Below are 227,438 nucleotides of genomic sequence, written 5' to 3'. Positions count from 1 at the left end.
TTGTTTATAGGTGGCATCTCTTGATAATTTCCCTTTTATTGCCTTCATCATCCTTTAATTGAAGTCTCCCCTTCTTTCCTGTTAAATCTTAATCTCCTCTTCCTCCCTTCACATATTAATTTCCACACACTCTTCATAGTGCTACATTTTTACTGGTCACAAAAGCGGAATCAAAGTTGTGCATTGTATCACAGGGTGGAATTGGTTCTCAAGAATTCTATAAGTTGTTATAAAATATATGTAAAAATGATGGGCTGTTGGTTTTTTAAATCAATGTTAATCTTTGACCTATTGTCTAAAAATTACATAATAAATTAAAGCCAACATTTTTCAAAAGTGAATTTTTCCAGCATCCTAACCCTAACCCTAACCCAATTGCACATCATCTAAGATGCTGTAATTTGTTTACCAAATAGTTTGGATGGAACTTGGAATTACCATAACTTTAATATTACTATAGTGATGAGAGTTCCTCAAATTAAAATATAAAAATGCAGATAGAAGAGCAGAAAAGGCTCAAATCTACAGATGCTGGGGAGTGAAAATCTGCAGGATGAAGTTATGGAAGCAGACTCCAAAAACTTCCAAACATTTTGGCAGCAGCGGTGTGAAAAATGAGTTTGAGCAGAGAAAGAGCATCTCAGTCTTGCTGATCTTGCTGAGTGAGCGAGAAGCAAGAGCAGATAAGTCTCTGTCTCCGTCCCCACCAACTCATAAAGCTGGCAATGTCCTTGATCTCATATTCTCAAGGAACTGCACTACTTCTAACCTCTCTGTAAACCCGCTCCACACATCCGATCACTTCTTCATTTCATTCTCTCTATCCCTTTCCAAACATAACAAACTAATCTCTTCCCATCCTGCACCTGTCCGCCGTAACCTTCGTTCCCTCTTGCCTCATCGGTGCTCTCAGCCCTCCCTTCCTCTGACTCGTTCAAACTCTGCTGCAGAAACTCTCCTCTCTACTCTCTCATCCTCTCTGGACTCTCTCTGTCCTCTCACATCTCTCCAGGCTCGTCAGTCCCCTCCTGCTCCCTGGCTAAATGATGCACTGCGTGCTAATAGAACCGTCCTTCGGGCAGCAGAGCGGAAATGGTGGAAATCCAAACACCGTGACGACCTCCTAACCTATCAGGCTCTCCTCTCCTCTTTCTCTGCTTTGATCTCTCAGGCAAAAAGCACTTTCTTTCAAGATAAGATCCAATCTTCCTATTCCAATCCCAAAAAACTATTTTCCATCTTCTCCTCCCTCCTGGACCCCCCCCAAAGCCCCTTCCCCCTTCTGTCAAGCGACTTTGTTAACCACTTTGAAAAAAAGGTTGATGATATTCGCTCTTCTTTTTCTGACTCACCGCTGGGTCACCAGACCCTTCTTTCACCCACACTCCTTTTCCCCTCTCTCTCCAAGTGAGGTTCTTACCCTCATTACCTCTGCCCGCCCTACCACCTGTCCTCTGGACCCTATCCCTTCAAACCTCCTTCAGACTATCGCTCCTGATATTCTACCGTTTCTCACCCATTTCATCAACACTTCTCTAACTTCTGGTCACTTTCCAAACAGTCTCAAGGAGGCAAGAGTAAACCCTCTCCTAAAGAAACCCACTCTCAACCCGTCTGATGTTATAAACTACAGGCCTGTCTCTCTCCTCCCGTTCCTTTCTAAAACACTTGAACGCGCTGTCTTTAGACAACTCTCCTGTTATCTCCATCAGAACAACCTTCTGGATCCGCACCAGTCTGGTTTCAAGGCAGGTCACTCCACAGAAACTGCCCTCCTTGCTGTCACTGAGGAACTGCACACTGCTAAAGCAGCCTCCCTCTCCTCTGTCATTATCCTTCTGGACCTGTCTGCTGCATTCGACACGGTGAATCATCAGATCCTCCTTCGCACTCTCCAAGCACTTGGAGTTTCAGGCTCTGCACTTTCCCTCCTCACCTCATACCTCAAAGACCGCACCTACAGGGTTACTTGGAGAGGGTCCGAGTCCGACCCTTGTCAATTAACTACAGGGGTCCCTCAGGGCTCTGTTCTTGGTCCCCTCCTCTTCTCCTTGTACACAAACTCGCTCGGATCTGTCATTAGCCCGCATGGTTTTTCATACCACTGCTACGCTGATGACACCCAATTAATTCTGTCCTTTCCCCACTCAGAGACCCAGGTCGTCGCACGCATCTCTGCTTGTCTAGCTGACATCTCTCAGTGGATGTTTGATCATCACCTCAAGCTCAACCTTGACAAGACTGAACTGCTCTTCCTTCCGGGAAAAGATTGTCCCACTCTTGACCTATCAATCAACATTGGCACCTCTGTTGTTTCCCCGACTCAGACTGCAAGGAATCTGGGCGTGATCCTAGATAACAACCTGTCCTTCACTGCAAACATCGCTGCTACAACTCGCTGCTGCAGATACACGCTTTACAACATCAGGAGGATGCGTCCCCAGCTGACACAGAAAGCGACGCAGGTTCTGGTCCAGGCTCTCGTCATCTCACGCCTAGACTACTGCAACTCCCTCCTGGCTGGTCTACCTGCATGTGCCATCCGACCTCTGCAGCTCATCCAGAATGCAGCTGCTCGTCTGGTCTTCAACCTTCCTAAATTCTCCCACACCACGCCGCTCCTCCGCTCGCTTCACTGGCTTCCGATAACTGCTAGAATCCACTTCAAGACAATGGTACTTGCGTACCATGCTGCGAATGGATCTGGCCCTTCCTACATCCAGGACATGGTTAAACCGTACACCCCAGCACGTGCACTCCGCTCTGCATCAGCCAAACGACTCGCTGCGAAGGGGACCCAAGTTCCCATCAGCAAAAACACGTGGGTTTGCTATCCTGGCTCCTAAATGGTGGAATGAGCTCCCTATTGACATCAGGACAGCAGATGGCTTACACACCTTCCGGCGCAGACTGAAAACTCATCTCTTTCGACTCCACTTCGAGCGATAGAACTATTAACAAAGCACTTATATACTAATAAAGGGCTGGCTTATCTAAAGCCAGTTGAGTAGCACTTGAAATGTTTTTGCTCTATGAAGCCTGATGTACTTATATGATTGTTTTCTTCAAGTTTGTATTTTGTTGGTCGAACGCACTTATTGTAAGTCGTTTGGATAAAAGCGTCAGCTAAATGTAATGTAATGTAATGTAATAATAAGCGTTTCCGGTAAGATGTAAAAATAGAGATGGATGTTGTTGCCATAGAGATGGTGAGAAGGAGACGTGAAGACTATAGTGTTACGATCAATGAGGCAAAGGCCTTGCAATGAACTCTTGGATCCTTTTATGTCGCTTTTATCAAGGTTATGTCTGTATTTCAAGGGTCGTGAAGTTGAAGTTAAAGTCTGTTACACAAGATAAGAAAATCCTCACCTTCTTCCCAGTACTTACTCTCTCTCATACCATCCTCCCTCCCACATGCTGGGCAGGGATTCCACTGCAGGAGCACAAACAGGCCATAAATCAGACCGAGGTTGAGAAAATTCCTCCAACTTGCCCTCCTGCATGCCGACACTTAGTCAGAATAACCAATGTGTGTTTTCTGTATCTGTTGAATAGCCTGTCTTCTCAATGCTACAGTTTCATGCAAGGTCAAACATGCCTAATAAGCTGCAATTCAAACCAGAATTAACCAGATCTGTAGTAATTAAGTTCTATCAGCACTCTTGCTGCAATGAGCCTAACAAAATGACTTCAAATCCTTCATATCAAACTGCATATAATATATGCAAGAATGTATGTACACACAGCCCATGCGGCAGTGTCCAGTAACCACTGTGTGTGTGTGTAGGTAGATGTGTGTGTGTGTAGGATTATAAATAGCAGAGAAGGCAAGTGACAAGCGTTGGTCGCAACTCACGGCAGCATTCTGACAACAGATGGAGCAACCTGATCTCACCAGAATGCGTGACTCCAACAGCTGGCGAAATTACAGCCTCGCCTACTGATTTCAAATGTGTGCTCTAAAATGATATTTATAAATGACTTATCATTATTATAAGCAAGACAATAAATGGCAAAGATATGTAGAAAATAAACTTATTTAAGATACGTTGATAAGAAACGTAACGTGGGAGAAAATATGTTTCTAGAAGATATGTAGAAAATAAACGTAACGTGGGAGAAAATACGTTTCTAGCTAAACGTAATTGAGAATGAAGTTTAGTTCTGTGGGAACGTAATTTTTAGGAGACAGGGTTGCCATCAGGGTAATCAAGGAGCCAACTACTAAGTTTAAAACACAATAATTTATTCAGTAGAACATAAAAACTTTACTAAGAAAACTAAAATCAGAGCTGTCTAAAATATAATCTAAAACTATTTTAAAATACAATTAAATGCAGTTAAAAAATACAAATAATTACAATGTTAAAAGGGTTAAGAGTTTTTCCAGGGCTGCAAAGGTGCTCCGTCGACCCTCTCTTGGACTGCCGTGGTCTCTTAATCCCTTGGTTGCATGTGCCTCTGCTCCTGCTGCGTTGTGCCTCTGCTGTCTCCTTCAGTTTCTCCCATTCTCAGTCTCCGTCTGTTCTCTGCTGCTCTTCTCCTTCCATTTATAGGCAGGGCTGTTGGTGCAAATTGGCTCCAGGTGTGGTCACTCATTGTCAATCAGCATGGCAAGGCCAATCCAAACATTTAAAAAATAAAAGCATGCAGGAAGTTAAAACCAGTTAAAAAGGCAAACACATTTCAGAGTAAAATCACACAATAAAAAGGTATCAAACACACACACACACTTAAAACCATGCAATAATGAATCATTAAAATACATTGCCATGTGACATGTAGAAAATAAACGTATTTAAGATACGTTCATAAGAAACGTAACGTGGGAGAAAATATGTTTCTAGAAGATATGTAGAAAATAAACGTATTTGAGATACGTTCCTAACGAACGTAACGTGGGAGAAAATACGTTTCTTGCTAAACGTAATTGAGAATGCAGTTTAGTTCTGTGGGAACGTAATTTTTAGCAGACAGGGTTGCCGCCATAATACATTCTGACGAAAAATACAAATTATTATGAATACAAATAAAATAAAAGAAGCCTCCCGTGAGTTACTACAAGCTATAAAGTAGATTTTAAAAACGTTTTATAGAATAAAAGCTCACTGCTGGACTTTGTAGAAATGTGTGTGGACCACGACAAATGAGCCTCATTCACTTTACATTGGGGTTGTTTGCTTGGTGCAGACACGTAAATGTAGCAAAGTTTGTGACTCCACCACGCAATGCGGTGTTAAGGAGTCGTGGTGGAGTCACGCATTCTGGTGAGATCAGGTTGGATGGAGCCTTTGACAACTTCCCTTTAGATCTTTACTTTTTTTTAAACCACAAAATCGCATGTGTGTGTTAATGTCACGTGATAGAAAAAGTATTGTGTTTGTCTACTAGATATTGAGAGGCACAGGTCTTCTATATAATGGGAATTCCACAGGCTATTGGTGCAGCTGGTGACTTGAGTTGGCCTGCACCCAGACATAGAAATAGCCTCCGTGCACACATAGCGCCGAAAATACAAAGCGGATTAATACAGTCGCAGAAATATCCGTGGAGCATGTGCCACACTCCAGCACATTCTGACACAGCCAAATGAAAGGCATACAGCGTGCTCATTATAGCATCTGGTTTCTCCTAGTGTTTGTGTGAACACCAAGTATGAATATCCAACTTTGGATCCGTTCCACACTCTTCAGACCCAGAGTCCTACTAGAGCTAAACAAACTTTTATACACATGACATATTGGTATATTTCATGCAATATAAAAGGCCTGTAACACATGATGCAGTTTTGGCTACTTTAAAGTGCACCTATCGTGCTATTTTAGGCAATAGCATAGGTCTCAGATATATACAAATATATAATAAACATGTCTATGAAGTGTTTTGCTCAAAATACCAAACAGATCACCCATTCTAGCCATGCCTCATATTCCTCTATTTCACTTCCTGTTTAAAAAATGCTGATTTTGGGTATAAAGCTTTTTTGTTTTTAAAGAAAAAAGGAGGGGTCTGAGCTCATGCGGGACCCGGCAGCTATTGTCTAAACTAAATACTACGGTGATGAAACGCCATATCATGGATTATCAAGGATTATTTCTGAAACAGTATGGAGCTCAAAGGCTTTCTCTCTTGCCGGTTATACCACAAGGTGAGTTAACTTTTATATCCAGCTTCTTCACACATATGCTCTCCAGTACAGGTTAGCTCTGAGTGTTAGCGATGCTAATGTAAACACCGACCATATTACGTCAAACAGTCGGGCATTTTTTCTGATGGCAACTTTCTGATGCCGAGGGTCCACATTTCCGATATTACGTCATATCGGACGCACATCTGGATCAGCTCCGTTGTACCCCCGTTTTTAGAGATTTGGGTACGGAAGAAAAGAGAGAGGGTTTTATTTTCTGACGCTGTGTGAGTTCCCTGACACACCGGGGACACATATTTATGCATAAAAGACATCAACAAGTGCATTTTGCATGATAGGTCCCCTTTAAATATATCTATGTCTATGACATATAGTTATTGACAATGCATTTCCCTGTGATAAAGGCTGAGAACTTGAACACTGTAGGTCATTCAGCTGTGGAAACTCCAGATGTTCATTCATTTGCATTTACTTGCAGGTAGAGGTTGAATGGAGACAAAACCTTAACCTGTTAAACCCCAAGGTCCCCGTCGGCGGGGACCCTTTTTTTTTTTCACGACACTGTGTCTCAGGCAGGCCCGGACTGGCCATCGGGAGGACCGGGAGGTTTCCCGATGGCCTGGCCTGTTAAGTGGCCTGCTGGCCTGAGGAATTTCTTTTTTTAATGTATGTATTGTGAACGCAACGCTGCGCAAATGTGGGTCTGACTCTGGCTGTATACATGATGTGGCCTGCTGACATGGCCACTTTCATACAGATCATACACTAATGGCCTCGATTGGTCTCTGTGTGTCATTCAAGCTCGGGAGGGTGTGTATGTGTGGCGCGAGCGAGAGAGAGAGAGCATGCGCACTGGTTACGTGTATTGTTGTTGTTACCATCTGGTGCTAGCTAGCTGCACTAACGGATATAATGAGCTGTCAACAAGGTGGAGGAGAGTCCTCTGCTGTCAGACTGAGAGACTGATAACTACAGCTTAGGTGAGGTAAAGGACTCTGAGTGTTTAGATAGTTAACCTAGTCTAAGTTCTCTGTGGGTCTCAAACGGTTTGGTCACCATTTATGTAAACACATATTTCCATTTGAAGGGGGAGTGATTAGTAAAATATTGATGAATAATACAAAATAAAATGTTAACTGGTGAAAAAAGGTAAGATAAACTTTATAAACTTGTTGAGAGCTAAAACTAGTCTTTGCTGCTGCCTCAAAGAGGAGCAGGGGGATAGGGGGGAGACGGGTGAGGCTGATTCAGGAGCCCAGACACACTCACAACTATAAATGAACCAAAAACAAATAAATAAACAAGTTTCAATGTTTTTTCATATTGGATATGGCATGTTATTGGTTATGGCCATGTACTTATGATTTTATGATTATTTAAATGTATACAGTTCTGTTTCATATGGGTGTTGTCTCTTTATTTCCCCCTCAAAGTGTACCAGATTGATGCATTTAAGTCCAACATTTAAAAAAAATCTTACTGGGGGAGCATGCCCCCGGACCCCCCTATAGGATTTCAGGTCCACCTCCACTTAAAATATGTTCACATGGATAGGTTCCTAGATGTGCACAGCAACGCCTAAATAGATTTGCACAGCAACACTGTATATACTGACAAATAAATCCAGGAAAATGGCACAAAAGAAAACTGGTAGTGGCCTGGCTGGGTGTATAATTCCCGGCCTGATTTATTGTCCCAGTCCGGCCCTGGTCTCAGGGGATCTTAATATTTAAGAACCTATTAATGTGTTATACCAGATTAACGGAAATAATCTCAGCTAATTGACGATACAAACCATTTTTACCAAAACAAAACACAAGTCTCATAAGAAGCATCTAAATGACCCCTTAGCGAAAAATGCTAACGGACATTGGCACAGAACTCAAGATAAAAGTACCCTTATTACTTATCGTAGCTACACATACAAGATACCCGATTAAAGCTGAGGTTCCACAGATTATTTAGGTATATAGTATCATCACTGAGTGATCCGGACTCGCGACAGGGGAGGCAAACACAGACATCACAACACGTACCTTTACGGAGCTTCAAGGGAGATCGTCTGACCGTAGCTGTCAATCTGATCAAAAGACGTGTTCAATGGCATTACAACGAGAAAAAACGCGGCTGAATCGGTTAATCCATAGGTTTTTAACGTCTCTGTATACAAAAAATGATTTCATTTATAATCCATAATTCAATTTTTATGTAAAAAATCGCAGAGCAAACGTTAGCTGCTAATGGTAGCCACCAGAGTGGCTGCTGCTTCCGGTCTAGGCTATGCAGCAGTCGAACTCACGCACATTACCAAATAAGGACTAGGTGGGAGTTCCCCTTGATTCCATTGGCTCTGACGGTCTGAAAGAGATGTCACATGTCAAAATCCAGCAAGGGGGGCCAGAGATATGGAAGATCCACCCAAATGTCCCCAGAAGAGGGTTTTTTTTGCTAAATCTGTCTAAAAAGGTCAAATATCACTTGTTTTGCATCAATCTTGATACAGGGTACTTATTATATGTTGTACTTTGGATTCATAAAGCTTTTAGTCTACTAACCCATCATCCAAGGTTAGTTTTCACTATAAGTACAACATATGTTTTGGACGAACACTATAATTTACAGTTTTTTACCATGTTCAATCTGAATTTTCTTTAAAATAAAAAACATCTATATTTATACTGACTTTTCTACATCCAACTCACAGGTTTATCATTACTTTGAGAAAAAAGATTATGAATTTAACCCTTTTAGAAGGGAAGATATGGTCATTTGTTCTGGGAATGTCATTTTCGAGCCTGAAACCTGAAAAACAGGCTCGGGGTTGAGTGTTTTGAAAGCTAATTCTGATAACCTAGAGCTTGGCTAGGTAGATCATTAAGATACATGCCTTTCTGTTCAGGCTTAATGTCTTAAAATATCGCTTATCTTCCAATTTTGTCCAATTTGAAACAGCAAAGAACTGACGCAATAAAAACCTACAAGTTGTTTTTATATAAGGATTTATTTCAACATTTGAAAACATTTCACTCTCTAAGCTAAAGGCAAATGAACATCTTGAGGTAATTTTTGGTAGAAAGTCAGACAAAAGAAAGTAAATTGACAGTGCTTGATGAGGTGTGGTTGATAGTTCGGCTAGTGTCGTGCATGTACTTATGAGTGTCAAAATTATTCGCAAACTTCATTACATTGGTTCTTCTGTATTTGCTGAGGTGGTAAATCAGGAGCTCAAGAACACCAAATGTCCTGCAGCCTCAGGGGGCTTTGAAGGGGTCGGTGGGCGTGTGGTTAAAGCTTGCGATAGCGAAGATGGCCAAAGTCCCCACGGTGGTGATGACGATGAAGATCCAGAGGAACATGCGGTCCACCACCATGGCCACGTACTGCCAGTCCTCCTTCAGCTGGAGAAGGAGGGATCCGTGAAAAAGAGAAAAATTAATGAGTGAATATGAGGTAGTATAAGTGGTTGGAGGGCGGGGAAAGACATTTAGACATGGCTCTTTTGAAATCTAACGAACGAAATGGTCTACAAACCAATATAACAGTGCGATATAGATTGCCTATCATGCTATTTTTAGGCATAGGCCTAAAAATGTGTCTATGACGTGTGTTTTGCTCAAAATACCAAACAGATCATGCATTTTAGACATCCCTCATATCCATCTGTTTCAGCCCTGTTATGGCGCTTTTCCACCGCGTGATTTAATTGTAATACACGTTTCAAAGACGGCAGGCGAAAAACCTTTTAAAATGCAAGTTTTTCTGAATGGAGATCGGATCGATCAGGCTAAGCTAACGTTGTATATGCTCCGTCCACACTCACAACAACGGCCTACAGACATAAATAAACCAGCGACTGTATTCGCCATGACACAGACAGTCTGTGGTTTGCACTTGTTTAATTTTTGTGTAATTTCTGAACAGATATGAGGAGCTGTGAGCTCTGAGTGCTAAAAGCTAACGGCTGATGTTTTGGTTTTGTGGTTCGCATTGAAGATGACGTCACGGCAGTTTTATGCAGCGTCTCTCCGCCCGCCGAACAGCCGATCGCCTACACTGCGTTACTATAGTTGCTACCCCAGTTGGTAAACTGTAATGGAAACGCAGCATAAAGTGAGCCTGGCCTACCAAGGCCTAACCATACCGTACTAAGCCGTGCTAGGTCCTGCAGTGGAAAAGCGCCATTAGAGAAGTGCTGATTCTGGGTCAGTAGCTGCTGGCCCCGCCCCCTTTTGAGCATGGCAAGGCAAGCAGTAAGGCCTCCTCTCTGCCTGCAGTTTGTCAGCTAAATGCTGCCGTGATTAAACACCATATCATGTTCCAAACCACTTCAAGTATTATTTCTGAAACAGAATGGAGCTCAATGTTTTTTGTTTTTTTCTTGCTGGTTTACCACAAGGCGAGTTTTTTTTTTTATTTCCTGCTTTTTTACACATACTCTCTCCAGTACAGCTTTAGCTTTGAGTGTTAGCGTTGCTTGCTAATGTAAACAAAGACCATATTACGTCCAAAACAAGTCACGCATTGTTTCTGATAGGGCCGTGGGTGTAAAGCCAGCCCACATTTCAGATATTACGTCATATCGGGATCAGCTCCATTGTTCCCCCGTTTTTAGAGATTTGGGTACGGAGGAAAAGAGAGAGGGTTTGTGAGTTCCCTGACACACCATGGACACATATATATATTTATGTATAAAAGACATAAAAAAAGTGCATGACCTTTAAAAAAAACATTGAAGAGAATTACAGCGAACTCGGACAGGGAAACTTACAGCATCACAGTCCTTCTCCGCCTGCAGGGCCTCAGCGATATAAGTGATGGCGTCCATGGCCGACTTGAGCTCTTCGGGTAGACTCAGGTAGCTACTGGGGCCGTCAATGAACTTTCTCATATCTGTAACCATCCCCTCTGGATTATACCTTAACGACAACACACAGAACAACAACCATAACCATGAAGCAACATTTTATAGGTCGACATCTAACAGAACAAAGGCAAACAGGGGCTTGCAGAATGTAGCAATGTGCGAGCAGATGTCAGACCAGACTAATTAAAAGCTGTAAAATAGTCAAGCGTTTACGAGGCGGGCTGCACGTCTCCTTTGCACTCGGCTGTTATTCAGAGAGGTATGAAGAGAAGGTCAGAGGAGCTCCCTGGGCTTGCTGGGAGTCACCGCTCTGCATCTGCTGACTGTGCCACTCTGGCTTGGAAACCCTCTGTGTGTGCATGTTTCTGTGTTTACTCGTTGCCTTCAGTTACCAACCATCATCTTCGATAGCGTGCCAGCGGTTGCCTTCGTAACTCTGCTTGTCACTCACAACTTTTCACATGACATCTCTAGCAGTTGGTCCAAGTTGTTTTTATTCACAATTACTGGTCATACTATAGAAGAAGTAAAGCCCTTAAATGTGTTGAACTTTGCTATGGTCTTTGATTACATTTTTTAAAAGACTGATTTTCTACCATTAAACACAGCTGTCCCAGAAACTCAACATGTTACTCATTAACCTTTTCTGCTCTGATTTTTTCCTGATGGATATTAAAGCATAATACAGCGTATTACATAGTATAGTACAGCATAGTACAGCGTAATTTCACCCAAAATGTAGTCACTATAGGTCAAATTCAAACAGGAAGTTGGTCTTTGAGTTTGTCTGTCATTTGTGTACATTGAAAGATTTGGGAATTAATTAAGGTGAACTATACTATTTAACAATTGTTAATGTAATGCATTGGACAAAAGTTTGTTCAAGTTATGAAAATAAGAAAGGAATTGAAGGAAATTTCTAGGCGCATTACATACAAAAAGAGTACAAAACGTATATATGCACACAGAAAAAACAGTTGAGACATTGGTTTCTAAGTATGCATTTGTTATTTTTTTTAATAGCAAACTAAAAAATAACTTTTACGTTTGAGCAGTATTCCCCTTTATCAAAGTCACTAAAACTATTCAACTCTTAGTCCTTGCCATGACCTTGTCCGACACTAACAAATTATCCCTCTTGAACAGCTGCCATATCCAAACATCTGTTTTCTTATGAAACACCTCAAATATTAAACACCCTTAATTTGTTTTGATCCTATCATTTGTTTTATCCCAGACATGAGTTGCAGGTCAGACAGCCCACCACCAGAGGGCAGTATGGCACTATGTCTTTTAAGGAAACATTAAAATAGAGTATAACCTCAGTCAGGTGAGAGTATGGAGCAGTTTGGTATTCAGTGCTGCAATGTTTGGGGTTTACGATGCAGCGCTGCTCCTGTGAGTGTGGCAGGTGAAGAGGCTGCGACCTACGACAGCCTCATCACATAGAGAGGGAGGGATAAGGGAAGGAGGAAGAGAGAGCCAGGGAGACACAATTTGGCCTCCTAACCTCTCCTCCCTTTTCCCTCCCTTGTGTTTCAAAGTAGCACTTCATCAGCGAGAAGTAAATGACTATTCAGGAGACTAATTCAACTAAAACTGACTGGTCCCAAGACACGCACTAAACCCAATTTAAGAAGGCGTGTGTGTAATACGGTCTCAAGAGAGATGCTGCTGTCTCTTCAAATTGCTCTAATAGAGCCCCCCCCCCTCCTCTCCTTCCCTTCAATTCCGTCACCCGTTATTTCACCTTCGTCCCGCTCTAATGTGTCAATTTGTGCAGGTCATTATTATTTTAGCAACAATTCACCCGCCTCAAGACTTTCCCTCTAGACATATTTCAGATCTCACAGGAGGGGAAATATAGAGAGGAAGCGACAGACTGTGAGGGAGGTTTTTGGTATTAATAGAGCGGCAGGGAAGCTGAATGGATAAGGATGTCTCATAGTAGCTAATTCCTTGGATGTGCAGTTCCTTGTTCTACCAAGTTAATTAGAGCAAGGTCATCTGATACCTGTGTACCAACTTCAGGACTGATAGAAGGGTTTGTCAGCTACTGTAGCAGTGCGCTCAGCTCAAAAGCTAAAGGCAAAAGCAGTCATCAGTACGGGTTTCAGTAGAGGTCTTTGGATTCTAACGTTTAAATACAATTTGTTAAATGTAATTCTGTCCATATTCTATTTTAAATATGGAGCACATCCGTCCTGCTGAAAACATCTCAAAGTCTAGACTCTAGAACAAAGATCAGAAAGTAAAGAGCTTAACAGTAAATGTAGTTTAAACGGCAAGTATCTTACAAAGAGTGATAACCCATGTAATAGAGCAGGGGTGTCCAAACTATGGCCCGGGGGCCAATTGCGGCCCGTTGTCCATTTTATGGCCCTCAGCAAATTCAAAAATTATAATGGAGAATGGCCCACACATGAAACTTGTTCTTTTCTTATATTTTACTGCTTCAATGTATATGTACAAATATATTTCACAGCAGTATTTTAACTATACTTTGCAAATAAATTCAGTCAATTCAAGGTGACATTTCTTTCTAACAACCTTAATTGATAAAAAAAGACTAATAACTTATTTGCATAACAAGCTTCCGATATACCCTTCCTATTTATCCTTATTATAAGCAATCTGAGGCTTCTGTTGTAAAGAATGAAATAACAACAGTTTTTGTAACAAAATAAAGGAAACCCGACAAAGAGCTGTGATGTAGGCTGTTTGTTTAAGCTTATTCAAGTATCAAGCGAAATTGATCAATTTTTCTAACTTATAACTTAACTTCTGAGGCAATATACCTCACCTTTAGTGAGGGGCTCAGTCCTTCGTATTTTCTTTCTGTATACGGCCCTCAGTGAAAAAAGTTTGGACAGCCCTGTTATAGACAGTCAGATGTCGGTATACAAATTTGAATTCAAAGCGTTAATGTGCAATTGTCTTGAAATATACTTACCTCTTTGTAAAAAATAAGTAAAGTAACAGTTCAGTATGAAGCTTGTGTACATTTAAAATGTCATCATACCGACTTGCACCTCCCTATTTACTTTGTATGCATAACACCCGTCTGAAAATGTAAATGCACGCTGACAAATGCACACCTATGCAATATATTCATACCTACGTGTCCCTGTACTACCATCCTAACCCCAGAGCAGTTGTTGTCTCACCTGTGTGGTTTTGGGAACAAGATGGAGGAGTCTGGCTTGCGAATGAAGTATTCATCAGCCACCTTGCTGATGGTGACAATCCTTTTTTCCCGGCGGGGCTGGGTCTTCATGGACAGGGGGGTCTCTACTTTGGGTCGAAGCATGCACAGGACAGGAGGCAGAATGTGGATGAAGATCTAGGAGGAAAGGAAAGGTGAAAAGTGTAAGGTTGACTCGATAATTCCAAATAAAATCAGTTTCTAAGCGTTGTTACTTTAAAAATGGATATCACAAGAAACCTACTCATGTGTATTACTCTGACTCCAAACCACATGGGAAACATATATTTATTTAAGTATACTTTTCACTTTCAGTCAATAGCTTGTAAGACCTCTAAAATCCATCGTATTCCCATGTTTGGATTACTGTTCTGCGATTTATGGGACAGCTGAAGTGTACTTGCCCTGTATTTGCCTATGAAGGCTGAGAAATTAGTCCAAATGTTGACTTTAGCGGTGAGATAACCTTTGAGAACAGTTGCTGCTGAATGACGTGGGCGGGGAAACCAAATGGGTAATGCTTTCCAATTCCTCACCGTCTACTATCAAGCTGTCCTCGAACTAAGAACATCAACTCTGGATACTCCAGTGGAGTTTTTAAATAAAGCTATACTGGGCTAATCTTACATGTGCTTAATTAAAATAGAGATACATGCTGATAAAACCCAGTTACTACTTGGCTGTCAAGGACGTTTGACCTGGACATAAATAGCTAACCATTGGGCCAAATGTCTCAAACTATTTCATAAATACTGTTTGTCTGTGTTGGCTAGACTGCATTGACCAATAGATGTCAATCACCACCGCCCCAAGGATCATACTGTACTGTAAATACAATGGAGAATGTAATGTGAGGTGAACAGCATGACTGGTGTTGTACAGTAGTTTCAAGGAAATGGAAGGTGATGGTGACCACTCAGAATCCCATATGTCCATATTCTTCATTCCCGTCCTTCCATTTCCCGGTATACTGCAACACCTGTCATATTTCCCATTGACTGTCCTCTATGGGAAATATAATATAGCAGAGCAGTGAGTCACACATTGTGACATGACCACAAGAACACAGCCAACGTGCTACTCAACCTGACTCGCTCGGAAACATACTTGTCCTGGTATAAGGAAAACACAGACACTCATCACCGAGGTCACAATATCAATCGATCCAGCAGAGCAATAGCCTTAAGGCCAGGGGTCGGCAACCTTTTTGATATGAAGTGCCATTACAAAAAGCCTCGCTGCGGGGAAGCAGTGTGTGGACCTGTCAGCGCAACTTACATGATGCAGAATTTAACAAACACATTTAAATAATTGGTTTAAACCGCATAATAATAAGGACGATCGTCCGTTCTGTGATTCTCCAGAACACACATGTTATGATATTAGGGTCATGCAGAGTGAGATGAGATCGCTGTCCCTTTTTAAGAGAGAGAGAGAGAGGGGTGTGGAATGTGTGTGTGGATGGTAGAGCGAGAGTAAGCGAGCGTGTGTATGTTTCTGGAAGTGAAACGAGGCAGCAGAAAAACAGAGGTCTGTGATGTATTTTGTGAAACAGAAGAACAACTAAATAAATGCAACGGCCTCCCAAGAAGACCTCGCCTATCTCCAGTCATTTAAGCTAAAGTGGGTTATTGAACCTGAAGCTTGTTGCTTCTGTCCTGGGAGACGACAGAGAGTCACCCCCCCTGTTTCCTCGACTACGGTCTGGGAGCCGACAGGAAAGTTCAACGAAAATCTAATTTAAATATTTTGTGTAAAACACATTCCCATTTATTAATGAGTTACTACCATTTCTAATAAGGCTAAGCAGTACAGATAAATGTGGGCTCACTATTTGACAAGCAACCGGTCACAGTTGCCCTGTTTATCTCATGTCTTATAAAAGCATATTAATAATTTATAAAGTGTTCACAACCTAATTAACAAATGAATTACAAACTATTTGTAAACCCTTTATAACGGTAGTCTTATTGTAAAGTGGTACCGACATGTGTATGCATCTGCTTGCTCTTATTTACTGCAATTGATTGGATTAATAGTCAATTCACTTTTTTTTTGCAACGTCTTTTTGTATTGTATTGTATTGTATTGGTGGACAAAGCTCATAAATGTATATATTTAGCATATACGTAATCGCCTATGGGGATAACCAAGTGTCGGACCTTACCATACGGATCCACATGGGCATGCAGTGGGTGTTGGCCGAGCGGTGGTGCAGATTGAGGACAACCACACTGAGGATGACTGAACATGTGACCAGGATCATAGTGAACATGATGTAGTTGACGATGATGGGGACACCCAGTGAAGTCTCAGGGATCTTATTAGCCAGCAGCAGCAGGAACACAGTGAGGGTGAGCAACACGTTGATGGACAGACCCATCTTCTCTCCTGGTCGGGGAAACAAAAAAACATGTTTCACAAAGCAAAGAAGATAGCAGTTTAGCACCAACTGCTCTGATTCTGTCATTCACCAGTAATTACTCTAATGGTAAATTCATCTACTGTGAAGCTGATTAGCCAATAGATCAAGGTGTACTTAGTGGTTACCCACAAACTGTGTACTAACGCTTGTCTATATTTGGCAGGTAAATAGAAATTGATGTGCATTAGGGCCGTGCATGCTCCCACAGTGGGTAAATGTCAAAGCAGTGGCATTTCCCTCAATCACTTCGTTGACGTAAATCACCGCAAAGTTCAAAATGTCAAAGGTTTCGTCAGGTGATTTTTATGAAGAGAAGTGGAAAAATAGGTTTTATTTTTCATTTTACAAAATATATACTGTATTACCTCTAAACATTTGTATTTTTTGTGAATTATTGGAATGTCATCTCCCCATGTAATATAAGACCAATTCCCTATAGCTATATGGTATGGCAATTATACAGTATATGCATCAAACAGCTTAAATGAGTAATTTAACATGGTTTTGCACTGTGTGAGTGAAAAGTAAAGAAGTTTCTTATTGGACCCACCCGCCAGGGTTAGGATGAAGTGGTTGAAGTGAGTAAGTAAATAATATTAATAATGAACCTTTTTTGGAATGTGTTTTGTTAACAGTCTGTAAGTATCATTTCTTACCCAATGAATTTTGTGAAACAAGTCGATAAGAAAAATCTTGTTGAACCATGTAAGTGTTGTGGACGAAGTACATTCTTGGGCTGATTTCTACTGTTTAATTTGAGTGGATATTGATTTTGCGGGGCTCTATGGGAAACTGATATATAATCTGAAATGGAATACCCTTGTGAGAGTAATTGGAGAAGTATGTGATTGCCCAATGTACCCAGACCAGAGAAACACAATTACAAAATGGCATCAGGAGCTTTATAAGAGTGGATAACATCAGTCCGGTTCTGAAATCTTTACATTGGCTTCCAGTCGGCCAAATAATTGATTTTAAAGTACTATTGCTAGTTTTTAAATCATTACACGGTTTAGGACCAAAGTATATTGTTGATCTCCTACATAATTACGAACCATCAAGGTGCCTCAGGTCTTCTGGGACGGGTCTGCTATCGGTTCCGAGAGTAAAAACAAAACGTGGAGAGGCAGCGTTTAGCTATTATACCCCGACAATCTGGAACAAACTACCCAAATAATGCACGTCTGCAGAAACTCTTACTATTTTTAAATCGAGACTGAAAACATATCTCTTTGCCGCTGCTTTTAATTGAGCTGCTCATATTCTACAGTATGCCTTTTAAACATGTATTGTATACCTGTTGTGTTTATTTTATTATCTTACAGTACCTATTGTAAAATGCCATTATATAATGTGTTTTTACTGTATTTTTTCCGAAAAAGTCTTTTAATTTGTTTTGGAAAGCACTTTGAATTGCCGCGTGCTGAAAAGTGCTATATAAATAAACTTGCCTTGCCTTGCCTATAGACGATAATCAGGCAATTTAACCCTAACTCAAGCTTGATCAAAGTGGAAAATGTGTGTACTACCAGTCAGATGATATCATAGTTAAACTGGTTTGAATGTTTCATTATGTATGGTTGCTATACCTGCGTCAGGAGGCAGGTAGAAGTTGAAGATGGCGATGATGGTGATGAGGATGCAGGGGAGGATGATGTTAAAAACGTAGTACAGAGGCTTCCTCTCCAGGATGAGGTAGAAGGTCATGTCCTCATAGTCATCATCGTTCATGTTCCTTCTGCACGGCCTGTGTATGATTTGCCACTCGCCACCCTCTGGAAAAACATTTGGAGAATTTAGATTAACAAAAGGACATACATCTGCATACCAAGGGTCCAAACTGTCACGATCTGTCTTTGTTTCCTGTTTTATTTTGAAGAGTGTTCACCCACTGTCTGTTTTTACTTCCTGTCTTTGTGTTTTCCCTCCTGTTTTATCACCTTATTGTGTTCACCTGATGCCTTTATATTTTGCCTTCCCTTCCCAGCTGGGTCTTGTCCTTGTGATTAGTATTTAAGTACTGGTTGTCTGTTAGTTGTTGTCAGATCCTGTCAGATGTCATTTGTGGAAGTGTTCTTCTGATTGTCCCATGGAGAGTTTTGTTCTGTCTTTTTGTATGTTAAAAGTAAATACGTATTAATCCACATGGATCCCAATACATATGAGTGTACGAGAATATTTTAAAAATATATACAATTGTCTTTATTATAAACTTGTTAGGCTTTAACATCTATCACTGTGTATATCACCATTCAAACATGTTTAAATACGTTTAGGAACACAGTCTGTAAACACTGACATTTTGACTTTATTTGATAATTTTACAGTGAAAAAGTGACATTCATATTTCTCCTTTTGATTATTATAGTGTTGAAAGTTCAAAACAAAGCACTTTGGCAAGTTACAGTATAACTTGTAAAACGTTTAATAAGCACCATAACTTACATGATACTAGTTTCTCGGTCACGATTGGTTGTTTCCGTGAGCGGCCGAATGTCACGGTAAATGTTGAGGCCACAAGGCATTGCAGGGCAGCATTTTCTCCTTTCCTTTCGTAAAGGAAGGTCCAGTGTTTCCTAAGCTAAAGGAGGTTATAACGGAAGTTTCAAACCTCCTTTCCTATCATGGCTGCCACTGAGGCACTTCTGGGTCATTTCACTCCTTTAGGAACCTTCCTAAGCTTAACTGACAACTTGAACGTAACCTAAGTGTCTAATGAGAGAAATTGTAAAAGAGTAAAGTGGTAGTTTTACTGTATCCTCCCTAAAAGCCGCGGATACCCTTTCCTTCTCTTTCCCTTCATCCATCCATTTATCCTCTCATAGGATCCCCATCAAATTCTCACCAGTGTAAGCCTCGTCCAGTTGGATCTCCCTGATCTCCTTCCCTTTTGAGTCCAGCGCATACTGCACGTCGATTTCTGTGAAGTCGTACGTGTAGGAGCGGAATTGCATGGTGCAGTTCTGCCAGTCAAACGGGAAATATTTAACCTAGACGCAAGAAAAAGAGGAAGAGGGTTGGCGGGATTAGTATACAATTAATTGTGTAGTAAATGTTTTGTTTGTGTGTGTGCTGATGGTCACCTTAACTCCACAAGAGCTGCAGTACAGGGCAGGGGGCGTCCATGTTACTCTGCCATTGTAATACGCCTGGACATGGACATGCAGGGCCACATCGAACACTCCATCATTACTGCAAACAGAGAGGAAAATGCTGCTTTTTTCTTGTCATATAGAAAAAATAATTAATTTCCACCATGATCTCTAACTAACCTATACCAAGTAGACTTAGCAACCCTAACCCTAGCAAGCAAAAACTACTGTTCGTTGATCTGTCTTTTGTTTATTTACACATATGAACAGATAATGTTCTACAGTTGAGGGCAAACGGGCAACTGTGACCTGGTGGGGTGAATGGACGTCTTCCAATCAGGAGTCAGTGGTTTGATGCCAAGGCTTTGCGGTCAACATGTCAAATAATTCTTGGGCAAGGTACTTAACCCAAAATTGCTCTCGTAGGCATGTCTACAGTATTGAATTTGATTTGGTTTAAAAGTGTCACATTAAAGAAAAGTAGTGTAAGGATCTCGCTTAAAATGATTGCCACATCAGAAACTCCACATACTGTTTATTTTTAAGACATAGGACACATATTACATACTTTGATGTAGGATGGGCTAATACTTTAACCTGTCTTTCAGAGATAATTGGCTTGATTAAAAAACAAAAATCTGGACATTACGACTTCCTGAAGTGGACACAAGCAAAAATGTAATTGCAGTGCATCACATATTGACAATGATGCACATAATATGAATTTGCAGCATCCTGGGTCTTCATCTAGCCTCCGCCCCTTGTTTCATTGATCAATCAAACTTTATTATTATACACAACACCTAACACAGTGCTTGACAAACCAAAAAGGAAATACAAACTAAACTAAACGGTAATAAATACTGTGGCAGCAGGGTGTGGTTAGAGTGCCGGCTGCTGGAGTGATGGGAGTGGCTAAGCCGGAGGCCAGACAGCTGATCAGAATCAAGTCATGAGTCAATAAATAAAAGCAGGCTGGTAACCTGATTCTGGTCTCTTGCAGTAGGCTGGGTCCTGAGAGGGGCATCCACTGACACAGGGCAGCCTCAAGAAATAGAGGACGGCTTTATTGCTTAAATGTTACTTCATTTACCTCAGTTTCTGCCACCTGGCTATTTTTAATAAACTTTGTTTTGTTTTTGCACCACTACCACTCTCCTTCCTCAAGTGTGAGCCACAACACTCACAATACCAAGTAACACAAACATTTGTGATTGATAAAAACACTTAACACCAATATAAATCAATAAGCACAGGACTGAATGAACAATAATGAAATACATAATTATTAGATCAAGAAAAAAAAAAAACATAAATAAGTTGGATAAATACGAATCAAATAACATTAAAAGTGCATAATAATGCATATAATTTAAATGCCAAATAAAGAGGTGGGTCTTGCTTATAAACTACCTACAGTACAAATAAAGAGAGGGTCAGTTCTTGTCTAAAGTAATGAAAATACTACGTCTTGTATGTCTGATAATTACAGTCCCACTGCCTCCTTCCGTTCTTTAACCACAGTTAGAGACTGCGGCCAAATGTTGATGTACTCCATAGTACATCAACATTTGGCCGCAGTCCCGTGCTGCAGGACCACACTCAAATATTTTAATTGGCGAGTATGAAATGCAGGATACACTTTGCAAGACTCTAAGTGTTGCACTAATGTTGGATATACACAGAGCTCTGGTCATAAGCTCATAACACCATACACAACAAAGACATTAAGTCATTTAGATGCAGATTTAGCCGTCTGTCAGGGTGCAGTGTTTTGGCTTTTATGGCTGTAGGGATTCAACAAGAAGAAACCTTTGTCCTTAAAGCGATCCCTCCTAAAACCCTGTCCCTGTGAAGATGCTGCAGCTTAAATGACCAACATTGATCAAAGAAGGGTATACACACTTTTGCATTTGAGTGTGTGTACATATTTGTGTGCGGTTCCAAGTGAGCGCCTCCCGGGCTGAAGTAGCTGAATGGTGCCGTCAGCTGGGTTTTAAGGGAGCCATGCTGCTTAATTGCCGATAAAGCGTTGATGGATGGACCAGTGGGGTTCTTTACAGCGGTGTTAATGTGAGTGTGTTTATGTGTGTGGGGATGTGAGAAAGAGAGACTGCACTTTTAAGTATCTTAATTTACTAATTTAATGCTGTGACAAGAGTGTTTTCCCTCTGTAGGAACTGTACCTGCACTGGCTCTTTGACCTAATGTCCACAGTCTCACCACAAACTATCTGCAGCATGTTCATGATCAATACGGCAACAGGTACTTATACTGCCTGTACTTAGTGTTAGGGAATAATTCTCCTGGACTCCTAGATATCTAACCTTTTTGCCCTTTGATGTTTATGACCAACCCTGACGTCTGTTATCTCCAGTGGCGAACCGTGTCTATCACAACTGGACCTTCTGTAGACACCATAGGTAGACACACACGTGGTTCTCAAATGGGGGTACACGGACCCCTAGGGGTACGTTGGAGTACTGCAAGGGGTACGTGAGATTTATTTTATGTTAATGAAAAAAACTAAATAAGTAATACATTTAAACAAACTACTAATAGTAGATTAACTACTTTATTCAAAAGTTTACAGTAATTCTGGATAATAAAATGGGAAAAATAAACGGGGTGCTCTGTTTTCCTCTCCCTCTCCTGACAGCCCGTCAGGCTCAGCAGCTCGCTGAAGAACCAGGGGTTGCCGACCCCCATGCTCATATGTTTTTTCTCTTCATTCCCCACGCCCCAACATTTATAAATAAATATACCAATTTTAGGAAAAGTTACGAAGTTTGAGCAGTGTGGGTTTTATATGAACAGAGTTACACATATTTCAAAACGCGAAGTGTAATAACTGCAGTTTGCTTCGCTGTCAGAATGACAAAGATCCTCAGTGAAGCACAAGCCAATGTTTCTCACTACATTGTAAGTACAACGTATTAAAAAGATCAGTTCAATGCAACTAATGTCATCTCAGTGTTATTGCATGATGTTAAAATTGGTTTGCCATGAATTTAGTAATGGATTGTAAACATTTGAAATGTAGCATTTAAGTGTTTCTCATGTTGTTGTTTTAATAAATCAGACACCGATGGTGCAGCACTGTACCTCTTTATATAGGCTTTTTCCCCCTAACAAATAGTTTTTGCGCTGATCAGGGGGTACTTGGCTGAATCTTTTTTTCAAAGGGGGTACATTATTGAAAAAAGTTTGAGAACCACTGGTCTAGACCAGTGATTCTCAAATGGGGGTACACTGCAAGGGGGTACGTGAGAAAAATAAATAAAAAGGTTAATTAAAAAAATACCATGCATGATTACAAAAATAATCTTTGTACAATAAGTGAAATAGAAAACACAATTTTATATAAAATATTCCTAGAACCACTAAGGGGGTCCTCATACTGTATAAACATGTCAAATTTGAGTATTGTATTTTATAGTTTTTTTTTATTGGTTTGTTAAACATATATTACTTCAATTGAAAAACTCCTTGGAAAAATCTGTTTTAATTTGTTTTCATTATTAGATAGAATAGAGAGCGATGAAACCCTCTTTAATGGTGACATTTGTTCTCTGCTTTTAACCCATCCTAGTACCAGGAGTCTAGTACTAGGAGCAGTGGGCAGCTATTGGACAGCGCCCGGGGAGCAATGGGAGTGAGGGGGGAAGGGGGTTGTCCCGTGCCTTGCTCAAGGGAACCATGGCAGGGCAGGAGGTGAACTGGGACCTCTCCAAGTAGCAGTCCACACTCCATATTTAGGTCTAGTCGGGGACTTGAACCAGCAACCCTACGGCTCATAGTCCAAGCCCCTATACTGACTGAGCCACTGCCGGGCTCATTCATGCATAAAGATGGAAATATCCTTAGTTTGTTGTAATTCATGCATGAAGGAGTTAATAAATCACACACTGATGGAACATCACTATATTGTAATTATGTATATAGGCTTTTTCTATCAAAAATGTCCCGGGTCGGTCAGGGGGTACTTGGCTGAGAAAATGTTTCACAGGGGGTAGATTACTGAAAAAAGTTTGAGAAGCATTGTTCTAGAGTACTCTGGAACCGAGGGAAACTCTGAAAGAATACGCCCGTTGGCTAAAAATCAATATATGATTGGTTGATCAAACTGTCAGTCCAAACGTACGCTCTCATTCAGTGCAACGGCCAGGGCATTCTATCAAGGATGTAGAATACCTTGGTTGACGGATATTCTACCCAGAGACCCAGAACAAGATCTGATTGGTTGCTTTCTTTTCTAACACAAAACCACTGAAATGCGTAGTGCATGGTCCGAGAAGGACAAACAAATCAACGTAACACTGTAATATTACAGATCAACAACACAGATACCATTCTCATTTATTCATTTTAAATACATTTTATTACATCGATTTTTTGTTTGTTTTATCTGAGTGTTCCAGGGTATTCTCTGAATACCTTGAAGGCCCTGACGGTTCGCCACTGGTTATCTCCCTTAAGGAAATGGGCTGCTTCAGCCATATGTTGTTGTTCCCAGTTTATGACCGGGCAACTCTCGGTCACAAATGGTTTATTGTTGTAAGAACGCTGGAACACTTCCTTCTCTGTGTTTGTGGACTCCAAGGTGTGAAATCTTCGAGGCTATAAGTGTCAGACGCAAGTAATTCAGTGTGCCCAGCTGATTAGGCTATCTCCTCAAATATGTTGATTACTCTCTGTGAACCAGTTAAAAGGTCTAGCAAGAGAGAGGCTCTTCAGAATTGACGTGGCATCTCCCGTGAAGTCAGAACCTCTGACTGTGTGACTTGTGATGTGAATCCTCCGGCCGAAGCTCCTAATAAACCATCAGTGTTTGACATCAAAGCTCCTGCTCATCCCGTGTCTCCTTCATGGGTCGGTGACTCCCACTGCATTGCTACACAGAAGTTTCTCCCACACTTACAGTACAAAGGACATTTTCTATCTACCTTTATATCTGTAAAGGTTTCTTCCTTTGTATATAATGTTTTAGTTTTTTTTTAACTTTATTTGGCAAGAGATAAACAGCTAAATAGAGGACGACATGTAGCAAATGAGTACAGTGTGTCATTCGAAGGCCACTGTTCAGACGTAATACTTTGTCCTCTCTACAAGATCAGTTATCGTCAAGACTCTTATATCTGTATTTCTTGAATAATGTATTGAAGCATTATTTTTTCAAATTGTGCTTGAGGAGGAATGACAAACAATAACTTGAAATAGCCTGTAATGGAAAACTTAAACAATTGAGAATTGGCAAAGACATTTTCTGCAGCCATGAGGTGACACAGCGGTTGCCCAAACCAATTCTGAAGAATCTTTCCCCTAGTCAGAGATTTTAACTAGTTCTTAAAGAATAAATCAACATTCTTCATATTAAGATAAGCAGGACAATAGAACTGTTTGTCCATAACTTAAGGTTATCTTCCAGAGGAACTTGTACATCTGATATGCTGGACTTCCAGGTGTCCCTGGACAATAAACTGGCAATAGAAAAAGATAACAGCAACTCTCCAGGGCTACACGCCTGAGCCATGAGAAACGGGAAACTGAGCATAAAGAATGATGATCTGGGTCAAAGGCTAACAACAAGCAAAAATATTCCTCAACACCGCCTTGCAGATGTATGCCTAGTCAAGGAGCCAAAAACGTGTTCCTAAGGTCACATTTACGTTCAGCTTTGACCACCAAATTCTAATTAGGTTATTGATGTTTGTGCCAAATTATAAAAATTGACTCAAGTGGAAACAGGAACTGTCGTAACTATTCTTACAACAGTTCAATTCCTGGTTTAATGGCTTCGTATCAGCAATGTATTAGAAGAAAAATAAAACCACCAAACTGCATTTCCTTGCTGCTGTTTTTGATGTGAAATACCAATATCTACCATTTTGTAGACTAGACAAGTGTATCATTGATCATTCACAAATGTTAACTTAGTGCACCAGAGTGCTTTGCATGAGCTGTTTAAAAAGATACTCTGAATCTCTCTCCTGCAGACCTAGCCGAGAGCAGCCATTGGGGTCATGACAAGGATTAGAGCTTTTATATTAAATGACAACTCGTGTTATCATGACCTTAAATGGAGGATGTAGGGAGCATATGTAAAGTTGATTATATAACAAACAGGAAGAGTTAGCTAGCTGTTTGACAATTGCCGAGCTATGAGCAGGGTGGATGTAACGACTGAATGAAAAGGCATTCCCAGTATTTTCCTCATAAAACATGTGTCGCTCTTATTCACTCGATGCTATGTATGGCCTACGCAGAAACCATCCTTCACAGATAATGTGGAAAGTTTGGAAAGAGACCAAATAGTTTGTCTCCTCAACTCTCTGGAGCTTATTAATTCATGCCAAAGGGAGTGCAGGGCTTGTGCTTACTTATTGAAGAGGACCATGTCAGGCAGCCAAACCTTCACAGCGGGGATTCGCATCACGTTAATCCCATCATGCTCCTTGGGTTTCCATTGCAACCGATAATCCGTCCATTCCTGTTTGGAAAGTTAAGAGTTTGTGTTGGAATAACAATTACTTAAAAAGGGCAGAAACAACAGACAGACATAAAGTGACAGAAACAGAAGCTTTATGCTGCGTTCACACCGGACGCGATGCGATGTTTGGGGGCGGCCGGTCAGTGCGATTACATGTACAGTCAATGCAGAGACGCAGACAGACGCAAATTCGCTCCAACGGCGAGCATGAAGCGGTGGATATGGCGCGAATCACGCGATTGAACGGTGCCGCGTCAAACGCGAGAGTTCAATTTTTTCAACTCGAGCGTCAAATCCACGTGACGCGTTCTCGCGGAAGCCAATCAGCGGTGAGGATCTCAGCCTGCCGTCACTGACGTTCAACCAGAAAACATCAGCCGTTAGCTGTTAGCAGTTAGCACACAGAGATCACAGCTCCTCATATCTGTTCAGAAACTGGACAAAAGTTAAACAAGTACAAACCACAGACTGTCTGTGTCATGGCGAATACAGTCGCTGGTTCATTTATGTCTGTAGGCCGTTGTTATGAGTGTGGAATGAGCATATCCAACGTTAGCTTAGCCTGGTCGACCCAATCTCCATTCAGAAAACAAGCATTTTAAAAGGCTTTTCGCCTGCTGTCTTGTCTGCAGACTTGTCAAGCATTAACTCATGGTTTTTACGAACCGGTTTCAGTATGTTGTTACTTCGGCATCATTTAGAAACGTGTATTACAATTTAATCACGGTAAAATATGTTCATGTTGTTGTAGTTAGCTCCCGAGCCAGCGCGTCTTGTTTGAATGATGCGAGTAAACACAGCTGGCAGCTGCGGTGAAACATGGGTGAAACTCGAGCGATTAGAGCGATGCGAATATTCGCATTGCGTCCGGTGTGAACACAGTATACATTTACACGTCTAACCAATTTGTCATTTCACCAGTAGATGTTTCCCACTTCTGTAATTACATTCCACCGGGATGATTCCCTTGTGCATTTGTCCTTGCATAACAAAACACCATTTGCATAATTTTTCATTTTGCACATTATTAGGACTATTCCAAGTGTTCTCGCTTGGTTATTTGTGGGGTGTATCGTAAATGAGCTATAGGCTACAGGGGAAAGGAGGTATCATGTTAACGTGCTTATTTGAGGAATAATGATATGATGAATCATATGAAATAGAAGGAAGCAATCACTTATAGTGCATAATGAATGCAACTTTCTGTTTTAGTAGTAACAAGCTCTTGTTTCCCTTAAACAAACACACTTACCAGATTCATGATAACAACTGTGCTCATTTCTTCATTCTTCATATTCTGAAACAAAAATTAGTGTGTTACTGGTACATCTTCCAAGTAGTGTTGTGATGATTGATAAGATGAGTCTTATCATAATGTTGGACATTTTCACTACAGGGATCATCTTTGCAAATTAACTTCAATTTTACATTTTCACACACTTGTTTAACTGCTTGGTGATCTACTTCTGAGCACTGCTCCATAGTTTATCTTTTCTGTAATGGACTTATAACTTCTCACTGTACATTTTACATATATATTTCATTGAATATGTCATTGTAAATACTAAATGTAAATAAAATCCAATTTCTTTATTGTGTTAGCTGTAATTTAGCTTATCAATAATGTTTTATTTGTCAGATAGTTTACATGTTTTTTTCTCATGGTCAACTTTTATATTTTCACCATTTTAGTTCTGTTTTTTTAGATGTTTATATTGTATAATTGTTTATTTTCTACTCATATGCAATACTTGTTTTACATGCTGCTGCAATGAAAACGTTTCCCAATTTATGATCAATGAAGTTTATCCTATTGTATCTTATAGTGATGTTTGCAAAAAGCTTTTTCTCAAAGATGACTTCTGGAGCTTGTTCATGGATAATACATTTTAATAAGGAACACAGGAAATATTGGTGAGTATTTTTTCCAGAGTAATTACTATTTTGCTCTGAAATAGTGATATTTAATCATTTTGGAGTGTATTTATTACTCATAGCTTCTAGAGTGCGATCAAAAATGCAGAGTCAATTCTATTGGAGTCAAACCATGACCACGCTGTAACGGAGGTGATCTCTGGGGCCGTAGATCTCGGTCTCTTATATTATATAGCTTCATTATTGGCGAAGTATATTACTTTGTTCCACGCTAAAACATTGCACAGGAATCTATGTCATGTATGCATCTATTTGTCACGATCTGTCTATGTTTTAGTTTGTCTGTCTCTGTTTCCTGTTGTAATTTGAAAAGTGTTCCCCCTCCCGTCTTGTCTGTTGCTGGTGATGGTGATTGTGTTCACCTGGTGCCCCTGTGTTTTCTCCTCCCTCCTCACCTGTGTCTTGTTGGTTTGATTAGTCCTGTGTGTATTTAGGTTATGTTTTGTCCTGTTAGTGTGTGTGAGGTCCTTGTTGCTGGTGACTGTGTTCACGTGAGAGTCATATTGAGGCTGTGTATCATGAACCACAGCGATGAATAAATGCCCACACCGGGTTGTATTTTAACTCTCTGCCTCCTTGCTTGGTCGGGCCGCTCAATGGTCAGCTTCACACACGCCCACACGTGTTACTTCAGCACTTTGGTTTATTGACCTTTTTTATTATAAAGATCATTATGGTTCATTTATTCTATTCTGAGTAAAATGACCTTCTATTGGGAGTAAAATTACCTTCTATTTGGAGTAAAATGACATTCGATTGGGAGTGAAATGACGTTCGATTGGGAGTAAAATGACCTTCTATTATGAGTAAAATGGCAGTAGAGTTGTTTTTAATATACACTACATAGAGTAAATAACCATTAAGCAGAGTCAAATCTAAGCACATAGAGTAAAATTAACTCTAAAAATACAACTCTGAACAAAGAGTACATTTTACTCTATATAGGTTGGGACCAAATGTAATATTTTTAGAGTAACATTTTCTTCAATTTGAGTCAATTTTACTGTGAGAAATGTACTGTGAATTAATTGCTCTGATCAATATTGAGAGACCAAAGTTAGTTTTTTCCGTTCCCTCACATGTTACATTATATTTCCCCCTCACATGAGTGACAAGAACACATATTCACATCAATTCCATTGTCATTTTGAAGTCAAATCTGCTAGCGAAATTCAAAATATGCTCCAATACTGAATAAAACGTTCAATTGGAGATTTATTTATTTATCATCATGTTTTTTTTCATCTTCTGGCCCATTTGTGTCACAAGAGGAAAACATTTAGTAGATTTCTCAACATCCTAAACATGGCTCTTTCACAGTGTTTCAAACTATATTAAACAGATTTTGTGCTTCGCAGAGAATTCATATTGAATATATTACAGTGATCTTAGGAGACGGAACAAGACACACATTCTTCTCTCTCTGTTCCTGCATTCCTAACCTTGTGCTTCTGACACTTTCATGTTAGTTTGACAGCATTAATATGAAAGAAATGATGGCAACGTACTGCTGTCATGAATTTGATGTAACCTTGGTGCTTGATCAGATATGATATGCTATACTGCCATCAGATAAATGTAGAAGGGTTTGTCCGACATGACCTTTAAGCTAAAAATTAGGAACTTTTGCCTATAGTAAGTTTTCATCTGCCCTTAATTTTGCCCAGATGAAAGTGATAGTGTCAGTGCTGTGAAGGTGTGTGCTTGTGTAGGCTACATGTCCACAACAGGAAATGAATAAATGTGTGTGTTTGTGTCCATGTGACGATCCGACCATCCGGAAGGTGGAGCTTCCCTGAGCCAGGCCGGCTATTTAAAACGCATGAAGGAATGTCAGGGAGACAGCTGGGACAGAAAGCAGTAGGGGGGTGTGGGGTGGGATAGAGGGAGGTTGACTTAAACCATCTCCCTCTCTCACCCTCACAAAAACTCATCACTAACCTATCCCTTACTGATACTTCCTGTAACTGTTTGAATTCACCTCAGGCTTATGTTGGGGGGAAATGTTAATAATAACACTGCTGTTATCCAGCAGACAAGTCAAGGGTGGGGGGGGACGGAACATCCAAGTGGGTCAGTTTTCAAGAACGTTCCACTCCAGATCTCAAGGGTCCCATGTGACTTCCTCTCGTGAGTGAGACTGACCTTGAGTGGAGATGTAAGGCTCACAGGCTCTGTTAGCTTAGTCCCGAGCTAACAGGCCATCAAACAGGAAACTGGTCATCCTCAAATAGCGCTGGAATCTGCAGTTATTTAAGCGGAGTTCCTGTAGAACACTACAGAATTCACCCAACTGTGTGCAACGTTTGATGATGTTATGAACTCACACACTACGACGTTTACTGTTCCTGTTTGTAGGACTTCCAAAGCAGGTACAACGCAGAAACGCAGAACAAAAGTGTACAAAAGGGGTAAACGCAGAAACAGTTGTCATATCTTCCATAATTCATTTTGGAAAGAAACCAAACACTGTTTTTAGGATTAACGTAAACCTGTTGTTGGGACTTTAGGCCACGCCTCATCAATGGCGCATTTATTTGGGTGACGCAAGTAAACTCAAATGTTACGCAATAAAAACGTATATTCGTGTCCGGTGTGAAGGCACCATTGGGAGACCTTCGTTGGAAAAAAAATGCATTAGTTGTATGATAGTGGGGCATCCATTTAATGATTCTATTTTAGCCTTTATAAAAGCATTTAAACAGAGAAGTGTTAATCCAGCTTCAAGTCGCATCTGCTATTTACTTATGAATAAATGGCTTGATTTCCGGCACATTTGCTTTTCAGTTAATGGAAGACATAGGTGGCCAAATATTAACTGTTTGTCTATATACCTGCCACTGTTGTGTTGTGTTCTGGTTGTGCATGTGAGTGTGTAAACAACTAAGTGTAAGGGTCTTGGGCCTCACCAGTCCAACCAAGGAGGAGAGGACCATCCCCACTCGAACCACCACCCTATCTTCGGGGCTCAATGCTGGCCGAACCTTTAGGTTGTAGTTGGTAAAGAGCTTCACCATCAGAGACTTCTCCTCATCCAACGCACCTAAATCAAAAATATATAGAAGGCTTCATTGATTCTGTTGATAATGGATTATGTTCATAACCCCTTAAGCAAACAATAGCAGTTAACGTGGCGACTATTGGGAACCAATTTCCATTTATATGCTCAATGCCCGACCCTCTTACTGCTTAAAATTCCTAGAATGTACCCAAAGACTTTGAACTAAAGTGTCAGCAAGGTGCAAAATCCAACACACTGGTGACAAGTGAGGGTGAAGTTTACTGATTGGCAGGTAGGGTGTGTCGTGCATCCAAATATGCTACCTGGATGTACCCTCTTGTTTTGCAGGTGTGTCAAAAGTGCACATTGAGTTGATGCTTCCCAGAATTAGTTAGCACAGTAGAAAGCCCTAACCCTTAGAAAGCCAGACTAGGGTTAGGTCAATGAAATCAATGGGACATCCTCCCCGACTAGATATAATCCCATCTATTGTCTCAGCACCAACTCACATTGAAAAAAAACAAAAGGTACACAAATACAATGAGTGTTGGTGGAAGAGAGTGGAGCGGAGGCTTGTGAAGGGATTGGGTAAAAGATCAAAGTGAAGTGTGTGACTTCATGCAAAGGGAGAATGGTATGGTTAATTTACAAATATAGTCCATTATCTTCTGTTCTTTTGCTTTGTTTGCAGTCTTCCTTATCAAAGGGAATTTTAAGGTCTTTGATTTTAGTTAGACATTTTCCTTGAAAGATACAATTACCACCATTCAAATGGGCAAATAACATAAAAATAAGCTGTAAGAAATGTTTCATTATCAACATTTAACACTACTGTGACATATACCGTAAAAAGCTATGGTCAAAAGCCAATGCAAAATATCCCTCGGACCATAATATATGTCTTATAGAAGCATCAGTTATTGTGGCTTCCTACTCGCTTGTAAAGCTGTCTACCTAACAAAATGCAAACGCTTACACCCCACACCATATTCATACATTATTCCTGCTTTATTTCCAACCATTTCCTCCTCCAGTTTTGGAAGGTTAGACACATTTATAATCGGCAGCTCTGGTGATGCAGCATTCATCACGTTTGGCATGGCTGTGGCCCCGGCAGGATCTGACCTGACAGGAATAAATGACAACGATCACCAAGCAAGGCAGCCCTATTAGCTAGGCGGAGGGAAACATGGCTGCTGATGGGCGAGGCTGTGAGGTGGTTTTAAAGAGCTGGGATTTAGCATTTTTCACTCTTTTCTTATTTCAAGTGAACTGACTTGGTAATTAGACAGATTAAAGTACAAAGTTGATGTTAGGGTAATGTTGGGCCAGTGAAGGATGCTTGCAATGCATATAACTGAAAGAAATAAGCACATTTGAATAAATGACATAGGACAAAGGAAGTGTTTATGAGAATTCTAATGATAAAAGTAAAAAGTTGGCACACTTATGGCGCTTTTCCACTGCAGGACCTAGCACGGCATAGTTAGGCCTTGGTAGGCCAGGCTCACTTTATGCTGCGTTTCCATTACAGTTTACCATCTGGGATAGCAACTATAGTAACGCAGTGTAGGCGGGGCGATCGGCTGTTCGGCGGGCGGAGTAACGCTGCGTAAAACTGCTGTGACGTCATCTTCAATGCGAACCACAAAACCAAAACATCAGCCGTTAGCTGTTAGCACTCAGAGCTCACAGCTCCTCATATCTGTTCAGAAACTAGACAAAAGTTAAACAAGTACAAACCACAGACTGTCTGTGTCATGGTGAATACAGTTGCTGGTTTATTTATGTCTGTAGGCCGTTGTGAGTGTGGACGGAGCATATACAACGTAAGCTTAGCCTGATCGATCCGATCTCCATTCAGAAAAAGTCTCGCGGCATTTTGTGTTATCACGACATGTAATCTATTGATTCGTGTTCACCAACACGATTTTCCCCTTTTTTTCGTGTCACACAGAACGATTTTAAAAGCAATGTATTTCTATTGGTATGTTTCGTGCCTGCAGCACGTCTTTTTGTCCGTTCGGGTCTTGGAAGACCGTAAACTGTGGGGTTCATAAAAACATGTTCTTACTCAATATCAAGCCACGATTATTGTTTTTATTTGAAATCGTATAATGTCTGACTTTTTTTGTCGTCTGTGAGGAAAATAAATGGGGCTCAGAGCCTCAGAATACTGAAATCTGTATTTTTTTAAATATTTGTTTCCTTCTAATTTGTTATTCTTTTCAAAATAACACACTGTTATTTACTCAACAATAACACACAATTATCCTTGTTTTTATTTATTTGTTTAATTCCATAATCTCAGGCTTTTTAGCCGTCCGTCAGGAACTGAATTTCAAAATAAAAATAACCGGAAACAGACGTAGGCCTATAAGGGACATTTCGAGCATCATTGCGATACACAGCCACTGAACTGATTACCCAAGATCCTCAGCTATGGTTTAAGCTCGCTGATTGGATGTTTTAGCCGCAATGCATGTAGGGATATGGTGTTCATGCCATATCAAATCCTAAAAACATTTGAGTTCAGGATGGCCGAAGACACTACACTACCCATAATCCCCAGCTATCGTTTAGGACTACAGTCCACGTGATTAATCTTCAAGCTCTGGGATTGGATGTTGGAGTGGCAGTGCCCCAAGGTTACGCAGAGCGTCAAACAGCTGTTTGAAATGGAACGAAACCACGCCAGACTATCCAAAACTGGAATCGAACGCCCCCCCAGAACTACACATGCTGGCTATTGTGTTTGGCAAAATGTTCTATGGGACGTCTCTACTGAACGTTTTCGTTTTTCCCACAATTAGAAGTTGCCAGTATTAAACACATTGGTGCTATCAAATGTAAAACATATAATTAATAAATGGGTGAAAATCGCTTGTGTCCATAATGCGCAGCATTAATACCCACATGACAGCTCATTGTTACTTTGTAATTCTACTCCACTACAATTCAGAGGTTAACCTGGTATTTGTACTCCACTACACGTATTTGAGTTACTTTGCAGATTCTGATTAATGATGGGAAATATAAACAACCCTTAAATCAGACTTTAGTTACACCTGAGAAAAATTCAGGGAAGGTGATTGTCAAGTGCCAACAATCAGGAGAGATAGTTGATAGTTGGTGCTTGAGAAGACTAAACATGTATCTGCAATTGACATGAATGGAAACGAGTAATAAAGTATATTCATTACTCGTTATTCTCTACTAATAGTTCATTAAAGACTGTATAATGGCTATTTTGCACATCCCTTTCAAGATTTTCTAAGGTTTATTGACATATCATACACAACTATGGTGTAGTTATGCAATGAATGAAAAACTTGGGTCGCAGGTTCCTCAACAGTGCATTACAAGACATCTATCAATATGTGTGTACCTCCACCATTAAACTGTCCTATTCTGCACATTTCTTATACTATGTACATACATAAGAGTATAATTAATATGTATAATATCAGTTAAAATAAGTGCTTCAACATAGTTAACATTGCAGGAAAGCAATATATTAGACGTTAAGTACTTTGTCAGGCTTAATATTTATCTGTAGATAGATACCCCCAAAGCTTATTTCTTATTTAAAAGAAGACCTTAATCTAAAGTATTATTAAATAAAGGTTAATTCGTTTTTCTGTTTTGCACCTTCTCCTATTAATATCTTTGTACATCCGGCACTAAACTGTTTTATTGTAGAGATCACTTACAGTATCTTCTTGATTTTTTATATTCTATATTTCTATCATTGACCTTCTACTTTCCCCCTATGAAAGTATGTACTCTTAATATTTTTTTAATCAAATATAACACATAAAAACAATAATTAAATAACGTGCTTTAACCACTAGGTGGTGCACACAAGGTACACACAGCCATAATAACTGTGTATTATTAGTAGGACACTTATGTATGTACAACATCTGAAGATGTGTAGTTTTATTCATGTTTTCACATCATTTTACAGCATATTGCTATACTATTTCAGACTCAGTATTTACATTCTTATATTCAAAGAAAATCAGTAATATCTTTAAAAACTACAAGTCCTTTTATATCAGCTGTGCACCGTTATGGTGTAAATATAACCTATCTACGAATTAGATCAAATGTAAAAGTCAGCCGAATTAGTGTTGATACGGCAAGGAGACGTATTGTGTGAAGAGAAATGTAAGATGTTGTTTAATTGTTGATATATTTATGATCCACGTCAAGTATTCAGTTTCGGCGGCATTTCTTCCAGTTTTTCCAAAGGTCTTCTCATCAGGATAATAAATAATATACATATAATGAATAATAAATAAAAAGATAACAATAAAAGATAATAAAAAGATAATAAAGATAATAAGAATTACGGCAGATCTGTAATATGTAATGCAGCCAAACCGTGTATTACAATGCCGTTATGTTATGACTTTCAAAGAGAAAAGCAAGAGCGCTCGGAATTAAGTATTATTTTTTCTATTATTTTCTCTGTTTTTCGGATTTGATATGGCATGAACACCATATCCCCAGTGGCGTTTTCTCCCGGAGGCCAAGGGAAGCCAGGCTTCCCCTGTTTTTTCGGATTGTAGTTATAATTTAAATAAATAAATAAAAACACTTTGTTTTGTTTAGATAATTCTCCTTTGCTGTGTGTTGCTGCCGGCCCGTCTCTCCCCCATTCTCGTTGAGTATTTTACAAAGAGTGAAACAGCGCCCCTCTAGATGTTATGGTGAAACAGTAGATTGCACTCACTGTTGCGAGAGGAGGCCAGCCGAATCTGGCTTCCCGTGGTGAAAAGAAATTGAGGGATTGACCAATCAGATGAGGCTCACGTGATGCCCCTGCCAACCTGTGATTGGTCAGGGCCATGCCAAGGGAAGCCAGAGGCGGCTGGCTTCCCTTGCCTCACAATCCAATCAAATCGCATCAACTTAGTGTTGCAGTGACGCATCCTAAAGTCCGGAAGTAAGCTGCGCTCGGTTTCCCTCGACAAAAAAGGAATGGGATTTCTCCATAGGATTTAGGAAAATAGCTCGAAATAAGGTCAGTGGAAAACGAACCTGTTAGATAAATGCACGTTTTGTTCAGTCGGATAATATCCACATGCCTACCCTACTTTTATAATTATCGAATCGATAGAAGATAGATAGCGTCACTGCACCACTCTCACCGCCGTTAGAAAGTAGCAAGCAACTGAAGCAAGTGCAATTATGGAGGGTGGAGATTTGGAGTATTTCATCAAAAATAATTGTACTAAACTTCCGCTACAGCACGAACAACAAGCCAATGCCCAAACTGGAGCTGTGTACAGAGAGGAAAAAAGGAGCAAATCGAACGTAAAACGTTAAAGGTCTCCTGATTTAGTTTGTGAATGAATGCTTATTAGAGTTTGGGCTGGAGAGTGCGTGCGGACCTGTCGGTTAGATAACAGGCGTTATCCTGTAATCTGATAAAAATGTGTGTAAAATGATATCGGGTGCTGTAATCATTCATCTGGTTACGTTATTACATTGACCACCACACCCCCGACCCAAAAGAAAGGACGTATTATTGGCTTCCCCTAATTTTTTCCCCACGCCACGCTACTGCATATCCCTACATGCATTGCGGCTAAAACATCCAATCAGCGAGCTTAAACCATAGCTGAGTATCTTGGGTAATCAGTTCAGTGGCTGTGTATCGCAATGATGCTCGAAATGTCCCTTATAGGCCTACGTCTGTTTGCGGTTATTTTTATTTTGAAATTCAGTTCCGGACGGATGCCAAAAAAGCCCGAGATTATGGAATTAAACAAATAAATAAAAACAAGGATAATTGTGTGTTATTGGTGAGTAAATAACAGTGTGTTATATTGAAAATAATAACAAATTAGAAGGAACAAAAGATTTTTTTGAAATACAGATTTCAGTATTTTGAGGCTCTGAGCCCCATTTCTTTTCCTCACAGATGACAAAAAAAGTCCAACATTATACGATTTCAAATAAAAACAATAACTGTGGCTTGATATTGAGTAAGAACATGTTTTTATGAACCCTACAGCTTCCGGACCCGAACGGACAAAAATACATGCTGCAGGCACGAAACACACTACCAATAGAAATACATTGCTTTTAAAATTGTTCTGTGTGACACGAAAAAAAGGGGAAAATCGTGTTGGTGAACACGAATCAATAGATTAAATGTCGTGACTATAACACGAAATGCCGTGAGACTGGGTTGTGTCTGCAGACCGGTATCAGTATGTTGTTACTTCGGCATCATTTTGAAACGTGTATAACAATTAAATCACGGTAAAATATGTTCATTTTGTTGTAGTAGTAGCCCCCTTGCCAGCGATTATCTCTGACCATTCAGCAGTCGAGAGTGTTTACGTCACTAGTTTAGCATATTCAGCCCGGTTGTTGGCCCGGTAAGAACCTCGATTTTGGAGGGCCAGAAAAAAGGTGAAAAAGTAGCCCTGAGCCGGAACTACCCTAGCGGAAAAGCAAAAAAAAGCGGGTTTGGCCTGGCCCGCATAAACCGTGCTACGTGCTGCAGTGGAAATGCGCCATTAGTAGTGACCAAAGTGATTTCATATGGACATTGAGAGCAGTTCGATATGAACCAAATATTTTTCTGAGTGGTTTGAATACACTGTGCTTGTCCATAACAAGTTGGTTAGTTATCAAATCAACAGCCTCAAACAAGAAAGCCAATTATTCTTAATGAAGAAATGGAGGCCACTTAACTGACCAACGATTTATTATGGTTAAAGTCACTTTCGATGGTATTTAGTTACGTTTTTGGAGTTGTGACCTGACTTTACCTTAAACATTACCCTAATGTTTCCATTTAAATGAAATATGAAATATGCGATGTGCATCTATTGTATTACTATAATTTTTTACATCAAATAGTCATCCTGTTAAACTTATGAAACTCACATTCACCTCAGCTGTAATTTATTTTTAACTCCAACCAACAATCACATAACCTTTCCAAATCCAAAAGAGGTAGGTTTGCGCGCGGCAAATGTGCACGCCCAAATTAGGTAACGACATGTTGAAAATGTCAGAAAAAGAGATAAATATCCCAAATCTCAAAGTTGTATTATATTTTGCGCGTGTGTTTGTGGTCCTCTTTGAGTTGAGACACTGTAGGTGAAGGATGCTTCAGGAAAAGACCAAACACTGGATGTCTTTCAGTCGCCAACATGTGTTTTGAGACACTGATACTAACGGGGAAATCCTGCAGTACTCAAATGCCTCGTCTCTGTTCCCTTAAACTCATTTGGGAGTGATTACCCATCAGCCCCGGGGGTGCAGAGGAAAGGCACCTTTCCCCCCGGTCTGCACGTTGTTTCTCTTTCAGAACACAGAGGACTGTTTTTGTATGATGCGATCACAGACACGTTGCAAACGGTGTCCGCCAAAAGTCGAGTCCAGTGTCTATGTAGTGTCATTTGTATTTGTTATAGTTTGGGAAGATTGAAAGCCAGCTAAGTCGGTAGGTGGTAGAAACATTTCAAAAGTGGTAGACTACCGCCCAAATCGGTAGGTATGCAATCAGCATGCTCTAATAACGCTAAACCTGTCCAATATTACGTGCCAAACATTAGCATGTCAGCAAGTCACGTTGAGCATTAGCATGCTAATGTTTGCATTTACCTCAAAGCAATGCCAAAGTACAGCCTCACAGAGCTGCTAATTGTGCATTTTGTATGGCTCTTCTGAGTTAAAATACCGTGTACTTATTTTAAAGAATGTGTTGATGCTGTGACATTTAACTACTGTTTAATGTTTGGTGTGATTCAGTTTTGTCAATGAGGCAGAAAGGAAACATTCATGAAAACTAAAGCAACATGAGCTAAAGGACAATAAAGTAACTTGAGCTTTGTTTATGACGTCTTTTGCCCTTCTCATAGTCCAGATCTGTATTGCCAAGCCCTATGGATTATGTTAAATTGATCTCCACACCATGTCCAACGGAAATGTAACTATTGTACACCTTTAAAAGTCCTATAAGTATGTGAACTGTGCCCCAGAGACAGGGTTGCTAGTTCTGGTGAACTCCTTGTTCAATGTTGCATTCAACATGTGATAGTAATGTATTGTCAAAGTAAAATGTGTATCATGGCTACTACAGCTAGGTTACATTGGCATTTTGTGTCAACTTACCTCCCAATGTGCTCAGGCAGCATACACAACATGCCAGCAGGAGCAGATCCAGGCCTTTCATGGTGGCAACCCAAACCAAAAATATCTCCCCCAAGGCCAAACAGATCCTTAGTAAATAAATCCAAACTTTGTTAGTCCCTCTTTGTCTTTCCAGTGCGGCCGACTGGAACTTTTCAGTGCAAATGTTGGTTTGGTCGGTGTGTACTGTTGTTGTCTGTCAGTCAGGCCAGTCTGGCCAACTGCTGTCTCCTCCAATTACATGCTTGGGGAGGGGGGGATGCGTGTCACTGGTCGCCCCCTCAGTCAGTGTGGATCATGCTGTACTCAAGCCCAATGAGAGCTTAGTGTACTTACATACCACTAGTTCTCACTGGTTCTTCATATGACATTTCCTTCTCTGCTTCCTCATCTTCTTCTCTCGTATTTTTAGAACCAAATTGGAAACAATGAAGCTACAATACACTCAATGGGTCACTGGCTATGATACCTTCGGAATTATAGCAATGATTGATCTACATTTGACACTTACTTTGTGCCCTAAAGATAAACCTTCATTTTCTCTATCTTGCTTATTTCGCGTCCATAATGGAATCTGTGCTTTGCAATTTCATTCAGGAGCAGAAGTACTGGTGGTGTGCTCTTTATTTAGTGAAATGTAATAAGTAGAGTAGGCGAGCCTCTGTTTCCACATGTATCATGTTGTATATTAAAAAAAACAATTAAAATAATTGTGTTTGTCACCTAGAGATTAGCTACCATAACACCTCATAATGTGGAATCTTCTCTCTCCGAAAGTGGCATTGACTTGTGGAGGTTCTTAGCTTACCATATATGTAAAGCTTACTGTACTTTCCATTAAGTGATGAATGGCTTGAACATTTCAAGTAATGCAATGAAAAGTGTAGCAAAGAAACTAATCGTTAGTCGCTTAAAGGCCTCACTGCTTATTCAAATTAAACATGGAAAGCATGGTTGTCTTGTATGGTGGAGAAGTGATATACAATGCCCTTTCTGCAAAAAAAGAGCATTGTTCAGTCACCCACTCCTATTATGCCTACCGTATAGTTAAACAAAAATATTTCACTGCCACACTGCTGTATTTCCTGAAGGCCTATGCAGTAACACATCTCTACCAGCCTATATCCCTTTGGTTCATGCCACTGTGCTTTCACTCACATTCACAGGCCTTCCACACCACCGTAATTTACGATCCACTATCACTGCCATTTGGCCTCCTGCCAATTTAATTAGCATAGAAGCTAACTATTAACAGCTAGCAGCTAGTGTCAAGTCACACATCACATTTGTGGTCATGAGGGAGTGTATATGAAGACACTGTTGGCAGTGAGTCAAAGTCAGGGAACTCTCTCAGGGCATCCATAATAGATCACTGTTTAATTTGGAAGTAAATAGTATAGTTTAATAAGATAGATTGCTTACCCATGATTGTTATTTTCACGGTAAATAATAACAAATGACATGTAACGGAATGATATTAATCGGATCACGTCAAAAAAGTTGATGTCACTGTAAGAACAATTTAATTAGTTTGATGCTGGAGATGTTTTTAAAAATTCATTCCAGCACAGTGTCAACTTTTCTCACTTTGATTATATCGAAAATCCATCAGTGTAATCACTTCCTTTGTGCTTATTTACCTAATTACCTGGCAGAGATAAACTTTGTCCTATCTGAGATTTCAAATTAAAAGTCTGCCAATTGATCTTTGTGTTCAGTTTACAATTAAAAGTAACACAAGAATACTTACAGTAATGAGCAAAAAGGTTTGGGGAGACCTTAATAAAGCAATCTGGCATGGTTGAACATCTTATTCCAAAACCATCAATCTGGTGCTATTAATCCCTTTCAACAACAGGTCAGCCACTTTTGTTGGGAGAAAGGGTAATCCAATTATTCTCCAAGCTTGATGTCTGGGTTTGGCTCTTTTTGAGTAGGCCAGTCAACTAATTCCACTCCAAACTGGGAACACAATTTCTTATTCGAGCAGCTTTCTGCCATGTTATAAAAGGAAATGGACACACTGGAACTGGAAGCACACCATTGTCTAAAATACAAATGTAGTATTATGACTTTGCATGTTTGGAAGTTGTTTTCTTTTCCCGTAGCTTACCAATTGTGTTCGGTGGTTTTGGTTCAGTTAGTTTAAGCTGGTTTAAAAGCCAGGTTGTAATGGCATTTGACATCCAGTGTTAGTCTTGACTTATTATATTTTCTCTTAAGATCAGTGTTATGTTGTCTTCCGGTCCAGACTAATTATGCACCTTTTTGAGAATTTGGATATCCTTGAACCAAACCAACTGTTCTCCAGATGCATAAGCGTCCAAAGGAACCCAGCCCAAACCATAACATATCATATACACATATTAGTGAACTTACCTAAATTAGAAATGTAGGTCAAATGTCTTGACATCAAAGGAAAAAAAACTCCCAGCAGACCAGCGATACAATCATACAAATATATTAGTTTGTTTTATTCAATTATATCCAATAATACGTATCCCCTTGACTTTGTGTAAGTTATCATATAAATAAATACATATTGCAAATGCAGAGACAAGAGTTCGGGATAATAGTGTTGGAGGATGGGGGGCTTAAGGGGTTAAAGAGTAAATATTTGGGTAAAGACTGTTTCTTCGAAGGTGTCCAGTAAATGATTGGCGCATGCATGCTTGTAGTCCCGCCTGCCTGTGATCCTCTACCTCAACCCAGGAGTTTCAAACTATAAGTCACACAACTCCTATTCAGCTGTTTTCTCGCAGTGATCCATGGGTTCAGATGGCGTACAGTAGTTGTGTTATTCCACCTTGCCAGCAACAGGGGGAGTTACTGCACCCCAACCACGTTTGCATGGATATATTTATATATAGATATCTTTTTCTGCCCCATTTGTATACAAAAATAGTGTCATTTTGGCTTTGGAAGACTGAAGCACTCTTTTTGCATTTGGAAGACAAGAAGGAAAGCAAGATTATGGTGATTTCCTTAACATCGTTTCTGGAAGACTTTGTCACAATTACTTGGATCGTCCATGCAGTACAAAGAAAAGAAAAAATCCCTCAAGGATCGATCGAAGAATCACACACACACGTAGCCGGTGTGTTTGTGTGTGTCTGAGGGGAAGACAGACGGTGAATGAGCAGTCCACATGCTGCCGGTGAGCAAATTCAAATCCCGTTAAGGTATCAAAGATCGGTCGGTCGGTCTTTGATCGACAGGTGAGTGCTAGAGGGGTGTGGAGGACTTGGCGTACTTAAGTGTTCTCTCTTTGAGCTCTATTGTCCAACATCCAGAGAAAAGACACGTTTAAAACACTAAAACAAACACACATGGACAGACCAACATGATTCATAGCAATACTCAGAATTCCTCATTTCTTTATAGGTCACAGTACTTCCAATGATATACACATCTTTTTTTAACAAAACACTTTGGGGTAAATAAAGACATTTAAGCCTTGTGTACAATCACAACTTAAACACTGTCGGTGCATCAGCTTGGGAGAGGTGGAGTCCCTCCATGTTTTTAAAGGTCACCACATTGGGTGTATGTGTGCAGTGCAGATGTGTGCTGGGAAAAACACAGCCTGATTTTGATACCTAAAGTTAATGTGGGGACAGGATGTGACATGATGTGCTCTGGATTTCAGTATAAAAGCACTTTTTATGAAGAGGGAGCAAGAGAGAGAAATGTGTCCGAGGACGGCGTCACTCTTTTTATCACGTGAGCCTCTCTCTTCCTCCCTCTCTTTTTTGTGTTTTCTGCTGCATTGCAGATGTGGTGAAGGGACTCCACCTCGTAGTAATGCACACACACACATACACACACACACACACACACACACACACACACACTCACACACATCCATCACAAAAGGGGTTAGAAAAATAAAAGCTCTAATAAAACACGCAGTTGGTTTCTATATCAATATTCATCTTTTTTTTGTTCACACTCCTTCCCAGATAATGTGGCTGCACCTTGTTAATGGAGTTTATTGCTTTCTGCCCAAGGACTCACACTCATTGATTTGGCCTCTGGTTTATCCTCTACCTCCCTTCCAATTCTCTTTATTCCCTCGCACATACTGGACATACAGAGATATTTAATCACGTTTACAAAACGATTACACACAAAGACCACAGCTGATGAGTGAGATCGGGAACACACACACACACACACCTCCAGGTTAAAGGGAAGTTGTGTTTGCAAAAAGGATCAGAGAGGAAGTGAATCTTCAGAAGGAGACTGTGAGGGCACAAGTTAGCTGAAGTAAGTGTGACACACACCTCCCTCTCTCTGTGTCTTTCACAACCCTGCATGACCCTCGCTTCATTTGCTCTGCTAGCAGGGAGAGATCTGACCCTATAAAAATGGAGTCCCCAGAGAGGTATGTGTGCGGGTATGTGTGTGTGAGGGTTTGACGTGTGAAGCATGCAGCTGAATCAGATATACTTCTTTAACCCCCTCATATATCCACAGACACACACCTCTCCCACTAATTTTTCACAGAAAAAGAAACAGCGAGCCCAAAGGCCAATATTTAACATTTACAGCTGAAACCAAAGACATTTATCAGTGGGTTAAAGGCTGTATATTAAGCAACAGAGGGGGTTCACTAATCAAACATGTGCACAGTTAGACGGCCTGCCAAGATAAATGGCAATCTTTACATCCTGTTATCCACAGGGGTGTTTGAAGTGAAGCCTGAAGGCTGGTGAACAGAGAAGCTGATTTCAGGCTTCACAAGGGACTAACAGACAGAGAAATGAGTGTGCAAAACACACACACACTCACACACAGGGAATAAATTACTTTTTTATCTACCTTTTTGCAAAGTGAAATCACAGCAAAACGGAATGGGATTTTCATACCTCCTCTTTTACAATCTTTACCCCCCATCTACAGACCCAAATATATCAATAATACTCCGATATCAACATCTAATTAAAAACTATAGTATCTGTTACAGCCTCTGCATAAATTATAGTAATTACATTACAGATGTTAATGCAAAATAAAGAGATTACAAATGTAAGAAGAGCTAATCTAGCTGCATATTCTAGAGGGAATAGATCCTCATGACTGATGCAACTATAAGTGGCCAATGTATCATTTGTATTGGATTGGATTTAATCACCATGTCTACACACATCATGAAATATTCCAGCTGATATAAATAAAACTGTCTGAGGCAGGAAATGAGATGATTGTAGACCACCTCGATTCCTATTTAATTTTTTTTTGCATCTGTGTAGGCATATGCATCAACATAAAAATAAATACTGCATTGAAGTTTTAAGGGGCTCTCAATCAGTATATGCACTTCCATAAGGGGAGGGGACTCACCAGAGGCCAATTTAAAAAGAGCAGAGGCTGAGATATCCTGTCTTTTTGTATCATTTTTTTGTCTAGCTGCAGCCTACATTTCCCATGATGCAACTTATCTTTTATCAGAACCTTTGTGCCTCGTAGATGCTCACTTATTTTAAACCCCATAGGCCTACCTCCAGTCAAATGCCGGTTTGTGTGCATGATTGATGCATTGCTTATCACACTTTATCTGGCAAATATTCTTATTTATTTACTATTTCCTCAGTCATTATGAGCTTGCACTAACATATTAGCCCTTAACTCTCCTCTAGAGCTATTTTCTTTTTGATACAAAGTCTGAAAACAGCAAACATGACATATACATAAGAAAATATTGCAACATAGATTTCCCAGCCCTTAACATAGAAGTTGTAACAGAAGTCATGGCTTTGCAGAATTCCTCCTACCCTCTCATCTAAGTGTATTCCTCTATGAAGTCCCACTAAGTCTTTTTTCCAATCTAGTTGGCAGGAGTTTCATTTAATTAAACATTTGTGTAATTACTTTGTGAATAGTACTCGTGCTCTGGATTTAGCGATCCACTGGTCGGACACATTAGCCTGAGGGTCCATTTAACAGTCTAATTAAGGTCTTCAGTGAGTGAGGTTTTAAAAGTAGTTGTAATAAATAAATAAAAATAATAGTAATAGCTTTGTTCCCAACAAGTCCTTCCTATAGATTGTTTGTGGAATCAGTTATTCTCCGTTAGTCTTCCCTCTTGAACCTTTTATTCTCCTTCAGTAAACTCTCTCTGTTTCCTTTTACCTAGAGAAACAAAGGTAAAGTTTGCCCACATTATTTAGCTCAGCAGCTCGCCTCTATCTTGCACGGGTTATCAGCTATCATTATTTACAACAGCAGGTTAAAGGGGAGCTGAGTGTTATGCATGAAATAAGATGTGTGTGTGACTATGTGTGAGTCCAGAGAACACTGTCCACTTAATAACCTCTTTTCCTCTCCTTTGTTGGACCCACTCTCGTGAATCTATTCCGGCCTCCTGAAAACACAGGACTCCCTCTTTTCCTTCAATACATAAACATTAGGCAGAAACAATTACCCTGCCAGGCATATTGCACCAACACATTCGATATGAAAAAGTATTGCTTTTCATGTTGAATGGAGAGAACAAATGGAAAGACTCAAGACAATGTCTCCTGAGCGAGCATTGTCATATCTTTTCAAATGGTTTGTTTCTTTACCAGGAAACTATATTTTCCTGTCCTCTACAGCCATCCATTTTAATATTTGTATATGACTTTGGTTTCCTAAATCCCCCTAACAAAACAGTCATAGTAATCATAATGTATTCATTCAATCGTATGACTTGAAATGTCTAGTGATGAAGGCTTGAATTCCATTGCATCATAACATTTCAAAAACAGATTAAAAAAACTGAGCGACCAAGTGATTAATGTTTAGCATTGTGTTGTTACTTGTCAGCAAGGAGGTTTTAGATTGACTAATTCATGTGTAAATAAGGGCTTAAAGGGCCACTGGTGATTTAGTAGTGCACTCCCATAAAGCAAAGTGTTGGTCTTGTCATACGTTTTCTTTTTTGTTTTGCTTCCCAACATGGAAAACTGTATTGCATAAAGCTTTGGGCTTGATTTGGGTTTAGTTTTTATCTAATTTCTAATATGATATTTTTAAACGGCAACTTCTACAAATGTAAAAAGTTGAATAATACATTTTGGACCTGCTGAAGGAACTTAGTGAAATCTGATACATTGCCTAAAGTGATTGGACACAAGGAGGTGTCGGAAATTGGGGTTGAAAACTAGTTTTTTTAAAAGTGAAAACAAATCTTGAGTCAATATGAAGAGACCTTACTTGACCTTCTTCCCAAGCTCCTTGGCCTATAGTCGCTTGAGGTTACATTAGCCGCGACTAGCATAACAGAGCAGAATGTCCAACCAAAAATGTGGTGGTGGATTCCCATTGCTTGCAGTTCGATTAATGTAAACCCAAGCATGAACAGAGCCACTCATAATAATGAGCCTTAAGGACAAGCCAGTGGGCATGTTGAGGAATTTTCTATCGAGGACAGCAAAGACGCAAATAGAAATGTCTACCTATTGTATTGACTTGGTATTCCAGACATTGTTTGGAGGTTATTTGAGAAAATGGCTTTAGATTACTCAATCTAGTATTTTCTCAGAATTGACAAAGCTCCCATACAGCCCCAGAAGACACTAAACAAATGTTTGCATAGGCTTGAAAAGGCTCTCCGTGACTTCAACATAGGTGGGGTGGCCCTTTAAAATACTTGAACACAACATTTTCTTTTTTTTATCATAATGTTATTTCACAATTTGGATGCAAGAATTGAAAACAAAAACATTGTTGTATTTATTTGGGAAGAATACCAAATTGAGTGATAGAGGATCCCAAGATACTATTCGGGCCTCAAGGGTTATGTGCAATGCATGGCCAGCCACAACGAGAAAAGCTATCGCAGTGCAATCACAAGCTACACAGTCAGGCTCCATCACTAACCTGCTGATATCCTCATCATGCCCCCCCCACCCCCGCACACACATCCCCCACCAAGTCAGCATGTGTGTGTTAATACATGTTGTGGTGTTAAGAGTGTTAAAACGTGAGATTATTTTTCTGATGTCGTTGCTCATGTATATCAGGATGTGTACAGAATACGCACACTTCTGCATGTGTGTATATGCCAGTGTAATAATACGTGTGTGTGGTTGGTTATGCAGTGTGTCGAGGGAGCTCTTGGCCCCTCGTTTAAGGGTCGAAAAGATTCTGATCAGCCCCAGACTCCATTAACAGAGCCAGGGAGGACGGGAGGGGTTTTCTTGTGCGGCCGAGTGGAAAATTGAGTCCATGTCACAAACTAATCAAATCGCGTTAAAGGTGAAAGGTAGATGAAAGGAACACACACACACAGCCACACACACAGCCACACAAACAGAATGAGGTTGACAAGTATCAGGGCCCATCTCACAAAGATCGCTGACACACACGGAAGAAGTGGACTGAGCAGATGGCTGCGGAACAAAAAGTCTGCAAGGGTCTCTGTGACAGACTTGCATTAGCATGGCTCTGCGTCAAGCTAACATTAGCATGGAACCCTGTAGGGAAATGAAAACCCGTTTACAAAGTAAGTTTGAGGGACCGTTTTGACTGTTGCACCCGTTGTGGTAGAACCAGGAAGACTTTGTTCAAATATTGGTTGACTCGAAGCATGTTGCTGATGATGGCGGTGTGGGATTTAAGTTTAACACGCAGTGGTGACATGCTATATGATGATGTTCACCTCTTCGTGGAGTTATTGCTTTTATATCCCAGGCTTTGATAATAAGAAGGTGGAGGGCTGGTGTTGGTGGGTGGGGGGGTCTGTGAATGTAAAAGGGGCTCCCCATTTGCCACTTGTTTCTCCAACTTTACACCAGTGCATTGTGGGTACGTAGAGTTCATGTTGGGTCAGTGTTGCACATTGGGCGTAGCCCTAACAACCCTGTTCAGGTGTCCGCTGGTGCCAAGTGCCCCGTGTCCTCCACCCCTCCTCCCACCTTGTCTTTAAGCGCTAGGAGGTGGAGGTTTTGGTTTTGGATTTAGGGTCCTTCTTGCCGTTCTGGAGCACTGGCGAGTCACTGGAGGTCTTCTGCGTTTTCCTGGGCGGACTCTGCTCCACAACGTCGTGTAGAGAGGGCTCCCGGTACATGGCCACTGTGGAGGGAGAGGGTTGAATTAGTTAAAACTGGGAAGAGACAAGTGAAAGTATAAATGAAAGACTTCACTTTGTGTTTTGGTGCATAATATTTTTGTAGGTGGACCAGGAAATTAGCATCTCAAGAGCTCCCTCAACAAAAAGCAATATCATTTTTCCATTTGACTTCGGAATAAACAAACGTTTATGATGCTTGCATGTTTTCTTCACATATAACAGCACTTTATGATTTTGTGGCACAAATTGAATTGCCAGAAGTGAAAAGCTATTGTTAGGCTATAAATGAACTACATCCTGGTCAAATGACACCACTGCTAAGATAAAGGCGGCTAATGTTGGCGTTGTGATGTTTAGTAGATTTAAGTAGTTGCTTGTTTGCATCCGCCATTTCACAACACATAGAAGCTTCAGGCATGCAAGGTAGGGGTGATAACTGATGGATTTTTACATTCGACCTTGAGGTTATGAAAGGCGCTATATAAATTCAAGTTATTATTATTATTATTATTATTATTTTATGTCATGGAACAAAATGTAAAAAAAAAGCCAAACCTTAATTCAGGTATCTAACATCAAACCCGTTCTAAAAAAAAAGACTTTGATACAAGGAAACCGGAAGTCGGTCAAAGGCTATTCATCTTCAGTTGTACATTGTTGTTTGACACTTTACATGACCTTATATATAAAAGGTCATGCTTCATATAGATACAGAGGGAGTGGGGGGAAAATAGTAAAGGGCAGAGAACCTAAAACTAAATAGATTTCCAAACTTTTATTTGAAATATCAATTTAATATTTAAATGAGCAATCACATCAAATAGCTTTGCATAAAGTGGCAGTGCATTCTTTGGTACTTGATGTGACTTTTAACAATTATTTTAGCTAAATTGAACAATTCCCCTGAGTATATTGGATGGTAATTCAGATCACCTATTGCACAGGTTGTGGAGATGGCTCCTAATCAAGAATTGAGAGCAGCTTGGTGCATTTCCCTTGTGGTGGAAATTCCACACATAACAAATATTCAAGCTTAAACCAAAGTTGTGTTATTTATAAAGAGTTATAGCATTTAACAGAATCAATATTATTTCCAGTTGGAAAGGCCAGAGGTCCTGCACTAGTAGATAGCACCAGGATCTGACCCCGTTACAACAGGAAAAATACCAAAGAGGGGAGCTCAGCTAGGGAATTTACATTACAGGCCATTGAAATGTAATGCCAAAATGTTGCAGATAATTCACCCAGAAACTCTGCTGCTGTTTGAACTTTTCTGATTAAGGCTGATTTTGAGCATTCTGAAACATAGCTGGGGTGAAAAAACAACTTTTCACTACCTCGAAGTAGAAGGTTTTTAGAAACCCCCTTCATTGGCATCCCCTTACTTTTCAATTTATTTTTATTTTGAATCCACTAGTCAGCCTTGCTTCTCCAAATTTGCCAAAATTCATTTTGTTTGACCAGTCCATCTCTTGTGGCAACATAAGAGCATTAAGAGTATTGTAAGTTATATGAATCTGTTGTACCTTCAATGAGTTTAGGCAGGAAGTGCGCAGCCCCCTTTGTCTTCTTGACACGGTTCCCTTTCATGACCTGTCCATCTCGGTTGATGCCGATGTACCACGCCCGTCCTGACTGGGTCTGTCTGTACAGGATGGATGAGTAGGTGACGTAGTAGTTCTCAAACACACTCTCCTTAAACTTACACTCCGGCGTGAACTTTTCCTGAAAGACACACACAGAAAACAAAAGCTTCAGGTCAGAGAAAAAAAAAAACATCTGGCATTTTTTATCGCTTCTATTATTTATATATTTACTCTGCAATTCCACTGAACTCAGCTGGGAATGAGGGGAAAGGGGCCCCGCATTTCATCGTGACAGAGTTACAGGAGCGTCTGTGGTTGCATCAACAACACACACACACACCTATTTGCCACATGACCAGGGCGGTGTGTGAGCCGGGATGTCATAACTCAGCCGATTCGGTTTACATGTAACAAACAATCACGGGATCCTTCACCCCCCTCTGTAGTAAACTGTCGGCCTTCAGCACACACACACACACACACACACAGAAAGCTCTGCATTAGACGATACGTCAACACCGGGACATCCCCCACCCTCATCCCTCTATCTCCCTCTCGTTACAGCCCTCACATATTCCCCCTCTCTCATATTCTGCACTTCATTCCCCCCATCCTTTCATCATTTGGTAACCTTGTTGAAGGAACAAACCAATTTGCAGGATTGATTTGGAGCCTTGATGTGACGGGTGAGCAGAAAAGGCCTGAATAAGGACTTTGCTCTCTCTCTCTCTCTCACACTCATTCATCCCTCACTCCTCCTCTCTCTCTCTGTACTCGTCGGCCACTGCAGGGCCCTAACGTCTGCCTATATCCATTGTACCGCACATAAACAAGCTAATTACATTGAGTGTATCACCCATTTCATAATTACACATCCATTCACTTAGGCGGCCATTCCTTTCCTCAGCCACCCATTAACTGAGCTCTAATAGAACAGAGCCAAATCCAAAGGTCTGGAGCATCTTGGAAGGTGTAATCAGATCGCTGTTATTAACCGTGTGTGTGTTGCATCTCATCTTCTTTTGGTAACACCTGATCACCAGCACACACACAACCAAAAACAGGCTCAAGTTCATTATTTGATTATGAGTTATAGGGAATTTTCCAGATATGGTCTAAATGAAGCCTGTATCATTACCAACCCATGACCAAGCTACTGCAAAAGAGGTATTTTCGATCCAACAGAGGAAATATAGAGGCTGGATTTTCCAACCCCAGGCAAACGCTGACTTTGTGATTGAAGATAAAACTTTAGGAGGCCATTAATGATGTTTCCTCTGAGAATAGTCCATATATCGTGACATTTTGCGTCCATTTACAGCCTACGTGCTGTAGATACCTAAGGAGCCCACATATAACTGAAGTAGAATGTTAAGATACTTTACTTAAAAATGTTTGTTTGATGCTTGTTATACTTTTTTTTCGTAAATATTGGAGAACAAAATTAACCACATTTTCCAGCTCACATTAAAATGACCACTTGTAGTGTTTTTGCAGTGTCACTTTACATGAACCTACATAATGATAGTTATCTGTTAGCGATACAATTCATTCTAATCCATATCCTCTTTTAGAGTATATACTGTCTGTTATTGTAGAGGTATAAGTGTCAGCAATAAGTAATGTTCCCTTTTTTACAAGTGTCTCTATCCAATGCTGTTGCCCTCTAAAAAGATGGCTGACAATTTCCTTCTATGCATCACTTTTCATACTTCTTTATTTCTCCATTGTAAAATATGACCTCCAGTCAGTAAACATCATAGGCTGAGCAGCAAAAATGGGCAAGAATCTGTTTTCAGTGAATCATACATTTTAGATTTCCCCTTGAAAAATAAACCTTTACTATTTAATAGATTTTTAACTCAGTGTGGCGATACACCGGCAGAGTCCCCCTGCAGGGAAACACAAAGACTTCCTGGCTCACACGCTTGATTGCATGAGAAAACTTATTTGTCAGAAGAATGATCCAACTATTTCATTTTTATTTCAATACGTGAAACACTTTTTTCTCTTCGTGAAGTTTCCGTCAGTCAACTTTTGTCCCGGCCAGACTCCAACCACTTGTACTTAGTCACACACACTCGGGGTGCCATCAGCGATGATGCTTTATAGGATAACACACTATTAAATAGTCATTTACAGAGACACATTATTCACCCAGCAGAGACACAGGGGACATATGCACATCTGTCTGCAGTGCTTACTCTGACTGCACTTCAGGCTGATTTTACATTGTGATTTACTCTCTAAAAAACAAAGTGAGAAAAAAGCTTCCTTACACACTGGAATGAAGATGATTCAGAATGAGCGACAACTGTTCTCGTCTCACACCCTCCAGGAGTGGGGGAATGACACGCAGCGGTGGAAAGGCGTAGAGCATGTAAATAGGATAGAATAGAGCCCAATGTACCAGACAGAGGCTTTAGACTCTCTTCCTCGCACCAACGTTGGAATCCAAACCACTCCGTCCTGTAACAGGCTGTGGTGGATCACGCCCTTGTTGCCTGGATAGTCTGTATAACATTGTCAGACAGTCCACCCCTTCTCAGCCTGTCCCTCTCAGGAGTCAAGCCTGGAGAGGTTGGCCCAGATTGGGTAACGCCCCTATTGCACCCGCCCCTATTGCACCCGCTTCCTGAGACAGCAACTGTCCAGGGCTGGCCCACCATCATCTGTGTCACTTCTGTGTACCACGGTGCCGAGCAGCGACCTGGGGCTACCAGAATGACCGACAACTGTTCTCGTCTCCCCTCTCCAGGAGTGGGGGAATGAGACGCAGCGGTGGAAAGGCGTAGAACAGCTTTCTTGGCCATGGCTCGTGTGCAAACGTGTCCACCCCCAAGGGTGGATTGTCCTGCCGAGCCAGGGAGAACCACCATTCGTCTGGCAGGGGCCCCGCCTCTTGACATGAGGCCGGCCTCCCTGTTCTCCAGTCCCGGAATGTGGAGGGCCTTTAGAGATAAAAACATTCTCTGAGGCCCATAACCACAGCCTCTCCGCTGCGCTCAACAAGGCGTCAGAGCTGACTCCTCCCTGCCTGTTGATGTAAGCCACTGTGGTGCGGTTATTGCTCCTCACCAGCACATGTTTTCCCTGTAGTAAGGGTTTGAAGTGCTGTAGGACCAGTACTACTGCCTGTAGCCCGAGAAGGTTGATGTATGTATGTTGGCGTACACTGAACGTGCGTGGGGACAGAGAGTCTAAACCCAAACGGTAGTCTATTGTACTCACAGGCTATCCCCTGGAAGGCAACACGCAAACACTACCTGTGTTTGGGAGCAATTTCGACATGAAAGTAAGAGTCCTTCAGGTCGATGGTTATGAACCAATCGCCCGGCTGCACCAGTTCCTGTAATTGTTTAACATGTGTAACTTTTTTGCAGGAAGTGTAGCTGCCTTATATACTGTGAGGCCTGCGCGCACATTCAGGTAGGCTCGCCCTGATTGGCCGGCTACGATTATGCAAATTCAGTGTGTGAACGCGTATCATTGATGAAGAGTAGTATCCAGGGGTTACATTTGTCCGGGGCTCAGCCCTGGCACATAGGACGATGCTCTGACGTCATCACCCTTGCACATTTGTACAAAAAACTATATGTTAAAACTTTTTTCGTTCTTAATATAGACTATATTTAAGGTTCGATATGTGTTAACTTTACTTTAAAATAGCAGATCTCTGTGACTGAATATAGTTTTTCAGCTTAGTGAACGTGTGTCTCTGCTCCAATCAGGAGCTGCAGCACCAGCCGCCGGACCGTGCAGAGAATCTGCAGCGGTTCCGCCAACCACCCCCGACCCGTCCTGTAACACAGAGCCGTTTCTTAAACCATGCAAAATGTATGTGTGTGCATAAAGCTGAGGTCATAATATCATAGAATTTGGTGATGATTAAATAGTTTACAGTGAGATTTACTCACATACTTTTGGCCATACTTGCGCAGCCTACAAATGAACTGAGATTTCCACACAAACATTCTTTAGCAAGTGTGCAGAGCAGTGTTGATTTAAAAAAGCAATTTGAAGGTTGGATATTTGTAAACATTTTTTTGTGTACATATTAATAATTCAAGATGTAAATTAATTCTAGTTTATATGTAATACTTTCTATTTTTATTGTGTCCTTTGATGGCATCAATGTGTGCATTTGATACAGATAATGGAGCAGTTGCTTTAGGGCCTCTTATACAGTATAGCCCTTAAGGTCAATTAATGAGATCCTCGAGAACCCCCCTCGCACCTCCACACAGAGCCCCCCCACATATCAAATCCCAATTTAACCCCTGGTAGTACCCATAGAGTCCAATAGAGGGCGGAGCCTGTGTGAGATAGAACTTGTAATCATCTCAAAGACAAATAAGTGCTGCAGTTCCCTCTTGTGTTCAGCAGGGATGCTCCAAACACATACTGTCACACTTCCTGCTTGTGTTGATGCTCCAAAATTAACTTGTCTACTTGCCACTCCATAATGCTCAGCTCGTCCCAAAGGGCCTCTTTTAACCCGCTGAAAACCACTCGAGGGGCAGGTACACACGAGGATTCCTCTCTGTGCTGCTATTTATGCACCAATGGTCTTTTTATATTTCTAGCAGGATTCGCTGAAATGAGCCATCATGGTGCTTAACACGATGTAGGAAGAAGAGACATGGATATAAAAGAAATTATGGAAGTTGATATCACAGCTTTGCAAAGTTTCAGGGCCTAAAAATCAGTTGAAATGTACACTGATTACACAACATGTATGGAATAAAGACAGAAAGACAAAACCCACTTATTAATCAGATCAATTCAGTAAAAATTATCCATGAACATCCGCTGAAATACTCTGTTACACACACATCAGAGGAGACAACTGCATTGTGTGTGTGTGTGTGTGTGTGTGTGTGGCCTAGTATTACTATACTTGTGAGGACCTAAATCTGTTTACACAGTCACGTGTGGGGACTCGCCTCCCTTATGGGGACAAATTGGAGGTCCCCATAAGGGAAATCATTACTTTTAGGGTGAAGACTTGGTTAGGTTTAGGGTTAGGGTAAGGGTTAGGCATGTGTTGGTTAAGGTTAGGATAAGTCTCCAGGAAATGCATGTAAGTCAATGTAATATCCCCTGAAGTGATGTATACATGTATGGATGTGTGTGTGTGTGTGTGTGTGTACACGTTCACTCATGCGTGTCTGCTGTTGTGACAGCGAGACATGACGGATCCCTCTTACATCAGCGGGAGGCCACCCGGCGCCAGATGACATGCATACGTACACACACACACACACACAACATCAACAGTGACGGATGGACCGGTCGCCTCCCTCATCACTCAACCCAGCAGAACAAAAGACAGGGAGCAGGAAAAGAGGGGACGAGATGAAACTATTACACGTGAGGACGGAGAAAGTGTAGTGGGATTATTCCCCAGTAATGACACACTCATCTCATTTCCATCCGTTGACACCTAAAGACATTATTCCGCAGGTTGCCATTAACTATTGAGCCTCTCGTGTGCTTAACTGGGGAATTGATTCAATGTAAGACCTCTGTGAAAAGTCAATAGGCATTAGTCCAGAAGAAAAACCCGGATTAGGCTTTGATCGGACCCACAATGTGGCGACATAACCGAGCGTGAAGAACTTGAAACGATTACAAGCGGCGATCGGGCAACCGCAGGTTAATCTTGGGGCTTTAAATCGCAGACGCTTATCGACCGCATCCCAGAGGACGAATGTATTTCACGACGCTGATAAAGCAGGCGTATGAGTTTGCTCACATGTGGGAAATACACAAGATGTGCCATATTTTTACAGCCTGATGAATGATGTTTGTGTGAACAGCTGATCAATACCGGCCTATTCCTGTCACAGCTGTTACAGCACCGAATGAACACTGGGAGAATGGATGGCCTCGTTCAAGTCCAATGGGCTTTTGTTGGCTAGTGTCAATGTTTATGATGGATCAGATTGATATATATATATCAGCCGATAAGCGCAGGACAATGTGAGTATTATGAAGTCAAGTCACAATGTAGGATGTAGGAGTTCATTGTCAAGACCAACCAGTTGAGTCAAGTTCAAGTAAGCTAATCTTTGTGATTCAAATCTAACGTCAAATTATTATGCATCCTTCATCAAATGTAATGCCAATTTAGTTTCCAATTTACATAAAATATGATTTCAAGATGTTGGGTTAGGGTTAGGGATACAACTGAAAATAAATATGGGTAGACCAGTTACAAAATAAAGTAGGCCATCAAAATGTCCAAGAGCTCTTTGGATGCTGACCATGAAACCGTAAAAACCTTTTGTTACAGGTTTTAACAAGTGTACAAAATATAATCCAGCATGCTCAACTTCATTGGTTTGCGTGGGATTGGTTCAAAACCTGAGAAGCTTGGGAAATATATCAACAAAATACTAAGATCAAGTATTGTAAAAAAACAATAAAGTACCATCTTATCTTATTGGAAATTCAAACTGCAATGCACATTCTATTTTTGAATACTTCTTGGTATCCCTGTGTTAAATGTTAGTCACTTTTTTAAGCCAAATACATTTAAAAAAAAATTACAAGCAGTTGTATGTCTTTGTTGCATGAGAATAAGGGTCATGTCATGATAAAGGTCATAAGGTCAAGTTAGATTCACAACCAATCAGTCAACATATTCAGCCTCCCTGTCTGTTCATCTCACTATCCAACAAACAAATTAAACCGTCAGTAAAATATCCTGAGGGGAAATTTCATGGAACAGCTTAAAACTGTATTGGATTGATCATGAATTGAGGTGTTTTCTCAATTTAAAAAGCACTTCTCAGTAGGATTTCCAACCAGAAATCATCTTTTATGGCCCTAAAAAAACCATCATCATACATTGACAACATCTGAAGATATAAAATAACAGTGTTTTGATGTTATGCTACAGCTGCGAGTGTTACTTTGTGTGTAATGTTAGTCTAATTAAGCTTGAAGCAGAATGTAAAGCAGAGGGAATACAGGATATTTGGCTGAGGATAATAGTGAAATAAAGTGGGACGTTATTGTCCCTGCAGGAAGAATGATGAAATATTTAACTGCAGATGCAACTCTTGTCAGAGGGATAAGAATCAGCACTAAAAGCACACAGGGCAAGGTTAGCCTTACAAAAGCTTGTTTACCAGCCATGCTGATTACGATCTGAACAAATGAGCAGGAGAAAAAACAACTTTAATTGAGGACAAACAGCTGAGGAAGCATCACAGGAGCTTTATTAATTTATGCACAACATGTAGCCCCGCTGGCATTATCTGGAGTGTTATTATCAGCACTGCTCTTTGAAATGCTTTGTAGAAACCATCACTCAGCACTTAGACAAGAAAAACCTAAACAGTCTGCTCGCTTGAGTTTGAATTTTTCTGGCTGACTTGTTCAGCTTGTAAGCAGAGCTGCTGGAGGAAATGTTCTGTCTGAAAAATAAAACAATGTGTCATCCTCCCTGTAGGCGTGTGAGTCTGCTGTATCACTGTGAGACTGCCTACAAGAAGTGCAAAAGATGGCGAATAAACTGTTTGTTGTTCACCAGATAATTACTCATTTGTTTGTCTTTGGTGCTGGACAGGAAGTGTTCAGTTGTTTTTTAGAGCTTTTCTTTGCTGAAAAACTGCTGCTTGCTTCTGAAACTGATGCCGATGACAGCGAAAATGAAATCAATTTAAATATGGGGGTTAGGGCTGTGCAATTAATCGTATTTTAATCGCGATTACGATTATGGCTTGCGACGATTATGAAAACAGCATAATTGACAAAATACGATTATTTTGCTGGGTGCGCTTCGCCCCTCCCTAAAAGCCCACTCGGCCACGTGGGAGTGACATGTGTTGTGAGTGTTCAGCGCGAGCGAAGATGTCAGAACAAGAGCAGCAACTCGTTAAAAAGAAGGGTAAAACTATTTCTACTATTTGCAAGTACTTTGCCATTACATTCCACATCGCTAAAGATATGTGCCCAGATAGCACTGTTAGCAACCAGGGCTTTAAGCAACTTGTCAACACGTTGGACAAGCGTTACGCGATGCCGTCTCGGTATTATTTCAGCAGGTCTGCGCTGCCTGCGCTATGTGACAAATGCCGTGGGGAAGTTGAGAGATGTGGCTTCAGCTGACTACTTTGCGACCACAACGGACCTATGGTCTAGCCCAGGGGTGCCCAACCAGTCGATCGCAAGATGTGTCTAAAAATAGAACAACAATATTCTGTTTTATCGTTAATGTCCTGTAACATAATCTTCCTGTGCCAGAATAATGCACTTGAACGCATCAAAGCTTTGTGATTGGTCGGCGTCACCCCATGTGTCGGGGCGTGGCTGAGGGTCTTCAGTACAGGTGGCAATATTGTCACCTGCCTGCGCTCATCTCTGAAACCAGACCATGTAAACAGGCTGTTGTTTCTTGCAAAAAATCTTTAAGAGATGACTTGAGCAGTCCTACCAGCATTTGACATGGTGGCCCAAACATTTTTATTTGGTCTTAAATTGTAGTTCAACATTTATTTCCTGTTACTTCTGGACCATGACGGTTGGCCAGCCTTCAACGTTTAACTGAGTGGAATAATGAATATGTTTTACCAAAATGTTGGCTATGTTAAGGAGTTTTCAGTAGGTTGTGACAGTGCACTGCAACATATTGGATTTAATTTATTTTGGTCTAATTTATTTTTATTTATCATATTAATAATCAGTGGCGGCGGGTCATTAGGGGCAGGTGGGGCACAGCCCCACCTAGTGTCAGAAGAAAGTATTACAAATAATGATTACAAAAAAATACTAAAAAATAAATAAAAAAACATATAAAATATATTTTAAGGTCATGTTTAATAATCTGATTCGTCTGTACATTTCTGTTTTAGTCTGTGTTCTTCTAATTAGTGTCTAGAGTGCCGTTTTGAGCTGTTTAGAGCCATGTGGGACAAAACCCGACCCTGCCCCTCCCTCTCACAGTCTAAGTGAATGGTGATTGTAAAAACTACACTGCGCATGCTCAGAGTATTTTTCTATTTAATGTGTGTGGCAAAAAAATAATGACCGTAGGGGCATAGTGCTCCCATCCCCACCATACGTCATCTCACATAATTCAGAATTGATTGGCTGTAAGTACTCACGTGTGCAGTGCTGCGAAACGTCACGTGTAGTTTGAAGAGGAGACGAGAGAGCAGCATATAGCTAACATCACCAGCGATTAAAAGATGTAAAAAACTGAAAGAAAATGAATGAAGTTGACCATTTACTGGAGCACACATTTGAGACACTTAGTCTCGGAGAGAAACTGGAGGTAAAGCGCCTCGGTGCCCACCATCCACCGGATTTCCAAATGGTCCAGACTGCGGGCAAAGTTAAACGTGGGTTTAACGCTGAGTGGTTTGCTAAAAAGAAATGGCTAACGGCGAGCATCCAGAAGAATTCCCTCTTTTGCTTTCCTTGCCTGCTTTTTGGTGAAGATCAAGGTTACAGGTTACAAGGACTTAAAGCATCTTTCGGAGAGGACAATGAAGCATGAGAGCAGCAACAGTCATTTGGAAAATGCCGTAAAATTGGGATTACTTGGAAGGGTGAATGTTGCAGCTCAGATTGACAGCGCCTACAGACGCGGCATTGATTCTCATAATAGGAAGGTGGAAGAAAACAGGTACGTGCTTGGTCGGATCATCACCTGTATTAAACTGTGTGGGAAATGTGAGACAGCACTGCGGGGCCACAACGAGTCGGCGGACTCTCTGAATCCAGGGATATTCAGGTCAATTTTCGAGATAATGTGTGAGGGCGATTCCAGGCTTCAACGGCACTACGAAGCTCAGCTTGTTTTCAAAGGGACATCAAGCACCATACAGAATGAACTCTTGGACTGCATGTATGATGTGTACAGGGAGGAAATAGCCAAGCAAGTGGACAACACATCATTTGTTGCCGTTCAGGCCGACGAGACAACCGATGTCTCCTGTAAATCGCAAATGGTGATTGTGCTGCGATACATTATGCCTGACCTCACAGTTACAGAGCGTTTTTTGGAGTTTGTGGAAGTAAAGGACAAAACTGGTGTAGGTCTCTCTAACAGCATCAAGGCTGTTCTGGAACCCCTGAAGCTGAAAGAAAAGCTAATCGCTCAGACCTATGACGGGGCGGCCGTCATGAGCGGTAACGTGCGCGGGGTACAGACGGTGATGAAGGAGACGTACCCAAACGCTCAGTTTGTTCACTGCTACGCCCACCAACTGAACCTGACCCTGCAGCAACTGTGTTCAGCAAGGATGAGCATCCTGAAGGTGTTTTTTGCAGATCTAACTGCTTTTTCCACTTTTTTCTCCGGTGCTCCAAAACGTGTTGCAGCTCTTGCAGAGGCAACACAGAGACGCATCCCACGGCCACCGGCTGTGAGATGGAACTTTAAAAGCAGAACTGTGAACGCGGTTTGGGAGACCCGAGATGCACTACTTCAGTGTATGAAGCATATACGCGCACAACCAGGATGGGATGCGGTCACCATAAGTGAGGCATACGGCCTGTCAAAGAAACTGCGGGACCGAGCATTTATGCAGCTCCTGGAGTTTTTTTCGTTGCTTATGCCAGAAGTGGATGTTCTATACAACACTCTGCAAAAACGAAGCATCGATGCACCTGGGATCAACAGCGCGCTCTGCCGTTTAAAGGAAAATGTTCAGAAAATGAGGCAGAAAACTGATGCATTGGCCGCCACTGCTCATGATGGAACAGACGAGCCAGGCCGACGAGTCAGCAGCACAGCGCCGGTGATGAAGGAGGCTTGTGACACAGTCATCTCACAGGTGGAACAGAGGTTCTCACAGAGTGACCATTTGATCGCTGCAAAGCCTGTTGACAGCTCATTCTTCCCACAGCATGTCCTGTCATTTCCTACACCTGAGCTTGACTGCGCCGTGAAACTGTGGCCTGCGTTGGGAAACAAGGAGAAGTTGAAGTCTGAGCTGACCACGCTCTACCGCCACAGTGAGCTTCACACTGGAAACACTGCCCTGTCTCTGTTGAAATCCATTCACGAGAACAACTTGGAGGAAACGTTTGCTGAGACTGTTATTTTGGTCAAAATAATAGTGACAACTCCGATGACGACATCCGAGTCAGAGAGGAACTTTTCCACCCTCAAAAGGATAAAGACTTTCACTCGCAACACCATGGGACAGCCGCGACTTAACGCATTGGCCATGCTTTCAATTGAAAGCCAGTTGATCCAGCAACTACAGGACTTCATCCCCAAAGTGATAGACACATTCTGTCAGAGGAAGGACCGCCGTGCCGCTTTTCTTTTCAAGTGAGCCTTCAGCTTTGGTAAGTTAATTTATGTCATATATTTTGTTGATCTTCTGTGTTTTGCCTCTGCTGGATCGATTGATATTGTGACCTCGATGATGAGTGTCTGTGTTTTCCTTATATTTACAGTCTATGGTGTTTTAATGCTAAAGCATTACGGTTGTTGTTATTGTTAAGAATTACTTTGTGATGGTGACCTTTACTCCATGTATGAAGGTGCATTACTATGACATCCCCACGCTGTGTACGTAAATGTATGCGCTCACAGTGTTGCTCCTGTGGTCTTCAGTATGTAATTTGACACTCCCCCTCTCTCTCTCCTCCCCCCCTCTCTCTGTCCCCCCTCTCTCTCTCCTCCCTCTCTCTGTCCCCCCCCCCCCCTCTCTCTCTCTCTCCCCCGACCTCTTTCTGCCCCCCCAGTTTTGTACACCTAGAAACGCCACTGTTAATAATATATGTTTAGTATGGTTTTGGAAGTGTGCTCCAACACATTTGTTGATCTTGTTTATTGGTAAAATATTATTTGTTTTAAAGTTCAATAAATGGTCAATGAATAATCGTGATATCAATTATTGACCCAAATAATCGTGATTATGATTTTTGCCATAATCGCACAGCCCTAATGGGGGTTATAAAACAAAAACACTGTGCTGATCGCACAACAAAGGATCTGGTGTAACTGTAACAGACCACTTTCTCATGCACAGAGCCATTTATTCAATTGTTAGCAGGAAAATATTGATTATAACTGTTCAAAATGTTAAGAAAAGTTGGCATTTTAAACATTTAAAGCTGACTGAACTCCATCTTTTGATATTGAAGAGAACTTGAGTGAACCGAAACATTAAATATAGGTGTTATAATACAAAATAATGAGCATAAAAGCCCTAAAATAGGGGCTGCAGAGTTGAGAGGCAAATGTCAATGGTTTACCCAGTGAGAGTCATTAAAGGTGGGGTAGGTAATTTTGGAGAAACCAGCTCGAGTGCGCTAGAATTTGAAAATACACAACCGGAAAAAATCTGCCACTTCCTTACAAAGCCCCTCCTCCAACACACACAAACGTGCACATGACCAATGAGGGCACGAGATAAGTTTGTGCACAGATGGAAGGCTGACAGGCAGGTAGGCCATCCAGTTACTTTAGCCAGGCCGGCTAAAATGATTGGTCGTGCTTTTTACAGCGCCACGGCTTCCACAGATGACATTTTTTTATGGATTTATTGTCAAATCACTTAAGATATTCATTGCTATCGGGATGTTAAGAGCATTCCATGGAATATAACAACAAGTGTATCTCGATCCGGTTTCTCAAACTTACCTACCCCACCTTTAAATCCATTTTAAATCCAGAAATATTGATTTTAGGATTGAATTGAATTATGATAATTTAAGGCTGAGCAAACTCCATCTACTTATGAATATCATGTGAAATGATAAAACGCTCCAGAACAGCTACTCAATTCATAGATGGGTTGATTTTTGTACTACTGTTTCCAAGGTCAAGAAGCCACTTTATCACTCAAAGTGATTTGTGTAGAATGGAGTACTACAGAGAAAGCATTACCAAGTGAAACTCAAGATCAAAACGTCACATTACTTTGTTGCTTTTAAACACAGGATCTGTCGTTCTGTCAATGTTGGAAAAGTAAGACGGCATGTTCCCAGTTTAACTCAGAACATTTCTCCATTCCTCCGCAGAGGGATTTTTGAATGATCTGACAGCTCTCCCAGCTAACCATGAATCAAACAGACCTCACAGCAACCCAACCGCCAGCTTTTAAAGGTTGTTTCTACATCTATTTTCCACCTCCTGCCCCCCCCCACACCCGTGTGAACTCTCATGAGTGTCTATGAGTTGCTGAACGACAGAGGAGAGAACAAAGTTTTAGCAGTTCAGACTGAGAGGGGGCCTCATCTGTGCCAAGATTCTGGCATTTACAGGGACGCCCTGAGGAGCGCTGGAGCATAAAACACACACGTGCAGAGGTGGAAAAAGTATTCAGATTCCTTACCTGAGTAAAAGTACTAACACCACATTGTAAAAATAATTAATTTCGAGTGAAAGTATTTAAGTACAATTAAGAAATGGTACTTAATACCCTAACCCTAGGAGTAAAAGTACTCCAAAGATTTGAATATTTAAAAGTAAAAGCAGTAGATCTTCAGTTTGAAATATTTCTTTTTTGAACAAAATACTTCTTCGCAAAATGTATGCCAATTAATTTATGTTAACCCACTCATGGTATAGTTACAAACATATGATGTTGGATGGTTTAATCTATTCCAAATAATAATATTTGTAATAGTTTTTCCAAAGTGTTGTGTGTCAGAATTGGAATTTATAGAGTAACTAGTACAATCAAATGTAATGAGGAAAAAGTACAATATTTGCCTCCAAAATGTAGAGTAGAAGTATTGAGTAGTATAAAATGAAAAATACTCTAAGTACAGTGCTTGAGTACATATATTTAGTTACTTTTCACCACTGCAGACGGGAAAGAAGAAACGTCCACATACAAACATGTTCATATGACTGCACTAAAGGGCGAATAAACAAGATGCATGAAACAACCCTCTGACACACACCCAGTAGAATCAGTGAAGGCGAAAACACACACAGTAATGGGAACAGCTGGAGAGGGTGCAGGCGGGTGCACGAGCAGAGAGGGAGGGGGGTGGATGTCCTCTGCTTCTCACCTTGACTGCCAGACCCTCGCAATGCGTTTGGGGATTTTCCAAAGGGAACTAGAGATCACCTGCATTACTTACTAGCTTTTCCTCATCCTGCTTCATCTTCCTCCACCTTTCACATTTCCTGTCATCCCCTTCCTTAAGGCAGTGTGTGTGTGTGTGTGTGTGTGTGTGTGTGTGTGTGTGTGGTGTGTGTGTGTGTGTGTGTGTGTGTGTGTGTGTGTGTGTGTGTGTGTGTGTGTGTGTGTGTGTGTGTGTGTGTGTGTTGTGTGTGTGTGTGTGTGTGTGTGTGTGTGTGTTGTGTGTGTGTGTGTGTGTGTGTGTGTGTGTGTGTGTGTGGTGTGTGTGTGTGTGTGTGTGTGTGTGTGTGTGTGTGAGAGAGATCGGGGGTAGAAGGGTCGATCATAGTGCAAAAGAGGGAGAGAAAGAAAGGAGAGGGAAAGAAACAAGAGTGCTGACTCAAATAAAAAGAGACAAGCGGATTCGATGGGCAGCTGAGGGAAGGTCAGAGGAGGGGAGATGGAGGCAAGAGGAGGTGTGTGTGGCTCGGTCCCCTCAGGTGATACTGTTAGAAGACTTTGATGAAAGCTTTGTTGAGGTTGAGGCCAGTTTGCTGTGTGTGTGTGCAACACATTCTCACTCCCATCCCGTCACATATTGACGGACGGTCAGGGCCCCTCCCCGTCGCTATATTACGTACAGGGTACCCCTTGCCCGTCAGGCTTCTACGGGCAGGGCGTCCCATAGACCTTCATTGCAGACAGCGGACCCCTTGACCGTCAGGCTTCTACGGACAGGGCGTCCCATAGACCTTCACAGACCACGTGATCAACAACAATGGCCGACCTTCGTGTTATTCTCGGTGGAAAATGCCTATTTTAAGGTTCATTTGGCCAATAAAATGCGTTTTGATGTCATTTTATGCGATTAATATGAGTTGTTATTTCTGATTATTTGTGCAGTACATGTACATGATGTTTAGTGTGCTAGTTATGACGAAGATTACTTCATGAATGTGTACACATTCATGGTTGCTAAGGTGGTTGCTATGGACGCTGCAACAGCTCCCAGACCACTGATCAACAACAATGGCCGACCTTCGTGTTATTCTCGGTGGAAAATGCCTATTTTAAGGTTCATTTGGCCATTAAAATGCGTTTTGATGTCATTTTATGCGAGTAATTCGTTTTTATTTCTGATTATTTGTGCAGTACATGGACATGATGTTTAGTTTGCTAGTTATGACGAAGATTACTTCATGAATGTGTACACATTCATGGTTGCTAATGTTTTTTTGGTGGAAATGTGTTTTTTCACAGCAAAGTCACCCTCTGTACTTGGACTTATTGGGAGAATCTAAAGGCAAGAACATCCCAAATATTCATTTAGGTCTTTATTTTAGACCTTTAGTGTTGCCGTCTGTGAGGAAAATAAACGGGGCTCAGAGCCTCGTATTTTTTAAATCTTTTTTTCCTTCTAATTTGTTATTCTTCTCAAAATAGCACACTGTTATTTACTCACCAATAACACACAATTATCCTTGCTTTTATTTATTGGTTTAATTCCATAATCTCGGGCTTTCTTGGTGTCCGCCAGGAACTGAATTTCAAAATAAAAATAACCGGAAACAGACGTAGGCCTATAAGGGACATTTCGAGCATCATTGTGATGGTCAACATTTTTGAGTTTAGGATGGCCGAAGACACTACACTACCCATAATCCCCAGCTATCGTTTAGGACTACAGTCCCCATGATTAATCTTCAAGGTCTGGGATTGGATGTTGGAGTGGCAGTGCGCCAAGGTTACGCCGAGCGTCAAACAGCTGTTTGAAATGGAACGAAACCACGCCAGACTATCCAAAACTGGAATCGAACGCCCCCCCAGAACTATACACTACACTATTGTGTTTCGCAAAATGTTCTATGGGACGTCTCTACTGAACGTTTTCCCCACAATTAGAAGTTGCCAGTATTAAACACATTGGTGTTATCAAATGTAAAACAAATAATTAATACATGGGTGAAAATCGCTGTCTATAATGCGCAGCATTAATATATAGCATTAATATATACCCACATGACAACTCATTGATACTTTGTAATTCTACTCAACTACAATTCAGAGGTTAACCTGGTATTTTTACTCCACTACACTTATTTTAGTTACTTTGCAGATTCTGATTAATGATGTGAAATATAAACAACCCTTAAATCAGACTTTAGTTACACCTGAGTAAAATTCAGGTAAGGTGATTGTCAAGTGCCAACAATCAGGAGAGATATTTGATAGTTGGTGCTTGAGAAGACTAAACATGTATCTGCAATTGACATGAATGGAAACGAGTAATAAAGTATATTCATTACTCGTTATTCTCTACTAATAGTTCATTAAAGACTGTATATTATGGCTATTTTGCACATCCCTTTCAAGATTTCAAGATTTTCAAAGGTTTATTGACATATGATATCATATACACAACTACGGTATAGTTATGCAATCAACAGTTTATTACAAGACATCTATCAATATGTGTGTCCCTCCACCATTAAACTGTCATATTCTGCACATTTCTTATTCTATCTATCTACATAAGAGTATAATCCATATGTATAATATCAGTTAAAATAAGTGCTTCAACATAGTTAACATTGCAGGAAAGCAATATATTAGACGTTAAGTACTTTGTCAGGCTTAATATTTATCTGTAGATAGATACCCCCAACGTTTTTTTCTTATTTAAAAGAAGACCTTAATCTGTTATTTAATGTTTAAATAAAGGTTAATTCGTTTTTCTGTTTTGCACCTCCTCCTATTAATATCTTTGTACATTCTGCACTAAACTGTTTTATTGTAGAGATCACTTATAGTATCTTCTTGATTTTTTATATTCTATATTTCTATTACAGACCTTCTACTTTCCCCCTATGAAAGTATGTACTCTTAATATTTTTTTAATCAAATATAACACATAAAAACAATAATTCAATAACGTGCTTTAACCACTAGGCGGTGCACACAAGGTACACACAGCCATAATAACTTTGTATTATTAGTGTTGGACACTTGTATGTACAACATCTGAAGATGTGTAGTTTTATTCATGCTTACACATAATTTTACAGCATATTGCTATACTATTTCAGACTCAGTATTTACATTCTTACATTCAAAATGCAATCCAATTCAAATCAGTAATATCTTTAAAAACTACAAGTCCTTTTATATCAGCTGTGCACCGTTATGGTGTAAATATAACCTATCTATGAATTATATCAAATGTAAAAGTCAGCCGAATTAGTGTTGATACGGCAAGGAGACGTATTGTGTGAAGAGAAATTGAAAATGTTGTTTAATTGTTGAAATATTTATGATCCACGTCAAGTATTCAGTTTCGGCGGCATTTCTTCAGTTTTTCCAAAGGTCTTCTCATCAGGGCTCTATAAATAAAGAACTACGGCAGATCTGTAATATACAATGCAGCCGAACCGTGTATTACAATGCCGTTATGTAATGACTTTCAAAGAGAAAAGCAAGAGCACTCGGAATTAAGTATTATTTTATTATTTTAAAATGTTTTCCGGATTTCATATAATATAAACACCAAATCCCAGCATGCATTGCGGCTAAAACATCCAATCAGCGTAGCTGAGGATCTTGGGTAATCGCTCGAAATGCCTACGTCTGTTTCCGGTTATTTTTATTTTGAAATTCAGTTCCTGACGAACGCCAAAAAAGCCAGAGATTATGGAATTAAACCAATAAATAAAAGCAAGGATAATTGTGTGTTATTGGTGAGTAAATAACAGTGTGCTATTTTGAGAAGAATAACAAATTAGAAGGAAAAAAAAAGATTTAAAAAATACGAGGCTCTGAGCCCCATTTATTTTCCTCACAGACGGCAACACTAAAGGTCTAAAATAAAGACCTAAATGAATATTTGGGATGTTCTTGCCTTTAGATTCTCCCAATAAGTCCAAGTACAGAGGGTGACTTTGCTGTGAAAAAACACATTTCCACCAAAAAAACGTCAGCAACCATGAATGTGTACACATTCATGAAGTAATCTTCGTCATAACTAGCAAACTAAACATCATGTACATGTACTGCACAAATAATCAGAAATAAAAACTCATTACTCGCATAAAATGACATCGAAATGCATTTTAATGGCCAAATGAACCTTAAAATAGGCCTTTTCCACCGAGAATAACACGAAGGTCGGCCATTGTTGTTGATCACGTGGTCTATGAAGGTCTATGGGACGCCCTGCCCGTAGAAGCCTGACGGGCAAGGGGTACCCTGTACGTAATATAGCGACGGGGAGGGTCCCTGACCGTCCGTCAATATGTGACGGGGTGTGTGTGTGTGTGTGTGTGTGTGTGTGTGTGTGTGTGTGTGTGTGTGTGTGTGTGTGTGTGTGTGTGTGTGTGTGTGTGTGTGTGTGTGTGTGTGTGTGTGTGTGTGTGTGTGTGTGTGTGTGTGTGTGTGTGTGTGTGTGAGAAAGAGAGGGATCAATCATGATAATGGTCAGCAAAGTAAAACACTGCCCAAAAGATTTAATAGCATATTTATTGTGTGGACCAATTTTTTTTTACGTAGAAATATTCACTGTTAAATTTCCCATGGGTGTGAATTCAGCATTTTGCCGAACCTTCCTTCATCAGCATGACACTCATACAACTCTGAATAGCATGATTTTGGTGGGTCTGTTTTCACTAGCTAACAGAAGTTAACTTTTAAAAGTATATCCTCAGCCCTGCATTAATAGTGTGACCCATTCTTCACACTAGCTCTGCAGGAAAACCCATGAACTAAATATCGTGAAGAGAACACACACACTTACTGCCACACACACACCTTCCCTCAGCCAGTCTCCACAGCTCGCTGTTATAGAACACAGCGTAATGATGGATGTGGTAACTTCATCCCAAATAACATGCTTTGTTAGATATGTCAGCAAAATGGCACAGCATGAAAGTATAAAGAACAATTACACCCATGGGGAAATAGTTGTTAGTAAAAAGTGTACCGTACTTCTACACATATCTGTTTCATATCCCATAAATCTTCACATGACACATATGCATGTGCGTTTATGGATTGTTTGTACTGATCAGAATGCTGAACAGGGCTCTACCATCTCAGCTTATTGGAAAAGTTGTAGCTCTGTCAACACACATCTATGTCGATGCCACATTACATTGTTATGAAATCCAGTCTCATCAGTCACTTCCTTCACCTTTCTACCAATCACAATTCCAATATCCTTCCTTCTCATCTCTTCCACAAATATGCCTTCTCTTGTTCCTGCCCCAAATCTCCCCATCCTCTCTGATGTTGCTTAAGAGCAGCAAGGTATTTTATATGTTGAGGATAGAGAAAAAGCAAAAACAGTGCAAGATGTGATAGACAAACAATGAGGTATTGAAGAACCCATAATGGAATATGAGGAAGATGGAGGAAATGTTGGGGTTTAGGAACTTTGGGATGTAGCCAGGGACTTCTTGTTCATTATAAGTTGTTGGTTAACTACAATAATACTTTTTATTTGCGTTTAACCTGGAAGTTAGCATCTTCCTGGTGGCCTGGACAAAAAAGCCAATTGGATTTTTCCATTGGTTTTTGGATTATGTTAACCACGGACTTTATTTCCGGCACCTAACCAAAAAACCCTTAAAAAAACAATTGACTTTGAGGCAATGGAAACTGATGTGCAAAAAAGGTAATTTCCACATTTTAAGAGTCATTCCTGTAGCGCTCTATAACAGACAACTGGGACATGGAGGCACCGTTCAGTCAAGACAGCTTCCTGTGCTTCGTTATACTTTCTCTGCCGTTAAGTTGTACTCCCTACTGACATTTTGTTCCTGTTCTTTGACACTGTACATCATTTCCTGCAATAAATTGTTTTATTGAAGAGGACAAAAAGCTATCTCGACCAACAGGCTTGTAATCGTATTAGCCCTGAAGCTAATGGGACAATAAGTTCACACAGCTTATATAAATGTATTTTAGTCCCATTAACGGCTGTCTCATAACTGTCTGCATGCACCTTTACTCTTTTAAAGAAGCACTTTATAATATGACAGGAAGTTTAAACACAGTGGATGGGGCAAAACAGTTAAAATCCTTCAATGGCAATTCAGAAAATGGAATTAGCGTCCTCAATTTTGAGCTCCTAATTTCTACAAGTCAAGCTCAAGTTTTTTATATAGCACATTTAAAATAACCTCAGATGGCCAAAGGTCAGCTCTGCCAAAAATACAATGTTTTTGTAACAGCATCTGCTTTTGTTAACCCTAACCCCAGGCATGTGCAGAGGATGTTAAAGGGGCAGAGGCCCATATTTATAAAAGTGAGCTAATTACTAAAGAAATTAAAATATACCTAGAATGTCTACTTTTGTGACAGTGAGATATTTAAATGTATGTTTTTAAAACAAATCCATGACCAAAGTTGGTTAAAACACTCATAAATTACATTAAATGAATTTCTGTTTGTGCACATGTAACCCGGTCACAAAGGTTTAACCAGACAGAAGTGTCTTAGCCTATCGTAACACAGAAGTGCCTAAGCCAATCAGAATGCATTTCTTGCAGCAAAGGCTTGTCAGAGGTGAGTTTTGAAAAAAAAAGGGTAATTCGAAAATGGGCACTTCTTTAATAGGAGGGCAAAAGGGCAGGTGCTGGAACCCCCATTGAGGTCTATCTGTGCACGGGCCTGCCTTAACCTAATCAACCTTTTCAAAACCCAAATCCTGATCTTTCCCTAAAGCTAACCAATCATGTCTTTAACATTTCATTTAGAGACAGCTTTCTCCCCAAAAAAGTAAAACACACACTGAATGGAAGTATCTCTGTCTCCTGAGGTATCCCAACATTCTACCAATAGACTTTCTGCAGCTATATTTGTGTTTCCTACATGAAAATTGGTTGTATTTCTGGCTCCCTTCCGCCCCACCAATGCTTCTCAGTATTGGTGGAGATTAAGGAGAGATGGTTGTTTATCCTCCAAGTGCAGATCCACAATGTCAGCCGGCAGAGTAAAGTTTTTACTTTGCCCAACTTTCCCCCGTTAACTGGGTAGAGTCTGGCCGGAGCTTGTCCCGGGTATCAGAGTCCGGCCCAATTATGTCTCTCTGCCGCTGTCAGATTGTTTATACCTGGCTGCACATTTGTGTTTGTGGGGATGTGGAGGGTAGCTAAATTGCACCGGGGAGTGTGTGTATGTGTGTACAATACCAAGCCGACCATCCAGCCATCACTCCTACCTCCCTCTCCGCTGCCATCTCTCTACCCAGGAGGCTTTTCCACAGCTAATAAAGTGGGCCAGGTCCGCAGTTGAGCACTATTTTTATCAGAAAGCAATTTTCAGGAGGTGCCCACAGGTAAGCGGGTCCCAGAGCCTCAGACAATGGAGCCATGACAAGGAGTTTCCCACCGCCATTAACCTTTGCCGATCTACTGTGGAGTGCCCCGGTGCAGCAGGAGCATTCCACAGCCATTGCATAGAACTGGGCCATGTATTTATAACCATGCCTCAAAAGCCATTCCTTGTGTCAGATTTTCTGGAGACACAATGGATAAATGACACAAATTATTGTTATGTGCCCTTTAGTTATTTGAGATTTGGAGGGCGTTAGACATAACTAATCATGTCTGTCAATTAACTTAGAGACAGCACAGTCTGAATAGAAGTGTGCATGTATCATTGGTACTGCCTCCTTAGGTATTCCAACATACTATCAATACACTTCCTGGAGCTATATTAGTCTCTCCTATGTGAAAAGAGGTAGAAAATGTTATGTGCTTCTGCCTCCCTTCCACCCCATCATTTAAAAATGTAAATAATGTACGGGGACCGGATGAACAAAGGTACTGCAGAGGTGAGGAGAGGGAAAGATGAAGAGGTGTGTACCGTTAGGGATGTGTAAAGACAGATGGATACACACAGCACATCTGTCCTCTTACAGCTGGGCTATCCAGATCCGCACAAGTGTTATCACCACGGAGGAAGGCTTCAGTTATTGCTGTGTGTTATCATCGCTGAACTGCGGCAAAGTGAAATGTTTAAGTGTATAGATGTAGGTCACTCAGAAGGACTGTAAGAAAGGAGACCCGTACTTTCCTCTTTTACACTACAGCTGTCCCAGATCAGAAACTTTGAATACATAACTTTCAACTGGAAATGGACTGATTTGACGTAAAAAAGATTACGTTTCACTTTTATCCAAACACTGCTAATCGATAGACCGTTGGCCATGCCTACGGGAGCAATTTGGGGTCCAGTTTTTGGTTCAATTAAACTATATTAAGTTGACTCAAGGGGCTGGAGATTGAACTACCAACCCTCTGATTGGGGAGTCATTTAACCCCTTATCCAGAATTGCCCCAGATCAGCTCTTCGCTCGTATTACCATCGTCTTCCGTCCATCTCACATTTTTAATCAGTGAATGAGTCTTGTACCTGGAGCTGTGCCACAGAATGTTATCCAAAAGCATGGCACCAACATGTCTCATGTGCTTGCTGCATTATGCCCTTACAATTAACATTCACCTGGGACAGCTGTTTCTACTCTGGCACCTAGAGGGTTTTGCTGATTAAGGCCCGTCCACACGGAGACGATATCAGTTGAATCCGTTAACGTTCTCTATCGTATAGACGGTTGGTCCACACGAGGCCGAAACGGAAATGCAGATTCGGAGCCCGAATCTGATACCCTTTGATAACGGCTCCCAAAGTGGGTAGGGTCTGAGGACCAAACGCTTGCGGCTCCATGTGTTACGATAATTTCCTGAAAACGATGATGCCATAGCCCCGCCTCTCCTACTTACCCCCGCGTCATTGCTGATGCGTTTCGCCAACAACAACAACAACAATGGCGGATCACAGGATTGCGTTCGTGCTCCAGACGCTACTGACCATGATACAGATTTTAGTGCAAAATCTACAGCTCCTCTACCACAACTATCAGCAACAATAATAATATAATATAATAATAATAATAATCGTCATCGGTCTTATTCGCTGCTTTTGGTATATTTTGTGGCCACTTACAGGCCCGGCATATGTACTACAGCGTTTTGAGCATTTTCGTGTGGACTTGATATCGACTTTGTTTTTGTTTTCGTCTCCGTGTGGACGGGCCTAAGCCAAGACATCATCCAACAAGACTTGATTGTTGACATTGGGGGGAATGCTTCATCAAAAATGTGAAGGAACACGCTGTCACATACATTTGTTTCAGTTCATATTAATTTAACGAGGCAAAATGTTCTCCCTCTAGCATTTTAAAAGTGATTTTACTGATGTCCGCCAAGACTACCTGCTTACCGTAAATGGGAATAGCTACCGGGGAAGACAAAAACGCTATCTTCTTCCAGTTTTGGTTGCACCATAGATGGCACACTTCAATAAATTGAGCCTTTATTTTCCTGGAAATCGTACCCGGTGACAGGATTGCGAAGTGAAAGATTTGACTTATAGTGAGCCAATGCTGTCATTATTCTATAGTCAAAAAGTCAAAGTCAGCTTTATTGTCAAGAATTCTACATGTTGTACATCCAGAAATATCGTTTTTCGAGGTCCTACAGTGTGACACATCAAACAACAACAACAAAAAGATAACCGGGGTATACAGTTTAAAATGTTAACAATAAGTTAAAGTGTTCAGCGGAGATGGCAGAAAAGTGACGTGTGTGTGTGTGTGTGTGTGTGTGTGTGTGTTAGTTAGAGTCCAGGAAGACCATTTGGGGCATATGGGAGAAAGGTCGGAGGCAAGGTGGAGAGTTCAGGGGAGAGATGTCAGAGGGGGAGAGAGAGGTCAGGATCCTGACTGCCTATAACAATCTAAAACTGTCAAAATGTACTTCATAATAGGTCAAAGCAAACAAAAATGCATCTATTGCCACTATGAGGAATGGATTATGTCCGAAAATAGATAAGGACGGCACCCTGAGGAAAGTGGATTTGTCTTATTCAGTGTATAGACAGGGTGCAGTTAAAGGAATGGTGAAATAAAGAGTGGAAAGAATAAAAACGGGAGAGGGGGGAGCTGACAGTGAAGGTTTCAGGGCCTGGAGGCTACGGACAAATGGAGGAAGGGGAAAAGGGAACGGAGAAGTAAAGGACAGAGCCGGGACAAGGACAGCAGATAAGGGAGGCATCAAGACAGGGATATATATTCTGAATAAAATAGGTTTGGGGGAATGACAAAAAGCAAGGGAGGATGTATTAGTGATGGTGGAGAGGCGAACCCACAAGAGAGGCCAACAGACACAAATGTCAGGACAGGGAGCAAGACAGACTGACAGGCGAGTAAAAGCTGTACAAGTGAGACAGTGTGTTGAGGCAGGGCTGGGGTTGTTGCTCCCAGCGGAGACGTTATGTTCGTACGAGTCCAGGGCTGTCAGGCCATCGTTCTCTCTTTCCATCTTCCTCCTCTCAAGACAGCGACTACAATCTGCCCTGTGTGTTATTACTAGTGGTAAGACCCAGCCTGTCCTGTCAATCAAATTGCCCTGCCACCCCCCTTATCCTCAAGGAGTTTGAGAAGCCCCGGCCGTGAATACAGATTCATATTTGTGTGCTATATGGATATGAATGCTGTGTGATTGCATGTATGGGAAGGTCACACATGTTACTCAGAGTCCAATTCCGTCATGTACATTCTAATGCAGAAAAACTGATGCTCTGCAGTGACTCACTTCTCTGTATCATCATCTTGTCTTATCCTCCTGAAACAAGAGGCTAAGGGCAAAATGACAATCAGGGTTTTGTCTCAACCTGGTAACAGGGGCGCTGCCCCCTCTTACTTTCGGTGGGCACCTTCACACCAAAATGCAGATTTTCCCTGGATTTAAAGTGATGCCAGAAAACGATATTTTTGTTAGTCAAAAACGGTATATATATATAATTACTCCAAAAATAAGACAAGACACTTTTATCGTCCTTTTTTCTGTAGAGGAAGTAAAGAAACCGTAACTTGGGATGTATTTGTTGTTTGGGTGCAATATATGACTCAGCAGCTTTAAGAAATGAAGAAACTATTGTTTTCCGCTTCGCTCTAATGCATTATTTTCGCTGGAATGTGAGCGGGGCCGGAATTTTGCCGTAAGTGACGTTAGCGCCCTCATAATATATTTTTCTAGAAAACCCCTGACAGTCATGCTACTTTGTGTTCCATGATCCATTTCTAAAATAAGCACGAAACATTTACTTGCGTGATCCTTCAAGCTTAACGCTAATGTTTGTCTGCCAACTTCTCAAGAGAGGGAGAAAGTTCATCCCTCTTCCGCAAAGTAGTTCCTGTGTGTGTGTGTCAACTAGTTACCCGTAGCCACAGAGGGGAGCTGAGGAGATACCCTGCCTGCATGTGATCAATAATTCATGCTGTGTGTTTGCAGGGGAAACACCACTGTGCAATCAAACGTAATGTACCTACAGGAGGTATTTATTGTGTACTCGGCTTATTTTTGATGGACTTTTCTCATGGCGGGAGTTAATTTCCCCCTGCTAGAAGAGGTGCCTTTGACTTGTTAATATGATGATCAAAGGTGATACAAGGCTTTCCCCACTTTTTCAACAAGTCCACATACTGTTAGCAATTTAGAACTTCCCTTACAGCATTCAGCATTTTGCAGGCTAGATTAAACCACAAAGTGGAACACATGATCAACTTCATTTCACATATAATACAGTGTGTTGATGTGTTTCAGGTTGTTAACTTTGGTCACAAATATTGGGAGTATTTATAAAAGGTTGATTGATTAAATTACATTGGGTAATCAGATGGAATTTCAGTCACCCTCGTGGAAGAAATGAGTTGTAGCTGCAAACGGAGCAGATCATATAAATGAGAACATAAAAAAACAGAAACTACTGGAGATAATACAAAAAGAAAATAACACCAAAGGGCTTTCAATGAGAATGATGCAACTGATAAAGATAAATGAAGGCCAAGTTGGAAAACTACTGTCTCTTCCCTCTGAGCCATTACTGGCAAATGTACAGCTGGGAGAGAGTACTTCATTTTCAAATCCGTTAAATAAGTGTTGTAATTGTCTGCTTGGATGTGTTTGTGTGTGTGTAGCTGCAGAAGGACTAACACACACACACACGCCTGCCACAGAAGCCCATGAAAGATTAATGCTGAGTAGCCACTGGAACACTGCCGCAGCCGAGGTGAGCCTTTGTTATTGCAACAAAAAGGTACGAGGAAACTCCTCTCCTCGGTTATGTGTTTTTTTTCTGATGATGCCGGAAAAAAAACCTTGATTTGAGTCTGAGAAAGTAAATAAGGTTGTAATTGCCAGACTTGTGTCATAGAAATAACTTTCATACTACTGCTTTATTTAGTTTTTCATCAAGATAATCAGGAGAACATTATAAATGAATGTTGAGTTAGGTTCGGGAAATAAATCGTCAAATAAATAACTAACCAGTGACTTGAAGCACAATATACTTAATCTGTAAATGTGATTATTGTAAATGAATATATAAACCTAATTTCTAGACAGTATACTTTGGAACTTTTTTTAATATGGGTTTTTTCTATCCAGTAGAAGTCAGCAGAAACAAGCCTTGTAAGCAAATCATAGCTTGTTTACAAATTACACGCACATAACTTACAGTAAGTCCAATGTTCACTCTTTTCTGTTAACCTTTTCTCGAATAAATAATTAAGAAAATATCTCACTCTTAACTGCTAGTTTCTGCACAATGTTCGTTAGCTAATAATTAACTTTCTTTGTCGTTTGGTCCGTTTGGTAACAATGCTGATGAGAACCGTGAGAGTGAACTAAAGCCATAACATGGTCCATGATTGATATGAAAACATTGATTAAAGCAGATTTAATAGCAATACCTTGCTTTCCTCTCCTGTCCCTGCAATGCAGACCAAAGAACCACCCACACACTAACAGCCATTATCTCTAACATCTCCTCCATTATGAATATTTAAAGAAAGCACACATAAGAAATTAAACAACAACAACAGAGTCCCCATTTCCCACAACCCCACAGAGCAGTTTCCACAACAGGAAGCAACAAGAAAGTGGTCCCTGTGACCTAAAATGGCACCAAAATATTTAGAGAAATATCTGTATGTTCAAATCATGATCATACATTGAGGTTATTTCTTCAACTGCATGCTAAAAATCCCCTTACTCTTCAGGGGTTGGTGCAGGGACCTTGTTTTCTGCACGCTAACGGTTGCATAACAGGGTGTTAAGGCTCTGCACGGCCTCTCCCGGGATCCTGAGGGCAACCAGAGCAAAACATGCCCTCATCCTCTATTTCTGTTCTCCGGTCGTCTTCCCTCTCTCTCTCTGCTGCTCCGAACAATAGCAGAGCAGGTAGTTTAAGGTGTCCTCCTTCCTTTCTTATCTCAGAGGGATTTTCTCGTACTTTTTTCTCCTTCCCCTCGCTCTCTCTCTCTTTCCCCGTGGTTATTCCCCCAAGTGAAAATGGGTCACGTTTCTTCTGTCAGGAGAATGGCTGGGAAATTATAACCTCTATATCCTGTGTGTGCGTGCGCCTGTGTGTGCGCATGCAAGGTTTTTAATGTCTAGGGGGTTTCTGAGCTCTGGAAAAGTCATGTGCAAGGACCATTTTCTGGGTCTCATTAGGGGAACATTTTCTTTTTTTGGGTATGGCGTTACAGTAGGGTGGAGTTAGGGTAATATATGGATTGGGGCTACTTCTGACTTTTTAGCAAGTTCAAATTACTCAGGACTGTTTCTGTTAAGAAGACAATGGAAATGCCGTAATTTTAAATAAATGAATCTCAGGTATTCAGTCCAGTGCTTCTCAAAGTGTGGTCCGCGGACCACTGGTGGTCCGTGATCGCCCCCTAGTGGTCCGTGAGTATATTGGTAACATTTCATATTTGAAATAAATAAATATAGTTTTCCGCACTCTCGCAGGAATATCTCCGCAATGGAGCGAGGTTAAGTTTAACTTTCAAATGCATGAAATTGCCCAGCGCAACACCTTCATCACACATGTTGCCACTTGTTTGTACCATTTTCAGGCGATTTATAATCTGTTCTAGAAAAACAATGTGTTTTTTTATATTTGTGGAGTTAGGTGGTCCGCGAGTGTTTTTTTATTGGTTAAGTGGTCCTTGGTATGAAAAAGTTTGAGAAACACTGGTCTAAGCTAACGGTTAGCTAAATGGTGGTAAGATGTTAGCCGATTAGTGTCAAAACAGCATTTCAGCCAATAGGTTCTGCCACTTTTGCTTTTCACAGGGATTCGTTTTGCCTGCATTCGACCAAAGCCGGCTCTTACGTGATTGGTCAATAGTACACGACCAAAAACGGAAAGCCTTCCAAGATGCACATTTTTTCCCGTTGCCTACAGCATGCTAATCAACGGAGATAATGTCTGTGTTTACTTTAATTTAGACAAAGCAACAAGCTCTTGAAGTACAAGAATTATACAATGTGGGTTTATTTGGAAACTATTTGTACCAGAACATTGTACGTTGCCTTTCCCGATTCATTACGAAAAGCGAGCACAAAGTTAGCATTAGCATTAGCAGGTACTCTAATTGAAAAACGCTCAATTCTCCCTATTGTTACAAGATGAGGCTCAAAAATTCTACATTCATTAAGTAACACATGTTACATAAAACTCAAGAACTCTTGCCAACTACTTAAAGTCATGTTATGTGATTTGTTGACCGGGAAGGGATTTGAACTTAAAGGACTTGTGTTAAGTCTCACTGCAATTCCTTGTTGGCAAAGGCAGAAGCTACTAAAATTAAGGATAGCCATTAGGGAACGTACATGTTTCAACTGAATGATGTTCCCATACTGTACATGCAGCAGCAGACTTGTGTCTCTCACTGTATGCGTGTTCTCTCCAGGCTGAGTTTCCATTGTTCCTGTATCTGCTCGTTTTCTGGCAGTATGCATGTAGGCAGCTTTTGATGGACTTTGAAGTGAGCGCACCGATGCACTTCAAACAAGATCTCACACACTTTGCCTGTGTGCCAAGAGGAAAAAGGCAAAAAAAAACGCTTTTCTCTGCATGCTGATAGAGTGCACTCTGATCCTCGTTCTGTTTCTTTGTCTGTTCCTCCATCTCACTCTCAAGACTCCGCTTCTCCCTGCACATCAAGGAGCACCGTATGCTGTTCCACAAGTTGTAGCGTACAAAAGCTGAAACTGTTCCATGCACAGAGGCAGACTTTACCCACAGTTTCAGATGCCAGCATCAGCCTACCACTGTGTGAGTAAAAAGGAACCAGGTTGGGATAAAAAGACTCGGTCTCAGTCGACATGCAGCTTTAAAATACATTACAAAATACTGAGCATGCTTAGAAAAATACGCTTTATTTGCTGTTTAACTTAGCCCATGACAGGAATTAAGAACTATAACTGGAACTGAAGTTAACAAGGAGTAAGTTCAGATGAAATTCTATGCTGATAATCTTTCTTTTTCTTTAGTTTTTATCCAAAAAAAGGCTAGAGATAATATACTATTTTTAAAATAGTGATCTACTTTGCGTAGTATTGCTTGACATTGGCTACAGTATACATGCAAAATGGAGCCTGGTAAAAGTAAATGACATATATTTGTACACATAAATAAAGTCAGAACTTGCTGGTATCACATTTTACAAGATGGAGAAAGTATTTTTGTGTGAATTATGGTGCCCTTTTTTCATTTCAAGTTATGTTGCCACACAAGATGTATCTTTGAAATGACTTCCATTTCAACTGACATTTATAATGCACACGTTGCTGTTAATGCATATGTGGAAGGGTGGCAGTTTTGCAATCAAGACTGGTGAATTAAAATCACGCTCTTTAAAGGCTTACTGCGATACTGTACTATGTGCTGACCGTACCGAAGTGTAGAGGTAGCCCTCGCTGTTCATGGCGACGTACAGCCCTGTCTTGGTGCTCTGGATGGCCACTATCCTGAGCCCCACAGGAATCAAGTTGAACTGCACTGCAAGAAAAAGAAAAGCAGAGAAAGGATGAGTGGTGTTCGAGCAATCATTCTCCCTCTTAAACGCTCACAGTGCTTCCTCGATGCATAAAAACACAATAGCTTCCCAGCTGTCTCCTATTTCATCCTCCCTGTTGTACAGTATATCTGTCAAAGGCGAGAACGGGGGGTGGGAGAGAGAGTGAGAAGCAGGGTAGGATTAGGAGTGGGAGATTTAGGAGGAATAAAGTCTGCTTGCTAATACACCGCAGGTCAGACAAAGCCGGGAGTGAGAATTCCCCTGCTGGAGAGATAGATAAAGAGAGCTTTAGGAACACAGTACATTAGAAAGTGACAACTCCTGAGCCTGCTTTCAATTCATTTCCTGTCCCGACTCAGTAAACAGCACTTTGTAATGCTGTTTACCGAATCCCCGTTTGATGGAACCTTGGATTTTTATATGTGCATAGCTCTCCATATAAACTAACTTCAATTCAGTCACTGGAGCAGCACACACTGATGTTTGTGAATGTGTACATGCAATATGTTAGGGGCTTTTTGAATGCATTACTCTTCTCGCCAGTGTGTGTGCAGGTGTGTGTTTATCCCTCTCAGACCACTGGAGTGTGTGCCATAAAACAGTGCCTTATAGGATGTGACACGCTGAGCTGAGTGATACTGACAAAACGGCCTCTGGCTGCCAGCTGCTCTGTGGTCACGTTGTCATGATGAACACACATTACCATGATGCATTTGGATCCGGGAAGAGACTTACAACCAAAACAGACCAGCTTCAGAAGATGCAACGGCTATTATTACATTATACAAAGTGGGAATAAACACGTTTTAGTTTTTAACTCTAGCACAAAGTTTGCAAATATGCTGATTTGCCTACAATTGGTTATGGAATCAATACCACTCTTACTGTATGTCTGTGCACTCAGACTAATGAGTAGTAACTATATCTGCCGTCTTATGTCGGAAGTTGTTGCAGTTCACATAAAACCATAACCTGTTGCTACTATATGGACAATCATTCTTATTTTAGTGAATAAAATGTGCTGCCCGCTTTGATACTTTATGCCAAGCTTATTGACAGACAGTTACTCAGAGATTAGAGCAGAACAAAAGCAAGTTTGTGTATTTCCAAAATGTTCTTAAGGAGTGTTGGGCAAAACTTGACCTTAATTAATAACCTTTCAAACTTTATTTGACTACTATATTTTAGGTTGAGCATGACACAAGTCTGCCAAGTGACCAATTAAGTGTTTTTTGTAAGCTCAAAAATCAAATGTAACAACAGAAACGCTTATTAGCCATCTTTATGAAGTCACTAACAGATTTAAGCTTGAAAATCAACCAATTTTAGTTTGAGTTCAGGTCAGAAAAAACAAAACCTGCATCATTGTGATGAAGCATGTGAGGCTTTTTTTTTTCTTCAATGCATTCTTAAAATGACAGCGTGTTTGTCAAGATGATGGATCTCTTATACAGATGAAAAATGTAATCTGAGGGGTAATTTTTAGATTCTTGGGGGCATCAGCTACTATTAAAATAAATCAATTTCACATCAACATTTCTGCCAACATAATGGATGGAAGTGAAGTCATCAGGTGGAGATAGAAAGTCAATGCTGGCCATGGTGACAAACACAAACCAAACATAACTTACCACTCTATCAACTTAACCCTAGGCTTGAGTTTGGAAGTGTATAATTAAAGACGACGAAACAACTTTGTCCTCTTTTCATGGAAGATTCTAAAGTTTTTTCACATGCTAGCTAACAAGCTTATTCTTTTTAGGCGATGTGTGGAACGAGCAGACATTTGTTAATTCCAAAGGTTACCGATTATCCCATCTGTCCTGCATCATACATGAAACGCAGTGCAAACAGTGACGTGTGCCAGTGCGTAAATGCAGATGTGGGTAATGAAAACTGCAAATGCTTCTCTCCCCTTCTCCCTCTCTATCTTCAGGGCCCTGCTTCTTATTTGCTCCATCGATCCCTGCATCTCAAACAGTCGCTTTCGCAAATGAACAAGGTGTCACCAAAGACCACGGGCGGGATGACAAATAGAGCAGGGCACGCTCCCGTCGCCTCCCCCCCCCCCCTGTTTTCCATTCACTCTTGTTCCCTCACTCTGCTCGGTATTGATGACCCCACATAACCTGAATGATTTCAAGCTAACAGCGGATTAATTAGCTAGTTAGCTTCAGATCTCCTGCTGCCCCCGTCATTATTACTAAGAATGGAAAGCTTGGCAGGCGTAGCAACAGTAACAGGGCCTAGCAAACTGTCTATTACTTCCTACTTCTCCACCACTCTGTCATTTGTTTCTCTTTATTTCCCCTTCCAGGAAACAGCTTGCTTTTTTTCCTCAATCGAAAGAATCTTCTCTTATCGAATGGATCACACAACTTTCTGCCTGGGATAACAGAGGCATCCCATCTCTCCTCTGTTTTCCCCTTTATCGTCCTTTCTGTTTGACTCGCCTTTTTTTCTCACAGAGGAGGTTGCCGGATTAATCAAAAGTATTTTTGAGGGAGAGACAAATGAAGGGGGCGGGGAGGAGGGTGTTGCCAAATCAATCCCGCAAGTCAATTTGAGGCTTGCGATCATCTACACAGTAAACAAACAAGGAGAAAGTGGAGGTGGGGTGAGATGGAGGAGGGGTTGGGGGGGGGAAGGGGGGCACAGCTGAGGGCACAGCTGAGGGCACAGCTGTGCAGAGGGCATCTGCAGGCCTGCACACTGTCGGTTGCATTGTGTGGCCCAGTTGGTCTCTACTGGAAAGAGAAGAGGATTACAGTCGTTTGTGAGAAGTCACGCAGAGTTTAACTTGTGTCAAAAGCTGACTAGATAAAAGCATTGTGGCAGGATGGAAACTTATTGTGTGATTTTTGAAATATAGGCCCATTCCCAAACCGCCCCCTACACCCTACCCCTCCGTTTGCGCGTTCACACGGAGGGTCCGCCATATTGAGGGCTGTTCCAAAGCAACGAGTGTGGAGGGGGAGTGGGCTATCAAGCCCTCAAACAGCGAGTCTGCAGCGGTGCTGACTTGAGACCGGTCTCTACCTGACCGGAGTCACGCTGTGTGTGTCCGTCAGGAAACACGCTGTTTACAAGTAGTTCCAGCAAACATCCACTGATAAACTGCGATGTTAACAACCTCATGATAACCTCATATGTTTTTAACTTAGGATCATACCTGTGTTTAGTCTAGAAAAAGGTAAATGTGTGCATTTTATTATAAAGTTGTGTATATTTACAGACTGTTGCAAAAACTAAGAAGCTTATAAACATCAGGTTTCAAACTAAAAGAGCTTTGAAACACAATGAAAGATGTTTGGAGTTTTATTTGAGTTATTCATTTAAACTTTTTGTCTAAGAGATGCTGATTTGAAACCGTTGTTACATACAGTTACGGCATTTCCTGTTTCTGCCGGAGAGAGGGGAGGCCGTCCCAAAGCTTGCTGCTGTATTTACTCCCTCCATCTGACAGGAGGGAGCCTCGTTGAGCTGCGAGTGTGGCTACAGACGGAGTTCACTCCATCTCGGAGGGGTAGGGTCGAGGGAGTGGTTTGGGATTGGGCCATAGTCTGCTCTGCGATTGGGTTTTGCCTTTCTGATTGGGTCTCATTTTGTTATATTTAGTCTCTATCAACTTGTTGTGTGGCCTTACAGTGGCTGACCCCAGTAGGAGCAAAGCAAATGTTCTAAGTGGCCAGAGTTGGTACTACATTTCCATCAGTATCATTAGGGCCTAAAAGTTGTGAAAAGCGCAAAAGCCGAATCCAGACTTATTTTCCCTCTCCATTCATCTCAAAGCTTAAGAAACACTATACAGTGCCTATGCTCTATGGGCCCAAGTCCCAGGATGATCCGGGTACTTTTTCTATCTATAGTATGAGTATAGTAGAATTTGACAAACACTAGTGTGCAACTGAGACCATTGTCAGGCAATTGGCACATGGATGTGACCTGTGGTATTAAAAATGTTGGATGTCTTTCAAGTATTTTTAAGAAACCTTTCAGCATTAAAAAAGAGTAAAGGCAAGTATTGACACCTAATTGATACAAAGTACCTTAAAAGCTACAAAAAACAAAAACACTTATGATAATGAATATATGACAAACTAGTTATATTTTTAGGTGGAGGGCTGTGCAAGAATGTGCAAAATATAGTAAGAGGTTATATATAACTTGTGTTTCTGTATTCTCGCTCAGATACCTGTAACACAAAACTAGTTTGAATACATAACACCAAAGACACTTTTCCTAACTTATATCTAGATTCATTTGGCGTTTGCTTGCATTGTGAAAGCTCAGAGAAATCAACCTCGTTACGAATTAACTTACGATATTCTTTCACGTGTAGAAAAACTCTTCCGTGTTATACAATTTCTGAAAAATGCTAAATAAATGAATGAAAAAACGGCCCCAATGTTTTCCTCGTTTTATTTTTGCAATGTCATGATCCGTCTGTTTTCCGTCTTTTTATTTTTTTACATTTTCACCCCCTGTTATGTCTGCTTTACTTCCTGTCTCTCCCTCCTGTTTGACTACCTGATTGTGTTCACCTGATATTTGCCTTCCCTCCCCAGCTGTGTCTTGTCCTTGTGATTAGACTTGCATGCATTTAAGTTCTTGTTTCCGTCCCGTTTGTTGGATCCCCGTTTTCTGTTTGTAGAGTTTGTTTTGATAAGCCTTGCTATGCCATAAACCAAACATTACAATTTTCCTTTGGGTACGTCCTACATTTGGATCCACCCTTCATTGCTCTCTCGTGACAGAAAGCAAATGTCCATGTTTCACGCTAAAAACAATCACTTCCAAAAAATTGAATTACATCTTGAAACAAGGCCCTGGAATCAGTTAAGCGACACTTGAACTGATAAATACAAGCTGATTTGCATTGGCAACAACGGAAACAGCCTCTCTCCATTCACACACTGTCATTGGTGTTGTAAAAAATGAGCTTTAAAGACACACCAGTAGATTAAATTACTTGTAGAGCAACTTCGCGGCCGATTTCCCTCGCGGTCGATGACACCGATGACAAGACAACTACCTCTCTCCTCCCGTTATTTAACTTCTCCCTCTTCCCGAGGCGTTCCACTCCATTCCTCTGAGCCTTTTATCAGTCTGCCTTTCAGTCCATCTGTCTTCTGTCTCTTCTTCTCTCTTTCCCTGGTGCTTTCACCCTGCCTTATCATGAATAAACAACCCCTTTTATTATCTAACTCGGTGTTTTTGTTACCCGTCTCTTAATTTGTCTTCCCCATTTGTTCCCTTTCAATTCCCTCAACGCCTGCTGTTGTTCTCCCCATCCCGTGAAACCAATACATTTCCAACGGCGTCCATTCATCTTTGTCCTATTTTACCCTGCAGCCTTCTCTGCGGGTCTCTTCATCACTCTCTCCTCTTGTCTCTGCTTCCTCACGTCTCGGCGTTTGGTATTCTTCATGCTCTCCTTTTCATCCTAACCAAAGCTGGTAGTCTTTCACCTTTCCTCCTCATCTGGCATCTGCTTTTCGATGTTCACATTTCTGCTGCTTTCAAGTTTTTCTCTCCCTCTGCCCTCTTTGAAGGATTGTTATCGAGCACTGGGGAAAGTCAGACAGAAGAGCAAGCTTGTTCCAGAATAGAGAAAAGTCAGATTTCTCTCCAACAGTGGAAGATTGTAATTAAAGTGGATAAAAGTCGAGCTTTTTCTTGTGGCTTTCAAATGTAGAGTCAATAGCTTTCATCTCTTTCAGTCAACTCGTCTGTCTTCCTGTCTCATTCTGGGTTTTTCTCTCTACTTCTCCATGAAACTGAATTCAAACCATCCAGTGACAATCACACTAACAGCTCCATCACTTCAATTATTTCCCTTGTGCTTCCTTTTATGTATTTTTTACTCTTCATTCAGCTCCTATGATCTATGTTTAATTCACTGTATCTCACTTCATCTATATGGTTAGTGAACAAACCCTCCAAACATCAATTATGTCCTTGTCTTACCTCTGTTGCTGTTTCTGTGGTTTGAACCAGTTGTGGAATTGTATATCTGTCACAAGCACTTTCAATCAAAACTCCCAACAAATAATTGTGTTATTGTCTTGAATATTTAATTATTGTAGATAAAACAAGTTTGCAGGGCCTTGGAAATGTCATTCCCAACAGGGGGAAAGGTCTGAATAAAACCTGACAGGTCAAAGGCCGCAAAATAACGTTTGCTACACAAAACTATATTATAACTGAATTTCTTTATTATTTAAAGAAAATCCAGATGTTTCCTGGGTCCTCAGACCTTTTCATTTTTTTTGTAAACATGAAATAATCATGACATTCAAGACATGTTTAACATATTCCACAGCATAATACACTTTATGGGTTTTGTTAGGCAATTTGTAATTATTACACAACGTTTCCACTCATGTAAATGAGTTCCTAAAGTCAGAAACTAATTAAATTACAGCCATAATGTGCAGCGTGTGAACCCTACAATTACTCTACATAGCACTACAACTAACAATGTATGCCATTTGAAATATGCTAGAATTACAACACACTTTAGACTTAGTGGGTTTAATTACAGAAATACTCTAGATGCATAAGTCCCCCATTAAAGTTATGGGTGAGGGTAAGAGATTGAGATTTCTTTGTTAAAAAAATGGTTAGGGTTAGAAAGCTGCATTCCATAATGGAAACCTATGGCTGCTACAACGGTACTTCGGAAAATGGTTGGCGAACTGTAAAGAATAAGTGATTAATTGTAAAGGGGCTACATTAACAGCACCTTATTGCCTAATAAATAGATAATACATCTCCCTCAGCATGCTCATTCTGCTGCCTCCAATCCTCTTCCAGCTTTATTACGTAACAGCGATGAAGAGCCAAGAGGAGAGAGGGGCAGGGCGGGGGGAGCAGCTCCTCTGACCTCCCACCAGAGGGGGGAGACACAGTGATGGAGGAGCCATCACCTGTGTGCCAGCTGCTCCTATTGCTCCCTCTTTTTCCTCTCTGTCATCCCCACGTTCTCTCCCCTCCCTCTCACTTGCTCTCTCTTCCTCTGCCAACCCACCGCGTCTCGCTGGCTCGGTTCTCTCTGGTGTATTCCGCCGTGCCCTCTTTTTGTTTCTCTGATCCTCTTTTGTCGTTCTTTTGTAGCTTCGATATACTATCACTTCCAGCTTTGTAACAACTTTCTCTATCGCCTAGTTCCAGAAGCCCTGAGGGAATTTAGTGATCAAACATTACTAGGCCATACGTTTGTCACATTTTGTTCTGCTACATCCCCTCAGAGCTTCCATACTTCCTCCCTTCCCGCTCGCCTTCGGATGTGCCCTACGGTATTATGTGATGAATATTTCAGATCGAACATGAGAATGTTTAAAGTTCACAGTGCAGCTATGTTTGCCTCAGTGTAGGTGTGCTGTTACATAAGAGAGAAAGGTGAGAGCATGTCTAATCAGTTACTGCAGAGCTTTCTTGAGGTGTTGCGGCCTAATTTATCCAAACATATGTTAAAGGACTCTCACAAGTTTTCCCAATACTTTCTTTCAAAGGATCTTGTCTTTAAGAGAACTGTCTTGAAAGATTGTACACGTCCAAATATAAATGAACACTTTAGAATCAGCAAACATAATCCTGGCAATGTCTAAAGGTCCTTACACACCAAGCCGATTTCGGCCGTCGATAGATGTCCATAGATGTCTGGCCGTCGATGAGTGTCCTGTCGCCCTACTCAGATTAGTGTGTCCCGCCCCGTCGTGTCTTTTCGGCCGTACCGACACCTTCCGCCGCCGATTCAACATGTTGATCGGGAGGCTGTCGGCTCTAGGCCAAATAAATCACTCTGATTGGCTGTTCAGCTTAGCGAATCAGTGCATGAGAAGCGAAACGGAAGTGAGGGACCCAAACAAACTATTAAGAAGGCAAATCTGAGATTTCATTTAACTCCAGCTCTCGACACAGGTTCGGGAAAGCCCCATGAGCTTCTCGCTGTAGAGTGAAAATAGAACACACACGCTATTTGTTGTTTGTTTGTATCACGCAGTCTGTTCTTCTTCTCTCAGTTATCACGCAGTCTGTCTTCCGGTTGTTGCCTCTTTTGAATGATGAATACACACTACCGCCGCCTGCTGGTAAGGAGAGTTATTGCCACCCACGCATGCGCAGTTCGTACGTGCTACTTGGCCGTCGGCTGAAGTCTTTGCGGTGTGTTCCAGTGCGACACATGGCCAAGACGTGTTCGTTGGTGTCAGTTTGGTGTGTAGGCCCCTTAAATCACATAAAACATGCTGTTAAACTTTTTCTGCGGGACAAGCGCCCATTGACATCAGGCCGGCAGATAGCTTGCACATCTTCCGGCGCAAACTGAAAACTCATCTCTTTCGACTCCACTTCGAGCGATAGAACTATTAACAAAGCACTTTTATACTAATAAAGGACTGGCTTACCTAAAGCCAGTTGAGTAGCACTTGAAATGCTTGGCTCTATGAAACCTGATGTACTTATATGATTCTGTTTTCTTCAAGTTTGTATTTTGTTGGTCGAACGCACTTATTGTAAGTCGCTTTGGATAAAAGCGTCAGCTAAATGCAATGTAATGTAATGTAATGGAAAAACTCCCAATATTTGCCTCACGGTTAAATCCATTAAAAATTTCTTTCAATCTTGGCAACACTGCTGTTGTAAAGGAAATGTTCACAGAGAGAACCTCACAAGTGACATTTTTTTTACTTCCTCCTTATGAAGATTATAAATCCAAAATTGTGCAAGCATCATGTTTTCCCTCCAAACTGGTGTTATGACAGAAAAAATGCTGTGTTGCCACATCAGGGTTATCCCATAATACAATATTGATATCTTTGGGAGGGTTGGATGGAATCCAGGGGATATGATGTTTTGGGCAGTAATCACCTAGCTGATGACCCTGCAGGGAGAGGAGTGTGTTAACATGGTTGTAATGTTGGTGTGTGAGTGTTTTCATCAATAGAGGACCTCAGCAGTTTTTTTGCAATAATGGGAGAACACTTAAAGCCTCCATTCAGATCCTCAGAGAACTCTCTGCTTAAGTGACTTTAAAATACTGCATTTATAAGATGAGTGCATGTAGACATCCAAAAAATAGTCTGATATGAATGTGAGAAATGGAGGACAGAACATTTTGAAACTGTGGAGGGCGCCCATCTGTGGCAAGGCAAATGGTGCATTCACATTCTCCACTGATTGCCCCCAAATCCCTAACCCTAGATCAGAAGTTTTTCCTCTAGCTTTGGTGAAATATGGAAACAACTCGGAGGCTACAATAAAGATGCGTTGTATTTTATTTCTTAGATTTTTTGAATAACATATTGACAGAGGTGGGGGACTCGAGTCGCATATTTTTGGACTCGAGACTTGCTTGACTAACATTGATAAAATAATTGACTTGACTTTGACTTGGTATTCATGACTTGAGACTTGACTTGAGACAGGTGACTTGAAAGTACTTAATTCAATATTTGCATTTGTTTTTGTATTGTACGGAGCCCCTAAAGGGCAATGAAAGAAAAAAATATATACTGTATCTCGTTCGCACGAGAAAGTTACCGGAGCGCCAAGTAGGAAGTGGAGCACACAACCGTTTCATTGCAGACTGTAATGTTTATGTTGGGAAATGGCAGTGCATACATTATTTTAGATATATTTCAAACTCGGACTCTCATTCACTTCATGAAATCGCTACAGCACCAGGAGGCAGCGGGACGTGCAACTCCGCCTATGAGAAGTGCAGCACCAACGCGCAAAGAGCTGTGCCTTTTACGCAACGCCTTCACTGTGTTGACTTTCATTAGAACAGCTAGAGAGCGACCGCAGGCTGCTACGCTTTAACCACACACACCTCTACACACATCAAACTGCCCAATTAATCCCCCTATTACTTGTTGTATAAAGGAGATATCCGGTCACTAAGGTGTGTGTGTGTGTGTGTGTGTGTGTGTGTGTGTGTGTGTGTGTGTGTGTGTGTGTGTGTGTGTGTGTGTGTGTGTGTGTGTGTGTGTGTGTCACAACGGCATTTGTTTTCAAACTACCATGAATAGTAATTTACACACATCTGGTCAACTCCGTATATGTGGGTGTTCCCAAATGACAGACATTTGTTTAATCTTAATGTCGCACTGTCTGCAGCACACACACACACACACACACACACACACACACACACACACACACACACACACACACACACACACACACACACACACACACACACACACACACACACACACACACACACATATAATGCACCCTGGTACACTATTCCGTTGTATTGACTTTGATGCACTATTTATTTGTGCACAGACACAGTTAGAAAAACAATGAGACAGTCATATGAGAAGCACCTTAGACAGACCATGGAGAAATGCTGTGACCCTGCTGAAGGGGAGCCAGGGTAGGATGCTTAACATGTTGATGTAAAATATTTGTGTTGTACTCCTGTTATCACTTTAGAGCCCTTTTAGAACTTATAGGGTTATCATTTCAGCGCCCCACTCTCCATTGCAAATAAAACTAATCTTTTCATATCCACAATATTTGAACTGATTTAAATGCTGAAACTGGGTTATTCATCAGAATTGTGTGTGACTTGCTTGATCTGAGCAATGATTTGACTTGCTTGACTCTCACCACAGTGACTTGGGACTTGCTTGAGACTTGTAGGTTAAGACTTGAGACTTGCACATGTAAGATTTACTCCCACCTCTGCATATTGATATGTATCCAACTTGGTCCTACTTGACCAGCGTTCACTTGAATTCAAAGGAACTAGTTTAATGTTGAATCTTCCAATGTAAACAAACGTGACATTTAATTTGAATATCTGCCCAATGATTCAGAAGCCCACTAAAATATAATGAGTTCTTCTTTGGACCATGCTTTACACTTGTACTAAGTAGCAGAGGTGGGACCAAGTCATTGTTTTGCAAGTCCGAGTCAAGTCTCAAGTCTTGGCGCTCAAGTCCGAGTGAAGTCTCAAATATTTGTGCTCAAGTTCAAGTCAAGTCCTAAACTTTGACAAAACGAGTCATAAACAAGTCATTATGTGCTTTTCACCAAATGTAATGACATCGATCAACAGAATAATACTTAATAATCAAACTGCTCTTTATTAGTCACATTAATAATTTAATAATCAATTTTCTCTCTGCTGGTAAAGTAACGTGTGTTTTTCTAATTTAAGAGGGATCAGTAAGGTAAGGCTACCGTGACGGTTTGATTCAGAAGGAGTTTAATTGATAAGATCCCTGATGTTGAGGTAACCAGAATGTTTATTTCCACTGTGTACAACATGTTATAAGGGACCCACAATCTATCTTTATGCAAGGGATAATGTGCAGCCAGGCGGTCTCTATGGGGAAGAGAACACCTGAATCTAGATCCCTCTGCAGGTGGTACTTTAACTATATTTTGATGCTAATACTTTTGTACTTTTACTTGTAACATTTTGAATGCAGGACTTTTTATTGTAACCGAGTATTCCTACACTCTGGTACTTTTGTACTCAAGTACAAGATCTGAACCTCTCCCACATCTGACAGTAAATCCTGAGGTTACCAAAATAAAGGTAACCAAAAAAGTGTATTTTCATTTTACAAATCCTGCACTCAGCTTTGCTTTCTCCAATATCATTGAAAAGCAGCCAGATGCTGCTTCTTTTTTCGGTTTTCGCTCATTTCTTGATTTTTCCAACGCACTTGCATTTAAATCCATCTCCCCGTCGCTCTGTGCAGCTGGCCTGTACCACTACACCTGCTGTGCCCCCCACCCTTCTTTCACATAATGGTATGAGCTAAATAAAGACCCGCCCCTGCCTGCAAGGATTCTCAGCAAGAGTAGGAGCGGCTGAAGATTCTGCTTTCCCCGACTGGAGTCTGCTCTTCTAGCGGCATCTCGCGATCGGCGTGTTGGAGACCTCTGAATTAAAGTATCAAGTCACCTCAAGTCAGAAGGCTCGAGTCCAAGTCAAGTCCCGAGTCATTGGTGTTCAAGTCCAAGTCGAGTCGCAAGTCATCAAATTGGTGACTCGAGTCCAAGTCATGTGACTCGAGTCCACACCTCTGCTAAGTAGTATGGAAATTGGGCAAATGTTCTTCCTTAATCCTGCTGAACTCGGACATACAGACAGACAAACCAAGTCAAAACATATTCTGTTTCATATTAAGGTATATTTTTCTTTTTGGATAGTCTGCATAGTGATGACCAGGGGCGTTTCTTGGACCCGGAAACATTAGGGGCTTAGCCCACAGTGGCGGTGCCAGAGATTTTCTTTTGGGGGTGCTGGTGGGGTAGCTTGACGTTTCATAGAGGGTGCTCAAACATGTAGGGTTTCCCATTAAGGTACCGGGCGCTACAGTGGAATTTTCGACTGCAACACTCCCCACACGCACATACAATGAAGGCTCGATAATCAGCTCACGGCATTTGGGTGTAAATTAGTATTTTATAAGTGGTTAGTGGACCTAACATCCTCTAGGGGGGTATCAATCCCTAAGCATCAATTAGGGATGCCAGAAACTGACCATGATCAAATTCGAAAATCGGACAGCCCTGGCTTAATCGATTATTCATTAATATATGAATGTATTATATTCAGGGGTGCACACAACTTTTTTAGTCAGTTACTCAGATGAGTACCAGGAGACAGCGTTTGGTACTGTTAGAAATTAAAATCAATGTTTTATGGCATAATTTAGTTTAAACATACCGTCAGCTTAAATGCTGTTTTATTCTGAAAAACCAGAAGTTCTCGCACAATCTTAATGCCAAGCTTTTATTCTGAAAATCCTTCATCTCCGGTTAGTATTTAGCAGGCTAATATTCCTTTTCCTACAGAAGTGAATATAGAAGCGAAATGACACGGAGTGTTGCACACCGAAACCTACTGATTTTAACACTATAGACGTCGAGATATTATTATTGCTGAATATTAAATGAAGGTACAGTGTATTTGAATACGTTTTGTTTACAGACGTGGGTAGCATCATGACAACATCCGGAACTACCGTAAATGATAACTGCCATGAAGTATTTCCAGCATTATTAAAGTAATGAATTACAGCCGTTAAAATGCAATAAATGAAAAGTCATGAAAGAGAATGAGGAGAAAAGGCGTGTTTAGTTATGTATTGCATGTACAATGGCTGAGTCCTCTGTTATGCGCAACAACGGACATTGAAGACATGTGGAGGGCGGACCCCCAGCAGCGCCAAACGGCACACGAGGAGGGGCATAGGAGGATACTTAAGGAGCTGATGTGCGTGTTTCGCTCTCTCCTTGGCTCTCGAGACTCCGAGAACACAGCTGTTTTCTCTCTGAACCATATTCTGCTTGTAACATTACCGCGCCATTTTAATTAAAGTACCCATTTGAACCTTATGCCAGAGACTCCATTGGTCTCATTTATCCTAAGCTTCTCTCTTGGACGCGAGAATAACGAACAAAGCTAATAGTACTCACCCCACACGAAGCGTGGACCTCCTCAGTGTCTCCTTCACTGTCCTCTATTTACACGTCTTGCATGCTAGAAGATGCACCTCTCTGTCTCTTTTTAAGCCTCCGATTTGCTTTCTCCAAAATGTGTTGCTAAAACTGTGAAGTCCTTGTATTTCCTGAGGCCAAGTTGAAGGATCAAATACTAAGAAATTATCACATGACTTGAAGTCATATCTGATTTCAAATGTGGGAAGTTACTAAGTACACTTATTAAAGTACTGTACTTAGTACAATTTTGAGATATTTGTACTTTACTTGACTTTGATACGTTGTACTTCTACTCCACTACAGTTCAGAGATAAATGGTGTGCTTTTACTCCATTACATGTATTGAATACCTTTAGTTACTTTACAGATCTGGATTAATGATGTGAAATCAGAGTTTAGTTCCACCTGGAGTAAATTCACAAGCTACCCTGCAGTATACAAAGTCTTTAAAACTAGCTGCACCTTTACAGCGTCAGCTTTGATAACACTTTAATGATTAATAATTATAAAACACATCATATATATTATTCTGAAATGGAACAATCTGCACAATGAATACTTTTACTTTTGGTACTTTAACTATATTTTGATTATACTTTTCTAATTTTACTTGAGCAACATTTTGAATGCAGGATTTTTACTGTAACAGAGGAGTCTCCCACTGCAGCGAGTTGGTGGAGTTTTGGCACAATTCTGTTGTTCATACCGACGTAAACCCTGTAGGTACGCACACACGGTGAACAACTGTGTCGTCCACTGATCTTAGCCTCTGCCTCCTGTAAAGCTTCACAGGTCCGTCGGTTATGTCCTGCGCGGCTCGGCCAGCACCCAGTACAATCAGTCATAGAAAGTCCGAAGATGTTTTGCAGGGAGCGAAACGGCAACATAGCTGCATAATGTCGTATTTACTCCATTGAGTGTTGACAAGAAACACGTGTAGACGAAATATGTTTTGTTTTGATATTTTGAGGTACACAAAGGCTTGTAATCACACAAGTGACGTTATGCAATTCAGATTTTTGCCGTGCATGCATACCAGTTATGAGCACCCCTGTTTATATTATTGAGGGAGAATTGTCCGGGGCTACAGAAAAGACATGCGGGGCTTAGGCGACGCCACTGGTGATGTATAGAATGTAAGTTAAATTAAACTAGTATGTTAAAAACATTATCTAGGATATAACGACATCCTGTGTTATTCCCCAAGTTTAAACCTACATTATGTTCCAAATTAAGCAGGGGTTCTGCTGTTATATACAGTATTTTAAAAACAAATGCCTTTTAGCTGGCAGTATTATCCTGCATGCATGTGCTGTACAAATTAGAGATGTACGACCGTCCTGTTGGGAAGTCCCTTTTAAAATGTCCTTTGGCATAGAAGCAGGGGAAACTCCTTGTTGTATATTACAGAGCTTTGAGATACACACCCTCATCAAACTATCTGTGTGATGTGTGTGTGTGTGTGTGTGTGTGTGTGTGTGTGTGTGTGGTGTGTGTGTGTGTGTGTGTGTGTGTGTGTGTGTGTGTGTGTGTGTGTGTGTGTGTGTGTGTGTTTGTTCACTTACAGAAGGAGCTGCTTTCGTCCTTTGTGCCTTCCATGGTGCCACCCGGCAGCATCTGGAGGTAGAAGCCGTGTCTGCAGTAAAGCCGCGTGACGATGCCCTTCAGCTGGGGCTCTGCAGAGCAAACACAGGGTTAAACACACGTTAGCATTCGCGACACACACAAACACTTGTCAGGGCACGTGTATTAATGCACACGCCCACCTGTGAGCATTCACATTGACTAAACAAGAGGCTTGATATTTACACTGTGGAATAGTCAAACAATGAAGTGTGTGCACTTGCATGGGTGTGTGTGACTCTGGCCTTCAGCAGGATTGATGGGTTCTCGGTGTTGGCTAAAAAGAAGCATCTTATACGGGTTCAAGTGAGGCAAGCAAGGTGTGTTTTGCATGTGTGTGTATGTGTGTGTGTGTGTGTGTGTGTGTGTGTGTGTGTGTGTGGTGTGTGTGTGTGTGTGTGTGTGTGTGTGTGTGTGTGTGTGTGTGTGTGCTTGCTTTAAGTAGATGCCCATCACTCTAATGGGGTGAGGCTAACATGAGTGGTGACCAAAATGCAGTTAATAAGACTTGGTGTTATTGCTAAAACAGCAAGAACATAGGAACTTTTCTTTGTTATAATTTATAAAGACAATGTCCTAGTTATTGTTCTTCCGCTTTGTTTTTATTTTATTTATGTTTACATGTAAATAATGGTCTTAGATCTTTCAATTATTATAAATAATACACAACCAAGCCAAACCATTTTGTTTTTCCTTTAGGGTAGTTATGTTGGTTTTTGCAGGTTGTGATAATTACACATGGGTAAACCCTTGTTATGCTGCCTCGAAATGAGCAGAAAAGTCTATGTCCTGCATGTAAGATGGCAAAAACTCAGGAAACAAGCAAGAACGACTTAACCGTCATACTGAATGTTTAATGAAGCATCTCCTATCGTCTGTTTACCCCGCTCTAAAATACCAACTGTCGTAATTTACTCAGTGCACTTGGAGGCATCAGACTGTTGGTTTCAAATCAGGCATTTTCATCAGGGATAAAGTAGCGTGTCTTCTTTAAAACTTTAAGTGTTTGTGTTTAAGTTTCTTCTTTCTCAGGTCACACACGCATGACCGAGGGGGGCTATCTCACTCGGAAGTGCTGAGGGTGACTAAATAGTGGATCAGAAGGAATGTCAGAATGCTGAAGTGTTTCCACAATCAAGTTTTAATGAGACACATCAAATATGGATGAGGACAGAGAAGTACGGGGGCAGCTGGCAGTTGGCCCTCGGATGACAGCAGGGGTGTGAGACAGAGATAGAGAGCGCAGAAGAGAAAGACATGCACTGCATGGTATCGTTCACAAAATGTACACTCAATTTTGTAAACAGAAAATGTTCCTTGAAGAACATGGGAAACAAATATTTTTGTTTCTGTGCTAGGGCCTGAATCTAACTCGAGAGAGGGATAAAGAAGGAAACAAAAATGTTTTCTGAAGTGAATGAAATCAAAGTAATAAATACAATTTTAAATGTAATGCTACTTCTATTGGTGATATAAATGGATTTAAATGCCAGTAATAATGATTTAGAAGTACTTTTGCCTGTTATTCCTTGGAAGATTTTTTTTTTCTGGCAAAAAATACAGCCACGAGAGAGTCCCATTTTCTGAACAAATCCAAGGCGGTGGTGTTTATAGCTTTTCTGAACTGCCTCACTCAAAGGCGGGGTGGAAACCCTGACAGAGTGCGGCGAGATGCAATGAATTGTCCAAAAGGGATAATAGTGCACAATTTTGTACAGTCCTGCACTGTCGTATACTGACACCTTAGTAGACCTTCCCTGTCTATACAACAGCAAAAACAAAGTTACTTTTCATGAAGAATACATTGAACTGCATATGTTAAACTGTAGAAGTAAACCTTGTGAAGTCTTAATATATATTCTTCATCAATGGAATTTAGTTGTGGACATAGGCGGCGCGTGAGGCTCAGGTTTGGGAAGGCTAAATCACTTTTTTTTTTTACCTGACGCCTCAGTGTGGGGAGTTTAAATATATCAAGTCAAATATATTAAACTGCCGTATGCAGAGAAGACACCGACATGTCGCACTTATCATTCATATCACATTCAATCAGATCATCGATCATATAATATCATAATATATCGTAGGCCTATTTCCTTATCTGAGTCAGCTTCTGGAGCCGTATCTGGCACTCGGTAGTTTATTTATTTTTTAACCAGTTCACCTTCACCATATTCACCTTGCAGGTGCAACTATGTGGCTTGTATCCTGGATTATAGGCTATGTGTAAATCATGGATGTTTAAATTTAATATTTGTCTAATATTAGTTTACTTTTCATTAATGAAGTATGACGCTGCGTTGTCAGTACACTTGTCCCTGTTTGTGATTGGTCAAATGTTCCTAACCCCGCCCCTTTCACGTGAACGCGCTCTCAGCTGGTGAGGGAAACCCTGGCTTGATTTACCGAGTTGATATTAACCAGCGTAGTATGACCACTTAGCGAGATTTCGTTTGTTAGGGTTAGTTAAGATAACTCAAGCATATCCAGGATATGTTGAACTGGCTTTGTAGTAGGCCTACAGGGCACAGGTGGCTGCATAGCAGCGCTAATGTCAAAGACACAAACATTATATTTGTATTTTACCAGGATGCAGTGACAAAAATATTTGGCCTATAGCCTACAGTACCCGCCGCCCCTGATTGTGGAATAATTTGTTTAACATTTTCCAACCTATTCAACAATCATCGATTAAACTTTTTGTCGTTGCAAACCTAACCCATCTCCCTGCAAACCTCAATAAATTGTTGAATGGAAGCTCATTACGGTTTGAGTTAAGCCTTGAGGTCCGTGAATGACTCAAAGAAATGCTGGTGTGTAATCCCCCCCCCTTTCATGCTGACAGTGTGACACAACATGTTTGGAAGCTTTTCATCGGAGGCTCTGGTCTTAAGTTGCTGTAACTACTAAAAGATAAAAGCTCATCCATCCATCGCTGGCTGCCAAGACGCAGAGAGGTCAAACACGGAGTGTTGTAATCTGTAATATCCTGAGCGTTAATCCCAAATTAAGCCTCAGACCACACACCAGGCCATGTGCTGCCCAACACAACTGCCACAGTGCAGAGTGAATCAACAAACGCACACATGAGGCGGATGTTGACTTTTAAACGTTTTCCGGTGACTATGCTGTAATCCAAAACATCGAAGATGCAAGACTACTAGTGCATGTAAAGAGCCTTGACAAAACTAACACACAGCATCAAACCATGTGGAAGCATCGGCTAAAAGCAGAAGAAGTGGCCTTGAGTGCAACATGAGGCAGTATATGAGTTAATCTGATCTAAATTGGCGATTCAATTCAACAAACACACAGACATTCACATATTTTTTGTTTGTGCAGAGGGTCTGTAACACTGCTGGTTAAAACTAAATGAAAAGACCATTGTTAGCTTAATATTTATGAAGCAAAAACACTGTATAATAGATTTATATTCTTTATCATAACTGACTGAAGACAGAGGATCTATATTTATTTAGGTCGTAGATCTACTGTACTTCACACTATTCCATGACAGCTTGTTAAACAAGACTTTCAAAGTGATGGATGCTTTGTCCTCGGCACACTGAGCTCAGATTTTGTCCTAACAATGTCAACGCAGCATGAAACCTGTTTCAGGAGTTCAATGTAATGAGTTCTCTGGACCTACGGGTTCAGTCAACACACTCTCACTCCCTGATAGTCCAATAGGGACGCTTGGTCAGGGTCCTTTGGTGTGCAGTTGTGACGCACCGAGGCTCCTTCAGCTTCATAAACGGACGCAAAGAGCTTTCAACAGATTGCAATGTATTCCCATCGGCGGCGGTATTTGACGCTCAGGGAAGCACCGCATTGGTCCATGTCGGCGGCAGTTAAAGGCAATGTGAGCATCCATTCCCATTGGATAACGGAGGATTTCACACCCGGAAGTAAGTATTCTCCTTACTGTCGATTGATTTTACAGTGATATCTGCACTATTCATCAACTCAAAAACACCTGATTATCCTTGTTAATTACACAACATTGATTGGTTTATATTGTGTACAATGATTTTGTGTTTTTCCCCTTCGACTCTGAGAAACAAATAGTTGTATCGGAGTTTAGGATGGCAGAAGACACTACCCTACCCATAATCCTCAGCTATCGTTTGAGTCTGCACCATGCGCTTTGCTCGACAAACCCCGTGACCAAGCGTCGCTATTGGGCTATCAGGGAGTGAGACTGTGTTGGTTCAGTGGGTCCAAAATAAAATGTTTGTTCTTTTGACAAATTGAAGCATTAAATTGGTGTTTGATGATAGTGTTAGACCTCGCCACATCACTTGAAAGTGGGATGACCTTGGCAACTGATTCAGCAGTCTCCTTGGCTTTTTGGTCAACTTTAGATGATATATTTGCTGAGCTCTAAGGCCGATGATGTGTATGTATATATATCGAATATCGCGATATTGCGGTAAATAAATGTCTCATTACCGTCGTGAGACTGACAAAATATTATTATTGTTAATTTTTTTTTTTTAAACCTTTATTCAACCAAATGGTTCCATTGAGATCATCAATCTCTTTTTCAAGGGAGACCTGTCCAACATGGCAGCAAGTAGGTTATAACATGAACATAAAACAACAGATAACAATAAAGGACATCGTATTTACAGGGCTACATGTACATACCTAGAGACATTGACAAGTACCAACAGTATATTTATATCTCGCCCTGTCAATAAGCCTCACCTTCTTGGCAAAAACGGTATTGTTTTTGAAGTGGTGGAGAGACAATGCACAGTTTTACCCTCTGCTGTTACCCATGGCCAAAGCATATCTCTCTGTCCCAGCAACATCAGTACCAAGCAAGAGAGTTTTTTCTACAGCAGGGGATATTGTAAACGCCCAAACATCCCAGCTTCTACCTCAAAATGTGGACATGCTCATATTCCTAAAAGATAACCTTGATGATGCTGAGTGAGTGAGTTAGTGAGTTAGAGTTGAGTTACTTGAAAAACTAAAGTGAAACTTGATTTATTCTATTGCAGGGTCTGATTATTATATTTGACACTTTAAAATACTACTATCCTACTAAAATGCTGTACAAATCAGATTTATTATTTGATAAAAAAAAATCCAAGTAAAAAAAAAAAAAAAGATTACAAAAAAAGAAATGTTTTCCTTTATTTTTCAATATCGCGATAAATATCGTACCGTGGACTTTTTATCGCGATATTATCGTACCGTGAGTTTTTTGTATCGTAACATCCCTAGTATAATGTATGCAGAAGACTCTTTCATCCTCTCTGGACTCTCTCTGTCCTCTCACATCTCGGCAGGCTCGTCAGCCCCCTCCTGCTCCCTGGCTAAATGACGCACTGCGTGCTAATAGAACCATCCTTCGGGCAGCAGAGCGGAAACGGTGGAAATCCAAACACCATGACGACCTCCTAACCTATCAGGCTCTCCTCTCCTCTTTCTCTGCTTCGATCTCTCAGGCAAAAAGCACTTTCTTTCAAGATAAGATCCAATCTTCCTATTCCAATCCCAAAAAACTATTTTCCATCTTCTCCACCCTCTTGGACCCTCCCAAAGCACCTTCCCCCTCCTCACTTCTGTCAAGCGACTTTGTTATCCACTTTGAAAAAAAGGTTGATGATATTCACTATTCTTTTTATGACTTACCTTTACTCACCACTGGGTCACCAGACCCACCTTTCATCCACACACTAACCTCCTTTTCCCCTCTCTCTCCAAGTGAGGTTCTTACCCTCATTACCTCTGCCCGCCCTACCACCTGTCCTCTGGACCCTATCCCCTCAAACCTCCTTCAGACTATCGCTCCTGATATTCTACCGTTTCTCTCCCATTTAATCAACACTTCTCTAACTTCTGGTCACTTTCCAAACAGTCTCAAGGAGGCAAGAATAAAACCTCTCCTAAAGAAACCCACTCTCAACCCGTCCGATGTTATAAATTACAGGCCTGTCACTCTACTCCCGTTCCTGTCTAAATCACTTGAACGCGCTGTCTTTAAGCAACTCTCCTGTTATCTCCATCAACAACCTTCTGGATCCGCACCAGTCTGGTTTCAAGGCAGGTCACTCAACAGAAACTGCCCTCCTTGCTGTCTCTGAGGAACTGCACACTGCTAAAGCAGCCTCCCTCTCCTCTGTCATCATCCTTCTGGACCTGTCTGCTGCATTCGACACGGTGAATCATCAGATCTTCCTTCGCACTCTCCAAGAACTTGGAGTTTCAGGCTCTGCACTTTCCCTCCTCACCTCATACCTCAAAGACCATACCTACAGGGTAACTTGGAGAGGGTCCGAGTCCGACCCTTGTCAATTAACTATGGGTCCCTCAGGGATCTGTTCTTGGTCCCCACCTCTTCTCCCTGTACACAAACTCGCTCGGATCTGTTATTAGCCCGCATGGTTTTTCATACCATTGCTACGCTGACGACACCCAATTAATTATGTCCTTTCCCTGCTCAGAGACCCAGGTCGTCGCACGCATCTCTGCTTGTCTAGCGAACATCTCTCAGTGGATGTCTGCTCACCACCTCAAGCTCAACCTTGACAAGACTGAACTGCTTTTCCTTCCGGGAAAAGATTGTCCCACTCTTGACCTGACAATCAACATCGGCACCTATATTGTTTCCCCGACTCAGACTGCAAGGAATCTGGGTGTGACCCTAGATAACAACCTGTCCTTCACTGCGAACATCGCTGCTACAACCCGCTGCTGCAGATACACGCTTTACAACATCAGGAGGATACGTCCCCACCTGACCCAGAAAGCGACGCAGGTTCTGGCCCAGGCTCTCGTCATCTCACGCCTAGACTACTGCAACTCCCTCCTGGCTGGTCTACCTGTATGTGCCATCCGACCTCTGCAGCTCATCCAGAATGCAGCGGCTCGTCTGGTCTTCAACCTTCCTAAATGTTCCCACACCACGCCGCTCCTCCGCTCCCTTTACTGGCTTCCGGTAACTGCTAGAATCCACTTCAAGACAATGGTACTTGCGTACCATGCTGCGAATGGATCTGGCCCTTCCTATATCCAGGACATGGTTAAACTGTACACCCCAGCACGTGCAATCCGCTCTGCATCAGTGTCTACAGAAGGTCCAGTTGTGATAGCCACGGTTCGCCACTGCCATATGCATACTGGGGTGGCCTGCTGGAGTTATGTTTGAATAAGAAGTATTCAATCAAATTACATTACATTGCATTTAGCTGACGCTTTTATCCAAAGCGACTTACAATAAGTACATTCGACCAGGAAGACACAACCTTGAAGAAAACAGAATCATATAAGTACATCAGGTTTCATAGAGCCAAAATGTATCCAAAATGTTAATAATTACATTTCGAGAACATTGTCTTAAAAACTGAAAATGCTTTTTTGTTTCAATCCACTACTATTAAGTAACTGTAAAGTATGAACATATTGCTTTGATTGCTGCATTTACCCATGGAGGCTAAAACAATCAGCAAGTTAACGCCTGACTTCAACCCAAGGCTTTAACTGATAGGGCCATACTGACATATCCGGAAAACAATGCAGAGTTCCCCTTACAGTTGTATTCTTGGCAGGGTTAAAAGGCCTCTGAAATTGCATTGAAACCATGGGACTTTAACAAATTCACACTTGTATAGCCAGCAATCCCACTGACACATTGGAATGTATCCTGGGAATATCATAGCATTAGTGGACAGACAAGAGATTTGCTATCAGAGTCATGTGGTAGTATGTATGAGTGTGTTATGCATGAGAAAGATGTGGGTCTATAATTCCACAGACATTCAATGCCAATTATAGAGTGACCTTAAAAAAGAGCAGGATTAATTTGACTTATTAAGAATCTCAACCATTAAAGTTACCCTGAACCCTCCGGCTGCTCGATGCCTCAAGGCAGATGACAAGTGGGCAGTGTTATTTCCCCCCCCCTGACACACTCCAATTCTCAATGTGTGTTGGACGCCTCCAACGGGCTTGGCTGAAGAAGCAGAGAGAGTGTGCCAAAGATAATGTCTGTCTGTCCTTTCCTCTGATACATCTTTCTTACTTTCTCCTCAAGGGTTTTGTTAAATGACTTCAATATTAGACAATTTGGGTAGAGGACAGTTTTCCAGTGCCAACATTTAGAATCAGTAAGGGTAATAGAGGTCAGGGTAGTAGATGGGTCCCTCTTTCTATCTTCTTACCCTCCCCTACGCTTGATAACTAGTAACTAGTAACTTGTCCTTGACCCACTGCCCCCAAGTTTACCAAATGTAAATTGTTAGTTATTTCATTTTTGGCCCCATTGTTAAAGTATTTGCATTGCTAAAATGGAATATGAACTGAGACAAACCCAGCATTAACTGCCTTCTTCCCTGCGTTTCTCCTCCATCTCATCTTCCCTATCTCATTCCAAAGATGTATATCCAATCAGCACAGAAGTCCTTACTTTTGCTCTTTTTAAAACGTTAAGGATGCTAAAGGATAATACAGTAAAAAGAATAGGGTGAAGCACAGTAGTGTCAATAAATGTCACTTAACAGCAACAGAAACTCTGTTGACTGACAAGAAGACGAGGGGGGAACAAAGAGTAAATCTCTTCACCTTTATTTGTTTTTCACAGGTAGTCACTGTATTTCAGCAGCACTGGTAGACACTGATGACTTGTAGATTTCTCATTTAGCGATTGCAGTTATTCCTATTTTTCTGAGACACTTAAGTTTGTCAAGCCACTTGAAACTGATGGCACTGCGCAACGGCTTATTATTATATGTCCATCTGTTTGCAGTAGTGTCATCTTAAATGCTCTCTGTTTGGTCTGTGTCAGCACTGACGCATTCGACTCCGGGGAGAACAGATGTGCTACTTCACTGATGCATCGCTGATATATTATGGTCATTGTAGTTCACTAACTGTTTCAGCGTTTGCTACATTAAAGCTTGAAAACTTCATCGGAGAGAATCAGCAGCTCTATGCATCATAGCACCCCAGATTAATCACCACAAACAGAGGAGACTGGCTATTGGTAAAGTTTGACGAGGTAACACTGTATAGAAAAAGTGATTATTTAAAAGTAAGTCATCTATACTGGACTAAATAAAGAAGGTTGGGAGAGAACTAAGATGGGTACCTTTAAATGAGATACTGCTGTAGTGTATGCCAAAAGTTGATTAATTAGCTGTGTCCCAATTATTTATTTGTGTGTGTGTGTGTGTGTGTGTGTGTGTGTGTGTGTGTGTGTGTGTGGTGTGTGTGTGTGTGTGTGTGTGTGTGTGTGTGTGTGTGGTGTGTGTGTGTGTGTGTGTGTGTGTGTGTGTGGTGTGTGTGTGTGTGTGTGTGTGTGTGTGTGTGTGTGTGTGTGTGTGTGTGTGTGTGTGTGTGTGTGTGTGTGTGTGTGTGTGGATTGTGGCGGTTCTAGAACATTTTATATGGGGTGGCAAAGGGGGGGGCAAGAGGTGGACAGCACGTGGTATTGTATACTGTATATAATAATAATAATAATACATTACATTTATAAAGCGCTTTTCCTGGTGCTCAAATCGCTTATAAGCAAGTAAAACAAAATAACAACAAAAGTAGAAAGTGCTAAGCTAGGAGGAATAAGGGCAAGGGGATATATCCTATGTTAATTCATGCCCTAACACAAGTGTTCTTAATGCACAATAGAAACAAGGTGTTCAGACAAACAATTGGGTGCCCTTTGAGTCCCCCAAGCTTACTTCAACAATTTTAAATGAAAGGAAACTACAAAATGTATTTTAAAGCAATTAATGAATGAAACAGGTTGTTTTGCATTACAATGTAAAACTAAATATATATTTTGTTTAAAAAAAATGGGTTGTCTTAGTAGACAACAGACATATTTGCATGTCCTCACTAAGCATTATACATATTAATTTAATATTAAACAAATCAAAATGGCCAATTATCCCCAAATTGTGCTGCTAATATAATCATATGCTTGTCAACTTTAACTGATCAAAAAGAAATTCGGAAAAAATACTTGAATTATCTATGAAATTGCAATATTGACACACGTCCCTCAGTTTGTTTCAACCCCGTCAAGCCATACCATTTACCCTCCTATTCAAATAATGGATCAGTCCATGTGTGATCTGCATTGAGGGAATTACATCACAAAAGTCTTCTGAAGAAAAGATGGCAAAGAAAGGCAAGTGTCAGTTTCTTCTCTTACCTATATTTCAGTTTTTGTATTGTCAGATTAAGATTGACAAGCTCAACATTTCAATTATGTTATATGAATTAATAATAGTAAATAATTGTTTATTACAAAATAAACAATAGTTTTGCAAACATTTTTGCAATGTCCTTGACTTAAGAACATACCATGTGGTCCAGCTGGAGTTTCATCTGCCTCCTGATCCCTGCCTCTGTCCCTCTTTCTGACACTTCATCTTTATTCCTCACATACATTTCTTCTTCTTCACGAATGTCTTCATCTCCTCCTGGCTTCCTCGGTTCCTCCTGCTCTGACCCTCCTGGTCTCTTCAGTGTACTCTCTTTTCCTTTTCCTCTTTCTGTTCGTCCTGATCACTTCTTAGATATGTCTTTGTGTTGTTGTTGAATCACTCCAGCTACTCTGGCCTGCAAGAGTCTACTTGTGAAAAGCACTGCTTGTATAACTTTACACGTTAGGGCCATGTAGCTGATAAGTAGCATATCATAAATATAACATCAGAAAGTATTTATTAAACGCACACAGGCAGCTGTGTTTAGACCCAGTTTGACGGTAACGGATGTATCCTGGTTTAATTGATCTGGCTTCATTGCTGTGATGTGTAATATATACGTGGATTTAATAGTAGGCTACCGCATAGTTTAGCAAAGTGATCGATCTCCTAGCTAGCGCTGTCTGTGTAGTATTTTGTAACGTAACGCCCCAAACAGCGACCGTCTGTTAAACGCTATCGATTCAAACGTCAGCGTTTTATTAATATTTTGTTTCGAGCTCTCGTCCTTAGTAAAAACAAAACTAATGGAAGGGGAAATGCTCCCAGGGGAAGCTGATCCACCTTCAGGTGCTGGGACAGCTCGGTCTCTCTGCAGCGGTGTGAGCCGCTGTCTGTGAACGCCGCTCCGCAGTTTAATGCAGGGCCGTAGCTACGTTTTTTAATTATATTTAAAATGATTCACTTTTAATTAATGTAATGGTTGTTTCGCTGCTTGAGAAGCTTGTGGACATAGTGTAGGTTTGTTTCTACAAGTACAGTTTTAGGGAAACAAAAGTTAGGGGGGCAGCTGGGGGGCAAGGCTGCCCCCCCTTGCCCCCCGTAGATCTGCCCCTGATCCACGCACAGGGTACTTACGCATAACATGTGAAAATCTGTAGGCCCCTTGGTACACATATCAGGTTAAAATCATGTATAACACCAAGTAGTACTCTATTTTTCTAATTGTAGATATGAGGGGTCTTGCTTGAGGTTTGTGTAGTGCTCAACACTACTCCTGCTGGCTGGTCCTAGCTATGTTAACCTTATAGGCCGATGACTAGCTGCCAAAGTAATATACTATGAAAATGAGTTTATAATACAGTACGTACTGCAAGTGGTATGCAATTCAGACATACTTTCTTCCAGTGCAATAAAGATGATGTAACAGCAAGGCCATACATTGCTGTGGAGTGGTTCTTTCCCTTTGGATTTACTGAAGATCAACGAGTTTGTAGTGATTCTTTCATCACCTTTCACATGTTCCAACATGAAAGACCTCACTGCTTTGACTCTGCCCACTGCCCTGTTTGTCTTCAATATATTCAGATGCTTTTCTCGGTTGCCAAAATAAGATTATATATAACTTACTTGTTTATAATGGTAAAATAAACTTAACCATTGAATCCAATTAGGACATTATTTATCTTTTGTTGTTAAATGAATTGCACAGTCTTATTGAGCGACTTGCATGCTTCTTTGGAACACTCTGGTTAAGTTCTATTTTCTGGAACCTAAAAAAAAACAAGCATCCAATTATGGCAAGCAGCACAATATATACGAGCCCCAAACATTTCTCTGTGACATGTAATGTTTGAAGTTATATACAATTAAAAATCATGGAGAAACCAGTTTCACAGCTTATAAAATTACCAAACTAACACAAATGGAATTACTAAAATGTGACTTAAAGTAAACAAATGTCTCCTTCCATTCTGTAGCTATCAAAACAAATTGAATGGGCATATTGTAAACAAAACTCTCAGTCAACTGGCTGACAGATTGTCCTTTGTGCCGCCTGACAGGTGGTAACAAAGCACAGTTGAATTTTCAAATAATTACTCCTTGAGGCTAGCGACAGAGCTACAACAATTTACAGTTGCATATGGTTCCTGCAGTAAAGGAGCATTGTTGTCACTTTATAACACATTATAATTACTTATATTACAATCAGCATTTGTGCATTTATTTTGTGTACATAATGCCTACGATTCAACATCAAGCTTACATCATCTTTGTCCCTTCTCCATCCTGTGGAAAAAGGTCATTTCAGTATAATTCTCTTTTATCGAATACAGCACTGTGGCCAAATAACTGCTTGGTTGCTGCTACTTAACATGTCATGCCTCTGCACACTGGCACTAGAAACACTTCTCAGCTTTCTCCGGAGTTAATAAGCTTGTTACTCCCCACTGACTCTAATATTGTCTTTCTCACCACTAGCATGAGAGCCTGAAGCTATATTAATCCATGGACATATGGATTTTACAACTGCCAGTATTTCATCTCCCAGCATTTATTGCATTCACTGGTATATGCTTGACAGCAGCCACAAACCTATGTTGTATTGATATGAGAGCAAGTGGAGGATGGTATGTAGATTTTCTTTTTTATATTACATTTTTTTGCACTTTGCTCTATCTGAAGAGCAAGACTCGGGATGAGGAGGCGCCATACATGTTCTCATATTTTCATATTTCACCATTCACATTAAGTGCAGCTAAATAAAATTAGGGACTCACAGTGCCCCGGTTGACAATGAATAATGAGTATAAAGGTGGGGAGAGCCTACATTGTAATAGCCATATTTACAAGGACCATCAATCATCTCCAAACCACCAGCAGCCTCATCCCTCATAGGACGAAGAGAGAGAAAGGGGCGGAGTGCCTTCAAAACAAACTGTTTCTCTCTCTGTATCCCTCTCTCTCACTGCAGTCCAACTCCAAAAAAATCAATAGTGACGAAAGTACTGAAGCAGACTTCCAGATCAGAATTTGTTTTGGTTGTAGTTAAAAGTCTAAGTTTATAGAAATTACACAAAAAAGCATGAGCAGTGCACAAAGCTCACAGCATTTTGATTGGCCTATTACATTTCTTGACTATTCGGAATCAGCCAATGTGGAAAAGTATTGCTAAGTAAGGGAAGAACAAGTGTCCATTTGTGAAAATCAAATTCTGACGTGTCAGTGTCTGTATTACAGAGAAGAAATCAATGCTACCACAGACAGCAGCTACGAAGCAGAAGGTCCCCTGTATCTTTATATTCACTTCAAGGCTGTGGCTGTAAGAATACTTTTCTTAAATTCAACCAAAAAACTACCAATAATTCCTGATTTGCCTACTATTAAACATTTGCAATACAATCAATACATGTCTTTTTGTGATAATCATGATGATCATGGTCATTTACCTTATTCACCGTATGTTTGTTGCAAAATTGATGGAACTTTACAATATATAGTATATCCTCCTGGGACCCAGCCCATTGAAAATGTCCACTGTAGTGGACATTTTGTTAACATGCATCTCCTTTTACTCTTTTGAGCTACTCTATCAATCCCTGATGTGCTGTACAGAGGACATCCTGGTCTTTCTAGTGATATGTCATTGGTTAAAATTGCATGCTGGGAAGTTCCTCTTTATTTTCATCCAAAATGGCTGGCATACGAAAAACAAAATTGTATAGAAGCAGGAGGAGAAGTCAAATATTGTTGAATAATTGTCATTTTTACCATGAAAATCACATATATTCTTGTTTATTAACATGTGAGGAACTATATAATTAGTTCTGAAAGCAATTAAATAATTCAAGTTTTCAAATAACAGCCCTTTTATAAATGTCCATTCTAGTGGACGTCAGGACTATCTTCATGGACTTTATGACTCAATATTGTTGCAGGAGACGGAACTGAAGCAGACATTTTCTGTACCAGATAGTTCAGGGAGATTAAGATTTTGAGCTCTCAGATGATGAGAGAGATTAGGCTTTCACACCTGGGATAGAAGAGGGTCAAGAAGAAGGGGGGGAAAGATGCAGGATGCTCCATGAGCGCACAGATAGATACATAGAGACAGATAGGGACGAGCTGGAAAGACATGGCCCCCTGTGGGCCAAGAGTAGCACGTATGTCTTATTGTTGTTTTTATTTTAAGTGGAGCCATGAAAAATGAGAATTGCCTCAGGAATGTCAAGTTTGTTTCTATGAGCATGGTCAAATGGAGACCACATCCATAAAACTAGTCAAGATGACCCTACAGCCCGTGCTGACTGGAGTCCAATGAGGTACTTTCCCAGTACATTGACTACAAAGTCTTTGAAGATCTGGAAAGATTCACCAAAAAACAAGCTAGTTTTGTATTGACAGCAATGTTCAGATCAATTACTTATTCATGTTTTAAATAAAGGTGAATGTATTATTGTATTAATATCACTCTATAACCATAATACGTTACATAGTCCATCTGTTAATTTTGGCTGTCTTTTCAAACTAATATGGTCCCGACGTCCTCTACAGTGGACATACTGTAACATTTTAAAATAAAATAAAATAAAAAAAGTCTAAATTGCAAGATGTTTTTTTAACCCTAAATAGGTAGGAAATCACAGAAAAACGGAAATTGGAAGACGCTTTTTTTCCTCGGGTCCCAGGAGGATAAATCATCCAAATATATTTAACCTGTTAAGCCCCAAGCCTGTTTTTAAGGTCTCACGATCGAAAATGACATTCCCAGAACAAATGACTATATCTTCACTTCTAAAATGGGTAAATTAATAATCTTTTTTCTCAAAGCAATGATACACCTGTGAGTTGGATATAGAAAAGTCAGAATCAATATAGAATTTTTTTTAAATTTTAAAGTAAATTCAGATTTGAACATAGTAAAAAATGTAAATTATAGTGTCTGTCCAAGAAAAATACATTACTTATCGTGAAAACCACTCTTGAATGATGGGATCGGAGAATAAAAGCTTTAGGAATCCAAACTATAACATATAAGTACCCTGTCTGTATCAAGATTGATGCAAAAAAATGATGATGATTGACACCTCGTTTTAACCATTAGAACGAATAGAATCGAGGAGGAGATCCTAAATCCACATACACGTACACCATGAGGAGTGAGAGTGATGCGCACAGTTTGCCCAAACCGAAAGCTATGTTACGCTCTGAAAACTGAAAACTGAAATTGCCATAAATATGAAGATGGATTATCAGTAATCATTTCAAAGTGACAGACACATTGGATTAACCTTCAGCAGTGTTTTTATCGTTGTAATGACATTGAACACAACCTTTTATCAGAACAACAGCAAAGGTAAGACTATTTCCCGTTTTGTCTCAGTAAAGCTACGTTGTGTGATGTCTGGGTTTGCTTCCCCTGCCGCAAGTTTTGATCGCACAGTGATGATACTAATACTTTTAGAATCTGTGGAATCTCAGCTTGCTAGCTGATATCTTGTTTGTGCAGATCCGATAAGTAATCAAGTATTTCTACCGTGAGTTCTGTGCTAAGTGCGTTAGCATTTTTTCGCTCAGGGCTAATTCAGAGGCTCGGCGTTAGACTTGTGTTTTGTTTAGCTACAAATTGTTCATATCGTCAGTTAGCTGAGTTTCATACCGTTAAGTGGATATGACACATTATAGTTTGTTAAATGTTAAGAAGCCCTCAGACGTTGTTTCTTGCAAGATGTTGCGTTTTACTCCCGCCGGCGGGGACATGGGGCTTAACAGGATGTTTTTATCAAAATGCCACAAATGTACATACAACAGACTTCCCAATGTCATTCCTATCTATATATATGTTGAAGGTTTCTTTCTGATGGGTTTGTTCATATAACATTCATGTCATGATTGCGATACCATTGTATCCCTATAACATTGAGACAATGGATTCCCAATGGCTGTTTTTTGGAGTACTGCTAACATATATGATATCTGGAATCATCAATATGTTAAGAAGTGTTTAGATCAGACATTATTTATGACGTTATCAAGCCTACTGTTTAGCTAGAATGTCTAAAAACCTCCACCAAAAACACTGGAAAAGTTCATTGGGAACAAGAACCCACTTGGATATGAAGTGACAAGACACCCACACGTGTAGGTCAGGGAAAGTGAGACGTTGTGGATTAATTAGAAAGACAACGGGTGAACTTTTCAGACCACACTTTACAGCTTAATGATTTAAAGCTTAAATTAATGTCCTAATGATTTACTCAGAGAGGCAGAAACAAAAGCAGCTGTCTCAGAAAGAATGTATATGGAAAGAAAGATAAGGGAAGGGGATAAAGAACGAGATTGAAAATGGGATGAAATGGAGAAAGAGCAAGACAATAACGGTGGGCATGAATCAAGAGAGCAGACGACACTTTGGAAAAAGCTGAAAGAAAGATACCCATGGGGGTTGTAGTGTTTGTAAGAGGAATACAGACAGAAATATGGAGACGAAGAGGGAGAATATCTAAAGCAATGGCTACAAATGAAAAAGAGGGGCCCAGTGAGACAGCCATAACCAGGATCAGAGAGGAAAAAGAGGGTAAGAATGGAAGCCCATTTCTGCCACTTAAAACAATTAAAATCCCCATGAAAAGTCATAATTATGAGATAAAAAAGTCGAGATTATGAGATAAAGTCATAATGAGATAAGAAAGTCGAAATAATGAGATAAAAAGTCATAATTATGAGATAAGAAGTGTGCATGCGCTGCAGTGGCGCTGTCTTCAAAGGTCCCTTCATCACCTTGCTGCTCTCCACCATGCAAACGACATCTAGTCCTAAATAAGGTAACCGATCGATCGGAGCTTCCCTAGAGGAGAGTAACATCTACGTGACTTTACGGCCCCGCCCACTTTTGGGGGAAACAACGCTGTCATTTAAATGGCGATCGAGCCTGAAGCCACAGAGCTCTTCCTTTACTGTCCTTTCTTCTTAGAGGAAGTACAGAAACACTGAACTCTGGATTCTTTTTAATGTTTGAGGTGCAATAAACGACACAGCAGCTTTTTGGCATGTTAAAACTATATGTTCTGCCTCGCTCAAGAGAGTAACAGCTGGAGAAATTAGCCTCGCCTACTGATTTTAATTTAACCATATATCAAGACCGATTGTCGATTTCCAATGATCAAATGTAATTGTTTGCCTGACTGGCCATCGTAATCGAGCTCTTTGAAGATCCAAAAATCCACGGTTTTCAAAGATTTGTTATCGGATTGGCAAAAACTTCAGAATTTGTATTGACCGCCATTCAATCATACTATCAAAATACTACAACGAATGAAAATAAGCTTGAGATAATTTAAACTGTGGTTTGAATTAGTTCTAATAGGCTATTGTTGTTTTTAGATTTATAAATGGAAAAAAAAATTTTTATTTATTTTTGGCGTTGCTATGACGACCATAGGCTACTACCCGCGAAAGATTAGAACGTTGCAAGCAAGCTATGAAAGAAAGAAGAAAGCTGAATTATGCTAAAAACGTGGCTCAAAACGGGAGGTATACGGAAGAGAGGTACAGAGGAGAACATTACCAGCGAAAGGGAACAAGTGACGGCCCGTCCACACAGCAGCTTTTGGCGATTTGTCCACCGCTTCCAGCGCGTCTCCGCCCATTGACTTTGAATGGGGATGACGTCACTTTCCCTCGCTTGTCGCCGAATTGCATTGTGGGGGGGCGAGGCGAAGATTTCCAGGATTTCCAGGATGTTCAGGATTCCAAAGTTGAACAATGTTCAACTTTTGAGGCTGAGCTGGAAGCGACAGCCAATCAGATCCGTTTATGCAAATCTGACAGTTCAAGCGCTAGCCAATCAAACCGCGTGCAAGCTGGGAGAACCAGACACGCAGTTCATTTCTATATTCCACAAAAATGGAGGAGAACTTAGTTATTGCGGTAGCAAATCACCCGGTTCTTTATGACCAGTCCCTATTTACTTACCGGGATACAAACCGGAGGAACCAGGCATGGGGGGAGGTGGCAGAGGCAGTGGGTGAAACTGGTAGGTTTTCGCTTGTTTGGGGATTTTATATCCAGTTTACTTCGTTGCTAGTTTACTTCGTTGCTAGCAAGCATATACAGTATCATTAGCCAGCATGGAATGTAGCATAAAATAGCACCATAAACATTAATCTCATAAATGTTCAAAATGTTAAAAAAATAAATGTTCATCATAGCCCTTCCTATTTGACAATAGTGTAGAAGAACCGGGTTTTTTTGCTTTGTATGTCGGGGGCGGGATATTCATGTGATTGGTTGTTGGTCGCGAAATCCCCAAGCTGTCAGACACGCCCAGCTCCAGGATTTTCAAGATTTGGTCAAAGCTGCTGTGTGGACACACCGTGAATGAGGAGGAGGACAGTCAAGCGAGCGCAAGCGCAGGCTCCGCCAGCAACGCAACAGTGATATGCGCAGCCACAATGCCGCCCAGTGCTAACGCTGCTAATGCTGCTAACGTAGCTGCGAGTAACTCCATCAGCAGCAGCGCAAGTGAGTCCATAAAATAGAGACACAAACCAGTTCGGAAATACAACCAGGGTTACATTAAATTTGGATTCAGCTGCAGTGGGACAGATAATGAGCCCAGACCACAGTGCGTGATTTGTGGTGAAGTGTTAAGTAATAATTCTATGAAACCATCGCACCTCCAACGGCACCTTACAACTAAACACGCCCACCTGCAAGACAAGCCAGCGGAATTCTTTACAAGAAAATGTGATCTACTGAATAAGTGCAAGTCAACGATCCAATCCAGCTGTGGCCGAGGCTATATACAGGACGGTCCTGTACACAACGCCAAATGGCTATATACAGGACCGTCCTGTAAACAGCTCTCTGAAATGGCTATATACAGGACCGTCCTGCAGCTAACGTCAAATGACTATATACAGACCGGGCTATTATAGCATGCTTAAGCAAGTTTCGCGGGTGGTAATGTAGGGATAGGATTCACAGATAAATATTCTCACGACAACATTATTTTCAATGAGTTTCCCCTCAATATAAAATTGTGGCAATTAAATCTCTTTCCATGCCAATTGCTTAGCTTTTTATGCTGATTTCAGTATTTTTTTTGGCTTATCTTTTTATGTTGTTTCAATCATTTTCTACTTTATATTTTCCAATGCACAATGTTTTACTTGTAAAGGATATCACTGCATACTTTAAAGACTACTCGGTTTTATTAAAACTGAAGGTTTTTTTTTAAAGAATACGCCGACATTTCGTTGACGTGTAGTGATTTTGCATTGAAAGCAACACAAATCATTTATCGGCTACGCCGGCATTTTTATTTTAGAAATCGGAGAAACCGTATTTTGAATTGTATGTAGTATGCTGTACATTTTTGTAATTTATCCTGCTGTAAACGTTAATTGTACACCAATTATATCCATATTTCTGTAGACTACATAAAAAGCGACTCGATTTTTCTGCCGATAAAGACGTGAAAATCCCATGAAATGTCAGGTTTCATTTCTAAAATTGGTGAAGGTCACCCTCTGGTTTCAAACTGGAACACCTTTGATACCTTATCTTGTCATTTCGTAAATCCAAGTGCTGGCCCCTTGCCACAATACAATCTATTTTTACCAGGCAATTAAATTAATATCACATTACATTAACGGTAGTTAGGTTTTGAATTTTGCCTGTGATCAATCTGTTATTGTCGTTTTTGCTTAGAATACTATATATACAAATAACCAAATTAGTGGCAATTTATAAGTTAACGGGTGAGGCGTGTTAACACCGGTTGATCTTCAGCGTGACCTTTTAAACATAACAAGTATTAGCTCTTCCATGAAGCTTGTCTACCGCTAGCAAATTATTTTTTTGTTATTAAAAAACAAAAGTTAATGCCAGTGAAGTAATATTCGGAGAATCAAAGCCGTATCGACCATGCTGCAATGATTTTCATGGTTGAACCCGTTAAAGCTGGTCCATCTTTCATGTAAGAGCTACTAGTATACGCAATGTGAAAGAGTGCACGTTTCCTAAAAGGGTACGTGGTTTCTAATTATTCTTAATATCAAATAAATTGCTCGTTAGTTCTTCACTTTGATATGAATTCTTTGAAATACCAATCCGCAGTTGTCAAATACCGGTTATGTGTACCAAGTAGAATTGTCAATACTTTGATGAAGAGAACTAGTTGGATACGGGCCATATTACAAAGCTATCTTACATGCGTATATATTTTTAGCTCATCCGCAGATGTGTAGTCCGACAGGGCAGGTCTTTCCGAATTTGTTTTTATTGTGGAATAACATCAAAGGTATTTAATAAGTTCATACACTGATTGTTCAATTTTAATATTCGGATGAAAGATCATTTCTCCACCAAAAAGGACAATGGTTATTTGAGAAAAAAGAAAGTAAAAGAATTCAACAAATTAACGTATTTATTATATAACAACACAGAGTTCCCAGTTTTTCTTGAATATATCATTTGGCATTACGTCTATTATCACAATGATCACTACAGTCATACCACCAATTAAAAGTAAGACAAACACGATCAAGCAAACTGGTGCAATCTTACTTCATAGACAAAGTGTTACAACTATAAAAAAAAACACATATAAAAAACTAGTCGTAACTATACTGAGTGTAATCTAGGTATCGGTAATACGGGAGATCCGAGCTCTCTAGGTTTCCAGTTACGTTTAGCGCTATATTGTGACGTCAATCTCAGAAATGTTAGGCAACGTCACATTGTCGGCGATCTAACACGTCAGTAAAAAGCTCTGTGGATTATTGAAACAACTACATCAGCTTTCCGCGATCAGCTTTTTTACGTTTTTACCGACAATGTGACGTTGCCTAACATTTCTGTGATTGACGTCACAATATCGCGCTAAACGTAACTGGAAACCTAGAGAGCTCGGATCTCCCTTATTGGATAGGTTTCTGCAACAAACTCGGTAGAAATGGAATAACTGTCTCTAATGAATTTACAATAGCAACACCTAGCTAAAAAAAAACCTCAAGATATGTAAAATACTATTTGTTGTCATGAAGCTATTTAGGGGCTATGTCCACTGATCGAAGCAAGCGGCGCCAACACATATTAACTGGACCCCCCCCCGAAATGGATTGCCGTGCGTATAATGGGTTTAGCGTTTGCAACACGACGATCTGTAGCAAACTGCAACGAATCGCCTAAGTCGGTCATTCAGTTTTGACAAGGGACATGCAGATAAGTTTTGAAACAAATAATAATAATAATATATAAATAAATAAACATAAGACTATCTTTCATTAATCTTCAATTTTTGCAGTTTCACATTGCAAACGTCAGCAATCTAACTAAAGCCATCTCCTTTAATCTCGCCGAGTTCGTAAAACTAATCCATCAAGGATTCGATAAAATACATAAACAAATTATAATTTTTGTAAGCCTACGACGTGAGGAGCGACTGTTAACACTGACTACCCCTATTGTCGATTTCTCTCAAAACAGATTTTTCGAAACTAATACATACATAATCGAAGATTCGACAGTTCTTTATTAATATTTTGATAACTGACTATGTTATGCATTGATTTATTCAGTGATGAAAGTGCCTAACGTCCCGAACATGCACTTGTATGCAACACCTTCAGATCCTTTTACGAGCTCGGCGAGATTAAAGATAGCTTTAGTCAGATTGCAAACGTCAGCGGTCAGTATAATTAAATAGGAATTGCTTCCCTTGAACCAAGCAGAACGAAAATCAACCGTAAATGCCAGATATGAGTTATTTTCTTTATTATCTTAAATTACATAATTAAATAATCACGATTATTTTTTGGCACAATAAATTAATTAGAAAGCCCGATGGATGTATTTAGATACACCAATTTAATCTTATGAGACCTTACTGTTCTGCATCCATTGAAACCGGCAGATCTGTTTTGCAAGGCTGAAATACACCACATATTCGTAAGTTCACCCTTGGAAAGGAAAATAATAAATATCTTTAACAATTTAATAAATACAGAAGAATACCATTACATTTGATTGATAATATGAATAAATATGCTCTATTTTTAATACGAAGAAGCTTTGAAAAATATATATTTTTATCTGAATCAACGAGTTTGTTTTAGTTACGACGCGTTCTGAAAAATAGCTACAATGCTATGATCAACTAACTGTACACGAGCCCCTGACGGAAAACTAAATAGCAACTTATTTTAAAGAAGTAAAATAAATAAACTACAATCATAAAATCTAATGTGTTAAAACCTTGCATGCTTACAACAGGAATGTTCATACTAGAAATGGTGATGGGCCATTTCATCCGCATTATGTACAAGATCCAAACATCACCAGTCAGGGTTGCCAGCATTTTTGTTAAATAAACTTCCCCGACTTTTCCCCCGACAAAATTACATTTTTCACTGACCTTTCCCCGACAAATGAACAAAAATTAACGATAAAAGAAACAAAAATTAACGGCCTCCTTCCTCCCATACCGTCTTTTCCTTCCAGTTTACTATTTCCATAATCAAAGTACATAATTTGCAAATCCCTTTCAGCCTTCTGATTTCCTTATAATATATAGTAAAACTTCAAAGATGGCCATAGCCTCATAGATGATACTCGACACAAAATTACTCACCCCCCCCCTGACTTTGATGAAATTTGCAATTTCCCTGACCGTGAAAAAAAAATTCCTTGACGCTGGCAACCCTGCCAGTCCTTGACATTGCATTTCAATAAAAATAAATATTAAAAAAGCAAGATATTTTAAAACCATGTACAACCATGGTCAGGAAAACTCACTGACCTCCATCTTTGTCACATTTCAAACGTTATCAACTTGGTACAAGCCCCAACCCCCACATGAATGTTCTATATAGATAATATCTAGATGGGTTCCAGACCGAAAACTAACTAGCAATCTATTGAAAAGTTAAAAATAAATAAACAAACAATAATTATACAGTCCAATATGTGATAATTTGCATGCTTACAACAGGGATGTTCTTTTGCATATATGAAATATTTAGGTTCAGTAAGGGCCCATATTCAATCTGTTATCATCATAAAATATATTTTAAATGAATATCTTAAATATGCTGGACGGATAACACTAGTAGTCGACAAAATTCAATCTGATTAATAAATATTCAACTATATACTGTCGTTGCTAGACAGAAGATATGCGTCATAAAACCTCAAATAAAATTAGACTAATTCATATCGCATCCAATCTCCATGAACTTACATAATGATTAACAACTTATGACCCTCACTTTACATATATGCTGAACAGTTACACTAAACAAGCCTATTTGAATAATAAATAATCATTTCTGTGTAAAACTTTACAACTTAGGACGGTATATATCACGTTCTTTTGTATATTATATATACTATATATGGAATATTTATTTTAGGTTCAGTAAAGGCCCAGATCCAATCTGTTATAGGGTTATCACCATAAAATATATTTTAAATGATTATCTTTGGACGGATAACACTAGTAGTCTAACAAAACTCAAATCTGATTAATAAATATTCAACTCTATAATGTCATTGCTAGACAGGACAGTACATAAGCATCATAAAACCTCAAATAAAATTAGACTAATTCATATCACATCCAATCACCATAAACTTACATAATGATTAACAACTTGTGACCCCCACATTACGTATATGCTGAACAGTTACACTGAACAAGCCTATTTGAATAATAAATAATAATTTCTGTGTAAAACTTTACAACTAGATAGGACGGAATTTATCTTGTCAAGTCAATATTATACTTTGAATATCAAATCTGTGGGACTGATAAACATTGAAACAAACCCATTAGAATAATAAATAGTCAATCTTGTACTTTAACTTACATGAGTATGCTGGACGGATAAACACTGAAACAATTCATCTGAATAATAAATATTCAATTCCTTGCCATGCTTGTAACAAGACATTGCCAGATAAGAGAGTAAATATCCATAACTCACTCCCTAACAAAATGACTAGTAGTCATGACCGACTAATGATAATTACTTCAGAGATTAATTCATATCTCAGTCCACATTATATATGAAAATCACCAATATCCTGGATGGATACACATTGAAACAACCCTATTTGAATAATAATTATTCAATTCTCATTAATAAATTTGTTAAGACAGTAAAGTTTATATGACAATGACTAGTGGCGTTGACTAATTGAGGATGAAATCACCATGACTCTTCACAATATTTATTTACTTGACAGGTCAACATCATGTATTTTCATACATGCATATCTACCAGAAGAATGTTATAAACACTTTTTATCACACTCAACACAGTCATTTTCTTCTTCACTACCAGAAACATCACAGTGCGACATGAACTCATTTGGCCATGATGTATCTGAAGTTTTTTCAGTCACACTTAATGTTGGTTATTTTGGGCATGCACTGTTATTCACCCCTTCCATTTTATGTACAGTTTACTGGGAAGTATCAACACAATCCCGACAATGCCATTCTTTAGCCTTTTGGTTGTTCTGGAATACCTCCCTGGGGATGGAAGCACAGGTCTTATGGTAATAGTCATCACACCCACCACACTCTGCCATTTTTTCTTCTCCATTGTCTGGCAGGCGGCAGCTGCACCACAATGGGACCTGAACAGCTTTCACTGTTTTGCTTTTGACAGTGACAGACTCCGATGGGAAAGGAAGCAAGACCGCATCTTTTAGAGCTTGCAGGAGGTGCGACCTCATCTCAGTGTGTTTATAGTTGCTTGTACTGGGATCTCGCCCATTGCACAGATCAGTGGCTGCTGCTATTGCAAACAGACCACAGTCAACACCACCTTGCTGCCTTTGGAACTTCTGAATTTTAACATGCATGCTCCTTTCATTGGTCATGATGATGGAGGCAATCTGCACCTTAATGGACATGGGGACAGATGAGTACAATGAATCGTAGAGTTCTACTGTGTTGTCTCTGCTGAAAAGATTTCCGACTGTCACCCAGTGCAGCGATTCATCATGCAGCACTTGAACAAAACTACCATGAGCAATCTCAAAATGAAGCTTTGTTCCCAGGACAGGATCTTGAAGTCCTTTCATTTGTGGGAACTGATCCTTCAGCATTCGAAGGGCAGCAGCAATATGAATGTCAGTAAGCATGGAAGTAGGTGACTTCAAGACTTTTTCAAAGTTATGAGTATTATATACATTGGTCCTTGTGTCCCTCTTGTTTGTTTGCTTTTTCTGCATTTTTCTTTCTCTGGACATAAATACATTTTCACCTTTCTTCACTTTGGTTTTGTTTCTTTTTTCTCTGACATTTCCTTTAACAGGGACAGACAGCGGCAATTTTAGAGATTTCAGTTGTTTTAATGCATTAACTGTGTTCTCAGCACCACCTGTAACAATGTTTGAAGTCTTTTTATCTGCTTTATTTCTTCCATCTTCCTGCTTATCTTCTTGTTCCCCGGCAGACGTTTTGGCGACATCAGCTTCAGACTGTTCAAGTCTCAACCTGGATGTCCTCAGATGTTTCTCTGGCAACTTCATGCTTGTCTTCAAAAAGTCTAGACCTCCGTTTAAAAACCGGGGATGCCCGTGGTATACTGATGTGTGATAGTAAAATTGGAGTAGATGGGGATGAAAAAGTCTGGGCTGGTGACGGCACTGGAGTTGTATCCTCAGCTGGTTCTGTAAGTTCCTTTCTTGGTGTGAGCAAGTCATCATCAAAGGAAAAGCCCACACCAGATGTTTCATCTATCCACTGGGATGGCATAGGAGTCAAGTCCTTAGCTGGTTTTAGGCCTCGAACCTTTTTGGGTGTCAACATGGCATCACCAAATGACTCTGAAATTTCCAAGGACAGGCCCACACCAGATGTTTCATCCATATGTGCATGATGTGAATCCTTAGCCAGAGATTCTCCATGTTCAATGAGATTACATGTATCTACCGGTACTTCAGGGGACAGTGAGTTATTCTCAGTTTCTTCAGATGGAACAATAAGAACTTTCTTGTTCTCAAGCCACAATTTGTATAATGTCACGAGTGTGTCATACTTCTCATTGAACTCTCTGGTACCATGTGTAGATGAAAGGTCAGCAATAGACTGACAGACAAACATCATTTCTTTGTATTTTTCTGTTTTAGTCTTTGCAGATGGCTTTGTCTTCTTAGATATCTGAACCAAATGTTGACTTGGCTCCTCATTAAGGACAGGAGACTCTTCGTTGGTTTCCATAATTCGCTTTCTTTTCTGGACCCCAGTTAACTGCAGCTGACAGGTTAACAGCCATCTATCACTAACATCATCACATGAAAACAGGTCCTGGCCATCTACAAGTCTTTTGGCAAATTTGTGTCTACATGGCAGTTCCATTGTCTCTTTCATGGGGCAGTGGCAGCCATCTCTGGCATAACGACTCGTTTTCAGTTTGGCAGCATCTAACTCGTTGATAATTATGCCAGCTGAGTACGGGGTCACAGTTTTCACGATTAAGTCTTTAGTGGGACAGCTGTCACCGAGAACATACTGCGTTTTGTACGCCTGGTTGAATTCTTTGTGTTTCATTTCTGCAATTTTGTTGTCGTGGAATATTAGGAGTCTCCTCACACAGGTTGACAGCGTCATCTGTCTGTCCAAGACATCTTTTATTTTCTGGTTGTGTGATTCCATTCTATTATTTGTTGTGTTGCCTAGATTAATGTGTTTCATGGTCAGATAATACGCCCAGAATTTCTTGCAAGTGCCCCAGTTTTTATGATAGTACTTGATGAAGTCATCAGTTGACACTGCTGTAAGGTGCCCAACTGCCCTTTTAAAGGAAGCTCGTGTCTTTGCATAAACAACGGACCTGAATGCCTTATTAATAACTTCTTTGCTTTCTGTGTCAATAGACAACTTGGAAACATGACGTCGGACAGCCTGCAAAACATGGAACTTGCACAACTGTATAGTTGCATGGGGCATGACATCTTGCACTGCCCCGATCTCGCTCATGTCTTTGTCTAGAACCACCACCTTAAACAAGCTGGATATTGTGAATCCTTGAAAATTCAGACATAAGTGAAGCCATTGTGAATTTCTTCTCATTTCCGATAAAAGCATAGCCAACTGTTTGTCCAACACCATTTCCATCTTCCACTAAAAGTGAAAAGAGGGGCATCCTTAATGTGTTTGTTCCATAGGTGGAATCAATCATAAGTATTTCTGGAAATCTTTGAAACACCTCTCTCATTTCTGATGTGACAATGAGGAGATATTCCAACGTTCCTTCTTCACTGGTCTGTACAGAAATGAATGCACCTGGGTCACGAGCACCTGAAAGACCAAAACATTGTAACTTCAATTATACTGCTCCATAACCATGACATCAACATTTAAGGAGACCAATTAAAAATAATGGAAAACAAAACAAGAAATTCATTGATTTGTAGTCCCCCGCTTTTCCAGTGTGGTTAAGTAGTATTGATAGTGTTATATGTTAAGCTGTCTGATATATTCCATGGCGGTGTTTGAAAAAACTTAATTTGTGTTGAAACATTTTGAAATGTCATAATTATGACAATACATCATATATATCAAGACATAAATAAATATGCACAGGTTGTGGTCAGATGGAGACAGGTAAATAAATATTCCACCCGTCACCCGAGACAGGTACGTTTTTTCAAACATTTAGACACCTGGACTATATTCGATGAAGTTTAAAATTTGACCCCCTCCCCCCCATCTGATACTTCCTTTTTGAAATGCATCTGATTGAAGTCATTGAATTAAGCATTTGAGTCACCCATTTATTCCCATATACTGATCTAGAAATTGCTTACAATAAATACACAGGTTATTTTATGCATTCTGACACATTTTCATTTCTTGCACTCATTGACCCTGCCACACACCCAGTGCCACATTAATTATATATATAAATGTTAATTACAACTGCAGATCATTATACAGGCCAAAATGAACAATACCTGTTTAGTGCTACGGCTCCAAAAAAACAAGGGCAATCCCCTCATAGATTTGTCGCAGAGATGTGAAATACAAGAAGACAATTCTATCTTTATAATATCTCTCAGCCAATCTGTCAAAATGTAGCTGCTTCTTCCTCTCTTTAAAACCAATCTATGTATACAATTCCATGAAATTCTGTTCATCAGAAGGTAATATATCAACTAAAATGAAAAACTTTTTTTTTAAAAATGACTGCCAGTGATCTTGACCTTCGAATCTCAAATCCGGTTCTTCCTCTCACCAAGTCAATCATGTGTAAATTATCATCAAATTCTGTTCACAAAAAGCTGACATTTCAACTGAAATGCAAAACTTTGAAAAACAAAATGGCTGCCAGTGACCTCGACCTTTGACCTCTGAACCTCAAAATTGATCTGCTTCTTCCTCTACCTAAAGGCAATATATGTGTATAGTTTTAGCAAATTCTGTTCATAAGAAGCTGATATATCAACTTAAACGCAAAACATAACCAGAAAAATGGCCAGTGACCTTGACCTACGAACCTAAAAATTGATCTGCTTCCTCCTCTACCCAAAGGCAATATATATGCATAGTTTCAGGAAATTCTGTTCATAAGAATCTGATATATCCACTGAAACGCAAAACGGACCGACCGAATTCTATATCCCCTTCCCCCAACTACGTTGAGCAAGGGGTAATTAGGGCAGGTATGTATGAAAAACAAATTATTTTGTGATTTTTATTTTTATTAAGATATAATTGTACAGTTATATTTTCATGGTTTAATTTTAAAGTCAATAAAATCTAGAAAAACCTGGCAAAACAGATAACAAGCATAGTTGATTTTCTTCTGGGTTGCCAGCACTTTGGTTAAATAAAGTTCCCTGACAAAATGACATTTTCCCTGACTAAGCAAGACAATTTTCCCTGACAAATGAAAAAAAAATTACGATAAAAGGAACAAAAATTAACGGCCTCCTTCAACCGCATTTTCCTTCCATTTTACAATTTTCCATAATCAAATTACATAACTTGCAAATCCCTTTCAGCCTTCTGATTTCCTTATGATATATAGTGAAAATTCTAAGCTCTTTAAAGTAACATTACAAAATCAGAAGACTGCCATAGCCTTACAGATTATTTTCCCCTGAAATTTGCAATCCCCCTGACCTTGAAAAAAAAATCCCTGACGCTGGCAACCCTGTTCTTACTTGAAATCTCAAAAGTAAAGTTGTTTTTCAATTGGAAAGTACTGTAAACAGAGATTTGATTTTTTGTCATTGATGTCTTTCCCAGACATGCCAGAAATCCTGATAAAACTTTAGGGCAGGGCCCATTTTCAGAGCTGCAAAAAAGTTAAACTTGTTTACACTGCCTTAGGGGGTGCTATAAATTAGCTAATCTTATTTACAATGCCCAAGCCCCAAGGGCATTGTTCACCTAATCATCTAGATAGGTGATATGCACACTGATAGTGATAGAAAACAACAGTCTTAAGGCTGACAGGCTGTGACAACACCATTATAGATGCTTATTATTGAAGTGGAGCTTTCCTAATTTGGGGACAATGAAATTAAACTGGACAATCATTATCAGTCAGTGGTGTTATAAAACTACATCCAGTTTAAGGTTCCACGGGCCACTTTGCTTTACAGTAGGAAATTTGACATCCTCATACACATGCGCACGGAATTTGTGACAGAAGAAATTACATATTATTAATTTATGTTGTTAGTAATAGTACTGACTAGATGATGTAATTAGAAATGTTGCCATTTTAACATTAATTAAGAATCCCCTCCCCCAACAAAATTATGTTATTCCTACCATAAAAATGTTTTATGAATTGTGAATAGGTATCCTAGAGGATAAGTAATCGAGTAAATAGGTCCCCCCCCCATATTTTATTTTTGGGGGAAATGACCCGGGGGGAAAGAAATTCTGAAATGTTAAATTAGTAGCATTTAGGGGGGGGGAGAGAGAGAGAGAGACGTCTTGCACCCACCCACATTCACACCTTGTGTACCTTGCTCCCGAAGCATGTGGAAGTGAGGGGGCTGTGTCGAAATAGAAAATGAACTTTGATTTTTTTCAGTTTTTTGGTAGTTAAAACAAAAATCTGAAGATTCAGTGTTATTTGAGTAAACAAAAAAATCATTTTGCATCACTAACCTAGTCAGTACTATCAATAAAAACATGTAGTTTTATCTGTGCACATGTGAAAGAAAAAGTCAAAATTCCTACGAAAAGCAGCCAAGTGGCCTGTGGAAACTTAAGGAGAAGTAGGTGCTTGCAGTCTGCGTTGACAAATATGCTACGAAACTGGTCACTAGGGGTGGATGGGTCAAATTTCAATATTAATATACTCTTAGATCTATGAGCGCAACACATCCAGAATCATCTACTAGTTAATTAAAGCATATACTGTCTGCATGGTTCATTGTAGTCTGCGTAGAAGACTGTAGGATCTATACTATGCGTGTCGTGCAGACAATTATTCGAATAAGACACTGATATTGAAGCATCAGCTTAGGTCCATGGTTTTGGGGGGTTGATGGCGCGATGACTGGGGTTGGTTTTGGAGGGGAAATTATGCTATGGACCGCACCTGGTTTTCAAATGTACGCTTAAAGTTATTCTCGAAAACAAGCACTTAACTTAACTCAAATTAATTACTAAATTATAACTGTATATTTACCTTTGGTGTGGACGAAGTCCACGTCCAGTCGTTCGGATATCCCCGCCATGTTTACAAATATATGTAATATTACGGAACTTGAACCGGCTTGACTTTTGCAGATAGCGTTTTATTTATGGCCGCAACTGTTTTGCTGCTGCTCACAACCCAGCTTATGCTACTATTGGCACACCATAATTTGAAGCGCTTTTCAAAATCTTCGAAGGAATCGAATTCTTCCCCCTCCTTCAAATCATCCATCTCGTTTTCATCCATGTTGAATTCTGGCGCGCGGGCCTCCGAGCTCGCTGGCGCCAACATGAAATCTCGCGTGATTTCTCGTTGACAATGACGTCACGGTCCTGTATATAGCCATTTCAGGGAATTGTGTACAGGACAGTCCTGTACACAACGCCAAATGGCTATATACAGGACCGTCCTGTATATAGCCATTTCAGAGAGCTGTTTACAGGACGGTCCTGTATATAGCCATTTCGGAGCTTGTATACAGGACGGTCCTGTATATAGCCATTTCAGAGACCTTATATACAGGACCGTCCTGTATATAGCCATTTCAGGGCTTCTGTGCAGGACCGTCCTGTATATAGCCATTTCAGAGGGTTGTGTACAGGACGGTCCTATATATAGTCATTTGGCGTTGTGTACAGGACGGTCCTGTATATAGCCACTCCCTCCAGCTGTACACCTATAGCCAATGCCCAGGAAGCCTCGTATCGTGCCAGCCTCCGCATTGCAAAAGCCGGTAAGCCACACACAATTGGCGAAAAACGTTGTCTCCCACTCGCAAAAGAAATGACAGAAATCATGTGTGGCGAGAAGGCTGCCAAACAGTTACATTTGGTGTCACTTTCAAATGACACTGTGTCACGGAAAATAGTAGAGATGGCAGAGGATGTTAAAAATATATCGATTGAGCGCATTAAAAGTAGTAGCTATTATTCCATCCAGCTGGACGAGACTACTGATGTTGCAGATTTGGCCAATTTGATGGTTTATGTCAGATATGAACATGATGGTGCAGCTCAGGAAGACTTTCTGTTCTGTCAACCACTGGAGACCAGAACAACAGCTGAGCACATATTCCAGCTCCTAGATGCGTTTGTGCAAGAGAATGGACTTGAATGGAAAAAGTGTGTTGCAGTCTGCACAGACGGAGCGAGGGCTATGACTGGCCGCCACAGCGCAGTAGCAGCTCGGATCAAAGAGGTTGCACCGGAGATGCGATGGACACACTGCAGCATCCACCGGGAGGCGCTGGCGGGGAAGAAGATGCCCGATGGCTTGAAGTCTGTGCTGGACTGTTACAGCCGCTGCTTTCTCTGTTTACTCTGTTTGTGTGTGCGTGTGTGTGGAAATGAGCTGTGCCGTTCCTCTGCTGCCACTGGTCGTCCCGCCCTCGCAACATCCGAAGAGGTGATTGGATTGACGTCATCCAATCCCCGCCCGCTTCCGGCACATCTTCCGGGGGAGGAGTACAAAGGCCGGGCATGGATGTATAATAAGAACTGGGTTGCGTTCCGATAATCCAAAATTCAGCTCCTAAATTATAACCCTATCTCCTATTCCTTGACCTCTGAGTGAAACGTCACGGGGTTAAGGGATAGTGGATAGGAGAATTCAAAAGGACTTAGGAGAAGAGACCGCGGTACTTTAGAGAATCCGAATGCACTTTCACTATCCGACGTGTTTATGATGCTTCAGCGGACGTCATGAATGTGCGTCTGCTGCTGCTGTGGGGAAACTATGGAAACTACAGTTTTCTATACAGCGGACTACAACATGAATGTTTAATAAGAACGAGGGACTACTGTAAACTCATCTAGAGACTCTGCACCGTGCTCTGATGCTGTTGTTTTATGCTTTATGAACGGGGACAACAGAGAAACATATTCTTCATGACCAAAGTTGGAATTGAAATAAAAAAGGAAAGTGAAACTTATGCTCGTCACCCTCTCCCTCCGGTCCACATTAATACAAATGATCCCAATACGTATGATTGTATGAACTATGAACATATCTTAAAATCAATACAAATGTATTTATTATAAACGTTAGTCCTTAACATCTATCACTGTGTACATCACCATTCAAACATCTTTTAAAAGTTGAACAAACTCCACACAGCTCAGTGAAGACAGCGAAATGTTGACTTTATTTGATCATTTCAGTAAAAACTAACGTTCATATTTCTCTTTTTGATTATAATACTGATGAACGTTCAGAAAAAAGCACTTTGGCAACATACCACATACGTTTTAAAATGCTTAATAAGCACCCTAACTTTCATGATATCATTTCTCGGTCATAATCGGTTGTTTCCATGAACGGCCGACTGTTGAGTGACGGCAAATGCTGCGGCTGCAAGGCATTGTGGGGCAGCATTTTCTCCTCTCCTTTCGGTTAGGGAGGTCCAGTGGTTCCTAAGCTAAAGGAGGTTATAAAGGAAGTTTGAAACCTCCTTTCCTTTCATTTGGAGAATTGGAACGGCACTTATCATGGCTGCCAGTGACGTACTTCCGGGTCATTTCACTCCGTTAGGAAGATTCCTAAGCTAAATGGATTATTGGAATGCAACCCTGGATACAGCGTGGGAGGCGGAGCCTCATTCATTCCTATGAGAGTTGCTCATTGGCGCATGATGATAAAATGGCCCAACTTTTGAGAGAGTGAAACGTCACAAATTACCCGGCATGCCTGAGAAGTACCTGTATGTGCGCTCAGAGCGCATGCGCAACTTTAACCAAAATGCTCGTTCACATCAAGCACGTCAATTTGCGTACAAGTAACAGCACCGCTCGTTCATGATGGATTTGATATTAACCAGGCGGCAGTTAGCAGCTAGCGGCTAGCTAGTAATTATGCTAATGTACACATCAATCTTTATGTACTTATATTACGCTGTAACAGGATCTAGTGATATCCAACAGAGCTTCATTTAGCATGAAATAATTATTGCACTGTATATATATATATATAGTGCAATAACCTTCATAGTGCAATAATAAACTACAGGGATGTTAATCTAATGTCGGTAATATTAACTTTATTTAATACAACATTTACGGTACAATATTTAATCATACAGCCCATGTAGTATAATATTTTACAAATGATGAATTACAGCAAACATGTGCAATATATCCATTAGTACAGCTCCGTGGTATGGCAGTAAGGCGATATGGGTCCGTTGTTATTGTGCATCCATGGGTAAAGATAAACGCATGTAGGCCTATTGCTGAACACGTAACATGAACGTGCCGGGCGGCGCGGTCCCGTGGGTTAGATGCGTGTTCATAATGCAGAGGGAAATAACTCTCAGAATAACGTTATTAGCACATTTATACAACTTGAGGAACGAATGTTTTTAATAAGGGCTATACTAGTGTTCATACTGGGTTGTTTATTTAGTTTTTTAAAAATTATCCAACGAGTTACAGACCACTCTTTCCCAATGTAAGTCAATGGGAAAAAGTAATTCCGGGCCCAGCAACCTAAAGGAAGTGTAGTACCGCCATTTGGCCACAACGAATATTCTCATCAGACTCCGGCGCACTTCCTGGGGGCTTGTGCTGAACACGTAACTTGAATGTGCCGGGCGGCGCGGTCCCGTGGGTTAGATGCGCGTTCATAATGCAGAGGGAAATAACTCTCAGAATAACGTTATTAGCACATTTTTACAACTTGAGGAACGAATGTTTTTAATAAGGGCTATACAAGTGTTCATACTGGGTAGTTTATTTAGTTAAAAAATTATCCAACGATTTACAGACCACTCTTTCCCCATGTCAGTCAATGGGAAAAAGTGTTTCCGGGCCTGGCAACCAAACGGAGGTGTAGTACCGCCGTTTGGCCACCACGAATATTTTTCATCTGAGTCCGCCGCACTTCCTGGGGGCTTGGGCCGGGGACGAAGATCATTCCGGAGGCTCTGTGTTGTTAGACAGACGCCTCTAGCCTCTTGCTACGCTTACTCATGGTGCTCGTAATACTGTAGATGTTCGGTGCTTAGTGTTGTGTGTGTAAAAGAAGACCAGGTTAGCTCAGCGGTTAGCGCCTGTCGGTTAAATCTTCTGTACTTAGTTATACTGCTTAGCAGGGTGTTAAGTAGTGTTTTGTGTTTAGTGAAGTGTGTTAGCTTAGACCCATGTTAGCTTAGCGCCTGTCGATCAGCTGCAGCTGTGTTTTTGTGTAGCCTTTTCAGTTTCACTTGTACCACGTTTAACGTGAGGTTTTTGTTTTCCCTTTTATTTAATTATTACTCTGTATGTTCTGCCAAACTCCCTTGTGGAGTCCTCCTTTGTTTGTTCCATAGTTAAGTCGGCGCCCGTTGGCCTTTTTGTTTGTTTCAGACTGTTTGTCTGACATTTTGTTTCACACGGGTTTATAATAAAGCCACTTATAATTACTACCAATTCCATTCTGGTTGTGTTGCTTCCCTTTGGTTCCCCTAGCCCAGTAGGGAACGTAATATGGACTCTGCTGTGAAGAGTGTGAACTTCATAAAGGCCCGACCGATGCAGTCTCGCCTATTCCAAGTGCTCTGTGATGAGATGGGCAGCGAGCATGTCCAACTTCTGCTCCATACAGAAGTAAGATGGCTATCAAGAGGGAAAGTGCTTTCAAGGCTTTTTGAATTGCACAGAGAAGTCCAAGTCTTCTTACAGGAAAAAAACGTCCCCTTATCAGATGTGTTTGATGATACAGTGTGGCTCAGCCAGTTGGCATACTTGTCAGACATTTTCTCCTGTTTAAACGACCTGAATTTGGGACTACAGGGACTCTCCATCAATGTGTTTGATGTTTAGGACAAAATCAACACAATGCTGAAAAAGTTGGAGTTATTCTAAATCAACGTCAAGGCAGTTGATGTTTCAGCTTTCCCTGCTTTAGAGAGTTTTCTGTCTGAGAACGAGCTGACCCTTGATGAAGGAGAGAGGGACACATGGTTGCACACCTTGTCTCGCTCAGACAACAGTTCCGCCAGTATTTCCCAGTGATGACCGAAGACAACAGCTGGATGAGAAGCCCGTTCAGCATGGAAGACTGCCAAGTAACTTAACTGTGGCTGAGCAGGAGAGTTTAATAGAGTTGTCTTGTGATGAAACACTAAAGCCTGCTTTCAGAAAGCAGTCTTTAGTGGACTTTTGGATAAAGCAACACAGAGAATACCCCGCCCTGTCTGACAAAGCTGTGCGCTTTCTCCTTCCTTTTGCGACCACATATCTGTGCGAGAAAGGCTTCTCTTCCCTTGCTGTTATTAAAACCAAATACAGAAGCAGGCTGAATGCTGAGCCAGACCTGACACTGAAGCTCACCTTGATTGCCCCAGACATCAAAGGACTGTGTTCACAGAGACAGGTGCAACCTTCTCATTAGATTTAGGTGACTTGTCAATGGACACCAACGTGTGTGTGTGTGTGTGTGTGTGTGTGTGTGTGTGTGTGTGTGTGTGTGTGTGTGTGTGTGTGTGTGTGTGTGTGTGTGTGTGTGTGTGTGTGTGTGTGTGTGTGTGTGTGTGTGTGTGTGTGTGTGTGTGTGTGTGTGTGTGTGTGTGTGTGTTCTCAAATATTTCAAAATGAAAAACTAAAAATACTACTCTGGGAACATAAAGAGAGCTGCATTGTTGCAGGACAGTTTGTCTCTGCCAGCCACAGTTTGAGGGAATCAAACTGAGCTGATACACCCAATTCTAAGCAGTTTGTTTATAACTGTTTATGTGTTTATGTTTGTGTATAGATGTTGCAACTTAGAGCTTTGGCAATATATGTCACTATGGTCATGCTAATAAAGCTATTGCATTTAATTGAGTGTGTGTGTGTGTGTGTGTGTTGTGTGTGATTGAAGTACTGTACAGTTGTCATTTGCTGTGTGAGAATAAGTTATTATTTTGTTCTTTATGTTCTCACTTGTGGTGAGTGAGTGAGTGAGAGGGACTGCCCTTTGTACAAGTAGCTGTTGCTGACAATAAATAATGTTATTATGAATACATTTGCCTCCGAGTCCTGCATGAACTGTACATAGACTGTATTTTAACATTGGTCATATGGTGGTACTTGGAGAGCCAACTATTTTTCTCAGGTGGTACTTGGTGTATAAAGGTTGAGAACCACTGCATTAGAGGATAGTATCACAGTCAAGGAACTGTATGAAAAGACAAAATTACCTCTCTTACGTTTCTATTTAACAACCAAGAAGAGAGACATTGCCAGTGACATAAATCTGGTGGAAAACAATAGTGATACTGCTCAAGAAGGTGAAACACACATGCCAGACCTGATATCTATCACCTCTCTACAGACACATCTGTAACAGATCCGGTGGAGATAAGTACTTCAGATGTCATTTTTGTTGGAAGCAGCACAGTTTTTGCAAATGAAAACAGTGATAGTGTGTCCCTTCTTTACACCACAGTCAACCCAACTGATGCATCCAGTTTGCAAGAACATGAAACACTGTTTCATGTTGGTGCTTTAGATGATAGTGGCATTGTAACTTTCCGCACAGACAGCATCTCTATGATGGAGTACTCCAGTCTTGATGATACATTGCGTCTCTCTACGGAACTGTCTATTGAATCATCCATGCCTCCTTCAATGGATATGTTTCAGGAACAAGCCAATCAGAGAGAAAGAGTGAAGAAAATTATTGTTGTTCATCGTGGACAGATTCTCAGAGAACTTATTCTAGTGTTTTCTGAGGAAAATATCATGGAGAATGACTTTCACTTCCAAGTTAATCTTCCCGATGGAAAGCTTGAAAAAGCTGTGGATGATGGAGGTGTTATGAGGGATATACTGTCCGAATTTTGGAATGACTTTTATGAGCAGTGCACTATGGGTAATGGCTTCAAAGTGCCATACCTGCGTCATGATTTTGGTAAACAAGAATGGGAAAGTGTAGGCCGAATAATCACATTTGGCTGGCAACAAGAGAAGTACCTTCCTGTTAAACTTTCACCTGTACTTCTGGAGCAAGCTCTTTTGGGCTTTGTTGAGAGTGATCTTGTGGACAGCTTTCTCAAGTATGTGTCTGAGCGGGTGATCTTTGAATCTTGTCGTTCAGATTTTGAAGGTGTGGACCAAGAAGAATTGTTGGAAATTATGGATATCCACAACTGCCGGCGGCTTCCAACAGCAGATAACTTTGAGCAAATCTTGAAGGAGATTGCTCACCAAAAACTGATTCAAGAGCCTGCTTTTGTGATTGAACAGTGGAACAACACACTTGCACCTCTTAGATCAGAGCTGAAAGGGATTGCAGCAGTCTATGAAGAGCTACAACCAACATCAAGAAAGATCATGAGATCAATGACTTACCCCAGTACACAGAATGCCCAGGAGAAACAAATGGTCAAGTACATATCTTAGCGAGTCAGACACCCAGCACCTCTCCCTTTTCCTCAGATTTTGCACAGGATCAGATTTGTTCACAGGAAAGAGCATCACTGTCAGCTTCACACAACTTCAGGGATTTCAAAGAAGACCTGTTGCTCATACATGTGGCTGTTACTTGGAGTTGCCAGTCAGTTACGACCACTACCCAGATTTTCGACATGAAATGAACAAAGTCTTAGATAGCAACGTGTGGGTAATGGATATTGTCTAAGATACAAAGATTTCAGCAACTAGACTGCAATCAGAGGTTCACGTTTAGGATTTGTAGGTTTTCCAGATTATTGTGACGGAAGTAATACAGCTTGTTTAACCTTACTAAGTGCCACCGCATCAACATCTTGTCAATATTTCTTTACTGCTTTTAGCCACTTTTGTTGAACATTGTTTTCAGTTTAAGAACATGTTTATGTTTCAATGCAGATAACTTTCTGTGAATACCTCAGTTAAGGAAGTAGTTTAAGATTGATGGTTTATATTGCTAGACTTCACTAATAACCTGAGTCTAAATCAGTTATTTCAGACAACAATGTAAATATTCCTTTGTTAAGCACTATTCTATTCAGGTGCTGTTCTTATTATTTACCAAAAGACAGTTTGGCATTTAAACCACTCATAAACGTATCGATAGATTACGATTAAAGGCTGCTGATGCTGTAGCAAGTTAGATTAAAATGCAGTCAAAATGAAAACAGCAATTTTGGTTTCAGAGGTTTATTGAAGTCAGCCAGTTGATTGGTTGGATTCAGATAAATGGAGGGGGAGAAAAGAGCGAGGAGTGTTTGAGGAAGTCACTCGCTCTGTCTCACTCTCTCCCTCTGCTGCCTGCTCTTCCCTGGCTTAGCACACCATTGTGAAAGCAGTGGGAGGATGGAGGGATGCAGAAGGAGAGAGGATGAAAGGGAAACAGCTGCTGCCTTTAAACTGATGTTCTTCTTATCGTGATATGATACAGGACATGCTCAGTGACTCAGCCATCAAAGAGCTGCTTGGAAACAATTATATCCAGTCAAAATGAAAACAGCAATTTTGTATGCTATCTGTTTAAATAATTGAATAAATAATTATATTAATACATGTGTGTATTTTGCATTTGTATCCTGTTTTTACACATAGTCAATCTAAGGGCAACACATGACTTTGTTTGTGTACATACAAATATATGTACTGAGAATATTTGGTACATCTTTGACGTGTCTCAAACAGCTACAATTATATTTTCATTCACCACAGGTTAAAGTATATTATAATTCTGACAATTACAATCAGTATATAACTATATATATTTCAATTTGTCCTGGAATGAAACAGGAAACAAATACACATTTCTGAAATATAAATGGTGACACTGCCCCAGGAAAGTTAATGATCCAGTTCATTGTTCATCAGTTGTCTGACTGTGATATACAGGTTAACAGTTTCAAACACATCATTTGTTGATTTCAGATTATACTCTGACATTAGATCCACACAGATATGGAACACATCTTCATCACATGGGAAGTCCTTGAACACACACTCATCAAGGCAGACTTGAACTTTCTCCAGGTCCACGTGGTGCAAACAATCTCTGCCTCCATACAGATGAGGGACTGCATGCAATATGGAGGGACGTCCATGGGGTGATCGTGAGTTATGGACTTAACGGACTCTGATTGTTCCAAGTCAATACAACCTCATTAAGTTCTTCCTAGGAGGTAAATAATATTCCATCAAATAGAATGTATAAAAATACTGGGCAGTGGTGATTACTGCCTTAGTCAAGTATAGTCCTGACCCATGGTTTGTTATATTTGTGAGATGTGTCTTCTAGTTGTACTATGGTAGGTTGGCACAATCATATTAATACCTGTAAAATGTAAATTGCAGCAGTGCAATTAATGTTATATCTTAACAGCTATAAAAATGTGGTGGATAAACCCGAAAATAAAAATTCTTAAATACCTACTTATTTGACACAGCTACTCTGAATACCCACATATTTTTGTTAGCCAGAAACAATAACTTATTATTCACTCTCTCCACGGAAAACAGGCAATTTCTATTTTACACATGGTCATTTGTGGCTCTTTAAAAATATTCACCACATTCAACATTTATTTATTTCATAATGTGACAAGTACCTGTATTATTTGTAGAAAGCAGAACTGGATCAAGGACTTGTCCAAGAAGTTGTCTGAGAAGTAGCCGTCTACACTCAGTTTGTCAAAAAGGTCCATCCAAAACTGGACACACTCACTTCGCAAGGTCAGCCACCATCGTTCAATACGCTGGTTTCCAGTGCTTGGACCAAAGGTTACATTGTCTGTTTCAGCTTGGTTCTCAGAAAAATGCAAAAACTGCTGCATTTCAGCAATATGGCCATTTTCTGTTCCTAAATCAAGTCTGAGTCTGGCAGGGCACCCACCAGCATTGATAACAGCATCAATAAAGTAGCCAGCGATGATCTTCGGGTCTTTGTTTGTTTTGTAAGCTTCAAGCCATATCATCTTTCTGGAAAACCCGTCAATGCATCCACTGATTGCAATTCCAAATGGCTTAAGCTTGTCGTAACCATCAATGTACCATACATAGTTTGGACCACAGCTGTGGTAGATGCGCCTTCGCAGTCTGTTTCTTGACCTCAGATCAACACCTTCACCATCCAATAACTGTAGCAGTATTCTCACTGTTTCTCTGTCAGTCACAATTCCATGTAACCAACATTTTTGGTGCATCCATCTGTAACCATGACACTGACCAGATGTTTCCAGTTGCTGTTCAATGAAGGTTGCCACCTCAGCCACATCGGTTTTATTCTTTCGACGCCAGAGCTGCTTCTTGCTTAAAATCCTTTCAAGGGTGCGTTTGCTTACTCCATGTGAATCAGCAAGCAAATTAAGTATTTCATCTGTTGTAAATCCACGTTTAAAGTAGTCCTCAATGTACTCACAATCCATTTCCGTGTCAAGATAAATAGGAGAACTCGAGCCAAAGAGCTGCTAGTTTGTCTGTTGTGACAAAGTATCTCATAATGACTTTTTATCTCAATTATGACTTTTTATCTCATTATTTCGACTTTCTTATCTCATAATTATGACTTTTTATCTCATGACTTTTTATCTCATAATTATGACTTTTCATGGGGATTTAAATTGTTTAAAGTGGCGGAAATGGGCTTTCATAGATAAGAGAACAGACAGAGTTAAAAAAGATCAGAGACAGAGACAGAAAACAGGGACAGGAAAAGTGCAAGTGTCAAAAAAAGAAAGGTAAGAGATACACAGAAGGAGGACAGCTTTGCAAAAAGCACCAGTGAAATCTGGATTTATGGGTCCTGCTGGCAAGTGAAAAAAAAAAACAGCAATTACTTATTGTAACCTTGCCAACAAGATGTCAAAGCTGAACAGAAAAACAGGATGTTTGGCACAAACTTTCAAAATCCTATTGGCTCTTTTGGATCATTGGTCAGTGTCTTTCAAAAATATTTTTTAAAAATCAAAGCTTACTTATCTGCTAGCTCAATGGTTAAGGCATAAAAAACACCTTCTGATTATGGTTATACGTTTCTTTTTTTTTTTTACATTTTAGCGGCAATGTCTGGTTTGAATCCATCCCTGTAGCCTTTGTTGCATTTAATTTAGTTTGCTTTCAACACATGTTCTGTTTAGCTCTACTGTTGCTTTTAGGGTTGGGGTTGGGGTTAGGGTTAGGCATGCACCACTTAAGCACTGTCAGATAAATTGAAGGGCCAGAATGAAAGTTTGGCCTCATTACCCATGCCAACATCTTAATAATAATAATAATACATGGGACTTTTATAGCGCTTTTCATGAAACTCAAAGACGCTTTGACAGAGAGTTAAGAAAAATAAAGACAAGAGAAAACAAACAAAACCAAAAAAAAATCTTGTTTTAAATCCCTTGGAATTTGAGTTTTGTGATAATATGTTGCCTATTCCAAATTCATGTTTAAGGCCTGGGACCATGTGATACTCAATATCCAATAAGGTTTTGAGCTTAATGGCAGCAGTTCATTTTTTACACAAGGCCCACAACTATTTTAAATAGAGTTCATATTGTACAAATCTAACCTGGCAGTTGTTAGCTTCCTTGCTATAGAGGTAAACTGTGATCCAGTGTTTATATCTTGACATTTATTAGCTTACTTTGCAACAGAACACTGCAGAGGACTGGTCGAAGTAAGACAAGTCAAACAGAGACAGCAGAGTGAGTCAGAGGTTTTCAGTATCCCAGGACTCTTTTTTTCATGATGTTGATTACAGTAACGATTAGCTGTGAGACCCCGCCCACCAAGTGTAAATCCGGGCCAGGACCCGATATCACTTGAGGGGGAGAGAGAAAGGACTGGATAAACAGGGCGGGACAGGAAGGAGGAAGGATGGAAGGCATAAGAGAGTGGAATTAGAAGGAAGGGTATAACAAGGAGAAGGAATACGGAAAAGATAAAGGGAGGAAGGAAGTATAGAAATAAACTGTGGGAAAATATTTGCAAAGGGGGGAGATGAAACTGAACTAGTAAGAGACGAAGGAGGGCAATCACAGAGGGAGAGAGAAGGGTGGGAGGCAAAGCGACAGATCAATCACCAATGGCCCTGGTGTTGTAACATTGAAAAGAGTCAATGGCCAGGAACCAAACTTTCCACCCACACTTCTTCTTTTATTCACCAACATCACTCTATTTCTCTTGAAAAACCCTCCAATCTTTATTCTCCTCAGCACTCACTCAGTTTATCGCCCTCTTTTTCCCTCTCTTAAAGACGCCTTACATCTTTTAGCTTTTTAACACCATACTATATTTCTCCTAGACCTGGTAAGTGCTGACCTATACAGAGATAAATAGGAATATTCCCTTAAGCGCCATTAGAGGCAAATACAGGCAATTTCCTGTCTATAGACGCTCTCCAGATGACACTTAAAGCATATTATGACATAATTCAGAGCAACGCACAAGTGGAGGGAATAAATATATCGGACATGAGACTGGGAAAGAAGTACAAGAAAAGACACCAATTGGCCAAATTCTCAACGTTTACAACTCTGATGTTATTAAATGGTTGAATGTGCAGAATTTGCTGAGCTTTTAGTCCTGAAACTTTAGCCTTATTTGGTGCCAGCAGTGCATTTCTACTATGTGAATATGTGTGTGTCCGATCCATAGATTGCTTTAACCTGTCGACTCAAATTGAGAATAATATATTTACATTTTTTCACAGTTTTTTTTTTAATCTTTATCTTTGGTCTTGATATAAAATGAAATACAGAAACAGAAAATACATCAAAAAAACCTGATTCATTTCAATGTTATATTTGTACTGAACAGTGTTTCTCAAAATCTGCTGACTATTTTCAGATTGAATTGTGAGTATTTGACTTGTGTGATTGTGTTTGCATGTATCTGCATTGTGTGTTTCTTTTAACTAGAAGTATTTGTGCTGATAAAGTTACTGCTGTCTCTTGCTTTTGAGTACACCTCCACATGTCCTCAGATGACACACACCCACAAGTGCGCCCACACACAAACTGACTGTGGCAAACATAGTTCATGACACTTGCTGCTGTCATTCTCTTTGTCAATCGTCTCCCATGCGAGTGCAAACGAAATGCATTTGAAAGTGACACCAGATGCTTTGAAGTTGCCCCATCTGTGTGTGTGATCGTAGGCAATGCATGCAAACGTGTTCATGTTTGAATCCGTGAAACCACCTGAGAACCCATACATATGTGTCTCTATTTATCCCTGAGTGTGTGTTTTTGGCTGAGATTCTGACAGAGATGGATGAGGTGGAGTCGGTCCTGCGAAGGACTCGTGTGCTTTTTGCATCAGCGACTTCTAACCTAGCTCGGCGAGTCTGGCAGTGGTGGACACGCTCTCCCACCGTGCATTAGTTAATGGCCAATTGCTGTCTCCATCCAACACACACACACAGGTGGGTTTGTCATCCTCACGAAGATACGTGTGTGTGTGTGTGTGTGTGTGTGTGTGTGTGTGTGTGTGTGTGTGTATGTGTGTGTGTGGCCTAGTATTACTATACTTGTGAGGACCTAAATCTGTTTACACAGTCACGTGTGGGGACTCGCCTCCCTTATGGGGACAAATTGGAGGTCCCCATGAGGGGAATCATTAATTTTAGGGTGAAGACTTGGTTAGGTTAAGGGTTAGGGTTGGTTATGGTTAAGGTTAGGATAAGTCTCCAGGAAATGCATGTAAGTCAATGTAATGTCCCCTGAAGTGATGTATACATAGTATGTGTGTGTGTGTGCGTGTGTGTTTTGGAACAGATGGGTAATGGGCTGGAGGGAAGTGTGAATCGACAATGACTTGACGAATTTAAACAACCCAGAAGGACTCTCAGCTCAATTCTTCACTTGGATCACATCCAGAGTCGCTGATATAAAGAGGACAAATCAATTTGCTTTCACATTATTATCAGAGACACTTCACAGCTCTACGTGTGTTGGTTTTAAACGTCAGGACATCACTGGAGAATTAATTGTGATATATTGGTGCAAGGCTCAGACTTGACAGTATTTCAGGATGACAATGGCTTTTAGATAATGTGTCATATTCTATTATAGGTTTTATGGTGTTTTGCCATTTGTTTTCTTGCATTCACTACTTTCCACGTAGGGCTGCTTTCTCTTTGCCATAGATCTCTATATTTGTCCCAAAAATATTTAAAAATAAACAAATTGATTGCACTTATTGCAAGTCACTTTAGTATCAATGTACTTCTACTCAACTACATTTAAAAAGGGAAATAATTTAATTAACAGTTTTAACTAAATGTATCTCCAAAAATAAACTAGTAGACTAACTCTTTGAGTCATAAGAGTCAAATTATTTAAATATTTTACAAAAAGTCAAGCAGAACTTTGTCTACAACAGTAAAATGCGATTAGAAAAGTCACATTTAAAAGATATAATTATATAACACACATAAAGGCAATTGATATGCCCAATGATTAATTCAACCTCTTCGAGTACAATTTACTGATAAGACTTCTGTACTTTACATGCAGGATTTTACTTGTAGTGAAGTATTTTGATAATGTATTGGTACATACAAGTAAAGCATCTGAATACTTCTTCCACCTGTGTCGTTGTAAATAGCCCTCTCTCTTTACCCTTGAATGTTTGAATACTTCTAGTTAATGTTAGCTGCTATAGAAAGTTTAGAAACATTAACACGCCCACTAGTTTGCCATGAAAGTCTCCACAGGGAACGACTCTGTTCACACATGGGCTTAAATGTACATCACACAGACTGAGTACTAGGGTAAAGTATGCTTAATGTCAAGTCTGAATGATTTGGACATTTGCATTCCCATACGGCTCCACTGTGTAATGTCAAATCTCTCATGTTTGTTTCATGTCTCAGTGCAAAATCTATTTTTTAACAATAAGGGAAACAGAGAGGAGGCTCTACCTTCTCCTCTTATCCCACACTGTCCTCTCCTCATTCATCTCTAAACACCTCTCACTTCCTTCCTCCTCTCATCTTCTCCTTCTCTCCTTTGGCACTGTGCTGAGCAAGCACTCCTGCCTCCTTCACCCCTCTCATTCTCCCTCGTCCTCTCCCTCTCTGAGCCACAGCAGTGGAACATGGGGTACAATGCTAATCAGGCTCTCACGCCATATTACATTACATACATTGGCATTTAGCTGACGCTTTTATCCATATGTACCCATTCCTCTCTCTCATTCAACACACACACACACACACACACACACACACACACACACACACACACACACACACACACACACACACACACACACACACACACACACACACACACACACACACACACACACACACACATATTTTGCCTCGCATTTTATGCTTTGACTATTCCTCCTCTCGCTCAACCCATTCCTCTGTCTCTCTTTTATGGTTTTATGTCAGCATCAGCTCCCAAATGAGGAAATCAACCACCACTATAGAAGTACTGTCTTTTTTTTCAGGTCATATCCCTAGGACTTTCTCAAAACTGCACACTGTGATATTTCCATTTCCAAAGTGGCAATACACACATTTGTAGCTTTTACTTATCATTATGAAGTAAATGTTGAATGCACAATGTAATGACTTTAACACCATCTACCTTGCAAATGAAGCTTACCTTTCACTTTCCAACTCTAATTGCCACTGGGTAAGATCTTCTGGAAAAATGAAGGCTCCATTATAGTACTAAGCATCACTCAACCTTTGCGCAACCAAAACTGGAAAAGATAAGTGCTTCTCCCCCCTGGTATTGGTAGAGAATCCTTTTTACCAAAGCGTATCAATGTTATGTCTCTGGTACGTTTTTTGCTACCTTTATTTTTACGTTGACTTCCATATCTCGTAGGGATTGACACGTTTTATTGGATCACATGGTCAACTTGCGCATGTGAATGCAAGAAAGAGCACCAATAAAACAGGATAATACAAGTAAAGCAAGCCATTCTAAATGATGTATTTATTACATTTCAGATTAGTTTAAGGAGGAATTAAATTAGACAAATCTGTAAAGCCTTAAAGTCTGGGAAATACGCAAATACGGCTTTATTTCCCAGAATTAGATTGGGTAATCCATACCAATCTTATGCGTGTATGATACATAAAATGCTCCAAAAAGCAGCTGGGCATCTTAGCTTAGCAAAAGGAGAGGATTAACTATGGATTGCAAAGATTACCAAACAAGATATCAAAGCTTTAGTGAGCTTTGCTGGTATGTACAACTAAGGGACATAAGATCATTCATGGTAATTTAAATTCAGAAACAAAAAATCCTTTAATTACACTGCAATTTGTGAGAAATGTTGACCATTATAACATTTTTTGAGTACAGATAAAATAGTTCTTAGTAGGGTGGACAGGGTTTTCAACAAATCTCAAAGCTTGAATTGAGTATAAGTGTTATTCACAGCTTATTTGACACTAATCTAAACTGGCTGCTGGTACGTTTCAGTCTGACACTCCACACAGCAGTAATTGTGAACCCAATTTCAAGGATTCCAAATTACTCGAATGTAAACCGGCCATGCAGCAAATGCTTTTTATTTTATGACATTAAAAGATGCGCCTGTGGTCTGAGAGTCTTTGTCCTCAGAGAGTGCAACGATGGAGATTCAATATCCTCATGAAGGACATGGGACGTACAGTAGTGTGTGTGGTGTGTGTGTGGTGTGTGTGTGTGTGTGTAGTGTGTTTGTGTGTGTGATGTGTGTGTGTGTGTGTGTGTGTGTGTGTGTGTGTGTGTGTGTGTGTGTGTGTGTGTGTGGTGTGTGTGTGTGTGTGTGTGTGTGTGTGTCCTGCAGCAGTTGTGTTGTATCTTGTCACCAGATTCTGTACGACACTACTAATTAGTATGGAGTCAGATTTGGGTCAATATTCTAGCGCGCAAAACAAGCTACTCACGAGCGGAAAATGTGCTTTTACACGCGCATGAAATGACCCTCCCGCGCAGATTAAACCCCCGGGAGCGGCTATGCGCTCGCTCGCGAAAGAGACAGCCCTCTTGCTTGCTCGCGGGAGTGTCAGCCTAACTCGCTCGCGGAGTCTGTCTGCGCGTGCGTGAAAAGATTCTGACACTTTGGGGCGGAGCCACTGGACTTTGATTGACAGCTACCAGGAAGCCCGGAGTTGGTTTGATAAATGCCTGAACTACCAAGAGCCGAGGAGTGACAGCAGCAAGATCAGTTGGATGAGATTGAATGGTAAAGTTGTCCATAAAAAACCATTATATTCGTAAAGTGTACAGCTAATATATATATATATATATATCAATTAATTTGATATAAAAAAATGTATTGTAGGAGCGTAATAGTTTTACAAAGACTAATAAAATAATATAGTCTTAATACGGAAACACCAAAAAAAACACTATAGTAATACTTTTACAAACACTATAGTAATAATATATATAGCATTCACTATGACAATATCATGCTATTACTAGGAGTGTTCTATAGTGTGTTAAAAAAACAACTACAGAAACACTATATATTATACTATAGTTATACTATTTAAAATAATATAGGAATACTACAAAGATCTAGATACATAGTATTACTATTGAAATATTATAGGGCTACTATAGCTAATAAAATGGCACTACAGAAACAATTATAGTTATACGATAGCTGGTGAAAATACTACAGAACACTACAAACTTACAATAGGACACTATACAACTCTTATAGTATACTATAGTAATACTATAGTTCATTTATAGTTCATTTCGTAAGGGAGGTGCATACAGTAGACAGCAGTTTGACAGATACAGCCCACTCAAAAATATATTGTTTTATATAAAATTAATTTATATATATATATATATATATATATATAAGATATAGCTATACATATATCTATATAAGGTGTACACTTTACGAATATAATGTTTTTTTATGGACATCTTTACCATTCAATCTCGTCAATCTGCTGTTACTCCTCGGCTCTTGGTAGTTCAGGCATTTATCAAACCTGGCAACTCCAGGTTTCCTGGCAGCTGTCAATCAAAGTCCAGTGGCTCCGCCCCAAAGTGTCAGAAACGTTTCACGCGCAGATAGACTTGGTGTTTAATCTGTGCGCGAGGGTCATTTCATGTGCGTGTAAAAGCACATTTTCCGCTCGTGAGTAGCTTGTTTTGCGCGCTAGAATATTGACCCAAATCTGACTCCATAAATTAGGCTCTGAGAGACAGACAGTACGCACTGCCAAGGATGTTTCACCAACACAGAGACACACACGCATATTATCTGACTCAAGGGGTACTACATCGTAATAATGACAGGAAACACCTTGGGTGGCGTGGCAAGCTTAGCACCATGGGACCAGCATGCCATGCATCACCGCAGGCAACAAATACCTCAAGTGTCTCCCGCGACGTAGTTGTGTTTCCTCTGAAATCCATTGGCATCATTCACTTTCTCTCTCCCTCTTATTCTATCTCCAACCTGGGTCCCTCTCACTGTGTAATCATATCCTTTACACCATAGGCTCCCAATCTAATCTCATGCATCGGTACTCTTTAATTAAACTGATTTGCGGAGGCTCTCTCTTCCAGTCTGTCCTCAATTCATTCATGCCCCCGTACCAAAACACGCACCCACACACTCATGCAGTACATCCTCATCCCGCTATGTTCTCCGTTGGCAGCTCCGCAATCAACTCAAATGCCACGCAGTTCACGAAAATGTTACTCCTAATTATTTCCTGATCTCATTGAAGCAGCTTTTCCACATCCAGCACAATCAGTCTTTAATTGGCGGCACCAAACAGCGGAGACTCGACAATAAAACAACCAACCAAAATGTCCGAAGTAAAATTGTCACTGGACGTTTTTCTGTGCAGTTTATTTGTCAGCCGAAATTGGACCGAGCGAGACGTGGTTATCGGTTTTCGTTTCTTTAACCTGCTGCAGCTAATCACAGCAAACAAGGAAACACACATACAAGGGGTTTTTACAGTAGCGCCTGTGAGTATAATTTGAGTTAATGGAAAAAGCGAAGCTAGAGAACTCTCCTTCCTGCTCTTTATAATTTCTTATTTGTTCACCTGCTTATCTACCTTCTTTTTCTCTCACCCTGGTTCTGAGGGATTCCATTTCCTTCCAGCTAGTAAAGTGCACTGTAATTATACATGCTGCTTTATTGAACTGTATGGGGATAATTCCCTTTATGCGCACAGAGACGGGCCTCCCGTTAAAACCCATCCAGGCAACCCCATCATCTCCAGCCGGCCCGGTGATCTCCTTCCTACATTTATCCATCTGTTACTTCTCCCAGTTGTCCCTTTAGTACCTCTCTGTTTCCTATTCTGTTGGCGGGTGAGCTTCTCTGGCGCACTGCTAGGGATTCTATTTATTGCCGTTGTGTATCTCTATTACGCCGCAGCAGAGGGTACAAAACTCTGATAACACTCAGCACGGAGAGGTTAAATAAGGTTGAGGGGAAGCTATTGCAAGAAATAGTTTTCCAAGAAAGTAACTTGAGTATGTCAACTGAAGAAGTGAAATACTTGGGTGTGTTGGTGTGATTGATTTACTTGGCTGTGTTAGAGCAGAAAAATATTTTTCAATGCTTTTACATAAGTAAAACGATGTGCTCGTAGATTTGATAATGTAGTAAATAATAATGTGTGTATCCCCCCGTAATCTGGGTTGTATTGGTTCTTCTTTGGCGCACTCTACCATCGAACGACTTTCATGAAAATTGGAAAAGTAATTGTTCTGTAATCTTGCAGACAATTGGACAAACATATCAACAAAACAAAACGTCCTTGGTGGAAGTCAAAATAAAAATCATTCAAGCATGCACTCTCTTCATTGCTTCAATTAAGTGAAGTCTGACAATTAACTAGAATCCTCTTCAACATTACTTTACATCTAATTCAGGTCCTAAAAGTGTTCTCATGGCCCAGTTTAACCTAGAGATCTCCGCTACAGAAGGTGTTTTGTTGGCATAGAGGAAGTAAATACTTTATCAAGAAGCAAGAATTACTAGGATTTTGGTGATGTTAAGAGATCAATGCTTCACCAGCCTTATGGACATGTTTAATGTTTCACCTTTTACAAAAGAGAGGGCTTCAATGATGAGGACTATATTGTCCCCTGACAAATGGTGCACACTTAAGCATAGATTATCGCAACTACTGTAAACACCCTTTGACTGTGGCTACGAGCGATGCGGTCGTGTTTCAACCAGAAGGTTGTGGGTTCGATCCCAGCCAGTGCAGTCAATATGTCGATGTATCCTTGGGCAAGATACATAACCCTGAGTTGCTCCTGATGGCATGGCCAACGGTGTATGAATGGTAGTTCCCTAGAGAAAGTGGGACTGCTCTGTATGAATGAGGTATGAATGGGTGAATGACTCATAGTATGTAAAGCGCTTTGAGGGGTCTCAAAGACCGGAAAAAGCACTATAAGTGCGGTCCATTTACCAATTACCTTCTAAACAATAATTACTTCACTGAAACGACTAAACTCCAACTATTTCATTGATCTTACTAGAAAACGATCCTACTCCACAGCCCACAGTCAGAGGTTAAGGTCACCGACAGAGAGGACCATGGGTTTGGCACCATGTTTCTGTCTTTCTGAAGGACACTTGAGAAGAGTGGATGCTTCCAAACAAGGTGGCTCAACTACTCAAGATCATCTTAAAAATCCTCCAAGAGCCAGCAATTATTCAGTGTATCGCTGCTTAGGAGGAGTATGCAAAGGATTTGGCAACCAACTCCAACATGTAAAGCCATAATGACTATCGTCAGGCCGATCATTACGGCCATGCAACAGGGAGGCAAAACAGGACTAATTGCTTCCTTCTACGGTCCTGGGAGATTTACTATGTACATAAATGATTGCTTCTAGAGAGTTAGACAGGAGACGGGGAGGAGGGTGGGAAGTAGAGGCAGGTTTTCAATACAGTGATCAGCTCTCCCATGTTGCCTAGCTCTTTCTTATTTTCTCTCTCTCTGGTTTAATCGGAGGGAGTGAGGCGGTGGTGGAGGAGATCCTCAGCCATTTTGTATTCTAATTGCTGTTGGAGTGGGAGTAGGTTTTTTGTAATTACAGTTAAGTCATAGCCTCTTTAGGTTGTAGGAGGATTGAGTGAAGAGAGGCTGAGAATAAGGAAATTATATGAAATGCTTACATTTTAAAGTTATTAAATTAAAGCTCAAATACCATCTAGCAAACATCTGATTGCCACCAAGGTAAAGAGCCTGATTTACACAAAAATGGCAAAAAGGTTAACTATAACTAATGTTTAATGGAAATTAGGATAGTCCTTTAGTTCCCAAGTTCTTCTAGAAAAAACTGCTGTAGCTCTAGCCGAAGCAGTGACATTAAAAGAAAATTAGCTGTTGTCTGGTTAGCTCACCACCATGTTAATGTTACTTTAGCTACTTTAGCAATCGAGATGGAAATATTGTTGTCAAGATATGAAAATGATGACATTACCTGCCTAATATTTCAATAGCAATACATACCACATCAAAAACCCTCAAACATCTTGCTGCTGCTGTGTTACTCTGAAAGTATCCCCAAGTTGAACTGCATGCTATGCGAAAGCTACGAGTTTGTGTTGCTTCCGGAGGTTAAAAAAAAAGAAGTCCAACATAGAAAGCAAACAGAAAGCAAAAGTACATTTAGTCCAAGGAACTAAAAATACATAAACCTGAACATTGCTGTAATTTGGCCACCTAGCCATCATGCTAATACCAAACACTCAACAGACTTGGCTATATATGTATGTAAATATTTGGATTGGATTGGATCCAAACCACTTCTGTATGTAGCGGGAGTGGCGAGCCGTCAGGGCCCTCTAGGCCCTCTGTGAGGGCCTAAAATATTCTAAAAAATAATATTTGAAAACATTAAAAAAATATATATTATTTTTTATATTTTTTTTTGTTGTTACATTTTTCATTAGTTTTACCAAAATAACTTGATTTTATTGTATTTAAAAATAATTTTTCCAAAGAAATAAATCCTTCGAATCTGCCTGTTCAGTTTATGTTGGAATGTGAAGGGTTAAATGCCGTCTCTGCGAGTTATGTGAAGACGGGAGGGCTTGTTGGTCCCTCTCTACATTCACAGAGGGCCAGCTATAGTAACTCAACGAGAGAGTAATGTCAAATGACAGTACAATTGACCAATCATATCTTCACTCTAAATGGGCGGGCTTTATTTTCGCGGACTTAATGACAAGTTCCGCCCGCTGTGAGGTGGTGTGAAGTGGTGCAGTGACGCATCCTAAAACCCGGAAGTAAGCTGCGCTCGGATTCCCTCGACAGAAAGCAGAGGGCCTAGGGCCTAGGTATAAAAGTCACGGCTCGCCACTGTGTAGCGGTAATAATGGTATGGCTTATTGGAAGTTAATGTACTTGCAGGGTTATGGCTTTTTTGCATCTTCATGGTTGAATATACTTATTGTAAGTCATTTTGGATAAAAGCGTGAGCTAAAGGAAATCTAATGTAATATCAGTTGGGTTAATCAAAACCAGGTTTCACATGGGCTGGCACATTCTGCAACAAATGCCTAGTTGAATGTATATTGTAAGTATATGTACGTTAAGGTTAACAGGGTTCAACGCTAACTTTTAAAAGTGGTTGCCAGGCTGGCAACCAGGCATCAGCTTTTGGTTGCCAAAACTGAAAATACGGTTGCCATTTTTAGTCACCTTATATTTTAAATAATTAAGATACTATACAGTTATACATCAACTTAATAATGAAAATATGACACAAAAGAATGTTCAAATGCTTTACAATAAGTAATGAACACAATTATTTGAAACTAAAGTGGTAGTAAACTTATCCACCCTCAATTGCTGGTATACTAAATACCAGTAGTGCGGTTGTTCTTCACAGATCCCTCACAAATGAATTGAGCAAGTCACTAGTTTCTTGGTCATCCGTTGTCTTCCTTGCAAATGTGGGTTTCCTTGACCTTTGTGCTGACCCCCACCATAGATCCACTGGCCCTTCAGCATTGACGTCTTGGATTGGCCAGACTAACACATTTCTAATGTTAAATAAATGAAAACCATTCGCAGTTAAGAATTAGATATTAATTATTAATGCTGTAAATTACCTTTAATATGTCTAACTATATTTAAAATGTGTTACCTTTTTATAGAAGTGATTATATTTGTATGCCAATATTTTCCTATGGTAAAGTTTCGTTTTGCACTTTTATTTTGGTAGTAATAAGGTCGAGACTCTTATTTCGAAGGAACTTGAATACACAACGGAGCAGAAGCAGAATGTACATATATATTTTGCCTCCCAAGACCTTACAAATGTCCTCTTTGCTTTTCGTTCGGGTTCACCTTGCGCTTTATCAGTTGAATCACTTTGAACATTCGTTTGAGATGTTGACGGGTTGGCCAAACTTTTTACCCCACAGTCAAACAACTTAATTTGCTTCGCCATTTTTTGTAAAACAAACACAGGGCGCACCGCGCACGCGAGTAAACGTGCATCGCTTTCTGGCTCCGTAATCACACCAATGCACGTGCAACTTAAGTATCAGGTTCCGACTGGGGAATGCAGATGGGAGTGCATCTGACAAAGAGATAGGTTGTTGTTGTAGGTTGTGTATCTCTGTTTCTTATCTATATCTAATAGAACTGCTCGGGTCTTGATAGATTGACTGGGGAAGTTCATGAGATCTTTCTAGAGGGTTATCAAGAATAACTTTTATCCAATGACCTTTTCCCTCTCTGTCTGTGTCTGTGTATTATCTTGTTCCGATTAACCCAGCAAAATCTTTTTTCTTGTTTTGTATCTATATCTACGCCGGGATCCGGAGTCGAGGCTGATCCTCTTGCTGTAGTCCTGTGTCTTGGATCCTCTATCCTGAGTTCTGGATTAAGTCGTGGACTTCGGGTCGTGGCTGAACCTGTCTCTGCGGTCCTGCCTTGGGTCTCGTCATGCTGCTTCCCTGATGGCTTCCACAGGATTGTAGCTGACATCCTCGTGGATTCATCTTCTTATTACAGACACATGCATTTCCTAACATTCGGTCTATATGCTGTAAAATGTATTATCTTTTCAATTTACACACGGCATCTATTGCACGTCTGTCCGTCCTGGGAGAGGGATCCCTCCTCTGTTGCTCTCCCTGAGGTTTCTCCCATTTTTTTCCCTTAAACTGTGGGTTTTCTCCGGAAGTTTTTCCTTGTACGATGTGAGGGTCTAAGGACAGAGGGTGTCGTTTTTCTCATACTGATATTCTGAACAATCTGTGCTGTTGTATTTGCTGTAAAGTGTCTCTACTGTAGGCTATTTTTATTATATGTACAGCACTTTGGCTCGACCAAAAATCGTTTATAAATGTGCTATATAAATAAAACTTGATTTGATTTGGTCAGAACAATAATTAAATATCACTCCGATACAACAAATAATTGACATTTATTTATTTTGGGGTGCACATTTAGCTGTTTGCTGTCCTTATTTCTTTATGTTAAAAACTGGTTGCCACTGATGGCAACCAAAGGCCCAGAAGTGGTTGACATTTTCTCTGAATGGTTGGTTTCCAATGGCAACCGTTACTGTCGAGCCCTGGTTAAGTCGCAAAGACACTTTTAGTGTTATCGATGTACATTTCATTCATTTGTCTGGCATTGTTGAATGAAAAGTACTTGTTGGACCGATTACAATAGCACAGCAGAAAGCCTGTCTGGATGTATAAATTCAGACAAACATTGTGTGAGTCCACAAAGTCGTTGTCAGTGGACAACCTCCAGGTTGTACATCATGTTGACATTCCAGATTACAGTATGGGCTCTGTTGCTTCAGGCTTCCAGAGGGTAGTTTCTTGAGTGTCAAAGCTCATAAGTGTGAATGTCAATCCCTTCGAAATGCATTCCACCAAACAAAACATGATGTCAGTGTGAAAATCAATTTCTGCAGCAAGTTTTTAGTCAAACATTTAAGTCCACAAAACTGAAGGTCATTCTAAAACACTATGAGTGAAGGCAGCTAGGGCGTAAGTAGCAGAGTAAAAAGCAGCATAGCTAGGATCAATCTGTCTCCATGGAGGGAGAATAAATTCACAGCAGTAAACTCTCCTCTTCTTTACTGCCCAGTTAGGGTTTCCCCGGGTGACTCACTGCACGCAACCCCCCCCCCCCCCTTCCCAGCGCTTCACTTACTGAACTTCACACATGCTCAAATGTAAACTGCAATCAGCACACACACGCTTCAACTTCCCATGTCACATCCTTTTCTGACATAAGCACTCCCAAGCTCCCTGACTGACATTAATCTAACATTTATACTTCCGCTGAAAGCCTCACATAGCACAACACGACCCTCAGGCTGGAGCGACTGGGTATGTGTGTGTGTGTGTGTGTATGTTTGAGCTGGTTAATATTTGAAACTGCTGTGTCTAAGACTTGAGAGTTCACTTTACCTTGACATGTAGTAGGCGGAGGAGTGCTCTATATGTAAGTTAAGCCCAGCTTATCCTGAACTGTAATAGGTAAACTTTAAGGTGGCTTAATTTTATGTGATGCATCTTATTAAGCTCCAGCTTGCAGGTAATGGTCTTTTTATGTAAGAACAGCTATCTAAAATATATATATATATATACGTATATAATAAAGATTTGCCGGGTTCATATGCAATACATAAGCACGGACCTTGGAAGACATGGCTTATTTGAGCTCTGACATTTTCAAAAAAAGCCTAACTTTATTTTTTTCAAAGAGAGACTATCACTCTGTCGCCAGTTGTGTGAAACTACAAAAGTCCCCTAAAAAAGGTTTTACTTACATATGTGGCAAACCGCAATGGTTTTTCATAAAGGAGAGCAGGTATTGAAGAATGCTAAAATTATCACTTCTTTTGTGATGTATTTTTATTTTCATTTCATTTTCTGGATAAACTGATCTGTTTTGGCCTGACCTTAAAAAGCATTATTATTTTTGAAATGTTTTATTTGATCATTTCCACTCAGGTGAAACAATACAGACTTATGATGCAATATAAAGTCTTCTGGAATATATCTTAGGTTTGAGTGACAATAAATAAAGAAAAAAGTAACCAAGTAGTGATGATAACGGTACATCCACACGGTTCCTTCGCGTGCTTCAACAGAGATACTTCCCATTCACTTTGAATGGGGTGACGTCAAGCTTTGCCGAACTGCATTGTGGTTCCGTTGCGTCGCGTTGCCTCGGCTGCTCGCTTTTCCTCCGCTGCTCGCTTCGAAAGTTGAGAAAAGTTCAACTTTTCAAGCGTCGACGGAAGCCAATCAAATCATATGCCAGTACAAGCGCTAGCCAATCAAACCGCGTGCTTGTGTGTCCGGAGCGGGAGATTAATGTTATTGGTTGTTGGTCACGCACCAGACATGCCTACCGGCAAGCTTCAACGCAACGGAGCCCTGTGGGCTTTCCGTAATACTTACTTATGACTTTGAACGCTTCAAACAAGCTAGAAACAAAGCTTGAGTTCCGAATATTTAATACAGATAAACAGTCCATGATATTGGTATATATTTGTTTAATTTAGCATTTTTAACCTCTTGCAATTAAGTTAATCCATTCATTAAACCATAAATATGAGTAAAGCTATTATGCATTTGGGGTGTGTGTGTGTGTGTGTGTGTGTGTGTGTCTGTGTGTGTGTGTGTGTGTGTGTGTGTGTGTGTGTGTGTGTGTGTGTGTGTGTGTGTGTGTGTGTCTTCATTAACTTATGCAGAGATACTGTCATTGAGGGTACAAGGGCATCGCTAAAAGCCCTCGTTATGCAAATGGGGCGGAGATGACAGTGAGTGTCTGTCACAGGCAGGACATATCTCATAATGATAACTTATGTCAGGCTACAGATATGCCTGATATGGAATATGAGAGACACACATAAAGTCTCCACTTCACACACATGCAGGCATGATCTCCCTCCCCTCCCATGTGTCTCTCTCACGCCTTTCTTCGTTACATGTGCTCATTAACAAATGTATTAATGGCCTCTTAATTATGTCTGCTTATCTTCTTCCAAAGCTCCGGCACTGCCCCCAGACTACAATTCCAGTTTGGCTACACACAGTTTATAGATATTTACATAAAACCCTTCACACACTCTCTATATACATAACTTATATATGTGTGACTCCAACCAAGCATGTAAATCTTCATTACAAACACAGACACACACGTAGAATTACTAAATTATCTGATGAAGGCTCCTGTGAGAGTCATGAATTCACTTTTCCTCCCCCCCCCATTTTTTTAAATATAATTGAGCACTGCTGGTAGCTTCATCTTTTCCAGGCCTATCTCTCGCCCCTCCATCGCTCTTTACTTTGTATTTTTTCTCAATTATCATCCTCCTCCCTCCATCTTTCTCTTCCTTCCTCCTTCCCCTATCAGCCCATCTCTCTCCAACCCTCTTACATTCCTTCTTGCCGACCTACCTACCTCCTCTCCTCTTTATCCCTCCATCTCTCTATCACGCCATCTCTTCCTCGCCATTTTGGAGCTGCTCTTTAGTTCTCTTCCCCCTATCTGTCCATCTCTCTCTGGCTCTCCAAGATATGTGTGCTCCTTGCTTCCTTACTTCCTTACCTCGCTTGAGCACTCAGCACCTCCTGCAGAGCTGAACCTCTCCTTATATAAGATTATATCAAATCCTCTTAGAAGTAAAAAAAAGATTATCGTCATTTCCTTTTTGTTTTGTTTTTCTTCATGAATCTGCAATAAAGTTTGGATTTCATTTTACTGCAAATCACCTTATTCGACCAAATTGTTCTAGCAATTTGACAAATTCTTAATAAAGAGATTATTTTGTCAATGGTGCATTAAGGTGAACTTTAAAACACTAATATTCAAGCATTAACACAAACACTTTTCACAAACGTTTCCTAATAATCACAGCCGCCTTTGAGTAGTGATACCCATGATGGCCTCTGATTCTGGGTAATGGCTGTCATTTTTTGTGACATAATGCAAGAAGAACCCAACCCTTTTGACAGTATATAACGACATATACTCTTTTATAAATTGGTATATAAAAATAGACTTATGAACATTAGGACAAACCTCTCTCTGGACAATGTTGGTAACAATAAACACTCTATACACTATAAACCAAATAGAGACGTCCTGATATCAGAGTTGTTTAAAGTTTAAACCCTTCAAAACTCTCTGGTTCAACAAGAGCTGACAAAAAGTCAATATTCTCCATGCTCACACTTTGAGGAACAGACACCTGAAAAATCCAGACTTTCATCCGGCCGCTGAAACACTCCAAACTGTCCAATCCATGCTCGGAGTTCCTCCTCGAAGGGATAAACATGTATGCACGTTATAGGCTGATATTATTTGTAGATGTTTACGTATTTCTGGCATCCCGCTGATTTCTCCCCCCTCCTTCCCCCTTGGTTACCGCGAGTTAGAGGTCACCCTTCACTATGTCCTTGTCTGCTCTAATCACACCATCTCCCAGTTCACTCCTAGTCCCAGAGAAATGGAGGGGGGGAGTGGATGCTTCACTTCACCACACACATTTATTCCCACAAAAAAAAATCCTATTTGATTTTTTTAGAAAAGACACTTCTTTTTAATAAAACCAGTGATTTATTCTGCTGTGGTAAGAAAGATGAATCTGTACAGCTGTGTAAGTCTCATGAACACTCGTCCTGTAGCAGTTTATCTAGCTATATGTAGAATGCTTGCTTTTTCAATGGCTTCTTAATTGCTAATGGTTGAGTAAATCTTATATTCACAGCAATTATGCAGGGTGTTGAGGTTAACCCTTCTCTTGCGTTAGGTCATACCCCCCCTTCCCATGCTATTTTCGGTCAAAATTGACCGGTGTGTTTTGCACAGTGATATCTCTGGAACCCCTTATCCATGTGATGGTTGATATCTCATGTGAACAGTCAAAGCAAGTAGAATCAAGGGATGACAGACAGAATGACACCAGGGGTGAATTTCATATTATTTTTGGCAGTAAGTTTAAAGATAGTGCTTATTTTACATTACTGTATATTATAAAAATGCTTGCCATGTAGGCTGTGTTTACTGGAGATGAAAATGCTTTAGTTAGTGTTGTAGCTGAGATTATTCCCGTTCCAATGAGGTATGGGATGTATTGATTTGATACAAGCAAGCCAGTGTTTCATGTCATGGTCCGGACCCACCGGTGGGCCCATCAAGTTCAGCATTCACTGTGATATAAAATAAGACACTGATACTGTTTTCCTCTATGAACATTTATTGAAAGAGAAATATACCATAACAGAACATGTGTGTGTGTGTATGTGTGTGTGTATATGTGTGTGTGTGTGTGTGTGTGTGTGTGCGCGCGTGCGTGCGAGTGCTCACGTGTGTTCACGCACATAGTTGACAATGCAAAATTGTAGAATGTCACCTCAGGCTCCTCTCCCTCAGGGGCTTCTATCTCAGGGGGCTCTCCCTCAGGGGCCTCTCCCTCAGGTGCCTCTTCCTGGTCTGTTGTAGGCTCATAGTCTGGATCGCTGTTGTCTTCCATTTCTGAGACATCTTCCTCTATCTCCTCTGCATCTGGTTCAATCTCCTCTTCATCTGGTTAAAAAAATGTGTCCAGGGCCCCTCGTACAGAAAATCGCCTAATCGGTCGCCTGCTCATTGTGTCAATTAGTCAAATGTGAGCAAGGCACAAATATAACTGCTTGAGAGCCAGTAAGGGAGGCGCATTTAGCAAGAGAAAGTGAGAGGTTTGTGTTTCTCGAGGGGCACAGAGCTCGCACCTGTGAGAAGGTATGATACATTGTATCATACAGCGAGGGAAAGGTGTGTGTGTGCGTGCGTGCGTGCGTGCGTGCGTGCGTGTATAGATGTTTTCCATCTGCAGGATGAACATAATACACTCATACCCATTCATTTTCTATGGCGGTCAATTCTGACCGAAAACATCAAGGGTGTTTCACTGTTGAATAAATCACTCAAAATTCAATGCAAGTGGTGATCATCAAGTGTATATGTTCAGAGGCCTAGTGTGGAGGATAACATAAGGTCTTGAGGCAATTGGATGAAAAACACAATATTTAGGATTAAAACAAAAGTTATTCGGTCACTTTTGACCCGAAACGCAAGACAAGGGTGAAATCACTTGCGGCTCTCCTATAATATTTTTGAAGTGTTTAGTCATTTTACAAACATGAATGTCCATGGGCTAATCCACAAATTTATTATTTGTTTGCATAAAAGATGAATTGGTTACAAGTTTCCATGCTTTAATGTTCAAAAAGGTATTTTTCTCATACTGCCTGTGCTGCAGCACCTTCTTTCACCACATGAAGCTCAGCGCAAGTTCAAGTTTTCAGATGTTTACATTTTAGAATTGTTTATTTCTACTCTTAATTTCTCTTACAGTATGTGCAATGCCTTCTCTTTTATGCTGCTACAACGCTAACATTTCCCAAATTGGGATCAATAAAGTACTTATCAAACAGGAAGACCGTCTTTATATCCTGTTACTAAACTCACCCCTCCAATCAGCGACCAGGGGTGTTCACTCCCCAGCAAAACCTTTGTCTCTATTCCCACAAGCCAATCATAGCGCATCTTCAAACCTGGTGACTCGTCGCAGCCCTCCTCCACCCCTTCCAACTCCTGTTCCTCCGAATCCAGGGTCCACGTTAAGCTTAAACCACTCCTCTTCAGACCGACCTGCATCAATACCTTCATGCCTCCACCAGTGTCAAGACCCCAGGGGTCCCTAATGATAGTCCTGCACAACAGGGTTTAATCGCCAATATTTTTCATCTGTGTATTCTTGGCAATAAATATATATTGTTACATCAAAACATGTCTCTCCTGATTTAATTTGAGATGTCCCACCCCTTAACCTATCACGTACATTTGTGTTGGAGCACTAGCCAATGTGTGAGTGTTACAGAAGTTCCCAAGGTAGTCCAATGGAGGTGTTTCAGGCAGAGGGAACTTTAGCCTTTGCAGACCAATTACATGCACAAAAACATATATAACACACTGCAGGAAAGGGAAAACCTCAAACAGCATGATAGCTTCTCTTTGAGGGAAATATGTTTGGCTTCAGAAAAGTTCTTGGTTAAGATAAGAGGACCTCTAGCAACATGGTTACCTTATTAGTCAGTTAAGGCTATGGTTGGATGAATCAAACTGCTGTCTTCTTTATTATCGTCTAATTGTGACACTATTATAATACCTCTTTATTAAGCTTGGCCTGAACAGAGTTGTTTAAGTTTCCTTAGATTTTATGTAAACAGATGGCAGACTTAAGAGTAGAAGACAGGAAGAAGATGATTTCAGATGCTGGGGCGAATAGTGAAAGAAACGTTTTACTTAGAGCAATTTAAAGTTGCAAGCAATAGATCTGTCTCTCTTTACCTCTCTTTATTTATCTCTCAGCGCTGGGGTGTTAAGATGGCGTCCTGCCACAAAGTCTGTTCTCTGGAGCGAACAGCTGAAGCTTTAGCAGAGTCCATCGGAAGTCCCGGGGAAGGCATATGAGGCGGATCATGAGCCGTGAACGCATTAGAATGGCACAAATCAAACACTTTACAGTATGGACCGGTTTAATTGTGATTCAGCTCTCTTCAGCTTGTTCTGTAACATCCAATTTCCAATAATGAGTATCTTTAAGTCATCAAACTGCCTTTTTCAAACTAGCATCAATATGCCATCGTCAACTAGTTCTATAAAGTCTTTATGTAAGATGGGTTTCACTTAAATATTCCGCATGATACAGAACATTAAAGCTGACGTAAATGTCTTAAGGTTAAAACGAGATCTTGTGCAATAAGACATGATGAAATGATGAGCCTTGATTTAAGAGTGACATGAATTTGTGATGAAAATTGAGTTAAATAAGTCATAGCGCCTGGTTTTATTATAAGGATTTAATGCTTCTGCCTTTCCATCCCAGCATGTCCTTATATGGATTACACGAAAAACCCACTGAACACGACTACATGTGTGAATATATCCATTTATGCATTGGACATGAATCAAAGCAGAGAGCGATATATGTTCTGTAGATGTGAGTCATCATGGTTTGACAGCATCATGGCTTTGAATCTGTCATGTGACCTTTGTGAATGTCAGCACCCGACCGCCGCTCTATCCCGTCACTTACCACTTCAAAACGTCTAATAAAGCTGTAATGGTTTAAAAATAATGATGATAAATATCTGTCCTTCATGGCCCGACGGCCTCAAGGCGCTTAAACTTGCAAATATTTCAAGAGGTAGTCCACCTCCGCCTCCATCCCTCTTTTGCCCTTTAGCTACCTGCTGCTGGAGCCATTCACATATCCAGCGTGAAACCAGCAGCCTTAGAATTTGACATAAATGGATGGAAATTATTTTAACTGACTCCCCGCCAATCTACGGGACTTTCATCTTGAGGATAAGCAATGGAGTTAACACGTGTCAAGTGCTTGGCAGCAAGAAAACTACCAGTATGAATGTATTTTTACACATTTTCACCATTTCCAGACATTTTATAGACTGTACCTATTGATTAACTGAGGACATAATCAACACATTAGTCTCAAATGACTGTGTGTAAGTTGAAACCCTAATTTTGATCAGACAACCTTATTACCCCACTCTACTGCATAATCTGTACAAACCTTTGTATTGATACTGAAAGGAATCAAATGTATCTATGCCCCAGAGCTGTATTGAAAACATACATGAAATATCAAACATGTAAATCATAATTTCTGCAACTTTTACGTTTACTTGAATATTTTTTTTTACATTTAGTCTAAAAACATTGATCTATGGTTTTATTTCAAGAGACACTCTTAGGCGTTTGGGATATTCCCTTTCCTGTAGTGTGTTATACAGGTTTGAGTGCATGTAAATGGTCTGCAAAGGCTAAAATCCTAAAGTTCCCTCCAGAGGGAGTTCCTCTTCTCCTCCCCCCAAAACGCCTCCATTGGACTCCATTATTTACTTTCATAACAAAGTGACGTCACAGTTGCTTTGATTACATGTTGTTTTTGCATTGACATAAAAGAGAAAACAGAATTGATGGTGGCAGGTTGATTTGTGATCCATTTGTACTGAGTTTTTACCAATAGTTTTACTGAATGCATGGCTAAGAGTGCTTTCTATCTCTGTCTCTCTCTTCCTTTATCTCCCACCCTCTCTGCACGGTCTAATTGCATGATGGATAATTTAATAGCAGCGGAAAAGCCCCACTTCGAGAGGAAGTTCTCCTCTCATCTGCATGCAAAATCTCCTAATAGAGTACAGCTCAATGTATACACAAATGTATGGCTGTGTGTGTGTGAGCATGTGTGTGTGCAGTGGGCTGGGGAGGTTGCGCTCTGGCTTGTCTCCAGCTACAGATTGATGGCACATTGAAGTGAAGGACGCGTCACGCACCTGTGCTTGTGTACCACAGGGGAACAACACACAGGTAGACAAGGTGCTGCAATCAGCAAGGTGCCCCACACACACACACACACACACACACACACACTTGGGAATTTACAGTGTATCTGACTTGTGTGATGTATATTCTCCATGCCAAATCCTCACACAAAGAACATACGTATCAGCAGCAGCAGGGCCCACAGTCAACACACACACACACACTTTTTGAAAACACACCATGCCTAGAGGCGGTTGATAGATCTGTTTGTGCACCGTGTCCCCTTTTATCATCTGTGTGTCCCTTTGTGTGTGTGAGCAACTGCAAATGTAAAGTGCATGCCTGTCTGTGCCACTTTTGTCTTTAAAACAACACAGCGGTGCTTGCATTTGTACACACAGATTTTGCACCGGCGCATTATGTGAATGCCTGTAATGTTCTATACAGTAACATAATGACTTATCTCTATAGGGTCGCAGCGCTCGCCTCTGCTGCCTGTCTATAGAAACAGGCAGGCGAGTTCCATTATTCAGTGTTATTCATGTACCAATGTGGTAAGAGCACTTTATGTACAGTAATGCAGGATGTAAGATGGAGAGGGAAAGTGGAGGAATGGTGGAGAGATGATAAAGATACAAGGTGGACTGATAAAGACAACAGGAAAGTGTGTCGAAAAAAAGAGCGGGAAAATTAAGGTGGAAAGTAATGTGGTTCATTGACAAAATGAAAAGACAATCTTACGTTTTCTTCTCTGAGAATGTCAGAGTTTCTTCTTGTGGATGTAACACTTTTCCTAAAAATATTCATATTTGTATCCACAATTGCCCTGAAAGTTAACACTGTCATTGGAAGGGTTTTTGTATTCATTTGAAACAGAGATGTCTATCCCAATTTCAATCCAGGTGAATAGTATACATTTTTAACGCACAAGGCGTTTATCAATTATATTTCAAACCTGATGAAACAACATCCCTTGGACTCCAGGATACTCTGCAACTTCTACAGGTGCACCATAGAGAGTATCCTGACTGGCTGCATCACGGCCTGGTACGGCAGCTGCACCGCCCTCAATCGTAAGGCTTTACAGAGGGTGGTGAAAACTGCACAGAACACCACCATCCATGGAGGACCTTTACTCCCAGCGGCTCAGGAAGAAAGCCCTCAGGATTATAAAAGACCCCCATCACCCGAGCCACAAACTGTTCTGTCTGCTGCCGCCTGGCAGGCGTTACCGCAGCATCCGGACTAAAACAACCGGAGACATACCACAGGCAATAAGACTGCTAAACACCTGAACTGTTGAAACAACATCCATAACATTCATCTGCTACTTAGTAATTATTTATCTATTCCTCTAATATATCATTCCAATAACTTGCATATAGACTAGCTCTTATTGCACTATTTCACTTTTTTAAACTATTTTTCTTTTTGTATTTACTATTTACTTGCACTATATTTGTCTGTTTATCTGTGTTATTGTGTTGCACTGTTGGAGAAGCCTGTGACCTAAGATTTTCATCGGCAAAACCAAGGGTGTAACTTTGGTTTGAGAAGTGGGGGGGACACAAAACAGGGGGTCCTCCGCAATGAAACATTTTCTCAATTTAATTCCATTTCCTGCCTTTCTACAAATATATTAGGGACTATATTGTTAACAAATCCAAGAAAAATGTGTAGTGTATATAATGAGTGTGCACACTTATCTAGTATCCTAACCATGTGAACCTGTTTTATTTTGTGATGACCTCACATCCTCTAGTCTAGAGGGGTCCGGGGGCATGCACCCCGGGAAGATTTTTTTCTTTAAATTGAAGTTGAATGCATCAATCTGGGGCACTTTGAGGGCAACATTAAGATATTTATGGATACAGCTCACAACACTCATATGAAACAGAACTGTATATATTTCAATAATCAAAAAACCATTAGAATATGCTCACAACCAATAACAAATCATTGATATACTCCTCTCTCCTATCTTTATCTTACCTAGTCTGCATTCTTTCTTTTTATTTATGCATATTTTAATAATCACTCTCCTTTCAAACTGTGTTTTTTATTTTTGTACTGACCTATAGTACACATTGGAAGGATTTCTTAACTTATTTTATATTACATAGATGGAAATATTTGTTTACATAGATGACCAAACAGTTTGAGACCCACTGAGATAACTTAGACTAAAGTTTACAATCTAATCACTCAGAGTCCTTTACCTCCCTGAGCTGACGTTATCTCTCTCAGTCCGACAGGAGAGGACTCTCCCTCTCCTTATTGTTGAAACAGCTTATAATCTCCGTTAGCTCCGAGCTAGCACCAGATGCTAACAGTAACTCTCTCTCTCTCTCTCGCTCTCTCTCAAAGTCCGACAGGAAAAAGAGCTCTCCTTATTGATGAAACAGCTACTAATCTCCGTTAGCTCCGAGCTAGCACCAAATGCTAACAACAACCCCTGTAACTCTCTATGTCTCTCTCTCACAAGATGCGCTCGTGCCACACACACACGCTCCTCCGTGACGATGGCCGCGCGTACAAAAATAAATAATAAACACATTTAAAAAGTGGGGGGGACATGTCCCCCGTGTCCCCAGTGGAAATTACGCCCATGGGCATAACTACACTGTAGCTATGTTCGTATGACAAAATAAATAAAGAACCTTGAAGCTTGATAATCCACAAACCTCACTTGGGAAGGATTTAATGGAAACAATTAGCTTTTTACATCGAAGATTGGAAATAAATGTGTCCCTATGAAAGCCCACTTAATATTTTAAGAGGGGAAATTTGTGTTTTTAATTGAATTGTAACTTATTATAGCATTTTGAAACACAGTAGGGAGAAACTAAGACTTAATAACAGACATAAATCCCACTAAAATACATTAAGTGTATTTGAGAGATCTCCTAAACAAGTGTAGCCGGTTTAGACTCATTAAAAGTAACAAACCATTGCCTTTTACAACAGCTAGAAGCTAAAGAGCTTTAACTAAATAACTTCCATTCTACTAAATAAAATAGATGTAATATTCATTTATTGAACATTTTAGAGTCCAGCCTCGCCTGTGCTGCTGTATGCTGATCTGTTTGTCCACACAGCACCTGGCAGTAAATCCTACACCACAGCCTCCGTGATCAAAGTAAATGAACACGTAATCAGATACGCACACAAGCAGGAAATGCACACAGGCTTTTTCTCCATTATTCTCAAGTTTTAAGTGTTTCAGGTGGTTTGTGTGTGGGATTGAGAGGAAAACACGCAGAGATGTGAATAAAAATGACACATTATTTAATGAGCTTACTTTAGACAGTGTCACTTCAGTCAGTGGTTGGCGGAGGTTTAAAAGGTGTGTGTGTGTGTGTGTGTGTGTGTGTGTGTGTGTGTGTGTGTGTGTGTGTGTGTGTGTGTGTGTGTGTGTGTGTGTGTGTGTGTGTGTGTGTGTGTGTGTGTGTGTGTGTGTGTGTGTGTGTGTGTGTGTGTGTGTGTGTGTGTGTGTGTCCTGTATCCCTAAACTGCCATCTCCATGTGACACACGTCGGCACTGCACACAAACCATGCGGCAAATTGATTGCATACGAAAAACGCTAATGCTGGCTTTCCTGTCCTCGGCATGTTAATATTGCAATTTAACTATGGGCATTGATTAAAGGGACGGTGCACACTTTTCCGTCGGGTTTTTTGACATTGAGGAAAGCAAGGTTGTGCTGGTGGTGGGAGTCGCTGACTCAACGCTTGCTGGTCATTTGTTACTTTGCCTCTTAAGACGGCGAATCCCAGCGGAGTGGAAATTGTCTGATGCTAAATAAGATGTCGAGTGCTGCTGTAGATAAACGCCAGCAGATTTGCATGCATACAGAAATGCTTCACCGTGAGGGTCTCCGCTGGAGGTCATTTGAAGAGCAAAGGATCCAGATCTTAAACCCCAAGGCATCATTGCCCTGCTCTCATTACACTTGCTGTGCCGTGCCGTGCCAGGAACGTGCCATATTGAGTCCAAGCAGCTCACCTCATTCCTACCAGGGCACAGTGCAGCCTTCATTAACCCCACATAGCCTCACCAGAAAACACACACACTTCTTTTCTAGAACACACACAATCAAACCCTGAGCCCACATTGAAACACGCACACAGAAATATTCAATTTTTTCAAATAACGCTGATTGATGCCCATCAAAAAGTAGTTCCGTGTCAATACAATTGGAGGTCCGCACCATAAATCAATAGGTTGGGAGGGGCGGCACTGAGAGCCCACATTGATCATCGCACAGGCCAAGTGTTAGCATCCCCAAATCATTTATTCAGGGCACCATATCACACCCAACATCTGGCACACCGGCAAAACAACAGAAGCCTGCTGGTAATGCACGCTTTAAAGCATGTGGTGACTTGTCGTTTTTGGTGATGGATGGGGGGCGGTTGGTTGTCTGTGGCTAATGAGAAAAGGAGCATGCACAATAAAAAGTTATTTAGGTAGTTCATGGGAGCAGAGATGGCAAAAGTAAACACATCCTTTACTCAAGTAGAAGTACACGTGTTTAAAAATACTCTGGTAAAAGTAGAAGTACTGACTAAACTTCTTTACTCCATTAAAAGTAAAGAAGTATGGGCTTCGAAATGTACTTAAGTAAAAAGTACTCATAACTAGCAGCTGTTTTAAAGAGTACCTGACCTCCCTTTATATTAATAGAACAATAATGTCATTGTTAGCTAATGAATGTTTCCATGCTGAACAACGGCAACATGACAACGTTTCCATTGGTCCCTCTTCTTTAGAGAAGACCAGGAAATGATGGATACACGGATCGTGTTCAAATCAATAGGCACGCAATGACTCTAAATAATAATGATCACGCCACCAAACACACATTCAAACTAAAGTAACCAGCCTGTTTGGAAAATGTAAGAAGTAGAAAGTACAGGTATTTGAGTTAAAAATGTAAGTAAAAAGTCGTCAGAGAAATAAGTAGTGGAGTAAAGTACTGATACCAGAAAATGTACAGTAACAACGTATTTGTACTCCACTACTTCCCACCTCTGCATGGGACAACATATATCCGTTGGGATATAGCTAAAATAGACTTGAAAAATGTCCTACTGTCCAAATCTACAGTATGCCAGGCATTTATAATCTGTGAATGCCTCAGGATGCTTGGCACTAAAGGGACAGTCCAGGGTCAAAGTGGGAGCACAGCAGAGGTGTCACATGATAAAATCCGAGACATCTTTATGTGCAGTCTGGTCCACCTGAACCAGGAATATTGTAAAAATCCTTTCATGAGCATCCTTTCGGAAACAACAATGTAATGAAGCAATTTGAAATGCATATACTGTGTTTTACTGTACAGCTGCTCATTTCTGCATCACCACTGCACTGACTCAAAGGAGGGAGCATCTTTTAACTCTTTGAACCGATTCTGCTTTGTTTTCACTCTTATCTATAGGGTTATTGTACAGTTACTGCATTATTCCATAGCAATTGTGAGGAGTTCTGTACACGGTCATGGACAGGCTTTGGGTGAAATGAATGGTTTGGATTGAGTGTCATCAGGGGATATTCAAATTGATATTAGAAAATGTTAGGTTCATTGGATTTATTTTCTACATTTAGGATGATAATGATTTTTTCACCATTATTATCATCATCATGCTTTGAGTAAGAAGGAGATGTGACATGAAGTGGATCAATGTGTGCCATTTAGCTCAATGTATTGGCCTGAAATCAAGAAATAAAGATGAATTTTTGCAAAAATGTGCATAGTGGAGAGTCCTGATGTCTTATACTGTAAAGACAATGAACATTTTTAACAATCTTGTACACAGAAACCTCATCAGTTTGGTCTGTTGACCAGCATCACCCTAAAAATTGTTGACAAAAAAGGAAATGGTTGCAATGCTTTGTGCAAATCTTCTATGCACAAAAACAAAGTAAAAGAAAAATCAGGAAGCTCGAGCCACGAAATATAATTACTACTTCGGCCATAAAAAAAAAGACGGACCTAGCCAAACTGCACAAAGTTCAAGATGGCTGACCAAAATTCAGATTGTGTGGTTAGCAGGTCATTGATCATTTAGGCAATTCATCAGGCGTCACCACCCCTTTCAAACTGAGCATCAAAAGACAATCAATCTGCTAGAATTTTTTCCCAATTCCCCAAAAAATTGATTTAACATCAGGTCAATCTCTACCTATGGCTTTAGTTGCAGCTGTCAGTAGTGTTAGCCTAATGATTGACAGAATATTGAGGAAAAAACAATGTCTTCATGAGTTATGTTATATTTATACAAATTGTCTCCCTAAGCAAACCTACACCCTCGATATATCTGCATCACATATACACCAAGAGGGGGGGATAACAATAGCAAACAATTATTTTCCATACATTAGACGTGCATCATGCATCAGTCCTGATCCAATAATAAAAGAAGCGGGTTTACGTAACATGGCAGCACAATACCTCCAGTATATATGCCATTGTAACATCCAATGACTAACTGACTGGCCCAGAGACAACATGATTAGACACAATGGGGAAATACGGCGAGTGAAGAGCGAGACACTGAGGGAGAGACAGTTATAAGAAAGCCAGATGTCCTTGAGAAGATAAGTGGGTGGTGTGGAGGGGGGACGGGGGCCATGGGAGAAAGGGAGGAGGCGAAAACAGGACACGAAGAGGGAGAAAGCTGATAAAGAGACGCAGACAGAGAGAGAGAGTGGGAGAAATATAGTCCTCTCTGGTGTAGCTTGTCTAGAGTGTCCGGTCTACGAGGCAGTAAATCGGCCCAGCTCAATGTGTGCTCTCCAAACACTGCTGCACATTATTGATAAATCATTGTGTGTTAATGAGAGGAGCTGATGTGGCCTGATGAATCACGGCACAACAATGAGCTACACACACAGCAATTTGCAGTGGCTGGATGAACACTTGGCCCCCGCGCTGCAGTAACAACTCAGTGTTATTCTATCCTGTTAACAGAACAGAGGAGATCAGGAAGCTAGAGCCACACATTTTAAAATATAACTTTAGCCACGAAAAAAGACGGACCAAGCGAAACTGCTCATAGTGCAAGATAGCTGAGCGAAATTCAGATTGTGTGGTTAGCAGATCATTGATCATTAAGGCAATTAATCAGGCGTTACTACCCCTTTCAAACTGAGCATCAAATGCCAATCAATCTGGCAGAAATTCCCCCCCCACTGTAATTTGTCGTATTTTCGCACCAACCAATTTGCAGTGGCTGTATAAACACTTGGCCCTCGCGCAACAGTAACAACTCTAGTGTTATTCTATCCTGTTAACAGAACAGAGAAGGGGCTTCCACAGCCGCTCAGAGGACAACACGAGCTATTTTGGTTTTCGCTTTGATATCCAATAGGCAGCTTAACATCCTCATTAGATCATATCAGTGGCGGACACACGCGCCAGGGCGAAATTATCTCTCTCCCACACTCGCTGCTTGAATTATCACCAAATCTCATCATTCGTTTGTGTTGATTTATTAGTTCTTCTGTGCGTAGGTGTATTTTTATGTGTGAGTAATTAAGGGTGTTCTTCCGTATATCTGCACTTGTGTGTGTGTGTGCGTGCGTGCGTGCGTGCGTACAGGGGCAAGCTGACCTTGTTATAAGCTGAGTGGGCTGTAGTGCATCATTAGTATGGGTTAGGTGAGGGTTAGAGGGTGCGTGTGTGTAGAGGTGAGGGGTGACAGAGTGGGGAGAGATGTGGTTTGACACCGTAACAGAGGAAGTAAAGGGAGGGGGGGAGGTATTTGGGTCGGGTCAGGACACGCAAACACACCTCTCCATTCATCACTTAGAAGCAGGTATCACATTTTTGAGGACACAACTCCTACACTTTAACAGTGGCCTTAAATTACCTTCAGCAGTACAAGGGGAGATGCTCACAATGCAGTGTCGCATAACAAGACATTTAAATGCATGGTAACGACATCAACACACACACATCATGTCTGTTTTGAGGTGTCATTAACTTATCTGTGGAAAGTGTCACAATATACTGGACTTCAAATGGGGAAACAAATGTGGTGGAATATGTCGGTGAGTCTCGAAAGATGGGATAAAGCAAAAAATACAAACAAATAATTAAACTTCAGATTTCATCTTTTCCATAAAAGTGGAGTATCCTTGGTTATTGTTGCAACATTTGGTCAACTAATTAATAAGTCGATTTATACAAAGAAGATTATTCACTTCCAGTCGACACTTTCCATAAAACCTCCTCCTGATGGTGATCATTTTGCTCTGGTGCTGTGCCGTTTGAGTGTTTTCTGCCTGCCTGGGAACAGTAGAGAACAGTTACTGACTTGGGCGTGACTACTGTATATGTTGTCATGGATGTCATTTGACATTCAAGCAAGCTGCAAACATAATAATGAACGTTAATGGCTGCATCCATAATATTGACACGCTCACCCGGTGCGTCACAGGAAAAAATGTGTTGATCATCTTGGATTATAAATTACAAGCTTGTACGAGTACTGATACTGTGATATGTCAAATGTTGTCAAATCTGGGTGGATTTTTTTTGTCATCATCTCTGCTGTTTATTGTCAAATAAATATTTGAGATTCTTTGGCTTTTCTCGTTGGCATCTGACGGAGGACATTTAAGATTGTGGTGGTCACATTTGTGGGGACTGGGTTAGGGTTAGGATATACAGCAGTCATTTCACTGCTATCCTAACCCTAACCCACAATATTTAATATAAATCATTCACTGTAGGCTCTGCATGGGAATGATTTGAACTCTGTGGGTGTAATGTGTCAATAAAACCAGTCAAACGAGGGCAGTGGTTTCCACCATTGTCCATCGCTCATACCAGATGAAGTGAGCAGAATATGGTTTGGCGGAAGTTAATATAGCTGGGCTGCCCATCCAAGTAAAGTCAAAGTGTGGGAAACACTGGCTTGATAAAAGTCAATAGAAGCCAAAAAAAGGCGACAGAGTCAATAGAAAGCCAATGGGACAATGGAAGAACAATGGGCACCAACCAAAATACAACACAATGCAAGACACTAAAAGCCACAGGGTGCAGAATAAGCCAATATTATCCAAATAATGCCAGCCGAAACAATGGAAGCCAAAGTGAATGCAAGCTGTAAACAGGCAGCTCTGAAGGGATGCCAGGAGGAGGAGGCTCAGGAATATTCTAGTCGTTTATTTCTGGCCAGGGGTCGACTGTGGCCTCGGGCTGAAGCTCAGAAAAGGAAACTCGCACAGAATACACACTAACATACACCAGCTAGACACACTCATGGCCAGAGGTCAGTAGTGTCCTTTCTACACTGACCACACACATGTAGAGGATGAGGAAAATACACTGCTACACATGGTACTTAAAGGGGACCTATCATGCAAAATGTACTTTTGTACGTCTTTTATACATGAATATGTGTCCCCGGTGTTCCAGGGAACTCACCAAGTGTCAGAAAACACAACCCTCTCTATTTTCCTCCATACTCAAATCTCTAAAAAAGTAAAGTGGCGCTACGGCTATTGGTCAATTCTCCACCTATCAGGGGAATGAGAGGTTGGGCCACGGCCGGCCATTGCTGCTCGAAAGCGCTGGAGACGCTGTAGTACATATGCCAGGCCTGTAAGTGGCGCTGTAGTCTGCCACAAAAGCAGCAAAGAAGACTTCCCTTGCATGGTTGCCATGGTTGCCCTTCTGTTTATTCTCCGCTGTGGCTCTTTTTCTCCCTCCCCGAGGCAAGCGTTTGCACCTCCTGCTTTAAAACAAATGAATAATGACTATGTAATCATATGTAAGGGATAATGTGCAGCGACGCGTCATTATGGGGAAAAGAACACCAACAGGCTGATCAGGAGCCCGACGCGAAGCGGAGGGATCTAGATCGGCATGAAGGCACATTATCCCGCGTATTACATGGCCACATTCTCGACAAAGTAACGACATGACTCCCAATATTAATTGAAATGCTTTTATTGATTTAAATTGACATGCATCCGCTAAGAAAAATAGTTGATAGGTGTCCTTTAAGACAGTTGTAAATCACAACCCTGAAATGGTAAAGCTGCTAATGCGTCTCTAACCAAAGCCTCGATAACTTGTCCAGGCGATTACTATAATAAACCCATCAGAGTGTGAGAAACACTGAACCCAATGGGATGGAAATGGTTTCCAACGATGGACATGGCGCGCGCTTGGTCTTTTCCCAAAGAGCTGGCACTGCCACGACCCGTCCGACATACTTTACTACGGTAATTACAATATAGAGAGCAGCCGCCTCTATGGCAGATGCTGCTTCCGTTAGAGGTTCCCCACGTAATTACAATGATGAACTTGGCACAGTGAGGTAATAAATATCACAGAACACACAAGCACACTGGTACAGTGCAGAGAAGGACACACACTTTCTCTGCATGGACGTGCAAGGAAGGTAGATGTGGGGAAAGGAACACACAAACTGTAGTGTAGACAGCTGAAGTGAGCACTTTTATGGAAGATATATAGAGTTATCAAAGATGAAAAATAAAGCTTATGTGCTTATAAAGGTTATGTGTTAATGTATAAATATCAAAAACAATTAAATAAATGGGGGGTCATTTATAAATACCCAAAACAAATAAGACAAAATAAGGCTTTTTAAAGTGTAATTGCTTTGAAGAAACACAAATAAAAAAGTAACTTCCTCCAAAGAAAACGTAAAAAATGCATCCCAAGACAAAAAAATGCAACTTTTGATTATTTATCTTTCAGCTTTTGATAAAGACAAATGATCAAACTATCTTACTATGGGTACAAATCTAAAATCAAACCTTGGCACCAAGGTGGTCTGACCTACAAAAGTACATTTTGTCCATGGACAAATTTCCAAATGTAGTGTTCAGTCCTGCCTTTCCTTATATACATTTTGAAGTGTATTGCAGAATAGATCAAAAAGGTTTTGACAAGACCACAGAAAGTATGACAAAATAAGGAATCAACATATTGTTATCATATGGATACAGATGTTGAACACTATAGAATAATAATAATGTATCTTTGCCTCGTAATGTCAAAAACCTTCTCCATATGTAGCACAGACACACTCATCGCAAACATAAAGAGTCACTGTCTCATTTAGCTTCATTGAATAATTTTGCAATAATATTTAACATGCAAACACACAAGACAAATTAGGCTGCACTGTGCTCCACTTGCCTTGGGGGAACAACAGGGAGAGTAATAGCCCCCCAGAATTGCAAATGAGACGCCTCCTGACATTTTTATATCACAATAAATCAACGTATGTATGAGCCAAGTTTGTTGTGTGCTTGCAGATTACCAGCGTGTGGTGGATGTGTTGACAAGAACAGAGTCATCCCAACAGTCACAACATGGCAGAGGTTATGCCTTTGGTCCGTGGTCTAAATCTGTGCGCATTAAGCTGGATTTGACTCCAATTGCTTTACAACCATAAATACAGGACATGATGTGTCCAGCTACCAGTAAGATTGGCTGGGATGTTTCCCAGATTCAGATTAAGTCCTGCACTGGAAATCAAAAGCTGTGGGTGTTCTCGATTGAAGCTTTACAATTGAGGATTAATCAGTAGTCTGGCAACTTAACCATCAAAATCCAGTTATTCAGTACCGGCAGAAAATGGAGCAAAGAAGATGAAGTGAAGAGGAAGAAAGTGGAAAGAGTTTGATAGGAAGGCCTTTTGGGAACTCACCTGGTCTTTTTTCCATTTTCCTCCCTCGACTGCCACATAGTCGAACTTTCGATATTAATATTAGAATTTGCTTCTGGCAGAGCGACTTGTTGCTCTTTGGGCAGGGCTTGCGCTTGCTGGCGATCTGCCGGTTCGCCTGGGGGTCCTTGACCTCCCTGCGCTGGCGAATTAGGGAGCTGGCTAGAGCGGCCATCTTCCCAGCGCTGACCCTGCAGCCGCCTCACCAGCCTCTGGCGGCTCGGTGGCACCCAGGTGTCGGGGGGTACCGTGGGCCACCCCCCTGCCCGCTCACCCAGGGCGACGGAGCACCGCTGAGGGAGCAGTGTAGATCGGTGGAGTGGGCTTCTGAGGAAGGACCGTATCACGGGGAGAAGGGCACAACAAGAGGAGATGGGGGAAATAGGGGTGGATACCACAAAGGCCCACCCAAAACTGAAAATGGGTGCTTTTTGAGGTTGGATTGATGAAGGTTTGTCTTCTAGTTTATTTTCAGGTGAAGCTTATTACAAATCACTGTACTTCTTTTAGGACCAGTCATGTCATCCACCCAAATCCATTGCAGTGTAGCCCACCAATATGTCCTTGTCCAATCGACTCTCCTCCTGGAGCTCTAATCAAGTTCAACCCCGTCCGATAGAACCATTCGCTTCGTGACGAAAGCAGAAAAAAGAAAATACCTGCTCAGTCCTGCAGTTAAGACGCCTGCACCTATTCGGTGGGACGCCCGGATGTCAACGCTCCAAAATAACAGGAGTGACAGTGCTCCTTTTCCTTCTGTCCCCCAACCTTTACAATTTCTCCAAGCAAAACAATGTCAGAGCACGAGTAGTAGAAGAAGTAGAGACTGTCCGACCTGAGGTATCAGCTTTTGGAGCTGGGACGAGGAGGAAGGGGTGCGGATGGACCCCGCTGGACGAAGTGCATCTTGTTTCCGCGCTGTCTCTCAAGCTCTTCTGGCATCACCCTTGCGTTCACCCGCACCCTGAGAAAAGAAGGGGAAAAAAGACAGGGAGCTTGACAAATCCAGCATTTCCCAGAGATAGAGGTGACATTCAGAGAGCGACGCTATAGAGACCGAAAGGGACACAGAAAAAATGAGGGGGAAAGGGAGGGAGAGTCTATCTATCCCCCCTATCGGATCGGACTCTCCAACTCTCTAGGCAGCGCGCTACACCACAGCAGAGTCTGTGTCCTTCAGCCTTGCATGCTTCCTCGCAGCTGGGAGAAAAGAGGGATGAATGAATAGAGGGACACGGAGGGAGAGGAGGTGAGGTGAAGGGGAATGGAGAGGTGACAGGTAGCCATGCCTTACGATAGATGCTGCTCCTCCTGCCAGAGTCTCCACCGGTGGGTGACAGCAGTCCGGTCTGGTTCTGTTGAGTCAGTGTGTGTATGTGAGAAGAGAAAGTGTGTGTCTCCTCTACCTCAGCGCACACATGTCAGGGAGTGTGTACATGTGTGTGTAAGAAGGAGCGACACAGTGTGAAGGTGTACGGGTGTAAGGGTGTGTGACGGAGGCAGCATGTACTCGTGTGTGTGTGTGCATATGTGTGTGTGTGTGACTTGCTCCCTGTTCACAGTGCATTACTGAGTGAGGGCTGGCAGCGTGCTTCACATGCTCTCCCTCCCTCTCCCTCTCTCTCTCCCTCGCACACACTCCCTCGCCTCACTCTCTCAAATCTATTTCCCTAAACCCTCCCCTTTGCTCTTCTTTCTCCCTCCCTTTTCTCCTCCCCCTCCGTCACTCAGTCCCTCCTTTCCACGTACAAAGTCGCTTCTACCTCCCCTATTCTCTCCGTCACTTCTCCGGTACCAAACTGAGCCGGGTCAGAGCAGGGTGCCCCCACAACTCCAACCTCCTACTCTCCCACCCCACCCCACCTTCTCTGATGTGATGTTGGCTTAAAGAGACAAACTAAGCCAGGTTGTCAGTGCTGTGCTATGACAAGGACGTATAGATGCCGCGACACTGTCTGAGTCAGTTGGGACTTTGCGTCACTGCCGTCACATCATCCATACATCTGCATCAGTCAGTCATACGAACACACTCTTATGAAACACACTGCACACTCCACTTCAACAGAGTATGGAACTAGATCAGATCAGACATGTTGTTAAAAAGCCAACAATTGTACAACTATAGAAGGAGGTAAATCAGAAATGGGGATAATAATGTGTAAATTGTATTTTTGTTTTCGCTACAGATGTCAATCATGTCCTTTGTACCCCTGACTTTTCCCCTAGCACCAATATGATATAAGAACATCCCATGACCCTCAGCTGTGTTGGTGCTAATTTGCTAATGGTTGCATAATAACATGCTAAACTGAGATGGAGGACATGGTAAACAATATGCATTTTAACATCAGTATGCAAGCATTGTCATTGTGATCATGTTGATCTGCAACTGAGAAGTCAATCGTCGGGTGAAGACCATGAGATGTGGTTTATGTAAAAAAAACGGATCTTTAACAGGAAACTGCATTTTCTGGCAATCGGTAATACAAATAAACAATGAATACTTGGGATCTGAGCGATAAGTTCACGGTAAGGTTGATGTTAGTCATGCTTTGTTAACAAATATTTCTTTAGTTTAGATACTCTCTTTAGATAGTTCTACTCTCTCGTTCTGTGAGGGCTTATTTATGAATGCCCAGCTGAATAACACTGGTGATTAGCTGGCAGCATGGCAAGATTCCCATCAGATTTGGCCAAAGACGTGGTGACGTGAAAGTGAATTACTGAATCACACTGTATCTGGAACACGGCATCAGCTAAATTGATTGCTTTCTGATGTTCTACACCGCTAGGTATGGGTCCACCACACAATTGGAGTCATTACAAACATGTCAGGGTTTTTCATTACTCCCTGAATAGTATCCAGAACTCACCCCTGAATCCTTGCAATAGGCGTTGCTAACTGTAGAAAGAACGGGGACATCGTCTTTCATTGTTAACACATTATTAATAAAATGTCAGATTTTTTTTTTAAAAACAAAACACCAATTCAGTCTGATTAGCAGGCTAGGTTAATCTCTTACACTGCTAGCTTAGAGTTGTATTCTATTAGCAACAATAGACCGGACTGGTGAGGAATTACTAAGAGCAGTCCCAATGATTAACTGCCAACACCGGTGGAAAAAAAGAAAAGAAAGAAGAATTCCCCTCCTGTTTGTAATACAAGGTTTAAATTAAACTGAGATGACAGCAGAGCAACAGCCTCAGCCCCCAGAGCAGCCAGCATTCCCCTGAGAGGGCAAATGTTAAATGATAGAGGGATTCTGTGATTGTAGGCAGACCTGCTGTAGTCCCTCCCTCCCCATTTTTGCTGGCCTAGCAGGGAACGAGAAGAGAAAGCCCTGCAGGATTCCCCTTACGCCCCCACACACACACACACACACACACACACACACACACACACACACACACACACACACACACACACACACACACACACACACACACACACACACACACACACACACACACACACAATCACCTATCACCACCGTATTGCAGTTTCCTGAGCTGTTAAATAACGTAATTACCTCTTTCACTCTCCTTGCCCTGTCCTCATACTGCACCATTGCTATAATTCCCACCTCCCCACCCAAGGGCATCCCTCACCCTCTCCCTTTCTATTATACCAAACCCCCTAGTCTGGTGGGAAGTTGCCCTAACCCTAACCCTAAAATCACAAACGTGGCCTGTGCTGGGACAGACAGTTACCAAATTAACCCTAACTGGGGGAAAAGTCTGGCTGAGTAAAAGGACACAGTTCCAAAAAGCAATTGGAGGAAGGTATAAAGGGGGGATTTGGTTTTGGGGGGTGTAGAGGAACAGACGCTGATCTTTTGCAATGAAGACATCACTCAGTACAAGCAAGCCAAACATTAGAGAGTGTTAGAGAGAGTGCCAACAGGGAGAACAGAGACGCAGAGGAGACAGACAATAACCCGGGCCAAGATGGAGAGGGACAGAGGAAGAAGACAATGAAACAAAGAGGGACAGAGAGCAGGAAATAAATGTACTGAGTCAGTTTGTGTGTGTCTGTATTTCCTGGGCCAAAGCCATCAACCAATGACAGGGCATGAATCTGTGAGCGAGTCAGTTTCCATCGGCAAATGCCTTAGAGGGTGACACTATGATCAGGCAGCAGCATTGTTTTCCACTCCGCCCTCCCTTTTCTCCACTTTCCACCCTCCATCTCTTCACCCAGATGGACTGATCTATTTGCACATCCCCAGTTAAATTCACATGGTTCTTTATTGCTAAAGTACAACAACACTTATTTCAAAAACGCATGCAGTGACACTACAGGTGAATAGGGTAATTGTTTTAACTTAAAGATATCAGCTAGAGATTTCGCTGGTTAATTACTTACATTATGAAAATTGTTTTTTGTATTACAAGTTTTATGAAATAGCATGTTTAAATATGCAAATGAGCCATAATCTCATTAAATATGCACATATTTTAATACATTTCAGGAACACAAATCTGAACATTGGATAAAGCCAGGTTCAAAATTCTCATTTCATTTTGTAGTCATATTAGAATCTAAAGTTTTTACAGAAGGGATTTTGGATATCTCTTTTTATCACTCCATAAATCAGAAAATACTGTCAACAGCCCTAAAATATCAATTTTCGCCATGTTTTTAGGTATAAAATGTTGTATAATTCAGGCTATGAAAGATATATTAACAAACCCTTATGTAAAGACCTTCAGAATACTGATAGGAATATAACTGGAAAGTGTGGTGTATGTAAGTGCTACTGAAGTGGAAATGTCTCACTCAGAATAGGAGAAAAAACTCATTTTGAGAAAACGACCTAAAGATTGCTGTGTGGCGCTACCTAAACCCTCCTGGTCATTGGATGACAGCTTGCGCCTCGACGCACTCCGTGAAGGTATTTCATGGTCAGGGTCATTTGTTTTTTGTCTAACCTTGCTTCGTGCAAATGAAAATTGTTGGAGAGGGGTCTGCCTGCAGGCCTCCACTCTCAGGACAGTTCCGGTGTGGAATCCACTCTCAGGACACCTCCACTCTCAGTACAGGAAGTGACGATTCTGACGAACACGTTTTTTGCCCCGCCCCCCGAAGGACTCGTCTGATGGAAGTTTTAAAATCACAATGGAGACTCATCACGGAGGTGATGAGTCCGCTCACCATGCACTTTGGGTCGGCCCTTTTGACCCTAACCAGCCTGGTTCTCGTAAAAGTTGACTTAGCCATGTTTCGCACAAATGACACCATGGAGGAATTTTTCTCCTCTCACTGATCAAACGCGACCCACCATCGGAGGGCCTCCGCCGGCCCAGCCTAGTGCCGGTGCTCTGGTGGTCGGTTCATCCGAACTGCGGGTTCGACTCTGATGGCCGGGAGGGTTTGCTGCGTTGGGGTGGGGGACTTCCCCCACTCTGCGTGTCTCTTCCTTCCCGGGCCGGCCGTTATGAAGCCTGACCAAGACGCACCGTCTGACTCAGGGGTCCGGGTCACGCAGCGGGTTGGAGGTTCCGGGCTTGAACCTCCTCATCTCCGCCGCGGTGCACCCGGCAAACACGGTTGTTTCTCGAACCCTCCAGTGTTGTCTAGCGGGTGTAACTGAAATACAAGATGTCGTTATTTGTATATATAAATATATAATAAGTGTCAGTGCGATTTTATTTTGTATTAGCATGCATTTCCTGTTCGGAAAGTGGCGCTGTACTGAGAGTAAACAATACAAGGTGTCCCTATTTCCCCCACCCCAACGCAGCACACCCTCCCGGCCATTAGGGCTGTGCATCTTCACTAGTCTCACGATTCGATTTGATTACGATTATCCTGTCAACGATTCGATTCAATTCGATATCCCGATGCATCACGATTCATACCAATGCGTTGCATCCTCAATTTTCTATATTACTGCACATGGCTTATTTTTCATCAATGCATACATGCAGTAAATACATATGAACTCTCTTTTTATTATTTAGAAAGTGCTTCAGAAATCAATAACATAAATGTCTTGACAGTCATTTATAAACCAAAATAAATGAATTGTATAGGTCTAGCCTCCCTATATCTGTGTGTGAAGTTGTTCCATCCTCAAAAACAAAAAAATAATGCTTCTGCAGTCTAGCTGCAGCTTCTAGCAACAGTCTTCTGTTAAAAAAAGGACACTGAATGTCCTGAATGTGGCATCACACACAGGACTTGAGTCTGAACACAGCAGACAACAGGAGTATTTAAAATAGCATATACAAACAAAAATACTGCATGTGGGTGCACACTTACATTCTCTGTCTTACTGTTACATGAATGTATGAGATTAAATTAGCTTCATCATATCTCAGTGATTAAGTGAATAATAAAGTTTCTATCGGGTCACTGTCAGCCTGTCACTCATTATTTTCAGGGAGGGGGCGGGGTTTGGAGGAACGGAGAGGAGACGGTGATCGCGGAAGCTTTTTTCCTCCTGCCTTCACAAACTTTACACACGTATAAATCGTCTGAAAATTGCTAGAGGACATTCATACTTTGCAATCCAAGACTTAATTAAATCCACCAAAAACCTGACATGATTGTAACGCGATTATTTAAAAAAAACATAAATTCCTGTGCCGCAGCGACACGGAGTGATTCAGAGCGGGTCCTTCTGCTGTTGGTTCTGGACTGGTGGTGTTGTGTGGGTGGATAAAGCAGACTGCTCCGTGTTTGGTGTTGCTGTGCCGCTGTCACGTCTGTTCCCTGATCTCTGCGTCTTCCGACCGGAAGCAACGTTACTACGCTATAACCGATTATCTTCCGTCACTGCATCGAGACCGAATCGTCCACGTCCGCATCGCAATGCATCGTAGAAACGATTATTTTCAACACCCCGACCGGCCATCAGAGTGAAACCTGCAGTTTGGAGGAACCGACCGCCAGAGCACCGGCACTAGGCCGGGCCGGCGGAGGCCCTCCGATGGTGGGTCGCATTTGCCATTCGATCAGCGAGAGGAGAGGAGAAAAATGCAACAAAAATGGTCAAAATCCGTTAATATATGGATGAATGGGGGGGAAACGAGAACCAGGCTGGGGGGGTCAAAAGGGACCAAGGCCGACCCAAAGTGCACTTCGATCAGACGAGTCCTTCAGGGAGCGGGGAAAAAAACGTGTTTGTCAGAATCGTCACTTCCTGTACTGAATAATAATAATAATAATAAATGATATTTAAATAGCGCCTTTCAAGGGACCCAAGGAGAGTGGAGGTGTCCTGAGAATGGAGCCCACACCGGAACTGTCCTGAGAGTGGAGGCCTGCAGGCCCATGAATTGTTGTCGTCTTCTCTGTGAATGTTTTTTTCGCTGTTCTTTTGCCATTTTGAGATTTAAATTTCCAGTGGAAAGCTAAACCAGGAAGTGTTTTAGCACACCACGTGACGCATCTGAACGAATCACGTTGTCAGAAATTGACACCAGCCAATGCAACACACTCTCACTCCATAATCGTCCAGGAGCGACGTTTGGTCAGGGTCCCGTGGCGTGCAGTTGTGACGCTCCTAGGCTCCTTCAGCTTCATAAAGGGACGCAAATAGCTTTCAACTGATTGCAATGTATTCCCATCTGGGGCGTGATTTGACGCTCATGGAAGCACGACATTCGTTTGTGTCGGCTGCTCTTAAAGGCAATGTGAGCGTCCATTCCCATTGGATAACGGAGAATTGTACATCCGGAAGTAAGTATTCCCCTTACTGTCGATTTATTTTACAGTGATATCTGCACTACTCATCGACTAAAAAACACCAGATTATCCTTGTTAATTACACAACATTGATTGGTTTAAATTGTGTGCAATGCTTTTGTATTTTTCTCCTTTGATTCGGAGAAACAAATGTTTTTTCGGAGTAAAGGATGGCAGAAGACATACACTACCCAGAATCCCCAGCTATCGTTTAGGACTACACCATGTGCTCTGTTTGACAAACCCCGTGATTAGTTCTCAAGCTCTGTGATTGGTTGACCTCCAACTGCATTCCATATGAAAAAAATCGTTTCGTAAAAGATAAAATCATACTTTATTCAGCAGTGCTTGCTTTACTCTTTGAAAGTCATCACATGAATGCATTGTAATAAATGGTTCGGCTGCATTAAATATATTACACATCTGTCGTAGTTCTTTATTTTTATTTATCTACAGAGATCGGGCTCAAAATAGACCGGAAACTATTCTTTTACCGTTCAGTTTGAATTTCACAATAAAGTTAGTAGTAATATTTTGTTTTGATATTATTGTTTTTTATTAACTAGCCTACTAGACCGCTGGGTCATGTTAAGACCATCTTTTCTGTGTTGCTGTGGGTTTTTTCCATCGCTTTTGTGTTACAAATGTTAAGTATAACTATTAATATGTCTGCATGTAACTGCACTATAACTGTTCCACAGTAAGAGGGCGCTATAGGCGTAAGGAGGCGCAGCTATTGTAGCTGATGTTAGGTATCAGGTATAAGGGATTGTTCCCCCCCCTTCTATCTCTCTCTCTCTCTAGCTCTCATGGAGAGAAGGTCAAGTGGTGCAATGCACATATGAAAATAAACCACGCCAGTTAAGGCTAAAGAAGACCTCGTCGTCATGACCAGTTTATTGCTATACATGTGACTCTGTCAACAGGTTATGGGCCCAGATCACGGAAGAGCGAAATAACGATAGCTAGTTAGCTGAAAAGTTTAGGCTAGTTTAGCGGCGGGAAAACCGCGGGACGCTAAAGCTAAGCTAACGGGCAGCTAAGCTACAATCAAAAGATGGCGACCAGAGGCAGAAGCAAGTGGCCCACGTTTGACGGAAGTGCAGAAGAATACGAGCTCTGGGAAGAGCGGATGTTGTGCTGTATGCACGGAGTGGGGCTGAAAAAGACAATTTTGACAGGCCTCACGGGAGAAATAACGGAGGCCGCGCGAGCCCTGGATACTAAGCTGAACGCCGACGCATACTGCGAACTAGCACCACTCCTAGACAACACAAGCTTGGGGCTGATATTCCGGGACACAAATGACAAAGGCCGAGAGAGTCTAAAAGTGTTAAGAGAACACTACATCGGCAGAGGTAGGCCCCGGATTGTATCCCTGTATATAACATTGACCGCGCTGAAGAAAGCTAACACAGAGACTGTGACTGAATACGTCATCAGGGCGGAACAGATCATCACGGCGCTCAAAAGTGCAGGAGAAGCACCGAGCGATGGACTAATGATGGCGATGGTTATGAGGGGACTACTGGAGATGTATAAACCGTTCACACTGTTGGTGACGCACGGTTCAGCGGACATGTCGCTGGGGGAGTTCAAGGCCAAGTTGTGGAACTTCGAGGCCTCAGAAGACTCAGACCCGGTCGCCGAGGAGGCGGGAGAAAGGCTAATGAAGGCCCGGGCAGCGCCAAAGAAAAAGACTGGACCCCCGACGGAGATGGCGTGTTGGCGATGTGGAGAAAAGGGTCACCGAAAGGATAATTGCACAAAAACTGTTTGGTGTAGTTTCTGTAAAACTTCGGGACACGCAGACAGAGTGTGTAGAAAGAAGCGCGAACAGAGCGCTCGGTACGCGCGCGTGCAAGATGGCGGCTGTGGACAAGATGGCGGCAGCGGTGGACGTGAGGCGAGTCGAGACGACGCCCGGAGAGCAGCGGGAAGAGAGGACTTCACCTGCGGGGCGCAGACAGCATACGCCAGCCGGTCAGCGCAGCAGCAGCAGGCCCAAAGGAAGGGACTGATCGTGGACACAGGTGCGTCGTCCCACATTATCAACGACAGGAACCGATTCAAGAACTTTGACAGCACCTTTGAGCCGGAGAGACACAGCATGGAGCTGGCAGACGGGAAGCACACTTTCGGGTTGGCGCACGGGAGAGGAGACGCACATGTATGCCTCATAGACAGTGAGGGGCGCCGGTGTACAGTGACGTTGAAGAACGCCCTCTACATACCCTCGTTCCCCCAATAACTATTTGCTGTAAAATCTGCTACTGCAAATGGTGCCAAGGTGTTCTTCAATGAAGGTAACGATGTTCTTGTGGAGCCTGACGGTACGAGATTTAACATTGAGGTGTACAAGAGAATGTATTATCTACAAACAGAATGTAATGAAAATGATGTGTGTAATGTCAGTCATGATATTCAGACATGGCATGAGATCATGGGTCATTGTAATTACGAGGATATACTGAAGCTGCAGGCGGTAACAGTATGCACATTAACGGTGAAAAGCATAGACCTAACAAAGAATGTGATGTGTGTATAAAGGGAAAGTTCACTCAAACAAGGAACAGAGGTCCCACAGAAAAAGTAAAGACACCACTTGAGCTAGTTAACACAGATCTAGCCGGTCCAGTAAATAATGAGTCCATAGGTGGGCTTTAAATATATGCAGTCTTTCACAGATATGTATACAGGGTAGGGCTGTGCAATTAATCGTATTTTAATCGCGATTACGATGTAGGCTTGCGACGATTATGAAAACAGCATAATTGACAAAATACGATTATTTTGCTGGGTGCGCTTCGCCCCTCCCTAAAAGCCCACTCGCCAACGTGGGAGTGACATGTGTTGTGAGTGTTCAGCGCGAGCGAAGATGTCAGAACAAGAGCAGCAACTCGTTAAAAAGAAGGGTAAAACTATTTCCACTATTTGCAAGTACTTTGCCATTACATTCCACATCGCTAAAGATATGTGCCCAGATAGCACTGTTAGCAACCAGGGCTTTAAGCAACTTGTCAACACGTTGGACAAGCGTTACGCGATGCCGTCTCGGTATTATTTCAGCAGGTCTGCGCTGCCTGCGCTATGTGACAAATGCCGTGGGGAAGTTGAGAGATGTGGCTTCAGCTGACTACTTTGCGACCACAACGGACCTATGGTCTAGCCCAGGGGTGCCCAACCAGTCGATCGCAAGATGTGTCTAAAAATAGAACAACAATATTCTGTTGTATCGTTAATGTCCTGTAACATAATGCACTTGAACGCATCAAAGCTTTGTGATTGGTCGGCGTCACCCCATGTGTCGGGGCGTGGCTGAGGGTCTTCAGTACAGGTGGCAATATTGTCACCTGCCTGCGCTCATCTCTGAAACCAGACCATGTAAACAGGCTGTTGTTTCTTGCAAAAAATCTTTAAGAGATGACATGAGCAGCCCTACCAGCATTTGACATGGTGGCCTAAACATTTTTATTTGGTCTTAAATTGTAGTTCAACATTTATTTCCTGTTACTTCTGGACCATGACGGTTGGCCAGCCTTCAACGTTTAACTGAGTGGAATAATGAATATGTTTTACCAAAATGTTGGCTATGTTAAGGAGTTTTCAGTAGGTTCTGACAGTGCACTGCAACATATTTGATTTCATTTATTTTGGTCTAATTTATTTTTATTTATCATATTAATAATATATGTTTAGTATGGTTTTGGAAGTGTGCTCCAACATATTTGTTGATCTTGTTTATTGGTAAAATATTATTTGTTTTAAAGTTCAATAAATGGTCAATGAATAATCGTGATATCAATTATTGACCCAAATAATCGTGATTATGATTTTTGCCATAATCGCACAGCCCTAATACAGGGGCAGTGTTTGTTTACTTTCTCAAAGCAAAGAGTGACGCACTTCAGGCCACAGAGAAATTCCTTGCAGATGTAGCTCCGTATGGCAGCGTAAAATGCCTGAGGTCCGACAACGGAACAGAGTTTACAAATAGAGAGTTTCAGTCACTGCTGAGAAGGAACAAGATCAGACACGAGACGTCCTGTCCTTACTCCCCGCACCAGAACGGGATAGCTGAGAGGGAAGGGCGCACTCTTTTCGAAATGGCTAGGTGTAAGCTAATAGACGGTAATTTACCTAAGAGTCTATGGCATTATGCGGTCCAAGAAGCAGCTTACACCAGAAATCGGTGTTTTAACAAGTACACGGGCACCACCCCATATACAGCACTGACAGGAAAAAGGTGTGATCTAGCCAGGATGCACAAGTTTGGGTCAGTGTGTTATGCTTACCAACAGGACAGAGGAAAACTCGAGTCCAGGTGTGAGAAAGGACTTTTTGTAGGGCATGACAAGGGCAGCCCCGCTTTTCTAGTCTATTATTCCGGTAAGGGGAAAGTGCAAAAGCACAGGTTAGTAAAGTTTGTCACAAAGACAACATGTGAGAACGAGACACAGACACAAGAGCCAGAGCTGGACTCCAGAGTAGGGTGTGAGAAAAGAGAGACGCCACAGCCTAGTGTACTGAGCACAGACATGCAGACAGACGGTCAACAGCCACTGGAGGATGATGGCGAGAAGCACCCTAGGGCAGTGGTTCTCAAACTTTTTCTGTCAGGCCCCCCCTTTGGAGAAAAAAAAAAGTCGGGCCCCCCCAACACAAATAGTCAGGCTCAGTGGCGGCGCCAGAGATTTATTTTGGGGTGCTGTGGGGTAGCTTGACGTTTCATAGAGGGGGCTCAAACATTTAGGGTTTCCCATTAATGTACCGGGCGCTACAGAGGAATTTTCTACTGCAACATTCCCCACACGCATATACAGTGTACCCGCGACAGTTACAATGAAGGCTCGATAATCAGCTCACGGCATATAGGTGTAAGCAGGGGTAAAGTGCTATTTTTATAGGTGGTGTGTGGACCTCACATAGGGGGGTCCGGGGGCAAGCTCCCCCGGGAAGATTTTTAAATATTGAAGTTAAAAGCATCAATCTGGTGCACTTTGAGAGCAAAATGAAGAGATCTATGGACATCTCTCAACACCCATTTGAAACAGAACTGGAAACAGATTTACTATTTCTTTATGGATATTTTACAAATCACTCCCCTTTTAAACTTTATTCTTTTTTTACTGTCATATAGTATTTCATACCTGTTTTTAATTTATTCTCTTATTTTTTTTATAACTATAATGATCATATAAACGTGTGCCTCGGAAATAATTGTTTACATTAATGGTGACCAAAACGTTTGAGACCCACTGAGATAACACTGAGAGAGTCCTTTAGCTCACTGAGTCTCTCAGTCTGACAGGAGAGGACTCTCCTCCACTTTGTTGTTGAAAAAACTCCTTACAGTATATCCGTTAGCGTAGCTCGCTAGCACCAGAAGCTAACAACTACGATCTCCGGTACCGGTGCGCTCTCTCTCTCTCTATGAGTGTAGCACACAAAATGGCTCGTTCCACACACACACACACACACACACACACACACACACACACACACAGAGCCGAGCTTTAATGAAACACAGAGAACCAGACGTAATAGTACTGTATTATATTATTTTCAATCAATAATTTTTCAAAATATGATAATTCTTTTTTTATCTTTTTTTTTTTTTAAATAACCATTTCCCCCCCTGGTCTTTTGCGCCCCCCTTGTCATGCCTCTGCGCCCCCCTGGGGGGGCGCGCCCCCCACTTTGAGAACCACTGCCCTAGGGTGACGTCACGTGCCTCATGCAGTGGGAGATATCCCTCCCGGGAACATAAACCCCCAAAGTATCTGAAAGACTATGCCCAGAGAGAAAGTGACGAGGATGACAGTACACTTACCAGCATAGATTACTGCTACAGAGTAGTGAGTGGTGTACCTCAGACCTTTAAAGAGGCCATGATATCCCCTGAGTCAGGAAAATGGGAGAGAGCGATGGATGAGGAGATGAGGTCTCTGGAGGACAATCATACTTTTACTCTAACAAAGTTACCCGAGGGTAGACAGACAGTGGGAGGCAAGTGGGTGTACTCAATCAAGGAGGGTATTGAAGGGCACGACAGGTACAAGGCCAGGTTTGTAGCTAAAGGCTACAGTCAGAGGGAAGGAATAGACTACGGTGAGACATTCTCCCCTACAGCTAATCTGACCAGTGTACGGGTAGTTATGCAGAAGGCAGCCGAAGACGACTTGATTTTACACCAGATGGATGTGAAGACAGCCTACCTGCACGCACCCATTGATAGGGACATATATATGGAACAACCTGAAGGTTACGAGAAGAAAGGAGAGAAGCTAGTGTGCAAGCTAGAAAAATCCATTTACGGCCTGAAACAGTCTGGGCGAAATTGGAACGAGATGCTTCATGCATGTCTAATTGAAGACCACTTCATACAGAACCCAGTAGACCCCTGTGTTTACACAAAGGAGTCAAAAGAGTCAGGAAAAGTGATAATTGTGATTTGGGTGGATGATTTGATCATCGCAGCAGACAACACTAGAAACCTAGAGCAGGTGAAAGGTATGCTCTCCACCAGATTCAAGATGAAGGACCTGGGCAGGTTAAAACATTTTCTAGGCATGGACTTCGAACAGTCTGCCAGTTGTGTAAAAATATCCCAGAAGAGATATGTGGAAAAGATCCTGAATCGTTTTGACATGCAGGAGTGTAGAACTAGGGTCACACCATGTGATCAAAAGCTAGACTACAATGAGGATGCACAAAAATTGACGGATGTAAAAATGTATAGAGAAGCTGTAGGCAGCCTCATTTATTTGACAACATGTACTCGCCCTGACCTATGTTTTGTAGTGAGTAAGTTATCACAGCATTTTGCTGATCCCACAGAAGAGCACTGGATTACAGCAAAACATGTTTTCCGTTATCTTAAAGGGACAGCAGATAAACAGCTTTGTTTCAGGAAGAGCAGCGAGGGCTTAGGGCTTCAAGCCTATAGTGACGCAGATTGGGCGGCAGACGCCACAGACAGGAGAAGTACCACAGGGTATTGTGTGAGTATGGGTACAGACAGCTCACTGGTTTCATGGAAAACAAAGAAACAGCCCACAGTGGCACTATCAACTTGTGAAGCCGAATATATGGCTCTAGCCTTGACAATACAGGAATGTATTTATCTGGAACAACTGCTCGAAGGAATGGATACCTATGTATATAAGAAAACTGTTGTTTATGAAGACAACCAGGGAACCATTGCACTTGCCAGAAACCCTGTGTGCCGACAGAGGTGTAAACATGTGGATATAAAATATCACTTCATTAGATCTGTCATCAGAGAAGAAAAGATGACATGGTTGCAGACGCTATGACCAAGCCTGTCTCCAAACTGAAATTGAAAAAATGTGCAGGGGTCATGTTCGGTGTGTAAAATATTGCCTATTATGTAATATTGACTGCCATGTTCTTTTGATGTTTTGAACTGTTATTTTTCTTGGAAAAGTTGTACAGTATACACGTCATTCATAAGTGGGAGTGTTAAGTGTAAGTATTAATATGTCTACATGTAACTGCACTATAACTGTTCCACAGTAAGAGGGTGCTTTTGGCGTAAGGAGGCGCAGCTATTGTAGCTGACGTCAGGTATCAGGTATAAGGGATTGTTCCCTCCCCTTCTATCTCTCTCTCTCTAGCGCTCATGGAGAGCAGGTCAAGTGGTGCAATGCACATATGAAAATAAACCACGCCAGTTAAGGCTAAAGAAGACCTCGTCGTCATGACCAGTTTATTGCTATACATGTGACTCTGTCAACAACAAATATCAAAACAATAACTAAATATATCCGTCGTAAACTAAACCAGAAACAGCAGTATATTTTATTTTGTTAACACTGTAAACTTGACAGCTTTTTAACCCAAACCACCTACTGGTTAAAGCACATTATTACACGTTTAGAGTAATGCAATGCAGGTAGATTGTGTTGCTTTTTAATTACTGTTTAAAATGCCTTTTTCTTAATGTCTTTTATTATTATTAACTACTTGTTACTTGTTGCTAGGGACGCTGCTATCGATATTATTTCTGTTATGTTGTGTAAATGTTTAATGGTGTTATCTTTATTGCTACCCCCCTTCCCCGTCAATGTATAGTGTTGGTCCACAGCGCAAACGTATTAGTTTAACAAAATCCGCATCTAAAATTGTGGCATAGATAGCCTACGTTATTTTCCCCTGTGCAATTCTCCATTTACTCAACAATAACACATAATTATCCTTGTGTTTATTTATTTGTTTGATTAATAAACACAAGTTGGAGTCCGTCAGGACCGAGGGTCGGAGCAGCTCATTTGCTTTAGAGAATATTACACCGGGAAGTAAGTAATCTCTCCGCTTCGCTTGACAAACCTCAAGTCCTCAAGCTCTGTGATTGGAGAGTGTGCTCCGAGGGTTACGCCGAGCGTCGAACAGCACTTGAAATGGGATGGAACCACGGCAGACTGTCCAAAACTGGATTTGAACGGGTCCACCGCGTCCCCCCCTCCCCTACCCCGTCCCGTCCCCCCCTCCCCGTCCCCAGAACTATAGGCTACATGCTGGCTATTGTGTTTGGCAACATGTTCTCTATCTATGGCACGTCTCTACTGGGAGTTGAAGTTTTAAAAGACGTTTTCGTATTTCCCATAATAAGAAGTTGCCAGTATTAAACTGTGTACATCCCTGGAGGTTTAGGGGGTAGGAAACACTCAAATTTAAAACAATTAATAAATGGGTGAAAATTGCTTGTGCCCATAATGGGCAGCATTAATATATATACACACATGTCAGCTAAGGTCAGAAGAGCTTTATTTAACAGCTGGTCTTATGTTTGTGACCCCTCCTGTTGTTAATTGATAACATTACATTACATTAATTGATCAGCCTGAAACATGAAAAAAAATACACATGCGTTAAAATAATTAGTGCCGTTAATTTTTTTTTGCGTTAACGCGTTATTAACGCGTTAACTTGACAGCCCTAATAATATCAGTTAAAATAAGTGCTTCAACATAGTTAACATTGCTGGAGGTATGCACAAATATTGATAGATGTCTTGTAATGCACTATTGAGGAACCTGCGACCCAAGTTTTTCATTCAATGCATAACTACACCGTAGTTGTGTATATGCAACCCAGTCTCATGGCATTTCGTGTTCACCAACACGATTTTTAATCTATTGATTCGTGTTCACCAACACGATTTTCCCCTTTTTTTCGTGTTGCACAGCACGATTTTAAAAGCAATGTATTTCTACTGGTAATGTGTTTCGTGCCTGGAGCACTTATTTTTCTCCGGTCGGGTCGTGGAAGACCGGAAGCTGTGTGGTTCATAAAAACATGTTCTTACTCAATATCAAGCCACAATTATTGCTTTTATTTTAAATCGTATAATTTCGGATTTTTGTTGCCGTCTGTGAGGAAAATAAATGGGGCTCAGAGCCTCAGAATACTGAAATCTGTATTTTTTTAATCTGTTATTCTTTTCAAAATAACACACTGTTATTTACTCACCAATAACACACAATTATCCTTGCTTTTATTTATTGGTTTAATTCCATAATCTCGGGCTTTTTTGGCGTCCGTCAGGAACTGAATTTCAAAATAAAAATAACCGGAAACAGACGTAGGCCTGTAAGGGACATTTCGAGCATCATTGCGATTGTCAACATTTCTGAGTTTAGGATGGCCGAAGACACTACACTACCCATAATCCCCAGCTATCGTTTAGGACTACAGTCCCCTTGATTAATCTTCAAACTCTGGGATTGGATGTTGGAGTGGCAGTGCGCCAAGGTTACAACGAGCGTCAAACAGCTGTTTGAAATGGAACGAAACCACGCCAGACTATCCAAAACTGGAATCGAACGCCCCCCCAGAACTACACATGCTGGCTATTGTGTTTGGCAAAATGTTCTATGGGACGTCTCTACTGAACGTTTTCGTTTTTCCCACAATTAGAAGTTGCCAGTATTAAACACATTGGTGTTATCAAATGTAAAACATATAATTAATAAATGGGTGAAAATCGCTTGTGTCCATAATGCGCAGCATTAATACCCACATGACAGCTCATTGTTACTTTGTAATTCTACTCCACTACAATTCAGAGGTTAACCTGGTATTTGTACTCCACTACACGTATTTGAGTTACTTTGCAGATTCTGATTAATGATGGGAAATATAAACAACCCTTAAATCAGACTTTAGTTACAATAAAATTCAGGTAAGGTGATTGTCAAGTGCCAACAATCAGGAGAGATAGTTGATAGTTGGTGCTTGAGAAGACTAAACATGTATCTGCAATTGACATGAATAGAAACGAGTAATAAAGTATATTCATTACTCGTTATTCTCTACTAATAGTTCATTAAAGACCGTATATTATGGCTATTTTGCACATCCCTTTCAAGATTTCAAGATTTTCAAAGGTTTATTGACATAATCATATACACAACTACGGTGTATGCAATGAATGAAAATCTTAGGTCACAGGTTCCTCAACAGTGCATTACAAGACATCTATCAATATGTGTGTACCTCCACCATTAAACTGTCATATTCTGCACATTTCTTATACTATCTACATAAGAGTATAATTCATATGTATAATATCAGTTAAAATAAGTGCTTCAACATAGTTAACATTGCAGGAAAGCAATTATGTTAAGTACTTTGTCAGGCTTAATATTTATCTGTAGATAGATACCTCCAAAGTGTTTTTCTTATTTAAAAGAAGACCTTAATCTAAAGTATTATTTAATGTTTAAATAAAGGTTAATTCGTTTTTCTCTTTTGCACCTCCTCCTATTAATACCTTTGTACATCCTGCACTAAACTGTTTTATTGTAGAGATCACTTATAGTATCTTCTTGATTTTTTATATTCTATATTTCTATCACAGACCTTCTACTTTCCCCCTATGAAAGTATGTAGGCCTACTCTTAATATTTTTTGTATCAAATATAACACATAAAAACAATAATTCAATAACCTGCTTTAACCACTAGGCGGTGCACACACAGCCATAATAACTTAGTATTATTAGTGTAGGACACTTATGTATGTACAACATCTGAAGATGTTGTAGTGGACATTTTTATCATACCTTATATGCTTAAACCAAATGCTTCTCAAAACATTGTCTAAAACACCTATACCATTTCCTGAGATGTGCTGTTCTTTCTGCATACTCTAATGAGGGTTTTTACTCCCAAGCGCTTCAAGGCCACAGAGCTGATTTGGCAGACTATGTTGAGACTACTCCTTTTCACACAAAGTCTCACAAGAACTTCCATATTCTGAGAACCGTTATACTATCTACAGCTCAAGGACAGGTGTCTAATAACAATATGAGACCGTGTGAAGACAGATTTCTGAGCTTCCCGCCCTTTCCTGTATATAAGCTTTGCTATTTTATTACTACTGCGCACACTCCTGCAGACTATCCTATACTCTGTGAGACCTGTGTCTTTGAATATATTTGAATAAATAACCAGAAAGACAACTCTGCGTGTTTCACCATTTATTTGTTTGATCACTGTGTGTATCTCCACCGTATTGACTGGGTCTAAGATTTCCATAACAATGTGTAGTTTTATTCATGCTTTCACATCATTTTACAGCATATTGCTATACTATTTCAGACTCAGTATTTACATTCTTATATTCAAAGAAAATCAGTAATATCGTTAAAAACTACAAGTCCTTTTATATCAGCTGTGCACCGTTATGGTGTAAATATAACCTATCTATGAATTAGATCAAATGTAAAAGTCAGTCGAATTAGTGTTGATACTGCAAGGAGACGTATTGTGTGAAGAGAAATTGAAGATGTTGTTTAATTGTTGATATATTTATGATCCACGTCAAGTATTCAGTTTCGGCGGCATTTCTTCCAGTTTTTCCAAAGGTCTTCTCATCAGGGCTCTATAAATAAAGAACTACGGCAGATCTGTAATATGTAATGCAGCCGAACCGTGTATTAAATGCCGTTATGTGATGACTTTCAAAGAGAAAAGCAAGAACACTCGGAATTAAGTATTATTTTATTCTTTTAAATAGTTTTCCGGATTTCATATCATATAAATACCAAATCCCAGCATGCATTGCGGCTAAAACATCCAATAAGCGAGCTTAAACCATAGCTGAGGATCTTGGGTAATTGCTCGAAATGCCTACGTCTGTTTCCGGTTATTTTTATTTTGAAATTCAGTTCCTGACGGACGCCAAAAAAGCCCGAGATTATGGAATTAAACCAATAAATAAAAGCAAGGATAATTGTGTGTTATTGGTGAGTAAATAACAGTGTGTTATTTTGAAAAGAATAACAAATTAGAAGGAAAAAAAGATTTTAAAAATACAGATTTCAGTATTCTGAGGCTCTGAGCCCCATTTATTTTCCTCACAGACGGCAACAAAAGTCTGAAATTATACGATTTAAAATAAAAGCAATAATTGTGGCTTGATATTGAGTAAGAACATGTTTTTATTAACCACACAGCTTCCGGTCTTCCACGACCCGACCGGAGAAAAATAAGTGCTGCAGGCACGAAACACATTACCAGTAGAAATACATTGCTTTTAAAATCGTGCTGTGCAACACGAAAAAAAGGGGAAATTCGTGTTGGTGAACACGAATCAATAGATTAAAAATCGTGTTGGTGAACACGAAATGCCATGAGACTGGGTTGGTATATGATATGTCAATAAACCTTGTAAAATCTTGAAATCTTGAAAGGGATGTGCAAAATAGTCATTATATACAGTCTTTAATTAACTATTAGTAGAGAATAACAAGTAATGAATATACTTTATAGGGATCCTATTAATATCTAATAATGAAATGCAATAACATGCTTTAACCACTAGGTGTCCCTTTATATCAGCTGTGCACCTTTATAGTGTAAATACAGCCTATCTACCAATTGGATCAAATATAAAAGTCAGCCGAATTAGTGTTGATACTGCAAGGAGACGTATTGTGTGAAAAGAAATGTAAGATGTTGTTTAATTGCTGATATATTTATGATCCACGTCACGTTTTCAGTGTTGGCGGCAGTTCCTCATGTTTGTCTAGAAGTCTTCTCATCAGGGCTCTATACATAGAGAACTACGGCAGATATGTAATATTTAATGCAGCCGAACCGTGTATTACAATGCCGTTATGTGATGACTTTCAAAGAGAAAAGCAAGCACACTCGGAATAAAGTATTACTTTTTATTTTTTTATGTTTTCGGTCTGTTTCCGGTATTTGTAACGATGTTATATGACGATGTGCTGTGAGATGTGAGACTGGAATTGCACAGGGGAAAATAACGTATCTTTAGATGCGGATTTTGTTAAGCTAATACGTTTGCGCTGTGGACCAACACTATACATTGACGGGGAAGGGGGTAGCAATAAAGATAACACCATTAAACAGTTACACAACATGACAGAAATAATATCGATAGCAGCGTCCCTAGCAACCACCTTGGTAACAATGAAAACGTTCTATGGACGCAATTTCCTGAAGTAATCTTCGTAATAACTAGCAAACTAAAGATCATGTACATCCACTGCACACATAATCTGAAATAACAACTCATGTCTAGCATCAAATGACATCAAAACGCATTTTAATGGCCAAACTAACTTTAAAATAGGCATTTTCCACCGAGAATAAAACGAAGTTCGGCCATGTTTTTTTTTCTGAAGGGAGAAATTTGAAGATCACGTGACAGACGCCAGCCATTGGAATGAATGGTGAAAAAAAACGGGGTTTGTCAAACAGAGCACATGGTGTAGTCCTAAACGATAGCTGGGGATTCTGGGTAGTGTAGTGTCTTCTGCCATCCTTTACTCCGAAAAAATATGTGTTTCTCCGAATCGAAGGGGAAAAATACAAAAGCATTGCACACAATTTAAACCAATCAATGTTGTGTAATTGGATAATCTGGTGTTTTTTAGTCGATGAGTAGTGCAGATATCACTGTAAAACCAATCGACAGTAAGGGGAATACTTACTTCCGGATGTACAATTCTCCGTTATCCAATGGGAATGGACGCTCACATTGCCTTTTTAAGGGCAGCCGACACAAACGAATGCCGTGCTTCCATGAGCGTCAAATCCCGCCGCAGATGGGAATACATTGCAATCAGTTGAAAGCTATTTGCGTCCCTTTATGAAGCTGAAGAAGCCTAGAAGCGTCACAACTGCACGCCACGGGACCCTGACCAAACGTCGCTCATGGGCGTAGGAAGCATCCTGAATGTGGGGGGGACATTTTTAACAGGTGGTGTGTGGGTCGCCCCCCACGAAAAAAAAAATAGATTTCCTGTATTCTGGTGCATTTTAACAGGTGGTTTGATACTTTTATGTGGCTATACTAGCATGAGGGAAATGATGGGTACATTTTGTAATTTCATCCAGTAGTAAAGAAAGGAAACATATTTAATTATTAATTCAGAGCCGTCTTTGAATTAATAAAAAGCAGTTTAAATGCCCATTTGGTACATTTATATGTAACAATAAATATGTGTGAGTGCATTGAGAGATATTGTGTGGAGAGTCATTTATATATAAATCGCAAAATACTTTTGTGAATCCTTCTGTGAGCATTTATTAATATTGAGACTGATCTGACTCCATACGGATGTTAAGTTCACCTAGGAATGGTATCATTGACTTAAATGTTCAAATAAATGTTGCTCTTCCGTCTATATTGGTCATATGATGCCCCTTAACTATAATACTAGTTATTACCGGGGATAACTGTAGGCTATTTTTATTATATGTACAGCACTTTGGCTCGACCAAAAATCGTTTATAAATGTGCTATATAAATAAAACTTGATTTGAAATGTTTCCTGTTCAATATCCCCACTGATTTCCTTAACATTCTGGGATGAGAGTCCACATCACAATTTACTCTAAACTGTCATTTCCCTTTCATCACTCACCTCAGCAATGGACCTCTCTCCACTGTCCCTGTATTCTGCCTCTGACTCACTCTCAAGCGCCTAGATGTCAAGAGAGGTGGTGAAGTGATCATTATTTATTGAGCAGTATACTCTTTCACATTGAATCATAACAAGTCATACTGAATGTAAATACAACTGACTCTAAAGTAAGTCCCAGTCTGTGACATTGGACATTTTGAAGACTCAAAGTCCCAAGCAGTAGGTAGAATATTAGCTAGTCTATGTAATGTGCACAGAAAATAAACAGTTAACTGAATACTGGGATGGAAATTGCCTATACGCACTCAGTAAAACATAAACACACACAAAAAGCTTCTGAATGATAAGAAGTATAATTAAAACATAATGCACATTACCATTTTGAGAAAGAGTACCGAAGTTAAAGAAGAAAATAATCTCTTATTGAACACGAAAACACACTGACTGCACATCTACATGGACATCATGGTGTTTACATGAGCACAGAGAGATTGGGTTATTCATGTTCCCTGTTTTCATGATAAATACTAGTAACCTGGCATTTCGATGCCTTTTCTCATCTAAACTATTCAGTATTTGTGTCTCTCTATCATGACATAAAGACGAAACTCCTCTCCATAAGTGAGACGCCGCCGCCATCACTGTTAACTGATTAACTGCTACCAGCTGATGTCTTATGTCCATGTTGTCTGGGGGAGAAAACATATCAAACCAAGAGATCGTCAGCTTTGATTTTCGCTGTATTAACCATTTCCTGAACATTTGGTGTGTGTGCCTACCTCCGCTACCGGCATCACTTCATACAACAGATCTGAGCTGTCCAACTATGGCAACACTCCGCTATGTGAGAATCTGCCTTGGTACAAAGTAGCAGTGAAAACATGGTACGGAGTTTCATTGATTTGGGCATTCTCTCAATAAGCAAGTGGAATGGATTTGATAGTGAAGCACTGACTCAGCGCTCTACAAAGTGCGGCGAGTGGAGAGACCGATTCACGGACTTTCCACATGGTAAAAGTGGGGGGGTCTAAACTAATCATTTGAAAAAGTGGGGGGGGACTTGTCCCACCCTCATATAATGGCTGCGACGCCCATGAGTGAGAGTGTGTTGGCCAATGAGATTTCGTTTTTTGGTTTAAGACCCCTTTGTACTTTCACGATTGGTTGCTGATACAAAGGAAATGACCATATTTGAATCCGATGAGATTGTGCAGGAGAGATAGAGCTTTCCAACGATACCTCTGATTACATGGTGCAAACAGCGGTCGCGGTACTTTACGTTAGAATGCTAACTTTTGGTGAATTTAGGAGAAATCTACAGACGCAAATAGACAAACTATAGTAAAATAAACACCTAAATGTGAATTTTGTACGTTTTCCTTCCAAAAGCCTGAAAGAAAACATGTTATGGAATCAAAATAGCACAAAATCTCAAAATTGACCAGTGCATGAAAAACGATGTTTTTGCCTGCCGTGTCTCGCCTTAACACAGCATTAACATAGTGGTTATCATAAAATGTGTGGAGGTACACTAACCCGGTTTTATGTTACTGAACATGACAATTGTTGTGGGTGGAGCTTAACAAACGGCAGAATAATTCTGTGGATATGTTAGCTAACGCTGTCTTGCATGTTTTGTTGACTTGCTTTTAACAACACCCAAAATGTCAGCCTTTTGTTGTTTTTTCTCCACCCTCTGTGTTACGTCTGGTTGCAGAAAAAGAAGACGGCCAAGTCCAACGGCCAAACATCCACTTCTTATATGTCTTTAGCGTTTTAGCATGCTTACGTTTGTTTCTCGCAATTATCATTTAAGCTGCTAACCATGGGATGTTGACCTTTTTAAATAAAACCTTTTGCACTTAAGCATAATGTGCGCACATCATGGATGTATAATAAGAACTGGATACAGCGTCGGAGGCGGGGTCTCGTTCTTTCCTATGAGAGCTGCTCATTGGTGCATGAGGACAAGATGGCCTGAGATTTTCGAGAGCAAAACGTCACAGATTACCCGTCATGCCTGGCTGTCAGAGCAGAAGTACCCGTATGAGCGGTCATAGAGCATGCGCAGTTGAAGCCCTGCCCCCGAGCTCCCCCTCTCGGCTCACTAGAATTAATGGAGAGAGAAAATAAATCTATATTCAGTTTTTAGTGTATTTTACAACTTTAAGGACCAAAATATACTAATAAGGGCTATGAAATAGTTAATACTGGGTAGTTTATTTAGTTAAAAAAGTATCCGCTGATTTACAGACGTCTCTTTCCCAATATTTCTCAATGGGAAAAAGTATTTCTGGGCCAGGTGACGTCACGGACAGATACGGAAATTGTAGTACCACCTTTTGGACACCACAAATATTTTCCTCTGAGTCTGGCGCACTTCCTGGGGGCTTGGCGCACATTGATTATATAATTCCCATGGTTTCGGTAAGCATATTAGCATGCTACCATATTATTAATATTAGTGGCCTGTAGCATTGGCATAAAACGTATTGCGCAAATGAATACATTTAAGAATGATTACTTACAGTATGTGCTTCGAAATGTCTTTACAACACGTCATTTGTATAAAAAAACCATATTTTCATGTTACCATTGTGTCTTCATCTTCCTCCTCTCCATGTGTAACTCATTCAAACCCCCACCCCGTTCTTTTACTCATCTCATCGTCTTGCCCCCCTCCCATTGTCGCTTCACATGTAGTCCTCTTTATTTCTCTCTCTGACACTGCGGAGGTGACTGGTCCTGTTTTGTCTCGCAGTCTAATCTCGAGCTCATTATGTAAAGGCGTGTTGGCTCATTTGTTATTTCTGGCTCCAATAACCCTGATTAAGGCTGGCTTTTTTTCTCTTTCTTTCTCTCCGCCTCCTTTCTCAACCCTGTTATCAGTCAACATTAATGATAGCAACACTAACCGTCTTTGAGAACTTTGCGGAGGGTTATAGACATACAGAGAGCAAGGAGCCCGGAGCTAATGTTGGAAAATCACACATTTTGGAGAAGGAAATTGGTGATTATGTATGATAGATATGGAGAACATGTAAAGTGTAGGCCGAGATATATATATATATATCACCTCTACATCAGCAATTGCATGAAGGGAGCCTGGGGTGCTTATACATTATGGCTTTATATGTCAGCCTTAGTCCTGCCAAGACTTGGTGTCACAGATAAATATACCCAATAAAGATAGAAAACGCACACTGTGCACCTAACCACAAATGGAGCCATGTCAAAACTTACACAAGAGGTTGAAAAGCGCATGTTTTTCATTTGCGTATTTTACGAACTGTGTTGAACTGAGTTTTTGTATGTCGGTTTGTGTTTGTGTGTATCTTTGAGTGCTGCAGCATCTGAGTGTTACCCCCCACTCACCTCTAAATCCCTCGATACAGCTGTGGATTAGACGCCGGTATGCCTCAGCTGCGCTGTGCTGCCTCAAAATAATATGATAATGCTCCATCCCTCTGTGTCAGTCACTGCCTGTTAACCTGCACCAATCAGGAACAAATGGGCCCCAAATTGGGATTGATATGGAGGGGTTTTCTGTGGGGGACTTTAATGAACACATATTGCACATATCCACAGCTTTGGCCTCCCTAGATGATGCAAATAAACCTTTGGATAACAAGTGAGACTAGACCAGGATGCTAAAAGAGAGTCCCTCCCTTTCCGATGGACCATGGGACCTTATTTCGGAAAAAATATGTATGGTAGAGAGAGAAATAATGTTTTGATCCCGTTTGAATTGTGCCATGAATTACGCATATGATGTTTGTCAATTACATTTTTTTATTTCTAAGTCAAGAAAGTCACAGTATGTCGTAAAACTGTTGAAATATAATACTATGAAAATACGCAACTAGAAAGACCACAAATCCAAGAGTCGCGTAAGTGATGTCATAACTCGTTTAACACTCACCAAAATCTTGTACAGCCGGTCTCGCATGCTGGCTCTTACGGAACCGACTAACTCCCCTTTTGTGTAATAGCAGCTCTCAACATGCCCAGACGTGTAATGATTTTCACCTCGTTTAATACTTTTCACCTCATTCTGAAAGAAAGAAGTGAAATGTTCCAAGGTGACGGCCGTCTTGGTGTCGGTGACGTGTATTCTGCGAGACCAGAGATAGTTCATTGAGCGGTTTCACAGTTACTTCACAGTTTTACGACAAACTATTTTTTGTCTTGCAAAATTATCTTTTAAATTGACAAACATCATATGTAATTCACGGCACAATTGAAACGGGATCGAACAATTATTTCTCTCTCGCCATTGACTACTTAGCTGCCTATTTCTATGTTTATAGAGTTGGGACATGTTTTTTGGCTCACAGTGAGTGCTCCTTGGTTTTGTTGGTTTGCTGGGGGCGTGTCAGAGTGAGCGCCTTCTGCTTTGCGAGGATCTTTGTAAACTGAGCACGGAGATCAACACATGGAGCAGAGACCTCATGCAAACTGTGTTTGTGTATGTGATGCTTGAGCCTTGGAGACTATTTGTCTATGAGTTATTCATGTGCAATTTGGATGTGTTATGTGCAGAATGTTTGAAGTTTGTAACTTTTGGTCTGAAGCTAGTTTAATGTGTGCTAATTTAGCTAATGGTGATCTGTGCTATTTCTAGCTAATAGTGATGCTAATAATAGCTAATTCCTAATAGTAGTATGTGTGTCGTTTGTACAGTGCTACTTATATGTTATGTAAAGCCTGCATACTTATGTGTTTTATTTCTGTATTGTTACAGTTTTACAAAGTAAAAGAAGAACAGTAAAGTCAAGAAAGAAAACCTTGCATCTTTATTGGAGGACTTTTAAATGTTAGCTAACTGTCTAGCTACCATAGGGATACGCGCTGTAAGGGCAGAACAACTACTATACGTATTTTTTCGGAAATAAGGTCCCATGGGTCGGAAGTAGAAGTTTTGAATAAAGCATGCCATTATTAATGATAATAGAAATATGATTTATTTTTTTATATTCTAAATAATTAGGTCCTTTAGGTCCATTTATTAACATATGTGCTTATAAGCATCATTTGTAAATGCTTGATTTTATTATTTAAAAGCTTTGAGTTGTGGTCGAATAGTCAGTTAAGCTTAGGAACCTTCCTAACCGAGTGAAATGACCCGGAAGTGCCTCAGTGGCAGCCATGATAAGAGCCGTTCGACTTATCTAGATGATAGGAAAGGAGGTTTGAAACTTCCTTTATAACCTCCTTTAGCTTAGGAAACACTGGACCTTCCTTTACGAAAGGAAAGGAGAAAATGCTGTCCCACAATGTCTGCAGTCCGCATAATCACTCCGGTCCTGAGACGGGGAGGCAGGGGCGTCCTGCTGAGGAGTGATCAACGAGACACCCAACACCCCCAGATTATTGGCCGCTGCCGCCATCTGAGCCGGAATATCTTATCCAGATATTCCAGCGTCTCCCGGTCACGAAGCAGCGGGCGGGAGCAGATGGCCCGCCAGGCTCTCTTCAAGGGGGGGCACACCGGGACACGCTGTGTCCTTGTGGCCCTGCACCCTGAGGATTCCTGCCCTACAAGCCACTGGAGCCCTCGTCTTCAGTGGCTGCCGCCACGTCGCCTCCACACATTGCCAGATGTCTGGTAACGGGGGCGACACGAAGGCCGGCTGCGCTGGGCGAACCGGGCCATAAACCCCTGACGGAGGCGGCTCACCGGCTTCGGTGGTAGTGGTGGAGGGAGCGGTAGCCCGACACGCTCCGCCGCCAAGGCCATCACCACTGGAAAGTCCTGACCGGCAGACCTGTGTGGACCCTCATGGACGCCGGACCCGGAAGCGTGCGACACCGAGAAGTCCTCGTCGTCTTCCTCCTCGACAGACGGGGCCGGCTGATTCGCCGGAATGGCGAATGTAAATGGCACCTCTCCGACCACATCCTGTTCCACCATCTCCACCACTGGTCCTCCGCCTCACCCGGCGAGACATAATGTGCCTGGAAATGTTCCAGGCGGTGCCAATGTCTGAGCCGCGGGTGCATTCGGCAGTCATTGCAGGCCGAGGAATGGTTGACGCCGCCCACGGCCCACTCTCGAAACATAAGCAGTGGGGATCGGCGCCCGCAATCAAGCCAGGGCATGCAGGACAGGGCCGGGTCTCGAGGAGTGGTGAATCCATCTTCCCTTGATCTTTTATTTTTTCCTCTTCTCACGCTGAACTTGTCATCAGTTGTTTGCTGCTCGCTGAAGAGAAAAAGGATGACAGGCAGGAGTCAGGACGCGTAGCCACCTTATATACTGTTGACCTGGGTTGCGTTCCGATAATCCAAAAATCAGCTCCTAAGTTCTAACCCTATCTCCTATTCCTTGACCTCTGAGTGAAACGTCACGGGGTTAAGGGATAGTGGATAGGAGAATTCAAAAGGACTTAGGAGAAGAGACCGCGGTACTTTAGAGAATCCGAATGCACTTTCACTATCCGACGTGTTTATGATGCGCCAGCGGACGTCATGAATGTGCGTCTGCTGCTGTGGGGAAACTATGGAAACTACAGTTTTCTATACAGCGGACTACAACATGGATGTTTAATAAGAACGAGGGACTCATCTAGAGACTCTGCACCGTGCTCTGATGCTGATGTTTTATGCTTTATGAACGTGGACAACAGAGAAACATATTCTTCATGACCAAAGTTTGAATTTAAATAAAAAAGGAAAGTGAAACTTATGCTCGTCACCCTCTCCCTCCGGTCCACATTAATACAAATGATCCCAATACGTATGATTGTATGAACTATGAACATATCTTAAAATCAATACAAATATATTTATTATAAACCTTAGTCCTTAACACCTATCACTGTGTATATCACCATTCAAACATCTTTTAAAAGTTGAACAAACCCCACACAGCTCAGTAAAGACTGTGAGATGTTGACTTTATTTGATCATTTCAGTAAAAACTAACGTTCATATTTCTCTTTTTGATTATAATACTGATGAACGTTCAGAAAAAAGCACTTTGGCAACTTACCACATACGTTTTAAAATGCTTAATAAGCACCGTAACTTTCATGATATCATTTCTCGGTCATAATCGGTTGTTTCCGTGAACGGCCGACTGTTGAGTGACGGCAAATGCTGCGGCTGCAATGCATTGTGGGGCAGCATTTTCTCCTCTCCTTTCGGTTAGGGAGGTCCAGTGGTTCCTAAGCTAAAGGAGGTTATAAAGGAAGTTTGAAACCTCCTTTCCTTTCATTTGGAGAAATGGAACGGCACTTATCATGGCTGCCAGTGACGTACTTCCGGGTCATTTCACTTGGTTAGGAAGGTTCCTAAGCTAAATGGACTATTGGAATGGGCCCCAGCTCGCGCATTCAGGTAGGCTCGCCCCGATTGGCCGGCTACGTTTATACAACTCAGTATCTGAATGCTCGCATAGCATGGTTAAGGGTAGTACCCAGAGCCCTAGAGAGATAAGAGTTACGACACTCTTTGATGTCGCCACCAGCCGGTCACGTGGTTTATGTATGCCGGGATAGTTCAAAACGCACTTCCGTTGCAATGCTTCTCTATGGCAAAAACAGCACAAACATGGTCAAAATTGTCATAGATTAAACCAACGCTGTTATTTTTTAAAGATTGCTTTCATATTTACATGATGTGGTTACACTTTGTATGGATTGGCACTATTTATAAGTTTCGTTATTTAACGATATTTTGAGGGGAAAGTGTGGTAGCACAAGCAGGCTATGTTGCTGTCACTGCCAGGGCAGTCACGTCCGTAGTATAGTTGCGCTGCGCTGTCATGTTCTTCTATGGGACAGACAGACAGCAGCGATTGCGTTATTGAATGGTAAATATATATATAAAAAAAACACACACACCCAAGTACTTTTTCAGCTGTAATTGCATTATTGCATACTTTGTATTGACAGTTTTGCATTTGGAGAGGCAGGGTGACAACGGAAAGCTTGGTAGCCTATTACTTAGATACGTTTTACATTTTTACATGACCATGTTTTAGGCTCATCCTTCATTCACTGCTGTAGAGTAGCCTATTCAGTAGGCTATTATTTGTTTAAGACTGAATAATACCTTTGAAGAACAATCATTAAACTAGTGTGTATATTACAATACAAAGGAATCTATCCTAGCATGCCATCAAGCATTAAAAAGTAGCGCTAGGCTAGTTGTACAGTACAGATGAGTTAACAAGGAACAGTACCAAAAAAACAAAGTACAGTCAACATGTCACATAATGAAATGTTAGTATATCCCAAAATTCAATGAAATATTAAATGAAATATTTATCACAAACGCCACCTCATTTCTACTAGTGCTAGCAGTTAAGTCATATCATACAGAAAAAGCCGACTAAGGATGGCTGACACGGTCAGGTTCAGCGGATAAAAACCAAAATAACAATAAAAACACATAATCAATCTAAATCCTGCTTGTTAGTTAGCCAGCATCATAGATATATAAGCTGCTAGCGATTCATTACTGAAATATTACCTTCAAAGCTGACGAAGTCGCGCTAGCTAACTAAATTGGTTGTAACAACCAAGATAAAATATAGATAATTACGCTGTGCATATACAAATGAAGACCAGTATAAACATCATAAAGGGCCTCTGATACAATATAGACAGTTGACAATTCAAAAGAGTTCGATATTTCAGCAACTTACCTCTGGAACTAATCGACGCGCCGTAGTGTAAGTGAATGAGGTTCAACGCCCAAATGACAATATTTGGAACTATTTCGATGTCCATACCCCGGAAGTAGGCGCCGCCATTTTTTACAACGGAGGTCTATGGGAGTGTCGTAACTCTTATCTCTCTAGGGCTCTGGTAGTACCCAGAGCCCTAGAGAGATAAGAGTTACGACACTCTTTGATGTCGCCACCAGCCGGTCACGTGGTTTATGTAGGCCGGGATAGTTCAAAACGCACTTCCGTGGCAATGCTTCTCTATGGCAAAAACAGCACAAACATGGTCAAAATTGTCATAGATTAAACCAACGCTGTTATTTTTTAAAGATTGCTTTCATATTTACATGATGTGGTTACACTTTGTATGGATTGGCACTATTTATAAGTTTCGTTATTTAACGATATTTTGAGGGGAAAGTGTGGTAGCACAAGCAGGCTATGTTGCTGTCACTGCCAGGGCAGTCATGTCCGTAGTATAGTTGCGCTGCGCTGTCATGTTCTTCTATGGGACAGACAGACAGCAGCGATTGCGTTATTGAATGGTAAATATATATATTTTTAAAAACACACACACACCCAAGTACTTTTTCAGCTGTAATTGCATTATTGCATACTTTTTATTGACAGTTTTGCATTTGGAGAGGCAGGGTGACAACGGAAAGCTTGGTAGCCTATTACTTAGATACGTTTTACATTTTTACATGACCATGTTTTAGGCTCATCCTTCATTCACTGCTTTAGAGTAGCCTATTCAGTAGGCTATTATTTGTTTAAGACTGAATAATACCTTTGAAGAACAATCATTAAACTAGTGTGTATATTACAATACAAAGGAATCTATCCTAGCATGCCATCAAGCATTAAAAAGTAGCGCTAGGCTAGTTGTACAGTACAGATGAGTTAACACGGAACAGTACCAAAAAAAACAAAGTACAGTCAACATGTCACATAATGAAATGTTAGTATATCCCAAAATTCAATGAAATATTAAATGAAATATTTATCAAAAACGCCACCTCATTTCTACAGTTAAGTCATATCATACAGAAAAAGCCGACTAAGGATGGCTGACACGATCAGGTTCAGCAGATAAAAACCAAAATAACAATAAAAACACATAATCAATCTAAATCCTGCTTGTTAGTTACCCAGCATCATTGATATATAAGCTGCTAGCGATTCATTACTGAAATCTTACCTTCAAAGCTGACGAAGTCGCGCTAGCTAACTAGCAGGCAATGCTAGCTAAATTGGTTGTAACAACCAAGATAAAATATAGATAATTACGCTGTGCATATACAAATGAAGACCAGTATAAGCATCATAAAGGGCCTCTGATACAATATAGACAGTTGAAAATTCAAAAGAGTTCGATATTTCAGCAACTTACCTCTGGAACTAATCGACGCGCCGTAATGTAAGTGAATGAGGTTCAACACCCAAATGACAATATTTGGAACTATTTCGATGTCCATACCCCGGAAGTAGGCGCCGCCATTTTTTACAACGGAGGTCTATGGGAGTGTCGTAACTCTTATCTCTCTAGGGCTCTGGTAGTACCCATAGAGTCCAGTAGAGGGCGGAGCCTGTGTGAAATATAACAGTGAACCATCCTGCCATCCAAAAAGCCCAGTAGCCAGCCAGGTGTAGCTGGGTTTATGGAGCAGAGCTGTATTATGTCCCAGAACAGAACCTGCCAGCCTCCACTATCACAATAACACCACATTAGAAATACACACAAGAGGTGGAAAGGCCTCTACTTTGGGGTTTATTGCTGATTTATAAAAATGAGAAAAAATCAGGTTCCCTTTGTTGACTTTATACTATGATTTATTCAGTCTCATCCAATTTCCTCTAATTTGTTGATGTGCAAGGACAGAAAAGCCTGTTTTCTGCACACAGTGATTATGTGAGTGCAGTTAGGCGTCCCTTCCCTCATTTCTGTCTGCAATACAAGACAAGTAACAACACAGTAGCCAACCAAAACAGTATAAAGATGTTATGAACAAAGTCACACTGGGCTATACACAGCTCAGGACTCCCGACTGGAACCAAGATGACAATTAATGTCAGTACAGGTGCTGTTAGCTAAAGACGAATGACCTTGGTTAGAATTAAAAAGTATTTCGTAGCCTGATATTTGAGATTCGTATTACCACATTGTCGGCAACTAGAAAAACAAACGCAGAAGAGATTTGGCCACACTGCTAAGAACGTCTTTAGGTTTGGCAGCACTTGTTTGTTGTTTTTCTTGTCGTAAATATTGCGCTACCCTCTGTCGCCATTAATTTTTAGCAAAGCCAGACATCGGACAGTTTCTGTGAGACATATTTACTGAGAGGTGAAGGTGGAATGATGCTTGGTCAAGGATTTTTTTTCCCTGCTGGTGGCAACTCAAAACCAGAAAGACAGCTAACAGCTTTTTTCAAGAAGATTAAAGGTAGGGTAGGTAAGAATGGAGAAACCTACGGAGCCCTGGAGGGTTCATAGAGAGAAAAATAAATAAAACGAGGCCACGTTTTATTAATTTGTGCGCACGAGATACTTTCTTATGGTTAGACACATCGAACTGCCCGATTATTAGGCCATATTATTAGTTTTATGAAGATGTCCGGTCGCCAGAGCGTGTGTGTGTGTATGTTTGTGTTTTAAAAAAAAAAAATTATTTAACCTTTATTTAACCAGATTAAAGCATTGAGATACAATCTCATTTTTAATGCTGACCTGGCCAAGAAGGCAGCAACGTTACACATAGCACATAACACAAACATACAGAGAACATATTACTAAGAAAACAAAAGACGAAAAAGCAGTCACTACATTGTGCACATTAGGACAGTGAGAAAGGTACACTACTTATTACTGCAAGAGCAGCTGGTGGTAAGGACTTCAGACAACTTCAATGTAAAACATGCTATTGAGACAAGTGCCGGTGCACTCCGACAGCATTTAACACAAGCCTACATCGAGATTAAACGAACTTCTTTCACTTGGGAATACACGTGTGTAAATTACTGTTCTTGGTCATTTGAAAACTAATGCCGGTGTCGGAAACGCACATACACACACACACAGAGCTGAGCAGAGCACAAACACACACACATCATGTAGCATTTCGCGTTTCCATTGCAACAACAACTTCCTGTCAACAGCGTTAACCTAAATTACATTTAAGACATATACAACTGCAACGAAAGTTACAAAAACAATGTCATATCCTTTTCAGTTTCACAGAACACAAATTGGGTAATTTACACATCATGCACCCTGGTGACCGGACATCTCCTTCATAAAACGAGGTGTGTGTGTGTGTGTGTGTGTGTGTGTGTGTGTGTGTGTGTGTGTGTGTGTGTGTGTGTGTGTGTGTGTGTGTGTGTGTGTGTGTGTGTGTGTGTGTGTGTGTGTGTGTGTGTGTGTGTGTGTGTGTGTGACAGGGTTCCCAACTTTGGGTACCTGGCTGGAGTGAGATTTTGATATCATGGGTTTAATTACACATATGCACACTAAATGACTGCTATTGTGCCAGCAGTGGGACCTTAGAATATATATAGGATATATACAATATATACAAATACACAATATTGGACACATACTATAAAGGGCACAAAAGGCAGTGGCGGCGCCAGGGTATGGCTGGGGTAGGCTACAGCCATACCAAGAAATGGCTTAGCCCCACCATGAAAAAGTATGTTAAAGTAAGCATGTTGAGAACACGAATTGCGAAAATATACCAGTCGTGTCCACAACACATAAACTGATCCTGCTGTAACAACAAGTGCACGTTACTGATGCAATATGGTTGAGACCATTTGGGTTTATGCTAGAAGAGGGGTGCAAGGAATAGTCTAAGTAGTGGTGGAGTTTTATACACTAAAGGTGTGAAGATTCTCTCGCGTTATAATATCAGCAAGGCCGCGGTCCGATCAAAATGCCTCTGAAGGCAATTTGAATAGACCTACAGCCAATCAGAGCAACAAAACGTTGGGTCTGCGACTCTGCGTCATGCCTTACTGATTGAGATCAGTCGGAACCGCCTTTCAGTATTGCCATTGGATCTTCAACGTGTACTATCATACGTCACGTTCGCAGTGATGAGTGATCCCTTTTTATTTACAACAAGACAAATGTGCCGTTTTATTTCATACAGTTCAATTTTGATTGAGACCAGGAAATAATCTAAACCTCACGCGTGGCGTTTCACTGTCAAGGGGGGCGATATAGCGTGTATGTAATTACATTGCAAATACTGATTTGAGCCCTACCACTGTATGGGTTAGCCCTACCATAGATTAACCAACACAAATACTCTGGCGGCGCCATGGAATATAACAAAAAGTGTTTCTGAAGTGAATTACCTACCGCACCTTTAAGTAAACAATTCTCTGCCATTTATTATGTGTGCACATGGCCTCAGGTGTTGGCAGGCATGTCAGGTGCTGCAGCTTTAGTAAGGCCGACCCATCCTCAATTCATTACTTTCAATTTAAGGGATAAAAAGTCCCATATTTCAAAGTGTTCTTCCACTCTCTTTAGTGTACATGAGGAAATAGTAGTTAAAATTAAGTTTACTCACTTCCGTTGACAGCTTGTTGGCGTAACAGGCCAATATATTTTAGGGCCCTAAAGAGATTAGGGCCCTAAAATATATTGGCCTGTTACGCCGTTAAAAGCTTTGTTTTAAATGATAATGTGCTTTTACTCTTCTTATCTCATTAGGGAAATGTTCAAAATGACTTATTAGTTTCTGGCAAACATTGAAGTTGCTTGGCTGTGAAACTCATACAAAGCATCAACAAAATGCAGTGATTACATAAATGTCAATTCAGGATCTGAAGTTTTGACTTTTGTTTCCAAAGAAATATATAATTTTGTGCGTGTAACAAATGGTATCTACACTTTGTCTTTAACATCTAAACTCTGCCACACACAGTGTTAAACTGTTAATAACTGGTGACTCTGAACGAAGGCTAACCTAATTTATCGGTACATTTCGTTTTTGTCATTTTGTTTTTTGTACCCTGCTGAGTACACTGTATTTCCGATAGCTGAACAGCTCCGTCTGTGAACCAGCCGACATAACTGTATTCAATTCAAGTTTTTTAGTGTGTCACACAGACAACCCCTCACCTTTTGTATATCTCTCACAGACCCTCCATTTAATATTCATGTGTGTGCACAAACACTCAGACAAGATGTCTACACTCATAAGCAGAGGTTAAGGGTTCATGGAAGTTTTATTGAGGGGACAGGACAGAACGTGCCGGGGCAGAATGACAAAACAAAGATATGAAATACTTATTTCTTCAAGAAGCAAGGAGACAAGAGTAGACGTTATGTCCAGAAACAGAAATATGCTGATGAAGGGAAGAGGAAATGAAAGGGAGTGGAGGCCAAGCTGACAAGGGACGGAGCATTAGACCCACTCGAACCGACAGAAGAGAGGGGGGGAAGACACGGCTGGCAGCTCTAAATACTTAAAGAGCCACAGCGGACGGTGGAAGACGGAAAGAGAACTGACCCGTTGTCTTGAAGATACAACAGCCAGTCGAGCAAAGCGCACAATCTCTCCACAGCACAGGCCTCCACCGCTTCAGTCTGTTCATTCGAAGTTTCTTTACTTCCTCTGAGAGCTGTGGTGCACAACACTCTGCAAAAAAATATTGTTTCAGTGCTCTGAACTTGAATATATATGTTTTTCAAAGCAAATGATAGTACCAAAATACTGTGGTTAGATGAGGAGGGTCATTCACAGTGCAGTGATGATGTCAACATCCAGAGACGGGGTTTTTTCAAAACGTACTGTGTCGGGAGATTGATGCAGTCCAGATTAAATCACAGGGCAATGAGGACAATGTAATGGTTGAAAACGATAGGTTACGTATTGTAACCCTAGTTCTATAAACACTGGCGGAGCCCTCTACTGGACTCTGTGGGTGCTACTCTCATCAATGATACGCGAGCGTTCACACACTGAAGTTGTATAAACGTAGCCGGTCAATCAGGGCGAGCCTACCTGAATGCGCGCGCAGGCCGCACAGTATATAAGGCAGCTACACCTCCTGACTACACCCTCTTCAGCGAGCGGCATAGGAAAGACAGGGCCCCTAGGTAGAGGGCTCCACTTGTGTTTATAGAACTATGGGTTACAATACGTAATCCATCGTTCTATCTCACACAGAACATCGACCCACCACACTGCCCCTGACCGGCCTTTGGTTGACAGCCATCGCACCCCAACTTCCTATCACCCGGTTGTGACCGTGGAGAAGTCGGGCCGCAGCTTACCTGGCTGGGTAGAGCTTAATCGTCTAACAAGTGACATGTAATGTAATCGGTACGGTAAGCCCTGTATGGGGCTTACTGTGCACCACGTTTCCCAGGTCCCTAAGGAGCATGGGAAAACATACGTTTTTTTTGTCTAAATCCTACCGGCCCACATTTGTAAGTGTTCCGGCCCAGCCTAGTGGGGTGTGGCCAGGGTTGGGTTGTAACGGAATACATGTAACGGTGTTACGTAATCAGAATACAAAAATCAAGTAACTGTATTCAGCTCGCGTTACATTTGAAAAATGAGTAATCTGATTACAGTTACTTTCGTAAACCTGAAGTGAATACATTTTGGATTACTTATTGGAATTATTGGTGGAAAGATTTCCTCACAACATTTAATATTCATTACTAAAGGTACAGCCGAATCATCACAGCGCACAAAACCGCGCAGATGGACCAAAAAGGGGAGCGTTTGAAAAAAATGTGCGGGTCCGCTCAGTGGAACAATAACAACGTAACATGGAGGAACAAAAGTCTGCGTTGAAATCGTGTGTGTAGAGGTGTGTGTGGTTAAAACACATCAGCCACACCGCTCTTTAGCCTTTCTAATGATTCTGAAGGTAAACACAGTGAAGGCGGTGCGTGAAAGGCTCGTCTTCTCAGAGGCTGAGTTAACCCTCCCGCTGCCTCCTGGTGCTGCAGAGATTTCATGACGTGAAGGAGATTTTCCTTCTATAAAACAGCTGCGGGCAGAAGATACTGTGAGAGTCACAGACATGAATACATAGATCAAGGCAGACTGGTGCACACACTCTCCTGTTTTGCCAATCCGGTGCTTAAACAAATATAGCTCTACACCCCTGGCCGAAATGTCCTTAAAATGAAGTCCGAGTTCGACATTTTAATTAATGTCCTGCCAACACTGGCAGGACAGAAGGCGACAGGCCCTTTCTAAGCCATGTCCTCACATCCCAAGCTGCATCCCCAAAAAGTGTATTATGTTGTTACAACAGGGTTCAGGGGGAGTGGCTGTACCCGTAGGACAGAAAAGGGGGAAGTGATGTCTGACTCAGAGGTCAGGTCACGTGTTGCCCACATTCTGTTACTGAGTTTAGGCTAGTTAGCTAGCAGGTTTATTGTTTTGGGTGCAGTCACTTTTGCCTCCACTTGCTGTTCAAATAAATGTTGAAAGAAAAAGTTAATCTGTTTACAGTTCTGTTTTATATGGGTGTTGAAGAAGAAGAAGAAGAATTGGGAGGGATGAAACCCTTTTTAATGGTCACACATGCAGAGCACACAGCACACACAGTGAAATGTGTTCTCTGCTTTTAACCCATCCTAGTACCAGGAGTCTAGTACTAGGAGCAGTGGGCAGCTATTGTACAGCGCCCGGGGAGCAATGGGAGTGAGGGGGGAAGGGGGATGTCCGGTGCCTTGCTCAAGGGCACCACGGCAGGGCAGGAGGTGAACTGGGACCTCTCCAAGTAGAAGTCCACACTCCAAATAGGTCTGGTCGGGGACTTGAACCGGCGACCCTACGGCTCACAGTCCAAGCCCCTACTGACTGACATAGATTTAGTCCCTAATTTTGCTCTCAAAATGGACCAGATTGATGCATTTAACTTCAACATTTAAAAAAAAATCTTCCCGGGGGAGCTTGCCCCCGGACCCCCCTAGAGGAGGTGAGGTCCACCACCTGCCCACACCCCCTGTTAAATTGTCTCACCCACATTGAGGATGCTTCCTACGCCCATGTTTTATTCCATGTGTCAAGTCAGGCAAATTGGGTCAAAATGTTATTACATCAATGATCTGTTAACATTAAAATCACTAAATATATGCCGTAACTATTTTGCTCTAGGCAACTCAAGGGCAGGTAATGTGATTACTATATGAATAATTGTCCAAAATAACATAAAATGCATAGGGTGTTTTGTTAAGTAACATACTTTCGTCGCCGGCCGGCCGATACATGCCGCGCATTAAGTGGGCCTGTCTGTCAATTAATCCCCGGGCCAATTTTCCCCCCCAGTCCGCCCCTGCACACAGCCCTCCTCCTTTAACCAGTCCTGTGTTGCCCCAGCAAGCACGACGATGAAAAAGGAGGAAGACATGTCTAAGAGATACTTACCTTATTGTTGTTATTATTGCCTGTTGTGAGTTTTCATAGTATGTTTAATACTTAAAAACGAAAGTTAGTTATAATCAAATATAATCAATTATATTCTTGTATAACCCACAATGAAAATGCTTCATATTTTAGGTTTTCTATAGTTACAGTATAAACAAAACAAAGTGGGTTGTTTAGGTTGAGTTTTCTTCCTCTCCTCTGGCAGCAGTCCACAGGGAGGGGCTTCACACTAAGGAGACACATTAAGAGGCCAAAGAGAGTTCATGTCCTTTTCACCCTAACGTGAAGAGGAGGAGTTTGTTTTTTTGGGTTTAGGATCCAGTTTTTTTAGCATAAAGAGACTGGTTTTTTGAGAGAGCGCGAGAGAGGGGGGGGGGGGGCCCTGGTAGACTCTCTCCCGGTAGGCTGTGTGCTTCAGAGCTGGGTTAATAGCTCTCGGTAAGGTCCTTCTAGACGGGGTAAATATCTCTCGAATGTATTGGTTGTTGGCTGAGTGGAATGATTTGATGAGAGAAAGTGTATGAACCTTTATAAATACCGCGACCTGTGGGGAAAATCTGGTCCCCCGAAATTTGCGGATAGGTATGGGTTTTTGAGTGTTAATCCGCCGTCTGTGTCGGAAAAAACGGTATGAAACTGATGTGAATAAATGGGTGAATGGAAAGTTGAATGCGCTTTTTATTGTCACCGGTCTTTTTACGAGGAAATACCTCTAAATTCTATCGGGAGAATTTTAAAATGTCACAACTGAAATGGGCAGTTGAAATTAAAACATTTTGGTAATAAATGTAAGACTGTGAATTAAAGTTTCATTTGAACATGATCACAGCACGGTTTTTTTGTTAGTATGATTATAATGTTGTAAGAGAGAAGGTAAAAACCCTATATTAGTTTGGACCTATTTTTCTTCAAATAAACTGATCCCACCTGTTGGATTGGGATCCTTTAAAAGACACCTGTGCTCTCCTCTCCTGCGTCAAAGGTAAGATTGCACCCTGCCACACACACTTAGGTAGGAGCACACTCCATTTACTGATATCAAAATCCTTCGGGATCGCTTAAACAGATTAAAAAAGAGTTGTCTGAATTGAAACAGCAGTTAATTGAACCTGGTTCTTCGGGGGGGTTAGGAAGAGGTGAGATCTTGCTGACGTTGGTGGATCTGAGCCACGCAGCAACCTTACATAGACTCAATAATCTTCGGAAAGGTCAATTAGGAGGTCAGAGTAATTTACCGGAATAAATTATCAGGACCTCTCAAAACTCTAAACATGGCGCCCAACGTGGGGCTCTGTGAAAAGTAATATTTTTACAGAGTCAAAATACAAGAACCAAAACGACCTAGTGAAAAAAGTCGAGGAATACAAATCAGCGAAATACAGGCTGAAAGTCTTGTTAAAATACCTACCCCAAATCCTAGAATATATATAATTAAACCTGAAAGTGTAGTAATTTAAGTTAATACTATTGCACCGGACTGAGGGTTATATTATATCGGATATAGCTGTCTGATTAAAGAAGCTAAAGAAGGTTCATTTTCCCCTAGTCAAATTGAGAAGCCTGTGGTCCCTTTAACACAGGTTTAGGTGGCTAAAGTGAAGTCAGCCGTAGGAGCACTGCTCAGTACTTGTCCAATTACTTTGAAACTTATAGGTAGGACTTGACCAAGAGCTGCGGTTTGAACTTTTGCGTTAAAACATAACGTGGGGAAGAGTTAATAGGAGATTTAATAAAGATAAACATAGGTCTAAAGGTACCTATGCTGTTTAAAAAATTCGAAGCTCAGTACATAACACTCTTAGCTGAGCATGTACTAACTGAATCCAGAAAGAGAACTTAGAACCAAGTGACGGTATAGTCGGACTGATCACCCGTCGAGAGTAAAGCCTAGGAACTTGCATGTGTATAAAAGAGTGAACTTGAACCCTTTAATACATTTTTGTGTTGTTTTTTAAACAAACAAACAAAAATAAATGGCGGACGAGGTTAGAACGCAGTTTTTAATGACTCGGAGCCAACCACACAGGGGGGATACACAGAAGCAAAATCCGGAGCTTCTGCCCGCCCTGGTCAGCTTAGCCCAGACCCACGGGCGTACCGCGACCAAAATACTTTCCTGTCAGACTACCGTTTGACAGAGAGCAACAAGCAGGTGGTATAATGTTTGAGACCCTATCTCCACCATACAGGGATAAAAGCTCAAAAAATGCCATTTAGGAGTATCCCATCTACTACTCCTAGAAAAAAAAAAACCACATTGTTAGACATGATATTCAGGAAAAAGGAATGTTGGAAATAAATAATGTCAAATATTGAAAATCCTAAAACTGGATCAACAAACCATGTTAATAAACCCTGCTAATAGGAAGCTAAAACATGCAGGAGAAATAGCAGTAGCTCTGGCAAAGAGAATAGGTCCTAGCATGCAATAACAGTGTGATAATATGATAAGGACTATTAAACTGTCAGAAGGCGATGTGGTGATCAGATGACCCACAAATACCGGTTGTTTTGAATGTACTTTTAAGAAAAAACCTATGTGGGAACTATCAGCAGATAATCAAGCCCCAAAAATATCTTCAAAACTAATATGAGAACGTTTTTGCGAAGCTAAAGCTCAAATACTTTACCAAAATCAACTAAAGTATTTACTTTTGACCCCTTTTTGGGAATGGGATTTTCCGTTACACAACGGAAAACTCAATTCAAGCCTTAAAGAACGCTTTAAGGACAAGTCAATGAGAGTTAAATGTGGTGCTATTTTGCTCATGAAGGAGAATGCACTTTTGGAAAAAAAGTCTCCTCTTTTCTCTGCTCCCGAGGTGCTGCAGAAACACGCAGCACACAGGGTCAAAGACAGGCGTGACCTCTGGAGGGGAAGAAAATTTGAGCAGACCACGAAAGACCATTACAAGTTTTATGGCCTCAGCACAGAGGAAGATCTGGAGGTTTTAAGGAACTCTCCCAAAGCATCCCCCACCCCAGCACAAGGGAAATAGTGTTCCTCTCACCAATGAACAAATCAACTCTTAACCAAGTCGGATCTAAAATAGACATAGCTCCAGTTGTTAAGAAAAGAGGGAGATTCAAAAAATTATCTTAACACCAGAACAATAATATCAAATATCAAAAACCAAAATAGTATGTTGAGACCCATTCTCAGAAACTAACAGTGTGGAGATAAGGAACCAGGGTGATAGAAAATCTGTGTTATTCATGTCCATGACTTGATCAGGAACAGAGGAAAAATTATCACCTGAAGAGAAGCATCTTGCACTTGCATTAAAAATGTATCCAGCCCTGAGGGAAATGTCTCAAGGTACCAAAATGTGCATATACACTCTTTATTTTCCAATATCTGAAGCTACTAAACAAACTGTTTAGGGAGCAAAAACAATGATGAGTAGATGAAGAAAATGGAAGATGATAATGTCTGATCCAGATGTGGGGTGCAGAGGACCTCAGGAAGTAAGCCACAAAGGGAAACATTGAAACCCTTACAGAAAACCGCTACTCCACAGATAACACTGTTTACAGATGGGAGTATGCGAAAAGGTGACCAAGCAGCCACTTGGGCCTTTATAAAGAAAACTAATTCAGGTGAAGTACTTTGCAAGCAAAAGGGTGCAATACCAGGTACAGCCTGCTGAGGAAAAGGCCATTTGTTGAGGGACTTCCTTTTGCTAAAAAAGGAAAAATAGCACACATCCGTATTATTACTGATAGTGATTATTATTAAAAAGCGGGTAAAGAAGAGCTTAATAATTTGGAACAAAGGCAGTTCAAAAAATGTGAAAGGTGAAGCGCTTACACCCCATCTATTGAGGGTCTTATTGCAGAGTTAAAAGCAGGCATGTAGAATGGAATCATGTCCGTAGCCATACAGATAAGATATAATTTAACTATCAGGGTAATAGAGAAGTTTTACCTTGCTTAAAGCACGGGACGAGTTAACCACCTGACTGCCATATTCCCTAGAATATGGAAAAAGGGTGGAAGCATTCACGTACCACCTGAAGAAGCTCCTTAGGTTGTGCGTGAATTACACAGCAGTTTAGGCCATGTGGGCCTATTTCAGATGAGGAAATATTGTCTCCACAATAAAATCCTCTTACCAAAACTGCGATTGCACCTACAACACACATGGTCAACATGTCTTCAATGTGTAGAGGTGGATGGGTTTAAGAAAGTTCATCCTGAGCATCTTAAAATAATAGAGGAAGGACCACTAACCATTTTTAGTGCTGACATAAGCAGGTCCTTTTCTGACCCGCACTCCCAGTGGGAATAAGTATTTCCTTGTGACCTTTGATAAATGGAGGGAGTCATAAACATGTTTATCCTCTGACCAGAGTAACTGGAACACAGTGTCTGCTAAAATGGCGGAACATATAAGTATTTTTCCTAAAAAACTGAGAAAATAGGAATGGATAATGTCACTCACTTTAAAAATGAGAAAGTTTTTGTCACCCTTGCAGGATAAAGAAATCACACCTATCTGGTCTTTACCATATAAGTATCAGGCGTTAGAGCAGCCAAAGAGTGGAGTATAAAAAACTGTAAAACAAATTGGGACATTCCAATCAATTTGACAAGGCTGAATATATTCCTATATGTATGGCAAAGCTACCTAGGGCAAAGGTCAGGTCATATCTAACTATCACACCTTTTCCGTTTAAATTCAGAAATCGTGTATGGGTGACCAGAAAGGGGCAAAGTCCAGAGAAGGGTTAGCTTAAAACTAAATCAGAAGGTTTGGATACAGTGAAGTCAATTTCTGGGAAAGTAGTTTCACTCCAGAGGAGAGGACCGGTTCACCCAAGCCAACTGAGTTTAGAATCCAGATAGGAATATGACTGCGGCCTACCCATCCACTATTGATGCTATCAGTCTCACATCACATGACATGTTTTGCACACACACGTGTCAGTTAATGTGTTTTCTTCCACAGGAGAGGATAGCTTTTTGTGGGATCTTCCTGCAATAAGTTAGAATTTGTCTTGGTAAAATTCTGTGCCAAGGAATATTTTATAGAGCAAAAGAGGGAATTTAAATCTGAGTAACAAGCAATAGCTCCAATGCAAAGGATTTAGCAGTAGAACTGTTAGAATCTATAGTGAATTATGCAGAAAGATGGCAAGACGAAACTCTGTCTATTAGCATATGGATCATTAGAGCTTGAATGGAGAATACCTCAGTATCAAAGAGGAAATGGAAAATAACCTTTATATTATTTTTCTCATTGTATTTTAACTTTACACTATTAGTTTTCTTTTCAGTTATTTTTAATTGATATACGCTTACACCCTAAAAAGAGTATTCATTTAAATTAGATTTTTTGAGCACATCTCTCCTTCTTTTTTTGCTGGTTCTCACACAGCATGAAGGTGTAGGGCTGTCAGGTCGTTAAACTGATAAGAGTAAATTATGGCCCAGTGCTTTCTGCCATTAGAGGCCAACTGAGTAAGAGGAGAAACAATCACCTTGCTGTGTATAGAAATTACAGAGCAATATGGAATACACGACCCTCTTGAGAAAACCCTTGGGGAAGTTTTTATTTTAACTGAAACAACTTTTTATGGATCAGAGAAATGATTTAAACTTGATTTTAGCTATATTGTTGAGATTAATACCTCAGCAATCTACCAAGAGGATTTGAACCTGCCTAGCGGGGAAACTTCAGTCACAGTGCCTCAAGTGAAGCTAAGTAGACTCCTGGACCCAGGAAACCTGTGCAGAAGGACCAGAAGGGGCAAGCGGTGAAAAGGAGGAGACTCGTAAGAGAAAAGAGCGATCTGATTCGGAGGTCTCCCCGGGTGCCCAAGCCAAAAAGATGTCCTTGCTGTCAATAGACATTCCAGAGGAACATGGAGTACCAGACCCCTTGGAAGGATTCCTGGGGGAAATTGTTTCAATTGAAAACAATTATTAATGGATCAGAGGCTGAGTCACCTATGACCCCGCCGGAGAAGGAGGATGATTCTTCCAGCTCTGTGGGACAGGCTGCATCTCTACCCGCTGAGCCACTCAGATCGCAGTGGATTTCCCAGAAAAAGGATGACGACTACCTGATAACTGCATGGTCAGATATCAGACGCCAGGTAGCAGCAACCCTACCTACCCCCTGCCACTGGTCCACTTCACCATCTCCAACCCGGTGACTTCGTGCTGGTCAAGGACTTCCGGAGAAAGAGCTGGAAATCCAACCGTTGGCAAGGTCCCTACCAGGTGCTCCTCATCACCCAGACAGCGGTCAAGGTCACCGAGAGAGCCACGTGGGTCTACGCCAGCCACTGCAAGGTCGTAGTCACAGGCCAGGAGAGACGGTAGAAACAGACGACAACAAGTGATGTGTCCTAGTCACCAACGAAAGACGACAACAAGTACCACCAGCACCACACTGGCACCACATACACCTAATCTCACACTGCACACACAGGATGTCATGAGCCAGTGCCAGCTAAGCTGTTTCATATGCCTCTGGTTCCTCGTTTGTGCTATCATTGTGTGGGGACTCATTGACCTTGTCACAAAGTCATGAGCGATTATTGACGAGGTCTAAAAAATCCATAACAACTGTCGACCGAGTTATCTGGTTTTCGTTTGGAGATGTCGTCCAGCGAAAAACTGCAACCCCTCCATGGTCAGGGTCAAGGATATACATCAGATAGCAACATGGATTTAGGAGTCTACAACAGATGGGCCCCTCGCCCAAGGACATTCCTGTACGGTACTATGTTTTCGGTGTTTTTTCACACCAGGTTCATCAAAGGGTCGTCCTGATTACACATACTGAAGAACTTTTCATGATATTGATGCATGGAGTTTTACGGATGTAATATGTATGTGTTTTTACGATTTTATCTGTTGCCAGTTTGATAAACTTTGCGTTTGAAAAGAGGGTGTTGAGATCTTCATATGAAGTGAATACTTAAAACGAAAGTTAATTGAGATCATGGTATGAAGTGAATACTTAAAAAACGAAAGTTAATTATAAATCATACATGATCAATCATATTCTTGTATAAACCCATAATGAGAATGCTTCTTGACGGTTTTTGAATATGTATCTATGCTTACAATTGTATCTGTTGCTATTTGAGAACTTTGCGTTTTGAAAAGAGGGTGTTGTGAGTTTTCATAGTATGTTTAATACTTAAAAACGAAAGTTAGTTATAATCAAATATAATCAATTATATTCTTGTATAACCCACAATGAAAATGCTTCATATTTTAGGTTTTCTATAGTTACAGTATAAACAAAACAAAGTGGGTTGTTTAGGTTGAGTTTTCTTCCTCTCCTCTGGCAGCAGTCCACAGGGAGGGGCTTCACACTAAGGAGACACATTAAGAGGCCAAAGAGAGTTCATGTCCTTTTCACCCTAACGTGAAGAGGAGGAGTTTGTTTTTTTGGGTTTAGGATCCAGTTTTTTTAGCATAAAGAGACTGGTTTTTTGAGAGAGCACGAGAGAGGGGGGGTGACCCCTGGTAGACTCTCTCCCGGTAGGCTGTGTGCTTCAGAGCTGGGTTAATAGCTCTCGGTAAGGTCCTTCTAGACCGGGTAAATATCTCTCGAATGTATTGGTTGTTGGCTGAGTGGAATGATTTGATGAGAGAAAGTGTATGAACCTTTATAAATACCGCGACCTGTGGGGAAAATCTGGTCCCCCGAAATTTGCGGATAGGTATGGGTTTTTGAGTGTTAATCCGCCGTCTGTGTGGGAAAAAACGGTATGAAACTGATGTGAATAAATGGGTGAATGGAAAGTTGAATGCGCTTTTTATTGTCACCGGTCTTTTTACGAGGAAATACCTCTAAATTCTATCGGGAGAATTTTAAAATGTCACAACTGAAATGGGCAGTTGAAATTAAAACATTTTGGTAATAAATGTAAGACTGTGAATTAAAGTTTCATTTGAACATGATCACAGCACGGTTTTTTTGTTAGTATGATTATAATGTTGTAAGAGAGAAGGTAAAAACCCTGTATTAGTTTGGACCTATTTTTCTTCAAATAAACTGAATCCCACCTGTTGGATTGGGATCCTTTAAAAGACACCTGTGCTCTCCTCTCCTGCGTCAAAGGTAAGATTGCACCCTGCCACACACACTTAGGTAGGAGCACACTCCATTTACTGATATCAAAATCCTTCGGGATCGCTTAAACAGATTAAAAAAGAGTTGTCTGAATTGAAACAGCAGTTAATTGAACCTGGTTCTTCGGGGGGGTTAGGAAGAGGTGAGATCTTGCTGACGTTGGTGGATCTGAGCCAAGCAGTAACCTTACATAGACTCAATAATCTTCGGAAAGGTCAATTAGGAGGTCAGAGTAATTTACCGGAATAAATTATCAGGACCTCTCAAAACTCTAAACACGCCGCTGTGCATAGGTGGACGACTAAAGCCGTCTAGCTGTATAACCCTTGACTTGGAAGAACTCCTTAGGTTCTTGGCAACAGAGGAGGGGTTGTCGCCCCGCTACGGTCACCATGAACCAGAAGGCAAATCGGGTGTACCGATAGAGCGGTCCGTTTGCATACTCTCTTGGCAGAAGTCAAAGCAAGCAGCAAAGCCGTTTCTTTTTGCTTCTCTCAATCTCAATGATAGCGCCTTCAGGGAGGAGAGCTCCAGAGGCTCAAACGGTTCTGTAACCAAAGCCTCGAGCACCAATGGCAGTTCTCATTGCGGGGTGGAGACATGCAACACTGGGCGCTGTCTCCTGATCCCCTGCAAAAAACGCTTCATAAGCGGTTGGCTAAAGACTGGTCTGCTGCCAAATCCCTCATGACAGGACAAGATGGCTGCTGCATACACCTTGACTATGGCATGAGCAAGCCCCTTGTCCACCAGTAGCTATAGATAGGATAGAATAGAGCCCAATCTACCGGACAGAGGCTCTAGACTCCTTCTCCTGTTCTCTGACAGAGTGGCACGTAGCCTGCCCTCCTTCTCGATGGGGCGTACAGCTCTCTCTCGATGAGGGCGTACCCCTCGCTCTCGATGGGGGCTGCATTGAGCAAAAACCCCAGATACCCCACCTGCTGGTGAGGTATGGGACTGCTCTTCTTCCAATTGACCGCAAACCCTCAACTTGGTTAGGTGTAAGATCAATTGGGCTGTGTGGAACATATGCCCATTCCCTGGACCTGGCCATGACTATGAGGTCGTTGAGATAAAATAAAAACCCTCATGCCATGGTCGCGAAGCGGCTGAAGCGCTGTGGCCACACATTTGCTGAATGTGCGTGGGGACAGGGAGTAGCCGAACGGTAGTCCATTGTACTCGTAGGCTATCCCCTGGAAGGCAAAACGCAAATACTTCCTGTGTTTTGGCTTCTAGCAATTTCGACATGAAAGTAAGCGTCCTTCAGGTCGATGGTTTGTGAACCGATCTCCCGGCTGCACCAGTTCCAGTAACTGTAGGAATCCTAACCACTTCCTCCTGTAACAGGCTGTGGTGGATCCCGCTCTTGCTGCCTGGATAGTCTGTATAACTTTGTCAGACAGTCCACCCCTTCACAGCTTGTCCCTCTCAGGAGCCAAGCCTGGAGAGGTTGGCCCAGAGTGGGTAAAGCCCCTATTGCACCCGCTTCCTGAGACAGCGCCCCCGGAACTTAGGAACTGTCCAGGGCTGGCCCACCATCATCTGTGCTCACAATGGCGCTGCTTTTAAAACGCTGCGTGACCGAGCCTATCAATCCAAAGAGCCCCCCCCCCGTAGACAAGGGGGCTCCCAGGAGATCATCACGGTCACTTTTTGGAGAATGCTGGGAGTCCCAGCCAGCCGTGGCGTGATCCCACTGTGACATCACCCGGCCAGCAGCGGCTGCCACACCATGGATCAGGTTATTAATTTGGCCAATGCTGCGGTCCAAATAATCGCTCTGATCCGGTGAGGTAGGGGCATCTTGCGGAGGAGTAATCAGCGAGACGCCCAACATACCCGTGTCATTTGCCGGCTACATTTATACAACTTCAGTGTTTGAACGCTCGCGTATCACTGATGATAGTAGTACCCATAGAGTCCAGTAGAGGGCGGAGCCTATGTGAGATAGAACATCAAATGTGTTTATAGAAAAATAAATTACAAAATCACATGACGGTCATCTCAACGTGCATCAGTTATCTCTCTTTAACTCACCAGATATCTTCATTTAACTTTAAAATGCATCTTTTGGGATGAATTTTCCTGTAATTATTTGTGTCATTTGTTTTATATTGCAATCAATGAAATGTTTTTTTTGAATATGGTGTAGCCCCAATTTGTAAAAGTCCAGACACTCCTCTTTTTTTGCTGAAGACATTTTCCAGTTCATAAAAGTTTCTAGTGGCATTTGGCTCAAAAAATGTAAAAGATCAGTGTGTCTGTACCAAATGTCATGAAAATCATTTCAAAAGTTGTCGAGACGTTTCAATCAAAACCTATTGGCGCGAGATGAAGAGGCAGGGCTTTTACTATTTCCATTTTTTAATATTATAGAGATTCTCTACAACTGACAGAAGGAAGTGTTAAGCAGCAGACTTTCAAATTAGTGCACAGTGAGTTTCTCAAGGGCTGCCCAGATACGCTTTTATGTGAGACGAGGATGTTTCTTGTTCAGTGTTTCACCAGCCAGTCTGGCAGTTCAACACTGGGATATTAAATCATCTATCTTGTCTTGACACTGGCCAGTTCACTGAGTCCAGAGCAATTTCCCCTTTACGAGACACAGCAGACTACAAAGAGGATCACATGTAGTACAACATGAATTCTGATGCAGTGTCATGGTGGTTTCCATATAGGGTTGGAACATAAATGCAAACTTTTAGAAATGTTTAAAGAGTTTGGAAAATAGTTTTAATCTAATGAGCTATCATAATTACGGGATTGTGGTCTTCCTGGCATGAAAACATCTGTAGTCTCTTACTTTTTAATAGTTCAGTGTAATTAACAGTCTGTCATGGCCAACAGTAATAAAAACGAGATATTAAGGTGAGCACACCTGGGAAATCCAGCAGACACTGCGCTCACACTTTCAGCAAAAGACAGCTTTGATGGAGAGACACACACACACACACACACACACACACACACACACACCACACACACACACACACACACACACACACACACACACACACACACACACACACACACACACACACACAGTAACTCCTAATTAAAAGGGTTTGAGCAATTGTTCACAGAGGAGCTGCCATAGACCAGGTTCACTGGTGACATATTAACTTGAGCTACTTAAAAGGAAACTAAAAACTATTGGAATTTAGAAACTTTAAATGTAGGCTATCAAATCAATCTCTTCATTAACAACGCTTGATCACATTCGGAATATTGACATTGATGCCATGGCCTGCAAAAGAGCCTGTTTATTTCCTCAATTGGTCTGAAAGTAATTAGGAATTGGAGCTTGACACCTCAGTTAAACACTCACTTGAAAAGAAAAATACTTAGAGTTTACTCGATGTAGTGAATGTTTTCCCACACTCTTCACAGCTGTACAGTTTCTCCTCCGGTGTGAATACGTTGATGGGATTCAAGGCTACATTTTTTAGAAAAGGTTGTCCCACATTGGTCACAGCAGTATGGTTTTTTTCGCAGTGTGATTTGAACAATGGATGGGAAACACTTTGCAGCAGATTCAAGCGTTTGGATGCAGCGGACGAAAAACCCCACTAAATGCTGGAGTGTGTGGAGCTCCGGCTGGCAGACTGCGAGCTGGCACTGGGGCGAATGAGCCCAATAGGCTGGCACCGCCACAGATATAGAGCTGTTGTGTGATATCACAGCGAAACAGATTGAGATTAGCCTGCCATGATCCACAGAGGAGAAAAAAGGGATGGAAGAGGAAGCGGGGGGGGGACGGAGATAGAGCTGTGGAGCAGTTTCATTGTTTGGAAGGGGATCCTCTAAAGTAGAGAAGAAGAAAAAAATATATTTTTTTGCATATTGATTGGAATATATCCACTATACTGCAATGGAGACACATATTCATAAATGTGTCTTTATCCACCCTGTGTCTTTGTTTTTTGCCTCAGGTTATGCATCTATATGTAATCACACCCTTTCTTTGACAAGTAAGCTACGCCTAGCAGTCGACCCTCGGGGTGAATTAGCCCTCATTAGAAACATGTTAGCATCTTCCCGCTGTTCAGCCCATCTTCATTGTAAAATCCCAACAATAATGACATCTCCTGGTGTGAAGCCTCGTCTTCTTCTTCTCTTGTTTCCTCCACTCTCTGCTCCCATCACGTCCTATAGGAGGTGCTTCAGTGTATTCCAGCGCCTGGCACATGAAGAGAGACAGCCGAGCGGCCTTTGATGGTATTAGCTCTGTGCTACATGAGTGTCTGTTAGAGAGGGAGAGTTTTCAACACAGCATGATATCCTATTCTATATTTATGTTCCAATATGTATAGGCCACAGTATGGATGAGTTTATGACAGCAGGGATTTGCTAAATTGGATTAGCCATTATCACTGAGGATTACAAATCTGATGGCAGTAGCCAGGGGACAAGCCTTCCTATAGCATGATTGACAGCTGATTGGCTCTGTTGTGAGTGGGCAGTGCCCTGAGGCAGCCTGGAAAAGTTGCAGACGGCAGCTGATTGGCTGGCAGGGCGGTGGAAGCTGAAGTGTGGAGATCACATAATGTTCAGGATCACGATACAAAGCTTTAATTTCCTGTTTAATTCTGTGTTGCTTAAACCCATTTTCTTTTAAATTCTCGCCAATTATTTTAATCATGGGGATTATTAGGAATAATTACTTATTTATCGAATGAAAAGCCCCAACATTGGCGGTAATATTAACAGTGAAGGTGATTACTTTATGAATATGTGTCTCCATTGCAGTATAGTGGATATATTCCAATCAATATGCAAAAAAATATTTGTTTTTCTTCTTCTCTATATTATATTTATAAATATAAATTGTTACTGAACATTTTGTATTCTTTTATTTAATGCTGTTTACTCATAGGTGGAAGTGGAGAGAGAAATACTCGGAAGAATCGCCAATCCTACTTTTAACAGTTTTCAATTAAGAATCAAAATCTTGAAACCCCCAGTAGCGGAGAGGCGAAAATGTATACAAATGTTGATGAACATGGTGTTTTTTACAGTATATTGTACTTGTTAGAGGTTCTGATTTGTGAGAGTTGCCCTATGAGAAAAGGAAGACACATTGTCACCCAATATGTGGATTGGGAGTAAATAAATTACATAATATAAAAAGGGGGAATATACTGTACAGTAGCTGTAGTCGTAAAATATGAAAAAGTCCAAGATTATGCTCATAAGACTCCGGGGCGGCTGATTTAAAAATCAAAAACTAAAAAACCTTTAGATTAAAAATGCATTGTTTTATTTTCATGCATAAAAATCAATTTTTACTGCTAAAATAATATATTTTCAGTTTATTTTGAACATTAAAAACATATTGGTAATTTAAGCTTTAAACTGCCATGAATCCAAAGTGAAAAGTAGATTTTAGTTTTCTAAAGAAACTGAACAATTATTTGTAAAACTGAACTTTCAAATCAATAGTTGAGTGACTTACATTTTGCTAATTTGTAACAATGCAATGGAAATTATCCTTTTTTAAAAAAAAACATAATGGTTATCATGGTAAGGCATCATTTGTCATCACACTAGGCCCCTACATTGTTAATTTTTTTTAAGTCGGGTTAAAAAACTACATTTAATTTTTTGCAGTCTTTTATTTCCACACCTGTGAAAGGTGTACGTTAAGTAACTAATGCCATCAAGAATGTTTGGTGTCCTTCTAATAAATAAATAAATATTGCAACAAAAACATGAAGTGCTTCATCATGCAGCTGTGGGAGTCGGGGGAGGAGCTGGGAGTGCTCTGGTGGTTATCGGGGTAATAAAAGCTATGAGATGCAGTGTGGGTTTGACCCCTGTCAATCTATTGCCTGTTAGAGACAGAGGGTCCCACCTTCAACCTCAGGAGACTTTAATGAACCCTGAGTTATTTACTCTGGTGCGTGTGTGTGACAGGTGTAGAAATGTAGAAGTGTTTTTTATCATGCAACAGGCTGTAAAGGTCATGTTTTTGTTGTGTGTCGGAGGAGTAGTGGGCATTCAAGAGAGGAGACAGAGGAGAGGATGACCACAGTCTTAAATCATGCAGCTCTTGGTTGTCATGGCACAGCGTGTATGTGTTTGCACGTATTATCTCCAGCCATAAACTGCACTAACGTTTTCTATGCATGTCGCCTTTATTTGCACTGTCAGTTTCTTGACTTAGTGCAGTGGTTCTTAGTTTGTTAACACTTAATGAGAGGGAGATGAAAATAACGAGTACTATATCAGGGACACGCCCGTATCTCCATCAATGGGTGGAGAGAGTCGGCAGCTTCAGGTTCCTCGGTGTACACAGCACTTGCCCCTTTCACACCAATGCGGTTCCAGGGCCAGTTCGGAGCTTGAGCCTGATAAGCACCGGTTTTTCCTGTTCACACCGCAGCGGAGCCGGCTTTTTTCCCTGTTAACCGGTTCTTACCAAGCTCGAAAAAATTGTCAGTCTAGAAGCAAGAACCGCCACGCTTACGTCTGAGGGGGGCGAGATTAACCTGAGCAATAACAGTTTATGGCGAGTACTGCTTGTTACAAGTTGTAACAAGCAGTAGCGCTGAGCAAAGAGACTAGAACGCAACCACAAACTTATAAAAAAAAAACACTTTATAAAGTCAGGAAACATTAACCTGAGGCCTGTACTACGAAGCCGGATTTTCGCTTAGCGAACTAACTTCAGGGAAAGCCCTGGGTTTCCGGTTCTACGACGCTGGTTCACTTCTTACGGCCCGTCCACACAGCGGCGTGCGTTGAAGCTTCCAACGCGTCTGCCCATTCACTTTGAATGGGGTGACGTCACTTTTAGCCGAACTGCATTTTGGGAAGCAACGTGGAGCGTTGCTGGCGTAGCTGGCGTCAAAAGTTGAGCAATGTTCAACTTTTGACGCCTCGACGGAGGCGTCAGCCAATTAAATCCCGTTTATGCAAATATGCCAGTACAAGCACTAGCCAATCAAACCGCGTGTATGCTGGGAGAGACTACGCAGGTCATTTCCTCATATTCAAAAAAATGGAGGGAAAATTCATTATAGCGGTAGTGAATCACCCGGTGCTGTATGATCAGTCTCTGTTCATCTACCGGGATAACAAACCGGAGGAGCGAGGCATGGAGGGAGGGTGGCAGAGACAGTGGGTGATAACTGGTAGGTTTTCGCCTGTTTGGGGATTTTATATCCAGTTTTACTTCGTTTTAAACATTGCTATTAGCTTTGTATGTCGGGGGCGGGAGGATTCATGTTGTTGGTCGTGTTGCATCGCAAAAAAATCCCCAAGCTTCAGATACCCCACCTCCAAGCGTCAACGCACGCTGCTGTGTGGACGCTCCGTTACGGCCCGTCCACACAGCGGCGTGCGTTGAAGCTCCAACGCTTCTGCCCATTCACTTTGAATGGGGTGACGTCACTTTTAGCCGAACTGCATTTTGGGAAGCGACGTGGAGCGTTGCTGGCGTAGCTGGCGTCAAAAGTTGAGCAATGTTCAACTTTTGACGCCTGCCAGTACAATCGCTAGCCAATCAAACCACGTGTATGCTGGGAGAGACTACGCAGGTCATTTCCTCATATTCAAAAAAATTGAGGGAAAATTCATTGTAGCGGTAGTGAATCACCCGGTGCTGTATGATCAGCCTCTGTTCATCTACCGGGATACAAACCGGAGGAGCGAGGCATGGAGGGAGGTGGCAGAGACAGTGGGTGAAACTGGTAGGTTTTCGCCTGTTTGGGGATTTTATATCCAGTTTACTTCGTTTTAACATTGCTATTGCTTTGTATGTCGGGGGCGGGAGATTCATGTGATTGGTTGTTGGTCGTGTTGCTCGCAAAAAATCCCCAAGCTTCAGATACGCCCACCTCCAAGCGTCAACGCACACTGCTGTGTGGACGCTCCGTTACCGGTGTAGATCTCCATGGTAACTTATGCTGAACGCAGAGGTCGCGTTAACCGAATATGTTCCGTCAATGACGGATTTTTTCTAACAATGACGGAAAAATCTGAAAGCAGTCCGTCATTTTGACAGATTAGAACACAATTTGGAACAGCGCCAAAATGTCCACCAGCGGCCCACATTATATTACATCCTTAGTGGCCAGGTAGACTGAGGGCGATCTACTATACTCTACTATAGTCTGTAACTATTATTTAGTCATTCACACCCCTGTCCAGTTGGTGGCGAGTGTGTGTATATTAAGCAGTGGCGAGCCGTGACTTTTATACCTAGGCCCTCTGACCCCCCTTCCCTCGAAAAAAGAAGAGATATTACGTCTCAACGTAGACTTCAGCGGAATATCAAAACAGTGGTCCGGGGTGCAAAACGCATCAATGACAGCGACCCTCTACCACACAAAACAACACCATTTATATAAACACCTATCATGACAGGGCACCCACAGACAAGTAACAATTACAAATGAATTCAGTCGGCACGGCGGCCCGCATTGAAAATGACTTAGGCCTACCTTTGATGATCAAATCACTTAAACACAAAGTCCATCCTCCTGTCCTTTTGGATGAAGCACTTGCGGGTCATTCAGCTGATCCTTTGCCACTCCAGTTTATCATTGTAACTCAATCTTGAAAATGACTCGGTTAATAATTTCGCAACGATGTCATCACTATCACTGAAGTAAGCCATCATGAACGAACTTATGCTAATCAGTCTTTCAAAAATATTAAAAGTAGGATAGACATGTGGATATTATCCAGCTGAACACAACGTGCATTTATCTAACAGGTTCGTTTTCCACAGACCTTATTTCGAGCTATTTTCCAAAACCCTATGGAGAAATCCCAATGCTTTCTGTC

The 227,438-nt window shown here is 41.0% G+C and overlaps 2 protein-coding genes across 2 annotated transcripts; both read right to left on the bottom strand.

Annotated features, from left to right (window-relative positions):
• Positions 1-9,136: 9,136 nt before the first annotated feature.
• chrnb1 (cholinergic receptor, nicotinic, beta 1 (muscle)) lies at positions 9,137-39,553 on the bottom strand. Its single transcript, XM_034236220.1, is given in 12 exon segments — positions 9,137-9,412; positions 9,415-9,549; positions 10,920-11,067; positions 14,183-14,358; positions 16,388-16,611; positions 18,235-18,420; positions 19,491-19,635; positions 19,729-19,837; positions 26,118-26,227; positions 27,480-27,524; positions 31,072-31,205; positions 39,309-39,553. Coding segments are annotated over 12 exon segments (1,509 nt in total). The 5' UTR covers positions 39,370-39,553; the 3' UTR covers positions 9,137-9,376.
• Positions 39,554-47,252: 7,699 nt separating this feature from the next.
• Positions 47,253-172,402, bottom strand: fgf11a (fibroblast growth factor 11a). The gene is made up of 6 exons (XM_034236229.1): positions 172,139-172,402; positions 170,827-171,808; positions 94,988-95,098; positions 79,821-79,924; positions 49,911-50,109; positions 47,253-48,386 (listed from the first exon to the last, which is right to left on the bottom strand). Exons 2-6 carry the CDS (start codon positions 171,017-171,019, stop codon positions 48,244-48,246), a joined length of 750 nt encoding a protein of 249 aa, XP_034092120.1. The 5' UTR covers positions 171,020-171,808; positions 172,139-172,402; the 3' UTR covers positions 47,253-48,243.
• Between the last annotated feature and the right edge of the window lie 55,036 nt (positions 172,403-227,438).

Source organism: Gymnodraco acuticeps, unplaced genomic scaffold (assembly GCF_902827175.1).
Source record: "Gymnodraco acuticeps unplaced genomic scaffold, fGymAcu1.1, whole genome shotgun sequence".
NCBI lineage: Eukaryota > Metazoa > Chordata > Actinopteri > Perciformes > Bathydraconidae > Gymnodraco > Gymnodraco acuticeps.
Note: the sequence above shows the minus strand (reverse complement) of the source record. Positions and strands in the feature narration are given on the sequence as shown.

Bases quoted from the DNA above. Each gene is read 5' to 3' on its own strand.
- fgf11a (XM_034236229.1), bottom strand. From the start codon at position 171,019: ATGGCCGCTCTAGCCAGCTCCCTAATTCGCCAGCGCAGGGAGGTCAAG. The intron at 95,099-170,826 runs GTGAGTTCCCAA...TTTGCTCTGCAG, and splicing joins GAAAATGGAAAAAAGACCAG to AGCCCCAGCTGAAGGGCATC. The intron at 79,925-94,987 runs GTAAGTGAACAA...TTTTTCTTGCAG, and splicing joins GGACGAAAGCAGCTCCTTCT to TGCAGTTCAACTTGATTCCT.